This window comes from Mesoplodon densirostris, chromosome 13 (genome assembly GCF_025265405.1).
Source record: "Mesoplodon densirostris isolate mMesDen1 chromosome 13, mMesDen1 primary haplotype, whole genome shotgun sequence".
Lineage (NCBI taxonomy): Eukaryota > Metazoa > Chordata > Mammalia > Artiodactyla > Ziphiidae > Mesoplodon > Mesoplodon densirostris.
Window position 1 is genome coordinate 24,171,422 of NC_082673.1, and position 288,358 is coordinate 24,459,779.

Below are 288,358 nucleotides of genomic sequence, written 5' to 3' on the forward strand. Positions count from 1 at the left end.
TCATTCAGGTGACTGGAGATTCTTTCATCCAGCACTGGCAGTGATTGTAACATAACACTTATTCATTGGGGCTGGGGTTAATGTAAACTAAGTTGATGGAAGAGAACTATGAGTTTTCGGCAAATCTCTTCTTGAAACCCGCACGCGGAAGGACCCATGGATTTGGATCATGTCTGGTTAATTATGTTTCAATGGAAACTCCATAATTTTCCAATTTATTATGATTGGAGAGTTTACATCTCCCCCGCCCCCCGCCCATGGTATGATATTATATAATATATGTCACCAAGAAGCTCAAAGCAATATTACTGATTAATTATGAAACCAATAGGTAAATATTAAAACAAATAGGTAAATATTACACTACTAGTTGTGGAAATGGAGTTGTGGGTATTCAAAGCTTAAACTGAAATCATTATTTATTCCCCTTCAAATCCTCTCCTTCTGTATTTAGTTCATTAATATTACCATCATCTATCCAAAACCCCAAGAGTTTTCTTCTATGCCCCCAATCCCCTAGACCTATCAATCACCAGATCCCTTCTGTTTTACTACCTATTTATGTCTAGAATTAGCATCTTTGTTTTCCCTGTTCCTTCTGCTCTGGTCAAGCCCTCATCTTGTCCAAACTGGTCTCAGCATCCTCTAGTACAAACTCCAAGTATCTCAGACTGAAGCCTCTCGGCTCCTTGCCATTGTATCTGCAAATGTTACCTACGTCACTTACAAGGTTGAGAGCTCAAGGGGATATGGAGAAGTCTGTCTGATTCACATTTGTATTGCCAGCACCTAGCATAGAGCCTGGTACAATGGTCCACACAAACCTCCACCCATCCATCATCCATCCCTGCAACGCATGTTTACTGAGCTCCCACTGTGTGCACACCACTCGTGGGGGAATGAGAATATGGCAGCAAACAAAACAGCAAACAACATATGCTGTCCTTACATATGTTGCTTCTTACACTGATGCATATATTTAAACTTTTACAAAGAAATTTTGTAAAGTTATAGAGTCAAACATATCAGTGTCCTTTAAAGGTATTATTATTTGTGCTTTTTCTGGACAGTTGACCCTTGAACAACACGGGTTTGACCTGTGTGGGTCCACTTACGTGCAGATTTTTTTCAATAAATATGTACTACAGTACTGTGCGATCCACAATTGGTTGAATCTGAGGACATGGAATCGCAGATGGGGAGGGCTGACTATAAATATATACATACTCAGATTTTCGACTATGTGGGAGTCATCACCCCTAACTCCCTGCATTGTTCAAGGGACAAGTGCTTAAGAAATCCTTTGGTTCTCAACGATAATAAAAAATCTCCCATAGAACAATTATGATTAAGAACTCAGGCCTGCAGTGAAACTGTCTGAGTTCAAATCTTATCTTTGCCATTAAAAGCTGGGTAATTTAGTCAACAATTCTATGCTTCAGCTTGGTCATTGGTACAGATAAAAGTATTTAAGGGTATTTAACTCACTGCAGTTGTTTTGGAGATCCAATGAGCTAATACAACTAAATACATATAGAATTGAGTCTGAGAAATTGCACGTTTGTATTGTTATAGGTTATTATTTTATTACGTTTGTTCTTTATGATTGCCTGTCTAATTCATATGAAATTTATCTTCATTTATGGTATAAATTGAGAGTCCCATTTTATGTTATTCTTCATATGGAAAACCAATTGTCCCCCTTTTTTTTTTTTTTTTTTTTTTTTTGCGGTACGCGGGCCTCTCACTGTTGTGGCCTCTCCCGTTGCGGAGCACAGGCTCCGGATGCGCAGGCTCAGCGGCCATGGCTCACGGGCCTAGCCGCTCCGCGGCATGTGGGATCTTCCCAGACCAGGGCACAAACCCGTGTCCCCCGCATCGGCAGGCGGACTCCCAACCACTACGCCACCAGGGAAGCCCTGTCCCCAAATTTTTGTTTATACTCTTTCAATGGTTTCTCTTGTCTCCTAGAATCACAGGGCAATTCCTTATCTTAATCTACTCAGTTGCATGGGCTCTCACCCCACCTTTTCAGACTTCCCTTTTTACCACTCTCCATTGCTGTGCTATAGCCACCCTAGCCTCCTTTGTGGTCCTGGAATGTACCAGCCTCTTTTCCTCCCCAGGGCCTTTGCATTTGCTATTTTCTTTTCCTGGAATGTTTTCTTCCCAAATTTTGTATGGCTGCTCCTGGTCATTCAGGTCTTCCCTGTCCACTTAAGATAAAACATGTCATCCCTTCCCACTCCCCCCACCATTCACCCCCAAACCACTACTTTCTATTTCATTTTATTTACTTTATTCCATCTTATTTATTTCATTCACCACATTTATGATCTGGAATTTGTTTTGATAAATCATTCTTTTCTTCCTTCACTGGAACATAAGCTTCATTGGAACAGTAATTCTTGTCTGTTTTATGTACTTTGGTAGCCTCAGAATCTAGAATAGTGCCTAGGAAATAGTAGGTACTTAATAATTACCTTAACAGGAAGTCTCTCCTTTTCTCCCGAACAAAACAGGCTTGCTTTTTAGAAGGATAATCCTGGTGACACTATGGAAGTTGGTTTGTCCCATGCCTGGAACCCTCTCTTTCTGGCTTATCCTTTCAGTCTCACCCTAACTATAGCCAGTTCCCAGAGGCCTTTCTGGACCCTGGTATCTAACAAGGATCTCCAGAGACTTGCTGCAACCAGCTGAGATACTGAGATAGTGAACACCCTGAGAATTTAAATGTGCATGTCAGGCATTTAAAGGTAAGCCCTGGGGCTGTCAGAAGGTGAGCTCCGATGAGGCAGGAGTTCGTCTTTCTTCTATGCTGCTTCTCAGAGCCTGGCCCTTAGTAAGTGCTCAGTAAATATTTATGGACTGAATCAATAAGTGGTTTTTCTGTGGTTTCCTTTGTTTTCCTGTTAGCTTGTTTCTCTACTTTGATGTTGTAATTAGTATTTTTTTTTGTTTTGGACTTGAACATTTAAAGCGGTTTGCTTTGAATGCCTTGTCTGGTTTAGAAGACAACTCTGCCAGGTTGTGGTGCTGTTTATCTACATGTCAGATGTTTCCCCTCCTCCGCTGGCCATCAGTTTTGGAGCTGGTTTCACTTAGAGGACATCCCTACCTTGTCACTCTACCATCTCTTCAGAAATTCACAGTCACAGAGAGCCTTTTGGGAGGAGAAGAGCTCAAGTATAAAATCCTAAGAGTTTTATAAACACTAGTCTAAGAGAGGTTCATAGGATTATGGATGATAGAGAGGTATGAGAATTCAAATCAGATCAGACATTTATTCAATGCTTGCTGTGTGCAGGAAACTGTGGTATATGCCACGGGGAACACTTAGAAGTTAAACCGTGCCTCAAAGGGCAAGGGGGGCAGCTGGGAAAGATGCTCTCTGCTCCAGAATGATCACATTTGAGACGACATCAGGACACACAGATGGAGAAATCTTGGAAACAAATGTGATGCCTGGTAAACAGTTGGCTCTGGAGCCCTCAAGGTCCAGCCTTGAGATTTTAAGAATCATCTTAGATGAGAGCAAATATTCAGATTGGTGACTTTAAGGGACAGTAATGTCCTGTGTCATTAAAAAAATTAAAAACAATCATAGTGCAGTTTCACGGAGGTAGAAAGGTAGACTGATGAACGATTTTTAACACTAGCAAACAAGGGTGGAGTGTGTCTGGCTCAACTTAACTAGGGTCTCAGAATTTTCCAGTCCCCTTTATGAACACACGTCCTAGAATTGGCAGCCCACCTCCGGCAGAACTGCCAAAACTACTCCATTCCATAAGTGACTGAACATCGACCAAGTTGCTGAGCCCCAGAAAGTCAGTTTCCCCAGGTAGCCCAGGTGGGAAACCTGATTCTGTGATCCAAAGACTCAGGACAAACTTTTAACTGAGAGCCTCAGCACACAGAATGGAGTTGGGCCGGACAGCTCTGGGAAAGGAGAGGAAATTCCCCCACGTGGTGAGAAATGAAGGAGGAGTTTGAAACCGAGATGGTCTGGCTCTTCCTGCTTTTTCCTGGAGGTTGCCATCGTTACTTTGCATCATGTGCGAGAAAGCAAAGCCCCAGGGTGAGCTCAGACTCAGACATGGGGCATGGGTTTGCAATGTCCATCAGGAGAGTCAAGGGTGCGTTAGGGTAATTTGGGCTCAAGACTGTGACAGGCAGCAAACTCCTTAAACCGTCAATAGTCTAGGAGTAAGTGAGGATAGTAACCTACTGTACAGGGAGGCATTGGTTCCTTAGAAATAAGCAGGTCAGTCTAGGGCAAATTTGGAACAAGGTAAGTACTTATAACTGCACAGATGCGACGGGGCCGAAGAAGGGAGCATGGGAAAGGCCCGGGGGGTGGGTGTCAGGTCCAGGGGGTCTTATAACAGGAAATTTGTGGGTTTGGGGGTATCCTGGAGTTGAGGGGCACAAACACAAATGATGCAGGAGCATGCCAAAGAGACCCCTCCCTCACTTCACCTTTTGGCCTCCAGGTCTGTCTTTGGTGATTAGGAAAGGGGCAACCAGGGTCAGATGCTGACCAAAGCCATTTGCTCTGAGACCTCCTGCTGGGTTACACCCCTCTCTGCCCTCAAGCAGGTGGGCTCTCCTCATGGCCTGGGGCATTATTTGCTCTCGGCTTGCATTTCTTCACAGGAATGGCTGGCCCTGTGGGTAGATGTCACCAACATTTTCCCAGGCTTGTGAAAAGGGTCTGTTAGCATTTACAGAGCATTTAGCATCTTCCAATGCCATGCTCAGTACCTCACTGGGGATGACCAAGACGACCTTGTTAGTAGGTTCTACACTATGATCCCTCACTTCTTAGGTGGAAACAGGGGCACAGAGAAGTCCCACAGCTTCCTCAAAGTCACCACAGGGGTGGGACTCAAACTCAGGTCCTTTTCTGCAGAGTCTGTGACTCTAATCACTCCACTGCACAGCCTGCTCATCAGGCACGACCTCCTTCCTGCCAGGTGGTGAGTTGGTTGTTAAAACCCTCAAACCCTGGTGATGCCCTAAGGGCATGTAAATGAGCCATTCTTGATCTTCCCAAATAGTAAATGAATTTTAACAAGGTTTTATGTAAAACTGAACTTTATTGCAATTAAAAAAGAACAAAGACAAGTTGATAAGTGCCTTTAATTACAATGTACCTGCTATTTACATGTAATTATACTTTTATATACAGCTTGAGTAAGGTTCATTACATGTAAACTATAAGATAGGACAAGTTGAACTCCAGCCTTTTGGGAACATTCAGCATAGAAATACTATGGGCAGAAATACACAGAAAACAAATATCCATTTCAGTTCCTTAGGTACCATTACTGGATAAATGATCAAGATCTGGCCACAGAAGAGAATTGTAAATATGCATCAAGTTGAAACTTATTCTTAACATGACTAACAGTATTGCCATTATTTAAACCTTAAACATAATTAATAATTGGATCATTAAAAACAACACAATTTCAACTTATATAGCACCTTTCTTACAGAATTCAAAGCATTTGTATTTATATTGTCTCATTTGTCCCCATAACATCCCTATGAGGTAGGCAATGGTTGGTATCATTATCCCCATTTTGTAGATGGAGAAACTGAGGCACAGAGTAGTTAATCATTTGCTCAAGGTCACACAGTAAAGTCAATGCTGGAACGGGGACCACAGAGCCATGAGTTCATCTCCAAAACCAATGCTTCTCTTTAAACTAAATTGTCCCCTCTGAGAATTTAATTCAATACTTCAATTCATTTTTCCAAGACATAAAAACGTGCATTTTTTCTCCCATAAAAATTGTTGAAATACTATAGGCAACAAACAAACACTCGGCGGCAGATGTTAGACTGATGCTATGTTCTTCTAGAAAGAGTTTACGGAAGTCTCTTGTTGGTTTTGTTTTTTCATTACTAGGAGTTTCCCCAGTTTTTAAAAAAAGTTAGAATGAAATATACTTGAAAGAATGCACCTAGTTACCTACAAATTATAGCTTTAGTAGCCATATTATGCCATGCACAAACCAGGTTTATTCCTGAGTTTACAAAGAAGAAAATACCTAAACAATAATTTAAGTCTTTGAGATATTCTTTCTCAATCTTATATACATTTACGGTGTGCTTCTCAGGAGACTCAGAGTGGTAGGTAGGGCATTGGAATAAAATATTTTCCAGAGTCACACACACAGGGGCAGGAAGTCTTTCCCACATCACTTAGTTCAAATTTTACTTCTAATTCCTGCCCTACCCACCCCCTGAGAATCAAATATGTAGTTGGTACTCAGAAAAAAATAAAGAAAAAATTTTAAAAAGTGTCAAAATTCTGAGGCATACAGGACTCTTTCAAACGCCTGTTGACGTGGATGTAAAATTCAACTTTCCCAACTTGTTCCGCGAGCTTCTCCCTGAAAGCAAAGCACTGCTGATGGTGCCACCAAATCTCCAGGACATCAGGAGGCAGCCGTGGAGTAGCCCACAGGAGTTAAGTTTCGAGCATGGCTCCAGGAAAAACAGAGAAGCTTATATTTAAAAAAATGAATGCGATAAAAGCAAGCACACTTACTGGATGGGTCATGATCATCATGTCAGGTTCATCTATGGGTTTGACATTAAAAATACATAAAAAACTTGTCAAAGGAATGTTCAAAGACCGACTCAGGCTTTTGGTTCTAGTCTCTTCGCCTAGGGAAAGGCACTGCTGTCTGTCAGGGAAGCCTTTACTACCTAAATGAGGAGCTAAAATTACATTTCTTTTTCTCCTTAAGCTTAAAAAAGGAAAAGGAAAGAGTTTGTTTACACTCATGGTTTCCCACTTGTTGAGTTAAAAAACAAACAGAACAAAATAAAATAAAACCAGACGTTGCAACAAGTCGGTTCTGAAAGGCAGGCTCCAGGAGCCAAGACTGGTCTCTCTGTTTTAGCCTTAACTGTCCTGTGAAGTGTGCCTAACTGGTATACTAGATAGGCTTTTTTTTGTTTTTGTTTTTGTTTTGTTTTGTTTGAGGTATGCGGGCCTCTCACTGCTGTGGCCTCTCCCGTTGCGGGACGCGCAGGCTCAGTGGCCATGGCTCACGGGCCCAGCCGCTCCGCGGCATGTGGGATCTTCCTGAACTGGGGCATGAACCCATGTCCCCTGCATCAGCAGGCGGACTCTCAACCACTGCGCCACCAGGGAAGCCCTAGATAGGCTTTTAAGAATTAAATGTATAATGAGAATGAACAGATATCTGTTCTGTTAATTTGGAAAAAATATTACACTCTAGAATACCCATTTAAATAAGCTATGATGAGAGTGAAGGTTAAAAAAATCAAAACTAAACACATCCTGGATCCTCAGGTGTGCAGAACGTGAGACCCTCAGCCACTGGATCACCTAACATCACCAAACATCAGGGATTTTGCCTGTAAATGGCCAAGTGATGTTCAACATCTGGTAACTCCAGAGTTAGATGCTTGAACATTCTCCTCATTTCCTTGAGACCTGGAGAGGAGCTTAAACTAGTTATAACTCACATAACTCATAAGCACTATTTCTCAGGGGATGGGGTGCAATAGCTACATGGCTAAGAAATGTTACACATAATTTACTTTAGAAGTGATTAATTCTTACAGGAAAGAGGGTTTTTTTTGTTTTGTTTTTTTTCCTCTCAAAATAATCAGTGCCCTTCTACTTTATGGGTAGCTATTGGTCTGCTGTTCCAGGGATTTCCCTCCAATCTCAATACCTTGTAGGGGATCCATGAGCTTACCTGGTTAGAGCACAGTGCTCATTTTTCTGCATTTGTGAGACTGAGTCCTCAACAGAATTTTTAAAAAATTCTTCTCCATGGCTCCTTAGTGCCAACCATTCTCAAGAAAGATGTGGGCAAGAGTGTACCTGGTTTAGCAAAGTTCATGGCAAATAACACCCAGCATCTCCTTCCCCAGGTGGATCTGTGCCTTATCGAGACAGCCCATGATGCTGGAAAATGTGAGCTGGGCAGAGCTGTCTTCGTGCCAGGAGGTGCTGGGAAACAGTTTCCATGCTGCCAGACCGGGTCTGTGATACTGAAGATTGTAATTGGTATTCGAAAAGAGGGAATGGAATGTCCTGGGAGTAGCAGACACAGAGGGGCCGGGGTGGTGCTATGCAAGGTGACAGAAGGTTTAAACATTCACAGTACTGAAAACAACTTTCCCACTCTTTTGTGAATTGGACAATTTGACCATTACAAAGAACTGTTTGAGACAATGAGTCACAATGATGTTAACTGTCATGAATTACTTTTTTTTTGCGGTACGCAGGCCTCTCACTGTTGTGGCCTCTCCCGTTGTGGAGCACAGGCTCCGGACGCGCAGGCTCAGCGGCCATGGCTCATGGGCCCAGCCGCTCCGCGGCATGTGGGATCTTCCCGGACTGGGGCACGAACCCGTGTCCCCTGCATCGGCAGGCGGACTCTCAACCACTGCGCCACCAGGGAAGCCCATGTCATGAATTACTTTTGAGTAACAGGAGTACTTTGAAAATGACTGGGACCACCTAACAGATAATATGTCACTTTTTTGGGGAACTATTTTTATGAGGAAAAAAAATGCACGCACAGTGAAATGCAAATTCCTATTTGTTTAGTTATATTTCAAACTCCCCCTGAAAACATGAGGTGTGTTAATACCATGCAATATTTAAGAGGTAATGACATTAAAATATTTTACTGTTGCCAATTTAATATACAGAAGTCTGAGGAATGACAATTACCAACCTTTACAATCCATTACACAAGGTGATCTGAGACAGAGTACAATACATTTTTAAAAAACACCCATAGTATAGAAGTGGCGAGCAAAGAAAGGTCAAATCTAACTGCATTAAGATAAATGATTACCAAACTGAATGCTTTTAAAAAAATTGCCCTTTTTAAGGGAAAATTGTATTTCTCATTTCATCTGGCATTAAGAAAAATCTGAACTACTATTTCCTAGTTAAATAAAAGAAGAACCTGGAAAAACAATGAAATACTTTATAAATATCAGAGACTGGATGTAAATACAACTTTAAAATGAGCAGTAGGTAAAAAAAAAAAAAAACCTTTATGAATGCTTGTTCTCTTCTGGACCATGATTTTATTTAATTTACTTTGGTGATTCCAGATGAAGACTCTAATTGAACAGTTTCTGGATTGATCTCTAGTCAAACACTTTCTAAGTGTATACAACTCATCTAATGATACTGTCAGGAATAATGTATTTAAGAAAAGGTACAACACAGAGCAAGAAAATACTACTACAGGACAAGAAATTTAGACTTCACTGCAAATAAAGCCATATTTGATATTACAGACACATGTTCCTACTTTCACATCAGTCACTTATTAACACCAAACATTACACTTTAACTTTTCCCAGTTACACAGTACAATAAGCCTGTCAAGATTTCCAGGAAATAACCATTGGTACCTACTGTGCTTCCCGCAGCCAAAGCTAAGCTAGCTGGGTACCAGAAATCAACGCTTTCAGAAGAATGGCATCACTAGAACACATGGACTCATGGCAGCTATTACAAGGAGCATTTACTCATTTACAAAATCCTAAGTCAGTCTTGAACTGAGGCTCTGGGATTCTAACCATGTTACATCACCATCTCAGAGTGGCTCTTCTGCATATCATCCTCCACCACTGCCTGTTGATTCTGTGCTAAAATCTCACGGTTTTTGAAGACAGTGAAATAAAATGCCCTCATGTAGGGCTTCCCTGGTGGCGCAGTGGTTGAGAATCTGCCTGCCACTGCAGGGGACATGGGTTCGAGCCCTGGTCTGGGAAGATCCCACGTACCGCGGAGCAACTGGGCCCGTGAGCCACAATTACTGAGCCTGCACGCCTGGAGCCTGTGCTCTGCAACGGGAGAGGCCGCGATAGTGAGAGGCCCGCGCACTGCGATGAAGAGTGGCCCCCGCCTGCCACAACTAGAGAAAGCCCATGCACAGAAATGAAGACCCAACACAGCCATAAATAAATAAATAAGTAAAAAACAAAAAATGCCCTCATGTAATAACGGGTCCCTGCTTCCGCCCCCTGGTGGGCAGGTTACCTGGCCATGGCGCCATCCTGGCTCACGGGGCTCTCGTTGCCTTCGGCCAAATCTGTCCTCAAACGCCTGTCTGAAGAGGACACCTATTTTCATTTCCTTTGGTCAGGTTGAATATGTAGGGAGTCGCATGAATAAAACTATTTAAACGTACCACTGTTTTTCAGCTAAGAGAATGATGGACCTAATTTAAAATCTGAATTCATTAACTAGAAAAATTCAATGAGGGCAACTTAAGATGGTTTTCCTGTAGTTACCAAATGAAAATGATTGGAGAACTGTTTCTTCTATTCTGGTTTTATGACAATAGTCATTACACTAGTAGGATAAACACTCAAAATAAATGACAGGATGTATCCTAATTAATTAAGCACCAGAGCGACTTTATATATATACGTGTGTATATATGGATGTGTGTATCATATATATATATATATATATATAATATACAACATCATATATATACAACATATATATTTTTTGTATAGTTCCTGATAAAAGTAAGTAAATGCTCTAATTTGAAAAATGAAAATCAAATATGAGAAACAGATCTAGTGACAGGCTGAGGTTAAATTTCAGTTCTTTGTGTTTACTTATTGTTAATTTAGCACTCAATTAGAATTAACTCTTGGATTTTAAGGGCAGAGAAATCAGTAATTAGCCTTTTTCCCACAAAGAGTGGTACCCTCAAAAGCTTTAATAGCCCTAATGATGTAATTTAATGCAGGGCAGGAAAAAAAATTGTGACAGACATATTTGCAAAAATTACTTTCTTCTAGAATTTAAAATTTCCTCAAACATTTCACATAAAACAGGTTACACTTCCCTGCTGACAATGTTTGAGAAATAGTAAAAGCAGGACAAAAAAATTCTTTAAAACTTTCAAAATATGTGAATAAAAACAAAGAACCTACTTTTAGGCAAGATAGGTTTATAATTCTGATTTATAAGATGAAAAAAATTTCCTAAAACTTATTTTTATCTTTTTGTATAAATTTCACCTACCTAGGTTATTATAGTTGAATGCATACATAATATGGGTGTCAAAATTTTAAAGATATAGTAAACTCTTTTTTATAATATCCTTTCATATATTTAAACTATGTAGCATTTAATTCAAGATGAAATTTTTTTTAAAAGAAGCCATAGGCTTCCAACTCAAAGATTCTAGCACAAACTTTCAACAACTAAAGTAAAAAGTGATGACGTTTATGAAATACTGTACTTTAGGGTCCAAACAGTGATGCTACATCAATAAATATACTTCAGTAAGTTACCCAGTGTTCTAAAGAGCAGAGCCATCTTCTGAAGTTTATTCTGCTTCTCCCTCCCCCCCGACACTCATGGACTGTGCTATCACTTATTCTTTTAGGATTTGTTCTGGAGGGCCTTAGAGTTCCTTTTTTTTTTTTTTTTTTTTGCGGTACGCGGGCCTCTCACTGTTGTGGCCTCTCCCGTTGCGGAGCACAGGCTGCGGACGCGCAGGCTCAGCGGCCATGGCTCATGGGCCCAGCCGCTCTGTGGCATGTGGGATCGTCCCGGACCGGGGAACGAACCCGTGTCCCCTGCATTGGCAGGCGGACTCTCAACCACTGCTCCACCAGGGAAGCCCTAGAGTTCCTTTTACTACTTTACATCACAACTTATTCTTAGCACAGGTTTTCAAGTCAAGAGAGATATTTCATTGCATACTTTATGGCCATAAGGCATAGCCTTGGTTTTGAAACTTCTGGGGGAATTCTGATAATGAAATTTCAAGATGATATGCCTATTTATAAAGAGCTTCTCTACCTAGAAATGGTTTTACCCTTTAGAGATCATACCCACTACCCTGGCAATAAGTAAGACATCATGAATTACAACTTTTGAGCAGTCAGGGGCTCATAAGGGACAAGCCTGCAGCATGCACAATGTTAGGTGTGCAGTGTGACATGGCTGTCCCCAGGTACAAAGCAACCCCACAAAGTCAAGATTGTCGGGTCAAACTCATTTATACTAAGCAATGAGACTCACTGGGCGAACCCGTGCTTCCAAAGGATGTGAATTCAGAGCGCACGGGGCCTTGCACCTTCCTGATAAACCTCTCCCTAATCCAAGGTTATTCTGCCGTGATCTTTTGATCAAAGATGATTGTGCTTATACACATGAAGTCTTCATGGGAGAGACCAGGCCGACTGAAAAATAACGACAACCAATCAATTTACCCCAACCGAGCTACTTTACAATTTCAGAAACATATTACAGAGCAGTCACAAAATCAAGCTATGAATGCAAGGAATGAAAAAAACATGCCCGGGAGCTGGTCCCTACAATTTTCAAGATGCTTCATCCTCCCAATTGCATTCTTTATCATAATGAGGGAAAACAGCAAGATTATTCAATCTGAAAAGTCACAGATGTCACAGCAGTACAGAATAATTGCCTCTTTTTATTTTTCTTTAGCAGTGTAGTAAAAGCTCCTTTTCTGTAGCCCACACTGCATAATAGCACTTCAACCAGGTTCATTTTAAAATGAAAAGTGAACAAGCTTCCCAATGTCGGCCTTATAAAATCTAGAGAGATGATTAAATTCAAACCAGGCTGAGCTCTCAATCTGAGTTATTTCAGCAACTGATTTTTGTAAAATGAAGGGGAAAAAAAAGTCCCAATAGGCAATTTACATTTGCAAGCACCAGGCTGCAGAATTCATCACCTTTTTCTTAAAAAAGTAGCGAAAACTTAATGAAATTATAATACCTTCTTGAGGTTAATTGTTCACAGTCATCCTTAGTCATACCTTGTTCCTTCTTCTATTTTTACCATGTCAAATATTTCAGTACTTCCCACCACAAACCATTGAAAATGATCATTTATGTTTATTCCACTTATTTCTCCAGTGAGCCAGATGATTTGACCAGGAGCTCCAAGGACCATTTGAAAAGTCAAGTCTTTAAAAACCTTCAGTGTTTTCAACACTTGCTTAGAAAAAAGGTAACAACTACTCATAATTATCCAGCTTATGTGCTTTATGGTGTCTTTTCAAAATGAGAATACAAATCATCGTACATCAAATCAAAATAGTTAATATACATTTTATCTGGCACTTTCTAGAAATTAGGCGTTAAACATAAAATACCTTATACATTTATATAACAAAAATAAATGTCTATATTTTTATCTCAGATAGATTACCTTAGGGGAGCAGTTCATGTATGACATCCCGCACGGCTGGTGTGGCAGCGGGGATCATCAGAAATACACATTCAAGTTCACAGCCCTTGGGAAATGGAAGCCGTGGCTGCCTTCCAAACATGTGGTCTGTGTCCCAACATAGAGATTAAGGCTCTCTGTTTTGGAGGAACGAGCTCTGGGCTAAAAGAAGTATGGAAGTACCACGATATTTATTGAAAATACTGAAAAGGCTCTGAAGAGTTTCAAATACTGGGGCAAAAACCATTTTGACTATAAAAATAAAATAAAGCATCTAACAATGACTTCAAGTACTTTGGGAGAGGCTGCTGACATGGACTGCCCGAATCAGAAGGAATGAAGAGCTAAGCAGCTCGAGGGGCATCTCCAATCCTATCCACTGGCCGGGCCCGGTGGTTCCCAGGGGCAGCTCCTTGAAGGGGACTGGGGAGCGGTAGGGAAGCAGCAAGGACAATTTCTGACCATCGAAAAACACCCACGTTGAAGGCAGAGGCCAGGCTGGTGGGAGACTATCCTTGGAATGAACCATTACAAATCGGAAGATTTCAAGGGGAAAAAAGCCATTCATTTTACCATTAGTAGCAGGCAGCAGAAAGGGGAGAGAGGGAGAGAAACCCAGCCCCTGGGAATGGCAGTGTTTCAGGCAGGTGAGATGTGGTTTGGGATGAGTGCTGTTCTTCCTTACTGTGTGGCTTTCTTCACAAAGAGGGTGAGACCACTGACAGCTGGGATCCTTCCAGAGGGTGTGGGTATAGGAGGGAGGTGTGCTTGGGTGTGCCAGTGCCCTGGCAGTAGGGTGTGTACCTTCACTGTTCCCCAAACTGAGAAGCGGTTTCGGCATCTCCGGTCATCTTCCTTTTCCGAAAGCAGCATATGAAGGGTGGTTGACACTGCTTCTTGTGCTCTGCAGCAGCACTGGCCCTGCCGGCTGGTCCTATGCTAGCTGGGTTGTCTTCCGGGCTGCTAGAGCCTGGTGAGGTCTCGGCATTGCTGCAGGTCCCCGATGCTCTCGTAGTCATTCTCCTTTGGGAAAAGGCCGTGGTGGCTGTTGGTCTCCGGTGCAGCCTTCTCTTCCTCTCTGTTTAGAGTCTGTATTGCTTCGTAATCTGGCTCGGGCTCCTCGCCGCTGGGCCTCCCTGCTGCTGGGCGAGTGCTGACGCTGTTGGGAATTTTCTCAAAGTCTTTAAGAGTGGCATAGAGATCGTTACAGGAAGAGGGTGACCTGGGAGCAGCTCCTTGGATGGAGGTGTAGGTGGACTCTGGTGCTTTAAGTGACTGTCCTGATTTGTTCCCTGGCTGTCCTTTTTTATGTACTGATGAATACATTGCCGAGATCTAGAAAACAAAGGGTGAAGTGAATAAGCAAGCTTCAAGCTTGATTTCTCCCTCCCCCTTTTTAGTGATAAGCTAGATTTTTAGGACTGTGTGTGTGTGTGTGTGTGTGTGTGTGTCCCTTTAAGACTTTATTGAGATATTATTTATTTATTGAGATATTATTGAGATATTATTTATTGAGAAATTATTGACACACAACACATATAAGTTTAAGGTGCGCAATAGGATGATTTGATACACATATTGTGAAATGATTACCACAATAAGGTTAGTTAACAACTCCATTACCGTAATTGCCGTTTTTTTTGGTGTGTAGTGATAACATTTAAGTTCTATTCTCTTAACAACTTTCAAGTATATAATACACTATTGTTAATTCTAGTCACCATGCTGTACATTATATTCCCAGAACTTATTATAGATGGAAGTTTGACCCCTTGACTGACATCTCCCCACTTCCCCCAGTCCCCAGCCTGTGGCAACCACCATTCTACTCTATGTCTATGAGTTTGGCTTTTTTAGATTCCACATATATGTGAGAACATACAGTATTTGTCTTTCTCTGTCTGACTTATTTGACTTAGCATAATGACCTCCAAGTCCATCTATGTTGCTGCAAATGGCAGGATTTTCTTCTCCTTTACGGCTGAATACTATTCCATTACGTACGTGTGTGTGTGTGTGTGTGTGTGTGTGTGTGTGTGTGTGTATAAAATTACATTTTCTTTATCCATTCATCCATTGATGGACACGTGGGTTGTTTCCATGACTTGGCTGTCGTGAATAATGCTGCAATGAACATGGGTGTACAGATATCTCTTCAAGATAGTGGTTTCACTTCCTTTGACTATATACCCAGAAATGGGTTCTTCATTATCTGTACTAATCCTGGAGTACGTAACTACAGGACAATTACATGTGTTATCTACAACTTTGTAAGTAGCATAGTTCTATGAAAACCAGGTCCTCTCTGGGTCTCCTGAGGGGTTTGAGGAGAACAGGTGGGGTGGGCAGCTCAAGACCCCCAGGACCTGACCACAGATCAGGTTTTATTTGGTTTCTTTATCAGAATGATATTTCACCTGCAAAAAGGTTTGACTGCTTTACAAAAAAGGGTAAAAAAAAAAGTATTAGACCAGTGATTCTCAAAAGGGTGCGATTCAAACCAGCAGCAGCAGGATCTGGACATTTATTGGAAAGGCAAACTCTGGGGCACCACCCCAGAACCACTGAGTCACAAACTCTGGTGGTGGGGGTCCCAGATGGGCTGATTCTGATGTCCACTAAAGTGTGAGAACCACTGAACTAGACTGTTTGATCCACGCTTCCTGCATCACAAAGATCTAAAGAGTAGTTTCTGGATTCTGGTTGGTCATATACCTATATCTGTCAGAATATCATTTTCCACTTTTTTGTTTTTAACTTCATTGCATACTATTGGTTAAATATACATTTACAGACGGGGCTACATTTTCTTCAGTGGGAAATCTCATTCTTATTTGAAACCAGCCAACTCAGAAATAAAACTAGGAGACAATCAACTTATGGGATGCTCTTTCCTATGGGAAGAGCAGCCTATTTTCCAGGTACACCTACACAGTCTCACTAATGTACCTCATGTAGCCACAAATATCAGGAGAGATTTCATTTTCTTTGATAGAAAAATGGATGATAGAGTAAATGGACTGATGAAGAGATTTGAGAGGTGTTGTTTTATTGTTAGAAATCATGTTTGGAAATAGGTAAGAATATCCTTCATTACCTGTATTTATCTTTGCCACAGCGATTGATTTATTCAAACACCCAGGAAATAAATGAACATACTTCCTGACAGATGCTTGGCTTTGCAAGTACAGGGAGAGATGTCCTGTTCTCACACATCTCACATACTGTGCAGGAAGCTTCCAGCTGGCCTCCAAAGCTTCTTAAGACACGCCTGCCGCATGTTAACTGGTCATTTGCATGAGGACTTTTCACTACAGGCTGGTGGCTCAGATTTGCCAGGCCTTGACAAGCCAAAGGTTTTGAGTCAGAGAAATAATCTTTGGGAAACTCTTGCCCTGTTGATCTGACCATTTTCAGGACTGTTAAATTAACATTCTCACCTTAGAGGTTTTAGTGAAAATGCTACTCTCAAAATGAAGAATTAGAATTTCTTTCCATTTAGGAAGAATTAAAAAAAAATCCTCTGCTTTTCATAGGGAGGTGCAAACATATGGAACTTTTTATTTATAAGGTGGTCCAAGCCAAAAATGTGGACAGATTATAAAGGGGTAAGTCATGGATGACAGTGATGAAGGGAACCAGCACCTAGATATTTATTCCTCACCTTCAGGGGTAACATCAGGAGGACAAACACACCTTTACCTGTGAGAGTAATAAGAGTTGACCCCTCACCACCATTTCTGTTTCTCTTCCCTACTTTCTTCCCCGTGGTCCCTGCCATTAATGCCCCCCACTCTTTGTAAGTACTTGGGTCTTCTTGGTCCTTATAGTTTGCCTGTTTGTTTGTTTTTTTAATTATAGGCTCTTTCATTAACTTACAACTTAATATTATCTCTGAGCATGAACCAAATGTGCAGAGGGTATCATTTGAAATTTGAACTCTTATCAACGTTTCTCAAGTCTTCTAATATTCCTTTTGAATATTTGTCTCCTATGACTATTATTTTTATTTTGTATATAAATAAAAGGTTTCTCTTCAAGCCCCCTTGCTATTTAGCTTTGCAATTTTTCTCTTTAAAATCTTTCATCATTATTATTCGGTCTATAAATTGTTATTATGTTCTCATAAATTACTCCATTTTCCCCATTTTTCTCCTTTTTATATTCAACCCTTCCCCCATCATTCTGTTAAATTGGGATAATAGTACTTAAAATTCAGGTCTCAGTTTCAGTCTGGACTGTCTGACATTATATTACATGAATATAAAAATAAATGATTTCCATATTTGTTTTTTCTAAATCTTCTTCCTAAAATGAATATACAGGAATCACCGTTCTTTATTCTATGTTAAACATTCATCAGTATAACCAGGTCCTATTTTCAAAAACCACAAACAAATGTAAGATAAGAAGAAAAGTAACTTAAAACTTTACTGCCTCAATTTATTTGAAAGGATTAGTTTCCAGATCTTTTATATTCTATTTTCTTTCCCTCCTTGTTTTTTTGGCCACACAGCTTGTGGGATCTTAGTTCCCTGATCAGGGATTGAACCTGTGCCTTTGGCAGTGAAAGCACAGAGTCCTAACCACTGGACCACCAGGGAATTCCCATATTTCTTATACCAAATGGGATGGCTCTGGGACAGTGAAAAGCGCTGGAGGAGGCAAAGGAGCTGCCACAGGCCCTGGTAGGAGGGTCCTGCCTTAGTCTCATGAGGGGACGAGGGCTCAGTAGAGATGGAGAGGGGTCGGGGGGTGCATGAAAGTTACTTTGGAGGGGGAACTGAAGGGACTTGTTCCTGACTGCCTCTGAGGACAGTGAGGAAAATGGGGTGTTAAGGATGACCCCAGGGTTTTGGCTTGTGCAACCAGGTGGATAGATGGCAGGTCCATTCCGTGGAGCAGGAAACATGGAGGGGGTTGGACAACATCACCTAAGGAAAGCACTTTTGCTCCTTCAGCTTTCAATGTGGGATTGTAGTCTAGCTTCATATTTTAATACTCAGAGTCCTATATGGGAGGTGATGTACCAGTATATGTACATCACTTTTGTACATGTACAAAATTTACTAAGCTAGGCATTCCAGAAAGAGGCTATATGTAGCTAGATAAATTAAGGTGTTCAGCTCTGAGTCTAGCTTGACATAATAACACAATAAATAGTGGCTTTTACAATTTTAATGCTCACTGAAAGTTTAACCAGTGAATCGTTAGCCCTGATGCTTGGGAGGATATATCATCCTTTCTTGCTGGTGGCCATGTCTGACTCTACTTCCAAGCTGGACGTGTACTTCCTGAAGTTCCCTGCTCTCAGCCTCCCAAATTCCTAAGCCCTTCTCCCTCTGTCTCCCAGCCTGGAGCAAATTCTCTACACCCACCTGCTCCAATTTCCTGTATTTTCCAACCCACTATTAACTTCCTCCTAAAGGGGACTTCCTGACCGATTAAAGCTCCCCCACTTAACATTTCTCTCTTCTCATTCCTCTTTTCTCCTCTCCCCTTTCTATTTCTGTCTGCTCCTTCTTCCCTACTGAGTCTTCTTTACTTAGCTGACCTGTTCATCTTGTCCTCCTCCTTGTCTTACCATCTGCCAGTCACTCTCTCTGAGCCATTATAAAGCCAACATCCGCAAACCCTGATCTCCAACCATATGCTTAAGAGTGTACTTTAGCTTTCTCAGATGAAGGGTAACATGACAGTGCATTTACTCAAGGAAGGAGGTGCTATTCTCTATTACATGAGCTTTCTGGTTATTTTAAAAACTAATAAAACTCACCTCTTCTTCTGTGAGAGTTGGGTCTTCTTCCCGGGACTTGTATGACAACGAACTAAATCTCTGTTAGAAGAAACATAAACCAAGAGAAGGGAGTTTGAAGTCAATAATCTAACCTTTCTTGTGCATATGCCTTGATCCATCTATCTACAAAGAGGTTTTCAAATGATTTTTGGAGAAGAAATGATTTTCTGCAAAGAAATTATATAAAGCACCTGAGGAATAAACACGTAAAAAGTATGTTTTTCCATACCCAGTAGCATTACACTTAGAGAAACTTCGTCTGATTTTTTATTTGAATCTGTAGGTACAAATAAGACGAACAGTTATGTAGACTACGGTTTCAATTCCTAATTGTCACTGAAGGATTGATCATCAGTGAAAGATGGAAAGACTGATGAAGAAAAAAACATGGTTTCTTTATCAAATGCCTGAATTTTATATGTCCACAGCTTGCCTGAGCCATCAGGAAGATCCTTAAGTCATCTGGAAACTTTTCACAGCTAGTGGAGAAATCAGCTCACGTTTTGTGGCTTGCTCCCTGCCTCATTTCTCAATGATTTTGGTTCCTGCTTCACTGATTCTGTCTCTACCGCATCTCCTGCCTGAATTCTTGCTGACTGCAACAAACACGGATCCTTCCAAGCCTGCACCACCTCCCTGACCTCCCTGCCCCGACCGTGTCCTCCCGCCAACCTCACTGCTCACTCTCTCAGCTACACCTCGGACTTCTCTTACCCTAAACAGACACCCCACCATCCCATCTCCTTGCAACCCCCTACAGACCAGCACTCCTTGATCAAGCTCACCCTTCCCATAACCCAGTTCCTACAATCCTGCAAAACTTTTCCCCATGTGTCGCTTCTCCTTGGCGTCCTTCCTTTCTGCCCTGTCAAACTCCACTGCCGTACTTTAAATACTCCACTCCCTTCCTGGTCACTGGTGAACTCATCCCTCAGGTGAGTCCTTAATGCTGCCCTGAATCCTTCTATCACCTGGTCCCTGGTCTCCTAGCTCCCTACTTCACGTCTTCCCCTCTCTTCCCAGACTCCCAACACCTCCTCACCCATCCTCATCCTTAGCTGAGGACCTTGAGAAAACTGAAGGAAACAAGAGAAATTTCTCTAAACTTTTACATCCCCCACCTGCCCCCAGTCTCTGCATTCATGGACCTGCCTTCCTGTCAGTTGCCACAGACGAACTTTCCATCCTTCTCCTTAAGGATCCCTTCCTCCTGTGCACTAGATCCTGACCCCTCACACCCACTCATGGATATAAGCTCCAGCATCTCTCCCATTTTGTCTATATCATCAGCTTTCCCCTCTCTGTGGAGTCAGCCCCATCCATGTAAAAATAGGCTATTTATTCTAAAAACAAAACCAATCCACGCTTCTTCCAGTTCTATTACTCCTCCCTTTATAGTAACACCTCTTAAGCGAGGTCTCTAAAAAAGTCACTCAAATCATTTGTCTCTTCCTATTCTCTCTCTAAACCCATTTCAGCCCAGTTTCTGCCTCTTCACTTCAGTGAAACTGCTCTTGTCAAGGACCCTGATGTCCACATGTAACTGATCTCACTTGACCCACCTGCTGCATCTGATACAGGGGTCACTCCTTCCTCCCTGCAAGTTTGCCCTTGGCTTCTAGGACACTGTACTTTCCTGTTTGTTCTCTCCTATTTTGCTCTCTTCTGCTGGTGCCTTTTCTTTCCTGGACCTGTGTCCTTGGAACCCTTCTAGTTCCCTTTCACACGTACTCATGCAGTGATGTCATCTGATGTCCGCTTTGAAAGCAAATTTCTGCTGCTGACTTCTAAATGTCCAAACCCAGCCCAGGCCCTTCCTCATAAACCTGCTCCTCCATCCAGCTGTTCTCTGACATCTTTACTTGTATGACCAATATCTATCTCAAACCACTATGTCCAGCCCTGAACACCCAAGTTGCCTCCCAAGTCTGCTCTGCCTACAGTCCTTTCTACTTCAGTTAATGGCAATTCCATCATTCCAGTGGCTCAGGCCGAACCCTGGACTCATTGCTTCCTTTCTTTCATCCACATCTGGTCTATCAACAAATCTCCTGGCTCTAGTTTAGTGTCTCCCGTTACTTCTGCTGCACCTGCCCTGATCCGAGCCACCTTGTCTCTTGTCTTGCTTATTAGAAGGGCTACCCAATTGGTCTCCTTGCTTCCATTCTTCATAGTGAATTTCAGCTCCATCAGAGGGATCCTTTCCAAACCCAGATGAAGCCATTGTTCCGCTCAAGGCTTTCGAGTGACCCCATTTTATTCAGATTATAAGCTGAGGCCATACAGGGTTGGGGCCCTGCTTACCTTTCTTCCTACTCCTCTTAAGTGTTGCTCTCCCCTCTCCAGCCACGCCCACCCCTTCCTCTTTCCTGGAGAGGCCGGGCCTGCTCTGGCCCCAGGACCTTCACACTGGCCATTCCCTCTGCTTCATTTACTCTGCCCCCCAAAATGTGTACCAACTCACTCTCTCACCTCCTTTAACATTTTGTTCAAATGCCCCTTCACAGCCAGGCATCCCCTGACCACTCTATTCACAATTGTGCTCCCACCCAACTTTCCCAATCCCCCGGATTCTGTTCTAATGTTTTCCTTTAAACTTTAAAGCCTTCTAAGATACCACATACTTTACTGACATACGTATTTATGTCTCTATCTCCTTACTCAAATGTAAGCTCCACGGGGGCAGAGATTTTTGTTCATTTATATGTTTTGTTCACTAGTGTATTCCCAGCGCCTGTATCATGTGGCTTATAGTAGGTGCTCATTAAAATCTTTTTGCAAATAAATGCATGAATATTAAACATTTCAAGTTCTCCCAATCACTTAAAGTTAGGATGGTTTATATGGAGATGATGGATTATTCATTCCTGTATTACTATAGAAAGGTAATCTGCTGCCCAGATGGATATTTCCAGTGTCTAGTGTGACATCTGGAGAATTGCTTACTTAGCAGTGGTTAGACAGTCAACTCTCTTATCTTTCAAATGCTTGTAAGTAAAGAAGTTTTAACTGCTTTAGGCAGCATAAATTAAATGTCACATTAGTTTTATTATCTTTAGTTATACAAAGGGCAAAAAATTAGGTTGCATTTTTGCATTTTACAAATATATTCATAAATACTTTACTGAGGCTCTCAATAGCTCACTTTATGGGTAAAACGAAAAGCTGAAATGCATTCAGAGAACACTACACAGAATGACTCCTTGGTATAAGCTATATAACCCTAGCGAGGCCTCCCCTTTTGATCATGAACGCCACAAGTTTTTCAAGACTGCTATTGACTGACTAGTCCCTCCTTGGCCTTCCTACCAAAACTTGAGAAGAGAACCCTATTTTTTTTCTCTGCAGAGAATGGAAATTACATATCAGTTGCCTAAAGAAGGTAGGGCCTAGTTTAAATCCCAAGGAAATGCTGACAGCTGGAGATGTGAATCCCAAGCTATTGTGGCTCAGACATCAGCTTATGAGACACCCACGGAGAAGGCTCGGGGATTGTTAGTACATTTTAGAGCTCTGTTGAATAGTTACACTTAAGAGCTACAGGTTATTATTTAGAAATTGTCACAAAATAAAATCTCTTACTTGATTCATATAAATGTCTATACATAATCAGATATGCCCAGTGGCACCTGTGAATTGGTCCCCACTGCCTGTTCCTGTGCTCTGATTTCTGGGACCCGGGAAGGGGGGAGATCACCCCAACTGCCTGGGGTGGTAACAAGTGGAAGAGGCTAAATGGGTGGCAAAGAGTCTCGTCTTTCCAGTTCTTGGTCTTCAAAATGAAGAAAATAATACTTGCCCCCATTAGACATGATGCAAAAACTGGAAAATATCCAAGGAAGGTGCCAAGAGAGAAATATTTTGTGAATATGAGCTTTCAGTATTTTATTACTTGGAGGGGGAAAAAAAGTCAAACACAGCTTCCACTAAAACAGCTTCCACCATTCAATGCACGTGAAGGCGCTAGCATGTATTCCGTAGAACAACGTGCAAGCAAAAGCCCCGGGATCAGCTAGACGCCCGATTGTGACAAAAGCTCTGAAACCAATGTGCCGGAGCCCACCTTGTTGGTTTCACTGGTCCCCTCGGCGGCCCCTTCTCCTGCTTTACTCTCTGCCTGTTCCTGAAGGTTTTCATTTTCATCCAGAAGTTTAATGGGGACAGGGGGTGGCGCCTCCTCTTCTGGATCGCATGGATTTCCAAGAATACTCTCTGCATTAGCACTTTGACGACACTTTTTGTTTCTGTCCACAGAGGCATATTCGGCAAAGTCTGTCTTGCCACTGGCCTGGGGCCCCGGAAGCTCTTTCACAGTGGAAGTTGACTTCGACCTGCTGCTGTGGCCTCCAGCTGAGTGGGCGGCGGCCGTCACCTCCTTAATTTCTTTCACAGTTTCATACAAGCAGTCCTCCACCATATTTTCTTGTGAGGCACTGTCCTTGAGCACTTCATACGGCCCCTCCGTCCCCAGACCCTGGTCCCCGTCCGCGCTTTCTCCATTGAGCGTCGTGTCCACTTCACTCTCAGGAGGAATTCTGGGCAGCTCCCGGCTCTGATGACATTTTGGCTTCCCTGTGCTGTCCTGGGAGTCCAGCAGATCTGAAGCTGAGGTCTGGACTTCCTCGTAATGCTGCGTGCAGGTCATGGTGCTGTCTTCTGAAAGAACTAAAGCAGTGGGAGTATTAAACGTGGAGAAAGACATAATTATTACATAATTTCTGACATAATTATTACATAATTTGACATAATTTTTACAGTGAATCAGATGATGTCAAGTTAGGTGAGATCAAGGTGCTGGCTTTTTATTTGACTTGAGGCTGTAAATTACAGATGTTTTGACTGTTAGTGGAAATTCTTATTTCAATCACAGTGTAAACTAAAGCCATCCATTACATCTTTCCAATACAGTATTTAATAAATTGTCTTGGCTATCAGTTTGGGTCACAGTTATACAATATTTGTGGTTACTCCTGACGGGCTTCTTGTAGGCAGTGTCCAAAGTGACCAGAGGATGAAAGGGACACTGCATAGGGCCAAACTGTGGGAGGCTGGGCTCCAAAGCGGGGGGCATGTGTGGCAGCCACTCTCCCGGCCCTACTGGCCTCCTCTTGTGTGGGGGAAATACCTGGGAGCCATCCCCCTCCACAGGTCACTTTGTTTGACAGACAATGGAAACAATGGGGCAAAAATGTGCCCAAAGCAGTATCCCAAAGGGTCCGCCTACCCTGTGCCTCTTTAAAGCTCTTCCTTCCATCTTACTGGCTGCTGGTGCCAACATTTTTACCTCAAATTAGAAAATTCGTATTTGAAATTCTTAGATTGCTACAGAGATGTTACTGCATGGAGCCATTCAGTCATCCCTTTATCAAATGTTTTTTGAGTGCCTTCTAGGTGTCAGGGATGGTTGAAGTGCTGGGGATACATCATTCATCATTGAGGTCCAGTGAACCCTGACCTTTGGGTACTTACACTGCAGTGAGCCAGTTATTAAATTACTGTCTCTCCACTGTATGTTCTTTATATACTATATATTCTTTATATATATAAGTGTATGTATATAATATATGTTGTATAAAGTAAATATATACTTAAACATGTACTTGTACTGGTATATTCATATATATTTACTTTATACAATATATATATTCCTTATATATCATATATATTCTTTACATCTGTGTGTGTGGGTTTATGACTTAGTTTTTTTTTTTGATGTTGGGGGTAGGAGTTTATTAATTAATTAATTTATTTTTGGCTGTGTTGGGTCTCTGTTTCTGTGCGAGGGCTTTCTCTAGTTGCGGCGAGCAGGGGCCACTCTTCATCACGGTGCACGGGCCTCTCACTATCACGGCCTCTCTTGTTGCGGAGCACAGGCTCCAGACGTGCAGGCTCAGGAGTTGTGGCTCACGGGCCTAGTTGCTCCGCGGCATGTGGGATCCTCCCAGACCAGGGCTCGAACCCGTGTCCCCTGCATTAGCAGGCAGATTCTCAACCACTGTGCCACCAGGGAAGCCCTATACCTTACAGTTTTTAACCCACTTGTTTTTACTGACTAGACTGGGATTCTCTAAGACCCTGGAGTCCAGAACAGTGTCTAATGCATGGTTGACCCCACTATGTTTTTACATGAAAAACTAAATGAGTGGGGCTTCCCTGGTGGTGCAGTGGTTGAGAGTCCGCCTGCCGATGCAGGGGACACGGGTTCGTGCCCCGGTCCAGGAAGATCCCACATGCCGCGGAGCGGCTGGGCCCGTGAGCCATGGCCACTGAGCCTGCGCGTCTGGAGCCTGTGCTCTGCAAAGGGAGAGGCCACAACAGTGAGAGGCCCGCGTATCGCAAAAACAAACAAACAAACAAACAAACAAAAAACTAAATGAGTGTAAGAATAAATAAAGTGCCCACCTCTGATCCTGAAAAAAAAAAGACTACTTCTCTTTAGGGGGACTAGAAATAGTGTCCCTGAAGAGTATCTCAGGAAAATGATAATGGATCCCTTGTCGGAAGTTACCATCACTACCCACTGTGTTCTAAATACTTGATCATCAAGAAGGGGGTGAACTTTTGTCCTCTGGATTTAGATGTCTGTGTTACGGTGGACAGAGAATGGGCCCTGGAGTCTGAAGCCTTCGGTGTCAATCCTGACTGTCCCACAGTTTCCTTGTCCGTAAACGGAGGTAAGAGGAGGATTTGCTACACCAGGCGAAAGCGCTCTGTAAACTGGGGAGTGGAAATGTAGCTGTGACTTTTGTCAGCAAGCACATCCTGGGCGTGAAACAGGCAGCATGCAGAGTGGTCCTAAGGGTGTACCCAGGAGTCAGATCGAGGGTTCAAATGATAGATCCTCAGAGCACGGACCATAACATCTTAGGCAAGTTACTAACCTCTCTGTGCCAGACGGAATAATGCCCCCCCACCCCACCCAGGCATCCACTTCCTAATCCCTGGATTCTGTGAGTGTGTTTCATTCCACAGTAAGGGAGGAATTAAGGATACTGATGAACTATTAGCTGATCTTGAGATGGGGAGGAGCCTGGGGCATCCGGGTGGGCGCGGTGTAATTATGAGGGTCCTTATCAGTGAAAGATGGAGGCAGGAGAGTCGGAGAGAGACTTGAAGATGGAGGGAAGTCCAGGACCAAGGAATGCAGGAGGCTTCTAGCAGCGGAAGCAGGCAAGGAACTAGATTCTTCCCTAGAGCCTTGGGGAAGAAGCGCAGCCCTGTTGATACTTTGATTTTAGCCCCGGGAGACCCGGTTCAGACTCTGACCTCCAGAGCTCCAAGTTAGAAAACCTGTCTTCTTCTAAGGCACTAAGTCTGTGGTAATTTGTTGCAGCAGCAATGTTTCAGTTGCCTCATCTGTAAATTGTGAAGAGTAATAATCCCTACCTTACAGGGCAGTAATATTAGCCATAGTAATCTTACAGTTGCTAGCATAAATGGGTTAGCATAAATGAGTTAGTACACATACAAATCTTAGAACAATGGCACGCAGAAGCCAGTTCATAGATATTAACTTTTCATCCAACTGAGATTTTTTTGGCTAAAACTGGTAGTAATACAAAAGGTGAGCAAGAACAAACACATTTCCTAGTTTCTGAGCTACATTTTCTGAAACCTAGCCCTTTCTCGGGTGATGAGGCTTGCATGGAAAGCTGGTATTTCTGCAGAACTTACTGTCACCGTTGGTGAGTGCCCCGTTCTGTTCGCTGCTGGCAGGCGCGTCTGTGGCCAGGCTGGTAACTGAATGGCTGAACATCTCCTTGTCGGAAGGCTGCAAAAACAAAGGCACCAAAAGAATCAGACTGCGTGGCAGAGGGGAATATCCACGGCTTTTTTTTTTTTGCAGGGGGGTGTATTTTTAAAAATTAATTAATTATTTTTTTTTGCCATACCGCACAGCTTGTGGGATCTTAGTTCCCCAACCAGGGATTGAACCCTGGCCCACGGCAGTGAGAGTGCAGAGTCCTAACCATTGGACTGCCAGGGAATTCCCTCCATGGTTTCTTCTAAAAATTAAAACAACAACAACAAAACCCAAATCCACTGCTTAGATTTAAATTAAGCGAAACGAAATAAAATCGAGTTCCTCAGTTGCACTAGTCACATTTCAAGGGCTCAATGGCCACACGTGGATAGTGGTTATCCTATCAGTGCAGTTACAGAACACTTCCATCTTGGTGGAAGGTTCTATTGGACAGGGCCGTCCTAGGAATCTTCCGAGGCCGCCATCCACAGAGCTTCCCATCTGGTAATCACCAATAGGCTATGGTAGGTTGTGGGGTATCAGGTCCCTTAGCTCAAGGTGATGGGGACCAGAAGCCCCAGGGCTGATCAGAATCAGCTCCAGCAGAGAGAGGCCACATCCATCTCCCTGGATGCCGGAAACGTTCCCCTTTTTAAGGGTGTGTCATGCCGAGGAAAACATCACCATTGTCATCTGAAGGGCAAGGACTTAAATCTGATCAAAGATAATGTCACTGATGTCTGAGACGAGCAACCAGCCAAGTCTCTGCTTCAAGGTTCACCCAAACCATCATATGCTAAAAAGCAGGTTTGCAAACCTTTCTTATTCTCACAAACTCAGGACACTTGGAGGGAAGAATGGCATTGATTGTTTTCTCCTGGGCTGGCGTGGGTGGACAGTTCATGGCAGGATACGCCAGGCTGAGCTACAGCTATGACTAGCCTGAAGGTAAGGTGGTAGCTCACATATTTCTTGAAATATGCAGCTGGTCCCACGTAGCAGCTGAATCACTGCTGATATGATCTGTTCCCCCATCCCACTCATGGAATGCACAGCCTGCGGGACCCGGGAGGCCACACCGGACCATGTTCCAGGAGTCCACCTGGGAAGTTCTGCTGTAAATAGCGCCACAACCTTGGCTAACTGGCTTCACAAATTCTCTGACTTGGGAACCAAGTAATAATAACAGAGCAAATAGCTCATGCTGCGTCAAGATCCAAACGTGTACCGGGAGTCAGCTATTTCAATCCCACGCCGCCCATGAGTTGGGTCGTTGTGCTAGGTTGCAGGGCGGCTGCAGACACAGGTGCCCAGTCACAGAAATGACGTCACCCCTGGGCAGGAGTCAGCTGTGGGGGGAGGACGGCTCCCAGGTGGGCCCATAACAGCACAGTCAATCCGTCACAGCTGAATTATCATACTCTAGGCTCTCACCACCATTTCTTCTCTTAGCTTCTATGAGAAAACGGCTGCTGGAGCTCCAAACACAGAAGCCAGGAGGGAGCCTCCCTCTCACTGCAGCTTCAGATGCAGCCATGGGACAACCCCCCCCCCCGACCCACCGCTGGCCTTTTTCACCTTAGGATTTAAAGGCAGCTCCTCTGGGGCTGTGGAGCAATCGGTGTGTGTCGGGGTGTGTGTCAGAGCCGGGATCAGGGGTGGGGAAAGGCTGGCTGACTACAGGGACTTCTCAGGCCTGGGATGGAGACTGCAAGTTGTACAAAATTGAGAAGCTAGGATAGAAGCTTGTAAAGACAGCCATGTGATGTGTGTGTGCAAACATGCTCTAGCGTGCACTCCCTTGCTCACGCATTCATATGAGAGAAGCTATGGGGGGCTATTAATGAAGGACACTGCACATGGAGGGTCAGATCTCCCTTTTATCCGCCCGCCACTCTCTTCCCGTCTCACCCAGGGCTGCTGCTGGGCGTTAGCAGAAGAGCAGGAACCGAAAGTCTAGAGCAGAGGTTCTCACACCTGAGCAAACATCAGGATGACCCGGAGGGCTTTCTCCCAGCCTCCCACCCACCGCCCGAGTCTTCTAACAAACTCCAGGTGCTGCTGGTCCAGGCCATGCTTGAGAACCACTGCTCTAGACAGACAACAGGAGGGGAGGGTGATGGAGATGGAAGCCTCTCCCCCAGCCCCGCCTCTCCTGCCAACGGGCACCAAGGAGAGTGGGAAGGGGAAGAAAGCTGGGGCCTGGGGCCTGCACGTGGGAGAAGCCACAGTGGAGGCACCACCTCCTCTCCCACCTGCCCTCTGGGTGCCTGCACAGCGGCAAGCCAACAGAGGCGCTGGGGGCAGGTGAGAGGTGGGGACATAGACAACCAGAGACTGCAGTGAGGGTGACAACGGGGTTAAAAAGGAGGGGGTTGATGAGAAGCCCGGAAAGCAGTGGGGGTGTGTGTGTGTGTGAGCCGCCTGCATACAGAGATGAAAGGAAGGAACTCCCCAGGGGCTCCCAGGAGAGGAGGGCTGACCACTTCGCTGCCTGGCCTGGAAGAATCTCGCAATCATAGGGCAGGGTGCCCGGGATGCCTCCTGGGTGAGCTTGGAACCTGGCTGCCGGCTGCGTGTTTCATACCAGACCTCACGTGACATACGTCACTCATCCATCTTTCCTTTTTGCCCCTTCCTCCTCCAACCAGTTTACGCCTGATCTTAAGAAATTATGTCTGGGACAGGAAGCATCTTCACCATTTCAGCCTCGCGAATATGAAGGCGGCCCCATCCCCAGCTGTTGGAATTGCTCAGCCAGTTAAGAGCGTGGGCCTGAGGGGAGAGGATGAGGTGGGACCAGGATGCCCAGGCTGCTCCCTATCTGGGTGGACCCAAGAGGCCTGCGGGGCTCGATCGGGACCCTTTAGGACACAGAGCAAGAAAACCCAGCAAGGCCAGGCCACATCTGGGATGCTGGGGGTCCCAGCCTCCAATAAGCTTAATGATCAGCTGTTACAGGTTGAATTTTATCATCTCCAAATTCCTATACTGAAGTCCGAACTCTCAATACCTTAGACTTGACCTCATTTGGAAACAGGATCGTTGCAGATGAAACAGGTTAAGATGAGGTCATATCAGAGGCCTTAAAGAAGGGTAACTTGGACAGAGACACACACACATAGAGGGAAGGCGGTGTGAAGAGTCACACGGAGAACACGATGTAAGGGCAGAGATCTTCAAACCAAGCATCACTAAAGGCTGCCAACCGACCACGGGAAGCTAGGAGAGCGGCCCGTAGCAGATGCGCCCTCACAGCTCTCGGAAGGAACCAACCCTGCTGCTACCTTGATCTCGAATTTCTAGCCTCTAGAACTGTGACATGATGAATTTACTACTTAAGCCACTCAGTGTATGGTCCTTTGTTAGGACAGTTCTAGCCAACTAATACACCGGCTGGAGCCCAGCAGAGGCAAAACAGAAACATCCCTGCAGTAGGTTGGAAATATCTGAGGATCTTTCCAGCAGTGGTACAACTGCATCCATTTCAGAAGCTCTCCCAACAACCTGGCTAATTGCACAGGCCTCTAGCCACGGAGAATATAAACCTGCAGCAAGAGGACACAGCCCAGGCAGCCAGTTAACTCTGGCTGAATTGCTTCCCTGGGTTTCCTTCAGGTTGTAAGCTTGTAGGGACCTGCTCTAGAGAAGCGGCTGATGCTTTAAAGCTCGTGCACGCGTGCTCACCACATTCATCAGGTTCTCATGGTCTCCGCTGTGCTGTCTTGGCTTCTTTTCTCTGAAACAGAAAAGGAAACGTGGCTGTGACATCCAACGTGCCATCTAAAATCAAACATACACTCCTCTTTCCTATTCAACCTTTGATCAACATTGACATAATCTCTCTTCTCAAAACCAGGTTTAATTTGCCGAGGAAGCAGAAGCCGGACAATTCACTCTACCCTCCTCTGCAGGGAGCAGGGTCCGAGGGAGTCAAGTCCTAGCAAGGGGCTGGTCACCTCTCTGGACCTTTCTCCAGGAGTAGAAAATACAAGTTAACAAGAGGACTGGGGCAGTTTCCTGAGTAGAAACTGTTTATATCTAGAATACTGGAATGAGTTTTTGGTTTTTTGTTTTTTTAAGGAAATCAACAATTCTCATCTCTTCATCTTTCTTAAATTCAGTCTTTGCAAAGTCACATACTGCCATGGGATTGAGAAAATAAAGAAAATACAACTTTTGGCTTGTCGGGGAGGTTACATGCCCTCAGGATGAGTCATATGTACTTGCAGTCTATGGAAAAGTCCATCGAGTAAAAATAGAATTTATTTTTACTCGGGACAGGCTAAAGAAAGCCATCAGTACTAGAGGCTACCTTTCCCATAGATGTATAAGGCAACAGTGACACCTAGTGGGGGCATAAATAATTGCAAGGCAGGCCCTCCCAGGCCCAGGGGGACAAACACTCCTCTAGCTTTGCTTCTATTTCTTCATCTTTCTGGCCAGTTAGTCTCTCTCCCAGCCCTGGAGTCCTGGCTCCAAAACGGGCAGGGATTTGGAGGCTACTTGTGTTCAGGGAGTCTGGATTTTCCCCTCCTGACAGAGACTTTAGGGCACGAAGCCACATCCAGACTTTTAAATGACACTTGTCCAGTCTCTTCCAAGGTTATTGAGAAGAGTTTGGAAGAGGGCTGGCTGTCAGCTGGTCTGCACTGGTTCCCAGCAGCAGCCCTCACCAGAGAGCTGCATATGTTGTAACAATGTCTGAACACCTGGAAAATCACTCCTGGTTAGAAAGGACTTTGCTTCTCTCCCAGCAAAGATCTCCTTTTTTTCTTGGTGGAGGGGTGACACATCTTATTGTATATGAGGGAGACAAAGAGGGAGGAAGGGGGGAGGGGAAAGAGAGAGAGAGAGAAGTATAATTCTAAAATAAGACAAGATGGTTATTTCATACACAGAATGTTTCTCTTGTAGAAAAAAATGAATGTTTCTTAAGAAACTGCAGTTCTAGATAACAAATTCTTAACAAAATGACCCCCTGAAAGCTACAGAGCAGCAAAAATTCTCAGTAACTCTCAAATGGCAGCAAAAAGAGTATCTTTAATGCACATGATACTTAGATTTCCAAATGTCCACAGATGGCAAAAGACAATACACCTTTTGACAAGGGTGTGCTCATAAGAACAGCAAAAATTTCCTTCTGGGAAGTTTCATACATAAGGGCTCTTCCAGGTGCTCCCCAGGAAAATCAGATGTGGCTTTTCACTGAACTAATAAAAAGTGTCCTGGGCTCCTTTGCGGCACAGAAGTCAGTTCATCTAACATATGAGTTTCTGGGAACGTCTAGGCAGTGAGATGCCATTCATCACAGGCTTTTTATATAGAAAGTCTTCTGGGTCCAGGGAACATGGTACTTTAAGGCTCTAGTAGACATGCCCTGCTCTCACCTGTCACAACTGGAGCACAGAAAGATGAGGAAGGTGATGACGAAGAAGGTGGCCGCAGCTGCCAGGCTTCCCCACAGGGCGATCTGCATTTGTCCCCCACTCAGCAAGCTTCCCGCGGGTCCCATGGTGGGTGGGAAGTGGCCCAGGCGGCTGGATTTGGTCAGTCCTTCCAAGGTGGCGACATGCGGGCAGAGGGCTGCGTCCTCCTGCAGAGAGAACAACGCGTGTTTTGACAACTTCTCGCGTGAAACGCCAGAATCTGGGAGTAAGTTCCTGGTGGGGCGTGGGGTGAAGGGGGCGTTTGAGCAGAGCAGGGAGGTGTGTGTGCAGAATGCACTGGACTCGACTTGGAACTCCCTCTGGGCAAGGTCCCCTCTGTGGTCCGGGCCTTTGTTTTCTCACCCAAAATGCGAAGCAGGAGCGTGCAGTGCCTAGCGCAGTGTTTGAGGCAACGGATGTCTTGTTATTTGGATATGTTTGGAGATAGATTCTTAATGTCTTCAAATAAATTTAAGACTCCAAGTATTCCACAGCAAATGAATAAATGCTTATTTGGTTCCCCCCCCTTTTTTTTTTGCCAGAACAGTGTAAAGCATTTATTACTGCTTTCACAAAAATATAGTTTGCATCTTTCCCACCTGAATCCCCAACTCCCCAAACCTGCTTCTCTTCGAGAAGGTTTAAGATCAATACAATTAATGAAATAGATTGTCTTTACATTCACCTTCATAAACAGTTAACTGTTCTGAGTATGTGACTTTATTTTCAGGGCTGGCTTTCACTAAACTTGTAAGTACTCAATAAGTCCACTTTCAAAGGGATGGCTGAAAGTCTACGCTAAGAATGCATCACCGGCAGCGAATAAGACCTATTTATAAACAACTACAATTGAGTATAAAAGCTAGGACGTATTAGTACCCTGCATGTGCCTGGGACTCGAGTGCTTTCCTCATTTGATCACTGCCACCAGGCTGTGAAGAAGCACGGCTAATCCCCATTTTTCAGAGACACTAAGTTCCCCGACGGTGTCACCGCGCTCAGTGGCAGCGGAGGATATGAGACCAGCCAGCTCTGACTCCAGCGCCAGTGGTCTCAGCCCCTAGAGGGCGCTCCTTCTCACTGGGGGCTGCCGCTTCCCGGTCCAGTTATAGGGCTTCTAAATGAAAATGGCCAATGAGTTCTGAGAAATATTTTAAGACTTTTAGATTTTGAAAAACAGAGCGCTATATCAAATTAACGATGATCTCTCGTCAGAGATGCCTTGTTTAAAGAACATTTGCTTTGCTCAATTCTAGAACATTCTCACTTAAACAGCCTTTAACTTCATCTCAAGATTCATGAATAAAGTCAGCAAATAAATATTTTTGTCATGATAATTCATCAAAACTCAAAACATTTTTTTTTCTTGAAAAAGACGGTTGATGTTTGCATTTCCATTTGCTTCCGTAACAGACCTGGTACTCTATGTAGTCATCACTGAGCATCTACATCAAGCCAGCACCTGGGGAGCTACGGAGTCACTGTGGTTCAACGAGACCAGATTTTCTCTAGGTGAAACATTTCACATTTATTTCAATATTTAAAGGTGACAAATAATAAAAAGCTGGAGAAAAAGAAATTTTATCTACAAGCATGCAGAGAGATTTCTAGATGAAGTCGATTGCTTTCTATACGGCCTTGAACCAACATGAACACTTCTTAATGCTCTATAAATAAATACATTACAACTTCCTGGGTAATACAGAACTTCTTTCTTCCTGTGTTGGTTATATATTATACCTATAAACACTACATGCATACAGTAATGGATGGGCAAATTGCCTTTGCCTGTTTGCCCCTGGACAGCTATAACTGAGTGAAAATCACCAGCACTTCTCTTATGATTTGTTGAAACAATGAATAATTCACTTTTAAACTTAGACTACAAACTGGCGCCACAAGTTATTAAAATACATTCAAGCACATGAATGACGGGGACCTCTGAATATATAGGAAATAAATTTTTATATCCAGATCCAGGTTCATGCATAACACATTTTAGGAGGTAAAAACAAAAGATATCTGTTGTGCAGGAGTTTGTGTGTTCCTTCTTTCCTTCGCTCATTCATTCATACAGTGATTTAATCAATGTCTCTTTAAAAGTTCCCAGTTCTTAGAAAATAGTTTGCTGAGTGAATTATTCAAAAGGTACATATATATCCAGCAGGCCCCTCTCTCCATCTCTGGTACACGTTTCTCTTTCCTCTTTCTCTCTTTCTCAACAGGGGGAGGCGATAGAATATAATGAATTATGTGGTGCTCCACCTAGCAGAACAGTGTGGGGAGAAAAAGGGTGAAAGCAGATTATTACCAGCTACTGAATAAAGGATGTAACTCAGAGAAAATGTGTCAAAACTCCTGGATCACTCCTCCTTCAACCAGAATTTGCAGAAAAGCTACTGACAGAAATGCTTTTTTACAAAAGTTCTCATCGTGGACAAAAAAAAATCTCACAGTGAAAAGCAAGATCATCATCTGGTACTGTTTCTGAGTCAGATTATCAATACATTGTACCCCTAAGGACAAGGGCTCCAATTGCGTGGGCAGCTTCCACCTCTCAGAAACCTCTGTGTGCAACTCGACCAGGAGCCACACAGGTCACAGCTGTGGTGGCAGTGCAGCAGGAGCACCTACCCTTGCAGGGGCCAGGGGTCTACACACACATGACCTTCCTCCCAATGGGATTGTTCCAGTTTTAGAGAAGGTCTGCACCACTGGTACTCTCCTCTCCTGGTCTCTTTCTCTTTTTGGTCTCCTGTTTCCATAATTCTCCTGCCCATTTCTTCTCTGGTCATCTCCTTCTTAAATTTTAGTGGCTTATTTACTATTGAGATGTGGCTGCCTCCCCCCACCAACCCAGTGTGTGTAGATGGACTGTCCCCACCATGTGTGTAGACGGACTACCACTCCCGTATGTGTTTTGATGAACTGCGCCCCCCAGTGTGTGTAAATGGCCTACTTCCCCCTCTTTCCCCACTGTGTGTGTAGATAGACCACCCCCTTCCCCCCCCTTTGTGTAGATGGACTACTCCCTCCCCCCATCGTGTATGTAGGTTACCTCCTCACCGTGTGTAGACGGACTGCCCCTCCCCCGTGTGTGTAGATGTACACGTATGACTTCCACATTCCTCCCTCTTGGTGGCGATGAGAGTGGAAGCCCTGTGTGGATGGTCCAGGGCTTTCCAAGAAGTGGAATGGACTTTCCCCCCAAGGCTGGACCCTCCTGCACTGGTTTCACTGAACTTAAATGCTGTACTATGGGTTCTTTCGTGGAGTTCATTTTGAGCAGGGCGGGGCATCGGTGTCCTTCCCTGAGACTCAAGGCTTCTCTCAGGATTCGTGACAGAGAAAGAGAATGAGGACAGCGAGGCACAGGGTCCGGGAAGTAAGAAGTCACCCTGCAGAGGAAGGGCCCCCGAAGGAGCGAGGGTTTTCTATATCATACCCTGTGCGCCTTTACCAACCAGGTCCCCGTGGAAAAGATAATCCAAGGCTGCGTAGTCCCTGATGTTGCTACTGGCCTTGGACCCAGCTAATTTTCTGCTAATTCTTATATCAAGTAAGATGCTTCCTGAGCATCCAGAATCAATCCGCACCAGCAGAAATACATGAACAATTTGGGGCGATCCCTCACGATTTTTTCAAGGAGATATTTAAGCCTATTTCTCTCCATCCTGTTCCTACCTGTCTCAATAAAATTGCATTCAGTGATAGAATACTGTTTCTTCAAAGTTAAAAAATATCCCATTGTCAGACCACATGTGTAAATACTCTATGAGTTATTCAACATAGAGCAAAGGATGACCATTCACCGTACCTCAACAAACATTTATTACAGCACCTGAATGCCCCACTAAGATGTGTTGCAAAAGATCATAATACTGATGAAATAGCAGATTTAGTTTAATAGTTGTACATCATTTTTTTTTGTTTTAGAATAGGCTTCACCATTGGCTGCACTGACGTACAATCATGACCAGTGACTGTAATTTTTTTTTTTTTTTTTTTGCAGTACGCGGGCCTCTCACTGTTGTGGCCTCTCCCGTTGCGGAGCACAGGCTCCAGACGCGCAGGCTCAGCGGCCATGGCTCACGGACCCAGCCGCTCTGCAGCATGTGGGATCTTCCCGGACCGGGGCACGAACCCGTGTCCCCTGCATCAGCAGGCAGACTCTCAACCACTGCGCCACCAGGGAAGCCGCAGTGACTGTAATTTAATGCATGATATTGACAAGAGGCAGTGGCATTTCGCCCACCCCGCAATTTTATATCACTTCAGACTACTGTGGGAAATTGTCATTTGGCCCTGAGAAAGGTCGATGCCTGAGTTTATAGGACTGATTTTGGGGATTCTGTTAGAAGTAGGGCTGGATAACTATTTTGGACTAAAAGCTCCATAATCACTCATACTTTTGTATCCATTCCTTTCATGATTTTAATCAATAAGTGATTCAATCTTGAGAAAAACCGAGGGTCTTTTACTTTAAAAGCAGATGCCATTTTTAACCACAAGGGGGCAGTCTAATTCTATTCTCAGCCCTAATCAGCAGGCTCCTCCAGGACAGACCTGTTATTCTTGCCGTTGGTGCCTCTGCTGAGCCTTTTAACTGTCTTCATTAGCCTGGACTATCCGCCACCCCAATCAATTCCAACAAAAAAGAAAGCAAAAACCGGATGAAATGAATGAAAGTTGCAGCCCAACTACCAGCTACTTATTTCTTTAGCCAAACACATTTAACAGGTAGGTGCCCTGATCGCCGCAAATTCTGTATAATTTGGTAGAGCCGGGATGGCCGGTGAGATGAGCTATAGAAGCAGACACTCAGTTCCTCTGAAGCCGGTTGAGGTCAGTAATGATGGTCATTACCATCTTACAGCTGTCCTAGTTGACTCATAATTAAGCGTGTTGGAAACCACATCCACATGATTCCTCACCAACGGCCGAAATACGGAGGTCAAGGACCCATCGCCATGGGAACGCCTCCTTCCTGGGTCATCACCAGGTGTGGGAACCAGGTGTGGGACCATGAGGTAAAATGACACTTTACGAGCAAAGTGTCCTGTGAAGCACGTGGGCAGATGCACAGGCTATGGAAGCATGAACCTCTCCACTGAAGGCTCCGGTCTCCTGAAAGAGTTTTAAGCTCAAGTATTCAAATTCGGGTCAATTTCTTTTCGGACCAAAGGGGCTCTGCTATAGGTAAGCTTTGTACACTGAACTCTGTGTGAGAGTCAAGCGGGTCTGCTGTAAACACGGAGCCACGTCCGTGAATGACTACTGTCCACCGGGGCTCTGCTAAGGCCCAAGGGTCTCTGCCATATCAGTTGTTACAAAGATATCCCCATTTCTCTCTTTCCCTGAGTCGGGGGGAAACACACCCAAAGAGGAGAAGGTGGTAAAGGACTCCGAGGTAAGATTTTCTTTATGGTTTCCCGAATCATTTTATTTACATCACTATGGAGCAGTATCTTTTTTTTTTTTTTTTTTTTTTTTTTTGCGGTACGCGGGCCTCTCACTGTTGTGGCCTCTCCCGTTGCGGAGCACAGGCTCCGGACGCGCAGGCTCAGTGGCCATGGCTCACGGGCCCAGCCGCTCCGCGGCACGTGGGATCCTCCCGGACCGGGGGCACGAACCCGTGTCCCCTGCATCGGCAGGTGGACTCTCAACCACTGCGCCACCAGGGAAGCCCTGGAGCAGTATCTTGACATTTCTTCCTGCAGCAGCTTGAAGCACGAGAGGAAGGAACCTGGGAAGCCTTGACATCACCGAACTGGCCCCGCTGCCATCGAGGCTTGCTGCTGCTGTGGAAAGAGCCACACATTCATCCCGAGAGCCGGTTATAAATCCTTTAGGCCATCTGTCAGCGTAACCTGATTTCTTCTTGTGCATATTAAACCTGTTGATCCCCATGGGAAATGGGAAATCTGACCCTTTGGGAGCATGTGTGTGGCTGTCACTTGTCTTCAAAAATACGTTAAACTTACATTACAGAAGTAATATAGTTTATTGCTTATCAAAGCTCTGCCGCCGTTTTGGTTTTTGCCTTCAGAAAAGCCAAAAGGCGAGTGACTTTGGTGGGTAAGGAATGCCTTCTAAGGTTGTTCCTCCTATCCTGACTTGAAAACCAATTCCCAAGGTTCATTTTTTATTTTTAATGGTAAATCTCATGAGAGAACAGGAGAGGGGTCGGGGGGAGAGAGAGAGAGAGAGAGGGAGAAAATGATTCTGACAGACATGGGTGAGGAATCCAGGTAAAGGGTCTTCAATTTGCGTAAGCAAGTCTTAATGGGCTGTTTCACAAAGTGTGCAGTTTGAACTTTAAGCTCTATTTCTTCCTGCCTTGCATGTTTGCTCATCTGATCTGAATGAAAAGTTCCTTGAGGGCAGGGATATATCCATCTTGTATCCCACCACATTCTCAGCATCTCCATGAGCTGGCAAATAGGAGACAGTCAAGTAATTTTTACTGAATACATGTTTCTGCAAAAGGAGGATTCCCAAGCTGACTCTCAAAATGCAAGTTTAATGAATAATTTATTAGGTAAGGGAGAGAAGGAGAATAAAAGAGAAGAGCACGTCAGGCAAACAATTAAAAATTAAGCCGAGTATGTCTTAAGGCAAAACCTTAGCTCTGGAACAAACACAGCCACCTGCCTTTTTTTTTTTTTTTTTTTTTTTTGGCGGTACGCGGGCCTCTCCCGCCGCGGAGCACAGACTGCGGACGCGCAGGCCCAGCGGCCATGGCTCACAGGCCTAGCTGCTCCGCGGCACGGGGGATCCTCCCGGACCGGGGCATGAACCCGCGCCTCCTGCATCAGCAGGCAGACTCTCAACCACTGCGCCACCAGGGAAGCCCCCACCTGCCTTTTTTGTACTGTCATCAAAGCAGCCTGAGGTCTCTTGAAAAAGGTCCCAGCACTGGAATTACTTGCTTCTCTGTACGTGAATCCTCACCACCCTTACCAGGTCTCCACACTGGCGATCTCAATGTGTCCCCAAGCTTGGCGTTCCTCTGGCCCCTTCTCAGCGATGACACGTCACGCCTTCCTCCTCTCCTGGGAATCTGATACACACCTCTCTCTTTCCTCCCTCACAGCCCTGGGTCTTACGTTTCTCAAAAGAAAGGGGAGCCTTAACTATTCTTGGCCGTCTTCACACATTTTCATCTGATGGAAGCCTAACCATCCCTCAGGTCTCAGCTTAAATGTCACTTCCTTGGAGCAGCTTTTCTGATGCTGTTTCCCCCTCCCCAGTTTAGTTTAGGCCCCTGCCTTTTTTTTTTTTTTTTTTTTTTTTTTTTTGTGATACGCAGGCCTCTCACTGTTGTGGCCTCTCCCGTTGCGGAGCACAGGCTCCGGATGTGCAGGGTCAGCGGCCATGGCTCACGGGCCCAGCCGCTCCGCGGCATGCGGGATCTTCCCGGACTGGGGCCCAAACCCGTGTCCCCTGCATCAGCAGGTGGACTTTCAACCACTGCGCCACCAGGGAAGCCCCCCCCCCGCCTTTTTTTTACAAGCTTTTCCCTTCATAGCATCACTCAAGAGTAGAGTGATGAAGCCCTTTGTATGTCTCTTCCACTGGTCCAAGCTCCAAGAGGGAGGCTGTGGAGAGACGTATCTTATTCGCAGCTGTAGTCCTAGTGTGTGGCACACAGTAGGCACTTAATACATAAGTTGAATGAATTAACAATGAGTAAATAATTCCGAGGATCCAAGAGGAGGTGGATACTGACTTGGCCTTTAGAGACGGTAAGAATTAGAAGAAGAAATTCTTTTTCTCAGTCTTCTCAAACAAGGCTGAAATGTCTCGGGGACGTGAGGGGTTCCGGAAGCTGGCTTGCCTGCTCGACTAGCTGGTGGGGAAATCTCCATGGTGCTGCCTCCATCCTACACGTGACCGACTGGCCTCTCCCCACGTTCCCCTCAGGGTCCTGAAGGGGCCCAGTGTATATCAGTTTCGACTCATAGGCTTGAAATAAAAAAAAACACGGCCATCCCCACCATGTTCATAACCCCCAGGTGTCCGCCCATCTGGGACAAGAGCAGACAGGTGAGGACATGGGAGCCTCGCCATCTTTCGGGCAGGCTCAACTTCACGCGGTCGTGACTTGTTTCCGGCACCAGAGAGAGAAGAACACTCACTCTCCTCCGATTCGCCCGCTGCTCACTCCCAGCCACGTCATCATGGGTCTCCCTTCCAAGGGAACTAGAGCACTTTGCAGCCCCGGCACCATCTTCTTCGTTGGAGTCCGGTGGGGATAAGGTGTTTACACACAGGCCAGCTTACTGAGATGGGACTTTTATTTATTTGTATTTTAAAAATGTATTTTCTTGAAGTATAGTTGATTTACAGTGTTGTGTTAATTTCTACTGTACAGCAAAGTGATTCAGTTATACATATATATACATTCTTTTTCATATTCTTTTCCATTGTGGTTTATCACCAGATACTGAATATAGTTCCCTGTGCTCTACAGTAGGACCTTGTTGTTTTTCCATTCTATATGTAATAGTTTGTATCTGCTAACCCCAAACTCCCCCACCCCCTCCCCCTTGGCAACCACAAGTCTGTTCTCTATGTGAGGTCCTGCTTTGCCTGTTTTTATTTGGCTTCTGACGCACGGGTGATTGAGACACTTTTAAAAAAAATAGTAGTAAAAGACTTAACCAAAAAAACAAAACAAAACAAAACAATCCCCAAAACCCTTCAGTGTCTTTGCTGAGAGGTTCAGAAATTTACTATGTGACATAAATGCCTCTCAAATCCTCCACACACGGACCATGATATTTAAAAGATCAGATTCATTTTAACACTTGAACTGTGGTTGGACACTAATTACAAATGCTCCAGTATCTGTCACATCCCAATTAGCTTTTACCAAGCCCTCACCTAACAATGCTACCTCATGGAGACTGTACATCCAAGGATGCTTATTCTGGGAAAAGGAAACCTTCAGGATGGAAGAAGCGGAATTTCAGAGCTAGACAGCAATTTAAGCCACATCCCAGAGTAGTCCCAGTTCATAGTACTGGTTTCATTGTGAGTTAGATCAGCCACACCTTCTGATGTACCCGGATGTAAGGACTCTGAGGTAAGAGTTCACATTCTACCCAGACACTAGCAAGAAGGTAGTGCGACTTATTACCCAGTGTCCAACACATCAAGGCCATCTTTAATTCTCATCTTTCCTACATTTAAAAAACATTAAGAATTCTTTACATTATAAAACTGGCCGACAAAATGCTTTTCATTGACTTCTAGAAAGCAAAATCTTCAAAAACCATCCCTGCGAGTTACTTGCCGGTGTTCCCAGAAACTACTTAGGGAGACAGAGTGACAGCTTGATTACAGTGAGTCAGAATTTGTGTTTGAAAACGTAGGTACTCGGGGCTCACCCTCAAGGCTTTCTGCCAGGAGGGTGGGGGCAGCAGATGACTCAAGGAGTGTGACTCCCAAGCTCCTTCTAGAGGAAGCGACAGGGCCACGGACCTTGTAGGGCAGAGCTCCTCCAGAGGTGGTGCTGGAGCAGAAGCCTCACCATCCGGGAACTTGTTAAAAATGCAGAATTCTCATGTACCAAAATGTTCATAGCAGCCCTACTTACAATAGCCCGGAGATGGAAACAACCTAAGTGTCCATCATCGGATGAATGGATAAAGAAGATGTGGCACATATATACAATGGAATATTACTCAGCCATAAAAAGAAACGAAATTGAGCTATTTGTAATGAGGTGGATGGGCCTAGAGTCTGTCATACAGAGTGAAGTAAGTCAGAAAGAGAAAGACAAATACTGTATGCTGACGCATATATATGGAATTTAAGAAAAAAAATGTCATGAAGAACATAGGGGTAAGACAGGAATAAAGACACAGACCTACTAGAGAATGGACTTGAGGATATGGGGAGGGGGAAGGGTAAGCTGTGACAAAGTGAAAGAGCGGCATGGACATATATACACTACCAAACGTAAGGTAGATAGCTAGTGGGAAGCAGCCGCAGAGCACAGGGAGATCAGCTCGGTGCTTTGTGACCGCCTGGAGGGGTGGGATAGGGAGGGTGGGAGGGAGACGCAAAAGGGAGGGCATATGGGAACATATGTATATGTATAACTGATTAAATTTGTTATAAAGAAAAAACATAAAATAAAATAAAAACACAGATTCAAGGGAAAAAATGCAGAATTCTGGGCCTTATATTTGCATTCTTTTTTTCATATTCTTTGGCATTCTGGTTTATCATAGGATATTGACTATAGCTCTCTGTGCTCTACAGTAGGACCTCGTTGTTTATCCATCCTATATATAATAGTTTACATCTGCTAATCCCAACCTCCCACTCCATCCCTCCCTCAACCCCCTTCCCCTTGGTAACCACCAGTCTGTTCTCTATGTTCCTGTGAATCCTGCATTTCTATTCGGCCCTCACGGGAGGTCTAGGCTGCTGGTCTGAGGGCCATGTATGAATAATACTAGTGTAGATGTTCATCTTCCTTCAACTAGGGTTGAAGGGTCCTTGAGCCAGATCCCTGGGGCTGCAACTTGGCCTTCATCTTCCTTAAAGTTAGGTGAGATGAGGTCAGAGCTCCTGTGTCCTCGGAGCCTTCTTGATTCCCATAGAAGCACACAAATAAAAGGCTGCCCTTTACAGAGTCTAATGAGACAAGTCACTGGTGTGTGGAGGCACAGACCCAGCTTCTGCTCCATTCCTTCCCACGACATTGCTTTGTGGCCTGGAATGAGCCCAAACCTCCTGTGCCTCAGTTTATCCTTCTGAAAATTGAGGTCATTTATAAAGTTTCTTTCCAGCTCTGAGATTCTATTATAAAAGTAGCCAGTGATTCCTAAGTTCTACAACCCAAATCCAGAACTTTCCACACAAAGGGAAGTATTGACCCAGCAAGAACCGGAAATTCTCAGTGTGATCAATAGTTTCAACTCCCCAGGAAACACAGTCTTAATAATTCATGGGAAAACCTGATAAGGCCCTACCAGTCACACGGATGTCAGGAGGGGACACCATGGGCGGTCCTTATGGTCAGGGTCCAGCGCCGGAGGTCAATCCCGACACCCCCAGAACATCAACAGCACATCTGGCAGAGACACCAGGCACAATGGCTGCAGAGCAGACAATGAGTCTCTTCTCATTCACGTGTAGTTGATATATGTACACATTTACGATTCATATTTATAAAAGCCTTTCAACAAAGTGTGAAGATCAAACCAAAGTATGCAGATGGGTGTGCACAGGTAACTTAGAGAGAAGATGTGGCTGCTGGAAGCTTCTGAGGCTTTTTAAAGGCATATGCCCCAACTTAGGAAAATCTTACAAAGACAGCAAGTCTGAAAGGGATCCATCTAATTTCCAATCTCAATACTTGACAAGCCTGAGGAGATTCCAACTGTGACAGAACATTCTGGAGACTTTCTCTGTCTTTATTATTAAAGATGCTCAGCTCTTTGGGGGTGGCTTCATTCGTTACTTGACTAATACCTCCAAGGTTTCTTACTCTTTGACACTAAGGCACAAACTGTATTTTACTCTTTGACACTCAGTAATTCACTGAACAAATAATTGCTAAATACCTACTCTGTGCCAAGGACTGTTTCATCTTCTAATCACACCTTGAATATGAGATGACACTGGTCTGCTGCAATTCAGTTGCAAAATTCAACTGGCAAGAGGTGAAAAATCTTTAGAATTAAGTTCCTAATACAGAGATATATTTTGATCACAGATGAAAAACAATTTATTGTTGAATTCCAAGCATGGGAAGTCAGGGGAAAAAAAAACCAGAAGTCCTTTCATTTCCACCATATTGCATAAGAAACAACATCTAGCCACAATAATTGTAGCATGATTCTGTTCAGCTTGACAGCAGAGGTGCCGTGGCATTGACGCAGCTGCAGTGCCCTTGGACTGATGTTGTTTCAAGCTGAGAACTGTCCTTATTGTGTCTGGTGGATTCCAAAGGCAGCCTTTGCATGAGTACGGGGTGGACAGGACCACCACCAGGGACCCACGCACCCACCCATCACAGTCAGGGTCAGCCAACTTCTGAGGATGGATCAGATTTCAAGGACCTGGGAGGGTACCTGTAGAGAGTACCCCCCTGTCCCCCCACCCCCTAATGGAAGAAAACTGCTTTCACTTTACAGTTAAAGCAAAGCTTAAAAAAACATTCATGCAAGAAGTGGCACAAGCATTTAAAATCCCATTAAGGCATACATGACAGAACAGAGCAAGTCACCTAGTGAGGAAAAGGGAGGGAAGGAGAAGGTGAGAGGGCTGAGGCCAGAGCGCAGACACCCTGTGCGGGGAGGGAGGCAAGGGGAACAGACTTGGAGGACTTTTCTGGTAATTTTTTTCTGCTTTACCACTTTGTTTACAGCTGGCTTTACTCCATGGGGTACTTTGGGAGTTTAAGAATGACATGTGTATGTACATGTCTACGTACTTCAGCACATTTATTTTCTTCTTCTCCTTTGACCACTTTAGGGAAGATAACACTCTGTTGACAGAGATGGGGAGATGGGTATAACAGAATGGCAACCCTTGTGGAGACTCTGTTCTTACAAGGTGTGACATGACTAAACATGAAACTCAACAATCAGAACCTGTCACATTCTTTGTAAGAGGTCTGTGTTCATTACAATGGCCACTAATATCATGGACAGCCAAAAACACTTTGAACTAGATACAGAAGGCAATATGGAGTATTTAAGATGTGGTAAGAAGACGTGGTGTACATACATGTATATATATTATATATACACACACAATGAAATATTACTTAGTCATAAAAAAGAATTAAATATTGCCATCTGCAGCAACATGGATGGACCCAGAGAATATCATACCAAGTGAAGTAAGTCAGACAGAGAAAGACAAATATTATATAATACCTTTTATACGCAGAATCAAAAAATAATGCAAATGAATCTATATACAGAACAGAAACAGACCCACAGACATAGAAAACAAACTTACGGTTACCAAAGGGGAAAGCAGGAGCTGGGGAGAGGGATGAATGAGCAGTTTGGGATTAACAGATACACACCACTATATGTAAAATAGATAAGCAGCAAGGATTTACTGTATAGCAGAGAGAAGCAGAAAATAATCTGAAAAAATATATATATAACTGAATCCCTTTGCTGTACACTTGAAACTAACACAATACTGTAAACCAACTATATTTAAATTTTTAAAAGTTGTTTCAAAAAATAAAGGCAGAATATGACTTAGTCATAAAAAGAAATGAAACTGAGTTATTTGTACTGAGGTGGATGGACCTAGAGTCTGTCATACAGAGTGAAGTAAGTCAGAAAGAGAAAAACAAATACTGTATATGGAATCTAAAAAAAAAAAAAAAGGTTCTGATGAACCTAAGGGCAGGACAGGAATAAAGACACAGATGTAGAGAATGGACTTGAGGACATGGGGAGGGGGAAGGGTAAGCTGGGACGCAGTGAGAGAGTGGCATGGACATATATACGCTACCAAACGTAAAATAGATAGCTAGTGGGAAGCAGCCGCATAGCACAGGGAGATCACCTTGGTGCTTTGTGACCACCTAGAGGGGTGGGATAGGGAGGGTGGGAGGGAGATGCAAGAGGGAGGGGTTATGGGGATATATGTATACATATAGCTGATTCACTTTGTTATACAGCAGAAACTAACACAACATTGTAAAGCAATTATACTCCAATAAAGATGTTAAAAAATTAAAAAAAATAAAGGCAATATGGAATAAACTGTAGGGTCTTGAGTAGAGACATGACAGGATAGAAGAGTATCTCATTTTTGAGCAGAATATTTTCTCAACTTCAGTGGATGTGTTTTTTTTTTTTTTTTTTTTTTTTTGCGGTACACGGGCCTCTCACTGTTGTGGCCTCTCCCGTTGCGGAGCACAGGCTCCGGACGCGCAGGCTCAGTGGCCATGGCTCACGGGCCCAGCCGCTCCGCGGCATGTGGGATCCTCCCGGACCGGGGCACGAACCCGTGTCCCCTGCATCGGCAGGCGGGCTCTCAACCACTGCGCCACCAGGGAAGCCCTGGATGAGTGTTTTGACTGTGGCCCTACCGAATAACTAGCCTTGACTAGTATCAAAGGGCGCGGCCTCCAGGCCCCTCCATCTATCAGTCCCATTGGTTTCATTTGGCTTCCTTCCCAGGCCACGTGAGAGCATCAGCCATTGCAGAGATGCCCCCCCAAACCCCCTCAGTCCTGCTCACAACCCGTTGGGCACTTGTTACACTGCTGATGCCCAGGCCTGACCCTCAGATATTCTGACATAATAGAGTTGGAGTGGAGCCCAAGAATCTGTATTTTTAACATGTGTCCTAAGTGATCCTAACGTAAGTAGTTTCGCTGAAAACCCCAGGCTCTGAATTTGTTACGAGTCCTACAGGAATCCCGGTGAGGTGGAAGTTACTCATCTTAAAGTCTTTAGAGGATCAGAATTACTCAGAACTGACATACCATTTGGCCGGGGGAATCACTGTAGCAGGAATTAGGAAAGTGTGAGAGGAAATGTCTGTGTAAACGTGGTTCCTACAAGCTGTATCATTTCCATTGGTTCATCCTATGAAAGGAAAAATCTAATCCCATGTTGAGTCCCAGGGGGCAGGGGTAGTGAAACTCCGGGGAAATCCACTGGGAGATCTCTGCAGGGCATTTCTTCCCTTACAATGCCACATAGCTAATGTGATTATAAGACCTAATGAACTGAGACTAATGCAGTTTTGAAAATCTTCATAGCTAATGAAAAATCACATCTTCTCCCTCAAGATTTCCCATTTTTTTCTGTTTGTAAATCATGAATGAAACGAAGTCATGGGTGAAGGCTGTGTTTATGAAGTCTTTATAATTTGGAGAGTTTGGTATTTTGAATGTCACAGTGGTTTCCAAGTGGAAGGGTCACATTTGGAATTTACATTATATGCCACAGTATTAAGAACTTTTTGGAGAGACCTAGAATATGTATTTATAACACTGATATTTAAATTAGAGTCTTTCCCCCCTGCTGAGTTCAAAGCATTTTGTATGTCAGGTCAGGTTGTCAAGGTAGCCACTCTGCCCCAATTTCCTTTTTTTTTTGGAAAGTAGAGAGCAAGAAAATGAGAGCTAATATCAGGATATGGCTTTGACACCCCCCGACTCAACACTTCTCTATCCTATGCCTTCACCCCTTTTGCGGAAAGAACACTTCAAAGGCATGAAATTGAGATAGGACAATGGTCTGTGGTGAAGTGGCATATTTGGGGAGGCACATCTTAGAGGCATGCTGTGGTAAATTCAGGAAAAGGTGCCAGCCACCTCTACCTGACTACCCAGGTTACTCAATTTTTTAAAAAATAATTAATTAATTAATCAATTAATTAATTAATTTTTGGCTGTGTTGGGTCTTCGTTTCTGTGCGAGGGCTTTCTCTAGTTGGGGCAAGCGGGGGCCACTCTTCATCGCGGTGCACAGGCCTCTCAGTATTGCGGCCTCTCTTGTTGTGGAGCACAGGCTCCAGTCGTGCAGGCTCAGTAGTTGTGGCTCACAGGTCCAGCCGATCCGCGGCATGTGGGATCTTCCCGGACCAGGGCTCGAATCCGTGTCCCCTGCACTGGCAGGCAGACTCTCAACCACTGCACCACCCGGGAAGCCCCAAGTTACTCAATTTTAACTTTCACTTGTTAATAAAAGAAACACAGGTATTTATGGAGTATAATGTAAATCTAGTAAGAACTTAAAAAAAGGAATATGGGAACTCAAAGAAATTTTGCACATGGAATCAAAAATTTGAGTTCACTCTTCTCTGCCACTGAGACTTTGAGAGGCTCTGGTTGTGCTAAGAGCATAAACTAGAGCATATGAGTGATACCTCCTAGAGGTGTGGGGTAGGCACTGCATAGCCGTCATAGCAGCTCTGTAGATGCACACTATGAAAGTAGCACAGTGGAATTTGATCCTGAGAAGGTCACTGTTGAATTATTTCTCATGCCTCTATTACATGAAAACTTCAAGAAAAATATACTTACAAAATGGAACAAGAAGGTGTGTTTTCAGGACAAAAAAACTCATTTAGAAAAATCAGAGTAGTCACTGACACCTAGTTATTGCTATTCAGTTATTGCTGAATTTAGTTATTTAGTTATTGCTATTATATATTGCTATATAAATCAGTATTATCATTTTAATTTATTGGATTAGATAATCTAAGCCAAGTGGCTTCACTCCAGTTTTTTTTGTAAGCAATTATTTCTAATGGTTATGTGATTTCTCAACACTAATACATTATTATATTTTAAATTTAAGAGAAAGAGTCAGTCTTTTTTACATTACTTTTTTTAAAGCCTTTCTCCAAACCCTTTGAAATCCTACTCTATTTTACTTCCTAATGCATTGCCATATTATAATATATCAGGGACAAGCAAATTTTAGGTACAACTGGTCCACCAGCAGTCACTGATGTGCTGTGTTTCATCTTACTAAGAACATGATTAAGAACAATCTTAGATGTCCTGCAACATTCACTAATTTACCACAAGTCTCTGATTCTGTAGCCAGGATCCATCTAAGTCACCAAGGGGTAGGATTTCAGCATAGTCCCCAAACTAGTATTGATTATACTCTCCCAGACTGTGTCATAGTACTACCATTGTAAGATCAGACACGGTAGGGAGAGGCTGAAAAATCAAATTCCAATCTTTCACGTTATTAACCAAGTTGTAACCTGATGCCATTTCCCCTAATTTATTATTGGATATGGCTTTTTTTTTTTTTTTTTTTTTTTTTTTTTGGTGGTACGCGGGCTTCTCACTGCTGTGGCCTCTCCCGTTGTGGAGCACAGGCTCTGGATGCGCAGGCTCAGCGGCCATGGCGCACGGACCCAGCTGCTCCGCGGCATGTGGGATCTTCCCAAACCGGGGCACGAACCCGTGTCCCCTGCATCGGCAGGCGGACTCTCAACCACTGCGCTATCCAGGGAAGCCCTGGATATGGCTTTTTGATGAATTGAAGGATACCCTCTTGTCAATGTTCACTGGAATACGAATATCCTCCATATTGTAGCTGACACTATTCTATTGTCATGAGCTGTGGGGGGTAGACTGGATAGCAGCTGAACCCACTGACTAATTAATGTCATAAAAAGGTAGCTATTATAAAATATTAACATAAGGAACTCTCATGATTTATTTTTCTGTATTTTTTGGTAAAACTATTAATGACATTGTTCTATTGTGTAGTGCATAAAGCTTTTTGTGATAAACTCAGAGATTTTAGTGCTTGGAAGGTGGTTTTTTTTTTTATCCTGATAAGTTAGTTTGCTCTTTTCTTTTTATAGTGACTAAACTATACATACAAAAATCGTACTTCCTTTTCTCTGGCTGGAAGCTGAACGCTGTAATTATCCTTCAATTATAGCAATTACCTTAGTCTAGCTGTTTCTTCCCTCTCTCTACACCAACCCCAATTACAAGTTTTTGATTTCACACATTTTGAAGAGTCTTATGTAAGTGTCTTTATTATAACAACCTCAATATTTCTTAGAAACAGATCTTAATTTCTAAATATTGTATATATGAAGCTTTAAATTTAACTGCCATATACTATTCCTTTATAAATTTTAAAAGCTCTCAATATCCAGATACATTTTTAAAAAGCAAAGGATGAAAGAAGGAAGAAGGAAGGAAGGAAAGGAAGACCTTCCCACTAAACTAATCTTTGGGATCATAAGTTCTGACCTCTACTCTAAGGAAATAATGAAAGAAGTATTCAGATGATATATGAGATGCAAAGACTAAGGTGATTAAAATCAAACCAACTTTATCCTAAAGGCTACAGAGAATTATTAAATTCCTCTGAATTAGATTAGAATTTTCAACCCTGGCTATATATTAGAATCACTTGGTAAACTTTTTACAATATACCAATGCATAGGCCTAACCCCAGAAATTGGCTTAATTGAGCAGGGACTAGGTCTGGACATTTATAGATGTAAATGTGTCCCCAGAGCATTTGAATGTATAGTTCGGTCTGAGAATCACTTAGCTAGACTATTCATTCATATTTCTAAGCTTTTAACTGACAAATGCTACTTCATTTTATTTCTTACATTATTGGAACATAGCATAGTCAGGATATGACAATATAAGACAGATACAGCTCACTGTTCCTCTTCCCATGCAAGTCCACACTGGGCACCATGCAAACCATGCTTTTTGCAGCACATGTATAACCTCGGAGTGCAGATCCAAACAGAGCATGTGTAGTCTAGTCCAGAAGGTAGTATCTAACCTTGCAACATAAAGACACACACTCAGAAGATATGGACATTGAGCCATGTTCTTTGACTGTCTGCTAGATTAGGTCTACATATTTATCTCTGCATCCCTCAGAATACTAATCTAAAAGTTGTATGGCTAAATATAATTCACTAGATAAGTTAACATAGCATTATTTTAAAGTATTTTCTTTTTCTTTTCTTTCTTTTTTTATTTTATATTAGAGTATAGTTGATTTACAATGTTGTATTAGTTTCGGGTGCACAGCAAAGTGATTCAGTTATACGTATACATATATCCATTCTTTTTCAGATTCTTTTCCCATATAGGTCATTACAGAATATTGAGTAGAATTCCCTGTACTATACAGTAGGTCCTTGTTGATTACCTGTTTTATATATAGTAGTGTGTATTTGTTAATCCCAGACTCCTAATTTATCCCTCCCCTCCAGGTTTCCACTTTGGTAACCATAAGTTTGTTTTAAAAGTCTGTGAGTCTGTTTCTGTTTTGTAAATAAATCCATTTGTATCATTTAAGATTCCACATATAAGTGATATTATATATTTGTCTTTCTGTGTCTGACTTACTTCGCTTAGTATGATTAAAGTATTTTCAAAGTAAACATTTCAACAAGAAATACAAAAACTCTCCTGGTCTAATGTCACTAGTTCTCACATACTGTTTTTAGGTTGCATGTCAAAGCTGATGTAAACACTCATTATGTCTCCACTTACAAAATGATCCATAATTCTTAGAGGTAAAGAATGTACTAGAGGGCCTCCCTGGTGGCGCAGTGGTTAAGAGTCCGCCTGCCGATGCAGGGGATACGGGTTCGTGCCCCGGTCTGGGAGGATCCCATATGCCGCGGAGCGGCTGGGCCCGTGAGCCATGGCCACTGGGCCTGCGCATCCGGAGCCTGTGCTCCGCAACGGGGGAGGCCACAACAGTGAGAGGCCCACATACCGCAAAAAAAGAGAAAAAAAAAAAAAAGAATGTACTAGAAATCAATACATTATTGTGACAATACCTTTCTTTATGCTTTAGGCTACTAGAGCTTTTCTCTTGATCTTCATTGTTTCAATGGACACGATACACTGTTCAGGTCAGTCTGAGAAACAATTAACTGAAGGACTACCATGGGCGAGGCAGGCTCAACCCTTTCAGCCTCAGCTGCTTCCTTAGTCTCCTTGGCCATGACCTTCCAAACCCACAGGCTATTTCTTTCTAGCTCTTGGACATATTGAGTTTGTCCTCACCCTTTTGTACTAGCTGTTTACCTATTGGAACGATCATTTTTCAGGTCATCACACAGCTGGTTCCCCTTCCTTTTTTTCATCCTGTTCAAACAGCATGTTCTCAGAGAAGCCTTCTCTGACCAACCTTTCTGTAGCCCTCTCATGCACCCCCAACTCAGCCTTAACCCATTGCCCCCTCTTCCTTTCCTGTTATCCCATCTGAAAGCATCTTATGGATTGGCCTTTGTGTTCGTAGTCGGAGGATGCTCTCTAGAACATAAACTCTATGAGCACAGGCCCTTTGTCCAGGCAGCTGTAACTCCAGCACCTACAACGGTGGTGTGCACTAAGTATCGATGGAGTGAATGAACACACGCCTTTGCGGTTTTATCAAGAGTAGTTCCAGGGCTTCCCTGCTGGCTCAGTGGTTGAGAGTCCGCCTGCTGATGCAGGGGACACGGATTCGTGCCCCGGTCCGGGAAGATCCCACATGCCGCGGAGTGGCTGGGCCCGTGAGCCATGGCCGCTGAGCCTGCGCGTCCGGAGCCTGTGCTCCGCAACGGGAGAGGCCACAACAGTGAGAGGCCCACGTACCACAAAAAAAAAAAAAAAAAAAAAAAGAGTAGTTCCAAAAATAGTCCTGTACTCCTTAAGGTTGAAACTACTGAACAGATAATAAATGAATGTACAGTTGCAATTTTAACTTATAGTTCCCCACACAATATGCATGTGTTGGGATCTTAATTGGACCCACAGTGCCAGCCACTTTCGCACAGAAGGCGATTTGTACCCTGTGCCTTTGCTGGCTCTCAGTTTCTGCCAGAGAGAGCTTCTCTTTTTTGAAGTCTTGGCTGTTCCTTTCAATTCCCGGCAGAAAGGAGCTAGACATTAATGTCTGAAACTGCACTTCTAATGGTCTGTGGAGGTTTCTTGAGGTCACTTTACTGGGGGTAACACCATGTTTATTTAGTGTAGGGTTCTCAGTCTACCAGGGAAAAGTTTTTGGGTCTCTTGCTATTGTTCATTTCCATACATGTCTGGCTTGGGATGGGAGTTACACTGTGAAAAGCATCCACTTAATGTTAGTGGGTTTCTTACAGCCTGGGATATTTTGTCGGTAGTAATCTTACCCTTCCATTATTACCATGTGATACTAATAGGACTGGCCAGGAAATCGGCTGTAATGTCTTCAGGAAAAATCCTCCTGACACATGGAATCGACAGTTGGACCCTACCTCTATTTCGAGGCACTTCCGTTTGGTCTAGGCTAGCACTTTAAGCCATATTAATGCTGCATTCTGCCAGCCTTCCAAACATGTGCCTGTGTTTGCATGTCAGCTGTGTTCAGCATCTTTAGCATTTCAGTTTTCCATTCAGTATAGAAAAGTATATTTCATATCACTAACAAAATCAGCCCATTTGTATCTTGTGAAACATGCACAGTTTGGTGCCCTTGCTCAGAAATGTCACCCAATAAATATTAGTTCCTTCTACTGCTTTCCTTGCTATTTTAACAACTTACTTTATTCAAAAATATAAAGAAGAATCTGCATCTTTTAAAAAGTCAGTGTACCTAAAGTATTCAAATGTACTTCTAGTATCTGTTTATTTCTCTCTGTTAGCTAATTAGAGTTATGTTAAATTCAAACAATAAATTGTAATCATTATCAACATCTAAATCAGCTGCTTCAAATGCAGGCAGTCCAATGACAGGATAAAGTTCTAAGAGATGGTGGATCTTGCTTTAACCAAATCTAATATATATAAATTTGTATTCAGAAAAGAGTAGCATTATGAAATAATATGAATATTTTCCAAAAATACTCTTTTAAATAATGATCAATTTGAAATTCTTTAAAATATAATTCAATTTCAAATAGACTTTCACAGAAATTTACAGGAACCTATGTAATGCCATACAGTAGGCCATAAACAGACACAAAGCCAACTCAGAACTAATGATTATTTCCCAGCACTGATACAAGGCTGTTCAACTACAGGGTTGGGGCTGATGGAAAACTGTAGTGGGTGAGTCAGGATGACCACATGTGAACAAACTGATGAATCAACGCAGTGTAAAGAGGCACAACCGGACACTGGGTTGTGTGATGTAAGACGAAGCACGAACTATGAAGCCTTCTTGCCAAAAATGTGAACCTGAGCTGATTAAGCCTCCAGATGTCACCACCAGGCTTTCATTTATTTATTTTCTTTTACTTCTATCACTTAACTAATCAAATAACAATCAAGGGTTTTGTCGACTCCTGTCAGTTAACTCACATTCACAAGATTGTGAGGTTTGTGCATAAGTTTCTGTATGTGACGATCTGTGTTAAAAAAAATCATTACAAATTTTGTACGTGCAGCTTGTGTAACTACCCATAATGACTGTCATCAATGTGTCCATTAAAATGCCAGTGTATTGAATGGCAGGAAATGAGAAAGACAAAGTCTGGTGGTAACTACACATTTGAGAAGCCACTCCCAGAGCTTCCCTCCTCTCCCTGGTTGTGAAATACATGATCCTTGTTCTTTGAGGTTCAGTCTTAGGCCTTTTTCATTATTTTGCCTCATATTTTCTTCCTGGCATCTTATCCACACCCATGAGTTCAATTCCCTTCGGGCTGCCTTGATTCCTTATTTGTATCTCCAGACAAAGCCTCTATTATGAGCCCTAGATTCCATATCCAGCTGCCATGAGACCTCCCCACTGCCCCAGCCCCCGGCTGTCTCCACCTTGGTCTCAGCACGTGTGCACGCTGGACTGGACTCTCCATCTTCCCTGCACACGGGTCGTCCTCCAGGATGCCCTATCTCCGTGAATGGTGTTACCTTCAGCTCTCTGCGCAAGCTCGCATCCCAGGGTCCTCCCCTTTACCACCCCCTCAGTCTCCCCGCATATCCAATCCAACACACCAAGCCCTCTTGGTCTCATCTCCGAGATGACTTTCAAATCCATCTCTTCAATGAGTCCTTGTCTCTGCATCACCAAGGTCAATCCCCTGGTCAAGTTACCAGCATCTTTTGTCTTGGCTACTGCATTCACCCTGCCGCCTTCCAGTTTCTTCTTCAAACCCCAGCCAGAGGGAATCTTTCTAAAAAGAAAAGCTGATCATACCAAGCTCTCTGCTTAAAATCCTTTAATGGTTTCCCACTGATCAAAGGATAAAGAAAATAAAATCATATAAAGTTGGCTGCCACTTCCTGCAAATCCAGGCTTTGGCCTCCTTCCCTCCCTCTTCTCATTCTATTTACTCTCTCACTGTCTCCATCCCACTCACTTGCTCCTTACCTGGAACCCCTTCAACTGCCCCAGCCCCTCCCTTAGTTAAATTCTACCCCCCATCAGATGCCAGGGAGGCCTTCTCATGCACAAGGCCATTGTTCATTGCTATACGAATTTCTCCTTCAGAACACCTCTTTTTCCTATGTCCACATATTTGTGCCATAGGTTTGACTAATGTCTGCCATACCTTCTAGACTGTATGGAAACCCTATCATGAAATCACCCCTGAACTCATAGTCAGTAGACACCGCAGTCTGTCATCTGGTAGTATATGGCAATCTCTCCTCCAGTCATTCTTGAGTAATCTTGCTGAATCTGGTGACTCTGGTTTGTATTGGTTTTTGTTTGTTTTTGTTTCCATAGTTAGTTGTGAAGTATGAGGTCAGATTTAAAAGAGGGCCCGTTTGCACAGGGCCTGAGAGGTAATGCAAACACTGAGGCAGGCCAGGTTAACCACGGGGAAATATTTTCTCCTTCTCAAAGAAAGAGGATGTTTCTCATTTTTCTTTGAAGATATGATCTGCTCATTCTATCTTTTGTTTTTTCTTTACCTTAAGAAAACCACAGCACAAAAATAATGAGAAATGGTGACTGACCCTCAACTTGATGGTTGGGGAATGACAGAGCAGGGTGGGGACAAAGGCAAATTATTATTCCACACCCTCCAAGTTGGGTATTGGTTGCCATTCTTTTAAAAGACAAAAGGAACAGGTTCTATAGTCTTAAAATTTAGATGTATATAGATGTATGAAATAGAACTAATATTTAGGTTTTACTAATCATCTTCTAAAATCTGAAGGATGAAATAGATTATGCTTACTAAATTTTTGGATGGTGTTCATTGGAATAGGGTTTCCAACAGCTCTCAAGACATGTGCTTAATATAAAATGTTAATATACTGTAAATCCTTTACAGTAACAATATTAAAAACCTTAGACTGTTCAGGGATCTTTGAGATCAAGTTCAACATATTTGCATTTAATTTTTATTTATAAAAAAATAATTGCAGTAATTTAAGATATTTGCAAGGTTTGCAAGGGTAAATTTGTCTCATCTTGGATTCAGAAACCTTTATACAACTACTCGTTTGGCAAACAAATGTCAAAAATATGGATTCCCCTTAAAGATATTATGTATAAATAAAGCCATCAAATTTAGAATAGCAAGCCCCAGATGGTCTAGCAGCATCAACAAAAATCACTTTCCTTGCCAATGTGAATTTCATAAAGCAGAAATCATTCTCAGGCACGCAGAGACAGACACATCAAGTCCACGAATACTTACGGTCATACGCTAGGTACCAGGTTAGGTACTTTATTATGTGGCCCATAAAACAGGACTTTAAAAACAAACACTGTGTGTTCAAAATGAACTGTTTACTCTTTATGGAAACAGTGACTGTACTCTTGTGTTTTAGCGGGAGACAGGGTGGTGAGTACACACGGGACCGGTGGGATGTAAAAGCACAAGCAAGGCCATCAGCAAACCTGTTTGGATTGGGCTGCTTTGAACATTTTAACTTATATTGCCTTTTTCTTTCTGATAATCTATTTAACCTAAATATCTGGGATTCAGTATTTGGGACTATGAATGTGACAGAACTGCCTTGTAAGCATAAGTGTCTTTGTATGATCAGGATTAATGGAATAGGGACTGAGGCTTATAGAGTTTCAGTAGGCACCCATGCCCACTGACGCCCCTGATTCCCCATCACTCAGAGAGAAAGTGAGAGAAATGAAGATGGGAGCCACAGGTCTCAATCACTCCACCATCAGGACTTTCTAAAATCATAAAAGGAACTGCAGTATAATTGAAACTCAGTGCTTGAAAGCTAAGTGTAAGCAGGTGGACGGCCTTTTGAGGGCCTTGGGGCTCCTGGAGTTGGGGCGCTGGGTGATACAGGCTGGAGTCAGGACGCAGGGCCCAGTAATCACATGACATATGTTTAAGGAACTTCAAGTCCACAGTTATAAAAAGCAGACACCATCATCAATGAACATTTGCCGTATTTCTATACTGCACATTCCTGAATAACTTTTGATGCCCTATTTATTTCAAAGAAGATAGATTTTTTTTTAAAATTTTGGCTGCACTGGGTGTTAGTTGCAGCATGCATGTGAGATCTAGTTCTCTGACCAGGGATCGAACCCAGGCCCCCTGCATCGGGAGTGCGGAGCCTTACCCACTCAACCACCAGGGAAGTCCCCAAGATAGATTTTTTTTGACCCAGTTCACATCACTGATTAGAGATAGTCTAGCTGCCAGATAAATAAATCTCCATTGGATCCAATGTGTGGGATCCAAGAGCAATTTATGGATCCATTTGGAATTATATGGGGCTTGGCTGGTTTTGTGAAAATGGTGAAAGAAATCAGTATATATTTGTTAAGGTTTTTCTTTCTTTGCATAGGTTTAAAAATGGGTTCTGACCTATTAAAATGCCTTTAATATTTTTGGAGTTGAAATATTACACTTTACTGTCTCTGGTTCTTTTCTTGAGTTGACCCTTCACATAGATTAAGTATGTCTTTCTCATGCATGGCTGTGAGGATGTCTGGCTGCCGCTGCCAGGCTCTATCAGCTTCATCAGGTGACGACACCTGAATTCTGTGCCAAGATACACATGCCCTCATAGGCAATCGCTTTCCTCTACTTATATTATCTTTCTGTAGCAGAGAAAAAATGCATAACATTTAAACTTCTTGAACACCATTTGGAGGTTCATCTGATACTCTTTAAAAGTAGGCAATTAAAGAATTTGGCTGAAAATCTGATTTTTAATATATGTAAGAAAAAGTTAATAGGTTTCACTTATTGAACATCCACTATTTGCCAGATACTTTTTAACTTGGAGCCTCACCTAGAAAGATCAAGTTACATTTCACTTATTCTTCGTAGGATTGTTGTGAGCTACAGGTAGGTGAAGGAGATTGTAGCAATGGTCACAAGGCTTCCCCTCCCTTTATCCTCACTCCTTGCACGGTGACTTTGTAGGTCCTTCCAGCAAGAAATGTTGTCTATTTCTATACCCTTAATTCTTGGCTGGTTTTGGACTCACTTTGTCCCATGGAATGCAGTGCAAGTAACAGTGTCAGACCTGAACCAAGACCATAGCTTTGCATGTTTCTGCTCTCACTTTTGGGACCCTGCTGGTCCTGTGAATAAGTCCAGACTAGCCTGCTGGATAAGAGACATGTGATCCAGGTGTCCTCATTGTCCCCCAATAGTCAGCCAATTGCCAGAAGCAGAGATACTTAACTGACTGCAAGCTGACTGTAGACATATACATGAGCCCAACTGAAACCAGAAGAATTGAGCCAGCCTAAACTACAAACCCACAGAATCAGGAGCTAAGTAAATGGCTGTTGTTTCAAGCTGTTAAACTGTGGGGTGCTTTGTTATGCAGCCAAAGCTAACTGATACAAAAGGCATATTCTCATCACTGTACTAAAGAGAGGTACAGAAAGGTTAGTAACTTGTCCAAGGTCACTAAACTAGTAAGAGGTAAAGCTATCAGGTATGACCTCTGTCTTATGGGCCCACACTCTTAATTGCTCCACTGTGCTGACTCTTTTTGATGCAAATGGTAAGTGCCTCCGACCTGCTCTGTGTTGGGCTAAACATATTTCCTACATTTAGGAAACTTACAATCTCCATTTTGTTTTTCTCTAAGGAACTTGCAATATGATAGTTTTGTTCATACTATTGCTTTCACCTGAAATACATTTTAAATTTATTTTTCACCTTTGAAACCTGCTCAAATGTAACTACCTGTCAGAAACCTTTCTAGTTTCCCAAGACAGAATTAGAGTTTCCCATCTGTGGTTGACTGCAAAAGTAACCACAGTTACTCCTTCCTTTATCCTCATCCTTTGTAATGTGACATTTCACTACCATCCATTAAGAGATGAAAGCTATTTCCCTACCCCTTGAATCTAGACTGGACTTGTAACTTGCTTTGGCCAAGAAATGTGGCAGACATGATGGGGGGCCAGTTCTGAGATTAGGCCTAATGGGCCTTGCATACTTGCACTCATTCTATAGGTAACCATAACTCCACCATGTGGACAAGACTAGGCTAGCCCTGCTGAAGGGTGAGAAACCATTTGGACCAGTGTTCCATCAACTAGGTTGTCCCAGCTGAAGCCCCCAGACATGTGAGGACCCAGCCAAGATCAGCAAAGCCAAACCACAGTGAACACTGCTGTATGTGGGTGGCTAGTTGAGACCAGAGGACTTGCTCAGCTGAGTCCAGCCTAAATTGCCAATTGCAGAATCAAAAGCTAAATAAGTGGTCATATTAAGTCACTAAATTTCTTATGAAGCAAAAGATAACAGACACAGATCCCTTTGTACTCTTCCGGCATTTTTAAACTTATTTTTGGAAGAGCACAGATATTTGATAAATGTTCAATCAATGAATGAATAAATGATTAAATATGTAATTACACTGAGATAAAATTTTTCTAACAAAACAGAACTCTGACTCTTTATTTTTATTTTGAAGTCAATAATTTCTGTCTTTCTTGGTTGTGAAACAGAGCCATATTTACAGGGCTTGATACTTAGCAGGGGTGCTCAATAAATGTTAGCTTTCATGGATCCTGTATATGACCTGAAATGTCAAATAAAACAAAAGCCAAAGCAAACACTGTAGCACTGAGGCATGCAGGGGATTTTTTCCTAAAACCTTTCAAAATCAGGACAAACTCTCCTGGTATTTGTGAGGTGGAGATCTAGGGCAAGGGACATGATTTTTTCCCCTTAATATTGACAACCTTCTTTCTCTTTGAAAGTATACACTCTTTAAATGATCCATCGCTACTCAAGTCACCCAATTTCAAAGAGTCGGAGAATTCTGCTATAGAAAGACCATCACAGGAGGCATTTCCCACTCCCTTAAGGCTAGTGGTTCTTAGCTTTGGCTGCAGAGTGGAAATACCTGGGAAATTTTTAAAAAATGCCTCTAGAGAATAGTTTAATTAGTTTGGGGTACATCCTGCACATAGGGACTTTTAAAAGCCCCTGGATTGACTTTACTGAATTAGTCAAAGTTGAGAACCACTATTCAACCCCTCCCCAGAGTGCTTCCACCAATCAAGTGATTATTATTGGATTTAACTTTTAAGGCAGACCTAAGTAAGCTTTCCTTTTTATATGCCTCTAATCAAAACACGGCACTGAAAACCTATAGCTAGAAAATAATAATTTCTTATAATGGACAATGACTGACTCAAAAGGAATTAAGAAATAATTATCAGATGAGTATCTTCCTGATGATTAACTCAACAAGCATAACATGAACACTTGGCAGGGTCTAAAATGTCTTCAAGGCCTTAAGTATAATTAGGTATTCAAAATCTTATTGCCCTAAATTAAAGCACCACATAACACTATAAATTATATTAAATAATAAATTCAAAGTCAATTGCATTGAAGCACATGAACCTAAAATCTTTGTTTGAAAATGTACCTTATATGAAAATAAAAATGTATGACAAATTAAGGTATAATTTATTATTTAATATGATTTTGAGTTCAGATTCAATGTGGGCATTTCAAAAAACTGTGGTCTTATCTTCTGAATGTATAAGTGGGTCTCCCGTGGCAACAGTATTATTTTTAAGGACTAGTATTTTTGGGGGGATGTAGAGTACAAAAATGCTAGCAAATGATAAATAGTAATCCTATGCTATAAACTATGTAATGCATGCAAATTGCTTTAGTACCAAAATTTCATCGTCAATGAATTCCATTCACAAAGAGACTTCTAGCACATATTCAGAGAGTCAGAATTTTTCTAAGCCACAGTTTTTGGGAGAGAAAAATCTGGTGTGACCCCCTCTGATTTCATAGAAATGGAAACTGAGGTCCAGAGAGGTTAACACATCAAGCAAAGCCCCCAATACCCAATGACTGGGAATTGAGCCCAGGACGTTTGAGCTTGAACGCTCTCATGTCTCCGGAGATGGGTACAAGGAAGAGAGCAGCACAGTGTGTTCAAGCCCCACAGTCACTGTGGCTGGCTGGGATTGGCCTCGGATTTTGCCCATCTCTGCTGCAGGTGGCTGTGTCAGAAGACCTTGGCAATGGGAGAACTAGTTATCACTTCCTACTCCATTTCCTCTTATGACAAAACAGGCTGGAGTCAACTCTAGCCCTTTACTACATTAGGTATGAATACAGTTACTGTATTTTTTTCTAGTCTATTATTAACTTTTTACATTAACATGGTACATTTGTTATAATTAATGAACCAATGTTGGTACGTTATTATTAACTAAAGTCCTTATTTAATTCAGAGTTCTTTAGTTTTTATCTAATGTCCTTTTTTTTTGTCTGTTTCAGGACCCCATCCAGGATCCCACATTACATTTAGTTTGCTCTGTTTTTTCACTAGTTCAACTGTGTGTGTGTGGGGCGGGGTGTGTGGGTATGACTATCTCTCTTCTTCTGTGTAGCCAGTTAAGGACAAAATCCTACAAATTACTGTTCTCAGGTGCTCTAATGTAAAAGAAAAGGGTATATGTTAATGAAGTAATCTGGAGTTTTAATTATGAGAAAAACACTGTAGATAAGAGGAAAGTTAGGTTAAAAAGAATTTGACATTTGGAGGGACCTAGAATCACGGTCTCTGACTTCAACATGGATTAACAGAATCTAAAAAGCAAGGAATGAGGCAGAGGAGTGTGAGAGTTCAGAGTAATAAAAGGCACTTCACAGAGAACTATAGTAATGCAGAAGAAATATTGTGCAATTTATCATCATTTAATTTAGGGGAGTCTGCATTTTTAAAATCCACAGAAATGCAGTCACAGTTTCCTTGCCAATATTTGTATAAAACGTTTTCCAAACAAGACTCATTCATCTTACTCTGAAATGAATTGTTAGATCACAACAGAGAATGTTAAAGACTTTGCATCCCTTATAGAAATGCCAAACATTTTACTCTGCCTGATGCTGTACTATAAATAGGGAAATCCAAGTGCTAAAAATGTTCTTCAAGTTGCCAAACATAGTTCTTTAGCATCAACTTCCTCCTACAAATGACTCATTCTTCCAAAGTTTGAAAACGAAAGCTAGTTACAATTCAGAGAAATGTTGTAGCGTACATCGATTAAATGGCAAAGATATTTCATTTATGTATATTTATTTTTCCTTAGATCATATCCACTGAAATTCTTCTTCAGAATTTTATTGAAGTTTTATTAAAGAGTAGTTACTCTCATGAGAAGCGGATTTTTAAATGAACATTAGAACAGCCAAGCAACATGAATATTGTTGGAGAATAATGATGATTTAAATCATTTTGAAATTCGTTAACTTCATTTGGATATAATAGATGTAAAATGTATTTACTGTAATAAAAATAAGTTAATAGTGAAGTCATAACATGAAAACTAATAAGCTCACCAAACAAGATGGTACAAATAATGCCTCAATGTCCAAGAACACAAGGAAATTAAACTCTAAGAAATTTTACCTGATTAAGAAAAATAGGACTCTTGGGAAGAAAGCATCCTTTGTTGTACAAAGAATAATAAATAGGGAAAATGCCATTGATTTATGATTAATATTTCAAAATAGTACATGTATCTATATATATCTTGCAATAAATAAAAAGAACATAAATAGTATAGGGATTTGTATAGCACATTTGAGGTTAGTACTCATTTGAAGAGGTAATTGCTGCTTTTCACTGAGAGCTGGGACAAGAAACTACAGGAGATACCCATTTGATGTGGATGGAGCAAGGCAGGCGGCCAAGAGTGGATTCACATTTTCTTCTAATCAACTGACGATACCACTGGATTTTCATCTTCCTTCTGCAAATCACTAGATCTCATATTACCAGTCGTTTACTGGAGAATGGCTAGAATCTCTTTAAACTGATTACAAATAATTATTGCAACCTCTTTTCCTGGCTTCATTAAAGGCTTTTTCACCTGTTTTGACTTGCATAGTGACACTTTTGCAAACCTCTATGGGAGATATTTTAATTATTTAAACATTTTATGGTATATAAGAAAGAAGTGACTTAAGTAAAATTAAAAAATTTTTTTTTGAGGTGGAGCATTTTTTGTAAAGTCTTTCTTGAATTCGTTACAATATTGCTTCTGTTTTATGTTTTGGTTTTTTGGCAGCGAGGCATGTGGGATCTTAGCTCTCCCACCAGGGATTTAACTCGCACCCCCTGCATTGGAAGGTGAAGTCTTAACCACTGGACCGCCAGGGAAGTCCCAAATTACTTGATTTTAGGTAAGTTATTATTAAATATTATAATATCATAGTCATTTAAATATAAATTTTAATAATCCTATTTTGACTTTTTCCTATTTAATAAGTGATGTGCTATTTAATTAACTTTACATTCATTACCTCATAAAATACATGACTTGCAGACAAATTTTTGAAAAGGCACACTGGTGTATGATTGATTTGGGAACCAAATATATAAGTTTTAAACTATATTGAATATATTCTGATACCAAAATAGAAAATAATTGTTTTCATTAATATATGTCTGGGTATCATACATTTTGAACAAAAATAATCAAGCTATGATAATTTTGTGTTTACTTATAAAACAATAAGACAAAAAGTTTTAGGTCACAGTTTGTAAGCATTTCTCTGCAATTAATATATATTTGATTTGATTTGACTGTTTTGGTAGCTTATCAGGAGGAGTGTGAGGACATATATATTAAGGGTATGAATGATGTTTATTTCTGATAGATAAAAAGCCAAATTGTATATAATTGTCACTACTTTTTCTTTTTTAACATTGAATTTTATACCAGACAGATATCCTAATAGGCTAATATAAAACCTACCAAATATATTAAGATATTTAAGATTTACAGAAAGTATAATTCAATAAACACCCATGTAACCACTACCCAGTTTAGGAAATAAAACATCACCAACACTATGAAAAGTATATAAGAATTTTGACCAGATGACTGCAGCTTATAACATCATATCAATGCTTCTTAAGCTTATTGTCTCACAAATCAGCTATCCATGATATGGATAAGGTAACAATCTATGACTAATTAAAACTAAAACCTCCATGGGAGCCTGCAGTGTTCACGAGTCGTAAGTGTGCTTGCTCATCTGACTGTCACTGATGTCTTTGTATACTCTTAAGAGGTCCTCAAACAGTATTACATTCTTTAAAAATATTTATGTAATCACTTTATTTATTAATACTTTTTTTTTTTTGCGGTACACGGGCCTCTCACTCACCCTCTTTTCAGTAAAATGGGAATAATCATAATAGTAGTAGTAGAGCAGTCTGGAGGATTAAATGATTTAATATTTGCAAAGTGCTGAGACCAGTGCTTGCCTCACTGTCCATGCAATATGTTTTGGTTAAATAGAATAGTATCATTAAGTGTTTACTCCAATTTCCCTCTATTGGTATATGTCTCCTTTCGTAATAGAAAAAGATGACACACAACATTGGTGAAAACAAGACCCTCGCGCTCCTCGTTTTGAGACAGCCAGGCCTGACTAATTACAAGGATACAAACGAGGCCAGGCTGGGCAGTGCTGCTTCCAGAGGTGCACATGCTGACTTTCTGGCGGGCTGAGGTAGCCTGTGATGGAGAGCCTGGCTATTACTTGCACACACTAATGATCAGGCCTCGTGCACAGTTACCAGAGATTCCAGCAGAACGGGAATATGCAGGCAGAACAAGAGGCAAGGCGGCCAGAATCACAGGTGGGCCAGCAATTGCCCTGCAAACTGCGTCTCTCAGGGCTCTCCTGTCCTGCTCCACGGGCAGCCCCTCCCAGGAGCCCCTGGCAGGAGCAGTAGGGGCTGGTCCTGCCTCTGCCTCACCTCCCTTCATAGTCCTTACCTCAGTTGTTAAAAATAATAAAATAAAACTAGTTTTAAAACAGACAAAATAAATGTGCCCAAAAGATTGGCACAATAGAGGGAAATAGTTCGGTAACATCTTGATTAATTTTTCTTGATGTCTTTGGTATTTACTTGAAAATAGCATCATTTAAATATATTTTATATATTTTTAAAAGGTTAATAAATATATATTTATTAAAAATGTCAAATATGTCTTAAGGAAGTGTACATTTCTTTCAAAGAAAAAACAAAGCAGTTAATGTACATAAATGATGTCCTAAGTGGTAGAATAAAAGATCTTCACTAGGTGTGTAAGACTAATCCTTATATAAGTTACATAAAAAGCTGAGACTGGTTTGCTATCATCTAATAGCTGACTGTATACTGATGTCATCATAACTAATTTTAGAAATGTCAGAATTTATATCGTATAGTTCTTGTAAAAACAGATGCAGGGAGATCTTACAAGTACCAGCCAAGATTGGGGAATATGACACATCTCTCTCTGAGCATAAGGACAAGGGGCTGGTGAACTTGGCTTGGAGTAGCTGGGCACACTTGTTCTCAGGGCTCCCCTGGACCAGCTCACATGCTGTGTCTGTGAACATGGCAGCCTGAAGCCTGGCAACACCTTTATCTGCTCTGGTGAGAAACACAAATGCGCGTGCACACACACACACACACACACACACACACCCCGAGTCCCAGACACCTGGCGCTGTGCTCAGGGGGAAGTGGCGGAGTGGGATAAACGCAGAGCTTTTAAGAAGCACAAACCCCAGGCCGGTGCAGGGTTTGCACGCTGCTTTGAACCTTGGCTTTTACAGTTGTTGCCTTTAAAGTTCTGGAACATTCTGAGCATGGCACCCTCTCACACTGGCTCTGGCGGGGCACTTCTTACCCCAAGGCATATCTTTTAATGTGTCTTTTTTTCTCTTATCTTAGGCAGCTCCCACTTGTTTCTGTGAATCATCCGATGACATGCACGGGTTATTTTTCGTTGATACCGACACCTGAATGCTTATATGTAGGCAGCAATCTCAAAGCAGGTCTAGTGCGTTTAGAACGTATTTCTCACCTTTCATGACTTTTTTTTTTTTTTTTTTGCGGTACACGGGCCTCTCACCACCGTGGCCTCTCCCGCCGTGGAGCACAGGCTCCGGACGCGCAGGCTCAGCGGCCCTGGCTCACGGGCCCAGCCACTCCGCGGCATGTGGGATCTTCCCGGACCGGGGCACGAACCTGTGTCCCCTGCATTGGCAGGCTGACTCTCAACCACTGCACCACCAGGGAAGCCCACCTTGCATGATTTTAATTTTTGTTGCTACAGTATTGCGATAGGCAGGCTGCTATCTTAACGACTTTTTCCATGTGAGACATGCATAATGCAATTGTGACGCAAACGATCACTTCAAGGAAAACTATCTCCCCAAATTATGACTTGCATCTACAGTCATGGAGGCTATTAGAATATATTTTTTTAAAAAGCTCTAAGCTGATCCATTGCTTAGGATTTTGAGATTCCCCACTGCTCTGCAATGTTTCCTTTCTGTATGCACAGCACAGATTCCTGCCAAGCCTATTACAGTGAATAAACAATGTCTTCTCTGTCAGAACAGAGAATGAATAGTAGCACAAAATTCTCCTCTAATGTACCGCCTCCACTTTCCTGAGCCAACCCCTTCAGAAGAGAACAGGCAGGATGAGGACTGGGAGGAGAACATTCTTCTCCCCATGCCAATCTGGAATTGCGTTCTGGCCGGCTCAGGACTAGTACTGTCAACTCTACAACAACTGCTAAACAGAGAAAGTTGACAAGTTTATTTTCTTTGAAATTGGATGGTAGATTTTTGCAGACTCTCCCATATTCGTAAGTCTTAGTTGGTGTAAAATACTATGATTCAGGTTTTTTCCCCCTTGTGCTGTGAATACAACATATATCTTATTTTAACCCCTAAAAGGAATTACCCAACTCTTTCCTCATAAAAGAAGAAATGCTATTTTTACAATTAGACCACACTGCCTTTTGTTTTCATGAATATCTGAGAGACACTGACACGAAGAAAAAATACAGATTTCCCCTTTCTCCCCTTTTTCCCACACATTTTGAATCCAGCTCAGTGGGCTCCCAGATTCTGACGGCATTCTCCTGGTAACACATTTAGAAGAGACTGCAGGATATCCCAACAGCGCTATTTTCTTCCCTCCGGCTCCCTCTCCTTTCGCTCCTATCACTCTAGGTTTGTACCAGACTAAACAATTAAGCCTTTGTGCACTACCACTGCAATCTGCAAATTCTAATGATGTGCCCCCATCACTGGTACAATGGTAATATTTACCTTGAAGAAATGTTTGTCCAAATAAGTATTCAAAATGCTGGCAATGTATTCCCTTCGAAACGTTGTGGTGGTGAATGTTCTCCCTTCCTTCTTGGCCTATAACCAAAGAGAAAAAAAGTTAGGGAAAAGAAAAAAAAAAAGACAGATGGATAGAGACTGTGACAGATACTGGTCCAGTTCACTGTAAAAATGCTGGCACATTTACGCCAAACACTGAGCTTTATATTCCTTCCTGAACAAAGCAAACTACAAAGTAGAGGAAAAACTACACATAGTGAATGAATAAAAAATTTTCTCCAGAATAGCAGCCAGGTCAATGTCTAATCAAATACACATCAGTTTACTTGCTCTTTCCTTATTTTTCCTAGTTTTATGACAAAGAAATCTATGTGTTATTGTAGTGATACTAAAATTCAAATAACTGTTGTCTGAATTTGAGAATAAAACAAGTGATTTATTTGAAAAGAGTATGCTTCGAGGTAAGGTAAGCTGTGATTTAATTGTGAAAATGTCTTACGAACAACAGTATCTTTGATGCAGCATGAACAGTGTGGCCCGAATGGCACACGGATCTAATCCTGAGTGGTTCCTTCATCCGTTCCACTGTGGAAATGGGGAAGATGTGCGGGAATAGAGGAGACCACAGGAATGACTTCAGTTGATCTCCCATCTGTTTTTCTGCTCTGTGTCTGGTGCCCTGCTTTTTCTCCATCCCCCTTTCCTCTCCAATTCTCTTCCCATCCTCTAATATACATCTCCTGTACTGAACCTCTCTTGTACATAAGATACCATGAAAAGTACAGTGACAAAGGGAGGAGGGCAGAAAGATGAAATGAATAAATAAATGAATCTCCAAGGGGAATAGCCTGGATGCTGTCTAAGATTCAGAACCACGCATTATTTTACAGACTGAGATATTAATTCCTGATTTACAATAGAAAAAACTGAATAGAACACCAGCCTTCTAGATTCGCATCTAGTGATGTTCTTTTATTAGGACCACATATGATCTCTTAGACTGTGTTGCTTTCTTCCATAGCAGAATCAGCGGATTATTTATATTATATTTAGGTACATCAATTGTTTCCCTGACAGTTACCAAGTGAGACATGGCCGCCTTCTGTTTGCCACTGCATTCAGCTACATTATTATTTTCTTTTTTAAAAATAAGTCTAAAAAGATTAGAACAGAACACATAGTCACGAGTGGTCTTTCTCAAACTCGACTCCAAGTCTTTGTCAGTCACGCAAACTAAGAGGGCAGGGCTTCTCTGGGTGAAGGGCTTGACAGACAAGAGCCTTTCTCAAGCCATCTTTCCGTCGTTCATTAGATTTCAAATCAAACCTCCTCCTGAACTCCTGCCACACAGATATTTTTCGATGTGGATTCCAAACCTCTCCACTTCCCCATGTTGTCATTGTCAGTCCCAGAGAACTCTCTTGAATTCATTAGAGATGTGAGAAAGATTTATTATCTAAAGCAAATTGCTACCATAAAAAAATAAACTGAAAAGAATAAACATTTTTCTTAAAATGCCAAATCTTATTAATATGTATGGGAAATAATATGTTTGCATATACTATCTGTATTACTAGACAGGATTAAAGAGTCTGATTTTAAAACTGAACATATTATTTGACAGCTAATTTCATAACATAAAATTGGTGCATAATTTTGCATTTTCAGAACATGACTTTCATGAGTTATGTTTTTATTCCAAAGAAACAAGGTAATCAAGACAGTGTGGTACCGGCATAGGGTAGACATCTAGCTCAGTGGAACAGAATTCAGCACCCCAAAATAAACCCATATATCTATGGCCAATTGATTTTTTGACCAAGGTGCCAAGACTATGCAATGGGGAAAGAAGAGTCTTTTCAGCAAAAGATTATGGGGCAACTGATAGCCAAAGAATGGAGTCGGATCCTCAACTCAGACTGTATAAAAAAGTTAACTCAAAATGAATCAAATGCCTAAATTTAAGAACTAAAACTACAAAACTCTTAAAAGAAGACATAGGGGTAAATCTTCATAAGTTCAGATTTGGCACTGGTGTTTTAGATGTAATACCAAAAGCACAAGTAACAAAAGAAAAATAGGTAATTTAAGTTTCATCGAAATTAAAAACATGTTTATGTTTTAAAGGATACTATCAAGAACGTGAAAAGACAACCCAAGGAATGAAAAAATATATGTGTAAATCATATCTGATACAGGACTTTTATCTAGAATATGCAAAGAACTCTTATAACTCAATAATGAAAAGACAACCCAACCAAAAACAGGCAAAAGATTTGAATAGACATTTCGCCAAATAAATATGGCCAAATAAGCACATGAAAAGATGCCTCATCAAGGAAATGCAAATCAAAACCACGATGAGATATCACTTCATACCCACTAGGATGACTATAACTGAAAAATCTAAGATAGTAGCAAGTGTTGGCGAGGATGTGGAGAAATCAGAACACTCATACCTGGCTGATGGGGATGTAAAATGGTACAGCCACTTTGAAAACAGCCTGGTTGTTCCTCAAAAAGTGAAACATCGAGTGATTTTACCCAGTAATTCCACTCCTAGGTATATACCAAGAGAAATGAAAACGTTAAGTCCACACAAAACTTGTATGTGGATGTTCATAGCAGCATTATCCATAATAGCCCCAGAATGGAAACAGTAGCAATGTCCATAAACTGGTGAATCAATAAACACAATATAGTATATCCATATGAAAGAATATTGTTTGACCATAAAATGAAATGAAGTATCGATACATGCTAAAACACAGCCGAACTTTGAAAACATGCTAAGTGAAATGTCAGTCACAAAACCCCCCACATATTATCTGATTCCATTTACATGAAATGTCCAAATGGGCAAATATATAGGTTGCTTAGGGCTGGGGGATGATCATCATGCGGATGATAGGTAAGAATTGTGTGGTTCCTCTTTGAGGTAACTCGAACGTTCTAAAATTGATTGTGGTGATAGCTGCACAGCTCTGTGAATATACTAAAAACCATTAAATTGCACACTTTAAATGGGATGTGAATTATATCCCAATAAAGGTGTTACCAAAACAATATTCTAAGGAACGTGGACATTACACATTACAGTGTCAGTCATCTTCTAGATCAATCCGAAATAAATATGGCAAACCCAAGTATAATTGTAGCTGGAATCATTGGAGTTGCTGTCCTGAGGAAGGGTCTCCTGGCTCCACTGAAAACTATCATAGTCTGACTGAGACAACCTGAGTATAATTCTGCATGAACCAAATACTCCTTTAGGTCCTCTCTCATCCTCATGACTATCTCTGAGTGTGGACAGCAGTTAATTACTGCAAACAATGATTGATCCAATCAAATAGCAATCCTATGCTTTCAGTGCTGATTTCTTTTCCCACTGAATGGAATTTTGGACTTCTGAAACCAGGTATCTAATCAAATATGACTGGCCCCCTACCCTGCATACACTAAGTCAGTAGAAGGCCAATCTTAGCACTGCTTTTTCTATACCGATTTCACTGACAGTTCTCATAAGGACTCTTACCAGCTTCTTAACATGGATGATGTCATTCATAAGAGGCTCCAACAAACGAACTCCAGTAATTCATGATGCTTCTTGCCTACTAACCTGAAGGCTTGTTCTGGCTAAAGCCTCTCAGAGGATCTGAAATAGAATTCTATTTCTGGGCCACTGGGACTATGCACCTGACAGATGGCCTGGCCCAAGCCCCAGCTGCTATTGCTGAGGAGAAGTTTAAGGAGAGGAGAATTTCCTCAAAACTATGCCCTACAGTCTCTCCTAAGGAAGTAGCGATGACATTGACAGCAAACCTCCCTGCTATCTGTGTAGATAAATACTGGAATCTGGTAGCACAGACTGAAGAAACATGAATCCAAATTCATGTTTGAGAGGCTAGACATCTACTCAGTATGAGTCTAGACTCAAGGAGCTCAATGAGTAATTCTTAAATTTAAAAGAAATTTAAAGGTGAGCTATAAATCAACATCACTTGATACTTGAACCCTTTCTGCAATGTCTGTAACATCCAGTTCATGAGTGCAATGTCAAAAATACTTGGCTAAGTGTAGCAGTTAAAAGTACTGAGCAATGAATGAATCACAGTGCCTAAGAAATAATAATCACTCAATATTTATTTGCTGATTGAGTACATTTTAAAAAATCAGAGCAGACGCGAGGATATTGCTACAATAAAGCCACTCTCAGTTGCAGTCCCTGAAGACAGAGAAAGGGGTAGGATTGCAGGTCGCTCATGATAGACATATTACCATGGCAATATATCATGCCTGCAAATGCCAGCCAAGTAAATACTATCCTTATCCATGCTGTAGTGGAAATAAACTGATAAACGAAACTTAGACCTGCTATTCCAGCCTAGGCCAGATTCCCTCCCATAAGGAAAGGCTTCCAGAAGGAATCCCTTTCTACCTCTTGGAAGCACTGCTAGGTTTGAGCTAGCATTAAGGAAGGCTTAGTGGCTGCAACCTAGCTGGAGTCCTGGTTCTGATATGCAGGGCTATGCAGAACAAGTCCAGTACTTTCCCTATATGGCAACCTTTGAAATACTTGAAGATACGTGTTTAAAGAGGTCCCTCTTCTGCTGCCTTTTAGTGCCCCCTTCTCCATTTCAAAGAGTATAGTTTTGAGTACCACCTACTATGACTCAATAGAGCACAAAGGCTACATGGAGAGCAGAGCATGCTGAGAGCCCAATCCAGCTACAAAGCCCAATCTAGGAACCCAACACATCCAATGGACAAGGTAACCTTGATCTGATTCAGGAAATAGTCCTTATCTGGGTTTTGGTGATGGTTGGTAGGGGAATTCTCAGGGCCCAGCTATCATAGGGAGGGCAGAGCTATTGGCAGGGAGCAATAAGCTTGGCAAGTCAGGAAGGTGGTCCACTACTGTCCTGGAGGTCCAGTCACAGCTACAGAATCTGGCCACTGGGCAGGATCCCTGGGTAAGAGGCACACTTCTCTAGAAGACCTCCTGGCGAGACCAAGATAGACCACGGTACCCAAAGTAGACACTGAGTCCCAGACACTTAATACACAGGAAGACAAAGAGCTGAAACTTGGAAGGTCAAGGAGTGAGTCTCAGGGCAACCTGGAGGTCATTCCTGGGATACCAGATCCTACATCCAAGGATGGCCACTTGGAAGGCAGTGATGATTATCCCAGTGGTCAGCACTGAGGCAATACCATTCTCAGCATGGGAGATCAAAACTCAACAAACACACTCAGACAGCATTGAGCAAGATGACTACGGGCGAGGCACAGAGAGACCATGATGAGTGGTATGCCCTGCAGCACTGCGGGTTTAAGGATTAAACATCTTAGTATTTCCTGCTTTAGTGAGAACGAATTCAGATCTGGGGAGGGCGAGACAGTGCATGCAAGAGGACCAAGTGGGGAGGAAACAGGGAAGGTAGGAGGAGACATGCTGGGGGCTGACACTTTCATTTGCTGGTGTTCCCTTCTAAATGACTAAGCTCGAAGGCAGTTCTCCAGATGAAGTAACACTGCATCCGGGAAGACGAGCTCAGGACTCGTACTTGAGTCAGTTCAGATGCTACACTTTTATTTAGAAAGCCTAAGATCACTGAAGCTTTTCTCACCGGCTACATTATACTGTGGGCATCTATGAATCTTTTACTTGATTAACACAAAATCTAAATTTGTTTCATCTATGATGCTGCTGAGCCACATCTCTCTTTACTGCCTTTTTGCAATTTAATTGGTGGTGGTGGTGAGGTGCTCTCGTCATCCCTGTTCCACGTCTGCGTCTTAGATGTGGGTCATTGCGTTAAATGTCAAGTTGTTATTGAGTTCTGTTTCCTTCATTTATTATTACATTAGCCATCTCTCCCAGTTTGAGGCCACGCATTTATAGTGTTTTACCCAAATGAGTCCTCATGTTGACTAGAATAGGATTAGTTTCAAATATCAGAAACCTTTTTCCAGGAAGAAAGCAATTTATTAATCAGTTCCCTCTGGGTATACTTACCAAACCAGTTATTAATCAGGCTCATTATACACACCCCCTATTTGTCCAAATGTTAAATGTTAGCAATGTGATACCCTCTGGTTAAAAAAAATCAAATATATCTCTAAACAAGTATAGGCTATTTGTTATTAATCCTTCTGAATTCTATGATGGGTTTCATAAATTGTCAGTATAACAGAGATCAACCTCAAAGCAAAGACATATACTTCCATTAAAATTTCAATATTCAGCCTTTGACAGTAATCATCCAAGAAAACTACATACTAAATATGCATAATGGTACAGCAATGAAAGGGGTAGCTAAGGACAATGTATATGGGCTAAGGTATACTGTGCAGTGTTGGAAAACATAACTTATGATGCTTCCTTCTCCTGCATTCTTATTTCCCTCGGGCTACACTTCTCCTCTTGCTAAGCTCCCCCATGTTGTCTGGCCATTTTTTCTTGCTGGTTCTCCCAGCTGTGTCTCTCATCTTTTCCACCCAGCCCCCCACCCCCCAGCTGCTTTAGCTCACACTTCCAGCCTTCCTGGTATTTACTGTGTTAACAGTTCTAGTCGTCACACCATCTGATGTCTCCTGCTTCATCTTTCACACAATCTAACAGCTGAAATCCCTAATGTATGCAAAGCAACAGTCCATTAAGAAAAGAGTTTTCCTTATTGAGAACAAAAAAAATGGAAAAGGCAGGAAAGGGTAGTTCACAGAGGTGCCAAAGAGAGGCCACTATGTAGATAAGATGAAGGAAAAAAAAAGACTTTTTTAAGCCTCAAAAAGATTATGACACTGGGAAATCTAAAAATCCCCTTCAACGGTGTGGTTTAATGAAAATAATCCCCTTTCCAAGAAGAATATATTCTAGGGAACGGATGATAAAAATCCTTAAACACGTATCCTTATACTATCTACAATATACAGAACCCAAGTAAGCACTGATACAGTTATAATACATATACTAAGTTATTAACAAATGACATTTTCTTAGCAAAGCCTTCTTTTTGTTAGTATGTTACATGGAAAGAGGCTTAAAATGACACCTTCTACTATAAGCCTTATCTGTAAGCCTGCATCCCAGGTGAACAAGGCTTGGGCATGAATTCCTTGCAGTTTCAATATTAACAGAGAAAAAATCAAAATGACCAAAGCGCTCAACCGGAAAAAAAATCCTTTCTTAATGGCAAAAAATAGAATAGCTTACAAAATGCACATTTAACGTATCTAAGGAAAATTGCATGCTTTTCGGATATCTGAACAAAAAGCAATGTAGCATAAACACTAACATTAAAAAGATTAGCATCGGAACTTAAATGTGGCTGCAGTGAACGGAAAATACATTGACTCCTCTGATTACTAGTTTATGAATTGGAAGTAATAAAAAGTATTTGAAACATCCTCCTTTAGGCAAAGTAAATAAGCAGGGAATAATAACCAGGTCAACCAGAGAGGTCATTCACGCATTCATTTCCTTACTCACCTTTCAAGGATATTTCCTTGATTAAAAAAGCCAAAAAGTAAATATTACTCCATTCCCTTCCACTCTGTGTATCTGAAAAGCTGTCTTTTGGACTGGGACTTAAGTTGCCATATATTGAGTCTATAGCTTTGGCTTGTTTTTGCCTAAAGACAGATACTTAACTGGGTAGCCACCAGGCCCACTGCCTTTGTTTATCACAGAGCCTCAGATCAGCCTTCTAGAGGGTTGCTGATCACCGATCTTTTTTTTTTTTTTTTGCGGTACGCGGGCCTCTCACTGTTGTGGCCTCTCCCGTTGCGGAGCACAGGCTTCGGACGCGCAGGCTCAGTGGCCATGGGTCAGGGGCCCAGCCGCTCCATGGCATGTGGGATCTTCCCGGACCGGGGCACGAACCCGTGTCCCCTGCATCGGCAGGCGGACTCTCAACCACTGCGCCACCAGGGAAACCCTGATCACCGATCTTTTCCAGAAGAAGTTGTGCAAATGGGTATATAAGTGTGTGGTGGTGGGCAGACGGGGGGATGCAAGGAAACTTCCTCTTGCATAGGAAGCTCAGGAAGGAAACTTGAAGTTTGTCCATGTACACTTTCAAGATCCAAAATTCACAGAAAGATACTTACTGTTAGGAGTCCCAGCCACAGAGTAATTTAAGACAGAAAGGGCCCTTCCCTCTGTTCTTAAGGTTCTGAAGAACTGGCTGTGTTGTTTGTGTTGACCTGAAGCAATGGCTCTGATGGTGGGGTCAGAGAACGGGTTGCACTTCGGCTCTGGTTATTTTCCCCATTATTGAAAAATTGTTGTCTATAAAGTCTCTGAGTTTCAGAGGGGTGTGTAAGGATGTGGTGGGGTAAGTTGGCATTTTGTAGATGGACCATATGGGACAAAGTAACTTTATGGTGACCGCTTCCTCTCCATATATGTATATATAGAGATTATATGTCTATATCTATCTCTTTCTCTCCCTCTACATATACATGTGTGTGCATAGAGAGAATACATATTTAATATGTAAGTAGTGAGAGAATACACACAAACACACACACACACACACACACACTTGACCACTTCAATCTTAGACTTTCAACACTGCCTGCAGATACCACACCAGAACTGTACCATTGACAGGATACCTATGTGGCCATTCTCTTATGACCTAGGGTTAGTTTTATGAGATGCTATCACATGTATGACATTTCAATCATTTATTTGATGGAAAATAACTATTAGATGACATAAGTTGAGCTTTAGAGAAATTCTGAGCCACTTAGTGAGATGTAATGCTCAGTATCCAGAGAAAGTCAAGGAGATTCAATGGAATGGAAATAACGCCTAAACTAATGTATGCATGCTAGCAAGAGCCTCTAGATAGTCAATGCTCTGCAAATGTCAGCTCTATTATGACCTGTAAGCAATGGTATATTCAACAGAACTGAAGGTATCATGATGGACTCTAGTCTACTAAGCTCATCTCTGCAGGGAGGTTACACTTAGATACTGTACTATAGGTGTGTGTATAACTTGCCTGTATGTGACCATTTCGTGTCTGTTATAGGTTGAATTGTATCCTCCCCAAATTCACATGTTGAAGGCCTAATCCCCAGTACCTCAGAATGTGACCTTCTTTGGAAACAGGGTCATTACAGATATGATTAGTTGAGATGAAGTCTTACTGAAGTAGGGTGGGCAGCTGATCTAATATGATTGGGTCCTTATAAAAAGGGGAGGTGCACACAGGAAGAACGCCCTGGGAAGATAGGAGTTACAGTGCCACAAGCCAAGGATGTACCAACAGCTGGGAGAGAGGTCTGCAACAGGTCCTGCCCTAGTACCTTCAGAAGGGGAAATGGCCCTGCAGACACCTTGATCGTGGACTTCTAGCTTGTGACACTTAAATTTCTGATGTTTAAGCTACCCAGTCTGTGGTACTTTATTATGGCAACCCTAGGAAATTAATATAGAGCCAGTATATGAAAAAATGGTCATTTTCTAATATTGCAATCCTGAGTTAAAGGAATAGAGGTGATATAAAATAGATAATCAACAAGGACCTACCATATAGCACAGGGAACTATATTCAGTATTTTATAGTAACCTATAAGGGAAAAGAATCTGAAAAAGAATATATATATATATATACACACACATATATGTATGCGTATATATATATATATATATATATATATATATATATATGAAACTGAATCAGTTTGCTGTGATTACACTTTGCTGCATTTACACAATGTTGTAAATGAATTATACTTCAATAAAACATTTAAAAAAATTTTAAAAAGGAATAGAGATGAGGGTGAGCAAGGTAGCACTCATCACTTTACACATCTCATATCAAGAAAGTTTACATATCAACCCAGCTGTTACAATGGAGTTATTTCTTAATTATATGAATTCAAGTAAACATTGAAATAACAGGCTCACATAATTCATAATACAACTTCAAGAAGGAATTTGTATTTTTAAACATTCTTGTCAATAAGACTGAAGGACTAATTACCTAAACGTCATGAAGCAGAATTAAAGAGAAAACTTTCAATCATTTCTTTAATCTTGAGGAAAGTTTTGAGAGGATTCCCCAAGAATTTGACCAAAATTTCTAGGGAATTTTTTTTTTTTGCTTTATTGGGACATCTATTTAGATTGAATTGTTTATATATTTATATAATTATTTATATATTTATGTTCTTTGCTCCTCTTGGTTAATTCATGTTTCTCCTTGAATTCATCCTTAAAAGTCTGCCCTGCTCTACCATTTAGCACTTGCGCATATTTCAGAGTTGGATTAATGTAATTTTAGAGTTAAAAGAAACTCCGCAATATTTCAGCTCATTAATTTTAGCAACAAGGAAGCCAATGCCCAGCTGTGATCACACAGCTCGTCAAGGTAGAGGATGGAACAGAACGTGGCCACTTTTCATTACTTCCAGATCTATGGCTCTGGCTTCACCATGTTTCACGGATGCTACTTGTGTGTGCTTCCCTAATCAGATAATCTGGCTTCAGGGTTGGTGCCTTTTATTTATTTATTTTTAATCTCATCCAAAGATTCTCTTGCAATGCCACATCCAGAGCAGGCATACCAAAATGCCTGTTTAAATATGGCTTATTGATGATATAGCTAAGTTTCTGTATGAAGATACTAGCAACTGATCATACATGACTGTTCTTCAGTATACTGTTATTTTTTAAGAAGTCTCCTCAATTTATTTACTATCTAGAATATATTTTCTTTAACCTGACCATAGAACTAATTGGCATTATATATAACCCAGGTTTTATCTTCTTAGCTCTTTTGATATCCAGGCTAATGGCATTTTAAGTGAGATGTGAAATCTGGGCTTTATTACTGTGGCCCTTTGTCTGGGTGTCTGGTCAAAGAAGTCAGTCCATCTGCTTGGTTAAGTAAGGTGGGAAGAGGAAAGAGAAGAAGGAAATAAAAGAAAAGCAGAAATGACAAATAAGCTTTAAAGATTCTGAACTCCCTTAGACAAAGACATGATTTCTAATATTACAGTTGGTAAAAATCACCAGACAACAAAGGCTTCAGGAGGTAACATGGCTGTATCGTCACATACAAAATGGAAACAGCTGAGAGCAGTTTCCATATCCATCTGCCCAAATGGAGATAAGTGGTTTCATCCACAAGCCTAGATAAAAGAAGAAACAAAAACACCCGCCCCCAAATCTAACTGTGAGAGAGAGAAATGAGAAATATAGTAGCAGCTTCCTCACTGCAGAAGTACGTTTTTTCGGTCTGCCATCAACAGGTGTTGCCATGGTAACTATCTTGTAGTTAAGAAGTAGTAGAGGTATAAAAAACCACAATGAAGAGGAAAATAAGAAAAGTGTGCTGTAGTAAAACTAACCTCAGACCTCACAGAATGAGCAGCAGAGACTCGCTCTCCCATTCGCCAGGTCTCTGTGTTGCAGGAAAAGGGCTCAGCCCAAGAGCATGGCCCTTGGAAGACCCAAGGAACTCTCAAGGGAGCTGTTGTGGCCCTCAATTTATCTTAGGTGCTAATTTACATCCCCACTCCCACGGGTACATTTTAGCTTTCTGATGTCTTTGTGGGAAAGTTTACAGTTTTGTAACGTTGTGTCTGGAAACCTCTAGAAAGGGAACATATATTAGTGAACAACTTCCTTATTGTCCCTCTACTTCTCACAGGTAGTGTGTTTAGTAACGATTTCTCTGTGCTCTCTCTCCATATAGAGAAGCCAGGGTTTGCATGCATTGAATTAGTGCGATAATAACAGTTATTTCTTGCTTTGAACAACTATAGCCAGTATTTGTAGCCCTGGTATCAGGAAATACCTCAGAGCCTGGCTAGGATTAGAAGACCATTTCCATGGTCCTTCCTTCATTACTCACAGCTAGTGATAGTATCCCATACTTTTTTCATCCCAAATATACTAGCATCATGAATGATGAAATAATAATCATTCTGCATTTTTATTTTGTAAGCTATTGTTGATGACCCCATGAAAGGGCACAACTTATCCCCTTTCTTTACCCAGCTTTTTGTTGTTGCTCCAATGACCACTCCATTTTATACATGAATAACATGGATACATACAGTTTGCTAACTTCTGTGATGCTTTAAAGTTAGGACAGCTGATGAAACAAGTCTTTGAAGGCTAACATCTGAAAGGTTTAGCCTGAGAGACAAATCTGTGTGGTACCAAGGATACTCTGTTGAGACCAAGCAGGCATCAGAGTGCTGTGGAAAATAAAACAGCTGAGGTGTGAGCAGAGATGGCTCTGGGACCTGACTTTACTTCCCTCATCCATTTCTGGAACTCAGGGTCCCGTTCCCTAAAGAGATGGAAGCTCCACCTCCTTCAAAAGGCTCATGTGAGACTCAAATGAAACAATGCCTATGAAAGCATTATTTTGTTCATAAACATTAAACACTGGGCCAATGAAAGCTGATGTTGGAAATATGATTGTCACTTGTTTTTCAAGCTTTCTGCTACGTTGGTATTACCTGATTCACATTTTTGAGGATAAGTAGGCCACGAAATTTTCACACAATGTTTCTGGCAGAAAATCTTTTGCCTTATTATCAGTTGGAGGCACTTATCTGATCTGGATGTCACTGTATTCTATTATTTCCTGTTCTGTCGACTTTTTGTTCTCAGGCTGGCAGATTTGTATCAGGGGGTGCATGCGTGTGTGTGTGCCTGTGCGTGTGTAAATGAGGACAAGCAGTAAGGGAGGGAGGAGAGAAAGGAAGGGAAAATGAGAGGAATAAATGAGTTAACAAAGTGGGAAAGAGCTTTCTTCCCCATTCCGCAGATAACGTAGCCATCCCTGATGGTGTGTGTTATTGTATTTGCAATCTGTAGATCACTAGGCATACGTTCTTTGTGGCCTTACACACTCTTCAGCTGAAGCAGCTCTGGGGACGACACTGAAGCCTGCCACTGACTCTCCTCTCATGATGCTCTGTTTCTCCATTTTCAGGCCAAAGGGCTTTGCCAATTGTAGTTCAAGATGCATAAATCCTTCTGTTTCTCAAACTAAAACCCCTCGATCTCTTTTACGATAAGATACACACCTTCTGTCTTCCTGGTGTGCTTGTTTTATTAAAGAACAGCTCCTGCTTTAAAATGTTGTCCTCTGGGCTTCCCTGGTGGCGCAGTGGTTGAGAGTCTGCCTGCCATTGCAGGGGACATGGGTTCGTGCCCCGGTCCAGGAAGATCCCACGTGCCGCGGAGCGGCTGGGCCCGTTAGCCATGGCCGCTGAGTCTGCACGTCCGGAGCCTGTGCTCCGCAGTGGGAGAGGCCACAACAGTGAGAGGCCCGCGTACCGCAAAAAAAAAAGAAAAAAAATGTTGTCCTCTTACTTCTGAGTGTTTTGAATTCATGGCCCCCACTTTATCCCTTCCATTCTGTCTCCTACTTTCCCCCTTAAAACCTGCTGTTCATCACATTCAACTGCTGGCCAAGTCCCACAGATTCTACCTCCTTACATGTTGGTTATAGTAAATCTCCAGCCCACTGTAACATGTGCTTATTGAAAAGGTTCACAGAATACAGAAAAATACATCATACAAAGTGAAAGTTCCTTTTCACCTTACCGCCCCAATCCCACTTCCTTCCCTATAGGTTAGCACTGTTCGAGGTGAGTAAAAAACGCTTGAAAAAGGTCTCGAAAGACACAAGAATCTAGAGGTATTTTTTTCTTTCTCTGTTACATATATGGTATTCTACACAAGGCATTGTTCAACTGTTTCCTTGTGTTCATTTACTGTATTTTAGAGAACTTTCCATGAAAGTAAATATTGAGTTATCTCATTTCTCTTAATTATAGAGCATTCAATGGTATTATAAATATACTATATTTAGACATTTCCATGCCAATGGATATTTAGGTTGTTTTTGGCTTTCCTCAGTTAGAAGCAATGTTACAAAGATTACTGTTGCATATATATCTCACTACAAGAGTGAGTACATCGCTGGGACAGATTCCCAGACATGGAATTGATGGGTCACAGAGCATGTGCACTTTTTGTTTCATTCTCTCTCTCCTTAATCGACCTAAAACCAAAGTTGTATTAATACACAGTCTGTGTAACTGTAAAAGAGAGTATACTTCTCAGTTCTGTTGGGTTTCACCACCACTTAGATTCATTTCTCTTAACACCTTCTGGGATTCTTGGATATCCTTGTCTGTTGGTGGCATTTCTTCCTGGCGTTTCAGTGCTGCTGTGGATTTGTGAATTTCTTCTTCTATTTTTTACTTTGGTGAGTGAAGGATAAAGAAGCACCCCACATACTTGGTCAGCTATCTAAGAGCCATAAGACCTCTTGCCTGCCTACTCGTCTCCTTTGTATTCCTCCTCCACAGCTGTCCAACTAACCTTCTGAAATGCAAAAATAATCACTTGACTCCCCTTAAACTCTTTCAATAACACCCTGATGCTTGGTGGGTGCTATGGGTTGGATTTTGTCCCCTAAAAACATATATGTTGAAATCCTGGCCCCAGTATCTCAGAATGTGACCTCATGTGGAAACAGGATCGTTACAGAGGTAATCTACTTAAGATGAGGTCATGAGGGTGGACCTTAATTCCAATATGACTGATGTCCTTATAAAAAGGGGAAAGTTGGACCCAGCGACAGACATGCACAGAGGGAAGGTGATGGGAAGAAACACAGGGTGAATACTATGCAAAGATGGAGGCAGAGGTTGGAATCATGCTGCCCCAAGCCAAGGAACATCTGGGGCTACCAGAAGCTGGAAGAGGCAAGGAACAATCCGACCCCACAGGTTTCAGAGGAAGCATGGCCCTGCAGACACTTGGATTTGGAATTCTAGCCTCCAGAACTGTGAGACAATGAATCTCAGTTGTTCAAGGTCACCCCGTGCTTTTCAGTACTTTGTTACAGCAGCCACGGAAAACTGATGCAGTGGGTAAAGTTCAACCTCTGAAGCATCTCACATCGTACCTTTCATGCAGTGTCTCGCTGCCCTCAGCATCCTCCCTCACTACCTTTCCTGCCAATACCCTACTTCCTTATCTGCTCACGTCCACAAGTTCTCGGATGCTTCCTATAGCCATGTTTTTGAACACCCTGCTCCCTCTACCTAAATTCCCTTCTCCACTCCCCAAGCATTACTAATGTGTCTTAGTTAATTTCCAGGGTCATCTCCTTTACGAGCTGTTTCTGACATCCCTTTCTCCACCAGTGTCCCAGACACAACTACCTGTCCTCGTGAGTCCCCTCTGTGCTGACCCTAGAGTATTTTGACATTATTTTGTGCTTACTCGTTTATGCACATCCATCCCCCTCTGCCATGCTGCGAGCTCCTTGACGGAAGAGCCATTTGACGTGTTCTAGCAAAATCCCTGCATATAGCATGTCGAAATGGGATTCTGCTCAGTGAACAATGCTATGAAAATATAAAAACTGTAAGCGATTTAATGTTTTTAAAAAATTTTTATTTTATATTGGAGTATAGTTGACTTACAACGTTGTGTTAGTTTCAGGTGTACAGCAAAGTGATTCAATTATACACTTGTCTATTCTTTTTTTCAGATTCTTTTCCCACATAGGTTATTACAGAGTATTGAGTAGAGTTCCCTGTGCTATACAGTAGGTCCTTGTTGATTATCTATTTTATATAGAGTAGTGTGTATATGTTGACTTTATTCTGTTAAACGTCTCTCATGTAAAGAGTTGGAGGAGAGTAGGTCAGGGCTGACTACAAATGGTTGATGCGCACAGGTGACGTTGGCTGAAAAGTACTTTTCACACTGAATTTGTGGCTATTTTCAGCTTGTTTTTATTTCTGATGAGACTCATTCTTCTAACCAGTCATACTTAGGAACATCAGACTTTTCCTTCAGATAATGTAAACTCTAACAGCTCCAATCAACAAAGATAAGTCCATCACCTGGACCTTGATGTCCACTGACTGCTTCCTACATTAGAGTGGTTTATTAGAGGCAGAAAGTAGACCAGTGGTTGCCTAGGGTTGGGGGCAGTGCAGGAGATGGGGAAATTGAAGGGGGTGATGACAGCTAAGGGGTGAGGGATTTCCTTTTAGAATTGTAAGAATGTTCTAAAACTGATTGTGATGATGGTTGCAAAACTCTGTGAATATACTGAAACTGTACACTTTAAATGAGTGAATTGTATCATATGAGAATTATAATTTGATAAAGCTGTTTTAAAAACAAAAGGCATGATTCATTTAATCCAATCTGGTCCACAAGAATCGCTGTTAAAACAAGTCAACTCTTTAGTAGCCAAACAGCCACACAGATAAAATAAAATAAACCCACTGCAGTAATAAAAAAGAAAACTAACAAACATAAAACCACAGCCTGGAATGTATACGGCATCCTACAGAAAACATGATGGACCCCGGGGCATTTCCCGTCAGGCCCATTCACTCGGATCATCCTATTGCATAGTTGTAGCAGCATAACTAAGCCTCAGAACTTTCCTTTTGTCATAAAGTGTTCAATTCTCTCTTCTTTCTATGTCACTAGAGATACACGTAGTTCAATAAACATGACAGCTAGGAGGGAAGTAAGATAAAAGGATAAGTGATAGCCGAAAAACAAACCCTTATAAACTACCAAACTTTAGCTAGTAGAAGGAATATTAGTCATATGGCGAACCAATGACCTCTGTGCTAAGTCAAGACAGTAGCATTTGTCAGGGTGTCAGGCAAAGGAACACAACATCTTTAACATTTGTCCAACTGTTCAGTAAGTCTTCTGAACAGACCAGGCAATGAATGACTAAAAGCAGACATCCTGGTGCTTATTCATACACTGTTTTGTATTTATCACCTGTCATGCAAATGCCTGTCACATGTCCCCAGTGAAATTCCAAACTCCTTGAAGACAGGGAAAGTATCTAATGGGTTTTCTCTCCTCCCACCATTCCATACCCAAAGCAATCAGCAAAGAGTTAAAACTGCTTTACGGGGTACAGGATACACCCATCTTAGAGTCTTACAGCACTAAAGAGATTTTTTTTCCTTTTTAGTAATGTTGTTTTGGAGCAAACATAATTTAATGCACCGAATAACAAAATCTATGTAATAAACAATTTTGTAATTGATTGTTACCTTTCTTTGAAGCCCCATTTCGAAGGACGTTATTTTGGAGAAATGTATACTACAATCACATAAACAACAGAAAAAGCCTTCAAAAATCAATGGGCTGCTGGCCCCTGAATGTATCAGAGCATGGCTCCGTGAGCCAGGATTCCGCTGGGTCCACTCAGATTCACAAACTTTGGTTTTGAAAAGTATTTCAGAACTAAATCTTTTTTTTAAAATAAATTTTATTTATTTATTTTTATTTTTGGCTGTGCTGGGTCTTCATTGAGGTGCACAGGCTTCTCACTGCAGTGGCTTCTCTTGTTGCGGAGTACAGGCTCTAGGCGCGTGGACTTCAGTAGTTGCGGCACGTGGGCTCGGTAGTTGTGGCGCACGGGCTTAGTTGCTCTGCGGCATGTGGGATCTTCCTGGACCAGGGCTCGAACCTGTGTCCCCTGCCTTGGCAGGTGGATTCTTAACCACTGCACCACCAGGGAAGCCCCTAAATCTTTTTTAAAGGTAGCTTTTTTAAAAAAAAATTTTATTGGAGTATAGTTGATTTACAATGATGTGTTAGTTTCAGGTGTACAGCACAGTGATTCAATTATATAGATATATTCATTCTTTTTCAGATTCTTTTCCCATATAGGTTATTACAGAATATTGAGTAGGGTTCCCTGTGCTATATAAAGTAAGTCTTCGTTGGTTATCTATTTTAACTAGAGTAGTATGTGTTAAAGGCAGCTTTTACTGTAACCAGAGACAAGATTTTTATCACGGAAAGGGAGGGAATAATTTCTCTCTGCACCATGTCCTTACATAGGTCACACAACTGCAAAAAATTACAGACTGTGCTATTGAAATCTGTTGATTAGTCACCGAGCTCAATACATTCTTAAAAACCTATAGTTAAATGTAATTAGCCAAGGTAAATTATAGAGAGAACCATGTAAATACATGAAAACATTCTCAGAGTTCAATGTACTAGGATGAAATAAAGAAAAAAAAACAAACACCTCTCTTCCACATCCACACATTCAGAAAGAAATACTCAAGCATCCCACTTCTGAAGGCTCCTTGGGTAAGGAGGAAACTCCCTAGTTCCTGTGGTTGGGACTTCCCAGACCTCTGTAATCTGACCAGCCAGACTAGTTCCTTTCCAAAACAAACTCGCCTTCCCCTGCCTTTGCGGATACTAGTCTTGCCTGGAATGTTCCACCCTCTTCTCCCCTCATCTCTAAGTCCTGACCATCCTTCTTAGTAAGACTTGCTCTTTTCCTTCCGTCCTTTCTGCCCAGTTCATTTGACATGAAATATTACCTTACCTGTCCTGTATTGGGAGTTAAATCCCTTTGTCCCTGATCAAGCAATTCAAGCAGATAACACTTCTGGCTCTTTCTAACTCTCCATTTAAGGGGAGGGAGGTGGAGTGACTCACTTAATGAGTGATTCGGGGAAGGGTAAACTAGGTACCCTGGGTGTAGTTCCTCCCTTCTTCCTTTAGGGATGGAGCAGCCCTCTGGGAATTTTCCTCTGACCCTCCATGCCATAATCTGATCCTTTTGGCCCACAGGTCTGTCCCAGCTACTGTGGCTTGTGCTTAACTCTGGGGTTCCGCATCCGTACAACAAATAAACCCCACCCTCCAACCTGGCTTATACTAGTAATAATGATGATAGTTGAACCTTATCTGCCAATTATTTTATCCTCTCTCTTAATTTTTTTCAGAACTTGGTAGGGTCAGAGGGGTGTCATGATTATAGTTTTCATCAAAGATTCCCGCATCATTCATATATGTAAGTTTACATATATTGATTCGACGGCTTTCAAAATTGATGTGAGATTGCATCCCATCTCCCTGCCTGGACATAATTTTGGGTCATGTCACATAAATCTTTGCTACGTGGTGAGTGCTTCACTACTCATTGTGGTGAGTGCTTCACCACAATGCCCAACGTATAGCAGAAATAAACTCAGAAAGGTTCAATTATGAAAACATCATCTAATTAAAGATATATAGAGAGAAGATTATAAAACAAAACTCAGGACTACAATACTTGTGATTCCAGCTAATAGTTATGATGTTATTAACACACTTTTGTTGTCACTTATCAGCAGTGTTAGCATAAAGTTAATATAGGCAGGCTGAGTATAAAATTAATATATGCGACACACTGTGATCCTGCAGAGTCAATTTAATTGCACTTTGAGCAGCAAGAAGAGAGAATAAAAGATAAGGCATATACTGACTGATTTTCTTCATCAAAACCAACAAGATCTCATTTAAACAAAACCCTGTCATTAAATGTCCAGCATATCTAACAGTGAATTTTATGTGATATATATCTGAATCTAATTTCCAAAGCAGTGATGGCAATCTACATAAGCCAAGTTTTCATTTACCCACATCTTAAACCTTCATCTTATAGGTTCTATTATCCTTTGCTCACTCTTACATAAAAAGCTTCACATGTATTTAAAAAGCTGTAAATGTGCAATGTTGCTGAGAAATAGTGGTTCAGTTGTCTAGTATATGGTTTTGAGTGTCCCCCCACCCCCCGCCATGAAACAACAAAAGTAGATTAAATACATAAAGGATTTACAATTATGTCAAAATAAAGACAGTGTTTCACAAAACTTTAGAGGTCAACTAATGTGATTAAACCACTAATTTCAATTTTAGGTTTAGTACTGTTTTTGAGTTTCCAAGTCGTTTTATTTATTTATTTTTAATTGAGTACAGTCGACAATATTATAATAGTTTTAGATGTACAATGGTGATTCGATATTTTTATAGATTATACTCTAACAGTATTATAAAATACTGGCTATATTTGCTGTGCTGTACATTACATCCTTGTATCTTATTTATTTTATACCTAGTAGTTTAAACACAATCTTTTTTTTTTTTACTTAAGTATGTATTTATTGAATGCTAACTGGACGCAAGCACTAACTAGTGTATGGTATCAATAAGCAGTATGTAGCCACACGATAATAATTCTAGAAATGATTACTTATATAAAGCCCTTTCCAGTTTTCAAAGATGTCACACATTTTTCCTTTGACTCTCACAGTCTCCTGTTAAAACAGCAGAGCAAACATTGTCATGCCCATTTTATAAATGGGGAAACTAAGGCTTAGAGAGGTCTTGAGCACTGGCAGGGCTGGTACTACCGTCCAGACTGCTGACTCCCAGGAATTAACCAGTCATTTGGAGATTCAATAAATAGTTATTCAGCACCTACTATGCAGTAAACCCTATGTTGCATCTGGGGATGGAGATGGTCCCTGCCCTCCCGGTCTCTCCCCAGGTTATGCTATTTGACACAGGACCAGCCACCAACATGCACATGATACTTTCAACACAGGATTTTTATTTTATACCTCAATAAAAGCAAAAATAAATTTGCGAATATTTTTCCTGTAAAAACAAAACTATGGAAGACTTCCTTAAAATTAATACAGCTTAATCATTTACTTCAGAAATTAAGAACGTGTTTCATTGTTACTCCTCGAAGCTCCAACTAGAATGATAGTGTTTCCATTCGAATTGAGACTCCAAATAAAAAATACCCTTTGGCATTTTTCAATGAAGCATTTAATCTTCTATCAGATGAATGAGAATTTAATCACATAAATTAGTCTACCTCATTCCTCTACCAAAATGTTAGAATTTATCTAAGGAGACAAAATTAGATGTAAACATTCACAGGAACTAGTGATGAGAATATTGCTGGGGAAGAAGACTCTTTTTGAAATTCAGTTTTGGGATTCACATACCCCAAATCACAGGGACCTGAGTTCCCAGTACCACCTTGCAGTTCTCAAGACACGATTTTAATATGAGGTGGCCCTTTCATAAGTGCAGTTGTCATAAAATGTCCTAAAACACGAGAGAGAAGATCCATGTTGAGCCCTGAAATGAAAAGGCATGGCACCCACATGGCTTTTTCTCATCTTTGCCCATAAATTAATTAATCAGTAGTAAAGACATCTGCATTTAAGGCAGGCTTCCTTCCAGACAGGAAGACAGATAGACAAGACAGATAGACAGATATGACACAGAGAAACCAGCAACCCTGACGTAGAGAAACCCAACGAGGCAATGAAAGGAGAAAAGTAGGTGATGGAGTCAATCAGCCAGTGAGTTAATTTCACAATCGTGGCCTCACACTCTTGTTGATAAGCGGGTGGAACACAGTAGAACATGGGCTCATTACAAACGAAACACAAACCCACCCCTTCACGCCTCCAAGCGTTATCAGTCTTCGGAATTCAGCAAGTAGAGAAGAGTGTCAACGTGCATTTTAGTTGTCCGTCTCCTTCCTCCACTCTTTCTTTCTCTAAAGGATTGTAACTTATTTGTCTCACATTTTTCTTTTTTGGAGATAAAGTCTATATGCTTTTTAAAGTATATAGACTTAATGCAGTATTATGTCTTGTGTAGCATATAGTTCTGTGTCGATCCGTCAGCTGTCTCTGGGTAAAGAACTGTGGTGCCAACTGTATCACATACCCAAGTTCAGTATCATCCACAGCGCCTGGAGGCACTGCTCTCATGTAAAACGAGCCCTGCCTTATTAGAGTCCTGTTAGATGCGATAAGAGGAAATAGATAAATGAGACACAGAGAGGCCCTAATTTATATAAATCACTGTCACATGCTCTTTAAAAATGACTTCAGCTTTTTTAAAACATCAGGTCCCAAAGTGCCACAGAAATTTCTATAGAGTGATACACTGACTTACACATTTCTCTATTGGTGTGGGATTAATTAAAAATCTAAATCGTTTGTTCAAACTTCCCACCTTCTCTGGCTTATCATACATACACAAGATTTTGGCAACCTAGGAAGAAAATAAAAATAGCTCAAGAGGCCTAATTTACAAAAAGAATTATATTCCAAAAGCTCAACTTCAAGCTTGTCATTAGGAACACTGAATGCACTGTCACATTAGAATGAGTAAATGAAAGTTATTACAGTTTTAAGACAAATAGGTCATAACAATTTTTATCAAGTTAAACAATTTTGTGGAAAGCAAAGAAACCAATGAACATTAAAACCCTGTTTTTGGGGCTTCCCTGGTGGCGCAGTGGTTGAGAGTCCGCCTGCCGATGCAGCGGACACGGGTTTGTGCCGCGGTCCAGGAAGATCCCACATGCCACGGAGCGGCCGGGCCCGTGAGCCATGGCCACTGAGCCTGCGCGTCCGGAGCCTGTGCTCCACAACGGGAGAGGCCACAACAGTGAGAGGCCCGCGTACCGCAAAAAACCCCAACCCCCCCCCCCCGCCCAAAACCCTATTTATTATATTCTGAAGTTTCCTTGATCTTTAATTTTATAGAAACATTTACCAAGTTGCCACCAGCGAAGAAATACTGTTAGGTACCATTTTCAGTTATTACGTCAAATATGCATTTCCATGTTCCAAAACAGCCTGCATGTGTCATTTAAAAATTATAAAATATTGTACACTTTTATATCCTCAGTCACTTCCTCATTGTTAAAGGCAAGTAGCTTCCAAATTTTCATTGTTTAAAAAACATGCCGTTATGAATGGCTGCACAGTGACTTTTGCACATTATTCTCCATGACACAAAGTCATGATCTCATATGCTAGAAACATAGTATCGGAGAAGAGCCATTTACTTATCAAGATTGAGTTTACACTTCTTTCACTCGGCTAACTGGAGCACCTGTGAGTGACAAGGACGACATCAGAAAACTGAATGGAGATGTTGAATAATTAACGAGCATGATGCCTCAAATACGGCGCTGCTTATTATTATTATTTTAACGTCAACAACCACGCACGCAGTTTCCTAAGCATCTACCACCTGCCAGGTGCTTTGCAAGCATCATTCCCATCCTTTACCACTTTTACAAAACAGGGATTATTATTCCCAGTTTAAATATGGAGAGTGGTTAACGGACTCATCTAAGGCTACAGAATCCCCATTAGAGCTACACTTCTAACAGAAGTCTTTGTTCCGCCCCAAACTGTCTAGTTCTTAGAAAAAGATCACTGGATGGGACTATCAACCTGCTAAAACCTATTCGCTAAACACTTGAAAGTGATTTTTATTTGAGGCTTTGTAGTGAGACTTTATGTGCCAGCCTCCAGCTTAGGTGGGAGGTCTGCTGAGGGCACCAGTACCACCAGCAGATGGACCAGTGACATAGTAACAGTGGCAGCAGCAGCTATCTCTGTTGCAAGGGGTGACATGGCCAACGGGGCACTGGGACAATATTTTAGCTTGACGTCCTTAACCACTTACTATTTTTTTCTAAGTATTTCAGCTATTTTGAAGTCTTATGCGGATGGCATTTTTTTCCAAATCATAATGTAAAATCATCCTTAATTTGGCAGTAATTGAGCTACATCATTTCTTTACATGTCTGATCAAAATACAGCTTTGAAAGTCTACAGACAATTAAAATTTTAGGAAGCATTTAGAGAAGCTTATTAATGTATTCCATAGTCATTAACCAAAGAAAAATATTAATCTTTAAGATCCCTGTTGAGCATGGGGAACTATTATTCTTGGGATTATTTTGTATAAACAAGCCCAAATCCTTATGCTACACAAAGGCTAATGTCTTTGCTCAGAGGATCTGAATTAATTTATGACCTCTGCTTTTGACTTAAATGCTATAAACATCTCTGTTGACCTTGAAAACAAAGGCTGCTCCTGCATAATTTTTCAAAGAGAGAAACTTAAATTAAAGTACTATGAAAATATTTACTGGATAAAACAAATGCCAAGATCAAAAATGCTAAGACACTGAGTGGATATTTATTATCCCCACTAATCCTTTTGTATTTCAAAGTTTATTTATTTTTACTCTGTTTTTCATCAGTTATTATAGCATAATTTTAAATTCATAAAAGATGATGCAGAGTTAATAATATCATGAGCTTTACAATAGTATTCAAGTAATACTGAAAAAGATGGAAATCCATTTGTTATCTGAACATGTTCTTTGGCTGAACCAGCAGAAATGATAATCTAATGTTGGAGATTTAGCACCTCGTGCCCTGGCCAATGAGGCCCTGCATACAGAATAGAGATTTAATTTTAAAACATCGATGATGAATAGTTTTAAAACGACAACTCAATAAATCAAATAGTCATGCTCTTTCAGTGTATTTTAATAAAAAAAGCACAAATTTTATAGTATTCTGACTTCCTAGCATTCCTAAATTCTTACTTGTGAGGCAGTATCTGAAGTTAAGACATGGACCAATGTCTCCATGGCTTATTTGATGAAGACATACTAATAGTTATTTCTCATTGAATATACTTTATGGCAACTTCTAAGGGACTGTTAAAAGGAATTTCTGATCGGATGCAGTTGGGGCTTGAGAATACAAGAAATGATAAAGTACTGGTTACTTAAAAGCCTACCTAGATCACTGTCTTCAAAGCGCTCATGTATTTTTGGATGGTTGATGGACGGGCCTTGGTGATAGATCAGGCATGAGAAATATAAAGGAGGGAAGCACCTTGGGCATATGGTGGTGCCATTAACTGGGATAGGAAACTAGAAGGAGGAATTGATGAGGGTGGAAAATAAACACAGGAAGAATTTAGTTTGGTAAATGTCAATTTTAAGGTGGATGTGGGGCATGGAGGTAAGGAAATCTGGTGGGCAGTTACACTTAGGAATTAAGATCTTTCAGAGGGCTTCCCTGGTGGCGCAGTGGTTGAGAGTCCTCCTGCTGATGCAGGGGACGCGGGTTCGTGCCCCGGTCCGGGAGGATCCCAAATGCCGTGGAGTGGCTGGGCCCGTGAGCCATGGCCGCTGAGCCTGTGCATCCGGAGCACAAAGAAAAGCTCTTTCAGAAAGGCTGAAAGTAGTGAGCAAGATCCGGATACGCAAACATTTTCTGTAATGGGCCAGAGAATAAATATTTTAGGCTTTTCAGGCCTGACGATCTATCCCAGCTACTCACTTCTGCCATTGCAGCAGAAAAGCAGCCACAAGATAGCATAGAATGAGTGTGACTATGTTCCAATAAAACTATTCATAAAAACAGGTGCCAGAATGTATTTGACTGCAGGTCATAGTTTGCCAAGCCCTGAGTTTGACGACAAATAAAGTCCTCGGAATGGATGAGCTCACCCAGGAAGAACATATGTAAGGCAAAGTAGTATGACATGAAATTTGAAAACATGGAACTCTGAAAAAAATAGAAATTCAGAATTCCATGGACTTTATCTGCAAATTAATCTGTAGAGTTAACTCTATTTAATAAGTCAAAGGACACAGCAGTATCAGAATGTTTTTCTTACAGGTTTATTTTTTATTTTTTTAGGTAAATCACAGCAAGTTGATGGCAAAATTAAAGTAAGAATTGAGAATTCCCACTATTCCATTCATAGGCTATAATCCATCTCTTATAAATGAACATTCTTTTAGCATCTCTTGGGAGAGAAACCTATTCTTTCCAGAACAAAATAAATTTCTCTCAAGGATTAGATTTTGAGAGACTCTATAGCATTACAAAAGGCTTTTGCTATACCCTCCTGCTAATTTAATTTTCTGCCTTTTTCCTTGTTGATAGCCAGAACCAATTTGGAATACCTTTTTCATATTATTGAAAATCAGTGGGCAGTAATGTCATTAATGCTTTCAGGCCACTAATGTACAAGAGGTTATTACTTCAAAGTATAAAAGACGGTCGAAAATGAGTTGACCTTCCTAAATTAGGAAGTAAGTAGCAAAGGCCTGGAATTCAAAAGCTGTTTTCTGTTTCCCTGAAACTGTCCAATAAACTTATCTTTGATGACCACAGAACCAACATTTCTTTGGTAAACTTGACATGAGGGCCCATAAAATTGTATTCAGGCTCTACAGCAGCTTCTCTGCTCCCTGAAAGAATGGTATGATTCATAGCCATTTCAATTTATATCTGTTTTGCATAAATGAAGCAGACTTGTAGAAGAGACTGATTCACTATCATGTAAAATATAGCCATTAGTAGAAAATCTAGTAACCATATTCCCAGACACAACAAGATCAGACTCTCAGGCCTCTGGGCTGAAGCTGGGAAATGAGAGGTGCAGTGTTTCTGAAAAAAGAAAGTCTTCCTTCTGAAAGAGGTATTCACAGTGGTACATTAAAGGAATTTTATAACTCCTTAAAAAACGGAAGCCACAACAGGCCATTCCTTGAGTCTACCATCAAAGCAGAACATTCTATCCACTTGACCCTTAGTCTTAATACCAGTGTATAGGTAAGTCTTAAAACTTGTATCTGTTTCTCTTTCAGAATCTTTTTTTTTACATTTACCAATTTATTAAAAGATATGTTAAAGGATATGATAAAGGATACATATTAACAGCCAGATGAAAAGATATGTTAGGTGAGGTCTTTGAGAATCCTGCACCCAAGAGCTTTTCAGCTCAACCTGGAAGCTCCCTGTCCCCTCCACCATTGGCATTTTTTACTTAATTGGAGTATAGTTTATTTACAGTGTTGTGTTAGGTTCATGTGTACAGCAAAGTAGCAAAGTGATTCAGTTATACATATATATATATTCTTTTTCAGATTCTTTTCTGCTATAGGTTATTATGAGATACTGAATATAGTTCCCTGTGCTATACAGTAAGTCCTTGCTGTTTATCTATTTTATATATAGCTATCTTGTGGCTGGAAAATTTGGGAGGAGCCACTTGCCTCAAATGCCTATCACGGTAACAGTTGATGCGTTATTGTCGTGCCTGCCAATCGGGTGCCACCACCAGGAAGGAACCGCTGGTTAATGACAGAAATGCAGTGTAAAGTGCCATGGATCCCATAGCAAGGGGAGGAGACAGGAGGGCCTGATTCCAGGCAGTGATGATGAAATGGCCTCAGAGATGGGAAGAGGGGAAGATCCACGGAAGAAAGCAGGCGAGTGGGAAGAACCTTTGAGTGCTTTTTCAAGGCTGGGCACTGCCCTAGGCACTGAGGATACAAGGTGAATGAAACAGATGAAGTCTCAGCTGACCTCCCTGTAGGTGAAGACTGATGGAAGACCAATTCACACTAGGGTACCAGACAGGGAAAGTAAATTAAAAAGGTAAAGGAGAAAGGAGTGACAGAGTGCTGTGAGGGATTCCTGAGCCATGGCTGCCTGAGGAGGCCCTTTGTGAGGAGGGAACACTTAAGTTCAGGTGGGAATGACAAGAAGGAACCATTCTCTATCCTTTCAACCTATAAAAACTGTCTTTGATGGGAAAAGGGTGTTAGACGGCCAGTCGGAGAGCCGTGATCCAGTCTCATAATTCAGGGGTTTTCACCACTTTTCTATGTGTGTTTGAGGCACATTTTCAAATATAAGAATATTTATTAGATTATATAAAGGGATAATAAAACAAAGCAATTCGAAATCAGTCAGCAGTAATTCAATTCTGTCGCTCACAACAGTTCAGCTAACAGCGCCTCAGGTGACTATAAAAGCACGCCTCGGCCTTCCCTGGTGGCGCAGTGATTGAGGGTCTGCCTGCTGATGCAGGGGGACATGGGTTCGTGCCCCGGTCTGGGAAAATCCCACATGCCACAGAGCAGCTGGGCCCGTGAGCCATGGCCGCTGAGCCTGCGCGTCCGGAGCCTGTGCTCTGCAACGGGAGAGGCCACAACAGTGAGAGGCCCGCGTACCGCAAAAACAAAAACAAAAACAAAAACATAAACAACAAAAACAAAAAACAAACAAAGAAAAGCACGCCTCATCCCATGGTCACCAGTTTGCTGCGATTCTGAGTTGTTATTTGCAGTCCACACCACACTCTTATACACCTGGGAGGCAAACTTGTCTCCAGGTAAGTAAACAGAAGATCTTTCTTTAGCAGACACTCGAGAATACACTCAACTAAAAAGTAAACTTCCCTTGTCCTCTGCAAATGTACCTGTATTGCCTAACAATACCTGTAACTGTATATACACATTTTGTAAACTACATGTATTCAAATGTGGAAAAATAAATTTTAGACACTAATATTGGACAGCACACCTTTGTGCTTTGGGGCATTTGCCGGGCAATGGCAGATGACCATGGTCATGAAATGGCAAACCTTGGTTTACCACTTCTGAGTTTCTACATTTTCTGGCTGTCCCATAGGAAATAGTACTCATTTTCACAGAATCCTCAACTTGTTGGTTCTTCCCCTACATGATGTTATAGGAAAAGTCTTATTTATTTATTTTTCCCCACCATTTTGTGATTCTTCATAGTTAAAACCATCAGAGACAGCCATCAGAATAGCTTGCCCCAAGCCTGCAGAGATGAGTGAGGTACACCCAGAGAACGAAGGGCCCCAACACAATCCAGTGACAGCAAAATTAGGAGAAACTATGGTTGATCTCAGAAGTTCACCATTCAAAATTATCAAGTGGTAACTATTTGGATGTAGGGCTGTCTAGTTGTGACACAAGTCACTCCACTGATGACCAGAGTTGATTTGGTGAGCCAAGGGGGGCCTCTAAAGGAACCAAACGCAAGGTCAAGGAACATTCTCCTTTCCTAATCAGCTCCCTAGAGCAGTGCATAATTAAATCATTTAAAAAGATAGAACAAAAAGGTAGTTTTAAAGAATATAAAGCCAAGCATATGGGAGGAATGTTAAGAAGACTTTGAAGGATGCAGCTAAAACTGTTTAGGAAACATAACAGATAACCTTAATATAATGGTTAGATTCCAAACAGTCAAGTCCCCTTCAGGCAGCTCCTCTGGTGTGCCTCGCACGCCAGGCAACTCAGGTTTCTGCTGAAGCCAAAATCTCAGCCCGCAGCTCCAATAAGCCGCACTCAGAAACTTCTCATTTTTGCCAAGTAAGACATCCATTCATGAAAGGAACAACAGTGTTCCTGGGGCTTAATGGGAAACCCCTGAAACACTGACATGCCACCAGGTTGCTGCAATGTCTGCAGCTGTGAGGAAAAGGGAGGCAAGTGCGACCAGCAGTGAACAGCTGACCCAGGGAACTGTGCTTATCCTTCCCTTCTAGTTCCTAGAGCCCTCCTCTGACCAGGCTCTCATCGCTGCTGCCCCAAGAGGGGAAACAGCTGCGACCCACAGGGGCAGTATCGTAGTGTCTCCTCCCAAACCTCTGGTGAGGGACTGGGGTCCCCAGGGAGCCACAGGCCTGGCCGGAGCCCCCAGCTGCTCTCTGTAGCAGGTGCTGGAGACCCCAGATGCTAAACTCAAGGTGTGTCCCCGATGGCTCCCAAGTTTCTAAGGAAATTGTGACTCCTGGTAGCTGAGCTAATCATCTGAAATCGTTTCTTTTCACAGAAAATCGTGGACCTTTAAAACTGGAAGAGGGACTTCCCTGGTGGCACAGTGGTTAAGATCTTGTGCTCCCAGTGCAGGGGGCCCAGGTTCGATTCCTGGTCAGGGAACTAGATCCCACATGCATGCCGCAACTAAGAGTTCGTGGGCCACGGCTGAGGAGCCCGAGTGCCGCAACTAAGGAGCCCACCTGCCGCAACTAAGACCTGGTGCAACCAAACAAATAAATAAATATTAAAAAAAAACCTGGAGAAAACTTTGTTCTTCATGAAGAAATAATCCTCACTTCATCTGCCCCCTTTTTTGCTCTTTCATTTCCTCCGTCCCTCTTTTTTTTTATATCAACTAGTTACTCTCAAAAGGAAAAAATAAGAGTCCTGATATACAGAAAACTATGGAAGTCAGATGAATGCCCACCAGTTTCACACACCCTCACTCACCTTTATTTAAATGAAAACATCAAAATGATATAAACAAAAACAGGAGTTTTTGTGAGTTCAGGAACTCACCTTGGGTCACACAGAAGCCAGGAGTAAACAATGAAACTAGTGTCTAGATCATCTGACTCCCCAACCAAATTCTACCTTGCTAAGATCATATAGCTAATAGAAAACTGATATTTAAAATTCCAGATGGTGACATTCTAGCCATTAGATGCATTTTTAACCATCAGAAAAATCAGTTATGGTTGGGGAAACTACCTGAGACATATTTTCTTTAAGTTAAAAAATTCTAGTAGTAATTTTCATATGTTAAAAACTTTTAAAAGAAAATAGAAAACACACACACATATATGGACAAAAAGTGAATACTTTTAGAATGTATATATTCCTCACCATGAGGCAAAATTACAGTGTTATGATCAACAGGGCCAGCATAGCTTTTGAGAGTAAGTTGACAGATTCGGTGTCAAGAAGGGATCACTGCTGAAGCTTGGTTCTATCCAGTCTGATGCTATACAATTGACCCTTGAACAATGTGGGCCAGGGCTACCAACCCTCCATGCAGTCGAAAATCTGTGTATAATTTATAGTGGGCCCTCGGTAACCACAGTTGCTCTGTACCCACAGTTTTGCTTCCATGGATCCAACCAACCACGGATCACTTAGTACTATACATAGAATTTACTACTGGAAAAAAACCATGTATAAGTGAAACTGCACAGTTCAAACCTGTGTTATTCAAGGGTCAACTGTACTTCATTTAGGTCCATTTGAAAGGTGGCCTAGGAAACAGAGGAATGAAACTTAACTACAGGCTGAAATTCTCCCTTTACATTTGGAAGCACAGCAAATGCACTTTCTCAAGCTTATGAAGTAACCCTCTAGCATCATTGATTTTTGAGTCTTACAAAAGCTCTTCGTATTATGCCTGCATCACAGATTTACACTGCCATAACTCCTGTCAGACATCATCTTGGCTTTATGAATAAATAAAACTATGCTCTAGGGAAACATTGATTTAAGAGGAAAAATCAATACCCATCTAGCATGTGATAGACCTGAGCTTTAAGGCTACTTATTCCCCCAAGTACAATGTAATACTAAATGTAAAACCATACTTTTTGCTTCCTAAGTAAAAGGTGGGTGAAGGTGTATGAAATTGGCAGGCAAATATTTGCCTTCCACAGCCCTCAGTATATCAGGATTCCCCTTTCCCTTACAAAGTAGTTAGCTGATACTTCCAAAAGAAAAGAGGAAGGGAAAGAGAAAAAAAGAGATGGACCAACCAATGATGGCAAAATCTTGGTAAGCTGTGAATTTACGTAGTGAGTATATGAGAACTCACTGTATTATTCATTCTCTCGTGTATGCAAAATTTTTCATAATAAGAATTTGAAAAGTATGTACGATTGCTTGGAGGAAACTCTAACTTGGAGGCTAATATCAACCAAGAAGCTGACAATGGTTCTTTTGGGGTAATGGCCTCATAGGGAAGGTTTTTTCTTCCTTGGGAATAGGGAAGCTTTTTTTCTTCCTTGGGAGTTGTGTATTTTCCAGCGTACTGTAGTGAATATGTATATTGCTTTTATAATTCAGAAAGTACACACAGTAAATGCAAGGCAGGAGAGCAAAAAAGAAAAATAAAGGATTCATTAGGTTGATTGCAAAGTATTTTGTTGACTACTGGCTTAGAGATAGCTAAGATATACACCGTTACACATATTTATAGCAACTCTTTCTTACTGCTCTTGGACATTTTTTCAGGGCACAGGCAGACTGCTATTAAAATTGACTTAAAAAATAAAGCGAACAGCGTACGTGGAAATTAACCTCATCTTTGCGAGCCAAAGTTCATATGAGAGACAAAGTCATCATTTCCTCAGTTCTGCAATCACCTTACAACCTAAGTCAGTTTTCACAGTGGAGACAGCTGTTAAAAGTTCTGACAGGCCTGTGGTAACCCTTGATGTCAAAGCCACTCCAGAGAGCCAAGGCTTTTGCTTTCTTGCTCAGAATTGGCTGGAATTAAAAACGAACCCCATTATGTTTCCCTAGCTCTTCAAAATGCAGTTCATTGCTAATTGTGTTAACTGTGGCCTTGCTGCTTTGGATTAGGGCTCCTGTCCCAGCAGATGGTTATGGATGCTGTTCTCATTGCTTGTCTTTCTGATAAGTGGAAAGAAGAACTCTGGAAATCTGAATCACCCTCCCAAGACACGGGCACATGAGAAGCCTGAAAATGGGTTGGGGTCATTTAAATTTTGAATCCCCAATTCAAACGTCAAACAAGTAACTACTATCATCACCCAAATTGATGAGGATATTGACTAAATCTACTTCCTAGGTGGAAATGATACACAGTTATAAGTTCCAAAAATATGTAGCCACCATTTTAGTACTGACAGCAGTAGATATTGACTAAATCTACTTCCTAGGTGGAAATGATACACAGTTATAAGTTCCAAAAATATGTAGCCACCATTTTAGTACTGACAGCAGTAGAAGAGGGAAAGGGGCTGTAAATTGGTTTTGGCAGCTCTTCCTTAATGCATGGATACTAAAAGCAAAATAGAAAAGCAAAACATTATTGTTGAGAAAAATGCTTGTATTTAGGGAATAAGCACACCATGAGATTACTTTTTACAAATACCATCTTCCTTTTTATTACAGTGTCAGCGATCCACTCACTTAAAGAAATTAGAGCATCCACTGTGTGTTACTATGTGCAAGGCATCTATTAGATGTTGTGGATATAAAAATAGTAAGATCTGAATCTTACCCTCAAGCTTAGTGTCCATAGGAGGGAGGGTCAGATGTATAAGTGGAAAGTTAAATGTAGCATGATCAGAGATACAACTGAAGAACCGTGGGAGCCCAGTACACATGGGGGAATCAGAGAGGGTTTCTCAGAGGAGATGGAAATTGAGGTGACCTTGAAGGATGTACTGGAATATATCAAGAAAAATTGAGCAAGGGCATTCCCGGAAGTCAGAACAGCACGTGCAAAGGCATGGGTGCCTGAAAAAACACGACGTGTTAGAACATCCCAAGAAATTCAGTCCTAATGAAGCATAAATGGCGAAGCAGGGGAAGGTAGGCAGTGCGCTGGAGGGGCACACAGGGCTGATCGTGGAGGTCCACAGCAAAGTGTTTGGGTCTATTCTCAAGGTTACAAGGGCCCATAGAAGTCACTGAGTGGGAAATCACATTATCAACTGGGGAGCAGGGTACCTAGAGTGGAGACAGTCTGTTGGAAGAGAGCTATACTAGTTACCTCCAGCAACAGACTGGCACAGAGCTGATGAGGACCAGAACTAAGGTAGTGACATGGGAGACAGAGGAGAGGAAGATGGGAAAGATATTTACAATTAACATCTGTGACAGCTGGCAATTAATATTTGACCTCACCAAGCGCCAGTCACTGTTTGGGGGAATTTCCTACCTTATCTTAAATCCAGAATCCAGTGTGAACTGAATGCAAAGGGTAAAGCAATGTCAGGATGGAGATTTCTGGCTTGAGTTACGATGTCAACAGTGGATGTCTTTAATTAAAATATTGATTCCAGGAGAAGGAACAGAGTAGAAGACAAGAGAGGGGGGGTGGGGAAGAAAGTTTCACTGAAAACAGATTAATTTTGAGAGCTGCTTGGGGTATACAGATGAAGATAACTGAATGCTGGGGTCAGGGATTTGGCAGAGAGCAGACTGCAAATCCCAGGTGGCATTTCTTTTTAAAGGCAGAAAAAGATCTTCATAGTAAGATTGAAGCAATCTGCCACATACAAAAACAGCGCATAATGCAATGCTTTCTAGAAACTTGAGAAGACTGTGTGATTCCACTACGGAAACATCTGAGCCCTATTCTGAATTACTGGGTTGGCCCAAAAGTTCGTTCGGGTTTTCCCATAATTTTCCGGAAGATGGTACGGGAAGCCCGAACAAAATTTTGGGCCAAGCCAATATATAGATTCTTGAGTTAAATCTTAATGCCCCTTAACTAGAAAATGCTCTATATTTCAGGCCCACAAATAAAATGTGTAAGGCGAGCAGCTCTCGTGGAAATGGAAGTCCATTCGAGAAAACAATGCTTAATCCCTGAGATTCGACAATGTTTAATCCCTGAGATTCGACAAGAATCGAGATTCTTGTCAAATGATGGGAGATCAGAGGAAGGCATTTTTGGAGCGTGGATAATCAAAGCCCTTAATGCACTGGCTCTTAAGTTGAAGTTAACTAACAAAAAGCAGGCTGTTTTCTAGGATCTGCGGTTATATTTAGAGAGACCTCTGAGGGGAACCCAAATGACCCTGAAATAGCTCCTTACTCTCCTAAGAGGAAAGGCTTTCTCTGGCAAGAGAAAGAACTTCTCAAGTTAAAGGAAAGATTTGATTGAAAGACAGGGGCCTATTTTACAAGATGCCTTCTGTGAAGAGATTAGGGACATTCAGGCCAGATGTACTCCTTCCTTTCCGGCCCATAAGAGAAACTGGATAATGATGTATAAGGGATAGGGGTCAGTCAGGTCACAGTACTTGAGGTTGGCAAATCTTTTTTCTTTTTTTTTGCGGTACGCGGGCCTCTCACTGTTGTGGCCTCCTCCGTCGCGGAGCACAGGCTCCGGACGTGCAGGCCCAGCGGCCATGGCTCACGGGCCCAGCCGCTCCGCAGCATGTGGGATCCTCCCAGACCGGGGCACGAACCCACGTCCCTTGCATCGGCAGGTGGACTCTCAGTCACTGCGCCACCAGGGAAGCCCTTGGCAAGTCTTTTAAATGGGTGGGCACAGAACTTCAAATTGTCCAGGTTTTATTAGAAAAATGGATAACCATGTAGCAAATTAACTGCTAACATCAAATAAAGAATGTCTTTGTGTTAATTTGTCATTTGTTTAGGTTGGTTGATTTTTTTTTCTGGCTTCGGCTCTGTTCAAAGATGACCTAAAGTCATTAAAGAATTTTTATATAACTTTATTATCAGCACTAAACGAGGTTACTAATACCACTAATAACAATTACGGTAGAATGCAGCCTCATATATTTTTTGGTGGTGGTGGCGGTGACGGTGAACACTGTTTGGAATTGGAAACCCATCAGGCTATCCAATTAGAGTCTCCATTTCGAAGATGAGGAAAGAGCTTGAGGGAGGGGAGGCATTACAAGGTAGAGCCAGACTCACCGCCCGTCACTGACCATAGGGAAACACCAGCTTGTAGGAAGCATGGCGGCCAGTGGCATCTCGGTGGCTATGGCAGAAGTCCTACGGTGCTAAATTCAAAACTGGAGTAGCTAATACCCTTGAGATTTTTCAGCTTCAAAGCTGTGTGTCTGCAGTCCCACAGCTCAGAGTCCCCAAATATACCCTGGATGCCTCTAGAAAGTTAAACTGAAAGCAAGCATGGATGGACACTGTAGAATAAACCAGATAACCGAATACCTTGCAATCACTCTCTCCCAGCTCTGAAGTTGCACTCACTGGCTGAAACAAGAGAATGACCTTGTGCTTTCTGGAAAGGAAACACAAGAGGAAACAATTTCACAACTCTGAACTGGATTAAGACTGCAGTAACTGAGGGTAAAATGATGATCTTTTCATTTACTTATAAAAGTTCTGAGCAATAAAGAAACTGAAAAAGAATTATTTAATTAACCTTTAGTACAATAAAAAATAATGTGGCAAAACAAAAGTTAAAACTTGCTCTTCCAATATCCACAGACCTATATATTATTGCAAATTTTTTATCGGTAGGAGGGTAAAAATGATGGCATTAATCACATGTGCCCTCAGTGATTAATAATTATGCCCATGCTTTGTTTTTTACTCATTGCTTCATTCCACCTCTTCTCACAGACACTGACGATAACTATGGGTTAGCACCACACACCACAAGCATGGACTCTTCCAGTATGCGAGGTACTTACAGATCAAAACAAAACCAAAAACGGTTGCATGCCTTAAGAAGATGACGGCTGGAACAAAATTGCACAGAATTGTTTGATGATTGTTATAATAGATTTTTCCATATTACTTTACGTCTTCATCTTGAAACATGCTATATTTTTGTTAGCATGGTTTCCTATGGTTAAGATAAAACAATATCACTTATAAAGATCACTTCCTCCAAGAGGATGTGTGATTCAAGTTTGAGGAATGTAACCTCAGATCGAATATTCCGTTTCTGTAGACTGTAGACTCTACAAAGTCATCTTAAAGTATCCTAAGTGGAAGTAGAAAGCCTTGGGAGTGAAAGAATGACCCAACAACGAGACTGAATATTCTCAGAAAAAATATCCACTGAGGTAGACCAATGCAAATTTTTTTCTTTTTGGTAAGTGTTTAAAAGAGAAAAGAAAGAGCTTTTTCTTAGAAAGAAATGAAATGCAAAGCAATCCTAGAAAGACCAAAGGGAAATAGTAAGTTGACAACAAGCAAGGTGGTGGTCCCTCCATGACCTGCCATGTCAGACTCTCCAGAGGCCAGTAAGACAAGAGCTCCCTAGCCCCCAACCCACTTCATGGGGCCCCTGACCACGTGGTCTTCTTAGTGCCTCCTGTCTGGGAGCTGCAAGAGAAACGTGCAGTAGAAGGTGAGGGAGAGTTACACATCAGTTTAGGAGGAAAAGGGTAAAGATCACATTTGCCAAGAGTCCTCTTTCAACGAAGAAAGGCAATGGAAATTCTCTCTTTTGCCCTTTTGTGGGAATTCTCCGTTCTGAACTACTAAGCATGACAGCTCAGGAGCACTGTGAGTTCTGGAAGGTTTCCACACCAGCCTGAAAACCCATTGTTTATGAAACCGGGACAGTGCATTTCAAGCTCTAAACGACTGCAACTGAAACAAGTGTTTGGGAAAACTACCTGTTCCAAAGTGGAGAAATAACTATTTTGAGATACATACTTGCTGAGAAACCTCTGTGCTATACAAAAGCAAGATGAAGAGGCCCAGTTCAGGAAACCAAGTTACCAATACATATGATACAGAGAGACACAAGTAATAATAAACGTATGTACAGGCTGTGAATCGTGTACAGAAAAGAGCATGAGGGCCCGTACGTACAGCTCTCCACAGCTCTTGGGATAAAACTCAAGCCACTTGGCATGGTTTGACCAGCTCCCACCCTGGTGTCTGCCAGCCTGCCAGAGTCATGTCTCATCATCCTCCCCTCCCATCCGGAGTTGGACTTCTCCATGCCTCTGCCACATTGTTTGTTTTGTTTTTTAAGAGGCTAAACAACTAACATAGAAATGAGTATCGAATAAAGCACTTGTTTGTAAGTTGGAAACCATCCATAGTGTGCTTCTACCACAGGTGGGTCCACACATGTCTCCCAACCTGGGTCCTCAGCCTGTCACATCCTTCTCCACCTTCTTTTATTTAGAGTCCAGTGAAGAAACAAACTGTAAACACCAGTGTAAAGTACAGATCGCTGGCATCTGGGGCTGTAGAGTTCCTTGTTTTGAGGAGTTAGCATTCCTCCACTCTGTGACTGTGATAATTAAAAATGTCTCCAGACTTTAACAAATGTCCCATGAAGGGCCAAATCATCCCCCAGTTGAGAATCACTGGTCTTAAATAAATGATGACTTATTAAAACATCATAATATTTATATCCTAACTTCCACATTATACAGAAACAACAGTTTGGGTGGGGACCATCAGAAACAGCACAGATAGGGGAGGAGAGAGGGAGGAAAGCACATGTATTAAGCACCTGCTGTATTCTTGGCTTTGTGTGGGGTTAGTCATCACTTTTTTTTAAAATTTTTATTTATTTATTTTTGGCTGCGTTGGGTCTTCCTTGCTGCGCGTGGGCTTTCTCTAGTTGCGATGAGCGGGGGCTACTCTTTGTTGCGGTGCACAGGCTTCTCATTTCAGTGGCTTCTTGTTGCAGAGCACAGGCTCTAGGTGCCCGGGTTTCAGTAGTTGAGGCTCATGGGCTCTAGAGCGCAGGCTCAGTAGTTGAGGCGCACGGACTTAGTTGCTCTGCGGCATGTGGGATCTTCCCGGACCACGGATCGAATCCATGTCCCCTGCATTAGTAGGCGGATTCTTAACCACTGCACCACTAGGGAAGCCCTAGTCATCTTATTTAATACTCACAGAACACCCTGTGCTTTCTCTTCCTAAATCAGAGCTTGCTTAAAACCCTGTGAGGCAATGATTTATGCTGACGACGTTATTAAAAGCAAAACTTTTCAGAATAAAAATATTTCTACATAGACATTGAGATGCTTTCCTTTCACTTTCAGTGGACCAACTGCCTAACTTCCCAACCTCAGGAATGAGCAGCACTATTCATTCTTAAGGTGGTATCTCCATTTGTGAGTTCATGGGCTATTTCTTCTACCAACCGAAAGCCATGTGGTTGTCCATAAGTGTAGACCCAAATGGAGTCACATGCGTGGTCAAAATAGCACCTTTCCTAAACTCCCAGGGAAGTAGGCATTTGGCCTGAGGAACTGTTGTTAAGTGCTAACAGGTTACAGTTCTTTGTCCATGTCCCACATGAAAATAACAAGCACCCAAGAAGCCCAGAGCAGGTGGGTGGGTTAAATCCTGACTTAACTACTGACCTCCCTGAGAGCAATTAAAGAGGGGAGAAAGGGACAGGAATTCCTGGACAGAATTTGGTGTTAGTCATTTTCCCTCCTGATCCCCCAAGGGCTTGACAGGCTCAATGATTTCTATTACATTCAGCACAGCCAGGTCCAAAAGGATCCCAAAACAGGTAGCTGTGTCAATTCAAATGGACCAGCGTGGCTTTATGAATACATATGTTGGTATGTAGTTTTTACTAACTGGCTTTTTCTGATTCTGTTCTAATTTAATCACATCTTCCACTCCAATATCTGTTCAAATATTTTATTTAAGGGGAGTCTTCATGTGCTGGACACTATTCTAGGTGGTGTTTCAATACTGACAGAGACACACGCACAATTCCCAGTCCTCTGGTGCTTTTTGGTGCAGGTGGGAGACAAACCAGCCATCTGGCAAAACAGTTATAATAATCACTGAAGAAAACAACTGAAGCCAGTTTGGGGCTGGGTACTGCCCTGGGGTAGGCTCTACTTTAAGCAGGGAGTTGGGAAAGATCTCAGGGGGTAAAATACGGTTGAGCAGAGACCAGAAGGTGGTGGGGCTGGGTGGGGGGGTGGGAGGGGCCTGGAGGGGAAATGGGAGGGGCCGGGATGGGAGGTGGGAGGGGCAGGTAAGGGTGGGAGGGGCAGGTGAGGTTTGGTGGGGGTACCGTAAGCCGCCAAATGTGGGCACTGGCACCCCTTGGAGAGCGGTGGGAAGGCAAGTCAGAGAGGCTGGTCACCCCGGGCCCCCATGTGACCATCTGGGCTCCCTCGAACCTTGATCTTAAGCTGCAGCTGACCGGGGCCCCTCCTCTGGCCTCTCCATGGGGGGCTGCCCACCCAGGGGGCGCCAGAGGAAGAGGGAGGGGCTGGACAGGCGCCTGTCAGCTGTCGGTTGTGAGGGTCCAGTGCTCCCGTGCCCCCTGCAGGGAAGGCCCGGGCCGTGGGCCCACACACAGACAATGTAAATCCAGTAGAAGAAACAGGAGAAAGTTATTTTCTAAGTCATGATGCAAAGAAGAAACGTGGAAGCAGAGTTATTAGCGGAGATTCAGGGTGGGGAAGGAGGTAGTGGAGGTTTGATAGGAGAGCAGGGAGGAGGAAGAAGTCCTTCAGGAGAGGGAGAGCATAAATGGACAAGGAAGGAGCAGCCTGAGGGGCCCACGGAGAGGAAAGTGAGACCTACTAGCTCAGCGGTGCATGTTCCTTCAGCCACAGCACGGCTGAAGACATGGGGGTGGGGGTGTAGAGTGATGAGTTATGCCCGTGAGTATAACAAGGAAAGAGAGAAAGTAGCAAAGAACCTGAAGGTGTGTGCAAAGGAGTGTTACAAAGAGAGATCATGGGATCTAAGCTGAGTAACTGAGAAAGGAGAAGCGGAGGGAGTGACAGATGGTGGAAATTAGCAGGATCAATGGATTGAAGGTGCTGGTGAAGTGTAAGAATGGCTGGAGTTGGGACTTCCCTGGTGGCGCAGTGGTTAAGAATCCGCCCGCCAATGCAGGGGACACGGGTTCGAGCCCTGGTCCGGGAAGATCCCACATGCAGCGCAGCAGCTAAGCCCGGGCACCACAGCTACTGAGCCCATGTGCCACCACTACTGAAGCCCGCCCGACACAACTACTGAAACCGGCACGCCTAGATCCCCTGCTCCACAACAAGAGAAGCCACCGCAATGAGGAGCCCACGCACCGCAGCGAAGAGTAGCCCCCGCTCGCCGCAACTAGAGAAAGCCCGCGCACAGCAACGGAGACCCAACGCAGCCAAAAATAAATAATAAATAAATACATAAAATTAAAAAAAAAAAAAAAGAATGGCTGGAGTTAAGGTACAGGGGAGGGTGGAATAGAAAGAGGTGGTGACCAAAGAATGTGGTACTTGGAGAGGGAGTGGGTTAAACCCTTTGCTACTCGAAGTGTCGTCCCCGGACCACCAGTATCAGCAACACCTGCAGACTTGCGTGAAACACAGATTCTCAGACCTATTGAATCACAGTCTACATTGTAACAGGTGACCCATGTGCACACTAAATTTGGGGAAGAACTGGCTTCCGTTTGAGCCACACTGGGTCAACCTCCACTTGCCCAGAAGCCACAGGCACTCTATAAAAAGGTGTTATTGAACAGGTTTCTGAGGTTAGGGACTTCCCTGGGGCTCTGCTTCCCGTCCTCCACTTTAAACGGCTCATTTTGGCTTCTTGGGCTTCCATTCAGCTGCCTCCTGCTCTCCCCCTCAGTCCTGCCTTGCAGCCTTACAATATATGGTTGGCAGTCTTTGGATTCCATTTACCGATGGGGCCCCTTCAAGCGCCTCGCCCACATTCCCACCCTGCCTGTAGCGAACGGCCTCCCCCTCACTTCCTGAGACCAAGTTCCAGACACCCTGCCCCCTCTGCTCGCATTTGCCTTTGAGGGGGCAACCAGATTGCTCAGTGCCCTCGATCTGACCCGCATAGTTCCCTGTGCCCACAGAGATCTATTACTAGGCACTAATGCAAAATATATAGTATTGCCATCGTAGCTTTTTAAAGGTTTAGCTTCCTGCTCTAGTAATTACTCAGGGTTTTATGTCTTCTTTAACATGAGAAGACTGCCTTCCCTCTTTACAGTTAATTTTACAAAACAAGGGAAACAGCAGCCGTATATGACATTACAGAATGCAAGATGAAGTTGAGCCTAATTAATGCGGGCTTTGTTTTAATAACAGCTTCATTCCTAATAAACAGAGTGTGACATTTTCATTAACCTAGATACAAACTCCCACACAAATACTCACTCATGAAATAATATGAAAATACTGAATTTAGAATCTTTTGCTCTTCTCTTTCAAGACCCAAATGATTTTAGATGGTCACTTGTAATAGTTTTATTATGACTACTAAAAATCGCTAGTTAAAAGCCTTACTATTTGCAGGCCCCACGCTGCACATTCCATCCATCCTCATCTCAAGGGATGCTTGTGGGACTTCTGTGGGATCTGTACTATCGTTATGCTCGCTCTACAGGTGGGGAAACGGAGGCTTGGAAAGGTTAAGGGACACAGCCAGTGAGTGGTGGAGCCAAGTTTCAAACTCAAGGGTACCCGACTCCAAAGCAATGCCTCACTCACATCATTTTGGATCACACGTAGCTGTCACCTAAGGGTGTGGCCAGATATAGTTTCTTTGCACCTCTGCATCCCTAAGCATAAACATAGTCACTACTAAGTACTATATTAGTCGAATCCAGAAACTATAAACCAATGGTCTCTAATCCCATTATTGATAAATATTTGACACAGACATCCTTGGTTAGATGTGATCATTTTCCAGCTGTGTGATAATTCTTCCAGCTGTTTCTCAGCTAGAAGAAATCAATGAACAGAGTCAATCTGGCATCACTCTGCTAAACTGTGATGTTATAACAAACCTGCTTATCACCGTGGGGAGCTGAATGCAATCTCCAATGGGTGGGTGGCCCACCGGGAACAGAATCTGTTCTGCTGTCAGGAGAAAATGCTGGCAATGGCCACTTGTCGGATCGCTTCCTCCACCAAGGCAGCTAAGACCTCGGGTGAGTTTAGCAAGTGTACAGAAGAAATGGAATGGAGTCCAAACCTTCCTATGTGAGTTAATTACCATGAGACTTTGGACACACCATCTTCCTTCCCTGTATCACTTAACCTTACCCACGATTCAGGGATAACAATGGCTGGCCCTGCCTCCTCTGGCTTCCCAAGGACGATGCTGTTAAGATGACGTGACGGGCTCAAGACCCTTGGGTAGAAAGAGCTGAGGTTAATGAACCTGTGTCCACACACTCAGCGCTGAGCAACACAAAATCAGGCCAAGACACATGCACGTGGTAATCAGGGTTAGGCATGTGGGGTTCATAAAATATTTCTTTTGACGTTAGTGAAGCCAAAATAAAACAACAACAAAAGAAGCCTCAGAAACGGACCCTCCCCTTCTCCAGTCCCCATCTGTAAAACAGAAACAGAAACTCCTTGTCTTTAAGTAAAAATTACAGGGCAACCTTTTGAGTTTCCCAGATTTTAAAAAGGAACAAAAGCTTTAAGAAAATAAATAGCCTAAGGCCCATGCTACCTAACCTTTTTATGTTAATATGTTGTATATATGGATGAATATTTATCACTCCAGATTTATTACTGCCTCAATATTTATTACTGTCTCTCTGCATATTTCTCCAGCTGTCTTAGGTTGTCAAGTCTGATAAGGCAGGGGCCAAATCGAGTTGGTTCTTTTTGTAAAGCATGTGAAACTGTCATGCATCATTAGGCACTTAAAGGGTTTTTGATGAAGCTGATTATGAAGAATGAGAACAGTTAATACCACAGTAGGCATGTTTCCTGAAACCTTCCTGTCTTTCTGAAATGTCAGAAGATCACACGCTCACAGACGTGCAGAGCTCACGGAAGCCTGGGCTGAGAGATCATACAGAGCGAGCTGAGCACCATGTGGTCTGTGGCCAAGCAACAGCCACAGCAGGAGCAGCGCCCGGAAGCTCGTCCGAAAGGCAAACCTGGGGCCCCACCCCAGACCTAGTAAATCAGAAGGTGAAACTTCACAGGATGCCCCGGCAATCTGCATGCACATTCATGTCTGAGAAGCAGAGGCTAGAGAACCATCTAGATAAATGGCTTCCTTTTACAGACGAGGAAAGGCTGAGGGACGTTTCCGCAGTTACAGAGCGAGGGCTCGTACCTTCCGACCTCTCTTGCTCCTTTCAGGACTCTTCCTCTTTACATTACTTTTCTGTGGCTCCACAGCTTGCAGAGAACATTGCTTGTTTTTGTTTGCCACCGAGTCCTTTAATGTTTCAACATTTTGAATACACTCAGAGATGCTGGAAACAGAAATCAAGAAAACCATCTTACAGCCATGGGCTTACTCGCTGCACGCTGCCCACATCGTGACGGTGTGTGGAACTGGCGACCACGCTTCTTGGTCGAGACCTGGATCCCACATTTGTGGTACCTTTCAGGTCCAGTGATGCAGCCCAGCCCGCCATTCACCTTCGACCTCTGGTCGCTACTTCATTAACGGCTCCTAAGTCCTGGCTGACACATGGCTCCTGGAGTCCAACCAAATGAATATTATTCAAACCTTCAAGGATATGCATTCCAAGAAAAGCAAAACAAAGCCAGAACCATTTGAAAACTTGTAAAAACTGTGATTTGCTCTTGATCTGCTGGTCTGTCACTGCATCTTTTAAACCAGTTCCCTCCACAACTTCCCTACCCAGCTGTATTTCATCCTTCCTATATCAGATTAGGAGCCATTCATTTCTATGTAGGAGAATTTTACTATGAGTTTTCCCTCTGGAATCCAGCCACAAAAAATAGTTAGTGAGGAATATTCAATAATATTTAAATCCCATCCCTTCTGGGCCACTAATATTTTCCAAAAGGCTAAAAAAGGACTGACGTGCACTTTCATCAGATCTGTCCGTGCCATCTGTCTTGACTCACATTTAAATACCAACTGGCACCCTCCCAATATATGGTGACTTTTCTGGAAAAAAATATTAATTTCTCCAGGTATTGAAAAGATTGGCTGTACTTTTTCCCGCAAATCTAAGTTCTTTTCTACACATTTAGAGATCAGAAAAGAATACATTGGATATGAAAGAAAAGCACTTCACTGAAGAAGGCACGTTATAAAAACACGAAAGATTAATTGAATCAGAATTCAAAGTTTCGAGTTAAGGTGTGGAGAGAATGTGAACATTTTGCTGAAAGCGAAACATTTAGATTAGTTGGAGACCAGGACGGGCTGACTTTGTTATGGGTAGCACTTCCTAAATAAACCTTGAGAGGGAGTGCCAATCAAAAAGAGCCAGAAGGACACAGGCCAGTCTTGGAAGCATCCTCCTCTCTCTCAAGGCAACATTCTTCATAAGAGAACATCATTCTGTCATTTGGGGTACAAAGCACCCCAGAAAATACCAGTTAAGATGAAGGAAAAAAAAGTACAAAGAGAAGATACTGCTGATGCTCACATCCCAGGAAGTCTATCCTGAACTGGTTGAGGTAACAGGTTTGAGGGAACCTTCACCGCATCTTTGGGGAGGTGTTAAGACAGTATTTTAAGCACTTAGAACAGGGCCTAGCATATATTAAGTGGAATATAAGATCAATCAGCATTGGACTGCTATTCCCAAATTCTCCCCAAAACAGCAACTGAGTGAAACTATGTAACTGCTGCCCTTTAGATGAGGCACGTGCTCCCTGTTTGCCACAGTCCTTACCACTCCCTGTTGTCTCCCAGGTACTGCATCCAAGCACCAGCTGGTTTTGATCATTGCCTGGCACTGTTGTTCTTAAAGCAGATTAAGAGGAAAGGGATGTAGTTTTACCCATCTCTTTACCAAATCGCTGACCTCCTGAGAGGGCTTTGAGATCCTCTGGCTCACTCATTTCTGGTACCCACCTGAGTTTCTTGCCCTGGCTAAAGCTATTACCTGGATAAAGCTGCTACTTCTGCTGGGAACATGCTCCCCCGCCCACCCCCGCCTTCCCATCTGCCCAATTAGAATTCACTTTTTAAGGCTTATGCAGTCTTTCTGACCTAGTCAGTTGGAATCTTCTGCTTAATTGTTGTGTACTAAAATTTAGAACTAGTTCTCTGGACTCCAGAACATTTTAGGCCAATGGTTGAATCTTCTGATCTTCTCCCTAACAGTTTTTTTGTTTGTTTGTTTTGTTTTTTGTTTGTTTGCTTGCAGTACACGGGCCTCTCACTGTAGTGGCCTCTCCCGTTGTGGAGCACAGGCTCTGGATGCGCAGGCTCAGCGGCCATGGCTCACAGGCCCAGCCGCTCCACGGCACGTGGGATCCTCCTGGACCGGGGCACGAACCCGTGTCCCCTGCATCGGCAGGCGGACTCAACCACTGCGCCACCAGGGAAGCCCAAAAGTAATACTTTTAAAGATACTTTAAAAACAAATATCTTGAAACAAAATTGAAGACAATTAATTCCACTGGAATATGAAGGTTTTTCTTCTTTAGTCCTTTGGAAAGTGGAGAAAAGAACTAAGGCCTTTTCCAACAGGGCCGAAGATCTCCCTAACGTTTTATGCCATGAATGAACATAGTTTGGAAATGAGAAGATATCTGGGTTTAGTGCAAAGACTAAGCCTACAAAAACATCTAAGGCTGGAAATAGATTCTCCGAAGAGACGTCTGAAAACACACATTGATGAGTGTCCCAAAAGCATGTGGAGCTTTGACTTGCCATTCTTTATCCTTGCTTATTTTATCTAAGTCACTTCGCAGGCTCCTGACTCATTACATTAAAAGACAGGCTGTTTCAGATGACCTTGTAGGTACAGAATAATCAGAGCAATTGACAAAGAAGGGAAAAAAATTGTACAGTGCAGAGATGTTGCTATTTAGGAAAGGAAACATTGACTGCTTGGTGCAGGAAAGAGCAAGCCTGTCTTCTGGCCCTTAAACCCTCCCTCCTATAACAGAAACACTGGCAGCGGGCGGACAGCATACACCAGGCGCTGTTCTACGCACTTTTCATGTGACGACAACCCTATGAGGGAAATACGACTATTATCCCCATTTTACTGATGCAGAAACTGAAGTATAGAGTACAGGTTAATTATTTGCTCAAGGTCATAGAGTTGGTAGGGGGAGGGGCAGGGAGGCAGACACACAACAACAAACAGTCTGGCTTCTAACCTCTCGAGCTTTATTCGGCACCCTTTCACTCACTTCTCCATCACCTTCCTTCTCTCCTACAAATGCTCGAGTTTCACCCACAGCGGCATTATAAGTTAAAAGTCGCTGATGTCTGGATCTGGTGAAACCCTAGCCAGGTCTCAGCCTTCTCAGACCTTTCCCTTCAAATAAACATATCATGGATTGGCGGCGAGATGAGTGAAAAGAGTCCACAGACTAGATCCCAAGCAGCCTTTCCATTCCTGGAATCCCCCCAGCCCATCCCCATCTTCTGTCAGCACTAGTCACACACCCAGCCTGAAAGGTTATCATCTTCATGGAATTTTCCACCATCCCTCAATCCTAACACAATGTGTACAAACAAGGCAGTCTCTTGTCATTTACAGTTTAGTCAGTAAAACAAAACAAAAAAACACAAACCAGCTTCTAATCGTAATAGAGCAATACCATTATCCTCAGACAATACTGAATTACTTAGGAGTTCGATATGGAATATTATCAGTTCCTTCTGAATGTCTGTTCTGTATCGAAAATGTGTTAAGTACTACTAAGTATGCCAATAGGAATAACATTACTCCTTCCCTCGTGGTTAAATTCCCCTTCTTTACTTCCATTTCCTACGAGGTCAACTATTTCAGATTGAGTATCTGAGGATCAGTGGAGATACTCAGAATTTGGCTCCTTCGGAGAGAGACGGGGCCTTTGAGTTGTAAAATTGAAAACACCTTGAATACTTTGTTAGAAAGCCAGATGCAGAAGAAATATTATCGCTTATTATGCATATTACATCATGAAATTAAATCAATTTATGAGCACCTCACTGAAACTCCGAGAGAACTACCAGAAAGTCTTTATCAAGGAATGTTAAAGTAACTGTTAGCAATGAAGAAACTGCATAAAACTCATTATTACTAATTTAAGAAATGCCAAAGAAGACGTTCTATTTCGTGTATGCCTATTTCATTTCAGTGAACAGTTTTCCTAGATGGACTAATGATTTCAGCTCCTCCAATTCTATGGGAGTCTTAAGTTCGACAACTGTAAACTCTCTAATAATGGTGGTTTTTAGAAATATAACTTTAAATAATTCATAATTAGGGAAGATACATCTATACAAATTGCTAAGATAAAAGTCAGAACATTAAAGCCATGAGAAAGAAATGTGACTTGTATGTAAAAAAAATAAAATGAAGCAATAGATTCTTACTGGAGAGATGGAAAGGTTGCATAAACTTCGAAGAATGAGGTCCCTGTGGGCAGGTGAGGAAGGGAAGGAGAACATGGTGCCAGCAGAAGTAACAGCTTTGGCTCTATCGCGAAGGGCGAGTCATAAATGCAAGTGCTGACCGGGGTCAGGCAGGTACCATATATGAGTGTAGTGTTCCAGAGGAATTCAAAGCCTTCTTAAAAGGTCTACGATGCAGTAGAAAGGTGGGTAAAGTGTTACTTTTCTTTATTCTAAGGAAAACAACAGTGTCATGCAATGATAAAAAGGCAGAAGGTGGTTGGCTGCATTATCTGGCAGACAATAAAGAGTGGTGAGGACTGTGGCAAACATGCCTCATCTAAATGGACAACCACTAAGCATACATATCTAACTCCTTTGGGGCAACTTGGGAATGTGAAATCCAGTGCTGGCAGATTTTTTTTTTTTTTTTTTCTTAAGAGAAGCTAGAAACCTGGATTTTCACATGGTAGCTCATAGTGTTTAAACATATGCTACTAATATAAATTAAAAAATACTACTCTACCTCCCAACATTAAGTGGGCCAACAAATTAGGCTTGAGGATCAGGTCTGAGGGCCACTTGATATATGGCTTCTGCTGAGGAAGGGAGTAAGGTGGAATTTGGGTGGCAAAGGCCTGGCATTTCAATCTCAGATGTACTACTTTGTGGCATTGGAACAGTGCTTCAACTTCCTGAGGTCAGCACTTTGTGCCAGAAAGATGCTTGGAGACTAAATCAGCAGCCTATGTAAACAGGCAGAAGAGTTTAGTCATTAAGAAAGAATGTGGGCTTTGGAACCAGTTCAGATGCAGTCATTTGCCCTCGCTCCTCATCAGGGCAAATTATTTCACCTCTCTGTGTCATAGTGTCCTCTTCTTTAAAATGCCACTGACCTCATAGGGTGTTGAAGATTTAACAAGTATTAACTGCTTTTTGACACATGTGATCAATATAACAGGACCCCTTGCCTTCCTTCCTAACCCCCACCAAACAAAGAATAACCTAAGAGGCAATTGCATCCTAACGTCTTTCTGAATTTGGACATGGAAAGCTCTGTACAGTATGACACTGAATCAAGTTTTCAAATTGAAATGACCTACAAGAAATGTTAAAAGTTCTTCACTTTATTTTTTAATGAAATTTTAATTTTTAGATGATTGTAGATTCATATGCAGTTGCTTATAATACAGGGAGACCCCAAGTATCCACTGCTCAGTTCCCTGCAATGGTAATTTCTGGAAACACTATAGTACAATATTACAACCAGGATATTGACAACCATACGGTGAAGATACAAAAAACGTTTTCACCACCATGCGGGATTACACATATTGCCCTTCTATAGCCACACCCACTTCCCTCCTGCCCCTACCACATCCTTAACCCCTGTCAACTACTAATCTGGTCTCTATTTCTATAATTTTGTCATTTTTAAAGAATGTTACATAAATGGTACCATACAGTATGTTACCATTTATGACTGCCCTTATTCAAGTAGCATAATTCCCTGGAGATTCATCCAAGTTGTTGCGTGTATCAGTAGCTGGTTCCTTTTTATTGCTGAGTAGTACTCCATGTTATGGATGTACCACTTTTGTTTAACCATTCATCTGCTGAAAGGCATCTGAGTTGTTTCCAGTTTTGGCTGTTACAAATAAACCTACTAGAAATATCTGTGCAAAGATTTTTGTGAGAACATACTTATTAATATCTTTGGGATAAATGCCCATGTTTAGCTTTTGAAGAAACTGCCAAACTCATTTCCAGAGTGTCTACAACATTTTACATTTCTACAGTAATATGTGAGTGATCCAGTTTTCCCACATCCTTACCAGCATTTGGTGTTGTCACTGTTTTATATTTTAGCCATTCTGATAAGTGTGTAGAGCTATTTCGATTTTGTTTTAATTTGCATTTTCCTAATGGCCAATGATGTTGAACATCTTTTCATGTGTTTATTTGCCATCTGTGTACCCTCTTCAGTGAAATGTCTATTTCTTTTGTCCATTTTATGATTGTATTATTTGTTTCTTTTTATTGTTGAGTTTTACTAATCTTCTGTTAGACACATAGTTTGCAAATATTTTTTTCCCACTTGGTACCTTGCCTTCTCAGCCTCTTAGCGGAGTCTTTTGCCAAGGAAAAATTTTAAATTTTGGTTATGTCCAATTTATCAAATTTTCCTTTTATAGATTGTGCTTTTGGTGTCAAGTCTAAAAACTTCTTACCTAGATCTTAAAGATTTGTTTCTATATTTTCCCCAAGAGTTTGATGTTTTACATTTAAGTCCATGATCCATTTTGAGTTAATTTTTGTAGAAGATGTGAGACAGGTCACAATTAATTCCTTTTTAACATATGGATGCCCAACTGTTCCAGTGCTATTTACTGAAAAGGCTAACTTTCCTTCACTGCGTTGCTTTTGCATCTTTGTCAAAAGTCAGAATCACTTTATGTTGTTTATAAGTCATACAGTCCCTGGTACTCTGCTAGACCAGCTCAAATGGACTAAGGCAGTAGTTTAAAATATCTCAAATTTATAACCTCACAGATCTGGAAGTCAGAAGACCCACTGCATTCCCTCTCCTGGTGCTAAGGGAGAATTGGTTTTCTTGCCTCTTCCAGATTCTAGAGGCTGTCAGTAAAGCTATTCTTGTGACCCTGCATCACATTGCCTTTTCTCCTTCTGCTTCCATCCTTATATCTCTTTGCCTGGCCCTCCTACCTGCCTCTTTTTTTTTAAATTTTATTTATTTTTTTGGCTGTGTTGGGTCTTCGTTGCTGTGCACGGGCTTTCTCCAGTTGTGGCGAGTGGGGACTACTCTTCGTTGCAGTGTGTGGGCTTCTCCTTGCTGTGGCTTCTCTTGTTGTGGAACACGGGCTCTAGGCGTGTGGGCTTCAGTAATTGTGGCTCCAGGCTCTAGAGAGCAGGCTCAGTAGTTGTGGCGCACGGGCTTAGTTGCTCCGCGGCATGTGGGATCTTCCCGGACCAGTGATCGAACCCGTGTCCCCTGCATTGGCAGGCGGATTCTTATCCACTGCATCACCAGAGAAATCCCTACCAGCCTCTTAAAAGAACTCTTATGAATACACTGGGCCCACCCAGATAATCCAGGAGATTTTCTCCATCTCACAATCCTTAGATTAGTCACCTCTGCAAAATCCCTTGACCATGTAAAGTGACAGATTTACAGGTCCTTGGAGTTATGATGTGGATATCTTTAGGGGCTTACCACACTTAGCTTCTTGTAACCATACACTTATATCTTTTGCCAAATTTGGCAAGTTTGCAGCCTTTATTTCTTCAAGTACTTTTTTAGCCCTTCTCTCTTCTTCCTCTTCTCCTGGGACTCCATGCCACAAATGTTAGATCTTTAGTTATAGTCCCACAGGTCCCTGAGACTCTGTTTTTATATGTTCTTCAGTCTGTTTCTCTCTCTGTTCAGACTTGGGTAATTTGCATTGTTCTATCTTCCAGGGCACTGATTCCTTCCTGTGTCCCCTCCATTCTGCTGTTCGGGCCATCCATTGAGATTTTTGTTTTGGTTGTTATGTTTTTCCAGCCTAAAGCTGAGACTTTCTGTTTTCTCATTTGTATCCAGCCTGTTCATAATTGTTCAGTGAAGCATGTTTATGATCGCTGCTTTAAATTCTTTGTTAGTTAATTCTCCCATCTCTGTCATCTCAGTATTGGCTGCTATTGATTGTCTTTTTTTCACTCAGTTCTGGTTCTTGGTAGGACGTGATTTTTTTTTTTTTATTGAAAGCTGGACATTTGGGGTATTATGTCATGAGACTCTGGATTTTACTTAAACTTTCTGTTTTAGCTGCCTTCCTCTGATACCGCTCCAGCAAGGGAAGGGAAAGACTATGTCATTATTGACACATCAGGGGAGAATTAGGTTCCCCACTACACCTCCACTGACATCTGAGAGAGGGACAGATAGGGATGCTGGGCAGGGGGAGTTCTGGCTCTTCACTAGGTCCCTATCCTATGCCTTCCTGGCTGGGAGGAGCAGTGTTACTGCTTCCTATGCGGTCTCCACTGACACCACCCTAGTGGTTGGGAGGTGTGCAAACCCAGGCTCCTTGTGTGGTTTCCACTTACACAGGGGTGGAGGTGGCAGGTTTTGTTACTACCCAGCAGAAATCAAAGTCTTGGCTCCCTACTTCTGAGCCTTCTATGACACCACCCAGGGCGGGGAGTGGGCTGGGTGCTTCCTTAGAGCCTGGCAAGGCTAGACGTCAAGGCTTCCCAATCAGCCTTTGCTGACAGGGTGGGACCACCATTTTTTCTGTGATGTTTGGCTGGAGGACAGCGGCTGGTGTTGAAAAGTTTTGTCTTGCTAGGGTGTCCCTGTTCTAGTCTTTTGGCTAAAGAGGACAGGCTTTGGTTGCTGTCATTGTTGTTTTGTCTGTTCCTGTTGTTTCCTGATGGCTGGCTTCTCTGACTCTAAATTGGATGTATTTTGCCAAACATATGAGGCAAAAAGAAAACCCATGTAACTAATCATCATGTCACTCCTTGGGTCTTGAGGTTCTTTTTCTCCACCTTTCACAGTCTTCTTACGTTTGTTTTACAGAGTGTCTAGGGTTTTAGTTATATTTTGTCAGTATAACAGGGGAAAAGTATGTCTACTCCACCTTTCCAGAAGCATAAGTAGTCCTTCCTTTCATTTTGAGGTTAAAATTAGAAAACTTGTCAAGCAAGGAAATTGCACTTACTGTGCTGAGGACACTACAAGTAGCTGCAAAGTTTACAGGAAATCAATTTCAAATACTTATCAAATAATTTAAGGAAAACTTTAAAATTTTGCCATGGCGTTTAACCCATAAAAAAAATTGACAAAGAGTATATTTTAACTGTTCTCAAAAAATACCCAATGATTTTAGTTAACTTGGTATTTGAGGATATTTTAAGAAAAAGAAAGGGACTTTTTCTCTGTGGCCAATGTTTTGCAATTAGTTACCTATAATACTGAGGTTTTTTAGTTTTTTTCCTACTTCAGTCATTATCTGAAGGCTTCTTTCCTTCCCAAGCTGTCTGTAAGAATTAGCTGCATGGATATTATGTGTGATTATATTTATATTATCTGAAAGCTTTTCTCTCACATCACCTCTTTATAGAATTTAAGAGAACTAGATGCGTGCTGCAGGATGGCAGACAGAATCCCAATATTACATCTATTTTCCTTTAATCAGCCCTTTATTTTTAGATAAAATGGACAGAGTAGCAAAAGCACAGCTAAAAGTAAATAAAAGTCTGTTGAAAACACATTGAGATGAAGTCTGTTGTCAACAGAAATTCCTTTTTGCAGATCAATGCGAAGGATTACTCTTTAAATTTTGTTTTAAAAAGTGTCCAAATTAAATAAGATACAGTAAGTAGCAAGAAACGTACAAATTATAATAACCTTCAAATAGATAAAGGCACTTGAAAACCACCTAAGAGGAGCTCTGAGTTAGGACGTTTGGGCATTTACTTGGAACAGTTGTGGGAAAATCAGGGTTTGGATTTTGTGTTCCACTTGCCAATTAGAAGCAAATGGCAGCTCCTCAGGGTATACTCTAAATTCACCACATTATTTCTTCACATAGCCATTCTCCCTTCCTTGGGTGAACAGAAGGAAAATGCATGGTACGGTACTCAGTGAGATGTAAAATAAGGATTAACAAGCCATTCTGGCGATTTAGCTAAAATTAAGATTCATCAACCAGCTTGACTCATAGCCAATCTGGCAAGAAAGCATCCTAGAAAGCAAACTAACAGTGAAGTGACAAGCAGCACAAAAAAATGAAATAACTCACAGAAGCATTCAAATCATGAAAAGGTGTATTGTGTTCTGTGATCAACCAAGTCCATTGCTAGAAAAACAAGAGTCCATTCTGTACTCAGTAAGCTAGTCCAAAGCAGCACACTGTAAAATCTGCTTAAGGAAACAAACAGTATATTCCACTACCTATATATCTCCACAGAAGAGAATTTATCAGTGGAGAGGAACACACAGGATGGTGTGGAGATTTATTTTCCCTTTATGTGAAAAGGACACGTGAAATATCCTGATAGAGCTGAGGTGTGGCAGCATGAGAAGGAACCCTCAGCCTGGAGCCCAGCACTGCAGGCGGTCACTTGGATGTGCCAGGCAGCAGGCGATGCTGAAGATACAGAAGGGAGATTATGTGTGCTGCCCACCAGGGTTTTAAGACTTTAGACAGTTATAGGAAGGGAGGCATTTTAATGCCATTGGACTCATCCCAAGATAGATCAAGGATCAGTGAAGAAACACTGATTTAAAACTTAAGGTTCTTGGGAATTCCCTGGTGGTCCACTGGTTAGGATATGGGCTTTCACTGCCATGGACCCGAATTCAATCCCTGGTCAGGGAATTAAGATCCCACAAGCCAGGCTTCCCTGGTGGCGCAGTGGTTGAGAGTTCGCCTGCCGATGCAGGGGACACGGGTTCGTGCCCCGATCCCGGAAGATCCCACATGCCGCGGAGCGGCTGGGCCCGCGAGCCATGGCCGCGGAGCCTGTGTGTCCGGAGCCTGTGCTCCGCAACGGGAGAGGCCACAGCAGTGAGAGGCCCGCGTACAGCAAAAAAAAAAAAAAAAAAAAAAAAAAAAAAAAAAAAAAAAAAAAGATCCCACAAGCCACGTGGAGTGGCCAAAAAAACCCACAGAAAAACAAACAAAAAAAAACCCTTAAGGTTCTTCAGCACTGCACATTTACTCTAAGTTTAAATATTTTAACATTGCCTAATTACCTCATGTTTTTTCAAAAATAGCTCTTCAATATCTATTCTCTTAAGAGAGCTTCAGATTTGGGTGCATGTCTTTGATTATGTATTATTTACATGCCCACTCCTTCTTAAAAGGATTTGAAACAGTCTCAGTGATTCAATTTATGAAAAAAATGTACTAAACTCAAGGCCATGTGTTGTAATAGTGACTCACTAAAATTACAACTGGATATGAATGCTACATTTACGATCTTTAATCACCCAAAGTCCATTTTTCTCCAAAAGAAGAGCTCTTAGAACTAAAATTAACATTCTATAATCATTATTAATTGGGGATTTTTTTAACCTCTCTATTTGTTCCTCTAGTGCATATAACCCTAATGTGTTTACCCTTGTTATGGGTCAATAGCAAAACGATTATGTTATCTTTAGGTGTAATAAGAGTAAACTGGGTAAGGAGACCTGGAAAAATAGTTGGAAAGTGCTAAGCCTTTAAAAAGAAGCCAAATAAATCTGCTTGCCAAACAAACATTTAAACCAAACTATTACACACACATTCAGAAAAAAAGGTAGCTTAACATGCCAGTAGAAAGATCCAGAGATGCTAAGCTCTAACAAGGGCAAGGGAAAGTTATTATCAAAAATGTCCAAATGAAAGACTTTGGACAAAATGAAGAAGTTCATTTATCATCCTTAGGGGAAAAAAGTTAAATCAGTAAAGAACTCTTTCTTTCTTGGCAATAAAGGCTGGTCTATTTGTTTTTCGCTTTCTTGGAAATCAATGTACCAAATTTTTACTGTTCCGTCTTGAAATTCAATATGCTAAAGTATTTTACAAGTGGAGACTGATCAAACTCTGTCAAGAACTGTGAAGGCTCTGAGATTTTATCCAACTTGTAAGCTAACAAATTGGCCTGCCACATTTCATGGATGTTGTAAGAAGACACAAGACTCTTGGGTCAGAGACAAAGGGTTGTATTACTTGCAGCCTGGCAAGCAAGCAGCACAAGTTTCCTGTTTAGTCACTTCTGCTTGGTGCTCAGGTCCCAGGGGTGCTATAGAGGGGCTCAGGTGGGTGCTGTGCTTATAGTGGGTTTGCATCACACCTAAAGAACCCTGAGTTTGGGGAACATTATGGAGCCTTGCCCTAGATGGAAACATTTTTATATTGGATAGTAAATAAACCTACCCTTTGCTCTGAATGTAGACACTATCTCTGTCTTCTAAGGCTATTTACATCACAAACATCCTTGAAAAAAACAGTGCTTCTACTTGCAAGACATGCGGAAACGTGAGAGACCTGTCCCAATACTCTCATTGAAAACAAACAAACAAAAACAAACAACAAAACCTGTGAAGATTGATTGAAATCGCACTACATTTACACGTTAATCTGGGGAAGGACCGCATCTTTCCTATACTGAGTTTCCCAATCTATGGACACTGTATGTCTTTCCATTTACTCAGGTCTTTTATGTGTTTCAAATAAAGTTTTATAACTCTCTTCATAAAGGTAAGATCTTTCTTGAGTCTTTGTAGGTTTCTATTGCTAACGTAAATGATATTTTTATATTATTTAAAACAATCTAAAACAACTGTCTAATTCTCCTTGGTATATAGGAAGACAATGGTGATATAGCCCACAATCTTTCTAAACTGTCTCCCAGGTAACTTCTGGAACTCCTTCTCTGCTTTATCAATCAGTCAACAGTATTCCGCAAATATTCAGTGATGTCCTTGGAGTGGATTATAAACACAGCTAAGGGCTTCCCTGGTGGTGCTGTGGTTGAGAGTCCGCCTGCCAATGCAGGGGACACGGGTTCGTGCTCCGGTCCGGGAAGATCCCACATGCCGTGGAGCGGCTGGGCCCGTGAGCCATGGCCGCTGAGCCTGCACGTCCGGAGCCTGTGCTCCGCAACGGGAGAGGCCCACGTACCGCAAAAAAACAAAACAAAACAAAACAAAAAACCCACAGCTAAGCATTTATGGAGCTCTTACTATGTTCCAGGTACTATACTTACGCTTTCTATGTAGTAGCTCTTTTATTTCTCAAAACAGTGTATAAGATAAATTCTGCTATTTAGACAAGGACAACAAAATAGAATATGTAACTTGCCCAAGATCACACATTGGTAAGTGGAAGAATATGCTAAATGTCCTCAAAGAATTTCCAGTCAGTCCAGCCTTAAGATTTATGTATGTGTGAAAATTTCAAGTCCTGAATATAGTGATTTTCCTCTCCAGTCGGGAGTTTCCAGGATTGGCTGAGATGGGGCTCTGGACCTCAAGTCCGGAAACTTACACTGAAGGTCTGCCCCACACCGCCTAGCTTTTTGATGAGTGCAGGCAAGTAATGTACCTGCTTAAGTCTTCGTTTTCAACACCACAATGAAAATGCTGCTTGCTCTATCAATTTCACAGGCTTTGAAGGGAAAGTGAGAAAATAATAGCAAATTGTGTCAAATGTCATAAAATGTAGATGAAGTGCAAATTGTTCTAAAAATGCGGGTATCGATCCTTACTCTCTGACTTAGGCAGTGTCTCTGTAACATCCTGTCATTCTGTTTTTATCTTCATTTCAGAATCACTTCAGCAAATGTTTGATCGGTTACTATAGAACAGATTCAACACTAGACACTGGGGAAATAAACATTAATATGTTGTGAGGTCTGCCTTCAAGGAACTTACAGTCCAGCGGGAGAAAGAGAGACCACTAACGGGGCGATTACAATAAAGTGTGAGCTGCTCTGGATATGGGATACTCTAAACAAAGCATTACGGGAGTGCAAATAAAGGACATCTAAACCAGATTCACTTGGAGTGGCTGGACAAGCAGGGACAGCTGCTCAGAGAAAGGGGCACCTGAAAAGGGAAGCAGGAGTTAGTTAAGGTAGTTAAGGGATTCAGGGAATAGTTTATGCAAAGTCTCGGGCCACATTTAAGGAACTTTGAGTTGATGTATAACTAGAACACAGAACACACAGGAAGGTGTAACAAATGAGGCTGGATGTGAAACAGAGAAGGACCCCATGGTCCTTCCCCCCACGTCCTCTGTCTGCCTTTTGTCTGTGGACAAATCTCAGCCAAAGAAGAAGTTTCATCAGAGAAGTAAGAAAAGGCAGAAACAAAGGAAAGCAGTCAAATGGGACAAAACAAAAATAGCTTAGTCAGTAAGCAGAGTTAAGGACATGTAGCTTCTTCTCAAGGGGGCTAAAGATAATATTCTGAGCCATATCCTGTGCGCTGTCTTATAGATACTGAGACCTCCACCAGGTGAAAGAAGTTAACTACATGATGACCGGACTATAGCCATGACATAAGCTGCCACAATTCCAAGAATTGGACTGAAGAAAACGGGAACAAACCGACCCTGGAACTGAAGATGAACTGTACTTAAAACAATCATGATGACGCCAGTCAGACCACCGATGACCAATGTCAAGATGACTGTCAGAGCTGACTCTGCTGTTTTGGCATGTAGCCCCCTCCCTTCACCTATAAAAGCTCCTGCCTATTGACTGTCAGTCGGGGGGAGTCGGCCTTTGGACAGGCGTCTGCCCTCCCACCCCCTGCAGGTTACCAGCATCCAAAATAAAGCAAGCTTTCCTTTCCACCAACCTTGCCCCTTTACTGGCTTTTGAGCGGTGAGCAGCCAGACCCCACTTTCAGTTACAGATTGACAATCAGGGACCAGATCACTAAAGACTTTGTATGCCATGCTAAGGAGTTAGCACTCTTTCCTGGAGACCACTTTCAGAAAAATCAATGAAGAATTTTAAAGAATGGCATGAACAAGTTGGCATGTTAGGTAATTCTCCCTGGCACCAGTGTAGAAAACAATATAGTTCTGGCTAAGTATGGCAGAATGGAGACCAGTTAGAAAACTTTAAAAATCATATTGAGCCATATGTCGTCCAGATGATAAGACTCTAAACTAAGAGAATGGCAAAGGGATTTGAAATTCAAAGGCAGATTCAGTATTTAATAGACATAGTGTATAAAACTTGGTGGCCAAGGGCTATGAAGAGTGAAGGATTATAGAGGCCCCAGAGTGACTTCCTGTTTTATTTGCCAGATCTACTGAACGGGTGATGGTAAGTAAGGCAAAGACTACAGGAAGAGATAAACTGCGGCAGAAGACAGTATACAGGGGCTGGGTGTTTGAACATGTTAAGTTAGAATATCATACAGCGAATATTCATTTTGTGTCAAGCACCAAGGGGAACTCTGAAAGAAGCACTAAACGCAATTCTTTTCCTCTATGGTCTGGTTAAGAATAAACATATATGAATAAACTATTCACGGCATTACCTGATAAATGCTAGGGTCAGTGAAACCTGCAACAGTGAGTGGCCAATTTTATCAATGAGTGGTACCACAGTAGTTGTATCCTAGATCATAGGGTGAAGCAATAAACACTGACAGTATTAGTTTGGACACCTGTCTGAATAAAGATAAATCCATCTACGAATATTAAACTGACATCACTTTCTACAATGAGGCTTCAGAGAAAAACATTTATTCTGAATATGATTTCATCTTTGTCAGATATGACAAATCCATAGAATCTTTGCATCTCAGAGCAAAGAGGTTTCTAAATGTCAATCAACTAATCATCAAATGTTGATGTCCCTCCACAGATTCAGCAATATTAGCTTGGTCCAAAATTTTATCCCTTGTCACAGAACTGATCTGACAACTGCCTTGTAAATTAAGTTCACCATTAGGAGCATGTGTTTGCCAATATCATACAGAAAAAAGAACTAAGAAAATTATTTCTCAAGTCAATGGCCTATGTAAATAACTCAATTAGAAGGGCGTATAATCTGATTTAACAATTCATTCTTTAATCCATAACTGATCTCAAAACTAGAGTCAGTTTCTTGTGGTGGTGAGCTCCAACAGAGAAATCACAGGAAAATAGAGGAGGTGAAGCATAGAACACGAGCTCTATCAGATCTCCCTTAAACCCCAACTCAGACTTCCTCAATTCCTGACACAGGCAAGTCACGCCATGACTTCGACTAGATTTCCTCTCCTACAAGGGGGAATTGTGAGGTCTTAATGATACACTGTACATTAATGTGCTTGAGCAATACTTGGTTTTCAATTAATGTTTAATGAATGAAGTCTCCAAGACACATACTGAACAAAACAAACTATAAAACGAAGAAAATGATATGCTAACAGTACAGGACCCTTTTTGGCACCATCAAAACCAGCTGTACAAAAACAGAACTATGTACCTGACACGAGGCTGCCCTAGGTAAGTCATCCTACCTCCAGTGGCTGAGCCAGGAAGCCAGGTCACAGCTGGCACTTGGGCCGATAACCTAGCACAATTAATTTTAACCTGAGGGTGGTCATAAAGTCTATAAATCCGTGAATGCACATAACATATGGTATATTAATGTTACTTTACAATATACCATATCTTCTAGGACATATATGTCTGTTTCCACGCTTTACAGGCCATCTACATCATCAGCACAAAATGCTTTCACTATAGTCACAGAGCCGAAGTCTCTCCCCACTTTACGAATCCACTGCTCTTTAAACTGCAGTTAAAGCTTTGCTTTTCTTTTCACTTCAAGATTGTCACTGAGGTTCCTCTTTTGCTTACAGACAAATGCGGGCAGGTGGGGGGGCCATTTTGCTTTCACAGTACGATGCCTTGTCTTGTATGTTAGACCCCCAGAGGTGGCCCTAAGCCCGCCTCCCGCCATTAATGATGGAAAGGAGGCTAACCCCCAACAACAAGCAACAAAATGTCCCTTTGGGAAAACCTGTGACCATGATGCTGGGGCCTGTAAAGGCCAGCCTTTCCTCTGCCAATTCTGCAGGACATAAGAGTCAGGCTTCAAGGGAGACAGAACCCCTTTCCTCGCTTCCAGGAAGCTCATGCAAGTTGGGTTCATGCCCGAGGCAGGCAATTCACAACTGGGGTCCAGCGTGGGTGGTGGCAGACATCCTAGTAGATGTTAGTCTACAGCTCACAGCTGTCCTGCCCTTGCCTGCTGCAGGGGCCCAATGGAGGGGGCGTGACAGTGCGGAGGGGGGCGGGGGGCACCCTGCTCTGGGAGAATTTTCTCTTGCTCTCTTTTCATGCTCCTCCTCTCTACATATTCCCCGGGGGCAAGGGTGTGTCATGAGCTGAGTTGTGTGTCCCCAAAATTCATATGTTGATAGTCCTAATTCCCAGTACCCCACAGTGTGACTGTATTTGGACATATGGCCTTTGAAGAGGTAATTAAGTTAAAATGAGGTCATTAGGGTGGGCCCTAATCTAATCTGATGAGTGTCCTTATACGAAGAGGCCATGAGGACACACAGACAGACATCACGGACGCACGTGCCCAGAAGGATATTGATGTGAAGAGGCATGGAGGGGACAACCATATGCAAGCAGAGGAGAGGCCTCAGAGGAAACCAATCCGGCTGGCACATTGGTCTTGGACTTCCAGCTTCCAGAACTGTGAGGATATACATTTCTGCTGTTCAAGCCATGCAGTCTGTGGTATTTTGTTATGGAACCCTAAAAAACTAAAAATACAAGATGCCTTCCTTCCCCAAAGTCAGGTCAACCTAAACTTTATTATGAGATTAAATCTCCAGATAAATAACGTTCAGTACCCTGTCAACAGAAGAAAATAAAGCTGGAAGCTTCTTCACACTGTCACACTAGACGGGGGCAGGCGGATAATTTATTTACGTCAATGTGTTTTCAAGCCAGCTTTTACCGAAGATTTCTAATTATCAGTGTGCTTTCCACGCAGCAACCCTCCTCCATCTCTTCAGTATCATTTTCACAACTCTTGGTTCAAGAGCCACTTAAGAAATAAATGATTCATGGCAACTGAAAGCACGATAATTTTCTGTGAGGCATGATGGTCGGGTGTCTAGGTCTATGGGGTGATTAAAAACTGCTACCGCTTAACCCTCTTAATTTCTTTTATGGAAAAAAGGCAAAAAGAGACCCAGAAAGACCCATGAAGATCAAATCTCTCCTTTGTAATATACATTCCCCCCCACCCCACCCCAGGACTTAAAATTCTACCTTTAAGAAAGAAAATGAAAGTTTTCCTTCAGAAAAGCCAGACATTTCTGGTTCTGTTCCAAGATGAGATGTATCGGGTCCTAGGTGTGAGAGAAGGCCATGTTCATTCATGAGACGGATTAACCCACAAAGGATTTCTGAATTCTGCAGAGCTGTTCTTCCCATCTTCATGCAGGCAGGACTGGCTACAAAACGGGGCAGATCAGTTTGCCAGTCAAAACATGCACCAGCGGTGTGATCTTGGGCCACATGCTTAATCACACAGCCTGTTTCCTAATCTGTAACCCAGGGAGCATACAAGCCATTTACAGGGTTGTTGTGAGAGTTACATGGGATATTCAGGTAAGCACCATCCTTAGACACAAGATTTCTCAAAAATCGGTCCATGGACTCTGTGCTTAAAAGCTGGAGGCTTAATGAAGTCTTGGGTCCCACTTCACATCACTAGACCAAGTTGGGGTCTGGAAATCAGCACTCTGCACATGCATTTTAACGAGTGAATTAAGGCTGTGAGGCCCAATCTGAGTCAGGACAGAGGGCAGAAGAGGAGCCCAAGATCAGCGTTTTAGCATCAAGTCAGCAGTGCCCGTTCTGTTCTCAGCAGGTACCCTGGTCCCAGGATCTGGGCTCCAGCCCGAGGCACCAGCATCCCCGTCCTGGTTCTGGTTCACCTGTTGTCCTGCCCTGAAGTGATCTTCCTAAAATACAAACCTGGCTATAGGGTTCTCCCTGCTCCGGAGCAGCCCCACTGCAACTCTCGGCCCTTCTGGTCTCCTCCGACTGCCTGGGTCTGTTCTGGCCAGGCTGGTCTCTGAATTCCGGCCAGCTCTGCTTGCTTTGCTCACATTTCAGCCTAAATGGCACCTCTTCCGGGGAGCCCTCCCTAACTGCCCGGTCACTCCCAGTAACGTGAATACATTCTACTTTTCTGCCTGGAACTTAATACCTGCTGATATTCCCTTGTTTATGTGGTTGTCTCCTCCCACTAGAAAGAGTAGATACAGCTTGCTTGTTGCTCTATCCACTGCCTATCATGGTGCGTGGAACACAGAAAGAACTCAATAAACACGTGCTGAATGGATGGACATGTAATGAATCACTGGCCTGCACTGCCAGCCTTGGCAAGGCTCTCACACTGTATGCAGGAGCTGACAGAAAAGTTGCCTTTTTACATGGAAGCAGACAACTGCGGTACAGTTGCATTATACAGTATCTGTGCTCAGGCGAAAGTGTGACAGAAATACAACTTCTATAAACTGATCCCGTTAAAGAAAGCTAGCATTTAAATTGTTCCTATATCTTCATAGTGGTTTGTAAAGTGAAGCATTTCTTTTTTTTGTCTCACAGCTGAGTTTTCCAAAAATTTCACGAGAAGCCCTTAAAACAGTTAGCTGTGCGTACTTGTTATCAACGCCAAAATCACCTCACGTACATTTTCCTACTTACTGATACAAATGAAAGTATTGTCATTGTCTTTGGAACAAAATAGCCCTTAACAAGAAAGCAGTAGGGTCCAGAGAGTATCGTAAACCCACTCATGTTATAACTGTTCTCAGCTCCTTTAGAAACTGTGGGACAATGGAGCATGTCCAAAGGCTCTTGTGTGCTGTTCTTGGGGAAATGGACGTGCATTGGGACCACAGAACGTCTAGAAAAGAGGCATTATAAAGAGAGCTTTTATAAAGAAAGCTATTCAAATGCATTTCTGTCCAACTCCTGGACTCATTATTGTGTAAGGAAAGATCTCAGAGACCCATAGGTACATTAAGAATAAAAGAAAACTACGAATAGATGACAGTTCCATTTTAGTACTGGCTTGCCCTCTCCCACTAACTCAGAAAAATTATATTCTGTACAATCGTTTCCCAGCAAAGACCCTGCCACCTATCTCTCTTGCAAAGGAAAGGCAAAGTGAAAATCTCCACTTGGGAACTTTAATTGGTTCTCCTGTGTGTGTCATTGTGGGGAGTGAGATGCAAGGGAACTAGCAACAGACAGGGAGGAGGGCGCCTGGCTTCAGGTTACGGAGAGTTACAAAAAGGAAAAAGGAAAACAGTTGGTTGCAAGGCTGGAAGCGAAATTATGAAAGGAAAATCAGAGCCCTGGGTGCAGCTTCATGAGGAGATAAGTACAGCCTTCACCCGAAACGGTTTCTGGCCTGCTGGGGACACATGGCCACCCGGGATTTAACAGATGAGAACACAGTCCAAGAGGGAGAAGTTGTCACACCAGCCGGGTGGGTGTAGGTGCCACTTATGGAAACCCACGCCCCTGAGCTGAAACTGAACGTAAAGCAAGGGCCGAGGGAGTCTTGCTGTTGTTTAATCTCTTCCTGTCTTTTTTTTTAAATCAATATATATTTTTTAATGGACATATAGTTGATTTACAGTGTTGGGTTAATTTCTGCTGTTCAGCAAAGTGATTCAGTTATACATATATAGACATTCATTTTCATATTCTTTTCCATTATGGTTTATCACAGGATATTGAATAGAGTTCTCTCTGCTCTACAGTAGGACCTTGTTGTTTATCCATTGTATCTCTGGATACAAAAGCTTGCCTCTGCTCACCCCAAACTCCCCCTCCATCCCTCCCCCAACTCCCTCCCCCTTGGCAACCAAACTTCCCTCCTGGTCCTTCTACAATGGCTAATTACCCTTAACAACAGACAGGTGTCCTGCCCTGGACACTGGGGGTTCTACGTGATGGCTGCATCCCCTGGGGGAGCTTTCAAGCACCACCAAGGCAGAGCCCCCGCCCTCCACCCCCAAGGGTATGTTAATCAGAATCATGGGGGGGCGGGCCCTGGGCATCAGGAAGCAGTAGACCTCCCCACGCGATGCTTTTTGCAGTCAGCGTGGAGAACCGTTGCTCTAAAGGCAGCAGGAGAGAAAGCAGAGAGACAAGATAAAAGGGAGCAGAGGGTCCACCCCAACAGAGGGGGGCAGCACCCCCGCAGCACGAAGAGGGCGAGGCCCTAGTTAAAGGAGGAAGAAAGTGCAGCAGGAACAAGGTGGGGCCCCTGTGCGCTGTCAGCCCTCTGACAACAGGAAATGTGGTAACAACCAGAAATGTATGAAAACTCAAGGAAGGCGCCCGGCGAGGGAAGACAGACTTGTCCTGGCAAAACCAAGCCAGGACAAGTTGAGCTAATCAAAGTTGGGAGATACGAGAGAAGACGAATCTTGGGAAGAGCTTGTAAAACCTGGGAGGAGACTGTCTGCTGAAGCTGGAGTAGGAGGTGGGTGTCAACCAAGACACCCCAGCATGAAGTCTACACTAGAAGAAGCGGGGTGTGGACTTCCATCACCAAACGGCAGTGATTCAACACCTTTGCACATTGAGGGTTCCCTTATAGATAGAAACTTTGGCGTCACCCTGGAAACAATTAAGAACTTTAAAAAAAAAAATAAAAGAGGTAGCGAATAATAGCATGTTCCTGAGTGCCTACCACCTTTGCCTCACATTGTTCTTTAAGAAGTTAGTACTGCCTTGACGAGGTTTTGAGTCTTCAAAAGGCAAAATTCTTGGATGTCCCTACAAATTGTTTTTCTGATGCCGGTGCGATACTGCACTCTCTTTTTTCTTCTTTGCAGAAATTGGGTCCCCTTGCTCGTAAATGGGCCCTACGGTCTGTAGTACATTCTGCCTAAGGAACGCTGCCATAAGGACATGCACACTCACATGCCACAAAAGGAAATTTACACATTGACTGAAATACTCAATGCTCATTCTACAGCTCCCTAGGAGTGCCAGGGAAGATCAGCTAAAACCCACTGCCACACAGTTACAGCTGCACCACTGGAATCTGGAAATTAACATGGGTGTGAAATTTATGATGAAAAGACTAACAAGGTTAGCTAAATGCCATTAGGCAAATTATATAAGATTATGTAAGATTTTTTAACAATTTGGAACAAGTCTGAACTGTCTTGCTTTGGACAGGTGTCCTCCTTCTAAGTTGTGAGCCCAGTAGATACCCTCTTGTCATTTTCTTCCTGTCTATCTTTCTTGAATTCTAAGTATCTTTATCTCAAGAGAACTGACTCTAGTGGATTCCCTACCCTGGTTTTTCTCTCTTCCTATAGCTGTTCAGTCTCACTGCCCACAATTTTGTGATGGGTGTGAAGGTTACCAGGCATGAGTCTGGGGCTACCTGGAATGATAGCTACCATTGTTACCTTTGGATTTTTCTTCGAGGACATCTTTTTGACCCCCAAAAGCTATCTTCATCATCCAGAGTCCTGGGCCTGGGGTGGGGGGGGCTGGACTAGATGGACATGGCTATACTCCAGCAGGGAGGTGAAACCACAAACCATAACACATCCATACCTGACCTTCATCCACAAAAACTGAACAGCTAACTTGGCATTTTGTCAAGTCTGATGGGAAGTTAATGACGTGAAAGAAAGACAAGTATACCCATGGCTAAGCTGTACGAAGTGCCGTATGTGGCAGAGGAGATTGGGCGGGGAGGTGCTGAAAAGAGGATGGGACAATTATTTGAAATGTAATATCCTGGGATACACTGGGACAGGTTCATAAACCTTCATCCACAATTTTGAAATGCAAAATTCTGTGAAAACAGTTTCTTTGTTACTTTGCTGGCAAACGAATTTGTTCCAAACCCTGACCTGAGCTGACAGGACTTTTTCTGTCCAACTAAATGTGAATATTCGTCTACTCTGCTCCAGAAATGACTGTCTACTGAGTCCCATGGGAGTATTACATAACCTACAGTATACAATCTGCATTCCCTTTCTAAAAGCTGGATTCTAAAAGACATCTGGCCCCAAAGGGTTTGGCTACATACAACTGTTGTTGACCTGCATACAACTGTTGACCTGCGTACAACTCCCCAACAGGTGAGTTCTCCAGAGTTAATCCTTCTAACATTTTCCCACATCATGCAGGTATTTCCCTGACCTCAGCTTTTCAATGATTTCTACAACATTATTTTAGTAGACAGATTCACAGGGAACAAAACAGGACAAAGCTGAAAAACAGGCATACCACATACGATTTCACATATGCTGCCTTAAACACACGTGCTTATCTTTTCCTTTGTCACATTTTTCACCGTATCAGTCTGGGAGTTCTGATACTGAGTGTACTCAATCCTGTGCCTCAGCGTGTGTATGGTATGGGTAATATGAAAAACAGAAACGTGATGCTGATCTTCAAAAAGAAGATATCAAACTACATTTTAACTGTAAAAATTAATATTCCAAATGATATGTCCATAGATTTGCCTTTTGGCAAATGGAGGCAGAAAGTGAGGAAGGAAAGGGAAAAAGATGGAGAGATTAGTGCTTGCCTGGGGCTGGCAATGAAAACACGGAATGACCACAGACGGGCACAAGGGATCTTTCTGGGGTGATGGAAAAGCCCTAAAATTGAATTGGGATGGTAGTCCCATAACTCTCTAAGTTTACTACAAATCTGTGAATTGTACACTTAAAATAGGAGACTTTTATGGCATGTAAGTTATACCTCAGTGAAGATGTGAAAAAACTAATATCCTAAATTTCTAAAGTAACACTTTTTATGTCCACACCTCATCTTTTTTCCTGATGTTTCAAATTAATACCAGCTCAAATAGGGGGAGAAGGGTGCAATCAATTGGACCCATTCCTGATTATTAAGGGAAAAGGAAAAATCTTGCTCCCAAATGACTAATTTTACATCTAGACAGAGAAGATGAGTTCTTCCAGATATTCCCCTATATTTAGCAAATGAAATAGAAATTATTTCTATTTTAACATGCCACACATGCCTCTCTAATTACAGCATGCATCACATCAAACAGTAGTATTTTGTTTACCACTCATCTTGAAAAGACAGTGGAAATTCCTAAGGACGATGCCAGTCTTCACAGTATTTTCAGGACCTACGAGGTGTTCAGTATATGATTATATTGAATGCACGGATCTCTTCGCCAGAACCATTGAACACATTTCCATTTGCTTGAACAATATAAAGCAAATTAAAAAGACATTCCTTACTTTCCAGATCAGGGCTTCTCAACCACAGCGCTACTGACATTTTGGCCCTGATAATTCTTCCCTGTGGAGGGCTGTTTTGTGCACTGTAGGATGTATAACAGCATCCCTGGCCTCTAGTCATTCACTAGATGTCAGTAGTAGCCTTCACGTCCCTACCTACCCCCTACCCTTGCCCAACAGCTGTGACAATCAAAAATGTCTTGAGACACTGCCACATGTCCTCTGGGTAGCAAAGTCACCCTTCGTGGAGAACCGTAGCTTTAAATAGAAAGAGTATATGACAGATCAGATCAAACTGTTGTGTTCGTGTTTCAACAGTGCTTTTCATGTTATCGCTTCCTAAAGCTAGTGAGAACATCAAGACAGAAAAAGCATAAACCTAGCAAATGATGATCCTCTGACCACAGGCCTTGGCCTATAATGGGGAGAAGAAAAGAAGTCCTTTCTACTCTCCCTGTAACTGTGGAGATGCAAAAGACTTGTTTTGATCCAAGGCTGACAGTTTTCAGGATATGCGGAGCTGCGAAAATCCATAAGAGATGGGTCCAAATGTCAAGTGGCCTATGGCTGTAAAACAGTAATAAAAGCAGCATGTTCACTGCCAGCACTGGGCTGTTTATTGTGAACTGTATCTAGGAGAACAATTTTGAAAATGCTACTGAATATTTAATAAAAGAAAAGATCTATAATAATTCAGGTCCTGACCAGCTGCTATTAGTAAAGCACTAAGCCAGTTGGAACCTAAAGGTTAAGAACTGTGGTGACAGAAACTATTAAATTAAGTGTAAGTTTAATACTTCAGGGTTTTATTTTTCTCAACAACCACAGTGTTTAGCGATCCTCTTCAGTACACCCTGGCACAAAATCTGAAAAGCTATTATCCATATTGTATGCTTTTAATGAGTCTCCGGACTTTTTACTGTCAATTCTTACTTTGGAGATATTGGGAATTTCACGCTGATGTTAAAAGTTCAAGATGTACATTTTGGGAAAAATGACTGTTATATAATACAGCAAAGAAAAAAATGTTCTTAACATTACCTGAATATGCTTACATATTTATCAAGATTCATAATACTTTACTGCAAAGCATCATTATTTTTTATTCAGGAAAACAAAGGAGTACGCACCTAACCTCAACACTAACAATTTAGTCGCTACAAATGACATCAGTGTAGGTTTCAGCCACTTCTGTGTTTATCAGTCTATTGCATATAAGAAAGAGCTACCGTGGACAGTTACCTGTCAATTCCTAACATTTGAAAAGGAAGCGTATCTTTTAAAATTACATTTGTAAAAATAGTTATATTTTTCTCTGCATGCCTATTGCTAAACATAAGCAGGTTTAGGACTCTGAAATATTAAGCATATAATTCCTAAATCCACTAAGAGAAAGAACGTACACAATATGCAAAAGCGCTCCATTCAGTCATGCCATAACTGTACATATAATTATGGTATTCAAATCAGATTACTAATTTAGGCGTGTTCTATCATGTCAAGTATACACTAACATAAGAAAAGCCAGAATAAAACTGAATGGGAAGAAAAAAGAGGTAAAGAAAATTTAATTACTCTTTTTAGAAAATGAAAACTCCTAGCACATAATATTAAAATATACGCTTACGGAAAGATTAGTGGGAAATGCAGCTTAATTATTCCTCTTGGTGGTGAGTAGTAAATACAGTAGTGTCCAATCACCCCAACAGGATGCTAACTCTGTGCCCTGGATTATCAAATTTGCATTTGGATGAAACTGGGACACATGAGGCATGAAATGGCCAAATTAACTTTCATTTTACTTCATTTGAATTTCCTCACATATTTTTATAAATATAAAATACAATAGAATCACATATAAAACACCATACTATTTTATATTGTTATTTAAATTCTCATATGCCTATACTGTAATTTCTTAACTACAATGGACTATGCTACTACAGTACACCATGTGTAATGATAATTACTAAAGCTAAGATAGTTGCCTAACATTTTGATAAAACTTTAAAAACTTTATAAGCCTACGGTTATTTTAAAAAATCAGCACTAATAACAAAAGATCAACCAACTGAATGTCACAAATGCATAAGCCCTTTTGGATTCAGTTTTTTTCCACTGAAGCTAAAATGTAAAATTGGCACCGTGAAGCTTGAAATTGAGATTTAAAGATAAGCACTGGTACCAGCATTTTGCTACTTGCTAGAAATTGCTTTCATCTGGAAATTGCCATTTAGCAAGGCTCATAGATATTTTTTATGAAATAAAAAAATGTAGCTTCATAAACTTTTCAAACAGCCATAAAATTCCATGTACATTTCATGATTCTAACACTTCTATGTATTAATAGTTCATATCTGCTTTAACAGTAGCAAAATTAGGTAAATCATAATTTTAGAATATCAGAAGCCAAAACCCAAGTTGTAAAACTAAAATAAGCTCTTTTGATTTATCCTGCATCATTTTACACTGCTTAAGAAAAAGACAGATGCTTTAATACTTTGTCATTAAATAGGGAACATAATAGCTGCTTTGGCGAGATAAAGCAAGCTACATCACTTAATGTATTTGGAGAATTCAGGAATGATATTATAAAAGGAAAATCAATAGTTTAAACTTAATCTGGCTGATTTATTTCACATACATGCACACACACATGTACACACAAAACGCTTCTCACCTACAACAGCCATTGCAACAACTGAAAAATAAATTTCCTTTGTATCACAGACAGCAAGTTTGACTACAGTGATTTTACAGTTTAAAATGTTGAATCCTTTTATAACTTAGATGCTTTTTTAAAGCTTTTAAGATAATGAAAGAAAAAGATGTTCATCTGTGAAAAAAGCTTTCCCCCAGTCTGACTTAATCGCATACATTTGCATGAAGAACCTGTGGCCCAGCAAATATAAAGACTGCGGCCAAGGCAGTTTCCACTATTAGTGTTTTGAGCAGACTAATTAAAAATCTCTTAAATATTCCACACCCTAATTTTTCTTTAGTAGCTATTCATGAAGACACAGGCAACATGATGGAGTGGCAAGAGGCCAGAATTTGAAATCAGAACGCCTTATCTGGGGTCCTAGGAGCTCTACCGTTTACTAGCTGTGTTATTTCCATGCAGTCATCCTAACCCTGTGTCTCAAGTTTCCTCATCTCTGCAATGGGAGTACTTCCACCTTTAGGTCAAAATTAAAGGATGAAACAAGTGAGGACTGAAATGCATGATATTAACTAAAACACATGGTAATTATTTCCACCATCCCCCCCCCAAATACTCCAGCTTGTCTATAACTTAATGATGCCTGTTTTTATAAGACAAGTGAAAATTACAGGAAACTGTACTTAATATATCTCAAATAAACCCACGAGCCAAAAGGCTCATTAGTAACTCTAACAAGATTGGTTCACAGGTCCAAACCCTCCACAGATGCTGTGGCCATGATAAAAGCTTCGCTTTTGTAAACTGTCAAATAATGTGTCATTATCACTGTCCCTTTCGGTGTGCTCATTCATGAATACAGTGAGACATGCCTGTTATGGGGAACCAAGCACTTTATGTGCCAAGAAAGTGATTCTTTCATTCTTCCCGCTTTCCCAAGGGGCCCTGTCCTGCTGTCAACGAAGGAGAAAAATGAAAGGAAAGGAAAACAAGAAACGACAATGCTAGCCTATAAGCAGCCTGAGGTTGAGGATCACGCTTTATTCGTGATTTTATTGATTTCTTTCCTTTACCCCACTCCCCGTCCACATTCCACATAGTAGGTCTCCATACGTATTGACAGGAACTAAAAGCTATATGAGAAATAGCCACTGTCATCTGTGTAGATGCAAGCGAGGAAACAGTCAGACCTGTCCCTTTGCTCTCTGCCTTTTCTTTCTATTTCATTCCTTTTGTCACACGGCTCCCGTTCCCTCATGCACCTCATCCTGCTTTGCCTCTGGCTTCTGCCACTTTGTGTCCAAGCACTTGTCGAAAACTTCCCTCACTTAATCTCACTATCCCATCTCCCTTTCTTCTGCCTGCCACCTTGGCCTTCACCTTTTTTTCATTCTACGCAGCCTCCCAGGCAGATCACAACCTCAACAACTTCAAATACACGGAAGACTTGCAAACTTTTATCTCCAGCTCAGCCTCTGTCTTGAATTCCAGAACCACAGGCTTGTGCAACTGTCAACTGAATCTCAAGTCCTGGGTGCCCCTCTTGGGCCTCACACCACACGAATCCACGCCTGAATTCATCACCTTCCCCTGCGTACTGCACCATTCTCTGTATTCACTATCACGACCAATGGCACATCTGTCCTTTCAATCACCCAAGCCAGAGCCCTGGGAGTCATCCAGCCCTAAACTCACCGTCCCCTCCCTGCTTCTCCTCTCCTTCTCCGATCCCCCCACCTTGATCAGTCTGTTCAGACCTTAAAATCCACACTAGGATTCAACAGCTTTTTTCCACAACTGCTTTTTTTCCACACCACCCTCCTCACATCCCAACCGTTCTTTACAACACGCCCAGAGTGATCCTTCTAAAACAACGACCTGAATTCATCTGAACCAAATATGGCCCACAAGACCCTTCCCGAAGTGGCTCCAGCCTCTACTCTCCATTTCCAGCTTCACCTACTGCCCCTGATGGGTACCAGTCTCGGGGAAATACCAGCTATCCCACAGACGTACCACCCTCTTCAGCTCCTTCACTGTGTTCTCCCTGGTCCCTCTGCTCAGAATGATTTTTGCCAGCTCATTGCCATCCTCAGCTGCCTGGTCCCCTCCAACTCACCCTTCCAGACTGAGATCCTGCCCTGCTTCTTAAGGGAAAGTCATCTCTTTGGAGTCAGGCACCCCTGAGGGAGCCCAGCATCTTTTAGGCACTGGTTCCAGCTGCTGTTAAGCATATTTTCTCTCCCAAGACTGAGATTCTTGAGGGAAGTGAAAGGAATCCTCTTATGTCTGAGGTTTCATCATCCAACACTATGCCTGGTATATTGATATATATCTGGTGAATGTATAAATGAGTAAATATCACTCCAACTAAATTTGACTCAAACATTGCCAAGCTTCTAGTGATTGATTATGTGTGAATGAGAGGTTCAGAGCTCTCTTTAGAAGGTGCCCTGGAAAATATCACAAGACCACTCCGGTTGCAATTCCCAAGTGCTGAATACAGAAGTTGTGGTGTTCTTGTGTGTAGCCATGTTACAGATTGGCTTTTTTATAGTTTAAGAATATTTGTCTTGTGTGGTTTTATTGCCTCTGACCTATAGCATGAGCTGCTTCAACATTAACGTTTCCCAGTAGCTTCAGCAGGTTCAGCCACCTGATGGGGGTGATGGAGGAAGGAGTTCGGGTGGAGGTGAAAGGCCAGAGTGAGTGGAAGCAACATTAACAGCAGGGACTGAGTCACAAATACAGCGAGACCTGAACCCCAAGGACCTATCTGAACACCCTTAATTCCTTACAGAACAAATTCCCGGAACGGCTTCCATATGCAACCTTGGGGCTCCCTGAAGACTGAAATGACAGATGCAGCAATGCTGACTAGTCACACCTTTTGGTACTTTCAGAAAATCAATTGAAATTGATTACTTACAAATGAATACAAGATATGATATGCGGGGACTGGGTCCTATGAAATTGAAGAGGAAAGTACAAGGCTGCTATTGATCAATTAAAACACTTTTTTAAGAAAAACCTGCCTACTCCATAAGGTTCATAGTGCGCTGTAGTTTAAGTAAAGGCCCCCCAATCAGGCCAAATTTCCCTGTCCTCTGCCATAAAATCCACACTTAGAAAATTGAATTTTTCATAAGTTTTTAATCACTCACAGGCTTGAAAATTATACAGTCCTATAAAACCAAGACGGGGGAGTGGGTGAGACATTAACATGATATACCAAAATATTATAACAGCAACAACAACAAAAATAACTCAAAACCCAAGGGATATGACAACTTTTTCTTAATGGTTTTTTTTTTTTTTTTTGCGGTACGCGGGCCTCTCACTGTTGTGGCCTCTCCCGTTGCAGAGCACAGGCTCCGGACGCGCAGGCTCAGCGGCCATGGCTCAAGGGCCCAGCCGCTCTGCGGCATGTGGGATCCTCCCGAACCCGCGACCCCTGCATCGGCAGGCGGACTCTCAACCACTGCGCCACCAGAGAAGCCCGATGGGTTTTTTAAATTGTTTGATTTTGGAAAAGTGTTTCTTACAAAAGGGCAGCTGCACAATACAGAGACCTCTGCAACAATCGTTGGCTCCAGTGTGAAATCAGGAAAAAATACAGGAGGTGGGGCTCAGGGAAACGGTTTTGAAAATACTACATGTTGGTTTTAAATTCTGCCCTTTCCCTCTGCATTTAGAGTGGAGTTAGACTAGGAGGCAGACACAGATGTGACACAATTTTCCTTTTCTGAGACAACACGCTTGCACTTTGCTTGTGAGACATACTTGTTCATTTACTTTAAAAACCATCAGTGCATCGTGAACAACACGTGACACTGCTGTACTAATATCCACTGCTGATTAAATCATTTTTGATTTAATTTTTTAGAAATCACCTAAGAAAATCTCAAGTTGCTACACTTCTCTCTTCGATGAGAATGATGCAAGTATGTGATATCAAACACAAAGTTTGCACGCGTCTCCACTGTGTCCCATGATCAGTGGAAGGCTTTATGCTTCCTATTTCACAATGCTAACATGGGGGTTTCTTTTCTGAGCTCATTGCATGAACTAAGCTTTAAGCTCTTCCTCAATAAAGATCTGGAAGACAGTGGGCACGGACCTTTCCACCATCCCTTTAGCTCTATCCTAGGGTCACTGTGGGGAGAACATGAGATAGTATAGGATTATTTTAAGAAGCACAATAGAAGATATCTATATGACACAGCTGAACCATAAGAAGGCCCCCAAATTGGATGCAGTAGAATGCTAGGCCTCATCAGACTCCTGGCCTCCACTCTTGGCTCAAAAACACACTAGTGTTATCTTGGACAAGTGCTCTGACCTTTCTAGGCCTCAGTTTTCCCTTGTGCAATAAAGGATAACAAAGTAACCACACAGGGTCACTGATTAAAGTAAATATTGTATGTATAGTTCTTAGCATGGCAGCCTGCCCACGGTAAGGGCTCTGTGTTAGCTATTCATTCCATCCAGTAAGGATGCGGCAGATAAATCATACTCGGAGCTGTCTTTCCCCACTCTCAACCCTCGCCCTCAAATTCAGCAACGTCCCAGCCTTGTGGGACTGTCTCTGCCATGTTGCACATGAACAGCTTGCTTGTAGAACCAAGACTAGTATAACCTCCAACAAGTTTCTCCCGGATGTATGAGGCAAGAGCTCTAGAAATACAATCAGCCCCAGATTCCCCAAGCCCAAAGGGAAGATAATTCAGAACAGTAGAGATGACTGGGGAGAGTAAATGGTCTTTATTCACTTTATCCATATTAAAATTAGCTCGCATTTCTTGTACGTATGTCTTCTGACAGCAAGGATAGCTAGATGTCAGAGGCAAGTTATTTGGCGATTTAGAGGTAAGCCAATAAATAGTTAACAGAGACAAAAAATAAAACTGAACTATGTAAATTCTAAAGAATGAGTTAAAAGTAAATTATGGGGTTTCCCTGGTGGCGCAGTGGTTGGGAGTCCACCTGCCGATGCAGGGGACACGGGTTCATGCCCCCGGTCCGGGAGGATCCCACGTGCCGCAGAGCGGCTGGGCCCGTGAGCCATGGCCGCTGAGCCTGCACGTCCGGAGCCTGTGCTCCGCAACGGGAGAGGCCACAGCAGTGAGAGGCCCGCGTACTGCAAAAAAAAAAAAAAAAAAAAAAAAAAAAAAAAGTAAATTATGGACTCAGGTCAAGTCACAAAAGTAACTGAGGAAGATTTATACTACAGAATGCCCCAGAGCAGAGAAGCTTTTGAAATGTAAGTAAAAACACTTGAAAGAGTAAAAAGGAATATCTGTACTCTGAAAAGGAGGGCTAAAACTGCAGAAAGACTCAGTTGACGGCAAGCACTCTACCTGGCACCCTCCTGGAAGCTCACACCCAGAGACTTTTGATTTGATTTTGTTTTTAATTGAGATGTAATTGACATATAACACTGTTCATTTCAGGTGTACAACATAATGAATCAACATGTGTATATATTGCAAAATGATCATCATGATGAGTAGTTAACATCTGTCACCTCACATAGTTACAATTTTCTTTCTAGTGATGAGAACTTTTAAGATCTACTCTCTTAGCAACTTTCAAATATGCAATCCAGTATTATTAACTATAATCCACATGTTGTACAGAGAGTTCGGACTTTAAAAAAAGCCCACTTAGAACATCTGTATTGAAGTACCTTTCAGTGGTAGGATACCAGGTTTCTTTAAATATTAAATCAGTCTGTAAGCCATCTGTGGCCTATGCGCCCTTTACAGAAATTAGATTTTTATATCTAGAAAACAGAGTAAATATTTACCAAGGGCCAGAATACTACGTAGATCTGGATGATAATCTAAGAAAGCCACAGGAAAAAAAGCCTTTCAATCATTCCCAACTTTCGGAAGTCAAGTGAAAAGTTTGACAGGCTGCGGACCAGACTTTTAACAAAGTAGAGTCCATGGGGGATTGGTTCCAGGACCCATGAGGATACCAGAATCAGTGGATGCTCAAGGTCCTCATATAAAATAGCATTATATTTGCAGAGAACCTTAACGTACGTTCTCCCACATACTTTAAATCATCTCTAGACTACTTATAATACCTAATACAGTGTAAATGCCATGTAAACAGTAAATATGTAAATGCTACAATATGTCAATAGCTGCTGGAGCAAAGCAAATCAAATTTTGCTTTTTGGAACTTTCTGGAATTAAAAAATATATATATTTTCAACCCGAGGTTAGTTGAATCCACAGATGTGGAACCCGAGGGTATGGAAGGCGAACTGGACTGCTCACACAGGACCCCTAAAACTGCTTCCCACCACACTGGTACCTTAGTACCAGTACCTTAGGCCCAGAGGAAGCATGCTTATTTAATATGAAATGTAAATTACTTCCATTTCTGAACATACAGTACACTATGCTGCAAAGTGCAGGGCCTCTCTGCCCTAGGGGTGCTCTCCAGCTGGGACTGAATTCATGCTCACAGATGATGCTGATTGTGGATCGATGGATGACCTGCTTGCGGTGGTTCACTAGGCTGTGTGGATCCTGCAGCTACATCTGCAGGCGGAAACAGACCCGGGAGTGCTGTCCTCCAGCGGGAACCCTGGGAACGGTAACATACCATTTTCTTTTTCTTGATTCTCTGAATATGTGAATAGGGAAGTGAAAAGCAATGGAATCCACTTCAAACCGAAGGAGAAAACTCATTTCACCTGCTGGCATCTCTACCGTGTGCTAATGTAGGCAAGCTTTTAAACAATAATTATGATAATAATAATAGCTCCCAGTCATGGAGAACTATCTTGTGAGTTAAGCACTTTGCATACTTTAGTGCTTAAAGTAAATTTCCTCATCTGTAAAGTAAAGTTAATAACGCACCCAGTTTATTATGTTATAATGAGGATTCAAGGAGAAGAGACGGAAAAAGCCATTTGCAAATTGAGGCCAGGGTTTGAAAGAGACAGACATGGGTTCAAATCCTAACTGCGATTTCTACTATCTGATCTCGTTGAGTTCCAGTTTCCTTTTCTCCAAAGTGGACATGAAGCTACCCACCTTGGAGAGGAATTGAAAGAGACATTAGGTCAAACACCAGCTGGTGTCTGCATTACCAGGAGGTATTCAATAAATGCTCACACCCTCTCTCCTATTATACATGTGAACTGCTTCTGTGAACCTCCATCAGCAGCCATTCAATGTCCACAGAATCCAAAGATGCATTTCCTTTCCTAACAATAATTTTACTCAGTTTAATAAGCCAGACACTGGTTCAGTAGCTTTAAATCTAGGAACTCACTTAATCCTCACCACAATCCAGAGAGACAGGTACTGTTATCCCCATTTTACAGACAAAGACACGGAGGCACGGAGTTTCGGTAACTCGCCCAGATTCAAACAGATGGTACCCAAGCTGCCAGCATGGCTCCTTAGTCTGTCCTCCTAACCATGATGAGACAGTGCATCATGTTGGGGGGGGGGGGTCAACCTGTTTGTGCTTCCATGCTCAGATGTAATCTCTTCTAGAGATGAGCAATGGCTGCTCTCACCAAGTACAAAGTGTTGACTATCTTTTCAACTTTTGAAATTACATTTTGTGTATTTTCTTAGAATTCCTTAAAAAAAACTATGATATGTTTTTAAATGAGATGCCTATAACTAGTTCATCTTGTTCCATGTGCTAGAATGCTATAAATAAATGTGCTTCTCTTTCTAAAGAGTACCTAAATAAATCCTACATCAAAACACAACCCTGAGTTTTGGTTTAAACGTTTATTACAAGTCCAAATTTAAAAAGATATATTAGGGCAGTCAATGTTATCTTTGTTAAACTAATGACTTCTATACCAAAAGAATTGGAATATTCTCCTTATTTCTAATATTCACTGTCTTAAGAGTCATAGCAGTACTGTACGGTATTTCAAAGTACTCTTGTTACAAATTTAATCAACTCAAATATTAAACATCAATGGTGATAATCTATTGCTCTGCTTAAAAGGAATCTCTAGGGGACAGATGAGAGAAAGGTTAAAGAATTCTAGAATTCTATCCTTCAAAGTAGGGCAGGGCAGCTACCTATAAATCATGCTCTTTGTTTATTAAGATAATTAAGCTTATCAGTACACTTAACTTTCAGACTCAACAATTGTCTGGCATGAACAATTTCCACTTTTTCTAAAACAAAGGGGATGTGTTCAAAGGGGTCCTCTGCAAGCTCTCTGTACAATGCATGCTATTTTAAAACATGATTTATGTGTCTAATTCCTGGCGCTGCCTTGAAAAATATACTGGGGTTTTCCTTGCACACTCCCTATTAGGAGAAGACACTCCAATTTGAAGAGTGCACTCTGTTTCAGACTGCAAGGCGCTACATCATGTCAACATTTTCATTAAATACGTTCAAGCTAGACCTTAAACAAATGGAATGCAGCCACTGCAGAGAGACAGTTATCCTGCCGGGAGGCTTACATAAGAGGTGCAGGACAGTGAGGGTGAAACCCAAGTGTCATCATCTGAACACTATTGCTTTGAGACTTGCTCACATTCTTAAAGTGTATGAAATCATACACGCTGAGCGGGTTTCTCATTTTATTTGCCTTATAGCACAGAACTCTAGGTTGACATATAAGTTCTCTTTCCCTAAAGGACTGGTCTCCAATTACAACTTCTGCCTAGGGGAAGAGAAAAGTGGGATGCGCGGGAAGCCTGGAGGCCTGAGAGGGAATGACTTAGCCCCCATCCCCAAAGACCTATCGCATCCAGGAATATTACTAGAGTCATTCCCTTGAGGACTTGGGATGGAGGTGACAGGACCCCCCTACCACCCCCCAGTGCCCCCCCCCCCCGCGCGCACACACACACACACACACACACACACACACAGACACACATAGTCAAAGGGCTTGGAATGTGCAATCAGCAGCAGGCAAAATGCCCTCAGAGCACCTGTCCTCTCACAGCACATTTCCAACTGGCACGTTCAGCAGAAGCTAGAGCCGGTTCTCCCGGGACTGCTTCCTTTCCCCGCGTGCCCTGTCCGCGGCTTCGCACCCTCAACTCCCAAGGCTGGAGCCCTGCTAACAAGAGGTGCCACCCCCAGCTTCCCACGACGTGAAGATAACAAAAACGAGCCTCCCCTTCCCGTGGCGCCCTCCAACTTCAAAAACTACAGTCAACTTACTGGGACGCAGGCGACAGGGAGCCTTCGCGGGGGACCGCGCTCCCGCTGCGCACAGAGCGCCGCGGCCCCGCACTGCCCGGGCGGCGGCGGGTGCGGGGCGAGGTGCTGCCGCTCTGCACCAGCCGCCTTGGCTCCGCAGTGCCAAGCGCGACGGCGGCGGCGACGACAGAGGTTGCACCCGGCCGCGCGGTCCCGAGCGCTGCAGCTGCCGTCCGCCACGGAGTGCGGCGCTTCGAGCCCCTGGTGCGTGTCTCCGGCTCCGAGGGAATCGGGGCTCAACAAGGAAGGCGGCCAGGGAAAAGCCGAGGCGCTGAAGCGGGGAGAGCTGCCAACCCGCTTCCAGGCGGTCGATCACATCGCAGGCGCGCCGACAAGCGAGCGGGAAGGCAGGCACGAACCACAGTCGGCACTCGCCGCCGCGCCGCTGAGAATGACAACCGCCGAGGCGATGCAGCCGTGCGGGGCGCGGGGCGCGGGGCGCGAGTGCGCATGAGCCCGGCCCTCTGCGGCACGTCACGGGGGAGGGCGGGGCGGGGAGGGGGCGAGGCGGGCGGGGCCGGGTCGGGCGCGGGGCGGACCCGGGTGCGATGCCCCACTCCTTCGTGGGAACGTACCGGAAGTCTCCCGCCTGGGGTTCGGTGAACCTTAAGATGTGTGGTTGAACTTGTTTGTCTCCAGAGTCCATTGTCTCTGAAAAATCACTGTTTAATCTAAACGATCCATAGGGCCCCTGGCAAGCCTACAAAAGCCAATTTAACTCAGGTTATAGTTTAACCTTAAAAAGCTGAGATTTAGGGGACAATGTACCTTGGCTGTACATTAAAGTAACTTACGGAACTAGTAAGAGCCCTTTTGCCCCGTCCGCACCCCAGAATCCAGAATAGTAAGTACATGAGAATCTCTAGATGGGGCCCAGGCATCATTAGAGTGTAAAGCTTCCCACGTGACACCAAGGTACAGTAGAGCTTCTCAAAGGTGTGACAGAATCTTCTGGGGATTTTGTCAAAATGCTGGTTCTGATTCAGTAGGTTTGGGCACTACGGGAGATTGTTCATTTCTAACAAGCTCTCAGACGATGTCAGCGCTGCAGGTCCAGACCACCCTATCTTGGCTACTGGAAGTGTGGTCTAGAATCCGGCGCGGAGCTTCTGGTCTGCGTTGAGAATCACCCGAGTAGCTTTCTGAAAATGCAGAGCGTATTCACGGACCCTATCTACAGTGGTTATGGTTCAGCCGCTGGGGCAAGGTGGGTCTCTGGAATTCCATTCCTAAGGAGCACTCTCAATGAGTCTGATATAGGTGTTGTTTGAACCAAACTTCAGGATATTAGACCAGCAACTAGGAGCTGGGAATAGACCTTTGCAGTGAGAAGCACCAAGCCGGGTATTGAACTCAAGACATCTGACTGCAAGTACAACTCCAGTTGGCGCTTCATCTCACTAGTCCAAATTTTCTACAATTATTATGCATTACTTTACTTAGTAGGAAAAATATATAAATCATGTTAAACACACACACAACGCACACACTGTATTCCTTACACATATCATTCAAGGAGGCTTAAATCTGGCCTGGGAAGAAGGCTGATCAGGAGGGGAGGTATGGGAGTGGGGAGCAAAGTGATGGAGTAAGAGATGTTAGATGGCCTGTTCCATAGTGCATTGCAAAGGGAAGGCTGTGTAGCAGGAAACAAACCTAGGTCCTGGAAAGGTGCCTTGGAGAAGAAGATCCAGGGACTAGACGTGGTCTCCTGTCCGGTAGCACAGGGTGAAACTCAGGTATTCCAGAACTTACTAATGTATGGTACGGCATCTACATTACCTCACTGAAATCTCACAATGGTCTCGTAAATTGGATAAAAGAGATTTATGCTCATTTTACAGATTTTAAAATGTTGACTTGCTCAAGCAGTGGGACTTGAATGAGAATACAGATCTGAGTGTTAGACGCAGCTTCTATAACTCTAAGGAAAACGATTCAGATCTTACAAGAAAAATGCTTTCTGTTTATTATTCACATCCTTTAAAGGCTGTGCCTAAGTTTTGAGTTAGAAAAGCTTTCATGTTTGGAGGGAAGAAATCCATTTTGCGTCTTCACAGCAGTTTTGCAGCTCCACAAATCGGGCTACATTACAGTTACACAGGGCAGGCTTCACTGAGAGGTTCAAAGAGCGACACTCACATTTTCTGGTGACAAATGTGATTACCATCTTCATTTTATCCAGGCCCAAAGAAGCTAAGTGATTTAGGCAAAATCCAGGCAAGAGCCAGTCTCAGGCCTCTGTCCTTCTCCCCTGCTCTCCTGTCACCAAATGACCTCCTGAAGATTGTTTTACATTTCCAAATTTTTACTGATTTGCCCTCAGTAAATTAGAACCTAAAGGTATTCCAAAGTCACTCCTTGATATAGAACCGTAAGTGTCAGGAACAATTCTTATGCTTGCAGTAGATGCTCTGGACTATATTCCCAATGTGAATAAAGTTTTGGAAGAAAGTGTGTGATGTTTATATGCAGTCTCCCAATCCAGAGGTTTGCTTTGGAATGCTATACTGTAAACTATGTCTGACCCACCTTTGTCTTTACTTCCAGTATAACTCTTCCATTAGAGCTATTCCTCTGTGTGATTATGAAAAAATTAATAAATGAATGCCTAATTAAAAGAGAATTCTCTATAAATGAGGGAGATGGTTGTGGAAATCTGTTAGTTCGGTTTTTAATAAGAAAATATTTTAAATTACAAAAACCACAAAGTTAGCATAACAATCATGTTGGGACTTTTAGGAGAGGTGTTAATTACATTTCTTCATCCATTTCACTCAAAGAGATTCTTTGACGTGAAAATCTTCCACCCTCTGCCTAATTCATAGTGATAGTCCAGGTCAGAGAACTGTGGGGAGTCCAGGGGACTGGCAAAGCTGAGACAGAAGTGGGCACATAGAGTTAGATTTCACCAGCGAAAAATGAGGTTGCCATAAAAATGAACATGAGTTGTTCTTGATTTTTTGGACATGGTTTATTACCAGGTTTGCCTTGTTTGAGCACGTGCAGCTGCTAGTAACTTCACTGGAAACCAAAACTGAATCCCTGGTGGGATGTAGGGGTGGGGGAGGTGGAAGTGGAGATAGGTAGGTTAGCATTCAGTCTTTCTTATCCTGGGCAACTTTTGAAAACTATTGAAAAGCCCAATTCCTCTTTCCCTGACACAGGAAAGTTAAGAAGCACCTGAATTTCAAATGCTTACTTCTCAACTGTTTGTTCTAAAGAGTTTGTTTAGAACTTAGGACAGCCTGATCTGGATTTTTCAGGCTAGCTCCAAAATGTTTTTTAAACCTACAAATAAATTAATATAGTGTTTACTGCAACTCCAAGCTTGAAAGGAAATAGGTGCTGGATGAGGATTCTGGCTCAGTGGTAAGAGAGGGGTCTGGGGAGGGGAGAATGGAATTTAGGGACCAAAGAGGAAGACTGCTTATGGTCTTGGTGGCTGAGAAGCAGAGGCTGACAAAGACTGTTTATCAGTAGCCTCTGAGATGAACTTTGGAGAAGTATGAGCCTGTGACCAAGAAGAGAAATAGCAGTTGAACCTGTACCTGTAGCTTAGCACTTGCATTTCCTTAAAGTGTTAAGGTGCCACGTTTGACTTAATCTGTAGGAATGAATGATTAACGATTACTAAATAGGTTATAAATCCCTTATAAATAGATGCATGCTTAAAGAACTACTGCAGAAATGTACATTCAATTTTAATCTCTAAGAATTACCTACCCCTCCCTCCCAAGCAAGTTGTCCACTAATAGAAGGAGAAGGCGGCCAGTTGAGAGACCATGTGCACAGTTGGAACCACACAGAATTGTCTGGCTCTGGCTTCCAGCATCCCCATCTGTCAGCTGTAATCACATGGCTACCATCTTTGATTACCTAACATGGAATAACAATAGTTTTAAGCACATAGTAGGTTCCTAATGAATGCCAGATATTAGGGTTAGCTTTTTTTTTCTCCTAGAGTTAAAGGCTGTAGATAAATGTCTCCTAAAGCCCATTTTATCATTTTAATGTAAGCAATGATTAACCATAGTTTGTAAGGGAGTGCTTTCCCTTTTTGACAGAAGACTTAAGAATGACTTTAGGCCTCCTCTGAGAACAGGGAAACCATGAAGAAAAGGCTTTCAGGGGAGATCAAAACAAAGCCTGCTAATGTTACTCTCTGGCCTCCCACTGTACTGCAAAGGAAAAGGCAGGGCTTAGGACTTGACACTTCCAGATCTTTCTATTGGGAGAAAGAAATTATGATGGGAAAGAGACAGTACTTACAGAAGTGAGAACAGAGAGTGTCTTAAGGAAATGTCTTTACATTACAGACCAAAGAATGGATACCCATCATCCTTTGTCATCCTGACCTTACATATTCCTGAAATTTCTATCCTGACATTGCTGCTCGAGATTCGTGGCTGTAAAAGTGATGTGAGGATGTGTTACTCATCATGTTGACCGAGATTCCTTGGGTTCACTTTTTCCCTCTTCTGCTTTTATCACTTCCATAGAATACAATTCTCACAAGCTCAAGTTTGAAGTAAGCGTCAGAGAAAACCGTGTGTTTCATTATCAGCCAACAAACAAAAATTCAAGATTGAAAAAGGAAGGTGTGTACAGTTATGGAGAGTTTTACTTCCAGGAGGAGCTAGTTGCCCGCTCTCCAGTCAGAAAGATACGAAAAGCTTTCAGGGGCTAAAGCATGGCTGTCATTTTTTTCTCCATTCCTACCCTCTCAACGTTTTTTCAGCAAATGGACTTTTCTGCTCTCAGTCCTGTATCCTCCCTGGAGCGCAGCCGTATCTCGTCGTGGAGGCACACAGGATGACAGGGAGGGGAAATTCAGTATACTGTGGCTTTTTCTTTGAACCAGAAGCCCATTTAGGACTGGAGGAATGTGCACTGTTTGCTTGACTTTCTTCCTCAGTCTGTCTAAGGTTACTTATCTGGAAAATGCGGATAGTAAAAGTAGCTCTTGGGCTTCCCTCGTGGCGCAGTGGTTGGGAGTCCGCCTGCCGATGCAGGGGACACGGATTCCTGCCCCGGTCTGGGAGGATCCCACATGCCGCGGAGCGGCTGGGCCCGTGAGCCATGGCCGCTGAGCCTGTGCGTCCGGAGCCTGTGCTCCGCATCGGGAGAGGCCACAGCAGTGAGAAGCCCGCGTACCGCAAAAAAAAAAAAAAAAAAAAAAAAAAAAAAAGCTCTTATTATTCTCTGAAAGAGTCCGCTATTTACCTATTCCTACTTCCCCAGGAAGAAGGAGCATTTAGTTTCTGCTGAACTCTTTTCCCTTCCTTACTCCCAAAGAGAACACCTTCTAGAGAGGGATGCTAGGGAGGACTAGGGACAGTGAGGGCTCCCCGAAGTTTCCGTACACTTGGCAGTGATCAACCCTACTATTCTGAACAGGCAACAAAACTCCTGGAACTTGAGATGTTGCTTGTGTGGTTGGTGGTCACACTCTCAGTGGAGACTCAAACGTATTGGTTGGCGGATGAAAAAAAGTACAAGCATGTAGCCTGAAGGAAAGGCAGACCCTGGAGATTTCACAGCAATTCACATAGAAGAATTCCCAGAGGCAAAAGCCATAAAATAAACCATCACTCCAAGAGGTCTTGTAAAAACAGCAGTTGGTTTTAGAAATATTTAATCCCAAATTCCACCAAAGCGCACATGGTATTTCCTGTTTCTGGAGACGCAGAAGAAAATTAAGCCCTGTCTGAAAGAAAGCAAGCAGAGCCAGATGTTGGTGTTGGTAATGATCTGCAGAGCCTAACACTCATGTGGCAGCAGTTGGGGGAGACGTACGACAGCTGTCTGAAGCCATGGGAGCTTAATTTCTCTTGGCTAGAAAAGAAACAAAGTGTAGAGCCTGTTTTGTGTATAAATACAATGGACAGCTGAGCCCAAGAGACATTATTTTGGTTTGTAGAGCCAGTAACAGCAATTTTACATATTATTTATATTCCTTTGACATACTTTGTCCAAATCACTTATTCAAGAATGTTCAGTATCCAACCAACTATAATGCCATTCTAAAGTGATTTTTTTTTCAGAAAATACTAGACTATTAGATTTTAAAACCAATTATAGGCAATTTGATAGTAGTTTGCTTTGTCTATATTAGTAATTAGAATTTGGTTCTGAAAATACATGACTGGGCTTCTTGATAAGAAGAGCCTTGGGTATATAGGAGTGATTACAGTCTACTTTATCTTTTGCTATACCCCACCTTGATTCTTCTGCTTTGGTCAAACTGGTTTGCTCTTCATTGCTTCACATCCTTTGTACTTTCTTGCTTTAGTGTTTCACTGTTTTGTTTTGTTTTGTTTTTCATTCCCTGTGTTATTTAATTATATTCAATTGACTTTTATGCTGATAACATTTTCCCACTTTAACAATTTATTTATTTATTTCCCCTCTTTTAAAAAATTGAAGTATAATTGACCTAGAACACTATGTTAATTCCAGGTACATAACATAGTGATTCAATATTTCTATACATTACAAAATAATCACCAGGATATGTCTAGTTACCATCCATCACCATACAAAGTTGTTACAATACTATTGACTATATTCCCCATGCTCAACATTTTATCCCCATGACTCATTTATCTGTAACTGGCTGCTTGTACCTCTTAATCTCCCTCACCTATTTCACTTATCCTTCCACCCCTACTCCTCTGATGACCACCTGTTTGTTCTCTGTATCTGTGACTTCATTTCTGTTGTGTTATGTTTATTCATTTGTTTTGTTTTTTAGTTCCACATATAAGTGAAATAATATGGTATTTGTCTTTCTCTATGTGATTTATTTCACTTAGCATAATACCCTCTAGGTCCATTCATGTTGCTGCAAATGGCAAGATTTCATTCTTCTCTATGGCTAATATTTTATTGTATGTGTGTGTGTGTGTATATATATATCACATCTTTTGCATTCATCTATCAATGGACATTTAGGTTGCTTCCTTATCTCAGTTGTTGTAAATAGTGTTGCAATGAACAAAGGGATGCATATATCTTTTTGAATTAATGTTTTTTTTTTTCCCTTTGGAAAAACACTCAGAAGTGGAATTGCTGGATCATATGATAATTCTATTTTTTACTTTTTCTGGAACCTCCATATTGTTTTCCATAGTGGTCATACCAATTTGCATTCCCACAAACAGTGCACAAGGATTCCCTTTTCTCTACATCCTTGCCAACACTTTTTATTTGTTGTCCTTTTTTTTTTTTTTTTTGCGGTATGTGGGCCTCTCACTGTTGTGGCCTCTCCCGTTGCGGAGCACAGGCTCTGGACGCGCAGGCTCAACGGCCATGGCTCACGGGCCCAGCCGCTCCGCAGCATGTGGGATCTTCCCAGACCGGGGCACGAACCCGTGTCCCCTGCATCAGCAGGCGGACTCTCAACCACTGCACCACCAGGGAAGCCCTTGTTGTCCTTTTAATAATTGTCTATTCACGTCCTCTGCTCATTTTTTAATCAGTTTTTTTAATGTTGATTTGTATGGGTTCTTTGTTTATTTTGGATATTAACCCCTTATCAGATACATCATTTGCAAATTTCTCTCCTATTCATTAGGCTGCCTTTTCGTTTTGTTGAGAGTTTCCTTTGCTGTGCAAAAGCTTTTTACTTTGATATAGTCCCATTTGTTTATTTTTACTTTTGTTTCCCTTGCCTGAGGAGACATATCCAAAAAATATTGCTAAGACCGATGTCGATAGCATACTGCCTACGTTTTTTTATAGGTATTTTATGGGTTCAGGTCTTACATTTAAATCTTTAATCCATTCTGAGTTTATTTTTCCATATAGTATGAGAAAGTAGTCCAGTTTGATTCTTTTGCATGTAGCTGCCCAGTTTTCCCAGTATTATTATTGAAAAGTCAGTCTCTTCCCCATTGTATATTCTTATCTCCTTTATCGTAGATGAATTGTCCACAGAGTGTGGGTTCATTTCTGGGCTCTCTATCCTGTTCTATTGAACTATGTATCTGTTTTTGTACCAGTACCATATTGTTTTGACTACTGTAACTTTGTAGTATGATTTGAAATCAGGGAGCTTGATACCTCTAGCTGTGTTCTTCTTTCTCAAGATTGCTTTGGCTACTTGAAGTCTTTTGAGTTTCCACACAAATTTTAGAATTATTTGTTCTCATTCTTTGAGAAATGCCACTAGTTTTTAAATAAGGATTGCATTGAATCTGTAGATTGCCTTGGGAAGTATGACATTTTAACAATTAATTTTTTCAATCCATGAGCATGGTATATCTTTCCATTTGTTGTCTTGTCTTCAACTTCTTTCATCAATGTCTTGTAATTTCTGAGCACAGGTCTTTTATCTCCTTGGTTAGATTTATTCCTAGGTATTTTATTCTTTTGGATGCAGTTGTAAATGGGATTGTTTTCTTAATTTCTCTTTTTGATAGTTAATCATTAATGTATGGAAATGCAACAGATTTCTGTAGATTACTTTTGTATCCTGCAACTTTACTGATTTCATTTATTCTAATAGTTTTTTGGTGGTGTCTTTAGGATTTTCTTTATATAATATCATGTCACCTGAAAATAGTGACAGTTTTACTTGTTCCTTTCCAGTTTGGACTCTTTTTATTTCTTTTTCTTGTCTGATTGCTGTTGAATAAAAGTGGCAAGAGTGGGCATACTTGTCTTGTCCCTGATCTTAGAGGAAATGCTTTCAGCTTTTCACCATTGAGTATAATGTTGCCTGTGGTTTTGTCATATATGGCCTTTATTATGCTGAGGTATATTCCCTCAACACCCACTTTGTTGAAAGTTTTTATCATAAATGAATGTTGAATTTTATCAAAAGCTTTTTCTGCATTTATTGAGATGATCATATGATTTTTTTTCTTCAGTTTGTTAATGGATACACCACAATGATTAATTTGCAGGAACTGAACCCTCCTTGTATCCCTGGGATAAGTCCCACTTAATCATGATGTATGAGCCTTTTAAGGTATTCTTGAATTTGGTTTGCTAATATCTTGTTGAGGGTTTTTGCCTCTATGTTCATCTGTGATATTGTCCTGTAATTTTCCTTGTTTTATTGTGGTATCTTAACTAGCTTTGGTACCAAGGTGACACTGGCCTCAGAATAAGTTCAAGAGTGTTCTTTCCTCTGCAATTTTTTGGAATGGTTTGAGAAGGATGCTATTAGCTCTTTAAATGTTTGGTGGAATTCACCTTTTAAGCCATTTGGTCCTGGACTTTTGTTTTTGGGGGACTTTTTAAAAATTATTGATTCAATTTAATCAGTCTCTTTATATTTTCTATTTTTTCTGATTCAGTCTTAGGCAATTGTACATTTTTAAGAATTTATCCATTTCTTCTAAGTTGCCCATTTTATTGGCATATACTTGTTTATAGTAATCTCTTATGATCCTTTGTATTTCTGTGCTGTCGGTTGTAACTTCTCTTTCATTTCTGATTTTACTTATTTGAGCCTTCTCTCCTTTTTTCTTGGTGAGTCTGGCTAAAGGTTTATCAATTTTGTTTATCTTTTCAAAGAACCAGCTCTTAATTTCCTTGATCTTTTCTACTACTTAAAAAAATCTCTATTTCATTGTTTCTGCTCTGATCTTTATGGTTTCTTTGCTTCTACTAAGTTTGAGTTTTGTTTGTTCTTCTTTTTCTAGTTCCTTTAGGTGTAAGGTTAGGTTGTTTTTGAGATTTTCTTCTTTCCTGAGGTAGGTTTTTACTGCTATAAACTTCCCTCTTAGAACAGCCTTTGCTGTTTACCATGGATTTTGAGTCATTGTGTTTCCATTTTCATTTGTCTCCATGTATTTTTAAAATTTCTTCTTTGATTCCTTCAGTGACTCATTGGTTATTTACCAGCATAATGCTTAACCTCCTCATGTTTTTTGAGGGTTTTTTTTCGTACTTTATTTCTTCACTGTTTTTTTTTTTTTTTTTTTTTGCAGTATGTGGGCCTTTCACTGTTGTGGCCTCTCCTGTTGTGGAGCACAAGCTCCGGACGCGCAGGTCCAGTGGCCATGGCTCACGGGCCCAGCCGCTCAGCAGCATGTGGGATTTTCCTGGACCGGGACATGAATCCGTGTCTCCTGCATCAGCAGGTGGACTCTCAACCACTGCGCCACCAGGGAAGCCCTTCACTGTTGTTTTTTACTCAAGTCCTCCTTTCCCACTTCTGTCCTTCAAATACCAGACATACTTTAATGCCTAATGCATATCTCACCATGTCCATGTAGTTGACCTTGATCATCATAGCTCTCCTGCTGGACAGATCTCTACTCCTGTTGGGAAACTATAACACCTACTGTCTATATCATCCATGTGGCTCTTATCCAAAACTGTTCCTGTTTCCTAGCACAGACCTTCAAAAACCCTTGGAGTTTCTTGGGTGATAAGAGTGTCTTATGATATACATAATGAACTTCTTTGGACCATACCTGAGTTTATGCTAGTGAGATATGGAGGAAAACCAGCCATGTGCTTAGAAGGTTGGAAATTTCAGCCCCACTACCTGACCCTGGGGAGGGGAGAGGAGCTGGAGATTGAGTTCAATTAAATGGCCAACGATTTATTCAGGCACCCCTATGCAACGAAACCTCAATAAAAAAAACTCAAGACACTGAGGCTTGGGGAGCTTCCTGGTTGATGAACATATCAATGACTCAGAGGGTTATGCACTCTGACTCCACAGACAGAAGCTCCTACATGCCACAGTCTTCCATACCTTGCCCTATGTACTCCCTCATCCGGCTGTTCTGTCCTATATTACACTTAGTTTGGGTTTCAACCCAAATACAATGAGAATAATCTGGGAACCTTAAAAAGAAGAAAATAAATTGGTAATCTTAAATATAATATTTTCCTAAGTTCTATGAGTCATTCTAGCCAATTATTGAATCTGAAGGAGCATTGTAGGAACCTCTGAATTTGTAGGCAAGTCAGATAGAAGTGTGGGTAGCCTGGAGACCCCACTTGCAGCTGGCATCTGATGCAAGGGAAGTCTGTTGGGGACCTTGCACTTTAGCTTGTGGTATCTGATGCTAACTCCAGTTAATATTAGAATTGAATTGAATTGTAGGACTACCAGTTGCTTTTAGGGAATTGGCATCAGAACACAAAATTACACTGTGTGATTAAAAAGACACAATGTTTTTGTGTTGTCTTATTTTTAGTGTTGATTAATATAGAGCAGAAATGACATCACCATCTCCAGATGAAGAAGAGAGCAATTATATCAGGAGATTATGTCTATATCAGTCAATCAGCTCAATTTGATTGGTGGTCGGTGAAGTAATCAACACATTTTAGCATGTGCATCCCATCTCTCCAGCTGGACTGTGTGCTTGTGGAAGTTAAGTCCACATTTCCTATGTTTTTATATTTCAAACCATGCCTTGTGAATTGTCTTAAAAAATCCTAAGTACTAATGACATACTTTATGGTTGATATGATGATGTACAAATAAGTACTTATTAATTATACTACTCATCTTTCATTTCATGCCTATTTAACAGTCTTGTCTCTATGGACATTACTTTAATACTTTTTTTTCTCTCCTTATTTCACAAATAAGAAAGGATAAGCCATAGATAAGCCTCTTTCCTAAAATCTCAGAGTAAGTCAGGACCAGACCTGAAATTAAAAGTCCATCTCACTTATGCCTATGACTTAGCTTATCACACCCTCCTTAAGTATTAAGAGCTACTGGTCTTTTTCAGTTCCAATCATTCTGTGAATGATGATAGACAGTGATATAGTCATAGAAGTTCAGAAGCAGGTTCTATTATGCATAGTGTGCTTGTTGTTCATTTAGCCTTATGTTTATGCTAGTAATTAAACTCAATGTCATTTTGCCAAATTAAGTTAGTGAGTCATTTATACTGATTGGAAATGTTAGGAATCTAACTTGACATACACTCTTAAACAACAAAAGAAATAGACTTCAAGCATTGACAAAAACAGAAACATTTTGGGTTTCCTTGGTGATGCAGTGGTTGGGAGTCCGCCTGCCAATGCAGGGGACGTGGGTTCGTGCCCCAGTCTGGGAAAGATCCCACATGCCACAGAGACGCTGGGCCCGTGAGCCATGGCTGCTGAGCCTGCGCGTCCGGAGCCTGTTCTCCGCAATGGGAGAGGCCACAACGGCGAGAGGCCCGCGTACCACAAAAAAAAACAACAAAAAACAAAAAACCAGAAACATTTTTAAAAAGGAATCTCAAGTATATAAAAATAACTGTATTGCCTATCTAGCAGGTTACAATTTAATTAGCTCTATTGAATTGTAGCTGGACTCACTCTTTGAGTCTTCTTCATGTTTTATATCAGAACTGCAACAATAACTTTGCAGCCAGAGGAGTTTCTAATGACTTTGGGGGATACCAGCTAATGATTTATTTCAGGAGGGAGAACAGAAGAGAAATATTGTTTTATTTTATCTGATTTATTGTTGCTTTTCAGAAGTAAACACTTGCTTTTCTAACACACCAAACTTTTACTTTACTACTAACAAAATCTCTGAAAATGACAGCAGCTGGCATTAGGGAACAGTCATTACTGGAACACTCTATTTGACAACCATTAAGAGCTTTAAATTCTCCTCAAATATGTGGTAGGAAACATCAACGTTTATTTAACCCAGTGCTGAGTACTAACAAGCGCAATAATAAACTTGCATTGATAGCCTGATTCTCAACACATTTCCCTAAGAGCTTTATCTAAATGGCAAACATGACAGAAAGGATTGTTTCCCAGAGTCTTAAGTTTAGACATACTTGTGACACTTTCTCTGAGTCAAAGCAGATGATTTTAGTAAAAATTTTGCAGTTAAGAGAAAGGTTCATGGTCTTTCTCTTCTAGAAAACTCCTGGATAAATAGGGATGTCTGTTCCATACAAGCTTTTGTATGTATATGCTCGTAAATGGGAGACACCTGGGGGATTCGACTTTTCAAGGGAAGGCCTCGGAGATTGGCCTGATTTTGATTATGTCAACAGTATTTAATCCAGGAGAGTCTAGATTTGCTCTCTCTCTCTCTCTCTCTCTTTTTTTTTTTTTTTTTGTGGTACTCGGGCCTCTCACTGTTGTGGCCTCTCCATTTGCAGAGCACAGGCTCCGGACACACAGGCTCAGTGGCCATGGCTCACGGGCCCAGCCACTCCGCGGCATGTGGGATCTTCCCGGACCAGGGCACGAACCCGTGTCCCCTGCATCGGCAGGCGGACTCTCAACCACTGCGCCACCAGGGAAGCCCTAGATTTGTTCTCTTTTGAGAATCACTTAGAGCAATTCCAAAATTCCGGAATTCAGTGTCCAGGCTAATCTAGACTCTTCTGAATTAGGAATGATATGGCCTGCTGTAAGCCCAACCACCTGAGGCCACAGGAGAATTGATAGAGGCTTAGTTAGAAAAAAGTGGCCTTGGCTAGAGAATTCTGTGCCTGCTACAATAGCAGGGGTCCCTTTGGGGTACAACAGGGACCCCAAAGCAGTTTTCCTTTTTTGTGAGAGAGAGAGTTGATGATTCAGCCCCCCTCACAGTGGTTAGCAACGTGGGCTCTGGGGGAAGGTAACCCAGGTTTATATGCCTCCACTGACAGGTACCAGAATCTTTTTTTTTTTTTTTTTTTTTGTGGTACGCGGGCCTCTCACTGTTGTGGCCTCTCCAGTTGCGGAGCACAGGCTCCGGACGCGCAGGCTCAGCGGCCATGGCTCACGAGCCCAGCTGCTCCACGGCATGTGGTATCCTCCTGGACCGAGGCACGAACCCATGTCCCCCGCATCGGCAGGCAGACTCTCAACCAGTGTGCCACCAGGGAAGCCCAGGTACCAGAATCTTAATCAAGTGCTTTTTCTCTCTCCGTCTCAAGATTCTGTGCTTATAAAAGCAATGGCTTTTCTTATTCAATATTTAATTATATGATCAATACAACTAATGGTTTTTAAAGTTTTGGCACAGTGTCTGGGACCTAGAAAGTGCTCAAATAACAACCAATAGTGCTCGGTGTGCTGGGCGAAGTCTGTACATTTTATATATGTAACTAATTTAATTTTCACAGACTGTATGAATGACTGTATCCCCATTTTATAGATGAAGAAACTGAGGCACACACAGACTAAGTAACTCATCCACGATCACATAGCTAGCTAACAGCAGATTAACTCTATGCATTTTAACCCAGGTCCTATGGCTCCAGAGTCCATGCATTTAGCCACGATTTTCTGCTGCTTCTCAAATAAATGTGATGTTTTATTATTGTTATTTTCCTTCCTGTAAGGCTTTCCAACTCCATGACACTGATGTGACCTCTGTTGCCTCAGGTCTTTTGTTCAGGGAGAAGTAGCAATTGACCCCTCCTATTGCTAAACCAGGGTAATCCATGACAAGCCTCTTGTCACTTGCATGATTCCCACGGTAAAGGGGAGATGGTAGCCGGAAATGCTGAAAGGCCATATATGAGGAGTTGAACTCTGGTTTAGATTCTAACACTCTCCTGGCTACATAAACAGATTGAAGTTGGAATATTTCTATGCATCGTACATATCTAGAATTTCGTGATAGTCTATTTACCTAAACTTAAATACTTCCTGAATACCTACTAAATGAGAGCATTGTATACTTTGCTGTGGATAGAAAAAAAAATGAATCAACAGAAGCCATGATCCCAACCGCAAGTAATTTGATTCTAGGATGATAGATGTCTATACAAGTAACCAGGGTGGAGCACCTGTGAGAGTTGGCAAGACCTGGGTTCAAACATAAGTTTCCTTTCCTGCCTGTGTATAACCTGAAACAAATTATCTATCCAATCCTTCATTTCCTCATTTGTAAAATGGGCCTGATAATACTTTCCTTGTAAGATTTGAATCACTGCTGGTACTCATAAATATTATTAAAAGTATTCAACAAATGCTTTGAATAAATGCATTGTTTAAAAGGAAGAGTATAAGGATGTCAGCAGGAAAAATATGTAATACTGTGAAAACTTTAAAAGTGTATGGACTCATGGACAAAATTAATTTCCATGTTCTGTTTTCAAGATAAACTAAATAAGAGGTTATATTCTAGAATGCATTTTAAACTGGTTGAGAATTTAAAGTCTAGACACCAAACAAAATTTAACAGTTAAGACGTCTTCTAGCTTGTGATCTTCAGGAACGCCCTCACCACGTGCTTTGGCAGAAGGTGTGTTTGTGCTCACCTGTGCGACGTGTGGGGTGTCTTTTGTGGAGGAGGCCAGAAGGTGCCTAGGTTGTCTGCTATCTCAAAACCCAGATCCCTGTAAAAGGCAGCAACATATGTTCAAGAAAAACACTGTGCTTTTCAATAGTGAGCAGTGAGAGGGAAGCTCTGCTTTCCCATACTTGATACTTTCTTCCATGTAAAAGGGGTTCCACCAGCATAAACTGTCTGGGCTCTCTTCTACCCCTTGTTGATTCCCATCCAGGGAGAGAGAGTGACTTTCTGGCTGGTGAGGTTGGAAGAAGAATCAGGGCATGTACAGCCTACTCCTTCCTCTTCTCTTCTGGTGGGAGCTGCCAGTAGGAAGTGAGCCCTCGTCTCTGCTCCTGGCAGAGACGGGTCTTCTCTGGAAGCCCAGCAGCCCTGCAGCAGAGGCGGGGGAGCCTCTAATTCTGGAGAAGGCGAGCCTGCTGTAACAGGATGCCTTCTGGCCCATAGATGTGTTGTCACTTCCTCTCTTAACATCCTTATTGGTAATAAATGCTATTTTGTGGCTTCCATCTACATAACTTCTCTATCTATGTCTTAATTTATTCGGAATTCGACTGAGGGAAAAAAAGACATTAATTATTGAGTACTTTTGATTTCTGACATTCAAGAAGAAGTTGTTGACCCTTCCTCAGGGGGCCTCTGGTTTTCCTGCTCAGATAGATAGGTTTATACTGACTCATTCGCATTGCCTTCTCTCACCACCTTCTGATGGTCCATGTAATTTTCAGGGTGGCAGGAGACTAATGGAGCTAATTCTCACATAGACTTTGAATACATTAAAGCTGAGTCAGGGACTTCCCTGGTGGCGCAGTGGTTAAGAATCCGCCTGCCAATGCAGGGGACATGGGTTCGAGCCCTGGTCCGGAAAGATCCCACATGCCACGGAGCAAATAAGCCTGTGCGCCACTGCTGCTGAGCCTGCGCTCTAGAGCCCAAGAGCCACAACTACTGAGCCCACGTGTCACAGCTACTGAAGCCTGCGTGCCTAGAGCCTGTGCTCCGTGACAAGAGAAGCCACCACAATGAGAAGCCCGCACACCACAACAAAGAGCAGCCCCTGCTCACCGCAGCTAGAGAAAGCCACGCACAGCAATGAAGACCCAATGCAGCCAAAAAATAAAAATAAATAAATTAATTAATTTTAAAAAAGATGAAAAAAAAAAGAAAAGCTGAGTCAATGAGTGGGAAGAATTTAATCATCATTTCATCCTCTGCATGTGAAATGTGCTGAAAAGAGATGTCAGTGAGTATGCTCATAATTACAAACGTACTATTTTAACGTATTACTTTAATGCTAAAGGAACTTGTTATATTACATTGTCATCAGACATTTGATAAGAATAAAATGCATATTAAAGTAGGACATGTCTATGCAACATGAGACTCATGCCATTTAACCAATTTATAAATAAAGAAAAGAGGAAGTGGAAGGAAACCAAGTTCAAAGAAATACTGTCCATTGATGGCCAAGCTGGATGCAGATGGGGGGTTTTGAACATCCTGGGTAAGCCCTGACTCTGATGTCCTACCTAAACTTCATACAGCATAGCTCGCACATTGACCACTTTTAAATTCAGTAACATCACTTGTTCAGTTCAATTTGGCAAATATTTAATTGACTCAAACTTTCTATATGCCATGTTCTGTGTTCTGTTTGGGCAAAAAAGCAATGGACCAGAGAAATATGGACCACGCCCGCAGGGAAAACAAAGGAAAGAACCCGTTTGTATTTTTTAAATTTGTAATTGTTAGCAAAGAAATATTTTCTAAAATTAAAAGTGCCATTATTTAAACATATGTTACTATGATTTTTATCGCTTTGTTTCTTATAATAGGAAAAAATAAGAAAAAATCCTGAGCCTTCATCAATAGGAGGTGGTTTCATAAATTATTATACTTCTACTCTATGGAATATTATACAGTTATTTGGTAGAATGAGATAGATCTATATGCAGGAATTGGGAAAATGTAATGATATATTAAGAAAAAACTAGTTATGTGTACAATTCCGCTTTTGTAAAAAGAAAAACAACGATGGTAGTAATGGTATTTACATATATACTGTACATGTTAGTTTAGCAAAGGAGAAGGTAAGGAAGGTAAATACCAAATTTTTAACAGTGGTTACATCAATTGGGCAAACTTTTGAATTGTAACTCAGAGAAGTAGTATTAATACTTTTAATTAAAAGCATTGCTTTACTGGTGAAAAAATATATCATGTTAAGTAGAAAAGAATGGACTACATCTAAACTAAGAAAAATAAACAGGAGTATGGCGGAGATGAAAGTCTCAAGATGTTAATATTTGCCTCGGGATAGAATAATGATCATTATAAGTAAAATTTTCTCTCCCTCTGGACAGTTTTATGTATCTTCTGTATTTTTTACAGAAGCATGCATTAATGTAACAATCAGAAAGATATAAAATTATAAGGAAGATGTTTGCGCCCTTTGACTTAACTCCATTCTTAAGTTTCTTGTTGAAAATAGAACATACCAGAAGAATCCAAATGAGAATAATTTCTTTTAAAAAGTAATTATAAGGTAGAAGAAGATGAGGCTGGAGAGGTTTGCGGTAGCTGGAAACCACACAAGACTTGAAGGCTGTGCTAACGGTTAGGGTTAGGGTTGACAATGTTTCTGAAGAACAGTAGAAAGCAAATGAGGGTTGTAAATGAGTGTGTCATAACCTGATCTGTATTTTGGGGGAAAAAATAAATCACTCTCATTGTGTTTGGAAAAACAGACCAGAGATCGGCCAGGGTTGATGTATTATTTTTCTATTGCAGCTGAAAGAAATTATCACAAGTTAGGCATTTAAAACAATGTCACAGGGACTTCCCTGGTGGCGCAGTGGTTAAGAATCCACCTGCCAATGAGGGGTACGTGGGTTCGATCCGTGGTCCAGGAACATCCCACATGCCACTGAGCAACTGGGCCCGTGCACCGTAACTACTGAGCCTGTGCTCTAGAGCCCTTGAGCCACAACTACTGAGCCAGTGTGCCACAACTACTGAAGCCTGCGTGCCTAGAGCCTGTGCTCCATGACAAGAGAAGCCACCGCAATGAGAAACACATGCACTGCAACGAAGAGTAGCCCCCGCTCACTGCAACTAGAGAAAGCCCACTGCAGCAAAGAAGACCCAACTCAGCCAGTAATAAATAAAAAAAAAAAAAAAACAAGCAAAAAAAACAATATCACATTTTTCGTAGGTCAGAGGGTCTCGGGCATGGCAAGGCTCAGAGGGGTTCTCTGTCCAGGATCTCACCAGGTAGGCATCAAGGTATCACCTGGGGCTGAGGTTCTCATCCTGAGCTCACAGGTTGCTGGAACTCATCTCCCTCTCCTGCTCTCCGTGCAGTCCCTCCTCTCTGAGCCAGTAACTCCTCCAGGTCAAGTTCAGTCTCTTCAACTTCCCCTTCTGCTGCCTCTCTTCTTGGGCCAGCAGCTCCACTTGGAAGGATTCATGTGATGATACTGAGTTTACCTAGATAATCCAGGATATCTCCCTATTTTAAAGCCAAGCTCATTAATAACCATTACATCTGTAGAGGCCATTTTGCCATGTAGTATGTTATTCAGAGTCATGACATCGGGAACAAAGGTCATGGCCAAAATTCTGCCTACTATATTTGATTTAGGGATACCAATTAGAAAGTTATTCTAATAGTTCAAGCAGGAGAGGTTGATTATCTGGACTAGAGGGGTGTTGGAAGAGATGGGGAGAAGTGTCTGTGTTAAAGGAATTGAGGAATAAGGGAGAGAAGGTATAAAGGAACCTTCCAAGGTCTTTCTTGCTTTCACAGTTGGATGAGTGGGGAGCTCACTACCTACAATGCAACTTGCGCCATTTTTAGACAGTTCTTATCATGTATTCTTCTTCCCCAGACTTCCAGTCTTACTGCCCATTTCCAGCCCTTCTCTATCCTGCGTTTCAGACTGACCCTGCTTATTCTTTTCTGCATAGAAGTAGTACCCCTGCAGGTGCTCCTGGCTTCCAACTATTACTGGGGACAAATACCAGAGAAGATTTGTTTCTTTAGTAATGTGTTTCTGATTATAAATATTATATTGATTCTCTTTAAATAGTTGTTGAATGAGTGAATGAAAACTATGAACTACTGGAAGACAAAGAAAGGAGATTGCAGCTCAGAGTAGTTGGGGAACATTCTTGGAGAAAGATAGATAGTTTTAGCTGTGAAGAATGGTACAGGGAACAAAGACTTAGGGGCAGGAACGTGCACATTTTTGTCAAAGGGAGCATCCTGGCCTGGCTGGAGCAGAAGGTACACAGAGGTAAGGAGCAGGTATCATGTCAGGGAGTGGAATTTGGTTGGAATCGGAGGGCAAAGGAAAGTCATTATACTGCCAAATAATATATATGCATTTTGCCTCAGGTGGCAAAGCATTAAAATTCCACAGGGCACCTGAGAGCTAGGATGTCTATTTATTATCTTCTTTCCAGTTTCAACAAATCTGGAACAAATTACAGTCCTCAAATCATGAACATAATGAAAAAAATTTAGCAAGACCCATATATTTCATAGTCATACTTGTGATGATGATTTTATTTTATTTTTTGTGTCCTCTGTTTCTCATGAAGTGGTTCACTGTTTTGACAGAGCAGCTTCCTGGATTATTCAATCTAAGAATAGTTTTCATTTACTTGACATTTTATTTTCTTTCAGGAATGGCCCTTATAGAATGTGCATTTCTTTTCCTTGAATGAAATAATATATGTGAAAGTACTTTGTAAACCATCAGGCACTACGGAAATGGAAGGTGAAATGAATATTACCTCCAGAGGTCTTCAGGGACACAAACTACAGAAAGCATCAAGCCTCACTGCCCTGATCTTCTTGCTTTTTATTGCAATAAGGTGGACTATTTCATTATACCTGGAGATTATTTGTTTGCTACAGTTGAGAGGCAATCATGTTTGTCTGTATATCACCCAGTTACGAACTCTAAGAAAATTAACAAAACCACGTTGTTTCTGAGAGAAATCTTGGATGAACAATCAATCATATAACATACTGTTTGTTCAGAAGAAAAAAGAATTAAAATTCTGCCAATTTAAAAGGCACTTATTCGACTTGAATAGGGAAATACAAATCAAAACCACAATGAGTTAATACTGCACACCAGTCAGAATGGCTATCATCAAAAAGTCTACAAATAACAATTTTTGGAGAGGATGTGGTGAAAAGGGAACCCTTGTACACTGTTGGTGGGAATGTAAATTAGTACAGCCACTATGGTAAACAGTATAGAGGTTTCTCAAAAAACTAAAAATAGAACTACCATATGATATGATCCAGCAATTCCACACCTGGATATATATCCAGAAAAAACAAAAACACTAATTCAAAAAGATATATGCACCCCAATGTTTATAACAGCACTATTTACAATAGCCAAGACTCGGAAGCAACCCAAGTGCTCATCAACAGATGACTGACTTAAGAAGATATCACACACACACACACACACACACACACACACACACACACATACACACACACACACACACACTGGAATGTTTCTCAGCCATAAGAAAGAATGAAATACAGTAAGTCCCCTATATACAAACAAGTTCTGTTTGGAGAGCACATTCATAAGTCCTATTTGTTCGTAAGTTTAACAAAGTTAGCCTAGGTACCCAACTAACACAATCGGCTATATAGTACTGTACTGTAATAGGTTTATAGTACTTTTCACACAAATAATACATAAAAAAACAAACACAAAAAATAAAGAAAACATTTTTAATCTTACAATACAGTACCTTGAAATGTTCAGTAGTACAGTACAACAGCTGGCATACAGGGGCTGGCATCGAGTGAACAGGCAAGAAGAGTTACTGACTGGAGGAGGGAGAGGAGGTGGGAGACGGTAGAGCTGAAGGATCCTTAGCAATAGGAGACGGAGGGCAAGCTGCAATTTCACTCATGCCTGATGTTGATAGAACACATATTTGCATCTTTGAAAGTTTGCGACTTGAAGGTTTGTATGTATGGGACTTACTGTTCTGACATTTACAGCCACATGGGTGGACTTAGAGAATATTATGCTTAGTAAAATAAGTCAGACAAAGAAAGACATACTGTATGATATTACTTATATGCGGAATCTAAAAAATAATACAAATGAATGTATATACAAAACAGAAACAGACTCACAGACATAGAAAACAAATGTATGGTTACCAAAGGGGAAAGGGAGGGGGAAAGGGACAAATTAGAGGTATGGGATTAATAGATACAACCTATTCAATACTATACATAAAATAGATAAGCAACAAGGTTTACTATACAGCACAGGGAATTATACCCAGTATCTTGTAATAATCTATAATGGAGTATACTCTGCAAAAATACTGAGTCACTATGCTGTGCACCTGAAACTAATGCAATATTGTAAATCAACTATACTTCAATAAAAATAATAAAAATTAAAAAAAATTAAAAAGCACTTATTCCTCATATTCCCCACTCGACTCTTCTCTCCTTAGCATGGAATTCTACATGCAGCATCAAGAAGAACAGTGATTTCTATTAGTCCCTAACACTGCAATGTTGGGCTGCCCCGACTGGGAGACTTTAGTTTTGTGTTCTAATAACGAAACTGTTGCATTAAAATTTTTAAGGAACATACTCAAAAATAAAAGTATTTTCCAAAATGGGATCCATCACTCTTTTTTTTAAATTTATTTTTTAAATTTATTTATTTTTGGCTGTGTTGGGTCTTCTTTTCTGCGCGAGGGCTTTCTCTAGTTGTGGCGAGTGGGGGCCACTCTTCATCGTGGTGCGCGGGCTTCTCACTGTCGCGGCCTCTCTTGTTGCGGAGCACAGGCTCCAGACATGCAGGCTCAGTAGCTGTGGCTCACGGGCCCAGTTGCCCCGTGCCATGTGGGATCTTCCCAGACCACGGCTGGAACCCATGTTGCCTTCATTAGCAGGCAGATTCTCAACCACTGCGCCACCAGGGAAGCCCATCACTCTTTTTATCCTCCATAAATTAGCTCAATCATTCTTCCTGAACATAATATTTTTAAAAAAAGACATGAAAATATGATTACTCCACAGAATGATCATTGCTTTTGTTTATTTATTTTTGTTTTATCAATGACATCCTCTCAATCTGATCTAACCCATTTCAAATCCACCCACATACTCTTTTCCTATCTCTCTTATAAAAATTTATTTTTTTAAAATAGTGAAAATAACATATCTTTGCCATTCTCCTGGATTGCCATTCAATTGCCTTCAGGCTAAGAGAAGGATGTCTTATTCTAAAGTCAAAACTGAGAATTGACTGAGTTGTACTTTAGTTGAAGACTGAGAATAGGAGGGTTTTATAAAGAAATGTAAGGCTCTGGAATTTTGCTTTCTTTTGATTCAGAAAAATCTAAACCTGTTGTCCTTCAGGGCATTACACAAAGCACATCTGTTAAATCAGGATTTTCCTGACAAAAATGGACAGGGATTCTCTTGACAATTTGACCTATTTGAATTCTGCTGGGCTACCGTACATATGCCTGCAGTGTCCGTCAAAGAGCGGATATTATAAACCAACATTTAAAAATCCACTTGGCTTTATTAGAACCATTACCCATGATCCATTAGAAATGATCTCCCAAATTTTCATCTAATCAAATGCAGTTTTATTAACTACTCTACATGTTTAATAGCCAACTTGCTCTATTCATTGTGATTCAAGGTTGTATCTCTGCTGCCATCATAAATCACTTGCTATGCTCTCCTGCTTTATAATACCAGCATAACCTTTTGCTGTTTCTTGCTGTCAAAACATTCCAATCTAATTTGATGCAGTTTTATTCTACATGTGTGTATCTCTCTCTAACCTACAGAGTAGCAGAAATAATTGACCACATCTGAGAAGTTTTTCCACCAAACACCTGTAATAATTAAAACTCTAAATATACAGAAAATTCCTGACAATAGTGCTCATCATTCAGAACTTATTTTCACAGGCCTAGCAAACAAGATGTGAACTGTGTACAATGGCTAGTCAAAGATGGATGAATAATGGAAGCTTTATTTGCTAAGCATTCTTAAGGATCCCATTTATGAGCCATCTAAAACATGATTCATTGGATCCATTAGTGGTGCCCACACCAGTGGCAGACTGGCATGAAAGACCCACATTCCAGGCCTTATGAAATGGTAGTTCTTATAGTGCCTGAAACAAAAATGATTCCATACTACTACTTTCCATATAGATTGCATGTGTACTTACATTGAGTTTTCCCTGGCTGTTTTGCAAGACATAGATCTTCTCCAGATGCTTGGATCACATTTGCCAAATAGGTGGTCAATCCAAAGGGTCTCTGGCATTTCACACCAATTGCTGTTAGGAAAATACTCTGAAGGGCATAAAAGCTCAATGTGTAGTAGAGATTTAACTAACAGTGTAGTCTTTTTATCTCTTACCTGACTCTTGAAACACAATGATATATTTTGGCTGAGAAGTGTTTTTTTCTCATTTTCTATTTTTAGATACATACCACCAGAGAGGGACACAGGAAATCTATGACAGCCCAAACTAAACTATTTGGAGACGAGGCTAGAAATTAAGTTCCTAGCAGGAAACCACATGTATTTTGAAATCCAGTATAAAGTGCATCAAAATCATCTCTTCCTCTTCTCTAACACAGCATTAGTCGCTATATTCTTTTACTAGAAAAAAAGGCTGTTTTTTCTCTTGTTCATAGGGGTACATGAGGTGTCTTTATAATGCAGCGAATTGTTTGGCTGGCCATGAAGCTTTCACTCTCCTGATGTGCTTTCCCACAACTCAGGTTCTTTGAGAAAAACTTAATTTTCCTTTTACTATCCCTCATATGGATATAGAGTCCGATTTCATTATTTTGTATCTGTAGTTTCCTTAGCCATATCACAGATGCATCCCAGGAACCAATTCCTGAAAAATAAAAAAGGGCTTAAAACCTTTGATTGCTTCTAATATTGAAATACACTAGAAGCATGGAAAAAGAAAGACGTTTGCTTTTGCTTGTCTAGGAAAGCAGTGTAATGTCATTGAAGAAAGGACCTCACGTGTATCACAGCATTTCTGCAGGAAAATTGGACTCATCCTTGTTGGCTGGCTGGGTACCAAGGACCCGATCAGGAGTACAAAGTACACAATTTCTGCTCTGTAATTGTTTTCTCTGCAACACAGGAAGCCAAATGAGTGCATAATATGTATTATGTATCTCCTTTATGGGCACACATTTAGTGTGTGTCATATAAAAGGTAAATGAGCATAAGTCCTAGCACTGTAGCCAGAAGGAAAGGAGGCAGACCTTCGTCCAACCATGGTCAGAGAACGCTTTAACAAATTAAAAATAAACATGAGGCTTTCCTTCTATGCGTTGATGCCCAGAGACGGCAAATGCAGCCACCGAGACAGTACATGAAACACAGAGACAGCAAATGTGGCACTGTCTGTATATTTGAACATAATAAATATTTTCTCCAGTTCTCCTAGGGATGCTGTTTCATGAAGTCGTACATGGAAGACATGCTAGAGGGTAAGAGTAGAAAACATAAACATTAATTCTTTTATCTACTTGCATTTATTGAGTCTTCCTATATGCCAGGCACAAGGAATGATACGTGCAACATCATCACTAACTTCCAGCTCAGAGTCAGATGAGTTCACATGAAGAAAGTCACGTGAACATGTAAGTAGGATGAATGTGATAAGTGTGGGGAAAAAAATATATCTAAAGTGCTGTGGAAACAAAGGCAGGAGTAATTCACTCTGCTTATTTTTTAGGGGGTGGGGTATTGCCTAAGATACCTATTTCCCTTTCCCGCTAATTTTTCTAGAGCACTTACTTTCACATGATATAGTATATATGGTTTATTAACCAGTTTTTCTTTTACAGTGTGCACCAGCCCCACCTCAAATGTTATGTAGACCCTCTGAGAATAGGCACTTTTCATTTTTATTCACAGTTACATTTTAGTGCCTGGGACAGTGGTTGACATAAAGCCATGGCCAAATAAGCCTTTGTTGAGTGAATGAAAGGCATGCCAGCTGTGTGTCAGATTCTGTATTAGATGCTAGACATACAATGGTGAATAATACTCACAGTCAGCCTGACCATAGACAGCTTACATTCTAAGAGGGGAGAGGTAGACAATACACAAAGAAATATGATGATTTCATACACAGATGGGTGCTAACGACACAACAAAAGTGGAGACGTCATAGAGGGAGAAGAAAGATGTTGCTTAACTAGAGATGACAGAGAAGACCTCTCTGGGAAGACGATATTGGAATTGATATGAGATCATGACAAGCAGGAAGCCATGTGCAGGTACAGGGAAGGAGGATGTCAGAGGGAAGAAAGAACAAGTCCAGGCCCTGAAAAGGGGACTGTCAAGAATCGGATAGGCCAGTGTGCCCAGAATGAATTTACAGAGCGAGAGGTGAAGGGCTGGGAAGTCTCAGGATCCTGGGATTTTATCCTGGATGCAAAGGGAAGCCACCAGAATATTTATAGCAGGAGAATGACATAATCTGATTTACATTTTAGAAAGTAAATTTGCAGAGTTGTTTGCAATTACTACGGTTGTGAAGGAGGGTCAGGAAGGCCTGGTCTAGGTGTAGGAGAGACGTGATGGCAGCTCGTGAACTAAGGCTGTAGCGGTGAGGATGGCAAAGAGTGCTTGGTGTTGGGATAAATTATGGGAGTGGAACTGACAGGATTTGGAGAAGGATTTAATGAGGAAATGGAACCTCTGAGTGAGTGGACAACAGAGGGTAACAAACAAGTTGGTTTTAGTTAAGCAGAAAATATAGCCAGAACATTATAGGAAGTTAGGACGAACGGTGAGCTTCCTAAGGTCTGTTCATTGGAAGTTTGAATCAATGAGCTAGTGAAGAGGAGAAACAACTGCTCCATTAATCTAATGCAGAGAAAAATCATTTAGCCCTGGGTAGAGCGTCATGTAGACAAAATAGCCAACAGATTGACTACATTTTCCACATTTTAGCTACTTGTTTTTATACTACAGACAGAAAACTTTCTTCAATGAATGGATGTAATGGATGAAGCAAAAGAAGAAAATCTGGATTTGATTTCAAACTTGTTTCAAATTAGTGGGGACACAAATACCATGCCACCATATATGACCTGAGAAGCCTTGGGAGATAAAAGAGAAAGAGACTAATGTAGTTATCTGAACCAAAGAAAGAATGTAATTTCATATGAAAGCTAGTTAAAAACCTCTATCTTTGGCTTGGAAATGTTTTCAAGTTTACATTTAAATATAAAAGGGTGTGGTTTTTCAGGAAGTTCATTTAAATATAATGAATTAAAAGGGTGCAAAGAGGACTTAGAAGATTCTGGGGAGCGACTTCATTTCCCACCACCAATTCTTTACTGTGAATAGATCACTTTCTCAATTTTTCTGGAAAGATGATCTTTCTTGAGCCTTCCCAGGAAGATTCCAGGAAGAAGCTATGTGTTTGTGTTCAATATCATGAAAAATGAGTTAAGAGCTCAACAAAGCTATAATTAAGCTCATTTACTTATTCATCTGACACATACGAGTTACACTGAAGTCCAAAAGTATGTGATAAATATTTAAACCTCTTTGAGGTCAGGAATAATATCTGATGCATCTTTTTATCTCCTACAGCACTGAGCACCAGTCTGTGAATTAAATGAATGAGTCTGGCAAAGGGAAAACTGACAGTGGCTGGAGTCATTTAGCAAAGCCTCAGGGACAAAGTAGAATTTTAACTTGTCTTTTAGCAGAGGAATAGTCTATCTAGATATTAAAAGAGGTAAGGAGTTAAAAGTATTAATAAATTTGGAAGAAAGATTCCAAAATGGACAGATGGATTTAAGATTAATCATTCATTCATTCAACAATTGACTTAGTACCCACTCTGATCTTGGCATTGTGCTATATTTTAAGCATGCATTATAAACTATTCACACTCTCTGCCCTAGTAAGACTTAGAGTCTAGTGGGGGAGATAGTTAAGAAATAAACAAACAAACAAGCAAATGAATTGAAAAACAAAAGAAATCCAGTTTTTTTTCTTGTGATGAGAACTTTTAAGACCTATTCTTCTAGAGATTTTCAAATATCCAATACAGTATTATTAACTATAATCACCATGCTGTGCATTACATCCCCAGGATTTATTTTATAACTGGAAGTTTGTACCTTTTGTTACAAAAAACTGGTAACTGTGTGGTGATGATTGTTAACTAGGCCTATCACTTCACAATATATACATATATCAAATCATTATGTTGTACACCTGAAACTAATATGAAAAAAGAAAAAACAATGCAGATTGTTCTGATGGAAAATAATGACAGATTGGTTGATCAGGGTAATCTGGGAACATCTTTCTGAGGAATGACATTGGATTTAGATGAGAAGAAGCCACCCATCCTAAGAGCAGAGCATTTTCTGTGGGAAGGAAGGAATTGAGGAGGCTGAGGTTCCAGGCAGAGGACACAGCATGCAGAAGGAAATATCTTGGCTCTTTGGGGAACAAAAAGGAGGATTTGTAGCTCAATTTTAAGGCTTGGTTTTGAATAAAAATGGGATATCCAAGTGGAGATCTCCTAGAATAAAGGAAATTAACAGCCTAAAAGGGGATGAAACGTAACTGGTAATATTCATTCTTTTCAGAAATATGCACTGACTCATTGGGGAGAGAGTAGTAAGAAGCTTGCACTCTAGAAGGGGAAGGAAAATCAGAAAACAAGTAACTCAATAAACACTTTTTTTAACATCTTTATTGGAGTATAATTGCTTTACAATGGTGTGTTAGTTTCTGCTTTATAACAAAGTGAATCAGCTATTCATATACCTATATCCCCATATCTCCTCCTTCTTGGGTCTCCCTCCCACCCTGCCTATCCCACCGCTTTAGGTGGTCAAAAAGCACCGAGCTGATCTCCCTGTGCTTTGTGGCTGCTTCCCACTAGCTATCTATTTTACATTTGGTAGTGTATATATGTCCAGGTCACTCTCTCACTTCGTCCCAGCTTACCGTTCCCACTCCCCTTGTCCTCAAGTCCATTCTCTACGTCTGTGTCTTTATTCTTGTCCTGTGCCTAGGTTCTTCAGAACCTTTTTTTTTTTTAGATTCTATATATATGTGTTAGCATATGGTATTTGTTTTTCTCTTTCTGACTTACTTCACTCTGTATGACAGTCTCTAGATCCATCCACCTCACTACAAATAACTCATTTTCATTTCTTTTTATGGCTGAGTAATATTCCATTGTATATATGTGCCACATCTTCTTTATCCATTCACCTGTCAATGGACACTTAGGTTGCTTCCATCGCCTGGCTATTGTAAATAGAGCTGCAATGAATATTGTGGTACAAGACTCTTTTTGAATTATGGTTTTCTCAAGGTATATGCCCAGTAGTGGGATTGCTGGGTCATATGGTAGTTCTATTTTTAGTTTTTTAAGGAACCTCCTTATTGTTGTCTATAGTGGCTGTATCAGTTTACATTCCCACCAACAGTGCAAGAGGGTTCCCTTTTCTCCACACCCTCTCCAGCATTTATTGTTTGTAGATTTTTTGATGATGGCCATTCTGACCAGTGTGAAGTGATACCTCATTGTAGTTTTGATTTGCATTTCTCTAATGATTAGTGATGTTGAGCACCCTTTCATGTGTTTGTTGGCAATCTTTAAACCTTCTTTGGAGAAATATTTATTTAGGTCTTCTACCCATTTTTGGATTGGGTTGTTTGATTTTTTTGACATTGAGCTGCATGAGCTGCTTGTAAATTTTGGAGATTAATCCTTTGTCAGTTGTTTCATTTGCAACTATTTTCTCCCATTCTGAGGGTTGTCTTTTCATCTTGCTTATGCTTTCCTTTGCTGTGCAAAAGTTTTTAAGTTCATTATGTACCATTTGTTTATTTTTGTTTTATTTCCATTTCCCTAGGAGGTGGGTCAAAAAGGATCTTGCTGTGATTTATGTCATAGAGTGTTCTGCCTATGTTTTCCTCTAAGAGTTTTATAGTGCCTGGCCTTATATTTAGGTCTTTAATCCATGTTGAGTTTATTTTTGTATATGGTGTTAGGGACTGTTCTAATTTCATTTTTTACATGTACCTGTCCAGTTTTCCCAGCACCACTTATTGAAGAGGCTGTCTTTTCTCCATTGTATATCCTTGCCTCCTTTATCAAAGATAAGGTGACCATAGGTGTGTGGATTTATCTCTGGGCTTTCTATCCTGTTCCATTGACCTATATTTCTGTTTTTGTGCCAGTACCATACTGTCTTGATTACTGTAGCTTTGTAGTACAGTCTGAAGTCCGGGAGTCTGATTCCTCCAGCTCTGTTTTTCTTTCTCAGGAGTGCTTTGGCTATTCGGGGTCTTTTGTGTTTCCATACAAATTGTGAAATTTTTTGTTCTAGTTCTGTGAAAAATGCCAGTGGTAGTTTGATAGGGATTGCATTGAATCTGTAGATTGCTTTGGGTAGTAGAGTCATTTTCACAATGTTGATTCTTCCAATCCAAGAACATGGTATATCTCTCCATCTGTTTGTATCATCTTTAATTTCTTTCATCAGTGTCTTTTAGTTTTCTGCATGCAGGTCTTTTGTCTCCTTAGGTAGGTTTATTCCTAGGTATTTTATTTGTTTTGTTGCAGTGGTAAATGAGAGTGTTTCCTTAATTTCTCTTTCAGATTTTTCATCATTAGTGTATACGAATGCAAGAGATTTCTGTGCATTAATTTTGTATCGTCCTACTTTAGCAAATTCATTGATTAGCTCTAGTAGTTTTCTGGTAGCATCTTCAGGATTCTCTATGTATGGTATCATGTCATCTGCAAACAGTGACAGCTTTACTTCTTCTTTTCTGAATTGGATTCCTTTTATTTCTTTTTTTTTCTCTGATTGCTGTGGCTAAAACTTCCAAAACTATGTTGAATAAGAGTGGTGAGAGTGGGCAACCTTGTCTTGTTCCTGATCTTAGTGGAAATACTTTCGGTTTTTCACCGTTGAGGACAATGTTAGCTGTGGGTTTGTTATATATGGCCTTTATTATGTTGAGGTAAGTTCCCTCTATGCCTACTTTCTGCAGGGTTTTTTTTTATCATAAATGGGTGTTGAATTTTGTCAAAAGCTTTTTCTGCATCTGTTGAGATGATCATACGGTTTTTCTCCTTCAATTTGTTAATATGGTGTATCACTTTGTTTGATTTGCATATATTGAAGAATCCTTGCATTTCTCGGATAAACCGCACTTGATCATGGTGTATGACCCTTTTAATGTGCTGTTGGATTCTGTTTGCTAGTATTTTGTTGAGGATTTTTGCATCTATGTTCATCAGTGATATTGGCCTGTAGTTTTCTTTCTTTGTGACATCTTTGTCTGGTTTTGGTATCAGGGTGATGGTGGCGTTGCAGAATGAGTTTGGGAGTGTTCCTCTCTCTGCTATATTTTGGAAGATTTTGAGACGGATAGCTGTTAGCTCTTCTCTAAATGTTTGATAGAATTTGCCTGTGAAGGCATCTGGTCCTGGGCTTTTTTTTGTTGGAAGATTTTAAATCACAGTCTCGGCTTCAGTGCTTCTGATTGGTCTGTTTATATTTTCTATTTCTTCCTGGTTCAGTCTCGGATGGTTGTGCTTTTCTAAGAATTTGCCCATTTCTTCCAGGTTGTCTATTTTATTGGCATAGAGTTGCTTCTAGTAATCTCTCATGATCCTTTGTACTTCTGCAGTGTCAGTTGTTACTTCTCCTTTTTCATTTCTAATTTTATTCACTTGAGTCTTCTCCCTTTTTTCTTGATGAGTCTGGCTAACGGTTTATCAATTTTTTATCTTCTCAAAGAACCAGCTTTTAGTTTTATTGATCTTTGTTATTAATAAACACTTTAATTTCAGATCATCGTAAGGTGCTATGAAGATGACACAATATCATGAGAGTGACAATGACTGCTTTCAATAGGGAAGTCAGAGAAGGCTCTTGAGGAGAAGACACCAGCTGCATAGCCTCTAGTGAGAGCATCTCTACAGAGCAGGTGCAAAAGTCCTGAGACCTGTGGTTCTGTTCAGATCTTTCCAGTGTCACAAAGGCTGGGAATATTCTCATGGTCCCTCTATCCCACAACATGCCAGCACCCCTCACTCCATTGTGTACATAGCCAGCCCATCATCATCTCCAGAAATCCAAAGTCATCCATGTATGCTGTACCTCCTCTAGCTCCTTGACTCTTGTCTCTCTTCCTGTCACCCTGTGCAACTTATCTTTCCACTCCAGCTACACTGCCAGCAACACCTTCTATTTTTGAGGTGGGGACAATGAAGAAGTTTTGTGGTCTGTAAGCTGGGAGGAGGCTCAAAGAGCCTAGAGCAGGAACCCTGCCTGGCTAAGGAGGCTGCATCAGGAAATGGGCATGTGTAAATATCAGCTTGGGCAGAGTTCACTGACAAGCTTGAGATTCAGTTCAACAACATGTCACTGAGTTCCTATTGTGGGGCTCTGAGCCAAGGGCTTGCATCTTCCTGACATATGTGTGAACGTTTCACTGAGAATGTGAGCTCTAAATGTGGAAGCAAATGCACGGTTACTCACATATAGGATAAGAATAAAGTGGAGAATTATATTCTCAAAGATAAACTGAGACTTTATCAAGTTAAAATGAAAGATGAACTGAGATGTTATCAAGTTGCTATGTAATGAGAAACTATATAAAATATACAAATAGGGGCTTCCATGGTGGTGCAGTGTTGAGAATCTGCCTGCCGATGCAGGGGACACGGGTTCGAGCCCTCGTCTGGGAAGATCCCACATGCTGCGGAGCAACAGGGCCCGTGAGCCACAACTACTGAACCTGTGCATCTGGAGCCTGTGCTCCACAGCAAGGGAGGCTGCAATAGTGAGAGGCCCATGCACCGCGATGAAGAGTGGCCCCCGCTCGCCGCAACTAGAGAAAGCCCTCGCACAGAAACGAAGGCCCAACACAGCCAAAATAAATAAATACATACATACAATTTAAAAAAAAGTGGAGTGTGAAAAAATGTACAAATATATTTTTCTTTATAGAATTGAAGAATCAGACTCAATAACCATTAACTTAGCCCCTATTATATACCAAAGACTCTACTTGGAAAATGAATTCAATTCTTACAGTGGTCTTATGCAATAAGTCAAACTTTCCCCATTTTACTGGCAAAGGATAGGGAACAGCCTGACACCCTGGTCACGCCCTAGAAAGAGGCAGAGCAGGGGTTCGAATGCAGGTCATCTGACAACAGACCTCTGGGATCATCTTGCAAAACATCAACTTCTGCTCAGCACAATGACAACATGCTGGGAGGCAGGCTGGGGAAGAATCCAGAGCAGTGATGGTTACACCTGGTTAAGAGTGTGAGTTAGAATCTCATTGTTACCTCTTTCTAGCCCTGCTAGCTTGGGCCAGTAACTTTACCTTCCTAAGCTTCAGGCACCTGATCTCTAAAATGGGACTAATAATAAAACCTACCTCACAAGGTTGTTTAAGGATGTAATTAGCTTCTTATATCAAGTATCTGACGTTATGCCCGGCACACTTGGCACTCAGTAATGGGAGCTACCTATTATCATCTCAGAGGAGAGAAGTTAGCACTTAGGGTGCTCTTTTTAAGCTCAGTCCCATCCGATGCAGGGCCGGGCTCTATAGGATGCTGTCCCCAAGACAGGTGCTCCTTGTTCTCGGGCTCTCTCCATGGACAATGAGCAACCCAGTCATCCCCATTAAAGCATACCCTTCCTGTGTCTGCAACCAGGACAGAAAGGCCAGGGGCCATGAGTGGCAGTCAGCAGTGACACTCATGGCCTCATACACATCCACAAGCTGAAATCTCTTGTTGGAGAGCATTGAGGTTTCCAGCCGTAGAGCCTCACTTTCTTTTTTTTTTAACATCTTTATTGGAGTATGATTGCTTTACAATGGTGTATTAACTTCTGCTTTATAACAAAGTGAATCAGCTATACATATACATATGTCCCCATATCTCCTCCCTCTTGCGTCTCCCTCCCACCCTCCCTATCCCACCCCTCTAGGTGGTCACAAAGCACCGAGCCGCATATTTGAGTCGAAGTGCTGCATTTTTAACATAATCACTGCCCCCCTGTACCTTCTAGATGTCTGAGTAGGATGATTTACATAAATATCCTGCACACTGTGTCAGAATATTTAAATGTGGACCTTTGAATCAGGCTCTTATTAAGAAGAAATTCATTTCTAATTCAATTAAAAATTTTTTGCATGCTTACCCCATCAAACTTCCTGCCTAATAAATTATGTAAAAAAAGTTAAAAATAAGTGAGTCACATGACCTCTGAAGTTAGAAAATACATCAGAAAAAAGAAAAAGGGAAGTGAATTGTTCTAAGTATACCAGCAAGGCCTTGTGTGTTCAGAAACTCATTCCTTTTTCTCCAAATCAATATGCAGTGCTCAGCACAGAGAACTATCAGAGAACTATTGAATATAAAGCACAGAAGATAACAGCAGTGATTACAACATGCAATTGTGCAGCTGTGATATCATCTCCTCCCTCTCAGCCTGGTCCCGTCCATCAGATTGGTTGCTATGTTAATATTTTAGGCTTAAAGGACTAGAATTAATGCCTTCAGTTTTGTCTCTGATGTGTTGGTTTTCTGTCAAAAATTCCTGACAGAATTAATAGCCAATGAATCAGGATAATTAGAGATGGAGCGATGCAGCCTTGGAATCACTGGGCACACCGTCATCTCCTGCTTGGATGCAGGGCCTTGGCACGCGAAGAACTCCCTCCTCATTCTTCTACAGGGCAACTATTGTCAGCTATGAATAGGTCACCAATTATTTTTTTTCTTTGAATAATGAATGTGGAGGATGATCTTCCTCTGGTTTGATGGACAACTACCACTACGAAAAATCAGATGAAATCTGGAGAGGCAACTGGAGAAGGTGTTAGAAAGCCCCTAAAAACTGAAAAAAATTTAAATTAAGAAGAATATACAGCCTGATCATTTTACCACCTCATTCTTTTTTGATGATGAGGAAGTAGGTTTCTGTTAATAGAGAGAACCTGTGAAATAGGCAAAGATCCTCCAGAGAGTGTTCCAGGTCATTCAGTCTTACAGAAAATAGGGAAGTGTTTGGAGGAAGATGAAAGAAACACCGGAAGTTGACGGCTGGAGATGAGAACGTGACACCATAGCATTTTCATGTTGAGTCCCAGACTCTGCCCCTCCCCTACTCCATCTCTTCCTTTTCTTCTGAAGTCTTCATTCCTGAAGAGGAATGTGGAGGGAGGGAGACGGGGAAAGCATGACATAAGCGTCTGTCTGCCAATACAGAGAGCACCTACTTTATGGTCAGAAATCATTAACCTTGATGGCCTTTCTTTTTTCATCATTTCCTTAAGAACCATTGAGAATTCAGAGTTTGGCTTCTGTCAGTGGCTAAAATCTTCCTAATCCAAACCTACTTCTGGTTTCTGATAGCCAGTTGGTTACCCTCATGCCAATTTCTTTATTTGTCTCTGAGAAATTTACTTAACTTCTGAAAAGACTTCCAGAAGGATAAAATGTTACCATGGATCCTCCTGGGATCTAAGCTGTGACCACGGTGTATATGAGCATTTTCTGAAGCTTAGTAGGTAAAGGTCACATTCTAGGTGCTCCAACCTGTACCTCGGGTGGCTTTCTGAATCTCAGTAGGTAAGGGTCACATTCTAGGCAGTCCAGCCTGTACTTTGGGTATTTTCTGAGGTTGGCTGAGGATGCCAGCATTTAGGTGTCAGAAGTAAGTGGTCTTCAGAAAGGAGGTGAGTTGGGGAATCAGGAAGGTGAGGAGCAGATGAAATCGAAGAAGGCACGTATCTCCCTTGATTATGTCTTCTTCAATCAGTGGGGGCTGGTCAGCAAGGAGTGTGGGAAATATTTGGTATGTTAGGAACAAGGCTGATGCAATAAATTATGAAACTGGCTGTAGCAAAAGTCCTGTGAAATACCCCATCAACCCTTAGAAAAATGGTTTGCCTTTGCCCTGGGAAATTGCTTACCATAAAGATGTTAGGTAATACCTATACTTTACAGCACCCCATTACAGATTTCCAAATGGCTCCAGCACACTATCACAAAGCACCAAGCCCCCTCTACGCTGATTTAACAGCTCTGGAAGCATCGACAGACATAAATAATTAAATAATTAAATACACATATAAATCTTTTCTCCAATCTTCCGTCTAAAATTTTCACTTTTCTACAGAGTGGAGAAGATTAACTTTTAATGTTACTAAATTAGTTAGAATAAAACTTAAGAATAGGCACATCTGAACATTTGATACAATGTATTTTCTTCCTCTCATATGACAATAGTACCTAAGGCCCCTTCCTCATTCAGCTGTTACATGAGCATCAATAATCCATTAAATAAAAAGGGCTAAGCATTGAAAAACATTAATTGAATTTTCCTCTATTATGACCAACTAAACTTGATCAGATATAGGTCAAAAATAGAATACATGTCCAACTCTTGATTATCCATGGAAAGGAAAACAATGTCTGATGTGGATTACATTGTAATGACAAATGATTCTAAACTTTGTTTTTATTTGATTTTTAAATACATTATGTAAATTTTCATCACAAGAATAGAGAGTGAATTGTTGGACCACGTCTGGAGTTAAATCACGTGTGACTGGAAGATCTCATTCCAATACTTTGCACTTATTAAGATAATTTAATTGTATGACCCCGGCATAATACAGGCTCTTGGTTAGGCTTTGGGAAAAAATTTCTGGATGTTTGTTTGTGTGTGTGTGTGTGTGTGTATGAGATCATTACAAATCATTTCCCCATACTATTTCCTCTTGTAGTAACTTATAACATGTATATATTTAGACATATTTCAGTAAACTTATTTTATTAAGTATGGTTTAAAGCAGTGGTCCCCAACCTTTTCGAGACCAGGGACCATTTTCGTGGAAGACAATTTTTCCATGGACTGGTGGGGAGGGGATTGTTTTGAGATGATTCAAGTGCATTACATTTATTGTGCCCTTTATTTCTATTATTATTGCATTGTAATATATAATGAAATAATTATGCAACTCGCCATAATGCAGAATCAGTGGGAGCCCTGAGCTTGTTTTCACTTGCCACTCACTGATAGGGTTTATTTTTTTATTTTTTACATCTTTATTGGAGTATAATTGCTTTACAGTGGTGTGTTAGTTTCTGCTTTATAACAAAGTGACTCAGTTATACATATACATATGTTCCCATATCTCTTCCCTCTTGTGTCTCCCTCCCTCCCACCCTCCCTATCCCACCCCTCTAGGTGGTCACAAAGCACCGAGCTGATCTCCCTGTGCTATGTGGCTGCTTCCCACTAGCTATCTATTTTACAATTGGTAGTGTATATATGTCCATGCCACTCTCTCACTTTGTCCCAGCTTACCCTTCCCCCTCCCCATATCCTCAAGTCCATTCCCTAGTAGGTCTGTGTCTTTATTCCCATCTTACACCTAGGTTCTTCATGACAGTTTTTCTTTTTTTCTTAGATTCCATATATATGTGTTAGCATACGGTATTTGTCTTTCTCTTTCTGACTTACTTCACTCTGTGTGACAGACTCTAGGTCCATCCACCTCACTACAAATAACTCAACTTCATTTCTCTTTATTGCTGAGTAATATTCCATTGCATATATGTGCCACATCTTCTTTATCCATTCATCTGATGATGGACACTTAGGTTGCTTCCATGTCCTGGCTATTGTAAATAGAGCTGCAATGAACATTTTGGTACATGACTCTTTTTGAATTATGGTTTTCTCAAGGTATATGCCCAGTAGTGGGATTGCTGGGTCATATGGTAGTTCTATTTTTAGTTTTTTAAGGAACCTCCATACCGTTCTCCATAGTGGCTGTACCAATTCACATTCCCACCAGCAGTGCAAGAGTGTTCCCTTTTTTCCACACCCTCTCCAGCATTTATTGTTTCTAGATTTTTTGATGATGGCCATTCTGACTGGTGTGAGATGATATCTCATTGTAGTTTTGATTTGCATTTCTCTAATGAGTAAAGATGTTGAGCATCCTTTCATGTGTTTGTTGGCTGTCTGTATATCTTCTGTGGAGAAATGTCTATTTAGGTCTTCTGCCCATTTTTGGATTGGGTTGTTTGTTTTTTTGTTATTGAGCTGCATGAGCTGCTTGTGAATTTTGGAGATTAATCCTTTGTCAGTTGCTTCATTTGCAAATATTTTCTCCCATTCTGAGGGTTGTCTTTTGGTCTTGTTTATGGTTTCCTTTGCTGTGCAAAAGCTTTTAAGTTTCATTAGGTCCCATTTGTTTATTTTTGTTTTTATTTCCATTTCTCTAGGAGGTGGGTCAAAAAGGATCTTGCTGTGATTTCTGCCTATGTTTTCCTCTAAGAGTTTTATAGTGTCTGGCCTTAAATTTAGGTCTTTAATCCATTTTGAGTTTATTTTTGTGTATGGTGTTAGGGAGTGTTCTAATACCATAATTTTACAAGTACCTGTCCAGTTTTCCCAGCACAACTTATTGAAGAGGCTGTCCTTTCTCCACTGTACATTCCTGCCTCCTTTATGAAAGATAAGATGACCATATGTGCATGGGTTTATCTCTGAGATTTCTATCCTGTTCCATTGATCTATATTTCTGTTTTTGTGCCAGTACCATACTGTCTTGATTACTGTAGCTTTGTAGTACAGTCTGAAGTCCAGGAGTCTGATTCCTCCAGCTCTGTTTTTCATTCTCAAGATTGCTTTGGCTATTTGGCGCCTTTTGTTCTTCCATACAAATTGTGAAATTTTTTGTTCTAGTTCTGTGAAAAATGCCAGTGGTAGTTTGATAGGGATTGCATTGAATCTGTAGATTGCTTTGGGTAGTAGAGTCATTTTCACAATGTTGATTCTTCCAATCCAAGAACATGGTATATCTCTCCATCTATTTGTATCATCTTTAATTTCTTTCATCAGTGTCTTATAATTTTCTGCATACAGGTCTTTTGTCTCCTTAGTTAGGTTTATTCCTAGGTATTTAATTATTTTTGTTGCAATGGTAAATGGGAGTGTTTCCTTAATTTCACTTTCAGATTTTTCATCATTAGTGTATACGAATGCAAGAGATTTCTGTGCATTAATTTTGTATTGTCCTACTTTAGCAAATTCATTGATTAGCTCTAGTAGTTTTCTGGTAGCATCTTTAGGATTCTCTATGTATACTATCATGTCATCTGCAAACAGTGACAGCTTTACTTCTTCTTTTCTGATTTGGATTCCTTTTATTTCCTTTTCTTCTCTGATTGCTGTGGCTAAAACTTCCAAAACTATGTTGAATAAGAGTGGTGAGAGTGGGCAACCTTGTCTTGTTCCTGATCTTAGTGGAAATACTTTCGGTTTTTCACCATTGAGGACAATGTTAGCTGTGGGTTTGTCATATATGGCCTTTATTATGTTGAGGAAAGTTCCCTCTATGCCTACTTTCTGCAGGGTTTTTATCATAAATAGGTGTTGAATTTTGTCAAAAGCTCTCTCTGTATCTATTGAGATGATCATATGGTTTTTCTCCCTCAACTTGTTAATATGGTGTATCACGTTGATTGATTTGTGTATATTGAAGAATCCTTGCATTCCTAGGATAAACCCCACTTGATCATGGTATACGATCCTTTTAATGCGCTGTTGGATTCTGTTTGCTAGTATTTTGTTGAGGATTTTTGCATCTATGTTCATCAGTGATATTGGCCTGTAGTTTTCTTTCTTTGTGACATCTTTGTCTGATTTTGGTATCAGGGTGACGGTGTCCTTGTAGAATGAGTTTGGGAGTGTTCCTCTCTCTGCTATATTTTGGAAGATTTTGAGAAGGATAGGTGTTAGCTCTTCTCTAAATGTTTGATAGAATTTGCCTGTGAAGGCATCTGGTCCTGGGCTTTTGTTTGTTGGAAGATTTTTAATCACAGTTTCAACTTCAGTGCTTGTGATTAACCTGTTCGTATTTTCTATTTCTTCCTGATTCAGTCTTGGTAGGTTTTGCATTTCTAAGAATTTGTCCATTTCTTCCAGGCTGTCCATTTTATTGGCATAAATTTGCTTGTAGTAATCTTTCATGATCTTTTGTATTTCTGCAGTGTCAGTTGTTACTTCCCCTTTTTCATTTCTAATTCTATTGATTTGAGTCTTCTCCCTTTTTTTCTTGATGAGTCTGACTAATGGTTTATCAATTTTGTTTATCTTCTCAAAGAACCAGCTTTTAGTTTTATTGATCTATGCTCTCGTTTCCTTCATTTCTGATCTGATCTTTATAATTTCTTTACTTCTGCTAACTTTGGGGTTTTTTTGTTCTTCTTTCTCTAATTGCTTTAGGTGCAAGATTAGGTTGTTTATTTGAGATGTTTCCTGTTTCTTAAGGTAGGATTGTATTGCTATAAACTTCCCTCTTAGAACTGCTTTTGCTGCATCCCATAGATTTTGGGTAGTTGTGTCTCCATTGTCATTTGTTTCTAGGTATTTTTTAACTTCCTCTTTGATTTCTTCAGTGATCACTTCATTATTGAGTAGTGTATTGTTTGGCCTCCAAGTGTTTGTATTTTTTACAGATCTTTTCCTGTAATTGATATCTAGTCTCATAGCATTGTGGTCGGAAAAGATACTTGATACAATTTCAATTTTCTTAAATTTACCAAGGCTTGATTTGTGACCCAAGATATAATCTATCCCGGAGAATGTTCCATGAGCACTTGAGAAAAATGTGTATTCTGTTGTTTTTGGATGGAATGTCCTATAAATATCAATTAAGTCCATCTTGTTTGATGTATCATTTAAAGCTTGTGTTTCCTTATTTATTTTCATTTTGGATGATCTGTCCATTGGTGAAAGTGGCGTGTTAAAGTCCCCTACTATGAATGTGTTACTGTCGATTTCCCCTTTTTGGCTGTTAGTATTTGCCTTATGTATTGAGGTGCTCCCATGTTGGGTGCATAAATATTTACAGTTGTTATATCTTCTTTTTGGATCGATCCTTTGATCATTATATAGTGTCCTTCTTTTTCTCTTGTAATAGTCTTTATTTTAAAGTCTATTTTGTCTGATATGAGAATTGCTACTCCAGCTTTCATTTGGTTTCCATTTGCATGGAATACCTTTTTCCATACTCTCACTTTCAGTCTGTATGTGTCCCTAGGTCTGAAGTGGATGTCTTGTAGACAGCATATATATGGGTCTTGTTTTTGTATTTATTCAGCCAGTCTGTATCTTTTGGTGGGAGCATTCAATCCATTTACATTTAAGGTAATTATCGAGATGTATGTTCCTATTCCCATTTTCTTAATTGTTTTGGGTTCGTTATTATAGGTCTTTTCCTTCTGTTGTGTTTCTTGTCTAGAGAAGTTCCTTTAGCATTTGTTGTAAAGCTGGTTTGGTGGTGCTGAACTCTCTCAGCTTTTGCTTGTCTGTAAAGGTTTTTAGTTTCTCCATCAAATCTGAATGAGATCCTTGCTGGGTAGAGTAATCTTGGTTGTAGATATTTCTCCTTCATCACTTGAAATAAATATGTCCTGCCAGTCCCTTCTGGCTTGCAGAGTTTCTGCTGAAAGATCAGCTGTTAACCTTATGGGGATTCCCTTGTGTGTTATTTGTTGTTTTTCCCTTGCTGCTTTTAATATGTTTTCTTTGTATTTAATTTTTGACAGTTTGATTAATATGTGTCTTGGCATGTTTCTCCTTGGATTTATCCTGTATGGGACTCTCTGTGCTTCCTGGAATTGATTAACTATTTCCTTTCCCATATTAGGGAAATTTTCAACTATAATCTCTTCAAATATTTTCTCAGTCCCTTTCTTTTTCTCTTCATCTTCTGGGACCCCTGTAATTTGAATGTTGGTGCATTTAATGTTGTCCCAGAAGTTTCTGTGACTGTCCTCAGTTCTTTGCATTCATTTTTCTTTATTCTGTTCTGCAGTAGTTATTTCCAGTATTTTATCTTCCAGGTCACTTGTCCGTTCTTCTGCCTCAGTTATTCTGCTATTGATCCCATCTAGAAGATTTTTAATTTCATTTATTGTGTTGTTCATTGTTGTTTGTTTCATCTTTAGTTCTTCTAGGTCCTTGTTAAATGTTTCTTGCATTTTCTCTATTCTATTTCCAAGATTTTGGATCATCTTTACTATCATTATTCTGAATTCTTTTTCAGGTAGACTGCCTATTTCCTCTTCATTTGTTAGGTCTGGTGTGTTTTTATCTTGCTCCTTCATCTGCTGTGTGTTTCTCTGTCTTCTCATTTTGCTTATCTTACTGTGTTTGGGGTCTCCTTTTCGCAGGCTGCAGTTCATAGTTCCCATTGTTTTTGGTGTCTGTCCCCAGTGGCTAAAGTTCGTTCAGTGGGTTGTGTAGACTTCCTGGTGGAGGGGAGTAGTGCCTGTGTTCTGGTGGATGAGGCTGGATCTTGTCTTTCTGGTGGGCAGGTCCACGTCTGGTGGTGTGTTTTGGGGTGTCTGTGGACTTATTATGATTTTAGGCAGCCTCTCTGCTAATGGGTGGGGTTGTGTTCCTGTCTTGCTAGTTGTTTGGCATAGGGTGTCCAGCACTGTAGCTTGCTGGTCATTGAGTGAAGTTGGGTGTTGGTTTTGAGATGGAGATTTCTGGGAGATTTTCGCTGTTTGATATTCCGTGGAGCTGGGAGGTCTCTTGTGGACCAGTGTCCTGAAGTTGACTCTCCCACCTCAGAGGCACAGCACTGACTCCTGGCTGCAGCACCAAGAGCCTTTCATCCACCCGGCTCAGAATAAAAGGGAGAAAAAGTGGAAAGAAAGAGGATAAAATAAAAAAGTAAGATATAAGAAAATAAAGTTATTAAAATAGAAAATAAAAACTAATTATTAAGAAAAAAAATTTTTAAGTAAAAAACAACAACAAAAAAAAACCATAAAAAACTCAAAAAACGGACAGACAGAACCCTAGGACAAATGGTGAAAGCAAAGCTATACAGACAAAATTTCACACAGAAGCATACACATACACACTCACAAGAAGAGGAAAAGGGGAAAAAATAATAAATCTTGTTCTCAAAATCCACCTCCTGAACTTGGGATGATTCATTGTCTATTCAGGTATTCCACAGATGCAGGGTACATCAAGTTGATTGTGGAGATTTAATCCGCTGCTTCTGAGGCTGCTGAGAGAAATTTCCCTTTCTCTTCTTTGTTCACACAGCTCCTGAGGTTCAGCTTCGGATTTGGCCCCGCCTCTGCGTGTAGGTCGCCTGAGAGCGTCTGTTCTTCACTCAGACAGCACGGGGTTAAAGGAGCAGCTGATTCGGGGACTCTGGCTCACTCAGGCCAGGGGGAGGGAGGGGTACGGAGTGCAGGGCGAGCCTGAAGCGGCAGAGGACTGCGTGACGTTGCACCAGCCTGAGGCGCGCCGTGTGTTCTCCCTGGGAAGTTGTCCCTGGATCACGGGACCCTGGCAGTGGCAGGCTGCACAGGCTCCCCAGAAGGGAGGTGTGCAGAGTGACTTGTGCTCGCACACAGGCTTCTTGGTGGTGGCAGCAGCAGCCTTAGCGTCTCATGCCCGTCTTTGGGGTCCACGCTGTTAGCCGCAGCTCGTGCCCGTCTCTGGAGCTCCTTTAAGTGGTGCTCTTAATCCCTTCTCCTCACGCACCAGGAAACAAAGAGGGAAGAAAAAGTCTCTTGCCTCTTCGGCAGGTCCAGACCTTTTCCCGGACTCCCTCCCGGCCAGCTGTGGCGCACTAGCCCCCTTCAGGCTGTGCTCATTCCGCCAACCCCAGTCCTCTCCCTGCACTCCGACGGAAGCCTGAACCTCAGCTCCCAGCCCCTCCCGCCCTGGCGGGTGAGCAGACAAGCCTCTCAGGCTGGTGAGTGCCGGTCGGCACTGATCCTCTGTGCAGGAATCTCCCCGCTTTGCCCTCCGCACCCCTGTTGCTGTGCTCTCCTCTGCGGCTCCGAAGCTTTCCCCTTCCGCCACCCGCAGTCTCTGTCTACGAAGGGGCTTCTGGTGTGTGGAAACATTTCCTCCTTCACGGCTCCCTCCCACTGGTGCAGGTCCCGTCCCTATTCTTTTCTCTCTGTTTATTCTTCTTTTCTTTTGCCCTACCCAGGTACGTGGGGAGTTTCTTGCCTTTTGGGAAGTCTGAGGTCTTCTTCCAGCGTCCAGTAGGTGTTCTGTAGGAGTTGTTCCACATGTAGGTGTATTTCTGATGTATCTGTGGGGAGGACGGTGATCTCCGTGTCTTACTCTTCCGCCATCTTCCTAGATGTACTGATAGGGTTTTGATATGAGTCTGCAAGCAGTTGATTTATTATGGTCTCTGTGCAGTCAAACCTCTCTGCTAATGATAATCTGTATTTGCAGCCGCTCCCCAGTGCTAGCATCAGCCTCAGCTCCACCTCAGATCATCAGGCATTAGATTCTCATACGGAGCGCTCAACCTAGATCCCTCGCATGCACAGTTCACAGTAGGGTTCGCGCTCCTATGAAAATCTAATGCCGCTGCTGATTTGACAGGAGGATAGGCTCAGGCGGTAATGACAGCAATGGGGAGTGGCTGTAAATACAGATGAAGCTTCGCTCGCTGGCCACCGCTCACCTCCTGCTGTGTGGCCCGTTTCCTAACAGGCCATGGACCACTACCAGTCTGTGGCCCGGAGGTTGGAGACCCCTGGTTTAAAGTGTTTTATTTCTTATTTACTTTTATTTTTTTATTTTTTTGAAGTATAGTTGATTTACAATGTTGTGTTAATTTCAGGTGTAGAGCAAAGTAATTCAGATTCTTTTCCATTATAGGTTGTTATAAGTTATCAAATATAGTTCCCTGTGCTATACAGTAGGTCCTTGTTGGTTATCTATTTTATATATAGTAGTGTGTATCTGTTAATCCCAAATTCCTAATTTATCCCTTCCTCCTGCCCATTTCCCCTTTGGTAACCATAATTTTGTTTTCTATGTCTGAGAAACTTTCTATTTTGTAAATAAGTGCATTTGGATCATTTTTTTTTTTTAGATTCCACATACAAGTGATGATAAGATATTTGTCTTTATCTGACTTACTTCACTTAGTATAATAATCTCTAGGTCCATCCATGTTGCCACAAATGACATTATTTCATTCTTTTATGGTGTTTTAAACAACAACAACAGCAAGATAATAGGCTTCCGATTCTGGTCCTCTTTCATCTCCATCAAAAAGAATATTTGGGGAACAGTAGCACCAGTATCAACACCACGGTGATCTTTTGATCTTCCTGTTTATTTTTTTTAAAAAATCTAAAAGAAAGTGAAACTGGTAAGAATGAAAATAGATATTCCCAAGTATACCTTACTAGAGCAATATTGTGACCCAAATTTCTGAACAAAGAAATTTAAGTGTATGATAATAGACCACTCATTTTATAAAATACTTAATTCTACAAAATTTTAGTTAAGAGAATGTGATTAATCCACGAAATTTTATTCAAATTGAATATGAATAGGTCTTAGAAAAACTGATCTCTACTGAAACAGCATTGCTGCAAACTGCATTATAATGTGTTCAAAGTATCAGAATCTCCCAGATGGGACTCAGGGTAGCAATAGAGGCATCTAGAAGCAATTTAAGAAGTAATTTAATCCCCAGGGCACAGTGAAGGAAAAGAAAACAAATAACGAAGTAATGGTTGATTAGCATGTGTTATTCTTAAGTCTATCAAAGGTAATTATAAAAAATATCCTAGATATAAGTTTGATTATCTCTTCTTAGAATGAAATATTTTTATTAAAACATCTTTAAAATATCTAGGTTTATAAATGTTTTAACATAGGTCGATTGGGGATGAGTTTTTTTTTTTTAAACTGATGAGAGAGATTGTTTTTCAAAAGAATTTCACATTAAACTTATTTAATCTGATGAGACATTTAAAAGCACACTTTTTCCTCTCAGAGTAGCAAACTTTGAAGAGAAAAAAATGTCCTAAAGAATGAAAAACAAAGTTAAAATAAAGAAAATCATTGACCATTTGGTTTATAATGTTATTCACAAAGGTCTTATGACTCCTGGAAGCCTATTTTTTACATGCATGAGCATTTATGTATTTTGTTTTAAAATTTATGTCAACTTCACAAATCATTTTTTTAAACTATTAGGTCTGGAAAAGAAAAGCCTGAGTCTTTGGGAAAAAAAAATATTTTGCAGGTCATTTAGTGGACTATAACGAAGTCATTTCATTTTATGCCCCAAATCTGACTCAAAGTATGTCTGTGAATTCTTTTCAAGGCCCAGGAATAGAATCCCAAGTAAGCAAGGGGATCGATCCTAGCTATAATTTTAACTACCTGGGTTCAAGAGTCCACAGTAACCTTGATTTACTTTTCTCTCACTCACTTTTTTTCCTGGTCTGTGGTTTCCATGGTGAATTACTTTAATGCAGGTAGACTAATCCCATATTCTTTTGACGTAGACAGTTCCAGAGGTGATGTATCTCAGTGGTCTCTGTGAAATCCAGTCATAGCACGGAGAGATCTCCTTTCAGAAAAGAAATCTGCTCGCCGAAAATAGATAAGCTTCCAATAATTAAAAAGGAAAATCAGGTTAAAAGATTTAATGAGGTTTTGTCCTCGTGATTAGTCACATCATTTTATTAAAAGAAAAAAAAAAATACTCCAGTGGGCCTTCTGTGCTGTAACAACTCAGATTTGCATGGTGTGCTGCGGTTTACAAAGATTTCTCACAGATAATCTCATTTTAATTCATACTGTGCCTGCTTATTTTTCTGTTAGATTTTAGAACTCTGCTGTGATCAGTCATAATCTGAAGTTCATGGCTGGCTCTAAACACAACCAGGGCAATAGAGGATGAATTGTTTTGGATGAAATATAACAGAGACCAATAATTGAAGCCCTGGAACTCAAGTTCAAATACTATTCCATCTCTAGCACGATCTCAGAGCCAAGACTTCCCAGATGACATCAGTGTGAGACTCTACTGTCCTTAATTTGATTTTTTCCTATTCAAAATCATTTCCTGGGAGACAGTCTTCTTATTTGTTTAGTTTTTCAAACCAGCTTATCTTCACCACCGCTTGTTTGAAGATTTCCTAATTGAATTCTTAACAGAAAAGCCTCCTTGCGGTCAACATGCACAGAAATGAAATAGAAACAATGGATACAGGGATTTGCTTTTGAAATACTGATAAGTTCAGGTAAAATCAAATGCTTCACAGTGTGAAAATAGCTCTCATTCTTATTTGTAAAATTCAAAGAAGCATTTCCTAATCATTTGTGTAGATCCAGTTTCGCTTCATAATTTCCAGACCACCACCTGGATGTATTCAGGCTCTTCGGTGACACAGTTGAGCTAGTTTTGAAAGTTCCTCCTTTGTCTCTGGGTTCCTTTGCTTTTATTCCCCTAGGACTCGCCGACTCAAATTATTTTATCTGAACTATGACTGAACATGAATAAACAAATGGAGAATTGAGGCAATTATACTATTACTATGAGCAGGGAAAAAAAACCACATTGCCTGAATTATCTGCCGATTCCTGGCAAACATCTTTTTCTGTTTCAGTGATGTGGAAGATTGCCTGACTTCTTTTCTTGGGGAGTGTAGATCTGGTCCGTGTCACATGGCTCTGAGCATTCAGTGTCTACACATGATTGCCTCACTTCCTGCTGCCTCAGACTGTATCTATTCTAGGAAGGCTAAGCTGTGATAGGAAGGTTCAGTGGTTCAGTACTTACAAAGATATCCCTGTGAACACTTTGATATTTTAAGTTCTTAACTGATGTTAGGGCCTGTTCCACTGGTCATGGTGAGCTGGGCCAACTGATATTTCCATTCATTCATTCACTCATTCATTATTTATTGAGGGCTCTGTGCCTGGTCTCGAGGATACAAAAATGACAATCTCTTGGTGCCAGCACTTGAAGAATTCGAAGACATTAAAAAAATAGTTACAAATTACTACTAGAAAACTACGACTACAAAAAACTAAAAATAGAGCTAACCTGTAATCCCACTCCTGGGCATATATTCGGAGGAAACCATAATTCGAAAAGATACATGCACCCCAGTGTTCATTGCAGCACTGTATGCAATAGCCAAGACATGGAAGCAGGCTAAATGTCTGCTGACAGAGGAATGGATAAAAAAGCTGTAGTATATATACACAATGGAATACTACTCGGCCATAAAAAAGAATAAAATAATGCCATTTGCAGCAACATGGATGGACCTAGAGATGATCATACTATGTGAAGTAAGTCAGAGGAAAAAAATATCATATGATATCACTTATATGTGGAATCTTAAAAAATGATACAAAGGAACTTATATACAAAACAGAAATAGACCCAGAGACATAGAAAACAAACTTATGGCTACCAAAGGGGAAAGGGAGAAGGAGGGATAAATTAGGAGTTTTGGATTAACAAATACACACTACTATATATAAAAAAGGATCTACTGTAGAGCACAGGAAACTATACTCAATATTTTGTAATAACCTATAAACGAAAAGAAAAAAAAGTAGTTACAATACAATGCAATAAGTTTGAACAACGAGTCCACTGTGGGTAAAAGCACACACCCTCTAAAAATTTCAGGGAGACAGAATCAGAAGCCACAAGCAATTTCCCAAGAATATACTTTTCATTCTTATCTTGTTTTATTTTTCTCCTGCAATCCTTTAGGAATGAGATAAGCCAGTCTCGCTAGGTATTCATTTGCTACTTCTCAAAGATCTTCAGCTTCTGAGAGTTTGGGGATAGACATTTTCAACAGAGGAGGGTTTGGCAGAGGTTGGTCAAATAACTCTGCCAAGGACTCTTCCTAGCAGATGGCAACAGCTGTTTGGGATTGAGTCAAAGTACAGAATGAGCCCCTGCAAAATGTCCTCTTTATTACACTAATGGCTTTTTCCCTCGGAGTGGTTATTCATTGTATCAGTGCATAATTGTTTTTGTTAATGCATTTGCTCAGATCATACAAAAATCTAATTACTCTATGTAATGAATCATTAACAATTTCCATAAATTCATTTCAGCTTTTGCATGCTGGTATTCAGGTTATGCTAACAAACGTAAAATATTCACACCGTTAAGTCTGAGTTTGCCCACTATGTTCGGAAAATTTGTTTTAGTAAATGTACATTTTAAATCTGCATTTTGTAAAATACTGAAGTATAAACTGCAAGATTATTCTTCAATAGAATATTCTAATTTTCGATTCACTTTTTAAACTGAGTTCTTTTATTTCCTTCACACCCCACGTTCACTTAGCTACAACAAATGACACGTGGTCATGTCTAACTTAAGAGCATTAATTGGTGTTTGGTAATGAAAGAAGATCAAAAGTGATTGATGTTGACCTTTTTCACTTTGATTTTTTTCACATTGAAACTCAGCCTTTGATCCATTTTCTGAAACAGATATTAGGAATATGTACCTTATTATCATTATTTTTAATCAGAGAAGGGGAAAATAAACCTTGAATTCTAGCCATAAAAATTCACCACTATAAAGTACAGAGGTTTTCTACATTATTATTATTGTTGTTGTTATTAACATGTATTGTGTGGCAGGTACTCTGTTCAGTGCTTAATATTCTCCATCTCATTTAATCCTCCCCCAAACCCCTTAGGTTGGTCCTCTATTTTCCTCATTTTACAGATGAGAAACTGAGATTTAGAGAAGTGAAGACACTTGCCCGAATTATCAGTTTTGCATAGTGGTTCTCCACTGAAGGAGATTTTGCCTCCTTGGGGACATTTGGCAATGTCTAGAGACATTTTTCATTGTCACAACTGGGCAGGGGGCAACTGGTATCTGAGGAGGAAAGGCCAGGGATGCTGCTAAACATCCTACAATGCACAGGGCAGCCCCCATAACAAAGAATTATCTGGTCTAAAACGTCACTAGTGCTGTGGGTGAGAAACCCTGGTGTAGCAGCTGTGTGTTGCCCATGTCACAGCTCCTTCGGTAACCAATTTCAGAGCAGCTGTGGTGGACAGTGGTGCCAACATCTTACCAGCACGTGAGGTTGTGGATCTTTGCTTTTCTGCCTCAGGGCTATCTCTGAAACACCAGTGTAGGTGCATCCTGGGATTGTGCAGGAGTTAACACCTGGGGACAACTCTCCACCAGTATGCAACCTGATGGGACACTTGAGGGCCTTCTACAGAGTTTCTCCCCATGTCCCCAGATGGATGGAGTCTCAGGTGCCTACAATGGTAACCAACTGGTACAACAGACACTGACTGACTCAGTGCCACCTCTCACTGGCTGAGGGTTGCCCCAGGCTTGTCAACACCTCTTAGATTCTAGGCCGTATCTGTTGCTTGGTTTCAGAGAAAGATTTGGGGCAGAAAATCAGAGATAGCACCACCTGAGCAGTGTATTTAACTACACTGAACTGTCTGCTAAAGCTGGTTGAAATCAGTAACATATATGTTATGGGTTTTTAATCACTTCCCCGTCTCACTCCCTGGATTCTTTCTTCTTCCTAGACTCGCCTCTGAAATAAACTACCTGGACCCAAGTCCTTATTCAAGCTCTGCTTTCAAGGTAACCCAAACTAAAACAGAAAGCTAGCAAGTCTACTCTGTTATACTGCAAGTCCAATTAAGCAGAACCCAACGCTGGCTGTGTCACCTGATAAACAAGGGAAATCGGTCTGTCGGCACCCTTTGGCTTACAATGCCCTTTCCACTTTAAGTTCCATGGTCAACTATTTAATACTGCTTTATCAGGACTCTAAATGCTCTCACTACTTTATTTCTTCCCAAACCCAATAACATTCTCAATGATGGAATCAACCTTTTGCTGTTGTTGTTGTTTTCTGTGCAGAAGTGATATTGGCTTGAGAGAGGAACCCAACTTACCTGACCTATTATGGATTTATGCTGAGAACTTGAACTTAGCCTTTGCTACTATTTGGAAATCTTTCAAGAGTATTGAAAGTATTTGAATGACTTCCTCATATACTTCTTATTCCTTTCTAGCCCCAAGCCTGGCTTTATAAGCCCTCTCCTCCATATCTCTTTGGACCATTTGACACTTTCTTCCTGAATTTTTTCTTTTTTTTTTTTTAACTTCCATGATTATACTATATTTACTACTCCTTTGATCTGAAAGCTCTTTTTTTTTGTAATGCACTAGTATCTCTTTTTCTTTCTTCCAATATGAAAACAAGAATTGTCATATCTCCTTTTTTATACTCACTTTATGGGTGAGCTCATTCTCTTCTATAGGAGTGTCAGCTAAATTTCTGTTTCCAGCTCTGATATTTCCCCTAGGTCCCAGGGTCATTGCTGACTGTCCACTTGATTAACCCATCAGCTAATCTTCTCCTAGGCAGCCTACATGGCTCAGAAGAAGTTGAATTCCCTCTCAAGTCCAGGAATGCACCAGAATGGTCTAAGGAGAATCTCCTCCTCTTGCCCAATTGATTCAGCAATTCTCATATAAACCAGTTCAATTTCCTGAGATTCACAGAAAGATTTGTTGGGGATTCTGGGGAAATTCTTCCTTACTCTTCTGGGAGAACTTTCGGAAGCAATTATCTTTTTTTTTTTCTCCTGCTTTTTCTCAGTATATATTCATGTGTGGATGTGACATCTGGAAGGGAGGTCGTTATGTTAATATCACTTTGGGGATGAATCCACCGTGTGGATGAGTGCTGAGTCAAATGACTCTCAAGGAAATGGAGCTAAGAAAACTGGATTAAGTCCCGCTGAATGGGTGAACTTCTTTTGGACAGCCAGCAATGGGAGTCAATATTTTTCCTTGTTTAAGCTAGTTTCAGTTACTTGCAGCTGAAGGCTCTTAGTGAGAAAATGTTCTGCCATGATCTCTTTGGAAGAACCTCAGTCTCTCCATTTTTCCCCATTACAATTGTCATCTCTTGAATGCCCATCCATTACTGGCAGTCTTCCAGTGAAACTACATACTTGCATTCTCTCCTCTTTCTGATTCATCTTTTTTACTGTTGCCAGGCCAATTTTCCTAAAAGACTATTTTCATTATGTTACTCTGTAAATTTCCATAACGGTTTCTTTCTTTTCACTTTCAGCTTTTAGTCCAAACTCCCAAGATTTGTTTTTAAGAATTTTCATAATCAGATGTCTTTTTGTATACTCAATATGGTTTCTCTGTGTTCCCCAACATACATTTGAAATCTTTCCTCTTAATATTTTCTCAACGGAGAAATGTTTCCCCTGTGACAATTCCATGTACACTTTCAGTCTTTCTTTAATTTCTAGATTCTCTTAAATTTTTCCTGAATAGATACAGCCTTTATTCATTTAAACAGTCTTTATTAAGTGCAGACTATATGTTCCAGGTATGCAACAAGCAGTGGATTTATAAAGACAAATGTCTGAAAAAGTCCTCTTAGGAATAATGAAATAAAACTTGAGAAACACTGTTCTAGATACTGGGTAAACTTTTTTGCAATGCATGAAATAGTCCTGCACAATTGGAGAACTGTTCTGCCACAAATCCCAACACTACCTTTAATCCCAACACTGGTGGAGTTGCTTTTATGTATTTATTTTCTTTTTAAATCTGTAATTGCAATTTGAGACAACAGAAAGCAGAGTATTTTACTGCCAATTATTTCTGATCCATTCATCCTCCCCGATCAGCTAAATTATCAGTGCCCTGAGAACAGATGCCATCTCATATATTTCTTTCATATCTTCCTTGAGAGAATAGCATGAAATGCCTTTATGTTGGTCTCTCTCTCATTCCCTGCATATTCATTTTATCCATTTCTTATTGGAGTGCAAGGAGTGATATTTGCAAAGAGGATACTAACCATGGTTAAGAACAGATTTTTGCTTTACCAACTTAGCATACAGGAGATGATAAAAAACATTAGCTCTTATTAATGATAATAAAAGGAAGCACATAAAATATCTTGATTGATGCAAATGCCTGTCTTAGTCTTGTTGCTATCACTTTGCCCATTCTCTTAAATTCATATCTTAGTAATAGAGTTTAAAAATTATTGTCAAACCAATGAAAAGTTTATTTTCTTAATCTAAACATAATCCTAACTCTCTAATATTTATTTATTCATATTGTCTTACAAATTTTGTCCATATGTAGTTGATTTTTTATTAAAAATAACAATACTGAATAGGTAGTCAGTGTCACATATTTTATTCATTTAGAATCATTTTATAAAGATGTTTCAGTGTTTCTACCTAATTATCAGAATTGTCATTTTAACAGCTGCATAATGGCCCATCACATTTATTGATTGCTCTTACTTTTTGTTGGACAATTTGTTTCTCATCTTTCATGATTATACGTGAAGCTTCTGCCTAGTCTTTCCGCCACTGATTTTTGTCATCCTCTATTAAATACTGCCCCTACCCCCTGGATTATTGTCTATTTGCTTGGTTTCTGACTATTGTGATTTATACATGCATCAATTCACCTACTTGTACTTAGCTCTGATCAGTGATAGTTGCTTGATTCTTTACATTCCTGGTTCCAAAGAGTTGGTACTTCTGATCCCTGCTGCTCAAGAAGGATTTTGTATAGCTTGAGGCACGTGTGGGAAGTCAGCTGGATGTTTCATGGTAAGAGAGAAGACATATCCCAGAATAACTGAAACTCTTTAAAGATGAAATCCACATATTTCCTCTTTTGATAAAGTTCTAAATTATAGTAAATATGCTCCCAGGATACCCATGGATTACTTGATGATAATAAAAGATAACAGCTGAATATTGTTTTCAATTTTGAAAGAGCCAACAAATCAACAGCAATCATAACATTACTTTATATGCCTAAACTAGGATGGAATAATGCTTTCATAGAAGATGTGATCTGGGTTCAAATAACATCATTTACCAAATGCAAAGGATTGCTGTAGCTCTTGACTTCAAGATACATTAAATCTATTAAAGTTAAGAGTCAATATAGATGCAGGTCAGATTCTGTGACAAAAACTCGGAGACCAATCAAAATAAGATTGCTTAGTAAGGTTGTGAATAAACAGTCTACAGAAATCAATTATATATATTTGATGAAAGGGAGGAAAAAACTCTATTCAATAAGAAAAATAAAACATTTAGGAATAAGAGTGAGATTTATACAAAGATCTACTTAAGATTTTAAAATGCTACTAATACATATGGACAGGTGTATCATTTCTTGGATGAAGAAAATCAACATCATAAAGATGTGATTCAATAAAAATAGCAACAGCATTTTTATTTTGGAATCAGACAGGCTGGTACTAAAGTTCAAATGGAAACATAAAAGACAAGAATAGTCAAGAAAAATCTGGAGGAGTAGTGAGGAGGACTAGTTCTTCTGCATATTCAAATGCATATTTTAAATCTACAGTAACAAAAACAATATGGTACTAGTACCTGAATCGAATGACAGATCAATGGAATTGAATACAAAAACCAGAAATAGGTCTAAAATAAAAGGATTTAGCATATAAAAAATGTGACACCCCAAATCAGTAGGGTAAATGTAGAGTTTTCAATGAACGACGTTGTGTCAGTTGGCGGGGTCTGGAACAATATATAACTCCATAACACATTTCTGTATTGACTCTCCCTCCTTTTGTTCCTCTTCTATCCCTCGACCCTTTCTCTAGATCACACTCTCCAACAAAATATTTGCACAAGGCCTTTGTTGCAGGTTCTGCTTTCTAGGGAACCCAGGCTAAGGTACTTATTGTGTATCTAACCTCTTCTCCCCTGTACTCCTCTTTTTTCCATTATACCTTTAATAATTTGTTAGAGCTTAGAATGTTTCCAGCTGTCACTCTATTTCCTATATTTATTTTAGTCTTAGTTTTATAGTTATTTAGTTGCAATTCTCACTGCCAGTGGTTGGCTAAAGTCTTTCCTCTAGTTGATTCCTTAATAAGGATTTATGGGAACAATATTCCCTGAATGCTTGAATGTTTGAGACAATTTGTCTGTTGTCCTTACAACTGAAAAGCAGTTAGATTGGCTATAAAATGCTAAAGTCCCTTGAAGATTTTGTAGGTGTTCCTCCATTGCGTTCTGATGTTGAAAGGTGTAGAAGAGTCTGAAACCAATCTAAAATCTTTTTCTCTGTGAGCCCCAAATATTTTATTCCTTTTGAAAGATTATTGACTTTATAAGTGCCTTTCTCAGCACGGATCTTTCTGAGTAAATTTACTCTGGGAAATGGTCAGTTTTCAATATGTGTAAAGTCATGTATTTCAGAAAAGTTTTCTTGAATAACTATTTCTGTTTCATTTTGCTTATTCATGAAATTTGTATTTCTGCATCCAACATGGGACTTTTAGCAGTGTTCACTTCCCTTAAATCCCCTCAAATTTTACATTTATTTCTGATTATATTCTGATTATGATTATCTTTTTTCTTCTAATTTATTCCTAAACTCCTCTAGCTCATAATTCATCCCTTCCTGTTATCTTACCATCTCTCTTCCGAGTTCCTGCATTTCTGTCTTATGTACTTGTTTCATAGTGGTGATTGCTTCATTAGGCTTTTCCCCTCCCTCTTCAATGCACTGTTAAATATTTGGTCACAATTTTTTCTGCTCCATGGCAACTTCTTTCTTGCGAGTTTTTCATTTTCCCCTTGTTCTTCTGTTCCTTTCCTCATGAACATTAATTGGTCAGTTTACATAAAGCTTCCCTATAGGAAGGAAGAGAGACTTTGGAGACATTTTACTTGTATTTGAAATCTAGCTCCACGACTTACTGCATGTGTGACTTTGGATAAGTTATTTAACCTCTTGATTTCAGTTTTCTCATCTACAAAATGAGAAAAACAAAAGTACCTACCTCTTCGTGCTGTTGGGAGAATAGAATAAAATAATACAATTAAGGCTGAGAGTGGTGTCATACACATAGTTTAACAATCACCAAGTGTTAGCTACTGTCAGTATAATCGCTACCTTTTTAAAGACACATTTTTCAGACAAGACAAATGAGACACAAAGTAAGTAATTTCCAAGGACTGTAAATTCCATAAAGATAGTGTCTTAGTCTGTTCTGGCTGCTATAACAAAATACTACAGACTGGTAGCTCATAAACTACAAAAACCTATTTCTCACAGTTCTAGATGCTGGAAGTCCAAGATCAGGGTGCCAGCACGGTGGGGTTCTGGTGAAGGCCCCCTCCTGGGTTGCAGACTGTTGATTTCTCTCTGTGTCTTCCCGTGGTGGAAGGGGCTACGGAGCTCTGAGGGGTGCCTTTCATAAGAGCACTAATCCCATTCATGAGTGCTCCACCCTCATGACCTAAGAATCTCCCAGAGGCCCCACCTCCTAATGCCATCACATTGGGCATTAGGATTTCACATGGGGCAGTGAATTTGGAGGGGACATAAACATTCAGACCATAGCAGGTAGTGATTTTATTACTACCTTTTTCTCTTTCACTGCTATATATCTAATACTTTGCATACTACCTGGCACGTATGAGAGTCTGTGATCCAACAAATAGGTGCTGAATAAATGAACAAATACACTTCCCATTGGTCACACAAGTAAAAAGTTGGCAGAGCCAGCATTTGAACCCAGCTCTCTTAGACTTGCCAGTCACATTTATCTCAGCCACATTCTATAGGTCAAAACAAGTCCTAAGACTAACTGGATTTCAACGGTTGGGGAAGTAGACTCCAGCTCTTGCTAAGAACTACCAAGAGGGACTTCCTTGGTGGCGCAGTGGTTAAGACTCTAAGCTCCCAATGCAGGAGACCTGAGTTCAATCCCTGGTGAGGGAACTATCCCACATGCATACCACACCTAAGAGTTCGCATGCCACAACTAAGGAGCCTGCCTGCTGCAACTAAAACCTGGTGCAACCAACCAAATAAATAAAATTTAAAAAAAAAGAACTGCCAAGAATTTATGGCCACATTTAAATTACCATAGACACTGTCTCCCATTCTCTATTCAAATCTTTGCCATTCTCCTTGGGTCTTTTAGCACTTCATGTATCCTCACTTTTGGAAGGTACATGATCCCTAACTTTACAGAGAAAATGGAGGACCTTAGGCAGAAATTATTTCTCTTTCTTGCTGCCACCTGGCACTTAATTTACGGTAGACTGTGTCTCCTATCCCCCTCCTCCCAGACCCTGGCAGCATTCCCAGGAATCAGCCGTTCTGATACCTGTCCTTCTATTCTTCATTCAGGGTTAGAGGATATTCAGCTGTTCTTGCTGAAAAAAGCTGGTCTCTTCACCCTTGTTCCTATTCCCTTCCCCTACTTTTTCCTTAGGGACCTTACATCTCAATGAAATCCTTGAATAATTTAAATATTTTTTAAAAATGTCATGCCATTTTATAAACATACATGTATCATTTTTTATCTTTGGAAAAAAACACTCCAACATCTACCCTATCTTTTAGCCATAAGAAAATATTTGCAAAAATATATCTCCATTTAGTTTCTCTTCTTCTTTACTTTCTGTTGATGTCTCAGCCCATCTCCACTTTTTTTTTTTTTTTTTTTTTTTGTGGAACACGGGCCTCTCACTGTTGTGGTCTCTCCCGTTGTGGAGCACAGGCTCCTGACGCTCAGGCTCAGTGGCCATGGCTCAAGGGCCCAACCGCTCCACGGCATGTGGGACCTTCCCGTACCAGGGCACAAACCCGTGTCCCCTGCATCGGCAGGTGGACTCTCAACCACTGCCCCACCAGGGAAGCCCTCCACTTGGTTTTTATACCAACTCAAAAACACAAATTTTTTCCACCAAGGTCACTTCCTAGTTGTGGTATCTAATGGATTTGCTTGAATCAGCACTGGCTGCTCCTTTATAATTTCCTTCACTAATTTCTTTTCTCTACTCATATCTTAAATGTTGGTTTATATTATCACCTTTGCCCATAACTAAAACCATATGACCTCATGTTGGATGATCTCATGCAGTCCCTGGCATTGACCATCATGATCATGGTCATATTATCTCTCTTATGTGCTCTAGATTCATATCCAACTCCCAAATGGACACTTTGCTCTGGATATTCTATGGACAATATATCAGTTCGCGATTGCTGTATAATAAAGCATCATAAAATGTAGTATTTTTTAAAACAATAATTTACATGCTCATGATTCTGTAGTTTGGGCAGGTTTCAACTGAATGGTTCTTCCGGTCTTGCCTGGGGTCACTTAGTTGGTTGCAGTGAGATGATGAGTTGGCTGGTCCTGAATGGGCTCATTCACATACCTGAAGCCTCGGCTCAGAACACTGTAATGGCTGGACCTCTCTTTCTCCCTGTGATCTCTTGTCCTCAGGAGATTAGCTTGTGCTTCTTCACAAGGTGATGACAATTTTCTAAGAGGGTGAAAACAGAAACTACAAGACCACTTGCGACTGAGACTTGCCAGTCATGTTACTTCTGCCACATTCTATTGGTCAAACTGAATCATAAGACCAGGTATATTTCAAGGGGGTGGGGAAATAGACTCCACATCTTGCTAAGAAAATTTATGGCCATATTTTTTTCCAACTACCATATAATAGATATCTCATCTAGTTTAATTCTCACAACAATCCTGAGTGCTGTAATTATCATTCCTTTTTTGCAGGTGAGAAAACGGAGACTCAGAAATATTCTCTAACTTATCCAAGGCTCCATGATTTATAGATGGCATGGCAGAGTGGGCACCCTGGTCCATGTCATGTATATTTCATGTGCCTCACTGAGCAGAAACTCAGATTTCTAGATTGCCCATGCGTGAACAGAAGGACATTCCTCAGGCTGGCCTCCAGGTTAACAGACACAAGAAAACAAGGTAAATGAAAGTATATTTCATTATATGATGTAGGTATATATTTGGAAATCACTGTATTAGTCCAGGACAGGACCGGATCTACTAAAATAATAAATCCCCAAATGTTAGTGGTTTAGCACAGCAAAGTTTCATTTCTTGCTAATATAAAATCTATTGTGAAAGACCGAGCTGGATGGAGACACAGTGTGTGTGTAGATGTTTCAGCTGAGAGTTCTAGCTCAGTCCAGCCTCTGAGCCATACTGCCACATACACCTTATACCTGACATGCCCCCAACAGATATTTATTATCTTCCTTAAATTTGCTGATATTCCTGAATTTTCTGTTTTAATTCACATGGTCCCCAGGCCAGAAATTATCAACAACTCTCCTTTACTTATCAGATTCAGTCTCCAGGTTCTGTCAAATTAATCACTTTATTTTCTCTCAAATCCGCTGTTTCCTCCCTCTCCCCTTAGCTTCATAATGTTTTGCATGCAGCTTCAAATTGAAACTCTAATTTTGCTTCTGTAATCTATTCTCAACATTCCTGTTAGGATGATCTTTCTAATGTGAAAATGATCAAAATATATGGTAGTAGATGCATATCCTTTTTGAAAATAGTAACTTTTGTTGTCTGGCATCTGGATCTCACTCTTACATTTGGTTTGTTTTGCCTCTTGCTATTGAAGCTGAAAAGAATTGTCACTGTTTTGCCAGCCTCTTGCCCTGGGTGCACACTCAAAACCCAGGCTAGCACAATCAGACATGTGTTACAGAATTTGAATCCAAAGCAACAAGTGGCAGCAACATCCAGTCTCCCAGGCAAGTGTGAGGAGTGGCCTCCAGAGTCCAGAGTTTCAGTGTCCCATGGTCAGATGTAGGGCATCAGTGTTCTTGCTCAGTCAATTTTACACCTTTTCTTCCTGCCTATTCTCTGTGCCTGGTTCACCAGTCTTCCACATGATCGTGTGTGTCACCCAATGGCTTTTCAATATATTGTTTTCTTTCCTCCTAAAATAGGCCAGGGTTGGTTTCTGTTGCTTACAACTCAGAACTCTGAACACTTCATACATTTTAGCTTCACATCTTCCAATGAATCCTCATGAACCAATGTTGAGTAAACATTTATTGAATGAATGATTGAACTTGCTTTCTGACTGCCAGGGGCAAGCAAACTAAGGAGGGAGAAGAGACTCATAAACATGAAAAATTGCCATGATATTACTGTCAGTCTTCTGGGTTGGACAAATCACAAACAACTTTATGAGGTGCTCCTTGGACTTTGGTAGATGTTCTGTGTTGGTGCAATTAGAGAAGTACCATTATGTGGACTTGGCCATTAGGGCTAGCATTTAAGAGATTTTGGGACATATGAAAATATTTTAATTTTAAGTGAAAGATAGCCGTGCTTGCTCTTACTAGTAAAGTATTGCATAGAAAATATAACTTGGGACCCGGAGGAAGATGGCGGAAGAGTAAGACGCGGAGATCACCTTCCTCCCCACAGATATATCAGAAATTCATCTACACGTGGAACAACTCCTACAGAACACCTACTGAACGCTGACAGAAGACCTCAGACCCCCCAAAAGGCAAGAAACTCCCCACATACCTGGGTAGGGCAAAAGAAAAAAAGAATAAACAGAGACAATAGGATAGGGACGGGACCTGCACCAGTGGGAGGGAGCCGTGAAGGAGGGAAGGTTTCTACACACTACAAGCCCCTTCGCGGGCGGAGACTGCAGGTGGCGGAGGGGGAAAGCTTCGGAGTGGCGGAGGAGAGCACAGCAACAGGGGTGTGGAGGGCAACGGGAGAGATTCCGGCACAGAGGATCGGTGCCCTCAGGCACACACCAGCCCAAGAGGCTTGTCTGCTCGGCCGCCGTGGCGGGCGGGGCTGGGAGCTGAGGCTCGGGTATCGGCTTTCAGTCGGAGCGCAGGGAGAGGACTGGGGCTGGCGGCAGGAAGAGAGCCTGAAGGGGTTAGTGCACCACGGCTAGCCCGGAGGGAGTCTGGGGAAAGGGTCTGGAGCTGCTGAAGAGGCAAGAGACTTTTTTCCCTTTTGTTTCCTGGTGTGCGAGGAGAGGGCATTAAGAGGGCTGCTTAGGGAAGCGCCGGAGACAGGCGCGAGCCGCGGGTAAGGCGCGGACCTCGGAGACGGGCGTGGGCCGCCGCCGCCCGCCGCCGCCCGCCGCCCGCCGCCGCCTGCCGCCGCCGCGGCCCGCCGCCGCCGCCGCCGCCGCCGCCGCTGCCGCCGCCGCCGCCGCGGCCCGCCGCCGCCGCCGCCCCCGCGGCCCGCCGCCGCCGCCGCCTGCCGCCGCCCGCCGCCGCCGCCGCAGCCGCGGGGCCTGTGTGCGAGCGCGGGTCACTGTCCGCCCCGCCTTCCGGGGGACCTGTGCACCCCGCCACTGCCGGGGTCCCGAGACCCGGGGACGGCTTTCCCGGGAAAGCGCACGGAGCGCCACGGGCTGCTGCAACGTCACGCCGGCCTCTGCCGCCGCAGGCCCGCCCCACACTGCGCGCCCCTCCCTCCCCTCTGCCTGAGTGAGCCAGAGCCCCCGAATCAGCGGCTCCTTTAAACCCGTCCTGTCTGAGCGAAGAACGGACGCCCTCCGGCGACCTACGCACAGAGGCGGGGCCAGGTCCAAGGCTGAGACCCGGGAGGTGTGAGAGCAGAGTCAGGGAAATCTCTCTGTGCAGCCTCTGAGGCAGCGGATTAAAGCTCCACGGTCCATTTGATGTGCCCTGCGTCTGTGGAGTGCATGAATGGACAGCGAATCATCCCAAATTGAGGAAGTGGACTTTGAGGACAAGATTTAAGACTTTCCCCCCTTTTCCTCTTTTTACAACGAATTATTCCAAAGTAAGGAGGTGGACTTAGAGAGCAAGATTTCAGACTTCTTGCCCTTTTCCTCTTTTTACAACGAATTATCCCAAATTGAGGAGGTGGACTTGGAGAGCAAGATTTTTGATTTTTCCCCCTGCTCTCTTTTTGTGAATGTGTATGTGTAATCTTCTGTGTAAGATTCTCTCTGTATAGCTTTGCTTCCACCATATGTCCCAGGGTTCTATCGGTCCGTTTTTTTTTCTTTTTTTTTTCAATAATTACTTTCTAATTTTAATAACGCTACTGTATTCCATACTTTATTCTATTTTACTTTACCTGCTCTTTCTTTTTTTCCTACCTTCCCTTCCTCCCTCCCTCCCTCCGCTCTTCTTTTCCTTCTTTCTTTTTCTTTCCTCCCTCCCTCCCACCCTTCTTCTTTCCACTTTCTTTTTCTTTCCTTCCTCCCTCCCTCCCTCCTGTCTTTCTTTCTTTCTTTCCTTCCTCCCTCCCTCCCTCCCTTCTTCCATTCACTCTTCCTTTTGCTTTCATTGCCCCCTCCCTCCCCCTTTCTTTCCTTCTTTCTTTCCATCCTTCCTGACTCCCTCCCTCCTTTCTTTCTTCCTTCCTTCCTTCCTTCCTTCCTTTCTTCCCTTCTTCCTTTCTTTCCCTCTCTCTTTCTTTCTTCTACTAATTCTTTCTTTCTGCTTTTTCTCCCTGTTATTCTGAGCCGGGTGGATGAAAGGCTCTTGGTGCTGCAGCCAGGAGCCAGTGCTGTGCCTCTGAAGTGGGAGAGCCAACTTCAGGACACGGGTCCACAAGAGACCTCCCAGCTCCACATAATATCAAGCAGCGAAAATCTCCCAGAGATTTCCGTCTCAACACCAGCACCCAGCTTCAGTCAACGACCAGCAAGCTACAGTGCTGGACACCCTATGCCAAGCAACTAGCAAGGCAGGAACACAACCCCACCCATTAGCAGAGAAGCTACCTAAAAACATAATAAGGCCATAGGCACCCCAAAACACACCACCAGACGTGGACCTGTCCACCAGAAAGACAAGATCGAGCCTCAACCACCAGAACACAGGCATTAGTCCCCCCCACCAGGAAGCCTACATAACCTACTGAAACAACCTTAGCCACTGGGGTCAGACACGAAAAACAACGGGAACTACGAATCTGCAGCCTGCAAAAAGGAGACCCCAAACACAGTAACATAAGCAAAATGAGAAGACAGAAAAACACACAGCAGGTGAAGGAGCAAGATAAAAACCTACCAGACCTAACAAATGAAGAGGTAATAGGCAGTCTACCTGAAAAAGAATTCAGAATAATGATAGTAAAGCTGATCCAAGATTCTATTTCCAAGATCCATAATCTTGGAAATAGAATAGACAAAATGCAAGAAACAGTTAACAAGGACCTAGAAGAACTAAAGATGAATCAAGCATCGATTAAAAACACAATAAATGAAATGAAAAATACTCTAGATGGGATCAATAGCAGAATAACTGAGGCAGAAGAACGGATAAGTGAGGTGGAAGATAAAATAGTGGAAATAAGTGATGCAGAGCAAAATAAAGAAAAAAGAATGAAAAGAACAGAGGACAGTCACAGAGACCTCTGGGACAACATTAAACGCACCAACATTCGAATTATAGGGGTTCCAGAAGAAGAAGAGAAAAAGAAAGGGACTGAGAAAATATTTGAAGAGATTATAGCTGAAAACTTCCCCAATATGGGAAAGGAAATAGTTAATCAAGTCCAGGAGGCACAGAGAGTCCCATACGGAATAAATCCAAGGAGAAATACACCAAGACACATATTAATCAAACTGTCAAAAATTAAACACAAAGAAATCATATTAAAAGCAGCAAGGCAAAAACAACAAATAACACACAAGGGAATCCCCATCAGGTTAACAGCTGATCTCTCAGCAGAAACTCTACAAGCCAGAAGGGAGTGGCAGGACATAATTAAAGTGATGAAGGAGAGAAACCTGCAGCCAAGATTACTCTACCCAGCAAGGATCTCATTCAGATTTGATGGAGAAATTAAAACCTTTACAGACAAGCAAAAGCTGAGAGAGTTCAGCACCACCAAACCAGCTTTACAACAAATGCTAAAGGAACTTCTCTAGGCAAGAAACACAACAGAAGGAATATACCTACAATAACGAACCCAAAGCAATTAAGGAAATGGGAATAGGAACATACATATCAATAATTACCTTAAATGTAAATGGACTAAATGCTCCCACCAAAAGACACAGAGTGGCTGAATGGATACAAAAACAAGACCCATATATATGCTGTCTACAAGAGACCCACTTCAGACCTAAAGACACATACAGATTGAAAGTAAGGGGATGGAAAAAGATATTCCATGCAAATGGAAATCAAAAGAAAGCTGGAGTAGCAATTCTTATATCAGACAAAATAGACTTTAAAATAAAGACTATTAGAAGAGACAAAGAAGGACACTACATAATGATCAAGGGATCGATCCAAGAAGAAGATATAACAATTGTAAATATTTATGCACCCAACATAGGAGCACCTCAATACATAAGGCAAATACTAAGAGCCATAAAAGGGGAAATCGACAGTAACACAATCATAGTAGGGGACTTTAACACCCCACTTTCACCAATGGAGAGATCGTCCAAAATGAAAATAAATAAGGAAACACAAGCTTTAAATGATACATTAAACAAGATGGACTTAGTTGATATTTATAGGACATTTCATCCAAAAACAACAGAATACACATTTTTCTCAAGTGCTCATGGAACATTCTCCAGGATAGATCATATCTTGGGTCACAAATCAAGCCTTGGTAAATTTAAGAAAATTGAAATTGTATCAAGTATCTTTTCCGACCACAATGCTATGAGACTAGACATCAATTACAGGAAAAGATCTGTAAAAAATACAAACACATGGAGGCTAAACAATACACTACTCAATAACGAAGTGATCACTGAAGAAATCAAAGAGGAAATTAAAAAATACCTAGAAACAAATGACAATGGAGACACGACAACCCAAAACCTATGGGACGCAGCAAAAGCAGTTCTAAGGGGGATGTTTATAGCAATACAATCCCACCTTAAGAAACAGGAAACATTTCGAGTAAACAACCTGACCCTGCACCTAAAGCAATTAGAGAAAGAAGAACAAAAAACCCCCAAAGCTAGCAGAAGGAAAGAAATCATAAAGATCAGATCAGAAATAAATGAAAAAGAAATGAAGGAAACAATAGCAAAGATCAACCAAACTAAAAGCTGGTTCTTTGAGAAGATAAACAAAATTGACAAACCATTAGCCAGACTCATCAAGAAAAGAAGGGAGAAGACTCAAATCAATAGAATTAGAAATGAAAAAGGAGAAGTAACAACTGACACTGCAGAAATACAAAAGATCATGAGAGATTACTACAAGCAACTCTATGCCAATAAAATGGACAACCTGGAAGAAATGGACAAATTCTTAGAAATGCACAACCTGCCAAGAGTGACTCAGGAAGAAATAGAAAATATGAATAGACCAATCACAAGCACTGAAATTGAAACTGTGATTAAAAATCTTCCATCAAACAAAAGCCCAGGACCAGATGGCTTCACAGGCGAATTCTATCAAACATTTAGAGAAGAGCTAACACCCATCCTTCTCAAACTCTTCCAAACAATTTCAGAGGAAGGAACACTCCCAAACTCATTCTACGAGGCCACCATCACCTTGATACCAAAACCAGGCAAGGATGTCACAAAGAAAGAAAACTACAGGCCAATATCACTGATGAACATAGATGCAAAAATCCTCAACAAAATACTAGCAAACAGAATCCAACAGCACATTAAAAGGATCATACACCATGAGCAAGTGGGGTTTATTCCAGGAATGCAAGGATTCTTCAATATACGCAAATCAATCAATGTGATACACCATATTAACAAGTTGAAGGAGAAAAACCATATGATCATCTCAATAGATGCAGAGAAAGCTTTCGACAAAATTCAACACCCATTTATGATAAAAACCCTGCAGAAAGTAGGCATAGAGGGAACTTTCCTCAACATAATAAAGGCCATATATGACAAACCCACAGCCAACATTGTCCTCAATGGTGAAAAACTGAAACCATTTCCACTAAGATCAGAAACAAGACAAGGCTGCCCACTCTCACCACTCTTATTCAACCTAGTTTTGGAAGTTTTAGCCACAGCAATCAGAGAAGAAAAGGAAATAAAAGGAATCCAAATCGGAAAAGAAGAAGTAAAGCTGTCACTGTTTGCAGATGACATGATAGTATACATAGAGAATCCTAAAGATGCTACCGAAAAACTACTAGAGCTAATCAATGAATTTGGTAAAGTAGCAGGTTACAAAATTAATGTACAGAAATCTCTGGCATTCCTGTACACTAATGATGAAAAATCTGAAAATGAAATCAAGAAAACACTCCCATTTACCATTGCAACAAAAAGAATAAAATATCTAGGAATAAACCTACCTAAAGAGACAAAAGACCTGTATGCAGAAAATTATAAGACACTGCTGAAAGAAATTAAAGATGATACAAATAGATGGAGAGATATACCATGCTCCTGGATTGGAAGAATCAATATTGTGAAAATGACTCTACTACCCAAAGCAATCTACAGATTCAATGCAATCCCTATCAAACTACCACTGGCATTTTTCACAGAACTAGAACAAAAAATTTCAAAATTTGTTTGGAAAAACAAAAGACCCCGAATAGCCAAAGCAATCTTGAGAACGAAAAAAGGAGCTGGAGGAATCAGGCTCCCTGACTTCAGACTATACTACAAAGTTACAGTAATTAAGACAGTGTGGTACTGGCATAAAAACAGAAAGATAGATCAGTGGATCAGGATAGAAAGCCCAGAGATAAACCCACGCACATATGGTCACCTTATCTTTGATAAAGGAGGCAGGAATGTACAGTGGAGAAAGGACAGCCTCTTCAATAAGTGGTGCTGGGAAAACTGGACAGGGACATGTAAAAGTATGAGATTAGATCATTCCCTAACACCATACACAAAAATAAGCTCAAAATGGATTAAAGACTTAAATGTAAGGCCAGACACTATCAAACTCTTAGAGGAAAACATAGGTAGAACACTCTATGACATAAATCACAGCAAGATCCTTTTGGACCCACCTCCTAGAGAAATGGAAATAAAAACAAAGATAAACAAATGGGACCTAATGAAACTTCAAAGCTTTTGCACAGCAAAGGAAACCATAAACAAGACCAAAAGACAACCCTCAGAATGGGAGAAAATATTTGCAAATGAAGCAACTGACAAAGGATTAATCTCCAAAATTTATAAGCAGCTCATGCAGCTCAATAGCAAAAAAAACAAACAACCCAATCCAAAAATGGGCAGAAGACTTAAATAGGCATTTCTCCAAAGAAGATATACAGACTGCCAACAAACACATGAAAGAATGCTCAATATCATTAATCATTAGAGAAATGCAAATCAAAACTACAATGAGATATCATCTCACACCAGTCAGAATGGCCATCATCAAGAAATCTAGAAACAATAAATGCTGGAGAGGGTGTGGAGAAAAGGGAACACTCTTGCACTGCTGGTGGGAATGTGAATTGGTACAGCCACTATGGAGAACAGTATGGAGGTTCCTTAAAAAACTAAAAATAGAACTACCATATGACCCAGCAGTCCCACTACTAGGCATATACCCTGAGAAAACCATAATTCAAAAAGAGACATGTACCAAAATGTTCATTGCAGCTCTATTCACAATAGCCTGGAGATGGAAACAACCTAAGTGTCCATCATCGGATGAATGGATAAAGAAGATGTGGCACATATATACAATGGAATATTACTCAGCCATAAAAAGAAACGAAACTGAGCTATTTGTAATGAGGTGGATAGACCTAGAGTCTGTCATACAGAGTGAAGTAAGTCAGAAAGAGAAAGACAAATACCGTATGCTAACACATATATATGGAATATAAGAAAAAAAATGTCATGAAGAACCTAGGGGCAAAACGGGAATAAAGACACAGATCTACTTGAGAATGGACTTGAGGATATGGGGAGGGGGAAGGGTAAGCTGTGACAAAGCGAAAGAGAGGCATGGACATATATACACTACCAAACGTAGGGTAGATAGATAGTGGGAAGCAGCCGCAGAGCACAGGGAGATCAGCTCGGTGCTTTGTGACCGCCTGGAGGGGAGGGATGGGGAGGGTGGGAGGGAGGGAGATGCATGAGGGAGGGGATGTGGGAACAGATGTATATGTATGACTGATTCACTTTGTTATAAAGCAGAAACTAATAAAAAAATAGAAAAAATAAAAATAAAGAATAAAAAAATAAAAAATAAAAAAAAAAGAAAATATAACTTAATCAATTAAGCATTACAATATTGAACAATGGCAAGAAAAACAAACAACTGCAGGCAGTACAGTCTTTCTATTTTAAATTACAACAATTTACTCTGGCCCACTTATCTTAGCATGATCTTGTTAGAGCTGGTTTATTAATGACCCACCTTCATTCATAATTCCAGATGGAATTATGGAATTTCCAGAGGTTTCTAGTAATGTCATTGTATTTCAGCTGATTCCTATTGAGCTACATTCTCATTGGTGGAAAATATAAAGATATATGTTATTTATTTCTAGATGAATGCAACAAGTAACAAGTGTAATAGTAGTTCAGAGATCTTTTATAGATAGTTTCATTTCCTTTTAATTCCAGACTAATATTGACTTTTTATTCATTGTGCAATGTTCTGTGAACATTTTAAGCTGGCAACATTTTGTGAAACAGACATCAGGAAATTCTATTAGAAATGTAGTCTTGAGCTGGGTTGGGATGTATGACAAGGATTTAGGTGTTATGAATATGCAGAGACTCAGGAGGGCATTAGTGAGTAAGGAATAGACTGGGCAAGGTGTATGGAGGAGGAACTGTGTTTGGCATGTTAGGATGGTAATAAAATTTCAGTTCATTTGAGAGGTATTAAAGTAATGCAGTAATTAGAGAAGGGGTTGGAAAGTAAATTAAAGATAAGGAATTGCCATCCACAAGTTGTGCATGGAAGAGGAATGGATGTGGTATCTAGAAAGATTAATTTGACAGTCACATGCATGGCGGATGGAAGTGAAGAAATGCTGGAGTCAAGAAGAGTAGATTGGTTGATTACTTCAATTATTACCTCATGGGGTTATTATAATGATAAGCTCACAAGGATCTGGCAGTGAGTCAGGTAATAGGAATGAAAAGAATCAGACAATTTTAAAGATATTGTGAAGCATAAATTCACAGAATTTAAGATAGGAGATGGAAGTCAAGAGAAAAATAAATGAAGAGGTAGAGAATTAGTAGTTTGATGGTTGGTCAAAAGAGAGATGACTAGCCCTACTAACAGATGTGAAGGCAGAAGGAGACAATCAATTTTAAAGACAAGAAGACAAATTCCAGTTGCAGATATGTTGACTTTGAACATTTGAGTGGAAATGTCTGAGAACCATTTGTATATGTAACCTAAAAGGAGCACTGAGGGCTACAGAAAAAAGATTTGAAAACCATCCTCATAGAGAAGATGATATGTTATGGGTTGAATGAACCAATGAGAATGAAAAGTAGATCTCTGGGAAATGGTCATGCATAAGAGATAGGAAGATAAAGAAGAAAGCAAAGTGAACTGAGTAGGAGCTATCTGAAAAAAATGGTGGAAAAGTGAACATGGAACCTGGTTTTGGAGGACTAAGCAAGGATAGATAAATAGTGTCAAATGCTATTCCAGCATTTTCCAAACATCCTTGGGGATATTGCATTTATAACTGTATTAATAATCTATTGTGATATAATAAAATATCCTAAAAAATAAACATTTGCTATTATCACACAACTTCTGTGGGTTAAGAATTCAGGAGTAGCTTACGTGAAATATTCTGGTTTGGAGGGGTCTCACATGAGGTTGCAAACAAGATGGCAGCTGAGGTTGCAGTTATCTGAAAGCTTGACTGGGGCTGAGTGTTTTGCTTCCAAGAGAGCTCAGTCACATGAGTTGAAAGTTGGTGCTGGCTGTTGGCAGGAAGCCTCAGTTCTTCTCCACATGGGTCTTTCCATGAGGTACTTAAGCATCCCTACAACATGTCAACAGGCTTCCTCCAGAGTAGGTGATCCATGAGAGAAAAGAGGAAAAAACCAGAATCCTTTATGATCTAGCCTCATTATGTCCCAATCTCTCATTTTTTGCAAGATTTTATTGGTTAGACATGTCAGCCTGATTCAGTATCAGAGGAGACTAGACAAAGGTATGAATGCCAGGAGGTGAGGATCACTGGGGACATCTTAAAAGGTTGGCTACTACAACATGCCTCTTCCTGTTACCAATCCAACCAGGAACTTAGCAATATTTAGGCTTTCCTATAAAACTACTGGCTTCTAGGAAATTAAGTTGATGGAAATTTTTCTGAAATAATGAGAATAATATATCTTTTATAATGAATTCTTTTCTTCGTTCTGGTCCATTAGATTTCACTGTCAATACATGCTCTGAACTTGTAACTTGGATTGCAGTACTACAAAATAATTGGTAAGGTCCACAGGGTCAGTAACTGTATGCCAGAATTATCCTCCTTAATGAGACATTTAATGTAAAGCAGATGGATTAGTGATGTTTTCAGGCTCATTTGTTGAGTATTAATGCTTACTTTCCTTGTCTATCTAACAGTGTGCATGTAATCTGCTTTAAAGCTACATTAATTTTTAAAATTTTTATTGTAACTTGATGTTTATTCTTTTATCATTTTAAAAGGCTCTTCCAGAATGATAAATATGCAAGGTCTCTAAGAATTAATCAATTAATTAAATTAATATTTAGTGAAAACACAGATGGCATTTTCAAAATAGGCCACAGTTCTCAAATCAGAATGTGTAGAATAATAATCCACAAAATTTGTTTGCAAATTTTTCAGGATCTTATACATAGAAACTAATTTATTAGATCTGGACTAGAGTCTGGAATTTAAAACCAGAATTTTAAATGATAGTTAAGGCGATTCCAAAATAGGTGATCCACAGAACAATGTAGAGCTGCATTCTCATGAAAAACTTCTATTAACTTATAATGTTAACATCCAGCATTTTGCACAATATATTTTATAAGAGAGAATGAAAGTCTTCTGAGAAAACTAGCTACTAAACACTAGTTCTTGAAAAAATACAGTTTAGGCAAATACAAAAGGGAAGACTAGAACTTTCCATAGTTATTAGGAAAGGCCTGGCTGTGCACAGCAGTGAGGTGTGAAGTTAACAGCAGCCTTTCTCTCCTAGTATAATTGCCAGGATTAAATGATTTAACATGAGGTGCTTAGAACTGTACTCGGCACAGAGTCAAACCTCAATGAAATGTCATTATTGATGATGATGATACTATAAGTTGTATCCCTCATACTGGACCAGAACACATATTATTCTCTTGTAAACACTGCTTAAAAATTACCACCCATTGGGCTTCCCTGGTGGCACAGTGGTTGAGAGTCCGCCTGCCGATGCAGGGGACACGGGTTCGTGCCCCGGTCCGGGAAGATCCCACATGCCACGGAGCGGCTGGGCCCGTGGGCCATGGCCGCTGAGCCTGTGCTTCTGGAGCCTGTGCTCTGCAACGGGAGAGGACACAACAGTGAGAGGCCCGTGTACCACAAAAAAAAAAAAAAAAATTACCACCCATTAATCAGTGAGTAGGAACTAAATATTGACATTGTACCCTACTGTGTATATTTTCTTAATAGTTTGCTATATATAAATATAAAGAGTGAAATGTGTACAATTCTTACCTCAATGAGTTCAGGCATTCTCCAAAAATACCTAGCTTCTGCAAGTTTAAAAACCCAAACAAAAAAACACTTCTGTATTTGTTTGCTAGGGCTGCTGTAACAGAGTAGCACAAATGGATGGCTTAAATGGAAATGTATTTTCTCACAGTTCTGGAGGCTAAAAGCCAGAGATCGAGGTGTCAGCAGTGTTTGTTCTTTCTGAGGGCCATGATGGAGGAATCCATTCCGGGCTTCTCCCCTTGGCTTGTAGATGGCCGTCTTCTCCCTGTGTTTTCACATTGTCTTGTCTCTGTGTCTGTGTCCAATTTTCCTCTTCTTATCAGGACCTCAGTCATTTTAGATTAGCACCTTAAATGACCTTATTTTAATTTTAATTACCTCTATAAACACCTTAATTCTAAATAAGGTCTGAGGAAATGAGGGGTTAAGACTTCAACATATGACTTTTGGGAAGGACTCAATACCATCCATAAAAACCTCTTTGGATTTTCCTTGCAAGGTTTTAAAAATATATTTTGTAGGCTTAGGGGTTGGAATTGAGGGTCCCTAATGAGTAGGCTTAGAATAGGGGACACACACACACACACACACACACACACACACACACACACACGATAAAGATGGGCAAAGACTGCTCTTCCCACAGACTGCTTCTCTAACAAAGTTTTTTGTTTTTGTTTTTGTTTTTGTTTTTTTTTGGGTGGAGGCAGGTAGTGGAATTGGCATTGTGAACAATATAAAAATGTAAAATATCTTGTCCTTGCTTTCAAAGGACTTACACTCCTCACAGGGCACACAAGAAATAAATGTGTGTGGGGAAAAATATAATGACAGTGCACAAATGTCTACTAGTTGAATTGAATTCAGCTTTGACTGTGACCAAATTTAATGAGTGATATTTGGGGTTTAACACAGAGAAAGTGCTCAATAAACAGTACCCATGATTGTTTTACTGTTACTAGTCTAGCATCCTTCCAGAAAGACTTTCTATGAAATAGGTAAGAGTGGGCCATAAGAAGAGAGAAATGGCCTGGTAGAGTAAAACCAGTAAGGCACATGCATCTGAAATTGGTTCTTTTGTTTATAATCTTAAATAATAGGGACTCAGTGGTCAATCACTTTCACTTTTAGGTAAATCACATTATAAAGTTTTCCCTCTTGTTATTCTTATTTTCTTTGGCTCTGACTTTTTTTTTTTTTTTTTTTTTTTTTTTTTTTTTTTTTTTGCGGTATGCGGGCCTCTCACTGTTGTGGCCTCCCCCGTTGCGGAGCACAGGCTCCGGACGCGCAGGCTCCGGACGCGCAGGCTCAGCGGCCATGGCTCACGGGCCCAGCCGCTCCGCGGCATATGGGATCCTCCCAGACCGGGGCACGAACCCGTATCCCCTGCATCGGCAGGCGGACTCTCAACCACTTGCGCCACCAGGGAGGCCCTGGCTCTGACTTTTTATCTCTTTTAATATTGTCATGTTACTACCATCATTTTGTAAGTCCTCTCAAATATGTTTTGGAACAAGATGAGATATAAATGTAATAAAGTGCTCTGTGGGAATTGTCTTGCTTTATTTCGTTTGCCATAAGGAAAATATTCTTATAAATCAAGCCAGCTTTCAAAGCTTGACACTATAAACAAGAAATGTGAGGTAAGAAAAGGTCAAATAATGGATACAACTAAATCATATAATCTGGATAGGATGGCTTTTTAAAAAAAAATGAGAGTGTGGAATTGTGTCAATTTAGTCGATTGTTGGTTTAATAGGAGAAGAGGTCTCAGAGCCATAGCTGCATGCATTTCATGTAATAAAATAAGAAACAGAAGTGAATAATAGTGATTTATGGGATTCCTTTTGATCCTGACATTTCATTATTTTTATACAGAAATAGCATTTCTGTATGGTTTTAACATTATGTTTCCTCATCTTGCTCTGAAATAATATATATACTGCAATGAACTGTCTCATTTTCTAGTTTTCTGACTTCCATCAGGAAAATAGTTGTACCATAAACAAGGTTCTTGATCTATTTTCAGGGTGTTTCTTTACAAATCTTTGTACAGATGTGGAAAGGAATGGCATAAACATGAAACCTAAGACTCAAAACTTACTTCTTTTTTTTTTTTAAAAAAGGGAAATATTTATTATGATGACATAGACACCACCATATACAAAGTACAGTCCTCTAACACACTGAAATACATACATGCACACATTGTACATAAATTTATATTATCAATATAAAAATACATCATTAACATCTCTAAGGACGGCAAATACAAAACCAATAAATATCACAATTCTAAACCATCTACTTACATTAAGTGCTGGTGAATAAGATGACAGTAAAAGGAAGAGGCCAAAGCAGACCATAAAACCAACTACATAGCTTCAGTTTACAGACTGGAGTTGGTTTGGGGGAGGTATCCCAACGTTCTCCATATGTTTCTCGATTTCCCCAAGCACTTAGAAGTGCCTGACGTCATCAACTCTCAAAAACAGAGCAAAGTTAGAATTTGACATTATGGCACTAGTTTTTGCACACCCCCTTTCTCTCTCTCTCCCCATCTTTCACACTCTTTAACTGCATTTAAGATACAGGGATGTCAATAATAAGCTTTACTTAAAATCAAAACCTCTATATCCTAACCTTCTATATAGCACCCAAGCAGAATGTTTTCCTTCTCATACTCTCCTTTATGTCTTGTGTTAAATTCCACTCCACTTATCAATAGGTAAAATTGCATGGATGGTCAAATGGTGCAAATGAGAGAAAAACCCAACATTAACTCTAGCATGGGAAACAAGGCAGAAGTGTCAGAAAAAGGTTAATGAACCAGCTATTAAACTGAATAGTTTTGTGCTCTAGCAGACACTCAGGACCAAAACCTTGACCACAACATTCCTTGTGTCCAAACACCAACACACTACTGCCACATGGATGTTCTTTTCATAAAGTTTAGGAAACCCCATGTACTTCTACAAACAACAGAAGCCGGGGGCTGGCTTATAAGACAAAATAAGGAGAACATGTATAATCAATTTTACCCATGGGCTAGATTTTCAGGTTTTAACATAGAGCCAGATAACTGGCAAAGAGCTCCATAAGAGTTGTAAAGTCAGGAAATTCTCTTTTTCTTGTGTGTGTGTGTTTCTGTCACATGGGTGGAATATCTAATCTGTGCTGTGAGATGGGACAAGGGGGGCAAAACATTGCCACCATTCCACAGCACATTCCTTTAAGGTCAAGTAGAGTTTCTAGTTTTTTTTCTTTTTTTTTTTTTTTGCGGTATGCGGGCCTCTCACTGTTGTGGCCTCTCCCGTTGCGGAGCACAGGCTCCGGATGTGCAGGCCCAGCGGCCATGGCTCACGGGCCCAGCCGCTCCGCGGCATATGGGATCCTCCCAGACCGGGGCACGAACCCGTATCCCCTGCATCGGCAGGCGGATTCTTAACCACTGCGCCACCAGGGAGGCCCTCTAGTTTTTAATCAAATAGGAACTCCTGCAAGCAGTTCCCTTCTCCTATCTTTCAGGCCATACTGACTTTCTCGCTTGAATCTGTAACAGATTAACTAGAACTCAAAAGTCCTTTCTGTCACCTTTAAGTTGGTCTGGAGGTCTAGAACCCAATGCAACCCTACATATGCCTTTCAGTATACAAGCTAATCCCAGGAGGGACCTGATTCACAGGGGTCCCCTTCCCTGGAGTCAGACTGATGGTGGGGGCTGGGAGGTGGGGAATGGAAGGCATTGGGGGATGGGACTCTCTTGAGAGATGTAGAATTTTAAAAGCATTTCTCCAGCTGGGGATTCCTGGAACCTAGTATACAGTGGTGAGCTTGCAGGCCAAGCTGCATGGTCTGGTCCAGAATCTAATTGGTCTCTGGTCTCCTCGCATCATAAACACCTCCTAAGAGATCAAGTACAATTCAAAAGAACTTGTCCCATCAACATGTCTCAACTGACTTTGCTATCACTGAATCAAATCAACTGTAAGATGCTGGAGCTCCAGAATCATTGCCGGAAATGAGAAAGCAGGACTTTAACTTTTAAGAATGATATACCTGGGCTTCCCTGGGGGCACAGTGGTTGGGGGTCCGCCTGCCGATGCAGGGGACACGGGTTCGTGCCCCGGGCCAGGAGGATCCCACGTGCCATGGAGCGGCTGGGCCCGTGAGCCATGGCCGCTGAGCCTGCGCGTCCGGGGCCTGTGTTCCATAACGGGAGAGGCCACAGCGGTGAGAGGCACGCATACCACAAAAAAAAAAAAAAAAAAAAAAAAAATGATATACCTTCTGGTGTTACCAACATCGGAGGCTGAGACGGTCACAATCTAGAAGCTGAATGAATAACTGCACCACTGATCCTTGGGTAGAGCAGATTCTTCTCTTGGCGCCCAATGTCCTCAGAAGTGCAGAGTGCCAGGAGCAGGGGAGAGAGTCAGTCCTGGAGGTGCACCCTCCGGCCTCTGGGCAGGAAGCAGTGAGGTGTGCGTCATCAGAACTGCACTGGGAGGGAAACACGGTTCCAGTCCCCAGGGCATCCTGTCCACAAGCAGCTGCTACTTCTTGGGCTTCTCTAGAATGTTGAGGAATTTTCCCTGTGTCATCTCTCTGGCTTTCTCTCTTCATGAGACATGATTCAGATTCCTGGTTCTGTCACTAATGAGCTGTGTGGCTGTCCTTAGGTAAGTCACCTAATATCTTTAGGCCTCTGTTTCTGCATACTCATCCAGCCCCAACTGATAGGCCAGGTTCTGAAGGCCTCGTACCTTCTCCATCAAATTAGCTGTGGTGAGGCTCCCCAGTTCTTTCAACATGTCGATATCGTCACGTTATATTTCAGCCATCCATTTGGGTGGAGAGCTAGTAATAGGACTTTTGAAGGAAGCTGCAAATTCAGCAACACCTGGTAATTGCTCTGGCCAAAGATCTGGTGAAGCTAGGTCAAATTTTTCCAAACTTAGCAAAGATGCTTCCAGATCTGCCCCGTCTGTGGGAGACGCCATCTTCCAACCCATCTCAAAACTTACTTCTTAAAAATTACAAACACATACACACAAATTAATTTATTTTTCTAAATTTAATTTTATTTATTTTTGGCTGTGTTGGGTCTTCGTTGCTGCACGCGGACTTTCTCTAGTTGCAGAGAGCAGGGGCTACCCTTTGGTGCGGTGTGCGGGCTTCTCATGGGGTGGCTTCTCTTGTTGTGGAGCACGGGCTCTAGGCACGCGAGCTTCAGAAGTTGTGGCATGCAGGCTGAGTAGTTGTGGCTTGTAGGCTCTAGAGCTCAGGCTCAGTAGTTGTGGCACATGGGCTTTGTTGCTCCGTGGTATCTTCCCGGACCAGGGCTCAAACCCGTGTCCCCTGCATTGTCAGGTGGATTCTTAACCACTGTGCCACCAGGGAAGTCCCCCCCCCACACACACACTAGTTATACACACAAATCATTTCACTAATTTGGTATATGCAGTTTTAAAGGAAATAAAATTGAAATGATAAGGCTTTATTCTTCCCTCTTAACTGAGTTTTTGAGTAGAAAATGTAATTAAAATTTTGAACCAATATGATTACTTATTGAGATAATGCAGCTTTATTTGCCACAAGATACTCTTATTAACACTGTTCTCTTCATTTTCTAGTCAGTTTTTATTTAATATAGAACCTTATCATAAGTGATACAAGGCATAGGATTTTACGAGGGATGGAGAAAGAGTTTGTTGTGTGTGGCAAAAATCTGTGGCTTGTATATTATGATTTGGCTACAAACTCATCATATGACCACGACTCTCACCTCTGGTCTACTACTTCAGGGTAGTGGTGGTATAGTCAGATCGGACCTGGGCTTAAATCTCTGCTTTGATACTGAGTTGGAGGGAGGTACTTAATCTTTTTAAGCCTCAATTTTTCCATCTGTAAAAATGGAAACAATGATACCCATGTTATCAGACTTTGTGGAAAATAAAATGAGATAATGTATGTGATATATGTTAGGCATTACCTCTCATAGCACTTAGTTTCCAAAAATAGATTTATGGTTTATTGAATGAAATCAGAGTGTTTAAAAATAAGAATAATATAACATTAGACTCAGAAGGAATGGTTGAGATTAGATTGGCCAATGCCCTCTCCAGATAAACATCCTTGACTTTATAGCCTCTGCCTAAAGACTGTTGGTGAAGAGGCATTCACCATCTGCCAGTGTAGCTGGCTCTCCACTGAACTGTTTTAATTACTCCCATATTTGCTATGTCACTCTATGCATAAAATATTGACATGTTGCCTCAAAACTAACATTGGAAAAGGAGATAACCTTATTGCAATACAAGGCTTGTGGACTTTACACTTGCAGTGGCTATGATTCACGTGGCAAGGAAAAATACAGCAACACCATAATATCTAAGTGAAATATTGCATGCCTGGGAGTGCATCTTTTAGAAAACAGATGGTTTTTTATTGAAAACAAAATATGATTACAGTGTTTACATGCAAAAATCTTATACTGTCTAATTATAAGAATCAGACTAGTTGTAGCTGTTTTGGAGTGCAAAGCTTCAAATCAGTAGAGAAATTTCCTACACTTGACTCTATACAATTGAGGACAGTGAGATCCAGGTAAAATATCACTTTAATGAATATCATTATGATGCCCAGATCTCTATAATAAGACTATGTGCAGGTTTGGACACATGACCCATGGTTACTGTATTCTGTTAATCTGGTTTCAATATATACTATTGAACCAAAAACTGAGCATAACTGATGCTACGTTCACCAGGCCCTGCCTATTTAAGAATTTACCTCCATGGATGTTGCTTTGACATTTATCATTGCATTGCAACTGGACTTCAATGCTATGGAACATTTCTTTAAACTTTGACAGATATGAGGAAAGAATGACTCCCTTTGGGTTTGGGGAGAGTATAGAGATCAGTCAGATTAGCACAGTCACTGGGGAGAAAAGGCAAATTGGAGTAATTCCTGAGTTAGGTATCTTTAGCTTATAAATGAAACTACAGTGTCCTCTAATTCAGTGGCTCTCAACTGGGATAATTTTGTCCAGGGGCATTTGGAAATATCTTGAGTTATTTCTGGTTGATACAGCTGGGGAGGGGGTCCTGCTGGCATCTAGTGCGTAGAGGCGAGGGAAGCTGCTAACCGATACACAAGACAGCCCCTCCTAATACAGATTGTCTGGCCCGAATGCCAATAGTGCTGAGATTTAGTACCCTGCAATTTGAAAGTCTGAATTACATGCCCTTATGTATTTCAATAGATATATCTACATAAGCTGGACTTATAACATGATAAAGTAATTTTTACATCCTATTGGCTTTAATCTTGAGGCTCTACTCAGATTCTATAATTTAATAAATAGCTACTTTCTAAATGTTACGTGAAAGAAGATTTTCACAGTGATAAAACCTATCCTGTACAAATAGTGACCGTAGAACTGTCTTTTTCTGAATATAGCAGAAGATAAAAAATAGGCAGATACCAAATCTGTAAATACCTTCAACTCATGTACATTCCTGGGGATTCTGTGGATTGCTCCGGGCAAGAGCAGAAAAAGCCAAGCAACGTGGGACCCAGAGGTTATGGTCATTGAAGCTGTAAATATTGGAGCAGTAGTACAGACAACAAAACTGAGTGCAAAATTAGAGAAAGAGCTGGGAGCTAGAGCAAATCAACTTAGCCTGGGAAAATTAAAACTCATGAGTTAAAAATAGGAAAAGTAGCTCAGGAAACAGAGTTAAAAAGAAATCAACCCTCTTCAGATCCTAGACTATAGACCATACAATTCTCACGTTTTGTCAGTTTTTACTGTGCACCCATAATATCTCAGTGCCATTCAACAATAATGTTTATTTTTTTATGAGTCTGCTTGTTGGTGGTAGTTGGCAGATCTAGGCTCAGCTGGATGGCTCTGCTTTGAGCTGTAAGCTTGGCTTTGGTTGGCTCCACTTGTCTTTATTCTGGGACAAAGAGATACACAGAGAAATCTCTTTTTATGGGAATCACAGAGGCACAGGAAGATAATTGCAGAAACACATTTCAAGCTCTTGCTGACATCAGATCTGCCAACAGCTCATTGGTCAAAGCAAGTTACATGGCAAGCCCTGAGTCTAAAGACAGGGAAGAATACTCCTCCTACAGAGGCAGTGAGGAGGATGAATATTTTTAAACAATAATGTAACCTACTATACCATCTCCAACTAAACCCAGATTTTCTGAAGAAATATAACTTTTTTTGTATTCAACTGCAATACAATATTTTTAATTCTCAGAGAGAAAGGATAGTCCACATAATGAGTCATGTAGTTGGATTCCCAGGTTCTGAATATTATTCCCGCTTCTACTACTGATGTGAGAAGCTGAGCATATCAACTTTTCTGCAGAATCTCATCTCTACCATCTGCTAAACGTAGATAACATTTGGTGTTGACTTACTATTCTGTGCCTTCCAAGAAACAAGGTAAAATCTAGAATTTGCTAGGAAATCCTCAGTGGAAGACAGTACAAAGGATTCATCATTATTTGGTTGTTTAGCCTTGATAATTTTTAATGTAGTTCCTTTGACGTTATTTAGAATATTTTCAGAATGGAGAAAAAATTGTCCAGACAAGCATTTGATGTTTTTCCTCTTCACTCTCTCTCTCTCTCTCTCTCTCTCTCTAAGGGATACTACTTTGAATTTGTTTAGCATTTTAGTAAATCCATTAACCTTTCACCCTGGACTTAGAAACTGGGTTTGATGGTTTAATTCTGTTCCCTGAAGAATCTATAACCACATCATAAGCTGCATCATGTTAGACGTTAATTGCAATGTATTTTCAGACCAAATTCAGAGTTAAGATAATGGAAGTATAGAAAATAAGTACTGGAGAAAGCCAAAGAAATTTGTCGATCTTGGCTCTTGCTAGTTTTTACAATTGGGTTAATTCCTGTTAATGGGAATGGTGTGTATTAGCAAAGGGACTAAAAGAACTACTGAATTTTAAAAAATATCCACTTAAAATAAGCTTGTTCTCGTTCCTGTATGAGATCGCCACATATATCCTATATTTAATCTCTGACAATCTTTTAATTACTCTTGATTTCTTCAGTTGCTGTGATGTTCATGGTATGAAATTAAGAGGAATATCTCAGAAGGAAGGATCTCAGTTTCTGAAAAGAAGAGCTAGTTGTGAAAGTCAGTCTTTGCTTTTCAGTGGCCTCATTTCACTTCCTAAATCAATCCTGAAAAGCAGGAAATACATTAATAACTTCAGCAGGTTTCTTTAAGAGGGAAGAAAAGAGTTAGACCTTGTTTCCTTTACTCTCCACACAGGTTTGATTATTGCTAGGAAATGGACATCACAGGAGAGCAGTAGCTACCTCGTGCCTGACCTGCAATCTACCACCTGGATAGCGTGCCCCCCCATCCACACTTCCCAGAACACATTGCATGCAAGGATAATGCCTACCTTGCATCTGGCCTCATGTTCTACCTGCTGTCTAGCACGTGGATATCAGGCCCCTCTCAAGGGATTTGATCATTGTGAATGTCTACGTCTCATCTGAGATCTCCAGTCCCTTTATTCTACTTCCTAGCTGACCTTAAAAAGGTTAATCTTGTAACCAGGTTATTTCTTCCATCTTTCTTGTATTTGTTCAAGGATTTCTCTCCAGTCCAGTTTCCAATATTGTTGAGGCACCGGGGAACCTTATCTGGTTTAAGGTTAAGACATTAAAATTTCAGAAGAGCAATAACTTCAAGGAAAGGAAAAATGTGGATGCAAATTCCAATAATTCCTATAGTAGTTAGTTTATGAAAACAGCATTTCATTAGAAGGCTTAAGCAAATCATTGGCTAAGTAAGGCTTTCTTATTTTGTGAGCTGGAAGTGAATGAGTAGGGGATAGATAATGGCTAATGATAATATCGAGAGTATTCTGTCAAATCACAGCAGCCTTTCATCAAAAGATATTACTAGGTACTTTTTGTCTACTGGGTAGCAGACAAGAAAAAGTATGGAAAGAGAGTTATTATTTTAAAAATTCTGAATTACTGGTTTTCTATTTCAATTGGAGTAATATTTTGTCATTTTCTAAATAATATTCACCTTTTTCCATATGTTGTACATGGTACTCTCTTGCTTTTCTAATTGTTTTGGGTATCTGTGGTTTTATTTTATTTCTTATTTATAGTGTTATTTACTTCTGTTGACCTCCACTCTTTCTTCACTTGACTTAATGAGGGTTTATCTTTTCATTTGCTTCATTCCATAAAAATTTTGAGTGTATACTTTAAGAGATTGATTCTAAATTTTGTCTGTTTTTTTAAATTGATGTGTTTTGTTTTATATTGCTTTGTTTGATTGTGAATCTTTTTACCTATTTAATGAAAATGTTAATGCATATATTTCCTCTTTTAAAAACAATGCTAGTGGCGAATGTTATAACTTTCTGTCTGAATCAACCTCCATCCTACATGTTTAGAGATATGATTGACGTACGGGTCACTTGGTCTGTCCTGCATATTCCCCTTTTCTGATCGTGTGCCTGCACAGCCTCTAATGAGCAGGAACATGGGACCCTACAGTCCCGTGACTGGTCACATGGGACTCAACCTGTCCCAGATGATTGGACAGTGGTGGGTATCTGATCTAACTGGATCAATCAGATTTTCCTCTCCTTGAAGATCAGATTTGAAAAAGTCACTTCAGTCAGTGTCTGTTAGACTCCAATGGGGATATAAGAAAAAGTCAAAATTGGGTGGCCATGATCACCTGGCATTGGCATAAGAAAAGGTAGGTTGCAGGTAAGCCTGTGCACAAAAAAAGGAAGAGCCAAAAGACTATGCAGAATGAGACAGAAAGATAAAATGGTCACCATGATTCTTGCAAGATTCCTTGTTCCTTCTATAGTTTGGCTTCCCTACCAGCCTCTAGTTTCAATTTTATTTAAGCTAGCCAGAGTTAGTTTTCTTGCAAACAGATGATTTCCAACAGAGTAGTTCTTTCATTTTATTTTAAAATCCTTTTATCATATTTTGGAAATTGTTTTAAACTTTGTTGTTGTTGTTTTTAAATTTAAAATAGTGAGTTTAGTTCATATGTTATTAGCCTGTGGGAAACTAGCAAGTTGGTCCATCTAACCTGCATCACAGTTTCAGTTTACTGAAACTTGAATTTTCAGTAAAGTTCCTGGATTTCTCTTTGCCTTTCAATAACACTCATGATCATTTTAAAGAAGGGAAATAAGCTGTTTAAATGGAAAGAGCATTAGTTTCGTATTATTAGTTTCCTATTGCTGCTATAGCGAATTCACATGACCCTGGTGGCTGGAAACAACACAAGTTTATTATCTTACATTTCTAGAGGTCGGAAATCTGAAATGGGTTTTATGGACTAAAATCAAGGTGTTGGCAGGGCTTCACTCCTGCTGGAAGCTCTACAGATTTACTCACCTTTTCCAGCTTCTCAAGGCCTCTTGTATTCCTTGGCTGTGGCCCCTTCCTCCATTTTCAAAGCACATCAATCTGAGCTTTGCTTGCATAGTCACATGTCTTTTCTGCTTCTGACCCATCTGTTTTTCTCTTATAAGGACCCTTGTGATTACATTGGATCTACCCAGGTAAACCAGGGTAATCTTCCCATCTCATAATCTTTAACTTAATCACATCTGTAAAGTCTTTTTTTTTTTTTTTTTTTTTTTTTTTACATTTAAGGTGACATATTCATAGGTTCTGGCGATTATGATGTGGACATCTTTGGGTGGCCATTACTCAGCCTACCACTGAGCATTAAATTAGGAGCTATTTATTTATTCACATGTCAATTCTATTACTGTTTGATCTTAAGCAAGTTATTTAAATTCTCTGTGCTTCAGTTTCTACATTTGTAAAGCAAGGGACTTACATTAATCCCTTTTTAAAAAGTCCCTTCCTAGGCCAAAATTCTTTTTCTAGCTTACCACGAATAGCGCATAAAATAACACTAAATTGCCAGCATAATTTCAGAGGTGGTTATTTTTTCTCAAGAATATTTTACTAATTTTAACTACTAGGTCTCTTAATTTCAGGCAAGCATGTATATGTTCCTTCTCATTTGACAAGAGCAGCATTCTGCTTCCACTATATATAATTATTTTGTCCTTTCCTAATGACAGTGTTCCTCATTCTTATTCAATGCTTCTTTTCTAATGCTCCATCTTACTCCTTCCCACTTTTACTACTCCACCTCCTAATTCTCTTGCTTAAAAGAAAAAGGAAGAACAACACATATATCGTGGCTTCTGAAAAAGGTTGTTTTAAATGAATACCCCATGGATTTTTAGATTTACTTTTCCAAAAATATAGACGTAAAATATGAGCCCTTCATATTATCACTAGTCATTACCCATTCCCTCCTCACCCATGTCACCAAAGGGATATGAGTAAGACTGTTTCAATTTTTACTTTTTAAGTAATTAAAAAGGCAGTGGGTTAAGGCATGGATAGCAGTTGTTAAAATGTAACATTAAGGAGATAGTATATTATGTTATTATTAACAATTAATAGATTTTTTTCATAGTGAGTCTATTAGATTAGCCAGTCTACTATCCAGTAGTGAGGGAAAGGGGAGCCAAAGCAGGCACATTTCAGGGGAGGAAGGTTGTAAAATATTCAGATAAGCATAATCTGGGAAAGGATGTCACAGTGGAAAACTCTAAGAGAGAGCCTTAGAATTGGAAGAGGGCCTGACCACTGAGAGGCTGACTATGATCTCTGAACAAATCTTCACTGCCCCATTTTGCTTAGGGTTGTCAGGAATATACACTGTCCTATTTTCCTCTTCATGTTTTCCCAGGGAATATCTATGAGGAAAGGCAGACATATAGATTTGTTATTTTCCTATTTTAAACTTCAAGTATGAACTAAGTAATCTCTAAGACCCCTTCCAGCTCTGAACTTAAATGTTTTTTGTTTGTTTGTTTGTTTTTTTGCAGTACGCAGGCACCTCACCGCTGTGGCCTCTCCCGCCGCGGAGGATGCACAGGCTCAGAGGCCATGGCTCACGCGCCCAGCCGCTCTGCGGCATGTGGGATCTTCCCGGACTGGGGCACGAACCCATGTCCCCTGCATCAGCAGGTGGACTCCCAACCACTGCACCACCAGGGAAGCCCCTGAACTTAAATGTATTTTTTAAACAAATTATTGAGTTCGGGTCCAAGATGGTAATGTAGGAGACTCCTGGACTCACCTCCTCCCATGGATGTACCCAGTCTATGACTACACATGGAGCAATTACTTCTGAAAGAAATCCGGAAACTAACAGAGTGACTTTTAAACATCAGGTTAATGAGGAGATATCCATATCAAAATGCATAGGAAAGTCTGAGACACAATCTCACCATAATCCCCACCACTGGCACACCATAATCCCCACCACTGGCACAATGACATACAATTGGGAGGGAATTAATGACTCCCAGCTTCTCCCTGTGGAGCAAAGGGTTTGGACCCAACATCTAGTGCTCAAGAAAGAAAATTACTCACCAATATCCCTGATAAACATAGATGTAAAACTTTTCAACAACATATTAGCAAACCAAATTCAACAGTACGTTAAAAGAATCACACACCATGATCAAGAAAGATTTATTCCAGGAATGCAAGGATGATGTAGATGTAACACCCACAACCAATGTGATATACCACATCCAAAATAAAGGATAGGGACTTCCCTGGTGGTCCAGTGGTAAAGAATCCACCTTCCAATGCAGGGGACATGGGTTTGATACCTGGTCAGGTAACTAAGATTCCACATGCCGTAGGGCAACTAAGCCCGTGAGCCACAACTACTGAGCTCATGTGCCTCAATGAGAGAGCCCGCGTGCCACAAACTACAGAGCCCATGCACCCTAGATTCCATGCTCTACAACTAGAGGGAAGCCTGTGCACCACAACAAAAGATCCCACGTGACTCAACCAAGATCCCTCGTGCTGCAACTAAGAACTGACACAGCCAGAAAAATAAATAAATATTAAAAAAAAACAAAATAAAGGATAAAAATCATCTGATTTTCTCAATATGTGCAGAAAAAGCATTTAATAAAATTCAACATCCAATCATGATAAAAACTCTCAACAAGATATGAACAGAGGGAACATACCTCAACATAAGTCTATATATGACATGCCCACAGCTAACATCATACTTAATGTTGCAATCTAAGATTAGAAAGAAGATAAGGATACCCACTTTCATAACTTTTATTTAACACACTACTCAAATTAGACAATTAATTAGAGCAATTAAGCAAGATAAAATAAAATTCATCCAAATTGGAAAGAAGTAAAACTATCTCTATAAGAAGTAAAACTATCTCTATTTGCGATGATGTACTATTATATGTAAAACCCCTAAGACTCCACCAAAAAACTGTTAGAACCAATAAACAAATAAACTAATACTAATAAATTCAGTAAAGTTGCAGAATGCAAAGTCAATATATAAAAATAAATTGTCTTTCTATGCACTAGCAACAAACTATCAGAAAGAGAAATTGAGAAAAAATCCCATGTGCAATTGTATCAGAAATATAAAATACCAGGGAATAAATTTGCCTAAAAAGATAAAAGATTTGTACACTGAAAACTATAAGAAAATAATTAAAGAAATTAAAGAAGACACAAATAAATAGAAATATATTCCATACTCATGGACTAGAGTACTTGATATTGTGGAAAAGTCCATACTATCCAAAGCAATCTACATTTTCAATGCAATTCCTATGAAAATTCCAATGGCATTTTTCACAGAACAATCTTAAAATTTATATGGAATCACAAAAGACTCTGAATAGCCAAAGCAATCTTGTGAAAGAAGAACAAGGCTGGAGGTATCACACTTTCTGATTTCAAACTATATTAAAAAGTTATAGGAATCAAAACGGTATGATACTGGCACAAAAACAGACACACAGATCAATGGAACAGAATAGAGAGTCCAGAAATAAACCTATTCATATATGATCAATTAGTGTATGACAAAGAAACAAGAATATACAATGGGGAAAGGTAGTATTTTCAGGAAATGGTGTTGGGAAAACTGTATAGCCACATGTAAATGAATGGAACTGGACCCCTATCCAATACCATATACAAAAATCAACCCGAAATAGATAAAGGCTTGAACATTGGACCTGAAACCATAAAACTCTTAGAAGAAAATACAAAGGATAAGCTCCTTGATATTGGTCTTGGCAATATTTTGGGGGCATTTGACACCAGAAGCAAAGGCAAAACAAAAAAGCAAAATAAATAAGTGGAAGTACATCAAACTAAAAGGCTTCTGCATAGCAAAGGAAACCATCAACAAAATGAAAAGGCAACCATGGAATAGGAAAAAATATTTGCAAACTACATATCTGATAAGGGGTTAGCATCCAAAGTATACAAAGGACTCATACAACTGAATAGCAAAAAAACAACAACAACAATCTGATTAAAAAATGGCCAGAGGAACTGAACAAACATTTTTCCAAGGAAGATATACAAATGGTCAATAGGTACATAAAAAGATGCCCCATATCTCTAATCATCAGAGAAATGAAAATCAAAAGCATATTACTTCACACCTGTTAGAATGGCTATTGTCAAAAAGATAAGAGATAACAAGAATTAGCAAGGATGTGGAGAAAAGGGAACACTTGTGCACTGTTAGTGGTAATGTGTAGCGACTATGGAAAACAGTATGATGGTTTCCCAAAAATTAAAAATAATACTATTATATAATCCAATCGTCCCATTTCTGGGTACCTACACAAAGGAAATGAAAACAGGATATTGAAGAGATAGCTGCATTCCCATGTTCACTGAAAGATGTGGAAACAACCTTACTTACTTATAATAGGCAAGATGTGGAAACAACCTAAGTGTCCATAGCTACATGAACGGATAAAGAATATATACACACTCACACACAAGCACAATGGAATACTATTCAGCCTTTAAAAAGAAGGAAATCCTTGCTGTTTGTGAAAACTTGGATGAACCTTGAGGGCATTACACTAAGTGAATAAGCCAGACAGACAAAGACAAGTATGATATCACCTATATGTAGAATACAAAAAAAAAAAAAAAAAAAGGGAAGTTAAATTCATAGAAACAGAGAGTAGAAAATTGGTTTCCAGGGACTGGGGCTGGGAAAATAGGGAGAGGTTGGTGAAAGTGTACAAACTTTCAGCTGTAGGATGAATAAGGTCTAAGGATCAAATATCTAATGTAAAACACTGTGACAATGGTTGATAGCACTGTATTGTGTAATTGAAATTTGTTAAGAGAGTAGAACTTAAATGGTTCCACCAAAAAACAAAAAAGATAAATATGTGAGGGAATGGGTGTGTTAAATAACTTGATGGGGGGAATCTTTTCACAATGTATATGCACATCAAATCACCACAGTGTACACTTTAAATATCTTACAATTTTGTATGTCAGTTATTCCTCAGTAGAGCTGAAATTTTAAAAAAAATTATTGAGCTTATAAGAGTAGTTTTAATATTTATACATTTACTATTTTGACTTCTAAGTGACCTCTTAATTTAGCAGTTTCCCAGCTGTGTCAAATTCTAGTGGCCTTTCATCAAAAAATATTCTTTAGCAGGACCAATATGTCTGGATCAGTTACACCCCCTCACCCTTCCTTTAGGTTAATCTCTTTTCCTCAGAAATATTTAGTGAAAGTAATTTTCTTCAGCTGCTTGAAAATTTTACCATAGTGAACATGTTAGCTTAGGATGTATCATCTGGACAGTGAACCAGGAAGAAATCCAGGCTGTATTTACTGTTGTTATACAACATGGCTGCCTTGTTCATCCTTTATGTAAGAAGAGTGGTGGGACTATTGGTCTTAAACATCAAGAATTTATGGTTCAATAAAGGGAAGGTATAATTATGAAACTTAAGCATCAACATTCTGAAAAAAGTGAAAAAGGGTACAGTAAAAAGGCATAAATATTTCAACTACTGTTTCTTCAAATATGTACCTTTCCCCGAAGAGAAGGGTTTCTGTAGCCTCATTGCCCAACTGCAAACAACTCACACATGGCCATCTTTTTTGGGGGGAAACTCAAGCAATTCTCCGGCATGAGAAAACTATTCCCACAACACTGTCAAGATGCTACTTCACAGCTGTCATGTCCACAGTAATTTTTATTAGGAAATTATAATCTTATGGTTAAATTAAGCAAAAAAGTTCTCTACAGAATATCCTGAAGAACTTGATAGAACTTATGTAGTCAATTAATTCTGAAATGTAGTTATACCCAGGTTCGTTGTTTCCTCTTGACTACTTTTACCACCAATATTTTCTACTGAGTCTAATTTTTAAGCCATGCAAATTACTGAAGTCTTAAGAATGCCAATAATAGCATGCTGGGGTTAATTATTGACTCAGAAGGGAGAATGTCAACTACTGAATCATCAACATATCTCCTGCCACACCTGGGGTGTTCTCTGGGTGACTTCCACGCAAGTGTTGACAAAACCTGATCTTGGATAGTTGCAAAGATTTGTTGGGACTATGGCCAAAGGTGCTTATGTGCCAGAAGAACAGGCTCCAGGTTCATTAACTAGGTTATTCTGCTCCACAGATGGCAAGAAGTGTACTTTTTGAGTTTTCCATATTAATGCTGGTTGAAAGCTTCCAGACAAAATGTTCTTATTATTGTAATTTCATGCAGTGCCCTGGATTCAATCCTGATGTAAACCTTAGTAGCTAAGTTGAAAGACCAAGGCCCAGTGATTGGCCACCTAAAATGAATAAGCATGCCTATTTGATAGGGATAGGGTAGGATAATTAAAAAGTTAGTTTAGAAATCCCACTAGGGAATTAAAGACAGAAAGGGAATTTTAAGGGAGTTTGGGAGACAGTTGTAGGCTAATGACCACTCAAGAAAAGAATCCAGTAACCTAGCAACAATCTACACTACCTTGAAGGAAGACCAGCTACATACAAGCACTAGGCACACTCAAGCCACAAACCCTGATAGTTAAAACACAAGACAATAGATATGGGGTCTGAATCTTGTTACATGAAGTCAGGGAGTTAATGGTCTTTGAAGAGTAACATGTCTGCATGTAGCCAAGACAGAAATATAGGTGAAAGGGGAGAGAAACTAGGTGAAAAGGGACATTATACCGAAACCTGAGACGAATTACCATATTTTAGTATATGTTAACACCCTTTTGTTAATATACATATGATTTAAATAGCACCATGACAGTCCCAGTTAGACCATACAGGGCCAAAGGAGGAACCAATGATGTAAGCCTTGACATCTAACCAAGGATGAGGAAAAAGGTGGTCTTCTCCTCTCCCCACTTTTTCTTTGATTATAAAAATGCAGCCCTCTTTGTTCTTAGTGCTATGCTCCCTTGCTGGCCTGCTTTATCTTTCACAAGCATCCTATGCTAATAAACTCATTCTTTGCCTCCCACTTTGCCTCATGCTGAATTCTTTCTGCACTGAGACAAAAGAACCTGAACTTCAGTAAGTCCTGATATCAGGTGAGCGGTTTCAATTAAAAGACTGTGGGTTTGAGTCCCCTCTTAAGTCAGGGATCGTGGGTTCAAGTCCCAATCTGTGGTGTATCTAGGTTCAAGTCCTATTGGAGCTGAGTGGTTTAATATTTATTATAGTTAAAATACAAGCCCACAATGAGAACACTATATTATACCTTCTGAGTTGTCCTGGTAGCAATCCCAGCCAGAGGCATGCACTGTTTTCCAGTTGAATTAGCTGAGAGCACAAAGAACAAGAGTTCTGACCACAGCTGTTCTCCTGATTTGTCTGGGGAAGGCCATTTAACCTAGAGTCTCCCCTTTCTCTTTGCAACATTAAAATTATTAAGTAACTGACCTTGAAGGTTATTGTGAGGAATGATGACATTTTAAGAAGGCTTGTCTTTGAGGGAAAAGGGGCTTCATAGCAGTCTCACTAAACCTCAGTGTTTCAACAAGGGGTGGTAAATAGAATAAAGAGAGTGAAATAACAGTAATAAAAAGGGCATTATAGAAAAAGACTAAATAATGCTGTCTTGCCTGTTAAAACCTTTCTTGCTTCTATTATCTATAATTTCTAGGTCAATTATGCTAATGTCAGCCCAGGGCCTAACTGAGTTAAGGAAAGAATACAGGAAGATTTGTATTGACGTGATGTCAAGAGAAGAGTGGTGTGGGGTATGAAAATGCCCCATTAAGCCTCCATTTGGATATAATAGTCTAATTTGGTACAAGTTCCTAATAGAACTTGATGGTTAGTCATATCCCTGTGGAGCGAAACTTGAGTCTTGCAGATCACACATCCCACAGATTCTCAGTTTCACAAAATGCAAGGTTGACATCAAACTTTTAACAATTAATTCTTCAGAAAGTAGCCTTTGAGAGAGTCTAGAAAATCAGTCATCAATATTTATTGAGGGCTTTCTGTATGCCAGGTCTGGGTTGGGCTCCTTAGGGTTAATCATAAATTATTGTCAGATCATAAAGCAAATTCAGTAAGAGAAACAGAAAATTTCTAATATATAACATTAAGTGTATTAATTTAAAAATTAATGTGAATAAATTATCTTTCCCCTTTTTTTTTCCCCTAGGAGGTCTTCACAGACTGGGAAAGAAAATTTACTCCCAAATTTCCCCCCATGAGCCATGATGACATACAGTCTTAAACCTAGGTACGGTGGGTCTCTGTCTTGGGGCAGGCTCCCCAGCACGTCTCCCTCTACGTAGAAAACTATTTGGATATAGCAAAGAATCTTTACCCAAGAACTGGAAACATCAGCCCGGGAACAGGACAATTTGGTCATTCCTTTTGGAATAGCTCTGTCCTCCTGTCTATGGGGCCCAGCATTGGTGGAACTTTATCTGAGAATGCATAAGTTCTTGTTGAATCTTGTGTAACCTGGGAAAAAGCAAGGGGTGAGCGGCTTCTCTTGAAATGACAGCAGCTTGTTGATTGAGTTTCGGCGTGTAATGTAGTATCCATAGTATGCGTTCCTAACTGGAATTTCTAAGCGTGGCCTCTATGTTCAGAGTAAATACCCATTGACAAGTCTGTGCTGTGGTTGGGGAGATAGCCCTTTGCTCACCCTTCACTTTAAGAGGTAAAGCCAAGTGACATTTAAGTGGTCAATCCCTACACACCCTCAGTCACAACCACTGGCTGTTCCAGCCTCTTCCTCATCTCATTCCCTAGTACTAACTGTCTGGCAACCGAGTAGAGGTATTTTGACAAAGTCTAACCTCCATTCTCTGATATCTCTCTGGATTCCCCAAACTTTCACAAGTGTGATTTAGCTTCTTTATTATTGGCTGTAGATTTTCTTCCTGGGAGCAATTTAGCGTAAAATGTTCATTTCTCATCCAAGCAAGCAAAAAAGATATGCACAAGTACAAAATAGTAAAAATTATTGAAGTAGAGGATGAATAATATAGAACAATTAATTGTAAAAAGAGATCGGTCTAGAATCACATATTACAACTTCAAATATAGGGAGGGAGGAGTGGAATAGATGGGAAAATTTTATTCGTGGAGTTGATAATAACTCCAAGTGAAGAATTTGGTTAAGTATGTTCTTAAAAGCTTTAAAGTAACCAATGGCACAGAATTAGACTAAAAATGTAGTATGAAAGCTATTAGTTGTAATAATCAACTTAAAATTAAATGACCTTATTAAAAGACCTGAGGCTAGAATTTCCCAAGTAGGTGTCCTGCACACCACCATGTCACAAAATGTTAGTAGTATACTATAGAAAGTATACCCTACTGCAGAAACTATACTAAACTATGGAAAGTATATATACCATACTATACTATACTATTATATTCTATACTATACTATAGAAAGTGTTTCTGGGGTAAAAATTATTTGGAAAATGCTGTTTTAAAAATGCTATACATTTCTTAACTTGAGAATTCCTCAGTGTCTTTAACATGATAATGAGCATTGTAAAGCTCTAAGAGGAAATATAGTGTTCATTGTTTCCCATACTATTTCATCAGAGAAAATTGTTTTCATAGTATACTTATTAATGTCTCAGTGTAATGCTTTTCTGAGCAGTTTAGGAAAAGCTATATTCAGCATTCAACTGAATTTAAGAATTTAAATTTAAGAAGCATTGAGAAAGATTTAAGTAATAAATAATAATTTAATAATAAATTAAAACCATAAACTGTCCAAATTAATAAATAATTTTATAATTTGGTCCTCTAAAAAAGTAAAATGGACTCTATTTGACTAACCTGGATGTAGAAAAATAATTAAACTATTTGATAATAATAAAATTGAAATATTAATGAAATATTAATTTTGAGTAAACTATACACTGCTTAAATTGACTCAAAAGGAACGTAGAAAGTGAAGAAAGTAAATATTGTGATAGAACTGGGAAAAAAGTCACCTAAGTGCTTTTTTTTGTTCTTTCTGGTATGCTACTTTTTATTGAAATACAGTTGAAGTACAATATTATGTTAGTTTCAGGTGTACTACATAATAGTATTACATTTGCATATATTATGAAATAATCACCACAATAAATCTAGTAACCATCTGTCCCTAAATAAATTTATTACAATATTATAGACCACATTCTTTATCTTGCATATTACATCCTTAAGACTTATTTATTATGTAAATGTAGGGTTATGTCTTTTAATCTCCTTCACGTATTTCGCCTATCTCTGCAACCCCCTTTCTTCTGGCAATCACCTGTTTTTCATCTGTATCTATGAGTCTGTTTTTGTTTTGTTTGTCTGGTTAGGTTTTTAGATTCTACATATAAGTGAGATTATGTGGTATATGTCTTTCTATGTCTGATTTATTTCACTTAGCATAATGCCTTCTAGATCCATCCATATTGTCACAAATGGAAAGATTTCATTTTGCTTAATGGCTGAGTACTATTCTACTGTATATGTGTACCATGTCTTCTTTATCCATTCCTCTATCAATGGACACTTAGGTTGCTTCCATACCTTGAGTGTTGTAAAGAATGCTGCAATGAACATTGGAGTGCATACAGTTTTTTGACTTAGTGTTTCTGTTTTCTTTGTATAAATATCCAGAAGTGAAATTGCTGGAACATATGGCAGTTCTTTATTAATTTTTTGAGGAACATCCATACTGTTTTCTATAACAGCTACACCAATTTACAAATCCACAAACAGTGCATGAGGGTTCTCTTTTCTCCACAACCCTTGCCTTGTTCTTTGATGTCTTTTTGATGGTAGTCATTCAGACATGGGTGAAATGGTATCTCTGTGGTTTTGATTTGCATTTCTCTGATGACCAGTGATGTTGAGCATCCTTTCACGTGCCTGTTGGTCATTTCTATGTATTCTTTGGAAAAAATGTCTATTCAGTTTCTCTTCCCATTTTGTAATTGTGTTGTTTGGTTTTTGATGTTGGGTTGTATGAATTATTTGTATATTTTAGATATTAACTCCTTACCAGATATATCATTTGCAAATATCTTCTCCCATTCAGTAGGCTGCCTTTTCATTTTACTGATAGTTTCATTTGCTGTACAAAAGCTTTTCAGTTTGATGTTGTCCCATTTGTTTATTTATTTATTTATTTTTTCCCTTGCTTGAGGAGATATATCCAAAGAAACACTGCTAAAATCGATGTCAAAGAGGGTACTGCCTATGTTTCCTTCTAGGAGTTTTATGGTTTCAGGTTTTACATTTCGGTCTTTAATTCATTTTGAGTGTATTCTTGTGTATAATGTGAGAAAAGTAGTCCAGTCTGATTCTTCTGCATGTGGCTGTCTGGTTTTCCCCACATCATTTATTGAAAAGACTGTTTTTTTCCCCATTGTATTTCTTGCCTCCATTGTCATAGATTAATTGACCTTATAAGTGTGGGTTCATTTTTGGACTGTATATTCTCTTTCATTGAACTATGTATCTGGTTTTGTGTCAGTTCCATACTGCTTTGCTTATTGTAGCTTTGTAGTGTAGTTTGAAATCAAGGAGCATAATACCTCTAGCTTTCTTCTTTCCAAGATTGCTTTGGCTATTCAAAGTCTTTAGTGTTTCTGAACAAATTTTAGAATTATTTGTTCTTTATTTTTAAAATGCATTGGTATTTTGATAGGGATTGTGTTTAATCTGTGGATTGTTTTGGGGAGTATGGTCACTTTAATTAATATTATTAAATATTAATAATATTAATATTTAATATGTAATATTCATAAGCAAGGTGTATCTTTCCATCTGTTTGTGTTGCCTTCAATTTCTTTCATCAATGTTTATAGTTTTCTGAGTACAAATCTTTTACCTCTTTGGTTAGATTTATTCCTAGGTATTTTATTTTTTTGGATGCAATTATAAGTAGGATAGTTTTCTTAATTTCTCTTTCTGATAGTCCATTTTTAGTGTATAGAAATGCAACAGATTTTTGCATATTAATTTTGTATTCTGCAACTTTACTGAATTCATTTACTAGTTCTAATAGTTTTTTGGTGGCATCTTTAGGATTTTCTATATATAGTGTCATGTCATCCACAAACAGTAACAGTTTTACCTTTTTCTTTCCAATTTGGATTCCTTTTATCCCCTTTTCTTGTCTGATTGCTGTGGCTAGGATTTTCAACACTCTGTTGAATAAAAGTGGTGAGAGTGAGCATACTAGTTTTGCTCCTTATCTCACAGGAAATGCTTTCCATTTTTCACCATTGAGTATAATGTTGGTTGTGGATTTGTCATATATGGCCTTTATTATGTTGAGGTATATTCCCTCAACACCCACTTTGTTGAAAGTTCTTATCATAAATCAATGTTGAATTTTATCAAAAGCTTTTCCTGCTTCTAGTGAGCTAATCATATTATTTTTATTCTTCAATTTGTTAATGTGGTGTATCTCACTGATTGATTTTTATATATTGAACCATACTTTCATCTCTGGGATAAATCGCACTAGATCATGATGTATGATCCTCTTAATGTATTCCTGAATTTGGCTTGAAAATGTTAAGGATTTTTGCATCTGTGTTCTTCAGTGGTATTGGCCTGTAATTTTCCTTTTTTCTTGTGGTGCTTTTGTCTGGTTTTGGTATCAGGGTAATGCTGGCCTCATAGGATGAGTTGGAACATTCCTTCCTATTCAATTTTTGGCAATTGTTTGAGACAGATAGGTGTTAACTCTTCTTTAAATATTTGTTGGAATTCACTCGTGAAGCCATCTGTTCCTGGAGTTTTGTTTGCTGGGAATTTTTATTACTGATTCAATTCTGTTACTGGTAATTTATCTGTTATATTTTTTGCTTCTTTCTAGTTCAGTCTTGGGAGATTGTTCATTTCCAGAAATGTATCCATTTCCTCTAGGTTGTCCATTTTATTGGCATATAATTGTTTATAGCAATCTCTTATGATCCTTTGTATTTCTTTGGTGTCAGTTGTAACTTCTCTTTCATTTCTGATTTTATTTATTTGAGTTTTCTCCCCTTTTCTCTTGAAGAGTCTGGCTAAAGTTTTATCAATTTTGTTTATTTTTTTCAAAGAACTGGCTCTTAGTGTCCCTAATCTTTTCTACTATTTTTTTAGTGTCTATTTTGTTTTTTTCTGTTCTTATATTTATGATTTCTTTGCTTCTCCTAAGTTTGGATTTTCTTTGTTCTTCTTTTCCTAGTGCCTTTAGGTGTAAGATTAAGTTGTTCATTTGAGATTTTTCTTGTTTCCTGAGGTAGGTTCGTATTGCTATAAACTTCCCTCTTAGAACTGCTTTGCTGCATCCTCTAGATTTTGGACCATTACATTTCCATTTTCATTTGTCTTCATGTATATTTTTATTTCCTCTTTGATTTCTTCAGTGAGCAATTTGTTGCTTAGTAACATATTGTTTAGCCTCCACACATTTGTGTTTTTTGCAGCTTTTTTTTTCTTGTAGTTGATTTCTAGTCTCATATCATTGTAGTAGGAAATGATTTCAATTTTCTTAAATTTACTGAGACTTGTTTTGTGGCCTAGCATGTGATCTATCCTAGAGAATGTTCCATGTGCAACTGAAAATAATCTGTATTCTGCTTCATTTGGATGGAGTGTTCCACATATATCTATTAAGTTCATGTTGTCTAATATGTTATTTAAGGCCAGTGCTTCTGTATTGATCTTCTTTCTAGATGATCACTCCATTGATGTACATGTGGTGTTAAATCCCCTACTATTATTGTGTTACTGTCAAATTATCCTTAATATCTATTAATATTTGCTTTATGTATTTAGGTGTTCCCATGTCAGGTTCATATGCATTTACAATTGTTATATCTTCTTGTTGGATTGATCCTTTTATCACTAGGTAATGTCCTTTTTTGTCTCCTGTTACAATCTTTATTTTTAAGTCTTTTTTCACTGATATATTAAGTATTGGTACCCTAGCTTTCTTTTGATTTCCATTTGCACAGAGTACATTTTCCCATTCCCTCACTTTTAGTCTATGTGTGTCTTTAAATCTGAAGTGAATCTCTTGTAGGCAACATATATATGATCTTGTTTTTGTATTGATTCAGTCACTCTATGTCTTTTGATAAGAGCATTTAGTCCATTTACATTTAAAGTAATTATTGATAGGTATATACTTTTGTCATTTTGTTGATATTTTTCTGGTTGCTCTGTCTTTTTTGTTCCTTTCTTCTCTCTTCTTAGTGATTTGATGACTATCTTTAGTGTTATGTTCAGTATTAAATTCCTTTATCTCTTTTTTGTGTGTATCTATAACAGGTTTTTGATTTATGGTTATCATGAGGGGTGTGTGTTATGTGTGTGTGTGTGGGGGGTGTGATTTAAGCTGATGTTTTCTTCGATTTGAATGCATTCTAACAACCCTGCATTTTTACTCCCCTGGCCCCCACCAGCAACATTTAATATTTTGACATCCTATTTTACATTTTTCCCTTTGTGTATCCCTTAATTACTTATTGTGGATATAGATGATTTTGCTACTTTTATCTTTTAACTTTTCTACTAGGTTTATAAGTGGTTGATCTACTACATTTATTGTATGTTTGCCTTGATCAATGAGATTTTTCCTTTTGTAATTTTCATATTTCTAGTTATGGTCTTTTCTTTTTTGATTGGAGAAGTCCTTTTAACATTTCCTGTAAAGCTGACTTGGTGATACTGAACTCTTAGTTTTTGCTCGTCTGTAAAATTCTTTATCTTTCTTTCAAATCGAATGATAGCCTTGCTAGGTAGAGTATTCTTGGGTGTAGCTTTTGTTCTTTCATCTCTCTTCTGGCCTGAAAAGTTTCTGCAGAAAAGTCAGCTGATAGCCTTATAGGAGTTCACTTGTATGTAATTTGTTGCTTTTTCCTTGCTGGTTTTAATATCCTCTCTTTATCTTTAATTTTTGCTATTTTAATTATAATCTCTTGTTTTGGATTTCTTTGGTTTCACTTTCATTGGGTGTCTCTGTGCTTCCTGGATCTGGATGCCTGTTTTGTTCCCCAGGTTAGGGAAGTTTCCAGATATTATTTCTTCAAATATGTTTTCTACCCCTTTCTTTCTCTCCTGTCCTTCTAGGACTCCTCTAATGCAAATGTTAGTATGCTTGACACTGCCCTACAAGTCTCTTAAACTAACTTCATTTTTTAAAAATTCTTTTTTTTCTGTTTAGTTTAGGTGGTTTCCACTACTCTGTCTCCAGTTCACTGATATGTTACTCTTCATCATATAAAATACTGTTGATTTTTTTCTAGTGTTCTTTTAATTTAGTTATTGTATTCTTCAGCTCTGTTTGGTTCTACTTTATATTTTCTAACTCTTTGTTAGATTTTCATTGTGTTTATCCATTCTTCTCCCAGGTTCATTGAGTATCTTTATGATCATTACCTTGAACTCTGTATCAGGTAGATTCTTTTCTCCACTTCATTTACTTTCTGAGGTTTTGTCTTGTTCCTTTGTTTGGAATATATCCATCGGTTTCCTCATTTTACCTAATTCTCTGTGTTTATTTTTATATATCAGGCAGGTCAGTTACATTTTCCAACCTTGGAGGAGTGGCCTTAGGTAGGAGATGTACTATGGGGCCCAGCAGCACGCTCCCTTATGGTCATCAGAGCTATATGCTCTTGGTGTGCCCCCTATGTGGTCTTTGTGGGCCCTTCTCTTGTGGTGGGACTGAGTACTGTAGGTGTGCTGGTGAGTGGGACTTGTCCATAGCCTGGTTGGCTTCCAGGCCCTGTCTCAAGCAATGGCTCCTGGCCCAGTGGTGGGTGGGACTGTATCCCAAGGCAACTGGCTGTGGGGACTGAAGGGGAACAGGGCTGGTGCCAGTACACTGGTGGGTGAGTCCAGGTCCCCATGCAGGTGGCTGTGGGGCCCTGGGGGTCCCAGGGCTGGTGCCAGTTTGCTAGTTGGCAGGTAAGCCCCCAGTTCTTAGAAGCTAGAGGGAGGACTCCAAAATGGTTCTTGCCAGCACCAGTATCCTTGTGTTAGAATGAGCTTCCAAAAATGGCTGCTGCCAGGGTCTATGTCCCCAGAGGGAGTCCAGGTTGCCTCCTGTCTTTCCAGGAGGCTCTCCAAGATCAGCAAGTAGGTTTGACTCAGGGTCCTTTGTAATAACTGTCTCTGCACTGAGACTCAGAGCATGTGAAATTTTGTGATAGACTGATAACATGTCTTCAAAATAACTATTGATCTTCTAATTTATTACAGTAAAGTCTTGTCATAAATAAAGCAATATATCTTAAATGTATCTTCTTTCTAGAATTTACTGAATGCTTTTACATATTTCATGTTTTATAATATGCAGCTATATCTTACAGCTAAATTTTATGCATTCCAAGCTTTATACTCTTCATAAATATTTTACTCAAATAAATTTCAGTGTAACTTTTTTCCAAGACCAAAAATATAACTATTAATCATTTCTGATTTCATTAGTGTTCTCTAAATATCATAAAATTAATTATAAATCTTCATTTAGGTTATTAATTCTTAAAATGGCTCTAGTTTATATTTGAAGAAGTTTTAAAATTTTCTAAAAATATTTGGCAAAATAGCTCATTTTATCTGAAAATTGTATTTCCAATTGTGTATCTCTAAGTATTCTGTTTTATTTTCCTGATATTTTTTTTCTACATCCTAACTGCCTAAATTATCATCTATGGTTTGTCACAACTGATTACTTCAAATATCACTCTTTTGTTTCACCAATTAGAAATGCTGGTTTTGATTCTGAAGCCAACTATTCCCTGTAAGGAAAGGTCTAAATAAGAGAATCACAAAATGAAAAAAAAGATATTTTGTTTTCCACTTTGGCTGGGAGATATGTACATTTAGTTAGGCTTATAAATTTTTGTTTGTCTCAGAAGGATCAAATCTATTAGAAGGGAACTTGAACACTAATACAATAACTCTATGTGAAATACTAAAAATTTTGTAAGATCATCCTAAATTTATTCCCATTAGCAGGAAAATGAATAAGAAAACCCACCTACTGAAAATGTTAATTTCCCTGAAGAGAGAGAGAGAGAGAGGGAGAGAGAGAGAGAGTGTGTGTGTGTGTGTGTGTGTGTGTGTGTGTGTGTGTGTGTGTGTGTGATGAAGCAATTGAAAAGACTCTTCAGTAAAACAACAGAGGTACTGCTGATCTAACCCTGCTCTGGTTCATTCACTCAGAGCTTTCAGAAACTGAATGTAGGTTTTCTATTATTTCTTCTTCTTTCTCCCAGTCATTTGGAATTTTCTTTTGAAAGGAAATATTAAGAGGCTGGGCTGAATGATAAAGTTACAACTATTTTCTGAGTCCCACCCTATAATTTTTCTAATCAAAAACCTATACTAGACAATTGTTATGGTTTAGGAAACTGTAACAAATAAATCAAACCCATTTGGATTAATTCTCAGGTGTTAGTTCATTAGGAAATATATTTACTAATGAAACTAACATCTTCACAAATCTGAATACTGTTGGACACCAAGCTATGAAATGCTTCAGTGTATAAAACATTGTTGCATCCATTGTCATCTTAAGGAGACTAATTGATATTCTCAACTAGACGTTTTATTTCTGCCCCAAAGAGCTAGTTTAGTTTAGAAGCAGTCTTCTCAAGCCTATCTGCCTCTCAATATTACTAGCTCTTGGTTTCATAAGCTTATTTTGTCTGCAGGTGACAATAATTCCTTTTTCTATTTCTCCAACATTTCCTGAAAATAAGATCTTAGTGAGAATGGAGGGCACCTCAGTGACTCAATACATCCACCTTCTCTTCGTGTTTGAGTTATTATCTTTTCTTCAAAGTATTACTTGGACACCCACTATTGGGTGCTACTGTGAAGGGCATTCAAGATAGTTTTAACTCTTCCAAGGTAATTTCTTCTTGAATCTCTTACCTAAACATCTGCAATGGTCACTTCATTGCTACTGCAGGCTCAAATCTTGCATCCTTCCTGTCTATCCTTCACTTCACCTCCAAAGTGATATGTTTATAATGTAAAACCAACCACACCACTCTCCTGTTTAGTTAGTGGTCCCCATTGTCTTCTGTATAATGTCCACATTTCTCCAGCCTCATCTGAAGTGCACAGGTCAGACATTCAGATGTGCTTTCCATCCTCCAAGTACATTAGGCAATTTCATATCTTCCTGCTTTTGATCATGATGCTCTTTCTGCCTGGAATATTCTTTCATCCCACTTCTTTGCTACTTGAGGATGCCTATTCACTTTTCAACTCCTAGTTCAATCAGTAACCCTCTGTGAAACATTTCCTGGCTCGTTTCATCCTGTTCTTTATTTATGTTCTTTCTTTATAACCCAACATACTGCTATCTTTATATCTATAATTCTTAATTGTACTTTTTGAACCCATGACTATCTGTCCCACTATTTTTATTCTTCTAGAAGGCAGAAATTATGTCTGATTTATTCCTGAGGAGCATGGAAGAAAGCACATTAATTAATGATGAATGAAAGGATTGTTAAATAGAGGAGAGGTGCCAGTTGCTAACAGACAGGATGAATCTGAAAAACAAAAACAAATGAGTTTGGTTTTGTGACTTTCTTCAGTTATGCCCAACAGCCTCATGATAAGGAAGGGAAGAGATAATACCCAGGGTGAAGAACTGAAAAGTTGGTTTCATTGGAAGGACATGGTGTACAAGAGATCAGTGCTTCCAGTGACAGCTTTACTGCAATGGCTACCCACAGGGAATGTCTGTGTTGGAGACAAATGAGCCTGCAGTCTGGTAGATGGGTTGTAAGAACAGAGGTGGTCCAGGAACTGGAGGACCAAAGGCAGAATCAGTAATAGTGAGGCAGTAGGAAGGGAACGAGGAAAGGAAAATTTTGAAGTTCAAAATTTTGGAAATGAAGAAGTTTGGGGTGATGACAAGGCCCAAGGCCCAAGCCCCAAAGCCCAGTTTCAAATTTAGGCAGCTTAATGGGAGGGTAATGAAGATAAAGGTTGTTACCACTAAAGAAACTTTGAGGTCAGGGGGCTATGGGGGTTATTATTAGAGTGACCATATATCCTGGTTTCCTTGGGCCCAACCTAGTTTATACTTCTTTTTCCAGCATAATTATTAATAGTATTTCTTTCACTCTCAAAAGTTTCTTTGTTTGGATGATAAATTATATAGTCACTCTAGTTTTTATTAACTTTCCCCAAAAAAGCATGATACTACTTACTGTAGCTAAGATAGCTTTGTGGACTTTAGGTGAAAACTGAGGCTTTCAAAACTAGAACTGTAAAAGCTAGAGTTAAAAAAGAATATTCAGAGAACAGTTATTGCAATTTATGATGGGAAGATAATAATAATGAATGCATTTTAAATTATATCTCATAATAGAATTTTTAAATTTCACATTTATACACAAAATCTTAGGTTTTCTGTAGTATGGGTCCTACCTTTTAATGTTTTTCAGAATAGAGTGAGCTAAAACAAATTAGCAAAGTTTAACATGTGGCTAAATAATTTACACCTAAAGGTGAGTCTGTCAACTGAGAGATGTTTCAAATAAAATTGCTGCGTTGCATCAAGGAAAGAACACAGGATGAAAAATCAGAGGACGTAGCTCGGCTTTTTACCAGCTAACATGAAAATAACAAAGTCAATTATCCTCCCTAAGCCCATTTCCTCACTGGTAAAAGGTGATAATAACAGTCATCTGACCTCTCAAAGGGGCTGTGGTGAAGACCAAATTAAATAAAGGAAAATTCTTTTAAAAACTGTACAGATGGAAGTAGACCAAATGTCCTTCTAAAAGCAAAACAAAACAAAAACAAAAACGAGAAAAGGGAAAAAGGATTCCCCATGAGTTATTAGAGTTTTTGTTGTGAATTAACTTTAATATTTTTCCATAAGTATAGAGTTAAATGAATTTGTCACTGTTAATATATAAATAGATGAATTGTTCATGGTGGAAGAACACATTTCATAAAATAGAATGCTGGAAGAATACTGGGAATAACCGAAAACCACAGTTATCTTGTTAGAAATCTGTCTTCTCATTTTATGTGGAAGACAGACAAAATCACTAGGGAACCAAAGGCCTGATGAGAAAATGAGGTAATTTTTGGAGACAGAAATATCTGATCCATTCTTTTATAAGCATTTTACCTATTAAAAGCCCTCAACCTAGCCATCAGAATGTCAACCGTTTTATAGATTAACTCACTTAGCCCATGTCAGAGGTTAGGAACTCTCTGGTGAGAACAGCTGTTGATCATTTGTCTTTCCACATCAAAGAACTAGAAAGATTCTTTAGTAAATTAGGGAGGTATTAAAGAGATTAAATTAGTTCAAATTAGTTCCTGGTATAAAGAGAATGCATACCACAACATTAGTTTCCCTATAATGAAGGTAGGAAATAATAAAAAGTAATTGGAGCAGTGAAGCTTCCTAGAAAATCTGTTATTGATGGTAAAGCATATAAGACTATTTGATTTTTTTTGATTCACCTAGAATACTTTATTCAAAGTTTGCCAATATGTTGAAAATAATATGTAAAACACCACATGGAATTCCATGTAAATTTACATGGAAAAGTTCCTTATTTTTCATGCAAAATATAGATTTTTCAGAGAGTAAACTCAGCTTTAGTTATTACAAGGAGGCAAGTTTATTCTTGCACAGATTTTTCAATAAGTTCCTAGAGTAATAGAAAAATAATATAGACATTTGTGAAAATGAATATGGTTTTGTAAGAAAATGAATATATATATTTTCTTCTGGTTTTATTGAGATATAATTGACATACCACATTGTATAAGTTTAAGGGGTACAGCATAATGATTTGACTTACATACATCATGAAATGATTACAAGTCTAGTGAACATCCATCATCTCATATAGAGGCAAAATAAAAGAAAAAGAAAATACGTTTTCCTTGTGATGAGAACTCAGGATTTACCCTCTTAACTTTCATATATAATGTCCAGCATTGCTAATTGTAATAATCCTGTTGTACATTACAAAATGAATATATTTTAAATTTCAACTACATTCTAGGATCTGTGCTAGGCATATTACATGGATTATGGTATTTAAATTCCTATAGCAATAAAAGAGTTAGGGATAATTCCCAACCTCACTTTTTATAAAAGGGAAGAAAGGTACAGGTTGGTTAAGTTAGAAGCCAGTGTAGACAGAAATCTTTAGATTCTCCCCACCTTGCCCCACCCCATCTCATGATTCCAGTCCCCTGGTTATTTAATCAGACACTAATCTAGGTAGTGCTGTGAAGGGATTTCTCAGCTGTAATTAAAGTCCCAAGTCAGTTGACCTTAAGACATGGAGATTATCCAGATGGGCCTGATCTAATCACATGAGCCTTTAAAGGGCAGATTCCAAAGTCCAGAGAGAATTGAAGGGTGAGGACTCAGACTCCATTCTTCAGCTTTAAAGGTGGAGGGGCCCCATGTGTGTGGGCAGCCCTTATAAGCCGAGAGTGGACTCTGGAGGAAAGCCAGCAACAGGGACCTCAATCCAACAGCCATGAGGAAATGAATTCTCCCTTGACTCATCAGATGAGAGCCTGGCCAACAGCTGGGTTTTGGCCCTGTGAGAACCAAAGCATAGGACTCCACCGAGCCACACCAAACTTCTGAACTATAGAACTGTGAGATGGTAAATGGGTGTCCTTTTAAGTTGCTAAATTTGTGATAATTTGTTACAGCTGCAATAAAAATCGAATCCAGAAACTCAAAGTCATAGAACAAATAAGCAATAGATCTAAGGTTTAACCCACTCAGCATAAAGTATCTTGATGAAAATAGGTGGGAGCAAGACCAGCAGGTTGATTTGAAGAAATTTTATTCATTCATTCATCCATCCATTCATTCATTCATCCATCCATTCACTTATTCATGAATTATCAAATATTTTTTGACTACCTTTTATATGGCAACCCTATCTCTGTTAGGGTTACAGAGGTTAAAAAAAAATCCAGTCTCTTTCCTCAAAGAGCTCACAATTTAAGGATTGAAGTCAGACAAACAAATGGATTGGGGCAGTGCAGTGTGTCTCTTAAGTACCGTAAAAAGACAGGCCAGAGGTTATGGTAGTACAGATGCTTTTAGTCTGATTTCTTACCAACTTGCCCATGGTAGGCAGGATAATGGCCCCCAAAGATGTCTTGTTCTAACTCCCAGAACCTGTGAATATGTTACACGGCAAGAAGAAATTAAGGATATAAATAGAACTAAGGTTGTTAATCAGCTGACCTTAAGATAGGGAGATAATTCAGTATTATTCAGGTGGGACCAATGTAATCACAAGGGTCCTTACAAGTGGAAAATAGTGACAGAAGAGAAGGTCAGAGCGATTTGATGTAAAAAGCAGTAGACAGGTCATTGCTGGCTTTGAAGATGGAGGAAGGGGCCACAAACCAAGGCATGTGGGGAGCCTCTAGAAGCTGTAAAAGGCAACAAAATGGATTACTCATTAGTGTCTCCAGAAAGGAATGTAGCCCTGCTGACACCTTAATTTTAGCCAAGTACAAATCACTTTGGATTTCTAACCTTAAGAATTATAAGATATTAAATGTGTGTCATAAGCCAAAAAATTCTTGGGTATATGTTACAGCAGCAATAGGAGGCTAATACATGCCTGACATGAGATGACTTAAAACTAAAAATGGAAAGGAAAATGTATAATGGTTGTTTTATTTTAGCTAATATTCAAGAGACAGTCTTTAAATATGGAGACATATGAAAATGAAAATGAGTGCAAAAAGCATAAATCATTAGAGAAAACATTTATAAATAAAATCTCATCAAATTAAAAATTTCTGTTCTTCTAAAGAAATTCTCAAGGAAATTGAAAAAAAAAAGCCTAGGCCTAGGAGCAAATATTTACAAAACTACATCTGATAAAGGACTTGTACTCAGACTACATATAATTTTTACAAATCAATAGTAAACAATGCACTTTAAAATGGAAAAATATTTCAAGAGACATTTCAGCAAAGAAGATATACAAATGGCCAATAAACACATGAAAATATGCTTAATATCATTAGTCATTAGGGAAATGTGCAGTGAGATACTAATACATACCTAGAATGGCTTCAATGAAAACTTGATAATGTTAAGTGTGAACAAGTTTGGAAGCAACTGATTCTCAATCACTGCTGGTGCAAATACAAAATGGCATAACCACTCTGGGTGACAGGTTGTCAGTTTCTTATAAGTTAAACATTTGCTTACCACCTGGACCAGCAATTCCACCCCTATGTATTTATCGAAGAGAAATAAATATATGTGTCAAAATTAAGATCTGGATGTGAATGTTTATAGCAATTTTATTCATAATCGCTCAAACTGGAAAACAACCCATCAACTCTTGCATGGATAAACAGAATATGGTACGTATATACAGTGGAATACTGCTCAGTAATAAAAAGGAATGAACTGATACCTGCAACAATGTGGGCAAATCTGAAAAACATGCTAAGTGGAAGAAGTTAGATTCAAATGACCACATACTGTATGATTTCATATGATATTTTAGAAAAGGAAAACTATAATGATGGAAAAAGATCAGTGTTGCCAGGAGCTGGGGGTGGGGCTGAGACAGCAAAGGGACATGAGGAAACATTTTGGAATATTAAAAATATTTCATATCTTGTTTGTGGTGGTGATGACTTAATCAAATATACATTTATAAAAATTCATTGATCTGTACACTTGAAAGGAAAAATTTCAATGTGTATAAAATATACCTCAGTGAACCTGATTAAACTCCTCCCTCCCCCCAAAAGAAAATAAGTACGTAGCACGTAATTTAAACAAGGGACTGACCAACTTCATAAATGTAATCTTTCTCAAGAAAATTTGGCTTCTTAAATATAGAAGGGCAGAAAACCCACGTAGGTGCAAAACGTTACATGTGTTAAAATTCAACCGTAGCATATATTTCCTTGTCTGGTCTATTTAATCAATGTAAAACTTAAAAAAAGAATATTTTAATTAAATATAAGAAGACTGAGATGGATTAAGATAGCCTGAAAAAAAAAAAAAACAAGAAGTGTTATTACATCATCTACATAAAAAATGCACTCGGATGAACAGTTTAATACACTGTAAATATTGAGAACTGCACAGTAGCTTACTGAAATGAGTGTAATTTATCTCACTCAACACTCAGGAATAGCCTTTAAAGGACTGTTTCACTAAAAAGAGAAACATTTCCAGGCTTGTAAAGTGTGCAAAGCTCCTCGGAGAAAAATACAAAGTGTAAGGTATTATTATTTCATGAGCTTTGGGCTGACTTTGACAGTCATTATAGTTGTACCATTTATAATTGCTGGGATTGCCTTCATAGAACACATCTTTGGCACCTGCATTTGTAACTCATTAAAAGCACACACCCATTTTGGGAAATGCCATTTTAGAGATACGGACATTGAACTTGTGAGAAGGCAACTATTTTGCCTATTTTACTTTGTGCCATCAGAGACATGGAGAGGATCGGTACCCATGGGGGCTCTTTGGGGGTCCACAAGTCTCCATGTATTATTTACATGAGAGAGATTTTTAAGAATTTTATTTTGCGAACAGTTATTTTGAGGATGTAATTTGGCAAGGAACTATGATCCTTGCCTCTTTTTCCACAAAGGGGCTTGAAGATTGTAGTAGGAAAACCATTAGATTAGAAAAATGTAATTTTATTTTACTTATAAATTTATAATCTAAGGGTAAAACCAGCCCAATCCAATTCTTTGTTAATATCCATCAATTGCAGCATTTGTAAACGCAGCATGCTTCTCACTATTTTAATAAGCATTTCTGCCCCTTCCCCTGGGGGTTTGTAGTCACAGTCAATAGCCATAGACTATAAAGATGTGACAGGATGTTTCATCTCATTAAGATGCCACGCAACCAGGATTCCTTCCTCTTCCTTCTTACATCTGATTTGTGCTCCTCAAATGTGACCTTTAAGGCCTTTGTTGCTTTGCAAACGCGTTGCATGTCCCAAGGGCACATAATTAAGTAGGTCACATGCTTCACACTGCCTATTAGTAGTTGCCTTTCAGCATGCATTTCCTCTTTTCTACTGTGGGAAAATTCTCTTTTTCATAAGATGTTCTTGGATAAGTTCTTGGCACTTTCTACAAAAGAAGTGTTCTTGATATATTGTGGGAATATTTAAGGTCATTCGGGATTTCGTCAGTCATGAGAATAATTGGTCTCACATTTCTTAAAGAGTAGAGTCCACTCATACTAATTGTAGTCTGGCCTTAGGCTTGTACTTCTAGAGGTAGAGAAGAACTCTCAATGATAATAGTTGCGGTTGTAACCTTTGCCAATTAAAGTATGTCAATAATTTTTGAATAACGCTATCCATAAAATGTGACAACAGAAATTTTTTTAAAAATTCAGATGTATTTTGATAATCTTTGACACTTGTAAATTCGTTTGCATAAATGCATTATGCACCTGGTAGAGTTTCTATTAATTCCTCTTGGAAATGGTATGTACTCTGCCTGCTGTAGGATTTCCCAATCAAATAAATAAATATGCATGCTGTAATTGTTTATAACTTTGCTTTCATAACTTTAATAACTGAGTGTGAATTTTTAGCAACAAGATAAAATTCCATTTTGTTGACTGTAATCATTGAGTGGTCAAAGATTTTAAAATATTTAATACAAGTAGATTTTGAAGAAAATCAGTATTACTGGCTCTGCCCCTCCACGCCATCACAATTCCTTTATCCTTTGTAAATCAAGCAAGTTTCTCCACCAAAGAAATCAACTAGATTGATTAATCCTAGATGAAGCATTTGTGTCCTAATTAAGAGGCCTATTTCATTAAGTTGGATTGTGTAACTAGTGACTTGCTCCTCTTAGTGATGTTAATAAAGAGATATCAACAAAACACAATTGAGTTTTCACATGATAATCATGTTAAGAAATTAATAGGAGATGAAATGGTGGCAAAGAGGGCACAGAACCCTATAGGACAGTGATTCTCATATTTTACATGCATGCAGATCACCTGGTAAACATGTTAAAACACAGATTTTTGATCCAGTCACTCTTGGGTGGGGACTAAGATTTTTCATTTCTAACAAGCTCTCAGGAGATGCCAACGTTGTTTGGTGTCAGGGACCATATTTTGAATAGTATGATAAGTACTGTGGGTTGGCACACAGGTCCATGGCAACACCTGAAGGCTGGGCTATCTTGTACCCACAGGAATTGTAGCAATGCACTTGGATACAAAACATACTCTCCAGGGCTTCCCTGGTGGTGCAGCAGTTGAGAGTCTGCCTGCCGATGCAGGGGACACGGGTTCGTGCCCCGGTCCGGGAAGATCCCACATGCCGCGGAGCAGCTAGGCCCGTAAGACATGGCCGCTGAGCCTGCACGTCCGGAGCCTGTGCTCCACAACGGGAGAGGCCACAACAGTGAGAGGCCCGCGTACCGCAAAAAAAAACCAAAAACAAACATACTCTCTAGACTAAAACATACCAGTTTGCCTTTTATTCCTCTGCTAGAACTGCCCTGAGCCAAGGCTGTTGACTTAAAGAATGACTGGTGTCAATTTTACTTGGAAATATATTGTTGGGTGATGGTGACAGTGGAATGTTTGGGCCTCCATGGGCTGTGGACATAGTCCAAAAGGGTGATTTACTTGGGGGTAAGCATTGGGGGATGCGTGCCAGACCCTGTTTATATTTGTGTGCATGCTTGTGTGTGCCCATGTGTGGACTTCCACCCTTAACTGAGTGGAATCATACTGCAGTGGGCTTCTTACTTTCCTTTTTGCCCCTAGAACATGGAATAAAGCTTTCATTTCCAATCTTACTGAATACAATGACCTCCTTTTTAATATAAGAGGAATTAAAGCATTTTATTATTCAACTGAAAATTTATAATCAAACCCTTGAATTGAGCTTGTCCTTAACGAATCTTAAGATTATCTATATAAATTTGGAAAAAATATCCAACAAAATGAATCCAGTACACCTATGAGAGGCTTATTATTCGTTCAAGCTCCAGGCAATAGTTTCTCTCTGCAGCCGCGGTTTTGGAGACAATTAAGATGATCTGGCTGATGAACTTCCTACTGCATTATAACACATTTAGCTTTCCTTCTGCTTTGTTCTCCAGGATGGCTGATTTCCTATGAAGAGTAGAGAGCCAGGAAAGACTAGAGATGATGAACTTACACAAAATCCAGAAGAACTAACTGGAGAGCCCTGGAAAATTAATATTTAAAAATAGGATATAGGGCTTCCCTGGTGGCACAGTGGTTGAGAGTCCGCCTGCCGATGCAGGTGCCCCGGTCCGGGAAGATCCCACATGCCGCGGAGGGGCTGGGCCCGTGAGCCATGGCCGCTGAGCCTGCGCGTCTGGAGCCTGTGCTCTGCAACGGGAGAGGCCACAACAGTGAGAGGCCGACGCACTGCAAAAATAAAAAATAAAAAATAAAAAATAAAAATAAAAATAGGATATAAGGGATGCTTAACTTTACCTTAACATAATAAATAATGAGAAACTGACAGAAGAATTCAAAGATTCCATTTCAAACATTCTTATGACTGCCTCAAGATATTTTTCTGTTTCTTTTTATTATCTTTGGCTGGGTGATGTTTCCTTATAAATAAATCAACAAAGCCAAACAGTAATATGTAAAGGCTTATCGCCAAGATTCTGCCAACAACAGGGGCAATTTCCATGTTTTGAAATAACAAATCAATCTGTGATGTGTTCTCCATAACCCATTTCCTTTCCCTCCTAGGCACGTGACTACCTTGCTTACCCTCCACTGTTAACTGTGTCCATGTGACTGAGTTTTAACTAATGAAATGTGAGGAGAAATGTGTTCCTTCTCTAAGACTGTCATGAAAACTCACCCACAGCTTTACCTGTGCTCTTTCCCCTCTTGGGACTGACTGGAGAAGACAAGAGCTTTGAGAGAAGGAGGGAGCCACAGGAAGGAAGAGTCTTGGTCCATGATTGGCCCACCACGTACAGAAGGTGATCTGGAAAAGAAACTCAACATTGGACTGACTGTAGAGAAAATAAAACTTCTGTTGTTTGGAGGCATTACACATTTTGGATTTGTTTGTAATGCAATAAGCCTACCCTAAATAACACAGGTGGAAAATAGGAAATTAAAGTCTAGTTTTGATGTCTGCTCTCTCCATTGAGGAGAGGGTCTGGGTCTTTGAGTATTAGGCAGATTGCCTTGTATTATTAGGTAGTCCATAAACATTTGCTGGAAAGAGTTGGTACAACTCTCCAGATTCTTCTCCTTTTCCTGATTCATTGACCCAGAGGATAATAGTCCAAGAGCCCATATCTCACTTAGACCTGTATCCAAAAATGACTGGGGCTGTTCCATTTTTAAAAATTCTTTCCAGCTGCACTTGGCTATACCTGTTTCAAAGGAACTTTTGCATAAATGAATTCACCTGTCAGTATTTCTTTTCTGAATCATTTTCTTCTGTTGCAATCTAAAAGATACTTTTATTTAGTGGTAAGAAAAGGTTAACATCACTTATTTGGAAATGATGTCTGTTTATTGGCTAGGAAGCAGGAGAAAAGGATGCCTGTATTGTGAAATATATTTTGAGCTTAGTTTTTATCTCCAAGGAATTTGCACTTTCTGGGAATAGCGGGGAAATTATTTTCTATGATTATTTCTAGAATCATCTGTTCATACTAAAGAAGTCATGATAACCTGCTGAATCCTTTTGTTCCTTAGGGGACAACTCTGTAGGCTGGGTGGGTTATCTATAACAGGATTTTTTTCTATGAGGATTTTTTTTAATATATCAAAATGGTGATGTGCTCAGTTTTCAAAAAATATTTAAGTTCCTCATTTATTGTATTAGGTACCTAAGTAGACGATACATAAATACTCAAATGGAAATAGTTACTACATTTTGTAAACCTGTTCTTTAGGCAGACAGAAGCTGCTGATGCGAACTTCAAAATAACACAGTAAACCACACAAGTGTCAAAGATAGAATAGATGGCACATTTAAAAGGAAAAAAAATCTTTTGTGTGGGAGGATGGTCGCACACTCAGACAGCATTCCAAAGAAGAGAGGATACATACCTTGTTTAGCCCTATTATTGTTCTTCAAGGACCCTTAACTCAGATGCTTCCTTGCCTCTGTGAAGCATGCATCATTATTACTGTCAGTGTTCATGAGATATTGACATCAGGGCTGCCTTTATTGAACAGAGTACATGCCAAGCTCCATCCTTCCAGTTGATCAGGCCAAATGCCTTACCATCATCCTCATGTTCTCTCATCCTTTCACACCCTATGCCCAATCTCTCAGGAAATCCTGATGACTCACCCCTTCAAACACATCTATCACTTCTCTACTCCTCTCACCTGGACCGCTGCAAGCCCAGACCAAGCGACCATCAGCTCGTGTTTGATTCCTGCCTAAACTTCCTACTTGGACTTGCTGCTTCAACGCATGCTCCTCTACACTCTCCTTTCTTTTAAAGCAGTCACCTGCATCCTTGAGATCATGTCAGTCCTCAGTTAAGTTCTGCAATGGCTTCCACATTTACAGCGATCTCTTGTGGGCTGTTGTGGTACACGATGTGGTCCCCCGGCCTCTCCGACTTCATCTTCCTACCCTTTCCTCATTGCCCATTCTTCCCGCCACAATGGCTGCCCTACTTCCCTTTGAACAACATACAGAGCATGCCTTTGCCTTGGGGCTTTTTACCTGCTTCCTTTAATGCTCTTCCCCCTGAGTATTTTTTAAGGAATAACTGCTGTAATGGACAGATCCAAAATTCTATTGTGGCTCAAACATGTTCTTCCATGTTGTCACTCCGGAACCCAGGCTAAAGGAGGTTATACCACATTCACTGTGAGGCTTCCAAGGGTCTGGAGGGTGCTCCTTTACAGCAAGCCGGAAGGGGAAAAGAGCATGGAGGAGTTCGTGTGGAAGCTTTTGTTGGTCAGGCTGAATGTGGGAATCATAGCCTCCACTCGTATTGTCTCGCTAGAACTCAGTCCCACAGCCAGGCCTAACAGAAGGGGGCTGGGAAATGTTGTTCAGTGTGGGCCAGGAGGGGAGAAAGATTCTGGTGAGTAGCTAACTACCTCTGCCATACCCTAGTAGACATCTGGATTTCTGTCACTTTCTCTAGGTCTCTTCTTTTTTTTTTTTTTTTTTTTTTTTGCGGTACGTGGGCCTCTCACTGTTGCGCCCTCTCCCATTGCGGAGCATAGGCTCCGGACACTCAGGCTCAGCGGTCATGGCTCACGGGCCTAGCCGGTCCGTGGCATGTGGGATCTTCCCAGACCGGGGCACAAACCCATGTCCCCTGCATCGGCAGGCAGACTCTCAACCACTGCGCCACCAGGGAAGCCCATCTAGGTCTCTTCTTAAATGTTACCTTCTCAGTGAGACCTTCCAGTCATTATCAATACAACACCCCTTCCTATACTCACCGTTCCTCTTCCTTGTTTTATTTTTCTCTATAGGACTTATTGTCACTATGTATTTGTTATTTGTTTTTAAAAATTGTTTATCTGTAGTGGGTTGAACTGTAGTCTCCTCCTCCCTCACTGCTATGTTCTAATTCCTAGAATGTGTGAATGTGACCTTATTTGGAAAAAGGATCTGTGCAGATGTAATTAGGTTAAGGATTTTTTTTTTTTTTTTTGCCAGAAAGCTAATCTTTATTCACACCAAAAAACTCACATGAAGGAAAAACTCTATGTTCGCAATCCATGTGAAAAAGGTGTCATTGATAATTCTTTTCGGTGTGTGATTGGCATTTACTTTATTCTTATTTTTAAATTTTATTTATTGAAGTATAGTTGATTTATAATATTATACAATATTATATATTATATTTCAGGTGTACATCATAGTGATTCGATACTTTTATAGATAATACTCATTTTCAAGTTATTATAAAATATTGGCTATATTCCCTGTGCTGTACAATATATCCTTGAGGCTTATTTATTTTATACATAGTGGTTTGTACCTTTTTATCCCCTTCTTTTATCTTGTCCTTTCCCCCTTCCCTCTCCCTACTGGTAACCACTCATTTGTTTCTATATCTGTGAGTCTTTTCCTGTTTTATTATATTCATTCATTGGCTTTATTTTTTTGATTCCACAAATAAATGATAACATACAGTATTTGTCTTTCTCTGTCTGACTTATTTCACTGAGCATAATATATTCCAAGTCCATCCATATTGTTGCAAATGGAAAAATCTCATTCTCGTTTATGACTGAATAATATCCTTTTGTGTGTGTGTGTATATATATATATATATATATATATATATATATATATATATATATACCACATCTACTTTATTCATTCACCTGTTGATGGACACTTAGGTTGTTTCCATATCTTCGCTATTGTAAATAATGCTGTTATGAATATCGGGGTGCATGTATCTTTTTGAATTAATGTTTTCATTTCCTTCAGATATACTCACACCATATACAAAAATAAACTCAGAATGAATTAGAGACATGAATGGAAACCATAGAACTCCTAGAAGAAAACATAGGCAGAACACTCTTTGAGCATAAAATATAGCAATATTTTGGGGGTCTGTCTCCTAAGATAAAGGAAACAAAAGCAAAAATAAACCAATGGGACCTAATTAAACTTAAAACCTTTTGCACAGGAAAGGAAACCATCAACCTACTGGATGGGAGAAAATATTTTCAAATTAAATGACTGACAAGGGGTTAATATCCAAAGTATATAAACAGCTCATACAACTCAATATCAAAAAAAAACAAACAACCAATCAAAAAATGGGCAGAAGATCTGAATAGATATTTTTCCAAAGAAGATATATAGCTGGCCAATAGGTGCATTAAAAGATGCTCAACATCACTAAGCATCAGGGAAATGCAAATCAAAACCACAATGAGATAGTACCTCACACCTTTCAGAATGGCTGTCATCAAAAAGACCACAAATGACAAATGTTGGTGAGGATGTGGAGAAAAGGGAACACCAGCACACTGCTGGTGGAAAGTTAAGGATTTTGAGATGAGATCATTGTGGATTAAGGGGTGGTTTCTAACTCAATTACAAGTGTCCTCATAAGAGAAGGGAAGGGAGAAGACACGCAGGGAAAGGCCATGTGAAGGAGGCAGAGATTGGGGTTATGCAGCCATAGCCAAGAATTCTCCCCAAGAGCCTTTAGATGGAGCATGGCTCTGCCAACACCTTGATTTTCAGTCTCCAGAACTATGAGAAAATAAATTTCTGTTGGTTTAAGCCACCCATTTTGTGTTCATTTGTTATGACAGACCTAGGAAAATAACACATCTTCCCTTTTGCAATGTAAACTCCTGGAGAGTAGTGGTTGTGTTTTGTTCATTGCTGTAGCTTTCCATACATAGAACAGTGCCTGGCCCTTACCAGCCCATAGCAAGTACTCAACAAATACTTTTGTATGAATGAGTGAATAGAAATAGGGAAACGTATCTCCAGCCTACTCAAAAGAAGTAATTTATTTAAAAAATTTTTTTAAACATCTTTATTGGAGTATAATTGCTTTACAATGGTGTGTTAGTTTCTGCTTTATAATAAAGTGAATCAGCTATACATATACATATATCGCCATATCTCCTCCCTCTTGCGTCTCCCTCCCACCCTTTTTCATGGACTTTATGAAATTGTCTACCCCAGCGAATGATTTTCTGGTTCTTCCTCATTCTGGGACAGTAGTGTATAGAGGCTAAGAGCTGAGACTCTGAACTTTGACAGACTTGAATTAAAACTCTGGCCATGGAATCACTGGCAAGTGGGATATTGGACAAGTTAATTAAGATTCTTAAGCTTCAATTTCTGCATAAGATTGTTGGGAGAATCAAATGAGGTTATAAGTAAACAAACAAATTTCTAGAATAGTGCTTGACCAAATAAGTTGATAGTAAATCACTATTATAATTAGTTGGGATTAATTGGGAATAAACTGAAATCTTACAGACTCAATTATCTTTTAGTTTTAAAATCCTTTGAAATGACATCCTTCTATTATAACATTTCTTTTCTAAGAATTTCAATCAAGTAAGTCCTTTCTAACCAGAAAATCCCCTACTATAGTATTTTAATATTTGCAGATTTACTTCTGTGTACCACATATAAACCATAACAATTTTGTATTAAATATGTGTAAGTTGCTGGGAGTTCCAAATTGTAAACTAAAATCAGCCCCATCTGAGCAGCCTGCCTCACTCACAGTTTCAGGGAGACTGACAAGCAGTTGGCCTCTCAACTTCTCTACCCCTTGGCTATGCTGTATGTAATCTGTCACAGTTTTGCTATCTTGTGAAAATAAATGATCTTCATGCTGCTTATGCCATGATTTAGTGCTTAAATATCACATATTGTTTTTGTGTGTCACTCAGGGATACAACTTTTCAAAAACATAATCATTTATTTGCATAAATTTGCATAACATTGGAGCACAGACAAAAATTCTTGAGCTACGCCATCACAACTGCAAATAAAAGAAAAGAAAAGAAAAGAAAAGAAACCCAAGGGAAAATCTTTAAGACTATGAGGAAGGGGTTGGATAATACAATTGAGAAGTAGTGCCAAAGAAGAGGGAAAGGTGATGTCTTTAGAAGGCAAGATAGATGTTCTTGATCTGTTTTATTCTTTTGTTCATTGAACTGAAAAATATATATTAGACTTTTATAAATTCATTCTCAACCTCAATTCCTTTAACTTTAATTTTCTTCTAAGGTCTCTTATTTCTCAACTGTGAGGTAAAATAATCCTTGGGTTTGGAGACAGAATATAGACTATATATTATATAAACTCTCAACTCCTTACCCTGCCTGCTCTCCCTCAGGCACACCCTCCCCTCCCACCCCAGGCTCTGCCACAGCAACTTTCTTTCTGTTCTCAGGGTTGTTCTAACGAGAACCTTTGCACTAGCTGCTTCTTGGGCTTAGGAATGCACTTTTCCTGATCTACATATACTTGGCTTCTTCAGAGAGGCTTCCCTAAATCCCTTCTAGTACACCATCCTGATTTTATTCTTTGCCCAGCATTGATATTTTTCTTGGTGTGTGTGTGTGTGTGTTTGCCCATTCATTGAACTGGTCATCTTCCTATCCATTAAAAAATAAGCTCCATGAAAACAAGATCTTGTTTTTCTTGCTTGCTGCTGTATACCCAGTGCCCAGAACAGTTCTTAGTATAACGTACTAGACACTAGTAGATACATATTAAATATAACCAAGTCAATAGCCTCCTATACACCTATAGATTTATTTTATTGTTAATTTCTCTTCTCAGTCCTTCTCTGATATTCCAAATTTTGATTTCCAAATTCTAAATTCAGTCTGAGCTATTATAAATCCCGACTTCTGGAACTACAGAATGATGTTCAACATTAGCATTTGTGCTCCAGATACTAATACATACAGATGCTGGCTATTAAGATCCGTCAGGGGTGCAACTGGAGAGCGTTTGTCTGGAGGATTCAGTACTACTAGCATTTCTTCTACCTTGGCATTCCCTTGGGAGAAGTACACGCAGAGAAACACTGACAAAGAAAAGCCAAGGACAGCTTTATTATGAGTGGTTCCGATCCCAATGCAGGGTTGCTGGTAAAATGAACCAGGGCAAGCAGTGTCGACCCGCACCTGAGATGTGTGAGGGAGACGCAGCACCACCTGACAGCTCTATCTCCTCAGGCTAGGATAAAAATCTTGGTGTTTTTCACTCTCTGGACAAGAACAAGATACAAACGATAGCAAATGTCTGCAACTCCAGAGACAGGCATTGGCTCAGCCCCTTTCCTGTGGGAGAAGCCCTTTTCTCTCTTAGTATTCTAGACACAGGGATTTAGAAAGAAGAACTACACACAGTAGATAAATTCCCATCCAGACTGTGGTGCAGAGTCTTAAAAAGTTAAACATACATTTGACAGATGACCTAGCAATCCCACTCCCAGAAATTCCTGTGAAGGAAGAAATGAGAAGACTCACATCCTCTTTAGTTGTATTTTGTAGATTATAAATTTCCCAATATATGGGAAATTATTTCGATTATTTGTGATTCTCCATTTTGAAAAAAAAATTTCCGTTTGCGGCTTAACTACGTAGGGATGCATATTATTCCTGTCCCAATCTGCTTAACGTGAAGAGAAACAGTTATATCTAACCAGTGCTAAATCCCATAAAGGCTTCCAAGATTCGACAGCGCCCAGTCCAAACTCTATCCAAGCTGGGCTGGTTCTGCCATCTAGTGACCATCCTGCTGAACTACATCGGTAGGGCACGACCTAGTCTGGCCTACTGAAGCCCCAAGAATTAATTTTAATTTAATGTCATGTGATTTGTCTGAGCCTTCATGTCTTTTCATTCCTACCTACTACCTGTGTGGCCTTGGGAAAATTAATTAATATTTCTGTGACTCAGTTTATTCATCTGTAGAATAGGGATAAGGACCTACCTCCTGTGATTTTCAGGAAATTCATGTGAAATAATATATGGAAAATTCTTAGCAGAGTGCCTAGGCACAGGTAAATCCTGAAGAAAGGTTTGCTGTTGTTATTATATTCCTTATTATAGTTAAAATTATGCAAGTCCAGAACTGAAAACAAAAATAAGCCAAAGCATGGGCAATCAAGTTATAGGTATATGAGTATTTCAGAATACATTTTCTATGATATTTAAAACTTGGAAGAGGATCAAGTTTATTTAGGCTTTTTGTGTACACTGCCAACAAATGCATTACTGCAATTATATTCGCCTCCTTCCAAGTCTTTCCCCACCTCATATTGAATGTTCCCATCACAGAGACAACTCAGTACTCTGCATGCATTTTAATGCCTTTCTTCCTGTTTCTGGAATAGTCTCCCTCACATCTTTACACTTCACAATCCCTAACTCCTAACTAAATTGTCAGCTTCCTGTACATACTCCTCTAGTGCTGCTGAGTGGAGTTAAATCCCACGTAGCCCTTTACTTTCATCTCTGTTAGAGCATTTGACACAGACAGGCTGTGCTGGAGACAACTGGGAATCAGGTGTATGTAGCCCCTTAACTAGACTGTGAAGTGCTTGCTGTGACATATTATGTGTTATCTTTGTATCTTCTCTCCCCCAACCCAATGCCTAATACAAAGACTTCACATAGTAGGTACACCATAGAAGGTTGCTGAATTGAAATCAAAGCTTGACAAGAGAATACTTAGAGCAACTTTTTAAGAAGGCTGAACGACTCTTAGATACTTCTAATGTCTAGTGGACTAAATTGGCCTAAAGGTTTAAGTTGGCAGGGTTAGTCCATCAAAATATGCTTTTGGATTAAAAATTAAGTAATATTTATATTAAAATAATTAAAGAACATTTTGAAATTACTAAAAAATAAAAAAAATCATGGCTCTACTACCCAAATATTATTAATATTTGATTAATATTTTTCAGTAGTTTGTATGATGTTTTTATTACATGGTTGTGATCCTTGTCTATTTGCAGTGATATACCCTGATTTTTAAATTTAACATCTTTAAAATAGTTTCTGATTATACAGTTTGCACATTAAAAGCATCATTTAAAAAAGCAGAATTCCTGGGCTTCCCTGGTGGCGCAGTGGTTGAGAGTCCGCCTGCCAATGCAGGGGACAAGGATTCGTGCCTCGGTCCGGGAGGATCCTACATGTCGCGGAGCGGCTAGGCCGGTGAGCCATGGCCGCTGAGCCTGCGCATCCGGAGCCTGTGCTCTGCAACGGGAGAGGCCACAATAGTGAGAGGCCCGCGTACTGCAAAAAAAAAAAAAAAAAAGAGCAGAATTCCTCTGAATAAATGTGCCATAGTGTACTTAACATCATTATGTTTCAGGCTTTTAGCTTGTTTATAATTTTTTGGCTATTAAGTTTTAGTAACACAAAGTATATCTTTGGGCAAAAAGGTGTTCTTTTGCCTAGGATTATTTGTTTTTCTGAGTCCCAGAAGCATAATCTCCATTGTCTTTCTTATCATAGTAGGCCCCGATGGACCAAGAATTGGCATCTTGCAATACACAGAATGTCTTGTTAATAGAAAGGTAACCAGGAAATGGGTTTAGACTTATGATGACTTCAGGTCCCCATTACAAACTTTGATCACTCAGAATTTGTTGAAGATGTGAAGAAAGGCTTTAGAAAGTTAAGCTGAGTAAGCACAAAAGGCAGTTTTCTAAAACCATTCCCTGATATTAGATTATGTCATTTATTTATTTTTTTAATTTTTTAATTGAAGTATAGTTGATTTACAACATTGTGTTAGTTTCAGGTGTACAGCAAAGTGATTCAGTTATATATATATATTTTCAGATTATTTTCCATTATAGGTTATTTCAAGATATTAAATATAGTTCACTGTTGCTTGTCTATTTTATGTATAGCAGTTTATTGTTTATTTCTTTGCACATTTGTGTGTGTGTGTATTTTGTTGTTTCATTTTATAAGTGAAATACTCAGGCCCAACCTGTGTTAGCTGAATTCACATCTTCCTTCCACAAAGAATGATTCCTTTGGTTCCTGAATTTATTTATTTTTACATTTATTAATTCGTTTAAAAAATACTGATGGACGTTTACTCTATGCCAGGCACTTCTGTTAGGTGTTATCTAACCAGACATTAACAAAACATTTCTTAAAAGGATTTTTATAGCTTAAAGAGAAAAAGACAAATAAATGATGACAGTGTCATATGAAACTTACTTTATAGAAGTAAGAATAGCATGGCTTTAGGAGCAAAATTGGCAATTAGTTCTGTTTGGGGTAATAAGAAGACTTCACCAATGAGCTTATACTTGGGTCTTGAATGATGTAGGAGTTTAACAAGTGGGCTCAGAAGAATTTCAGTCAGAGACTAACATATTCATGTATGTGAAGAAGAATGACACGCAAAAATTGAAAAATTCTTAGTAGCTGAAGAGAGAGTGTCCATGGAAAGAAGGAGCAAGAAATCATGCTGTAAAGATAGAATGAGGTTAGATTATGAAGTGTTTTATGTTTTAAAATTCCAAGCCAAGAAGTGTGTGTTTTATATTGTAACCTAATAGGAACCATTTAAAGTTTTCTTCTCCTTCTTCTTTTTCTTCCTCTTCTTCTTCTCCTTCCCTTCCTCCTCCCCCTCCCCTCTTCCCCTTCCTCCTCCTTCCCTTCCTCCTCCCTCTCCCCTCTTCCCCTTCCTCCCTCTCCCCTTCCTCCTCCCTCTCCCCCTTCTTCTTCTGCTTCTTTTTCTCCTTCTTCTTCTTCTTCTTCTAAAGCAAAGAAATGACACGAAAATGACAGCATTCAGTAATTAAGACTTTATGTCAGGCATGTTACTTGAATATTTTACATGAGAAGTTTTCACAACAATGCTATGAGACAGTACAGTTGTTTACTTGAAGAATATGGAAGAGGAAAAAAATGACACTTGGATAAGATAAGTAATTTGTCCAAAGTCACACAGCTCGTAAGAGCTAATACCCATCCTTCTGAAACTCTTCCAAAAAATTTTGGAGGAAAGAACACTCCCAAACTCATTCTATGAGGCCACCATCACCCTGATACCAAAACCAGACAAAGATACTACAAAAGAAGAAAATTACAGACCAATATCACTGATGAATATAGATGTAACAATCATCAACAAAATACTAGCAAACAGAATCCAACAACACATTAAAAAGATCATACACCGTGATCAAGTGGGATTTATCCCAGGGATGCAAGGATTGTTCAATATATGCAAATCAATCAATGTGATACACCATATTAACAAATTGAAGAATAAAAACCATATGATCATCTCAATAGATGCAGAAAAAGCTTCTGACAAAATTCAACACCGATTTATGATAAAAACTCTCCAGAAAGTGAGCATAGAGGGAACCTACCTCAACATAATAAAGGTCATATATGACAAACCCAGAGCAAACATCATTCTCAATGGTGAAAAACTGAAAACATTTCCTCTAAGATCAGGAGCAAGACAAGGATGTCCACTCTCACCACTATTATTCAACATAGTTTTGGAAGTCCTAGACATAGCAATCAGAGAAGAAAAAGAAATAAAAAGAATACAGATTGGAAAAGAAGAAGTAAAACTGTCACTGTTTGCAGATGACATGATACTATACATAATGAATCCGAAAGATGCCACCAGAAACTACTAGAACTAATGAATGAATTTAGTAAAGTTGCAGGATACAAAATTAATGCACAAAAATCTTTTGCATTCCTATATACTAATGATGAAAAATCTGAAAGAGAAATTAAGGAAACACTCCCATTTACCATTGCAACAAAAATAATTAAATACCTAGGAATAAACCTAACTAGGGAGACAAAAGACCTGTACGAAGAAAACTATAAGACACTGATGAAAGAAATTGAAGATGACACCAACAGATGGAGAGATATACCATGTTCTGGGATTGGAAGAATTAATATTGTGAAAATGACTATACTACCCAAAGCAATCTACAGATTCAATGTAATCCCTTTCAAATTACCAATGGCATTTTTTATGGAACTAGAACAAAAAATCTTAAAATTTGTATGGAGACACAAAAGACCCCAAATAGCCAAAGCAGTCTTGAGGGAAAAAAATGGAGCTGGAGGAATCAGACTCCCTGACTTCAGACTATACTATAAAGCTACAGTAATCAAGACAATATGGTACTGGCACAAAAACAGAAACACAGATCAATGGAACAAGATAGAAAGCCCAGAGATAAACCCACGCACCTATGGTCAACTAATCTCTGACAAAGGAGACAAGGATATCCAATGGAGAAAAGACAATCTCTTCAATAAGTGGTGCTGGGAAAAGTGGACAGGTACATGTAAAAGAATGAAATTAGAACACTCCTTAACACCATACACAAAAATAAGCTCAAAATGGATTAAAGACCTAAATGTAAGACCGGACACTACAAAACTCTTAGCAGAAAACATAGGAAGGACACTCTTTGACATAAATAACAGCAAAATCTTTTTGATCCACCTCCTAGAGTGATGGAAATAAAAACAAAAATAAACAAATGGGACCTAATGAAACTTCAAAGCTTTTGCACAACAAAGGAAACCATAAACAAGACAAAAAGACAACCCTCAGAATGGGAGAAAATATTTGCAAACGAATCAACGGACAAAGGATTAATCTCCCAAATATATAAACCTAGAAAAATGGTACAGACGAACTGGTTTGCAGGGCAGAAATTGAGACACAGATGTAGAGAACAAACGTATGGACACCAAGGGGGAAAGTGGCGGGGTGGGGGGTGGGGGTGGTGTGATGAATTGGGCGATTGATGACTAATAAGAATCTGCTGTATAAAAAAATAAATAAATACAATTCAAAAATTTAAAAAAGAAGAATATTTGTAAGAGACTGTGGCAGGAGGGAAGCTCTTATTTCACATTTATGAAAAAAAAAAGAGTCACAGAAGTAGCTGAAGAAGGCAAGCTTTGGGCTTTTGGGCTTGCTGGGGGACAGTGGGGTGTGATCCCATTTGGGGGGCTCAGAAGGTGTGCATCAGTGAGTGAGGGTAAGGGGTGGGGAGATGGGGAGGTAAGGCAGGAGAGGTGCCGGGACAGCAGAATGGCAAAGCCAGCCTTTGCAAGTTACAGAGCGGGGCAAAGTGACAGGCAGTCTTTAGAAGGAGCGTGAAAGTAAATTCTCTATATAAGGGAACATATTTTTTACTGAGAATCACTGAGTTATAGATACATCTGGGTCCTGACACCTTCAATATCCACACAGTGTTGATGTCGTCTGGCACATTGTAGATGTCCAGTATTTGTTGAATGAATGAATGAATGAGTGACTTCTGTCCTTCCCTCTGTATGTATGATAGAGAAGGAGGCCTGCTTTTAACCAAGTATGCATCTTCCAGAGAAGTAGCCTGAAGTAGTGGCTGTGAGTCAGCTCTGGAGTCAGAAACAGCTTTACAACTCACTGAGGATGAATGATCAACTTATCTCTCTTGGAACCCCATTTCCTCCTTTTAAATAAGGAACAAAATTCAAACCTACCTAGAAAGATTGTGACATTTTAAAAGCCTGGCCTAAAAAGCACTGCCCAAAAGTGAGCTGTTATTCGGGAGATTTTAGGATTCTGGCTTAGCACCCAGAGCTGTTTTCTTGGGCTTCTGGCACCAGTAGACCTATTAAGAGATTATTCTACCCTGTCCACACATCTGTGCTCCTGACATTTTATTTCCCTAGAAAAGCATAAAGCAAAGGATCAGAAACATAGAGATCATCACTTTTCCTTGCCCTAACTGATTGAAACCCTGTTCATATGGCAGCCTTCACGAGCTGCCTGCTGGTACCGTCAGCTCTTCCAGCATGCCTACCCAGGCCATCTGTTCTGCTCCATGCCAAGCCATATGGAACGGGAGCCCCCATGTCTTTGGAAATGCCTGGCTTTTTTCTTCTGTGTGTTCTTTACTTGGCTGTACTTCCCAGGTCTACGGAATGCAATGGTTGCAGTAACAGTTCCTTTATCGTCCATCCTTGAAAGGAAAGTTAATGACTTACATTTTATTAGGAGAGCCTTGAGATTGTGCGTTTGAACACTCCTGTTAAGTAATGACCAAAAACGTCAGGAAAAGCCCAGTGACATTTGTGACACAAGATAAATAATTCAGAAATCATAGTTATATAATTCTTTCCTACCGCTGTCCCTGTTCACTACAAAGGGAATAATATTACATTTCTTTCCTTCTCTCCTCTGAGACTTTAAGCTGCAATTATCTTCTACCAAGCTTAGAACAGCAGCTACAGCCCTGCTGAGATGATTAGTTCTTAACTGTGCAGGTTATGAGCTGCGTAGAAAGTGATATGCAAACCAAGGTATGGTTTGGCTCCTACTGTGATAATCTCAGTGAGATTTACAAATATCAAGGAGATTTCTAAGCTCTCCTTGAAACTCATAGCAAAATGCTTGTCTCTTAAAAGTAGGGGCTTAAATTAAACCTTAATCAGGTTTCAAAAATAACTTTTGAGGATTTTGTCTAAATCAATGAAATGTAAGGTGGCTTATTTAAAAACAAATTTTAATGGAACAGAAAAAATTCTTTTTAATAGAATAGAGGTAAGAAGATGCAATCTCAGCTGATTTTCAGTCAAATCATGAAGTGAGACAAATTAGTTTTCTGCTGTCCTAACATTCTTGCCGCCCTCCTCAGTTTTTGTTCCCACTATGGCCTCAAGCCACTTATAAAGCATATTTTTTTCTAGCATAAGAAAAATATATTAAAACACTAGGACATTAGTATAAATTAATTAAAATATGTCAGGCCCCTGAAGGTAAAAAAAAAAAAAAAAAATACTTGCTTTACAAAGGCTTCCCAGAGGAAAAAATAAGGAATTAACCTTCATTCTTACCATGGGATAATTTCCTTCTTCTGTTCCTTTTCTCTTAGGCAGTGATTCTACTTCCATAAAAAACAAAAGCTCTTTTCCTTCCAGTCCTTTCCAGAACAGACTTGACATACTAACATTCCTGTAGGCCTCGTCTTTCCCAAAACTCTTAACGTTTATTGGCACTTGTTCTTTGCCCAGTTGCAGGCACAATGTCTGGGCCCACTAGGTGTGTGACAAATTAATTTGAGTTGAATGATTTTGTAAAATTCATCATTTACTACAGCACAGAGAACTTGGCATGAACTGAAAGCGTCTCTGCAGTTAATTGCGCCAGAGAAAGTGAGATCTTACATTTGAACACAAAAGAGTTTCCTTACAGTTTGGTGGTTCTCAAACTTTTGTGTTCATACACACTTTAGAGTTCTTACATTTTTGGTGGCACATTTTAAGGGGTTAACAAAACAAAACAAGCTAAGTAATTCAGCAGCAAGTACCACTTATAGCTAATGTTTTGTAGCCAGGGGTCAGGGCAGGCTCCTTGGGATGGCATGGGCAAGGAGGTCCTTTACCCCTCCCCTTACCTCTCAGAGTCTTCATCAGCTGCCCCCTTGCTCAAGCCACCCCACATAACATACAGTTTAAATCAAGGATAGATCTAGCTAAGCAAACTCAGTTTACATGTCTCCCACCTTCACCTTTCAAGAAGATCACCAACCTATATAGAAATTCAAGAGTCACCACTGGTCAATATAAAATCCATTACTGCTGTCGACTAAAAAATTATTCACAACCTAAAAGTTGAGAATTATGTTTTATTTGGTGGGAATTTTTAAGATTCAAGCCTGGGAGGCAACATCTCAAGTAACCCCGAGACAACTGCTCCGCGGAGGTAGGTGGGGAGCCAGGATATATAGGGGTTTTGCCACAAAGGACAGGTAGTCTGAACGTCAAAAGGATATTGTTAATTGAAGAAAGCCAGATAAGTCAAGTTAAGGAATTTAGTGCTTTTCTATGTATGAAAAGATGCAAGAGTCTGGGCTGACTGAAATCACTTCTTTGATATGTTCCTCAGCTATCTGGGGCCAGTATCCTGTGTTTTCATATTCTAAGTTTCCTCAGGGCTCACTGTGGGGAGTGGCTGCGGTCTGATGAATGCTAGATGGCAGGTATTCTTTCCTTCCTGAGTTCTCTCAGGGCTCACCAGCTCACCACAGGCCGTGACTGCAATCGCTGATGACTGTGACATCCTTTGTTTACTGATACGGCAGGCAATATTTCATTTATCACTGCCTATTTCATATTATCTCATCTTCCCTACCCAAGCTCTTTTATATATTCAAGAGGCAAAGTCCTTGTACATTCCACTAAACACTCTTTTTCTTTGGCACTGAGCGTTACGCATACCGTTTACCTGCAGCCAAAGGTACTCTTATTCCACATCACACTGCACACACAATTCGGTGTCTGGCAGACAGTCATTGATGTAACAGCAGTAATAGTTGTAGCAAATATAGAAGAAAAAGTGGGGAGCTTGTGAAAGGCCCACAACACTTCACTGACATAACAGCCATGGAATCTGCATCAGCAGCAGTGAAGAGGACTCAGCTGGCATCTGAGACTCCCCTCAGAATTCAGGCCCCTCAGTTTCCTTCCTTGATCCTTCATGTCTCCCCTACCCAGGGACAGATCCAGCTTTTGTGGGCTTGAAACTTATACAATGCAGAAGTTCTTCTTTATGAAAAATAATAAAAATTACAAATATAGAATTAGCTAGAAAAGTGAATATTTATTTCAACTGAGAAAAAAATCACAACAAATTACACATTCAAAAAATCTGACATACACCCCAAACATCACAAAATCCACAAAAATAATATAATTTTTCAAATTAATTAGCTACCTCATATAACTCCATAATAATACATTCCTGCTATTTTTGGCTGTATACTCTTTGGTTACTTCTTTTTATAACAAATGGTAAAATTTCTGGGCATTTACATTTTACTCAAGCAATGACCAATTTCAAATACTGTTGCACTGACAACACTCAATACCCCCTTTGTTGTAGCATGTTATGAATTTTATGTTATCTTAATGAATGTTGGTATTTCCTATCAAGTCAGCAAAAATTTTATATCTTTTTTCAATGTGTTGATATAATTTACTCCTCTTAGCTAATTTGATTATCAAACATTGCAAAAGCTTATTTATTACTTCTTTTCAAAAAGTCTCGTTGTTTTAATTAATTGTGGCTCTTGGTATGACCTGAAAGTTTAAAAAATTATAATTAGCTTCTAGATGTCAGAATAATGTCTCATCTTTATTACCTTTGTTTCATATTCTTTTTTCTTTCTTTCTTTCTTTCTTTCTTTCTTTCTTTCTTTCTTTCTTTCCTTCTTTCCTTCTTTCTTTCTTTCTCTCTCTCTTTCCTTCCTTTCTTCCTTCCTTCTTTCTTTCTTTCTTTCTTTCTTTTATTTTTGGCTGCATTGGGTCTTCATTGCTGCATGTGGACTTTCTCTAGTTGCAGTGAGCGGGAGCTACTCTTCATTGCAGTGCATGGGTTTCTCATTGCAGTGGCTTCTCTTGTTGTGGCATGGGCTCTAGGCATGTGGGCTTCAGTAGTTGTGGCACACAGGCTCAGTAGTTGTGGCACATGGGCTTAGTTGCTACGCAGCATGTGGGATCTTCCCAGACCAGGGCACGAACCCGTGTCCCCTGCATCAGCAGGCAGACTCTCAACCACTGCGCCACCAGGGAAGCCCTCCATTAATTCTTATCTGACATTTCTCTATATTAATAAATAAATGTTAAGATAATATTCTTCATATCTCTAATTCAGGAGTCTGTAATTTCTTACCATTTTATTGAAACATCTTTCCAAATTACAGTTAAAGTGGCATATATAAACTTTATCAACTTTTTAATAAATGTGTTATTGAAGGTTTTTTCTGTCTTCAAACATGTACTTTAGATTCTTAAAGTATTATTGTCTCCATGTACTAAGTCTTGAAAACATTATAATGAGTGTATTATTCCACAGCCAGAGTTGTTAAGAAACTCACATGTTGTTAAAGAAAAATCCAAGTCACATGTGTCTTTAAAATGCTCCATCTGCAAGGAGTAGAAACAAAATTAAAATGTATTGAAAAAATTGGAAGTAGTCAATTTTCCCCTACCAATGAGATTAGGTGAATGAGCTGCATACTGCACACCTTCTGCAATTTTTAAAATATTTTAAAGAGCCGTTACAGCCATTTGTCTTCACTATTGTCATATGCTAATTGCTATATTAAGTACTTTACATGCATTACTTCTTTTTTATTTCCACAATTATCTTATTAGTTGTGGATATAATGACTATTATTGTCCCCATTTTATAGGTGAAACAGTTGCTTGAAAGTGTATGTAGCTAGCAAAAGACTGAGTCAGAGTCAAGCTCAGAATCTCTGAATCTAGGACTCAGGCTCTTAACTACTACAAGATACTGCTTTCTTTAATTTCTGTATTTATATAAGTGGGAAAAAATATTTAGAAGAAGGAAGTATTCATCCTGAAGGACCTGAAATGTCTGTATAGCCTTAGCTTGGGGCTATGTGTGGCAAGAAAAACACATTTAGCAAAGTTGAAATGGTCCATATTTTTTCCCACTACTTGTTCCAATGATTGACTGGATTGTGGCAGACATTTTTAGCCTCTGAGACCTGCAGAGGGAGCACGTAGGCTTGAAGCTCTTTCACTGTTTCATTTGGCTATACAAACCACAATTTTAATGCGTTGGAAGCATGATGGTATCTTGAATCTGCCCCAGACTGACTGTGACCTCTGTTAACCTCTATCACCAGACTAAGCTACAGCTTCCTCATCTATAAAACTATGGAGAACTATACTAAATGGTCTCTGAGGGTTTTTTCCAGCTCTAAAATTCTATAAACTTCCCTTGCAGTGCCAGTTTAAGTAGGAACATGGGGTTCCTAGTACCAAAGACATTTATTCATCTCGTTGAAGTCACACTGTTTAAATATGGAGTCATAGTTCCAGGTAGCATGTATAGTAAAAGACAAACCAAACTATTGCCTCTTCTCAAATATTCTGATTTATTGACTATGCACAAAATTAAGATGAAGGGGCTTTGAGAGTAATATGGTGTATTGTATATAAGTAACGGTATTATGGAAGATAATACCACTGATAAAACAATAATCATAATAATGTTCTTACTTGAATTAATATTGGTTTATGGTAACCAGATGTATAACTTCTATAAATCCAACTTATAGAGTCAGTCATTATTGAGGCATGTTTACAAATAAATATTCCTGACAAAGAATTATAAATGATCAAGAAGCTCATGAAAAAAGTATCACTATTACCAAGAATCGAAGAAGTGAAAATTAAGGCAAAGAAATACAATTTTCTACCCCTCAAGCTGATAAAGATTGAGTGAAAATGTGGTTTGGCAAACCTTTCTAAGGAAAAATTTGGTGATATATTTGGGATTTTGTATACTTTTTAAGCCAATATAGTTTATCTCCAGAAATTTATCCTAAACAGATAACCACACTGAAAATGACAAAAAAAAATTCTATTTTTTTAAAAAAGACCTAAATAAATGGAGAGACAACTTGTGTTCATAGATTAGAAATCTTAATATTGTTAAGATAGCCATACTACACAAAGAAATTTACAGATTCAATACAATACCTATCAAAATTCCAATGCTATTTTTTCCAGGAATGGAAAAGAAGATCCTTAAAATCATGTAGAATTGCAAGGGTCTCCAAGTAACCAAAATAATCCTTAAAAAGAACAAAGTTGAAAGACTCACACTTCCCAGATTCAAAACTCACTACAAAGCTACAACAATAAAAACAGTGAGGTACTGACATACAGACCAGTGGAATAGAATTGATAGCTCAGAAATAAACCCATTCATTTATAGCCAATTTCTTTTCAACAAGGATTCCAAGATCATTCAATGTGGGAAAAAAAGTCTCTTCAACAAACGATGCTGGGACAACTGGACATCCACATACAAATGAATGAGTTTGGATCTCCACCTCACACCATATACAAAAGTCAACTCAGAATGGATCAACAGCCTAAATATGAGCTAAAAACCTTAAAACTCTTAGAAAAAATGTAAGGGTAAATTTTCATGAACTTGGATTGGACAATGGATTCTTAGATATGACCCCCCAATGTATGAGCAACAAGAGAAAAAAAATAGACACGTAAGTCTTCATCAAAATTAAAAACTTTTGTGCATCAAAGGACTTTATCAAGAAAGTAAAAAAGACAATCTATAGAATGTGAGAATATATTTGCAAATTATGTATCTGATAAGGGTCTAGCATCCAGAATATACAAAGAAATCTTACAACTCAACAGCAAAAAAGACAAACCAAATTTTAAAAAATGAACAAAGGACATGAATAAACATTTCTTCAACAAAGGTACACAAATGGCTAACAAACACATGAAGGGATGCTCAACATCATGGTGACTAGAGAAATACAAATCAAAATCACAATTAAGTACTATTTTACATCCACAAGGGTGGCTATAATTTAAGAAAATACACAAAAATAAATATTAGCAAGGATGTGAAGAAATTGGAACACTTATATGCTGCTGGTGAGGATGTAAAATGGTACAGCCACTATGGAAAACAGTTTTCTGGTTCCTCAAAAAGTTAAGCATGGAATTACCGTATGACACAGCAATTCCACTGCTAGATATATACCCAGAAGAATTGAAAACAGCTACTCAAACAAGTATGTGTACACAATATTCATCGAAGCATTATTTCACAGTAGCCAAAGATGGAAACATCCAATCCATGGATGAATGGATGAACAGATGGGTTATATCTCTGCAATGGAATATTATGCAGTCATAAAAAGGAATTAATTTGACACGTGACACGTGCTGTAAGGTGTCTGAATTTTAGAAAGATGCTAAGTGAAGGAAGCCAGACACACAGGGTCACATATTGTATTATTCCATTTATATGAATTATCCAGAATAGATAAACCCATAGAGATAGAACATAAATTGGTGGTTGTTAGGGGCTGTGGGATAGGGGAATGGGGATAATTTTATAACTATATTTGGAGTATAACCTTTAAAAATTGTGAATCACTATAGTGTACACCTGTAATGTAATATTGTACATCAACTATACATCAATAAAAATTTTTAAAAAAATATTTAATTTAGGGCCTCCCTGGTGGCGCAGTGGTTGAGAGTCCGCCTGCCGATGCAGGGGATACGGGTTCGTGCCCCGGTCTGGGAGGATCCCATATGCCACGGAGCGGCTGGGCCCGTGAGCCATGGCCTCTGGGCCTGCGCATCCGGAGCCTGTGCTCCGCAACGGGAGAGGCCACAACAGTGAGAGGCCCGCATACTGCAAAAAGAAAAAAAAAAAATTTAATTTTATGTTATGTGAATTTTACCTCAAATTATTTTTTTAAAGTTAGTAGAGATTATCTTTGACTAACGGTGTTATGCATGATTTCTTTCATCATTTATCTGTATTTAAAAAAAATTTAACAATGAACAGTATTGTTTAAGTAGTTCGGAAAAAAATTTTTAAAAATATTAGCTCCCAAGAACATGACAATTTAAAGCTACACTTTAAGGCAGCTGGAAAAAATGGCTAAGAAAATTCTAAACATCTTTTTACACACTTTGAGCAAAACATGTCTTTGAAAAAACTGTTAAAAACATAATGTTTAGAATGTCCATTTTTGTTCATTAGCAATTAAGGTTTTTTCATGTATTGCTTCCTAAAACTCTTTTAAGCAAAATAAGAAGAATGGCAGCAGAAAAGTTCATAGACTTACTTTAGAGCTAGTGTCTTTGGGAGAAAGGGGAGTTGGTGAGAGGGTTGGGATAATTGTGATGAAAAGGTAAATTCAAACCTACTTTTATGAAAGAAACAACCAACCATTTAGAGAATGAGAGTAAAGTCCATTTCACAGCTGGCTTTGTTTTCCCTCCCTTTCTCTGCTTGATATAGAATTGAGAGAAAATAAATGCACAGTACTCTTTTTTTTTTAGCCTTAATCATAAAACTATTCCCTGAAGAGTTTAGCTAGAGCAGTTGAGTTTTGGTTTGAAAAAATTAGGGAAGCAATAAAGGAGAAGGATGTGCACTTCTCATTGTTTCTAATTTCCTTCTGCAATGAGTTTCCTGCTTAAATGTGCATGCAGTTTGTCCTCCTTCCTGATGGGAAAATATGTGCAGTAGCAACTTTTCCAAGAGCCAAGTTTCCTTCTAGTGCTCAGTTTGCTCCGTTGGGGAAAAATACATACTATTAGTACCAGCCCAACCCTGTGTGGGACACATTTGGAAAAACATGGAGGGTGTTGCTAAAAGGAATAATGGATCAGAGCTTTTAATTTGTCTTGTTGTGAGTTATTTACAAGAAAACCATATATAACTAATAAAATAATCAGATACTACAAGAAAAAAATGATGGCAGAATGTGTTTCTCAAAGTGTGGTATGCTGACCACATAAATCAAAAATTTCCAGGTGCCTGTTAAAAATACAGATAGCAGGTCCAACGCTAGAACCAGAGAAACAGAGACCGTGGGAGATAAAACTACTTAAAAAACAAACAAACAAATGAAAAAAAAAACTCACAAAAACACACCTATGTACTAAGCTAGAGGTCAGTGAACTATGACCAGTGGACCTAATCCAGCCCACAGTCTGTTTTTGGAGGTGAAGTTTTATTGACACAAAGCCAGTCTTAGTCTGTGGCTATATTTGTGTTAAGGTGGCAGAGTTGAGTAGTTGTGCCAGAAACTCTAGAGCCTGGAAAGCTTAAAATGTTTGCTATCCAGTCCTTTACTGAAAAATTCTGCCACCCCTGTTCTAATGCCTCTCAAATTCAAATGTGCATACAATCACTTAGGAATCGTTTGAGAAAGAACATTCTGATTCAGTAGGTCTGGGGTAGGCCTGAGAATCTCTCAGATCTCCCAGGTGATGCTGATGCTGCTGACTTGTAGATCACAGTTAGTAGCATGACCCAGAGAAGCGGTTCTCCAAATATGATAAATGCAAATTCTCAGCTCCAAGGCAGACCTACTAGATCAGAAATGCTGCAGGTCGGACCCAACAATCCATGTTTCATCAAGCCCTCCAGGTGATTTCTGATGCTTACCAAAGCTTGCAAACCACTTGTCCAGATTTTCCTTATGCAGCCTAAAACTTGATAACCACTATCTTCAAAGAACCTAAAGTCATATGTTTATGCTAGACTCCATTCTCATTGATCTCCTAAACTTAATATATATTTGTTGATCATTATAATCAACAGGGAAGGAGAACTGTATGAAATTGCCTCTTAAAACCATATTATGTATTTCTTCCTTATATATTCAGAATGGCATGGTTGGATAAATAATATTTCAAATGTGTCTTACTTCGGAGGGAAGGTGTCTTCTATTTTTGTGGCTGCTCAAAATAGTTTCAAATGCCATATCTTTTCTAAAAGGACCGATAGAGGGAGCTGGTGTTATAATCCTCATCCTTAAAGACCAGGGGAATTTTTCCTCATTGGCTGAATCAAAGAAAGAATGACCTCTTGACTCTTCCTTGAGTAAAATGTTATTGTTTGGATGTATAGATCCTACTGTCCATGTTATATGCAGCTCTTTCGAATGCCAAAACAGCTATATGATATATTCAAACTGAGTGTGATTTGTAAACAATTCTATTCAATTACTTTCAACATTCACAAACCCCCTAATATATTCAAACAATGTTGACGGTACAAGAGACTCCTAAAACACAGATCCTGTTCTCATGATACATATGGTTCTGGGGAGAGCAGGTGTTGACAAAAGCATGTAAATAAATCTAATTATATAGAATATGATCCCTTTCCAAGACCAGAGAGGAACTGAGGCAGATGTTTTGGTGCATTTCTTAGAAGTGGCCTTTTGGGTAGATGATATGAGTGGTCACAGGAAGAAATGAGCCATGTAACACTGAGCTGAATGATGTCCCTTACCATAACACTAGAAGAAGTAGGAACTGTTAATCTAATTGTCCAGTTTGTCAGCAGGAGAGACGGTGTTTACAAAATGCAAAAGAAGATATTCCCAGGAGTTAGAACCAACACACAGATGGCAAGTGGACCATATTTGTCCCTTGCCTTTATCTCCAGGAAAATTCAAAACCCATGACTGGCATGAGTTTTGACTCCATGATTCAGGAGTTGGCTTTGCTTACCCAGTTAATAATACAGTTAAAGGATTGAAACAAATGATATTGTATCAATTTGTCCTACCAAGTGACATTTTTCTGATCAAGGACACCATTTGATGGCACATTTTGTACAATATGGGCCAAGTACTTAGTGCAGTGGGGACTGAATAAATGTTTGCTGATGTATGAAGAGATGGATGAAGGACTGAATGGCTGACTGGATTGATGGAATAAAGAGATAGTCAAGGTCTGGTGAGGGTGTTATCAGTGGGAATGAAAGGAAAAGACAAACTAGAGAAATGTTGTATATATAGCTAGACTCAGGGTTTGATAATTATTTGGATACAAGGATATAGAAGTCAGTGGATACAAAATGACTGTTGACTGAGGGATGATAAGGTCTTGAGCACTAATAAAAAAATTAGAAAGCTAACAGAGCTTGGGCGGTGAGTATCCAAAGATGTGTTTAACTTTAGACTGAATTTGGAGGACCTATCTATACCATCTAGGATGAGATAAACAAGAGGCTGTTGGTACTTCAAGTTTCAGGTTTGGAAGAGAGATTTGGAATAGGACTAGAGATTGGAGTTGCCTTCAGAGCGATCTTAGGATAGCTTAGATATATGATAAAAAGAAAATATATTGTCACAAATGAACTGATCCATTCCGTAGCATTTATCAAAGACTTAATGTGTCCTCTACTCTGGGCTACAGGCTGAGGAGTATAATAGACAACATTTTTAGAGTCTTTATTATATGATAGGCACTGCCTGGCACTGAGGTTGGAAGAGTGAATTTTGATGAAACTTAGATTCTGGTGGGGAGAGATAGAAAATAACTTAATAAGTAAAATACATCCTCTTAGGTGGTGATATGGAGGAAAGTAAGGCTGGAAAACAAGATAGAGAATATTAGGATTAGGGCCTATCAATTTTAAATAGTGTGATCAAGGAAGACCCCACCGAGAAAGTAACGTTTGCACAAAGACCAGATGCAGGTCAAGCAGCAACGGTATATGGGAAGCAAATGTTCCAGGCAGAGCAGCAAGTAGCAGCAGGAACACTAAGTGCAAAGGCCCTGGGGTGGAAACATGCCTGGAGCACTGGAAGAATGTCAAGAAGGCCAATATTTCAAGCAGAGCTAGAGTAGGAGAAGGTGAGGTCAGGGAGGGAACAGAGACTAGTGAAAGTGACTGGCTTTCACTAAGAGTGAGATGAGAACCTGCTGGAATGATTTTAGTGGAGGAGTGACATGACCTGACTTACATTCTCTTAGTATCACTTAGGCTTCCATTGCGAAAAATAACTAAAAGGGCAAGAACAGAAGCAGTTAGGAGGCTAATTCAGGTGAGAAATGATCGTGGCTCAGGCTAAGTTAATAGCAGTGGAAGCGGAGACCAGTGGTTGCATTCTGGATCTATTTCGAAAGTAGAGCCAATCAGACTTGGTGATTGATTGATTGTAGGGCATGAGAGAGAAAGGGGAATAAAAGCTGATGCCAGCATTTTTGGCCCCGGGCGATGGGAAGCATGGTGTTATTCCTGGCTGGATGGAGAAGACTGAGATGGAGTTTGTGGGAGGGAGCAAGGGTCAGGAGTTTTGTTTGGACAAGTTAACTGTGAAATCCCACTGGACAACCAAGTGAAGTCATAGAGGATACTGTTTTATTTATGGGTCTGGAGTTCAGGACAGAATTCTAAGCAGGAACTATAGATGTGGGAGTTGTCCTGTACAGATGGTGTTTGCAGCCTGAAGTGGATGAAATCACCAAGAGAATGGGTGTAAGTAGAGAGCAAAAGCTCGAAGACTTTAACCTTGGCACATTCAGTATTTAGAGTCAGAGAAAACCATAGGAAATGGTAAAAGAGAGGGCGTCCAGGAGGTTATATGAAAGGGAAACGCAGATGGAAATAAGTATAAGTATGTTTGTACTTATTATAGAGGGCCTTCAAAAGAGAGAGAGGTTGAATTTATCAAAGTAGTGAGCGAACAAGAAAGATCTGATAGAGAAGGACCGACTGGAAGGGGGGTCATGGTGTTCCAGACAGAGAGGGATGAGATTAACACATCCAGCTCAACTTTGGACCCAGATTGCCTGGATTTGAATCCTGGCTCTGCCACTAACTAGCTGTGTGACATTGGTCAATCACTTATCTTCCCTGGGCCTCAATTTCCTCATTTATATAAAATAAGGATAATAATAGTATACATTATAAAGTTGTTATGAGAATCAAATAATTTAATTTTTTTTTTATTTATTTATTTTTTTTTTTATTTTACAAATTTAATCAGTTATACATATACATATGTTCCCATATCCCCTCCCTTTTGCGTCTCCCTCCCACCCTCCCTATCCCACCCCTCCAGGCGGTCACAAAGAACCGAGCTGATCTCCCTGTGCTATGCGGCTGCTTCCCACTAGCTATCTACCTTACATTTGGTAGTGTATATATGTCCATGCCGCTCTTTCACTTTGTCACAGCTTACCCTTCCCCCTCCCCATATCCTCAAGTCCATGCTCTAGTAGGTCTGTGTCTTTATTCCTGTCTTACCCCTATGTTCTTGATGACATTTTTTTCTTAAATTCCATATATATGTGTCAGCATACAGTATTTGTCTTTCTCTTTCTGACTTACTTCACTCTGTATGACAGACTCTAGGTCCATCCACCTCATTACAAATAGCTCAATTTCATTTCTTTTTATGGCTGAGTAATATTCCATTGTATATATGTGCCACATCTTCTTTATCCATTCATCCGATGATGGACACTTAGGTTGTTTCCATCTCCGGGCTATTGTAAATAGGGCTGCTATGAACATTTTGGTACATGTCTCTTTTTGAATTATGGTTTTCTCAGGGTATATGCCCAGTAGTGGGATTGCTGGGTCATATGGTAGTTCTATTTGTAGTTTTTTAAGGAACCTCCAAACTGTTCTCCATAGTGGCTGTACCAATTCACATTCCCACCAGCAGTGCAAGAGTGTTCCCTTTTTTCCACACCCTCTCCAGCATTTATTGTTTCTAGATTTTTTGATGATGGCCATTCTGACTGGTGTGAGATGATATCTCATTGTAGTTTTGATTTGCATTTCTCTATTGAGTAAAGATGTTGAGCATCCTTTCATGTGTTTGTTGGCAGTCTGTATATCTTCTGTGGAGAAATGTCTATTTAGGTCTTCTGCCCATTTTTGGATTGGGTTGTTTGTTTTTTTGCTATTGAGCTGCATGAGCTGCTTATAAATTTTGGAGATTAATCCTTTGTCAGTTGCTTCATTTGCAAATATTTTCTCCCATTCTGAGGGTTGTCTTTTGGTCTTGTTTATGGTTTCCTTTGCTGTGCAAAAGCTTTGAAGTTTCATTAGGTCCCATGTGTTTATTTTTGTCTTTATTTCCATTTCTCTAGGAGGTGGGTCAAAAAGGATCTTGCTGTGATTTATGTCATAGAGTGTTCTGCCTATGTTTTCCTCTAGGAGTTTGATAGTCAAATAATTTAATATTTGTAAAATTCTTAGATTACATAGCATGGTATGTGCTTTGTAGAAGTGTTTGGATTTGGCAATTTCCTGAATGATTATCAATAATTTTGGAGAAATGAGTTTCTATTGGGTTGATAGAATAGAAGCTATCCACTCAAAGGACGAAGGAGGAAGTGAGTATGAAAAAAGATAGAGAACAGTAAACAGAAGAGCCCTTTATAAGATAATAGTTTCAAAATATATAGTCACATTAATTTAATGGAGAAGGAACCCTATGATATTTCCAGGTACACCAAGATGCCTGTATTCACAACCTAACAGCTCTTTGGTTGTATCATATAATAATTTCCTGAATTTGACTGTTTTTAGACTACAAATGTGGCAATTTAATATGATTTAACCCAATATCCCAAAATATCGTATGTTAGGTTTCTTACTGACTAGAAGTCTGATCCTCAAGTCCTTTGTGTCAACTATCAAGTCTAAGTCTAGAGAGAATATCTGAAGCATAAAACTGCTAAGAACACTTTGTGGTTCATGAGACTCATGGATAAAGGATAATGAAAATTGACCAACTATTAATTTCATTTTTAGTGTTTGTCAATAGCTTAAGCTTTATGTAAAGAATAATAATTTCTATAATACAGTATTAGAAATAAGCAGATATCTTTTTTTGCTAGATTTCCACACATACTCTGAAAATAAAAATCTTGCTCTAGATTCCTCAGTTTTTAAACTAAGTATTTTTGAGAGTGAAATAGCTATAGTAGAATGAAACTATGGTAATTCATCTGCTAGGGACATCATTGAGTGAAAGGAACTTTAGTGAACTTGATTATTTTGGACCTTACTCCTTGCTTCAGTCATTTTTTTCTCAAATTTAACTGCTTTGAGGCCAGTGATGTGAAGGGCATGGAAAATGCAATTAACAGATGAAAAATACCTCTTATGATTTGATGTTAAGCAGAAGTGATGTAGTGTGACATTAAAAAACGGTATCAGAGGTTCACAGTTTGCATTTCACTTTAATTATATCGATTTCAGACTCTGGAACACTGCAGTTTCACACATGCTTAATTACATTATGTCAGAACCAATACTTTTAGGTCAAAAAATTGTTTTGGAGGAAGTTTCAGAGACAGATAAGATGGAAACAGCAATTCTTTGTCTTTCTGGCTACTGGACCAGAATAAGCTCTTAAAGTTTCTTTTATCTGTAAAGATCTGTGGTCATGATAAAGAGTGATTTGAATGGAATTCAAAGACCCTAAGACAAATGACATCATTTCCAGTATGCTTGGGGCTCATGGAGGGAAAGTGGTCTGTATTAATTCTACAACTCTCCACTCCCCATATGGAGTTTCAGACCTAAATATTTTTTTGAAGATGTAAAAAAGAAACAGACAACAAACAGAGAGACTAATATAATTTTTTCACAATTAAAGAATTAAACCATTTCTTTTTTTTCCAAAGAAAAAATTTAAAGCTCTAATTATATTTGTTTTATAGATATGAAACTAAAACTTTAAGATATTAATGCTTAGGCTGTATATTGCTCATTGTACAGTGGATGTCCAAGCTTGACTATAACATACCATGCACTAAATTCTATTCTATACATTCTTTTCAACGGATTAGATCAATATGCAGGAATTACATATTTTCTTCCCTGTCCTTCCTTATGTTAATAGTAAAGCTCTTTTGCCCCTCTAGTGCTCATGTCCTGCCCTCTTCTCCACTTAACCCTTTTCCTGGATGCATTCTGTGATAAAAGTTCAAGTGCAAGTCATTGCAGGGGTCTGAAGTCCTCATCTGGGAGACATTAGTTATACTGTAGAACTAGTTATATTATAGTACTAGTTATACTGTAGTACCAAGTAAGCCTCAGGGACATAATGGTTACTTAGATTCTGAAGAAAGCATTTGAGACTACAGAATATACCAGCTTCAGACATTTTGAAATAGACCAGTTGTTTGCTGGGGCCTAGGGCTGTGCTTTTGGAACATTTTAACATGTGGTAGAAACCCTGAGAACAAAATAAAACTTACATTTTATATTGGTTCCATTTATTTACTTTGTTGACAAATAGGTTAGGTAATTCTATTCATAATAATAGTTCCCATTCACTGGATAATATATGTTATATTTACACATACAGTAAACATACATACCTATGTAATATAGCCCTCATTTAAATGGGTATTATGATCCTTCTTTTTTTTTAAATCAATTAATTTATTTATCTATTTTTGGCTGCGTTGGGTCTTCTTTGCTGCATGTGGGCTTTCTTTAGTTGCAGTGAGTGGGGGCTGCTCTTTGTTGTGGTGCACGGGCTTCTCACTGCGGTGGCTTCTCTTGTGGAGCACGGGCTCTAGGTGTGCAGGCTTCAGTAGTTGTGGCATTCGGGCTCAGTAGTTGTGACTCGCAGGCTCAGTTGCTCTGTGGCATGTGGGATCTTCCTGGACCAGGGCTTGAAACCTTGTCCCCTGCCCTGGCAAGCAGATTCTTAACCACTACTCCACCAGGGAAGTCTTATGATCCTTCTTTAAAGATGAGGAAACAGAGAAAGTAAGTGACTTGCTCAAGATCATACAATTTGTATGTAACAGAGATAAAATTCAAACTCTGTTCCCTCTGGCTCCAAATTCCACCCTTTTCCACCCTGTCACGCAGTCTCCAAAAGGAGCCCTCAGATATTTCTTAGTCACATATCACCCTCATGGTTGTTAGTGTAACCTTGTAAAGTGGAAAATCAAGTTATTGTGTGGTCTCCTCAAAATCCACTTCCTTAACTGCTGAACTCAACCAACTCTAGCTGCACTCAGCCGACAGGTTAAAACTGACAAAGTAAAAAGTTAGATAGCCCCTAACTATTAAAATAATAAGAAGACTCTTTTATAAGCGAGGATTAATAATAGACATAGAATTTCATTGAACCACTTACGTTTTCCGGAGACACTTAAGATATTTCATAGTTCTTTCACTAATGCTTATATTTTCTTGTTAAAAATAAACATTCCCAATTAAAGCCTAACATGAGAAAGAGAAGAACACACGGATCCTATGTGTACAGCTTGGTGAAATATCACAACATGAAACCACTCTTGTAATCATCTTCCAGATAGAAAACTTTGCCAGCACTCTGAAGCCCCCTCATTCCCTTCCCAATGGCTCCATCTTCTCTCCTTCTGAAAAGAAACCATTGTCTTGGCTTCTAACATCATAGATGAGTTTTACATATCTTTGAATTTTTTTTTTTTTTTTTTTTTTAGCCTTGTGGAGCAGCTTGCAGGATCTTAGTTCCCTGACCAGGGACTGAACCCAGCAGTGAAAATGCAGAGTCCTAACCACTGGACCGCCAGAGAATTCCCTTGAATTTTTAATAAGTGGAATATTCACGTTTTTAATCTCTGTGTAGATTCTTTCACTCAACACGTTTATGAAATTCATCCAAGTGGTTGCAAGTAACCATAGTTCTTTCATATTCACTGCTGAATACTATTCCACTGTATGAATATATGACACTAAAAAATTCATTCTACTGTTGTGAACCTTTGAGTTCTTCCCATTCGGGGTGGGGGGCGGACGCTATTACAAATAACACCACCATGAGCATTTTTGTATGTCTCTTGGTGTAAAGGTTCAGCTGTAGTGGATAATTCCAAATAGATTCCTGAATTGGTTGTCCTAATGTACAATCTTACCAGCCATGTGAGGGTTCCTACCCTACCTTTTCGTCCTGATTTTTAATACTTGTTAATAAGGTTGGGTGCTCAGAGGAAGCATCACCTCTGTCCTAGTGAAGATTTAATTTATTCCACCCATGGTGACTCAGCTGTCTTCTTGGACTCTAGTCATTGTGACCTGCTCCCTCGCTGCAAGTGTTAGCTCTCTAGCTGGAACTGTTTTCTAGAGTATGCTGTAAACGGAGACAATTTAATAACCTATGGCAGGGCCCCAGTGTGATAATCTCATGTGTGAGTAACCACTTTAACATCATCTTTGTATTGTTGTTGATTCATTGGTCTGAAAACAACAATGCCACAGTAAGCCATTCAGAAGGTAGAGGCACATTAAGTCCGGATGCTGTGCTGTGGTCACAGCAAAAATGAATGCTGAGGTCTTCCTGATTGGTTATGTGGTTATCATAGTGTTTGGATGGAAGTTCTAAGGATGCCAGAACTTCTGCAATGCACCACTCTAGAAGGTAGGGTTAAGTGAACTGAGAACAGGTGCCTAAAACTTCTGACGCGTTTCTTTCAAACAGGTCAAATCCTTTTACGAAAGTTTCTTATAAATCTTATTTCAGAAATTCTTATAGACTATACCTGCTTTTTACTTCCTTAAGAGAAAAGCTGTGAGAGATGGTCATTTACCTTAGATAATCCTAGGTGCCAGGGACAATTCCAGAAGTACATTTGCACAATGAAATGGATCTATTACTTTAACTTGTCTCTGAAAAGTTTAGTGAGAGTGTGGAGATGGTGTGGAGAATAAAAGAGAATGACTTTTTTTTATGAGTAATAAGTATGTATCCATCATTTTTCATCTTGCTGATGTGAAGAGAAACTGAACAAACAAGTTAAACTTGTAGCCTTCAAAGAGAACCTCTCCTCCCTGCCTCCCATACCTTAAGTGGTAAAGAAGAAAAGGCAGTGTAATCCCTAATAAACAGAAGATTAACAGAGGCTTAATCTCCATGGTATTTCTAGCACCCAAAGTTTCTTAGATCACAGAATCCATTCTCAACCTCTTGGTTGTCTCTCTTTTTTTTTTCTTTCTAATGACATGAATGGTCAATTCTAATTCACCAATTTCTAATAGAGGATCAATATTCTTAATTACCCGTCTTCTGCACATGGAGTCATATGAAGGATGGTGCTGTCATCATCACGTGTCTGGTGATGGAAAACAACAACAACAAACAACAACAAACCCAG

General features: G+C 40.3%; 1 protein-coding gene across 1 annotated transcript; it reads right to left on the reverse strand.

Moving 5' to 3' along the window:
- Positions 1-11,498: 11,498 nt before the first annotated feature.
- Positions 11,499-146,245, reverse strand: PAG1 (phosphoprotein membrane anchor with glycosphingolipid microdomains 1). Its single transcript, XM_060116250.1, has 9 exons — positions 146,172-146,245; positions 69,706-69,805; positions 67,229-67,324; positions 32,181-32,386; positions 30,478-30,529; positions 26,721-26,817; positions 23,110-23,711; positions 19,026-19,085; positions 11,499-14,584 (listed from the first exon to the last, which is right to left on the reverse strand). Exons 2-9 carry the CDS (start codon positions 69,775-69,777, stop codon positions 14,213-14,215), a joined length of 1,557 nt encoding a protein of 518 aa, XP_059972233.1. The 5' UTR covers positions 69,778-69,805; positions 146,172-146,245; the 3' UTR covers positions 11,499-14,212.
- Positions 146,246-288,358: the final 142,113 nt, after the last annotated feature.

Excerpts from the sequence above, each read along its gene's own strand:
- PAG1 (XM_060116250.1), bottom strand. The coding sequence starts at position 69,777 with ATGTTTCACTTTTTGAGGAACAACCAGGCTGTTTTCAAAGTGGCTGTA. Across the intron at positions 32,387-67,228 it reads TGGACAAACATTTCTTCAAG|GAGGACGCAGCCCTCTGCCC; the intron begins GTAAATATTACC and ends TTCTCTCTGCAG. Across the intron at positions 23,712-26,720 it reads GGCACTCACCAACGGTGACA|TTCTTTCAGAAGACAGCACC; the intron begins GTAAGTTCTGCA and ends CCACTGCTTTAG.